This window comes from Lonchura striata, chromosome 4, assembly GCF_050655825.1.
Source record: "Lonchura striata isolate lonStrDom1 chromosome 4, ASM5065582v1, whole genome shotgun sequence".
In the NCBI taxonomy this organism is placed as follows: Eukaryota; Metazoa; Chordata; class Aves; order Passeriformes; family Estrildidae; genus Lonchura; species Lonchura striata.
Window position 1 is genome coordinate 46,841,670 of NC_140706.1, and position 226,106 is coordinate 47,067,775.

A 226,106-nucleotide genomic window follows, 5' to 3' on the forward strand; every position below is an offset into this window, starting at 1 on the left:
TTTTTTTCTGGAAATAAAACTCTATGCTGAATTTTGTTGTTAATAACTGCAGTTTAGATTTTCTGCAGATGTATCCATTCTCAATAGAGGGCAGTAGAGGATGAAAATGTAACTCTTGGCATATTCACTTTGTTGTGTTCGGATCAATTCTCTAATATTCTTTTAACTGGCTTTAAAATGGATCCTTTCATCTTGAAAAAGAAGGAAGCAAGAGTGTTGGCCATCTGGGAGACACTCTGCCAACACTCAGATGTTCACATCCTTCTGTACAATTTACTCAATCAATGCAACATCAAGTTGTGCTGGGTGGATGGGAGAGTGAAAGCATGGGAAGAAAGGAATAGGGCTTTCCTTGTAGGGGAAACTCACTAGTCCTGTGCCTTCACAAGGGAAAAATCCTGTCATTGCTCCATGTCTGCAGTCCATTAGCTCATAGTAACCCTGGGAAACAATGCTGAATTCTCTCAGTGAAAACACATGGAAAGGTAGAAACTTCCCGTGCCCGTGTCGCTATAATTATTCTGCCAGAAACAGTAACAGACTTAACTACCCAGAGGTTTTCCTTACAGCTGGTGAACTGTGCTGGCTTCAGCCCTAGCTGTGCAAGCCAGGTAGCCCAGCTGGGTGCTGGGAGGAGGTGGCACTGCCCCTCACAAGCAGGTGGGAGCCTTTGGCCTTGACAGACTGGCTGTTGTGCTCAGGGCAGAGAGAGGAAGGGGTGAGACAGGGCTGCAAAAGGAAGCCAAAGCCTGATGGAAGAAAGAGCTGGGACATCTAGAAACTGGGATACAGCCAAGATGGGAAAGACCATGATGGAGCAATAGCAGAGCAGAGTTCTGAGCAGCCCTTTGGATGTATTGAAGTCTAGACTAAATACCATAATGGAGACTCTGCCTTTTGCATGCATTCACAAGCACCTCCATGGGGTGTCCTTGGCAGAAGTTAGGCTGTCTTGGATACGTGGCTAGGACTGCACATATGCTTGGTTGATTTATGATGCATATCACAATAGCCTAATCTAGTACCAAGGGTTAAAAATACCACAGTCCTTTCCAGAACATTCACTGTGAAAAGGAATGAGTTTACCTTTTTGTACCTGCCAATCATAGATACGTTTGACATCCCAATGCCCTCTTCTCCATTTTGCATCTTGTTCCCTCATATTCATTTCCTGCCTTGCAGTGCCCTTCCCATCACTGCTGTCTCAGATCTGCTGTTTCTTGTAGTTCTGACACGTGCAGCTTCAGTGCTGACAACACATTATCCTCTCTGTACCATCATCACGTCATGCCTGATCTATCATCCCTGACCATCTACCTCTGCTAGATCCCCATCATTCACACTTAGCCTTCCCAGGTCTTCTTAATCAGCAATGATAATTAAAACTTGCCAGAGACCAGGTAAATTACTGCATATTATAGCTCTCTGACTACTCTTCTTGTTCTAGTGCAGAACAGCAGACAGTGCCTGAGGTAGCCCATGGTGATACACCAGTAAAGTCTGTGTATTCAGGTTTATCCTCCTCAGTATTTACTGAGAAATGCAGCAAGTCTACTCCAGATTACAACAAAAAGCAAGAGAAGGACAGGAAAGAAGAGTCTGTTGAGAATTTGGATGGGGCAGTTTAAAGAATTTGCGGTTTTGAGGGAAAAGTCACAAATGTCAGGTGAGAACTCAGTTTAGAGGCAGATTGTGAAATGCCCTTGGAAGATACATAAGAAAAAGAGGGAAAGAGTTGCCTCAAAAGGATGAGGAAGAGGATGCCCATATGATGACCTTCCAGTGGAATATGACAGCAATATAATGTGGGATAAGAGAGCAAGTCCAAATCTCTCACTCCAGTAACCAGATCTGGTCATTCTTCCATAAAAGGCAAAAAAACACATAAACAGAAAGGCAAAACCACAACTCGCTGAATCATTTTGGACAGGTATTTGCTTGCATCAGCCAGAATTCTACTGGTGCTCCTTTTCCATTATATCATATGTACTAAGCTTAAATGGGCTGCGCTTTGAAAAGAGAAAAATTACAATATTTTCCTAAATAGCTCACTTTTCTGTAAATGCCAATATGAAAATGGCCAGATAGTTCACTAGAGAGAGAAGCAAGATGCTGATGTCTTCTCAGTCCCTGGTGGCTGAGCTCCTCTGCCTTATAGCTACCCTGTTGCAGCAGATCTGTTCAAAGCTGAAGAAGTCCCACTGGTGATGCTGGCACACGATCCCAGCGATGAGAGCTGCCTGCTGCGGATGCATCAGTGCAGCCAGCTCAATAGCACATTTTCCCGCGAGGTGCTAAGACTGGTTGGGACAGTAAATAATTAGCTTTTCTGCCTTTGGCTATAGAAATGATTATGATTTTTTAAGCAATGAGAGTGATTGAAGAAATTTCTGTTTGCTTTCTCTTAGTTGTGTTGCAAAGTTTAGCTTCAAGAAGGAAAATACCCTCAGAGAAGGTTGACAGGTAGGAAAATATAAAGATGCTAAGAAAGCAGAAGAAATTCGGGGAGCATTAAAAGCTGGGGGAGAATGTCCTGATAAAGGGGGATGACTTTCATAATAAAGGAATGATCTCATTCAGTCCCTGGCTTCAGGGAAGTTAGTTTCAAGCTGTACATGAAAGTTCATTTTTTGGCAGAAGTTGCTTTCTCTTTAATTTATTTATTTTTGTAAATTTATCCTAGTCCTCTTTTTTTTTTTTTTTTTTTTTTAATTAACAGAATGTTGAAAGCTACTGTAGAGAGAAATTGTCTTTATTAAGACACATAGGATTTAATCTCAGAAGTATACTACCTCCCCCATGGCCTGCTCAAGGCTGCCTGCTTATGCCTCCTCTGTTGATGGCAGTTCTGCCTCCAGGACACTTGTCCTCTCTGGCAGACTGGCAGTAAGGGGTCCCTTGATGCCACATTTTGCAAGCTTGGCTCTTGATCAACCTACTTGGCATGGCAATGAACCTGGAGGTACTTCATGTTTTTCACACAATGCCTCATGCTTGTTAACTTTATGTCTTGCTTTGTCAAGTGAAATCAATATTAGTAATAAGAAATCCATTAGCGATTAATTATAAATGAATTATCATTCCCTGAAAAATACTTTGAATGTAAAAAACACTGTAAGACATTTTCTAAAGGTTCCCTGTTAACCTCCTCTGTTGCAGAAATGCTTTCTAATGGTCTTCAAACCCTTACTAAAGCATTCGGTTTTTTCAGCTGTTCCTCCACTTTGCCCTTGACCCACCGACTGGCTGGGTCAGAAGACACCTTTCCCCAGATTAATTTAATCCCACTGTTATTCGGGCACAGCAAACACCACATTCCTTCTGTTGTTGCAAACAGGGCTACAAATCTGACCACACAATGGTGGCTGGTGCACACTGACAAGCCCGATACAATAACATCACAGGAATCTGCATTGAAAACTTCCTCGGGGTGACAGTGAGGGCCCAGAACATTTTTCCTGAGGTATGATACCTAAAATGTGTAACTGCATTATCCCACCATGGCACCATGACCATTTTCCCTGCTGGAAAGACTGGATTGGTTGTGATTGCAGACTGGGGATTTCTTTCAAGCCAGTGGGAGAAGCTGAATGAGGCTCCTCCAAATCCTTCTGTCAGGAGACCAAAATGTATTTTACATCTTATGGAGGAATGTTAAGAGGATGAACAAAGAGAAAAAAGTGGGACTTTCTGCTAAACAGACTAGCTGTATGGCTTTAAAAACTCTTTCCAGAAAAGCTGACACAGGGAATACTTAATTTCTTACTGTTGAAATGACAACAGGGTGACTGGAGTTACCAGTTAGAAAAAGCAACTACACCCAGCTCAAATCTTTTCACTTCAAAGTCCTTCTTCATAAATTTATAAAGCTGCAAGTCTTGGAAAGAATCACCTGCAGTCATTTTCTTCTATACCTTCCCATGAGTCAGAATAAGGTTTAGCTACCTCCTCCCTGTAAAGTGTTGGTCTAACCTGTTCTCAAATCTGCCAATGAAAGGGTTCAATACCCAGACAAAATCTAGTTCCGAAAGTATAGCTTAACTTTTTTTTTTTTCTTGCAAATGATGTTGATGTTTTTTATCCTTCTCACAGTGGCCATGGGAGAACAAATGATGGCTGTCCTCTCTAAAGCAATTGTTTACATATTGAAAAACTCATACATTTTCCCCCATAGTCTTTTTCCTCTAGACTAAACAAACTCAGTTTCTTTAACATTTCCTCATCACTCATGTTTTATAATGTTTTTATCATTCCTGTTGCCTTCTTCTGGACGGTCTCCAATTCATCCACATCCTCAACTCTGCTGGGCCCTGCCTGAAAATCTGTTGCTAAGAAAAATGCCACACTTCTAAGTGAGATGCTAGAGATCTGTTTCCAGATTTAGCACTTTTACATGGTAGATGTAAGCATTTTAGTTTCTTTTAGTACTGATATATATATACACATATATAATAAAACAAACAAAACAACACAAAGTCTCACATTCTTGAAGGCAATTTGTCAGTTTTGCACTTCAGTGGCTACTGTCTTTATAAAACCTGTGTTCCATGGCATTTCCTGCACCCAGCAGCATGGCTCCTGAGCCAGTCAGAGGTCTTGCAGTCAGCAACCCTTGTAGAAGAGCCTCTTACAAGGCTATGTAATTAAAGTCAGCATTCAAAGCACTTCAAATAATCAAAAAACCTACACACTCCCAAACAGAGGCAAAATCAAAGAGCCTGTCATAGAATCATGGAATGAAACCCAGCAGCCCTGAAGGCATGGACTACCAACCTAAAGAAATTACATGCCAACAGAGGGAAATAGGGGAGGAACTAATGGCATCAACAGTTGAAAAAGAAACAAATTCAGGAGATTTTAAAAAGGGAGTAACTGGACTACCAAATTACATATTTTGTAAGTATTTAGGATAAGGAGGAACATGTGTGGTTAGTGTGCTCAGTCTTGGTTTAATCCTGACCATGAAAAGCATTCGGTGGTTCCTCCTTGGTACCAGTCATGGCTACCAGCAAACACTTGTGTAGTTTTGAGAGGTCCCACACTCACAATAAAACCAGAAACATGCTATTGTCTTCTTGCTGAGCTTAGAAAAGGGACTGTGCACTCAAAAGCCCATCTGTTTTATAGACTAGTATGAGCTACAAACCTCATCACATCAATAACCTTAAGATGTTGTAGCTGCTATGATAAAGCTTGCAACTTTTGCTGGTAGCTTGTTTACTCAAGAGGAGCACACAATTCAAGAGCAGTCTCATTTGCAGAGATTTCTTTTTCTTCTGTGGGCTGACTGAAGTTGCACAAAATTTTCAACAAAATACAGAGTAGGCAACTCATATCTGATTCAAACTCTTTATCAAAAACACTTCCTTGACCTCCTCTTCCAGGAAAATTCATGGATCCCTGCATATAAATTCAGTGATCTGTTCACTAAGCTAAGCAACAGCTTTATCACCCATACATTAGCTCAAATTCCACGTTGTCTACATTATGAAGTTCTTTTAAATGCTAAAACTGGGACCAACTCATCCTAAGGGTGAAACCAACAAAAAATAATTTGGTGCAATTAATTTAACAGACTTTCAGCCTGATGATGCTTATTTAACCAATGTGGATGAAAGCAAAATTTCCCCACAGCCCCTTCTAAACACCTCAACTAAGAAAATAAGCATAAGTGTGGTAAAGAGCATGCTGATACCCCAAGGGACCAGAGAAAGTGCAACAACAGAGTGCCTTATACAGAAGGGGGAGTGTTAAGCATGTTTAAACCAAACATTTCTTTCCCTTTCCTTTGGGATAAAACTATTTCCCATGGAAACTAAGGCTGTGCCCCTACATGTGTAGCCTGGGGAGAGATGCTTTGATGTGAAAGAGAATCCTGGTAAAGTACCGGATGCAGGAGCCAATGTGGAAATAGGAGGGACTTCCAGAAGCAGGAAAAAGCATTGTCCCAGAGGGGCTTCCATCACCCCCCCACAGGTCATCACTCAGACTGTCTGGCTAGTTTCCTCCTGACAGTCACTTTGCTATAAGGAAAGTCTTGTCTCAGACATGGGGCATAAGTTTATAACTTTTCCTTTACTTTAGATAGCCAAATGAATATGAGATTTTATGGCATAATCTAGATATAAAAAACTAAAGTGAAAATGTCACAACTTATAAACCAAATACTACTATTAAATGTACCACAGAAAGCTTGGAGAGGCTTCAGAAAAGTAGAAGTGCTGCAAATTTGATTTAGTCTAGGGAAAAGGGAGAGTGATTTAATTCTGTAAAACTTTAGCAATAACAAAAAGAAATAAATTTGAGAATCAGCATGAAACTCTCACAAGTGTGTACACTCTTATGCTTTTGGAGCTGTGTGGTCTATATGAAGGGAACCTGCACATAGTGTGCAGATGATTTACTTTAGGTTATTAGTCTCCAAGGCAGATTGTGTGGGGGATCTGCATGTAAACACTTGCCTAGTATTGCAGGACTCACAGTCCAAGAGGAGCCTGTTCTGGAGATAAAAAGTTCTATGCTGATTCTCCCATGTAACTCTTAAAAAGAGCCCAACATTATTCTCTGCTTTCTTCAGCTGCCACTGAGATGAGTGCTGGTCATGGCCTAAACTCCACTAGTGGCTTAAACAGAGAGCTCTGCTAGTGCTACCACCTGACATAGAAGGAGCAGAAATGCTCCTACATGCCCATGAGCAGATTACGGTCACATGTGGAATCTGTTCAGCAGCAGCAAAACAGAGAATGAACCATGATAACTTGTAATTGTACAGTAAGTCCCTCTTCACCCTCCAAGTTTTCACCATTGTCAAGATTCATACGGGTGCTGGTTGTGAAACACTTGCTAGGAAACTGAAGTATCATTTGATCAGAAGACCTTATCTAGGCACATGGGCCACATCTAAGCAAATGGCCCTATGATGGCAGTGGTTGAGGTTTTCATAATTTCTTTGTATGCTGTGGCTCACACTGACACATCCAGTGCCATTTCTGTGACAAAGACTTTGCCAGTGCTCCCTCCCTGAGTGAAGTCTGGTACCTTGTTTTGCATTGAGATCAATGTATTTGTTTTAGCTACTTAAATGAACTTGTTGAATTATTTCTTTGGTGACTTGAGAGGACTTCATATTAGTGACTTTTGAGGCTAACAAATTAGGTGTATTTATTACTAAGTTTGCACTTTGTGCCTACCTCACATAAATTCAGTACATTAGCTATCTTCAACATCATTCACATTTACTGTCTACTAAATAGATTACTGCTTTACCCCATGTTCTTAAGGGTATACAGAATATTGGCATATGGATCTCTAAGCAACATCTCTGCCTGAAGTTATGGGGAGCTGGAAGAGGTCAGAGTTCCTGAAAATTGAGCCACAGGATCAACATCACAGCTTAATCTTTGTGGTCACAGCTAAATCTGATGTCCAGTTGACCACTCAAAGTCCTTTGAAATAAGACCCAGAGACAGAAGAAACTCCAAGCCCTTCTGCACAAGGACTGGTTTCCTCTCTCTCTTTAGTGGGAGTAACAGAATCTTATTCTCACATAGGGAGCCCTGAGGTGTATTTAATTAATGCTCATTATGAACTCTGAGAGGAGGGTGAGACATAAACATTATTATAGCTTCAAAGCCTATGGGGATCACTCAGGTTTTACTCAGGTCTCTTATGCTGGCAGAGTTCTTATTGACCTCCGGACAATGCAAATATGTGGAACAAAGTGTTTAGAATTTGGCCCATAATGTACCTGTCTCTGCCTTGGGCTGGACTTGGCTCTAATCCATTCTACATTCTTTGAGTCTCATATATTCATTGATTAAAGCACCAAGAGCCTTCAGAGGTGTTGCTCCACAAGCAGTGGAGCTCATTCAAACATTGCTCACTATCAAACAGTCTAACCCTATTAATAATAACTTTAAAGAGAACAGAGAAAGAAGAGACAAGAAGTAGATTCAGTTTAATAAGATTTTTCTTTTGCCCAAGTTTTATGTTCCTTTCTTTTATCTTTTTATCAAGGCAACTGTATTCTGAAAAGCCTGAGGGTACAATAAACAACAGAAGGTGATGCAATGGCTGCTCATTATTGCTTGATGGGTGAATCATCCTACTGGCTGTTATCTGCATTATTGGAACAGATCACTCAAGGGCTGCACTGAACACGGGCCACAAAATGTAACTCTGCACTAATATCAGGATGTGACACGTCAGTCTCTTTATTTCTAGATGAGTTTCCTTTCAATTGCACATCGATAAAATCACAAGAAAGGGTGCCCATTGAATATATTAAAAATTATACCTGGGTATAATTTTAACAATGCTCAGTTGGTACTGACTGGTCAAATCCAGCAACCTGTGCTTACACTAGTGAGCAGCTGTTAATGCAAAAATTTATATTGTTTCAACTGCTCCCTTTTCAGAATTAGTACAGAGGTTTTTTCCTACCCCACCCTGTTGTTTTACATAAAATGCCACATCCTACTTAATTTTTATGGTATACTAGGGTACTTTTTTGCCCCCTGGGTTTTATGAACATTGTACTATTGGAACTAAATTGAGAGTGGAATGTTTCCACAAATTATATGTGGGTTTAAAAAATGCCAATGTAAACATATTTTACCAAAACAAAAATTACTTCTTTTATCTTTCTCACACATGATGCCTAATCAACATGAAGACCTCCATAATTAAGATCCTAAGACCTGCCTTGCCTGGCAGAAGAGGTTGTTCTGTGTGTTTATACCTGAGGTCCTCTAACTAAATGACAATTTTGATGTAAAAATACTGATTTTTGGTGTTAACTATACAATTTAGCAACTATGATATGTTTTAGTTTGGGTATTTAATTACACAACCTATTGTCTTACATCTGGAGTCCATGAAACACTTCAGGTCCTTCAGGAAACAGGCACAGAGGCAGCAAAAAAAATTTGCAACTTAGGAAGTGACTCTGACGAGCCGTCTCTAGTCAGCCTCTGCAAACCAGATCTTGTTTACTCCACAGAATTTGGTGGTATTTTTTCCCATTTGTTTCCTGTGAGTCTTTGTGCGCCCTTTCCCAAACCAAAGCTTTCAGGGTTTGAACTAATAGCTGCAGTACCATCAGCTGTTCCCTGGGAGAGGGATGTGGCTGCATGGCTGTAATCAGACCACCGAGTGCCTAGAGCAGAAAGAGAAGCTTACACCTCATGCTGAGCTGTCTGTGAGGAATGAGAAATCAGGACAGCATGGACTTAATGAACTTATGCCATTGCTTAGAGACGAGACCCACTGCACTGTCCAGTACTCACATAAGGACATTTTCTCTCTGCACCAGGGAAGAGATGTCTAACAGCAAAGGTGTCTAAAAGGCTTTGCTAGTCACATCACCAATGAAGGAATTAAGATGACACTCACAGTTGCCTGGCCCAAACCAGCATGCAGTGGTAGATCAGGGCAGGGCCACAGAACTGGGCTGTACCCACCTACAGCAGTCCAGCAGCCCATGGGTAAATGGCATGGCTGTCCCAGCTCTGTCAGGTCTCCCCACTGCAGCTGCAGAAAAGCCCAGGATGGGGTTAGGACTGGTTTCTTGAAGCTGAGTTGGACAGCCTTTCCCTCCCTGTGAATAACATATTCCTAAAGGAGCAGCACAAAGTCATGTGCTACATACAATCATTTCATTTGGAAGAAACCTTTAATATCATCAGGTCCAAACATTAACTCAGCACCACCAAGTACACCATTAAACCATGATCTTTAAAATCCCTCCAGGAATGGTGACTCTACCACTTCTCTCTAATGTTTCCTTAGTCTGACTACAAGAAAGCTGCAAGTTATCATCAAGGCTAGTTATTCCCCTGTTTCTGTTGCTAAACTCAGCACATTTCCACAGCTGCTTGGATTTTGCTGCTTAAGGCATTGTCCACCATTTCCCCAGCCTCCTTACTGCACCCCTTCTCACACCACTGAGAGCTCAGGACCACAGCTAGCAGGACCAATACATATTTCACTTGCTGCCAGAGACACCTTAGCTTCCTTTCATTTTCTTTTTACCAGTTTAAATAAAGTCAAGCTCCAACAATGAACACAGTGGGGCTGAACATACACCTCAAATTATCCAGGAGAAATTCACCACTCCAGAAATCACTGTCTATTAAGCTGACCAAACCACAAGAGATAAAATGTCCCTGAGCATTTACTAACACATTCCTCTTGTCCCTTCTGCCAACCCGAGGTAGAGCTGGGCACGCAGGCAGAGCCCTGCCCATCCCCACAGAGCTCTGGTCCCACCACACCGTGCAGCCAGACAGGCCCCATGGCCACCTCAAGGAAACAAGCAAAGCTCTGCCATGATACAATGGCCATCTTCATCTGGATGGTACAACATAAACTATATTTGGAGACCAGAATGTGGCTCTGGTGCCTGCCTACTGCTGGAGTTCCTTTCAGCTGCATGTTTTAAAGAGCAATTTGGCTTTTACATTTTGTTATGATGTCCAGCAGAGAAAGAAACTTCTCAAAATAAGCTCCTTCTCCCCTTTGCCATTAACATTTTACTTTAAAAGATTTATAATGGTGGCAACAAATGCTTATGCATCAGAAACATTAGAGGAAAGCCACTAAATTTTTACAAAAAAAAAAAAAACCCAGAGACATTGCAATTTTTTTAAGCTACATTTTCTCTATGAAGAAGTGTGTCCAAGAGGAAAGAAGTAACTGTTATTGTAAGGTATTCTCCATTTTGAATCCAGAAAGTACAGGAAGTTGAGCAGTCTCTTTGTTCATCCAGCTACTGCTGCTGATGGAGACAAAGCAAGTCACCCGTCTACATAGTCTTATTTTGCTTTTCTTAGACAAAAGCTTTTCTAATGGGTGGGGTCAGTCAACAAGGATGAAGGAAGAGGGATTTGCAGTTACAGCTGAACTGCCTTCTGTGTGCCCTTGGTCAGCTTTCATCTATTTCATTGCTGTGTAGATTAGGCCATGGCAAAATCAGTCTTGAGAGAGAGGGGGGAGGAAATCTAGAATAATGCCAACGACCTGGGAGAAACCTTGCCCATGAAGATAGGGAGAAGCAAAGAACCCCTAACCTGATCCACCATCAGCCTTTCCAGCTGCAGGGTGTTTGGTGTTAGTTAAATACAAAAGAGATATTGATGGTTATTCCCCTTCCCTCTCAATTTTTATGAGATTTCATATGGAAATTCCAAAACCTTTGACCAGCTCTATGCTTGGGAAAAATATTTTTGTAAGTGGGCCAAAGGTTTTTCCCTTGCTAATTCTCAGGAATTCAAAGGTTAATCAAGGTATCAACCTATGATAATTTGCAATCAATTCTAAGGACTCACTGGTAGAAAATCTTCTGGAAGAAAATTTGAGAAAGAAGATTTGGAGGCAATTTGAGAAAAATTAGTGGATTTCACTTACTCAGAACAGTCATATGCTACAGAGTTGTTTTTTTTTCCCCTACAGTTCAGCATTTTTTTACATCTCCTTGAAAAAATACAATAGAATGAATTGTACAAATTATATTGTATTTACATTAAATAGATGATGTGTGGTAGGCAAAAATAATAATAATTTTAAAAATCTAAAATGGGAATGAAGCAAGTTAATTGCATGACAAGAAAAGACAGGAAAGTCCCATGAAAACAGAAGCAATCCAATGCTGTCCCTGCACTTTCTGACCTGAGTCCGGAGACATGTGTTAACAGCACACAGCAGAGCCCGAGGCAGAAAAATGTGATGTGGTGGACAAAACTGTGGCATGACTAAAGACAGAGCATGTGAATCGTATTTATGTACTGGTCTCTGAAGGGGAGAGCATATTGTCAAGCAGCCTGAGGGAGCTGTATCATATGTAGCTCCATGTGCAGCATGATATAGCTGTATCCCATTAAGATGCTAGTAATGGAATATATTAAAGATCCTCTTGAAGGCTGAGGGTCCAATCCTCCTGCACTGAAATCAATACAATTTTTGCAATTTATTTTTGATGGGAGAAAATCAAACCCTTTCAGCTGCCATTCATCAGAAGGATTCACAGGCATACACAACAACCAGTAAAACTAACAGAGAGCTATGTGTTTTATACTCCCAAAAATGCCCATCCATAGTCACATCACAGTGACTAAGGGTAGGCTTGTCTGCTGAGAGATGCAACTGCTCTGCATGGATCCCACCCAAAAGACAAGAGACCCATTCACACAGCAAAAGCTGTCGAATGCTCTCTTTCAAAGCACATAGACCAGCCTAGAGCACAGAAATTTGTTTTCTGATTGTAATATACACCTAAAAGATAGTAGTATTTTATAGTCTGCTGTTGCAAAAGCCATCACATGCTTTGTCCACTCTCTCCACCAGATTTTTTCTTTTTCTTTTTTTTCATCATCTTCATAGCTCACCTCCAGTTAAATAACTCGTGTATATGATTCTGTTTCAAGATCTCTCAGGAAATACACAGAGACAGAGAAATAATCAGAGTTCAGCTTCCTGTTCTGTTTCTTCAGGAGAACAGGCTGGGTCCTGTTCTGCCTTCCCCTGGGGAAACAGAGTGGACTGCTGATGGTGGTGGTCTAAATGGAGGTAAAACCTCAAAACTCAAGAAAAAGTGATTCAGAGGGGATTCTGGGCTAAAAATATGGATCACATTTTTAAAAAGCCAGCTTACAGAAAAGCTTCCTTTAAGCACAATACACAGTTAAGTTTTCCACTTGAAATGAACTTGAAAATAAAACTCAATGCATCCTGAAGGCTCCGAAGTCTTGTTGGCACATTAAAAAAGTGCCATTAAGATAAAAAAAATCCCACAATATGTGTATGTGTGGTGGCTCAATGCCAGGTGGAGGTGGACAACAGTGGTCCTCTCCACTGATGGTGGTGTCCTACATCATGGCTCTGTTTCAAAAGAGAGGCTTGGGAAGGAGCCAGCTCTGGGTCCTGCAGGATTGAGACATCAGTGTCCCCTTGGGAGAGTGCTGCAGCAGAGCTCACTGCTTCTGGCCACAGCATGGCAGGCAGGGTTTGCTGCTCAGTAAATGGGAGGACTGGTAGAGCTTAGAACCTGGCTCAGGGGGGCTGGGTCAGAGCAGACCCTGGCTGGGCACAGTGTGAGTACTGCAGCTCCTTAGAACCCAGCTCCAGATCTGCTCAGAGCTGTTACTGTTGTTGGCAAGAGGCATTTCCAGAATATCTGTGACCTGGCTCTTCAGTCTTTATAAAGAACAGCAGACTGCTCCATTTTTGCTATGCAGGGATAGTGAATGACCTCATTCTTCCCCAACCAGCTCCACAGACTTGGAGCTCCACTGCAAGATCTCAGACAGGGTCATACTTCTGTAACTTGGATGTCTTGGTCTTACTGACATCCACACTTTTGGGATACTTTCTGAGAGGTAGATATATATTCCCTGTAATTCAAGCAGGTACAAAACCCATAGCATGATACAGAGATCACAGGAAGAAATGCAGCACAGAAGGATTTCAAGGTTTTGAACTTCCCTCTGTGAAGCATCAAAAAGCAAAATCTAGAACCTGAAATCAGAAATAGTGTGGGTTTACCAAGAGAGTAAACCACTGAGGCAAAAAGAATGGCTGACCTGAGAGCCTGCAGTGTCATGGGAAGTCCTCAAATAGTCCAAATGTCAGGAAGGGATCACATAAAAACAAAAGCTGACTAATGGCATTACAAAACATGGAGAGATGCCAAATATTCACCAAAAGAGAATGAATGCAGACTGAAAATGCTGAAATGCTGAAAAAAGCATTCAGGCTTCCTGCTTGCAGTGAAAAGTGTTTCACCCACTACTGATTTCACCCAAATATTGTCTGAACACTCCCACATGAAAGTAAAAGAAGTTCTAAGCATTTTCACGTTTTCTGTATTATTAAAAATAGTTTTAAATATATCCACAATAAGCTGACTCCAAAGAGACAAAATCATTCCTGAGTTATTTCTACTAGAAATGCTTATTCTAGAAACAATCCCTTTTCACCTGTAATTCTTAAATTTCTAACATCTAAGTTATACAGATTGTGAAGTTCCTTAACTTAGTTGTTTTGGGGTTTTTTATCCATGTCTCAATTTTCTTTTCTTTTCTACTTTGTTTGAATAATTTTACTTGCAGGCATTTTCCTTAGAAAACAGGAGAATCTTCTTTTCTAAATGTAAAGTTCTGACTTATGGCCATCTGAGGAAATGTTTTTCTTCAGCTGTCAATTACAATTTTTGCTTCCTTTTAACACTTCTTTCCTCCAACTGATTTGGTCCATAACTTTTTGAGAGAGGCATCATTTGTCCTCTCTCAGCACTACCACCAGGGCTGGAAATACGCATGGGAAGCTTGGATTTGTAATGCTGCACTAAAATAAGCAGTGTTCTCTAGATCACCAGGGCCAGGCAGATCTCCAGTCAGCTGGAGTTTCAACACATCTTTGAATGGTAATAGAGAAGCCACCATCTGAAGAACATTTCATGTGGCTTCCTATACATATTACCTTAATCACTGTAGGAAGAGAACAGGTAAGTCCAGCAGGCCACAAATATTTAATAAACAGCATTTTTGTCCATTACAGTTGTGGAAGTAAAAAAATCAGCATGCATTCCTCATTTTTTGCCTCCAAAACTCTGACTGTGGTCTTGATGTTAGACTTTGTGGAAAGCTGTTTGAGCTAGGACTGAACACAGGGGGCAGGTTTCAATTTATTAGGCTCACATATAAGAAAACTTCTCCTACCACATCAGATCCCTGGCAGCAGAGATGGATCATACATCTAAGTGAGGGAACAGAGGGTGTCAGACTTTGCTGCTACAAATGGAGCTGTGCAGATGGCACAGTGCTTACAAAGAGGCAGGAATATTGTCTTTTGATCTCAGTAGGAGGGTGGGGACAAGAAGGGGAAATCTGATATTACTTACAAGCTGGGGAAAGTTTCAAATCTCTCACTCAAACAGGCCAAGGTATTTGTTGCTGAGTTTCTGCTTTTATCCTCATCACCAATATTAGCTTCTGATACCTCCTTGGTTTTTTCCTCAATGAATTTGCAGTAATCTACAAAACAAGGTTTAAGATACGTTGGAAATGAGCGAATTCCATTCTTAAATTATAAACTCTATTAGGAAAAGAACTTCTAAAAGCATTAGCTACTAAAATATATTTTACTAATATTTATTGTTTCTTTCCATGAATAATGATTTTAAAAATCCTAGAGTGGAGTGACATGTCTGGTAGGATAAGTGGAAGATTTGTTTGGATTTGGCCACAAATTTATGAATCAGCAAAGTTGATTTAATTAGTGAAAACAATAGATTTAAGATATGTATTTGATAAAGCATCTATTGCAAGAAGGATATGCTTTCTCCTTTCAGTTTAACCACAATATCAAATAGCTGTGCTGAAGTCAGTAATATTGCACAGAAAATTACTACAAGAATGACAAGGATCATTCTATGCAGTTTTGTAATCTGTTGAAAGGAACAGCCTGAAACAGAGACTGATTGGTAAGTAAAGAAAATAAACAAGCAAACAAAATATGTCTCAATGCAGACAGATGCTTTTTTTTATGAAAAATGCTGCTTCTATATATTTTTTATGGTTTCTTTGAAAACCTGAAAACAAATTTAAGTGCAAAGTACCATTATTCTTACAGGTTTTAAAAATCTTGAAATTCTCCAAAGGAATCTTAGGAATTCTTGCTTTCATTTCTTGTCAAATACTGCAGAGAAAATATCTTCTAAAATAAATCCTAGTACTTTAAAAGACCAGTTTATTTACATGTGTGTATGTATGTATCTCAGAGAAAGAAGGAAGAGCCTTCTGAGAGCAATGCCAAATACTCAGCAGATGAGCAATTCCCACTAATGAAACAGCAAACTAAGAGGACTTGTGCTTGGCCCCAGAGCAAGGTAGACAGGTGTTAAACTTTTATTTATTAAATACTTCCAGTCCTACCAGCTGTATCTTCATTGTCATGGAAGATAATACAATATTTTTTTTCCTAACTTATACTGCAAAAGATAGATGATAACTTAAAAGCAACCTTGCTTGATTTATAGGATCTCAAACCTTTTAGCCACATCTGTCACTTAAGAAAAAAGTAATTTAACTTCTGTGGAAAGTTACATATTAGAAAGAGAGAGGGAAAGAAGGTTTTCACATGGTACAAAGCTGTCTACATTTAAAGCAGAAGAAAAGCTCATCAGTATTCAAAATTTCTCCTTTGTGTACTGAAAACAGGCTGATATTCATATGCCAAATCAGCAGAAGAGGTGGAAAAAGCAGAAGAACAGTGTGTGAAATGGTTACCAGAAATCCCATTCATACAGATAAAATAGCATGGATGAGCTGACTTTGTGGGGCTTTTGCATTAATTGGGTGTGACATTAGATATAAGGCTCTATTGCAGAGACTGGTGTTGACTCTCCTTAAAGTTTGAATATTTAATCCAAATTCTCAAAAGAGAAAGCTTTATACATGACCTGGACTTAGAACACATGAAGAATTCTGCATGCAAGTTTCTCTGGTTCATGAATATTTCTTAAAGGCTTTTTTCAGTAAGTGAGAAATTAAGTAAGTGAAAGATGCATGAAAGCATTAGAAAATTGCAAAAACTGCAAGTTGTATTTATGGTGAAGGATTTCTAGTTCTTCATGGAGAATAATAAGCCAATTTTCATCTCTTGGGCTGGAACTACTGTCTGGAGATGATCCTCTCTTTCTCTTCACTGACTACAGAGGGAGCCAAGTTTCCTCAGTTAGGTAGTTTAGGTAGGTATCTGTGCTCTTGTAGCTTAAATTCTCTAAAATTTTTAATGTATAGAGCATAAGCAAACTAAAAGTTTAATTCCCTTCAATTTTACAATAATTTTGGTGATACAACCTTTCTGTGTGGAAGTGAAATCAGTCTGTTTCTCCTCTTAACATGTTTCAATGTTTTCAGCTCAGAAATCTGTGTACGGTTCAGATGCCAAATAAAGAGCAGTGACAAAGACAGGATCTTAATGTAGCTAGCACTAGCAGGAACACAAAAAGTCATTGCAAAGAGTGAGTATAGTAAATTAAAAGCAATAGAAGTGTCAGCTAGAGTTGATTTAAATCTAAGAAATCTAAAAATCTATGGAAGTGGTAAATCTGCATGCAGCTAGGGAATCAATTACTGAATTTTCTGTGCTTGCTTTTCTCCACGCTTACAGCTTCCAGAAGAAACTGGATGATATTCTGCATGCAGGAAGCCATTTCTGAAGGACCTCAACATAATGACCATTGTGGTGGCAAACACCTAAGGTTGTGATGTTCCACATCTCCACAGAAAGCTCTGCTAGAGGAGGTCTGCACTGAGAAATAATTGCCAAGACCTGTATGAGCTGCCAGTCAGTCACATCCTGCTGAGGAAAGACAAATGGGTCAGCTCCACTGACAAACACCCAGAGGGTCCCAACTCCCCAGACACATAAGCTGCAAGTGTTACAAGACCAAATGCTCCAGATCCCTTGGGATATGATGAAAGATGAATACCTCATCTGCCTGTTCTTATTAGCACTTTGAACACATGCACTAGGGTGAGATCACGTTTGAGGAAACTGCAAAAGGTGGCACAGTGAGTGCTTTGCTCCAAGGAAGGAAGACATTTGGTGGACTATTAACTATTTACTTCACCTTGCTGCAAATGGAAAGAATCACAGACTGATCCTATTTATGTGACTTCTTCCCAGATTTCTTGAGTGTAACAACTTCGCCACTCAGTTCCTTTAAATTTTATAATATTTTTTTAGTGCTAAAAGATTTTTGATAGAAGAAAGGCTTTTTAAGAGCAAATAATATTCTGAGATGTGAGACACCTTTTCAACAAAAAGCAAAATCAAATCTTAGCACACTTCCACAGATATTTCAGTCCTGGCTCTGTATATGAATGACAAGAGTTTGTCACTAATTTGTGAAGTGCCCTCAGCTAATAAGTCTGACTCTGCATAAATAGTAAAAGTGTCTACTGCTGAGTTCAAACCAATGTGACACAAAAAAAAAGAAGCAATAATATACCAACTTTGACATCATGATTATGTCAGAAAAGTAACGTGTCACTAACAACAAAAGCTAAAGGAGACAGACAAGGTGCACATGCCTGGGACAGCCTCTGAAGACAGATTGCTACACATGTCCCTATGAAACCTTACTCCATCATTTTGTTAAGAATGAAAACTAAAAATTACATTTAACCTTCTGTGGTGTGGGAGTTAACCAGAAGAAATGTTGTGTCAAAATCCATGCTTATGAAATAGAGTTGAGTGTCCATCTGCTCTAGTCAGGTACCACTCCTCTGCTCACACTGGCTTGACTGGAATTTGAAACACTGTGTATTTGGGAAAAGAAGTTAATTTAATTTTACTTAATGAAAAACTCTAGGAACAGTGACATCAGCTGAGTGCCTGCTCTTCTGTGCCTTCAGTACCACAAGTTTCACTTTACTGCAGCTGCAGACTCTTTAATGATCTTTATTTCTTCTAGACTTCCTCATAAAGGCAGAGCAAGGTTTCCCACAGCCAAAAGCAAGCCATTCCAGTCATGCTGCTACATATGGCTGCATCAGACCTCTTTCCATTTGATCAGTGCTTCTGGCATTGCAAAAAGTAATATAGGAAATCCCTGCTTTGAGGTTATGCAGAACTAGTGATAAGTGGCTCTGTAAAAACATGAGGCTGGTGAAGTGAATTTGGGTTAAGACCACAACCAAAATGGTTTTGGTGCAGCTTTCTTCCACACAGATGAAGACATGCACACAGGTGTATCATAATTATGCTTGACATATTTTTACTATTTTGATCTTTGTACCTGTATGTGCATCTCTACAGACATTAGCAATTACACTCCTCACTACAGAGATAAACGGATGTGCATAAAGGAGTGCATAAAGGGGTAACTGATAGGATCTTTTCTGATACTGTAAGGGTGCAGAGGATGTAGGGAAAAAAACCACAACCTCATGCTCAGGGAGTTGTAACATTCCTGTAGACAGAGGACAGCCCACCTAACACAAAAGGCAGCTGTTGCAATTGCAAGCCCACAACAGCATAGGGCTCTGCTGGTGGCAGGTCTGAGCACTTATTCTTTCTGTTGACATGGAACTGAAGCATTCCAGTTCACAGACCTTGAGAAGAAGAAAGGGGAACATTTGATCACTTGTCTATTAATATTTCTTTCTCCACTCAGGTCTGTGATTTATTTTTAAGGTAATCTAAAGGGACAAATTTTTAAGGTAATAATGGACTTGATGCCCAGTGAAGGCAATTTTCCCCTAAATCACTCTTTCAATCTACTATTTACATTTCTTTGCATGAGGACAACACAATTCTGAAGAATGAAGTCATACAGAAATTGGGCAGCCCAAAAGCACAGGGAGAGATGGGACATTCCAGTCATTGCACATTTACTGGGGATTTAAAAGGGACTGCATCTAATTCCCCTGAAGGGTGGAAGATGGGGTGTGGGTAATCAAACAACTAGCAGAGCCAAATAAAGAAAATACTTCCATTGATTTCAAATTTCCACCAGGTCTGTGATGGAAAGGCACATTGCCTTAAATTCCAGTTGAAGAAGCAGAGAAGACACCCTCACAAAATTACTAGAGCAGGAGAGGACCTGAAAAGGGAAAGTGCTTTGGGAACAAAGTGACAGCTAGCTGGCAGAAAGGGAGGTGCTGTTCAAAGAGGAACCCCTTTCATAACTTGGAATAAATAACTTTGCACCCCTTTCATAACTTGGAATAAAATCTTCTGATTCACATGGATGTATTTCAATAATTCTGATTCATCTGGTGGCAAATAAGCCTCCATAGCAACTCTCTAAACCTTGCTAAGCACCCAAAGAATATGTTTGGAAATGCTGTTAATTTAGTAGCATCCAGCTCAGATCTTAATGCACTGGAGCCCACTTAAACAAGGATCTTTCCTCTTGAAATAAGCAATTTCTTGATTTCTTTTTGTTCTAGAATATACATCGGAAATACAGTGGAACTGCATAAAAATGAAATGCCTTCTGAAGAAATAAACTAAGAGAAAGAGAAGACAGAAGTGATTCTGGTAGCATGATCTGATCAAGCAGAAGTTTTTATAAAAATAATGAGGGCCAGTTGCTCACTACTCTATGTGAATCTACTGTAAACAGCCTCTGGAGAAAAATATAATTCTATAACAGCAAGAAAGCATGCTTCTGAGCCTTCACTCAGAGAATTCCAGTGTAACTTCTGTGCCCGGGGAAGTAATGCAAAGAGCAACAGCATCTGCTGACCCCCAGAGCTCAGTTGGCTAGGGTAGTCTTGAAGTGGGAGGGAGGGAGGGAGGCCTCATAAAATCATTCCTACCTCTTTTAAACACTTTTAATATTAAGTAGATCCTATCCAATTCTACTGCTGTGGCCATACAACACACTGCCTCCTTGAACATTCCTGCTGGGGTCTTCCAGTCTCACTCACATTCAGCAGGACGTGGACACAGATCTCATGGAGCAAATTGGCCATGTGCTTCCACCTCACATGCCCTGCTCTTTCTGTTATACCTTTGTCCCATTTGCTTCCTTGCCTATTCAGATTTCACAGGTCTGTACTCTAGTAGACCAGAAAAATATAGTCTTTAAAACCAAAGTAGCTTCACTAAGAGTCATTGGGTTTTGTTTGGGTTTGTAGTGCTATAATTCAAAGCAGTGCAATTCTGTGTATGCATGCAACATTTCTTCTCCAAACTCTTGTTCCCTGTATCTCACAGCATATCACATATAAAAATGATTTCCACAGAAAGACATGAAAAAAAGCAAAGAAGTTCATATCTCATACTTCTTTTCTGCAAAGCTAAATTGATGAGAATGAATTATGAATGCCTTTCAGTTCAGCTTTAAAAATACGAGGACACAATTCCCTTCAATAGTGCCAATTAATATGGAACATGTATTTGTTCATTAGAAAACATAGTTCATCAAGATAGAGAGATAATACTGTGATTTATGCATTTAAGTAATAAAGTACCTTTTCATTTGAAAGCAGAATGGGCCTCTACCAGGACAGCTAACATGGAAGAGAATATGCAATATTATGCAAAACTAGAGAAACACCTGTACTGCACAACCCTACCACTTGTTTGTAGGGCATAGTGATGGGTTGATGCTATTTTTCTTTGTGGATTACACAGCTCACCAAGCTTCTACACTGTCTGAAACACAATAAACATAACAACACTCTTTCCAATACCAACACCTTTGACTACAGAGTTAATCAAACAGGACCAGGAACTTTTTATGGCCTAACCACACCATGTAGCACTTTCCAGAGTCTTTCATAGGCTCCATAGATGCCCTGAAGTCTAATACATAATTACTATTTTTCATCTATTTATTTCAGTTTAAAGTGCGTGCATAGTGTGTTGCAGCTTCTGAGATTTCATAGCGAGATGCTGAGGTTATACCTTGCATGCCCTGGGGCAGGTAGGCACGAGGGGGCCTCCCAAGGGTGCAAAGCCTGGGAGGATGGTGCCATGGATGGAGTTAAGCAAACCACAGAAGCTGGAAGGAGGCAGACAGTGTAGCATTCAATGTACCACACAGCTGGGAATAGTCCTCATGTATGCTTTTCCCTGGCTCATGTCAGGAGTGTGCTAATAATTAGGAAGCAAAGGCAATCTGCAGTCCAGCTTGCTCCCTGGACCTATTTTATTTAGCTGCCTAGATGTACATATGATTTCGTTGATACAGCACTCACAGAGAAAAGAATCAGACCCTGCCTGGGAAGACCCTGCTGATAAAGGCTGGAGATGCATTCCCTCCTGGATCAAGATTAAAGAGATCCTTAGGGAGCTGGTTATAAATTCCTGACTCTCAGGTTGCTGCTATTTCCTGAGCTGAGCCAGAGGAGCACTGTACTAGCTGGCTATGAGTAATGGGATATTTTGCATTACATATGGATTGGTGAAACTGGTGATGAGCCTATCTTCTCAACACTCCCATACATCCCTTGATCCCTTTATTCTGGTGCTGGGTGAAATGGAATGGGCATAACTATACTGGCCACCTTTCTCTAGAATCCAAATATCAGCTGAGCAGGTGCTGCTCCAGTTTCCATCTGTTGTATTACAAAGGGGCACAGAACTGGAGCAAGTAAATATGATGTTTCTCTAGATATGCTGGTTTTGATTGTGGATGCAGTTTTTAGAACAGTCTTAATCATGCAGTGTTCTGTGATTTTAGTGCTTTTGGGTATTAACATTTCTGAGGTCTCAGTGAGAGTCTCAATTATTGAAATGGCCAAGATTCTGGCAAGAAACCACAGGGAAGAAATCAGTTCTGTGAGGAAGATGCCAGGAGGCAAACATTATTTACATAGAGTATGGAACTACAGAAATATAACAGTATGTAAATTTCTTGACAGATGCCCTGTTTGGCAGCTGCTCAGAAGTAAATTTCATTCTCAGTCAGATCTGCAAAAACACAGATCAGTAATCCAGGGTAGAAGTGATTTAGTAGAAATTCTGGATGACAATTTACAACTCCCCAAACTACTACTAAATTAACAAAGAAATAACAGATCAGGGAACTGATAATCTTTGTGGGCCTGAATCAGGCAAGGTCTCAAAAGATGAGAAACCCCAGCGAAGTTGTGTGTAACCTACCAAAAGATTGTTTGCCTGATTCTCTAATCTAACACAACATTATGCTGAAGAAGATACTGCTTGCTGGGTTGCCCTATTAAACCAGGCACAAATCTGAGAACTACTGAAGACCTAATTCTGTTGTAAAATTAAGACCAAACCTTAGTTTATCATATCTGTTTGGTGCCCTCCAAAATGTTAATCTGGATAGGTGTGCATCTCACGTGGCACCTTTGCGGCCAAAAAAGCAGGCACCCAGTGTGAACCATGCCTCAGCTGATAGATGAGAGCTAAGGCATGTCTGGGAGGGGAGTTTGACTTCTTCACAATCATATCTGTTCCACTGGTAAACTTAAGCCTTTGTTTCTAATAGTATGCACTAAAAACAGAATTTTTATGTGATTTGAAAGAAAATTCCAAATTGCTGTCCCTTTCTTCAGGAAATGCAGGAGAGAGAGGTGGTGGAATTGCAGCTTAAGATGGTGGGGGTTTACAAGTTTTTAATCATATCCTGAGGGCCTTTGAGTATATTTAACCCAGGATCCAGATATGACCAGTCTATTAGTAGGCATCTTCATGTTATTAACAGGCTGATGTGGTTCACTGAGAAGGTCTCTCTGAGCTACGACTAAATGTTCAATACACCAGTTGATTGGCAAGGGCTGCTTGCATTTGGGGGAAAGACATTTCTATTTTTGCTTGCCAGAAGGTCTCTGAGCTCTGACTTATGCAAATACAGTGACTGCGATTTTTTCTTTGAAACCAGCAGCTTCCTGCTGTGGAACATCAGCATGATTGTGTGCACTCCTATCCTGGGATGCTGGGAACGCAGCCTGTGTTATGCATCCCCATGGAGGCTACAGGGCAGTCTTGCCCCCTGCCCAGGTCAAGAAAAACTAGAGGAATATCAGTGCAAATCTGTCAGGTTTTACTCTACAACGTATGTCAGGCAGTGTTGCCCTTTGGTTACGGTAAGGGGAAATCCTGCTTCAGTTTTCAGACAGTTTCTGCTTTGAAGCATCTCTACTTCTGCAGTCATAGCCCTGGGCATACACCTGGCACATGTGCCCTGTCACCCCATCCCAGGTGAGCTGCTCCCTCTTCAAGCAATCTATTTAAGCCACTACAGAAGCATCCTGCCCCAGTTTGTTCCCCTCATTATCCCTTCCCACCGGCCAAATGTTACTTTTTAACTCTAAATAAACACTCCGCTCTGGCCGGGGCACATGCAGCACAGCTGCCCTAGGACGCAGGCACAGCATTTGCCTTGGTGTGCGGCGAGCAGGATGCTAAAGCCACACCAAAAGCTGAGAGCAAATCAGGCGATAAGTAACAAAACTATTATCAGCAGATCTGAGTTCAGGATTTCGTGGTCATTTGCCTTTATTTATGCCTCCTATTAACCTTACTCAACCATGCCATGTGTTACGCAGATGGGAAAGCCAAAGCAAAAATAGGCACAGCGGTTTTCCCAGCTCGTGCGGAACAGCAGCGAAAGCCGAGCGGGAGCACCGGCGAGCCCCGTGTCCAGCGGCGTCCGCGGGCAAGCGGGCCAGGAACCAACCCAGCCTGGGAAAACTGCAGCCACAAGGCGGGATGTATCCACGCTCTTGGGTGAGACCACCGAACATTCCCCTCAATCTCCAAGCCCCCAGCACCCACGGGGGTCCCGCTAGATGGTGCTGGAGGGACGGACAGACCGCGCGGGGACGGAGGGAGGGAGAGAGGGCGGGAGAGAGCATCCCCCGCTCCCCTCCCTGGCTGCGGCTCCCAAAGTGTTTCCTCCGGAATGCCTGCCTGATGATAACAGGGTCCCTTTCATATATATTAGGCAAACACGGGCCCAAGGTGGGTAAACATCATGAGCAGACTCATCTTTCTGCTAGGCACCGCGACGGTGAAAGCCCGGTTGCGCGAAATAACAAGCTGCTGAGCATTTTTTTCAGGCCGTGTCTCCAACAACAAAGCAGCTTTTGAATCATGGATTACACAATTAAAAAAATAAATAATTACGAGCAAGTAATCTGAACCACCCTTCTGCACCAAATATGAGATTTGGTATCACCCATAAAATCAATGTCCTGTATATGCTAACCTGAATATTTATAGATGCAAAAAAGCATGTCAATTACGTAAGGCTAAGGAATCGTGCACATGCATGAATAGTCCCTTGTAAAAATAAATAATAAAAAAGGCTCTGTCAAGACATTAAATTAATTTTCCTTTTCGGTTAAGAACCTTGTATTTAGTTCTGTAAAAGTCCTCTTGGCAGCCTGAAATGTATCCTGTTTAAACAGGAGCTTGTACTCAAACACACTTTTTTTTTTTTTTTCTGAATACTATTCCCACTTAAACCCTGCACAAAAAGCACTGAGAAAGCAGAAAATGGGAATAAAGTCATCTTTGTTTCAACTTTTCCTGTCCCTTTTCACTTGAAGGGAAAAGTATGTATCTGACAAATGAGCAATCCTTATGTGTCAGGGGAGAAGAGATGAGTGACCTATAGACTTAAGGACTCAGATGTTTCGTCATTCTTCTAAAGGCTGGGTGATAAAGTGATATAGAGTTACTGAAATAACTTTTTTGGAAAAAGGAAATATTATATGTTTTCCATAAAGATCATTATTTTGTTAAACCACTATTTTACTCAGAGCTTCATGACACTAAGCTCAAGTCCATTGGTAATGATATTCTTTCTGAAAGCCCAAGCCAATTTATCATTCGAGGGATGCTCTTCTTACCACTCCAGCCAGGGGTAAAACCCAGACATGGAGAAGCAAGTGCTGTGCTCTTTTTTCCACAGTAGCAGTCACTATGTTAGGACCTCAGTGGCAGAATGCACCTCAGGGCAGGAGGTGGTAGGGAAAGGAGAGAATACATGGAACAGTTATGATGAAAAAGGAGCAAGCTGCAGATGAAGGTAGCTGTTCATGCAGTGGGGGTTATACAGCATCTCTCTGGAAGTCTTGGAAGAGAATATGTTTAAGGAGGCAAGAAAACGGTACATATCTGCATAGCACATGGGAGAGAGGGGGACTGAGAATAGTGTGGAAGGGAGCATGCTGAGCTGTGTCTGAGCATTTCATTCAAACTGCTATATTGTTAAGACTCTTGAGCAATAAAGCAAATTTTCATTCCAATTAAAGATTCAAGGGTTTTAGAACAATCACCAGAAGAAAGAGAGAAAAAAGGCATATCCTCAGAGGACTTGGTAATGAATAACAAAAACAGTTCTTGTGCATTGTCCAAAATGAATGGTATTCAGTATAACTGCAGAGAGAGGATTTAATGCTACAATCTACTGTGGTGTTCTCTGTGAGTAGATGTGGGATGGCCCATGATTGACAGAAATACTTAGCCCAGGTCAGTATCTTCTGGTCAATGTGTAACACAGGTCATTCTTGGTGTTGCTGCCTTATTGCTGGGATGGCAAACACTGGAAGGGGCAGAGCCTGAGGGAAATTACCAATTGCTTAAAGCTGTTGGGATGAGTTCACTCACACAACATTAATCATATTGCACATGCATATGCTTCTCTGTGGATATATGTAGCAGTCCATCAGCCAAGCCTGCAAAGCCACTGCAATGGAGCAAAGAAACTACAGCCTGGGGAGAAAAAGAGGATCAGGTTGGAAGCTCAAGGATGAAGCACATGTTGTTGGAGGAGGGGGAGAAGATATGCACACTTTGTAACTTGTAGTCATTGATGGGCTAAATCTGCCCTACATTCATACATAAGCCATGTACAGGACAGAAAAAGTGGTTCAGAGCACTGAAGCAAAATATACTGTTTTTACTAACAGCATATTAAACTCTTCTAGGGGTAAAGCTACAAGACTGAAAGATTGTATTTCAACTCATCCCTAGCTCTTTCCAGGCCCACAGTCCTATGTCTCCTTTCTGTGGATATCCCCTTACCTTTTATTGCGCTATGAAGCAAGAACACGGCTGGGACACTAACCATGTCCCAAGCCTCTGGCTGGGAAGATGCCATTCAAAAGGGCAGCAGATAGGAAACCTTGGAAAAACTCTAAAGGCTGAATAGGATAGCTCTGTGCATTCCACTGCTTTAGTAGCAGGAGCAAAGAGGGCCACCTCAGCACTAACTCTGCTGCCTTGCAGCTGAGAGCCTGCTCTGGCCAGCCTGTGCCAGCAGTGGGCAGCTGCCTACCCATGCCAGCCCCGCTGAAAGTGCTCTCACACTCATAGAGTTCAAGAGCTCAGATTAGTTACCTTTCCTGTAATAGAAAAGGCTCTGGATTAGGACTCTAGAGGCTTAAATTTCATTTGTCAGGTTAAGTACAGACTTTGTGCACAACCATAAGCAAGGTCTTTAATCTGCCTGAGTGTTGATATCCTTTGGAAAGGGGCAGTAATTCTTCCCTAATTCCTGAAGGCTCTGGGAATAAAATCGGTAAATAACAGAGCAGTGCTCCACTGCTGAGAGGATGGCTGGCACAGCTCTCCTGGCTGTACTGAATTCCCTTGCTAACTACCCAGCATATGTGCTGCAGATCTGGGGCACTCGCAGTTAGTATTTTCATGAAACAGAATATAAAATCAGAAGGAAGCAGCGGCTACAGGGAAATTGCACATCCTCTGACTAGCACACCTTTAAGCACCCTTCACTGTTTTGAAGCATTCACTGGGGAACCATGCTCCCAGATTTTATCTGATGCCTAAACTCAGTCAGATACCTTAGGTGCTGCCAGCGCTTGGGTACAATTGTTCTCTCCACAGACACATGTGGAAACTGTGATACGGATGTAGAAAATACCAATACCAGAGCAATGCTGCTTTAGTGGCATTTCCCAGAAACAAACTAAAAATTGAAGTGTGTCTCTCTTTCACCAGGTTTAGGTTGCCTATTCCTTCTCTTTAAACTTTACCTGTCCCTTTTTAATATTTCCCTTTCACACATTTTCTGCATGTAGGTCTGCAGTTTTCCTTCCTGCTGAGTTACAAACTCACTCCTGCTTTATTCCTCCACTTGGCACCTCCCTGCCTTGGCTCAGAGCATGTAGGCTTCATCCCCTTAATGATCAGCTGAGGAGCAGATGGAGGATCAGAGGAGCAGGATGGCTGCTTTATGAGGTGTACCCATGGCAGCATTCATGGAAACAACCAACAAGTGACCATGAGCCAGGATTGCAAATGCTGCACTATCTGAAGTTGAAGTGCAGGGGAAGTCATAGTCAAAAATCATAGTACCCAAGGATCCTGCAGTTTTGTATTTTTCTCAGCTTTCATTTAAAGCAAAGTTTCTAGTGTTCATATTCTCAAACAAAAGCTTGGAAATGCAAAGCCTTGAACATCAAAGAAGATAAAATAATCCAGAGCTGATTTATTTTTGTTTTTAAATCTCATGATTTTGCCATCAACCCCACATTATGTTGGAGAGTAACTTGGGATTTTTGAACATGAAAGTCTGGCAGGACTACAGATGCTTCAAAATCATAATGAATTGAGGCCACAATCAGCTTTTGAGAAGGCTTCTCCCTTGCAGCTAAGACAATACCAGGGTTTTGCAGAACAGTTTGGTCCTCCCCACACAGCCTCCCACTGGTGAGCTATCACAACTGTCACAGGCTTGGATATTTTATTCTTTTTTATCCCAGTTAAAGAGGAAAGGTATATTTTAGGTTCAAAGTGGCTGCCACACCACAGCAGTACTCAGGTGTGGAAGACTGCAGGCTCATGCAGATGCCCAGAGGATCTCTCCCAGGCTTGCCTCTAGGGCCAGCACAGCTTCTTTTAGGGACAGGAGTCCTGCATAGTTGCAGCCATATGTTGAATATAGTGAAGGCATATGGAGCCAATTATGTAAATAAACATCTTGGTCCATGATGATTCTAAATAATGCAAAACATAAAGAGGCAAAACACTAATGTTCTAACTAATGAAAATAGATTCTTAGGGTGATTAATTTACAATAAAGAGATGCTGCATATGTCAAAAATGGTGCGTCATCGTATGATTTAATATAATCAGGCACAGCTGCATTGCTCTTGATGTTGGCAAACAATGATTTTGTTCACCTCCTCCTGCATCTGTACCACAGTATTAAAAGAGAAGAAAACTGCACAGTAGAGCCAGCAAACACTTGTGAGAAAAATATTTTTAAAGCATCTTGATAAATATTTACCAACCTTTGGGATGTTTGAATGCTGGAGGTTGTGTCAGGAAAAAAAGCATGGGCTGATATCCTCAAAAAACAACACAAGTGGTCAGCAGCCTCCATACAAAAGGGACTTGCTCAATACAATAGGCCACTGTTGCTGTGACTCTCAGTATTGTTTACCTCTCACAGAGCTTCCAAGTACAAAGCACTTCAAACAAACTACACCAAGACTTTAAACTGAATCCACCCATCAGATTAATAAAACAAATATTGATTGGGTTTGAGAGTCATTACAGAAAACAAACCCTTTTGGATTGAAAGGGTTTCTTTGTTCAAGCAGTATTGTCCAGAGCCTTCAAGCAACATATTAAAATCTCATCTTAAATCCTGAGGCAATATTCTACAGCATTTGCCCTCAAATCTACTTTTATTTGTAATGTATGTATGAATAAAAATACAGGAAAATATAGGGGCAAGCATTTCATGCACACGAAGGAAAGAAACCATACCAACCTCAAAAATATGCTGGAAATTCTAATAATGAAGAGCAAAAGTAATTTTTTCAAGTGCATATATTGATTTATACACCTAAATCTCATTCCAGACACTGAAACTTTTAGAGACTTTTACCTTGCCCTCTCTAGAAACCCAACCTCTGCAATGCAGAAGAAAATCATGTAAGCCTGCAAAAGTCCTTTCACAAGATGACCTGCAAGATCTAATAGACTAGGAAAGCATCTTGACGTGATCCAACACAGGAAGGCAACCCAGATGTTTGACAGCAAGTGCAAAAATAGCAAGAAAGCAGCACAGAGAAAAGATTTGCAGAGAATTATTGCATTGGGTACAGACTGATCTGGATTTTTCAGAATTTGTTGCCTGATTACTAGACAGGGAACAAAGACATCTAAATGATTTTAGGTCCTCACCCCACTTTCAAAACCAGTTTGTGTTCTAAGAAACTTTTGTCAGGACATTATGTAAAATTAAAGGAATGATCAGGAGCTTCAGCCCTGCCACCATGTGCAAGTGTTTCAAGATGTGGATTGAGAACATCAAGCCTCTAGCAGAGATTTAGACAAGTGTGTTCAAAAAGAAATAGTTTTCCACATGGTTTTGAAACTTTCATCCACAATCAAACCAGATTTATTACCACAAGTAACAGCACAAGCTACAAATTCAAAAGTAACCAGCCATGTTGATTTTCTTATTCTCCTGCAAAACTTAATTCATTCTCTAAACACAAAAGACTCATTAAAATATAAGAACACAAAGAGTGACCAGTAGGTCACTAACATGTTTTAGTAATATTTTAGCCTAGTAATATGAAATCAGTAATGGTTCATACTTGTCAGAGTAGTGTGAAAACGCAATTAAAGAATGAAAATAATTAAATAAATACTGAGGAAAAAAATAAAGAATGAAAATATTGTCAGAAGTTAACTAAGTTATTCAATACTCCCATGCAAATGGATTAAGCTCAGTATTGCTGACAGTTCCTGTTAACTCAATTCTGCCAGTGGACCAGGCTCACAGTTCCTTTGGGTCAATAAGGTACTGCAAAGGGAAATGGCAAAAAGACAGGAAAACATCCCAAGAAGAGGATTCTCCAGACATTTGAGCAAACCATGGCATAGGACCTTTAAGTAGCACTCACTGCTACTCATTAACTCCATAATCACATCAGTTAAATAATAATTTATTCTATGTTCCTGGCCATGTAAAGCAAGTTGTGCTAAGTAGATCAGTCCAGAGCAGACACCTGGCCACTGCACACAAACCTTTTTGCATTCTGGATTTCTTCTTTGGCATTCAAACAGGCCCTGTCTGGCTTTTTCTCACCAATTCACAACATTCAGGTAATTCTTGATAGAGAATTCTCAACCGAGTCCAGTTACCAGTGGAGACTGATGCGATACAACAGCTGGGTTTCTCTAACACGAGGCACAGTTTCTAAGTGACAGAGAAGGTATTAAGAAATTACACCATCACTGAATGAAAGTGCAACACATACCCAGTGCTCAGCATCTACCTTAGCTTAAGGGCACAGCATTCTGCACATCTTGTAAAATCAGGTGGTTGATCTGATAAGACACTCTGCATCACTGGGGCTTTCCCTATCTGAGGACAGAATCAAACCCCATGAGCTTTGCTCAGAGTATCTCACTCACAGCTAGACTTCTTTGCTGGAAGAGTTATACAATCTTAGTTTACATCTTATCACCAGCACTGCAACACTCAGACTCCAGGGTTTGTTGTCTTGCAGGCACCCACTTTATTCTCATTGCTGGGGAGCAGCATTAGAAACACAGCCTCAGAGTGAAAGAACAACAGGGAGAGAATGAGTGATAAGGAGCAGAAAGAGCTTAGCACCTGCATGGCAGACGTAGGCTGAAGCTCACTTCATTGATGTGGGGCACTTCTTGCATCTGGAGCATAATGATTAAGAGAATAAAATACATGTTCTGCAACACTGAATGCCAGAAGTAACTGTCATGTTCACTCACACTGCTCTACTTAGGAATAATATAGGCTATTAGGCTTGGTTAGGACAAAACATGCAAGAAATCACTCGAAGGACTAATGAAATGCAGAAAACAAATTTCTAAAAAGAAGAATAATATCCTTAATGTGTGAGAGATTCAGTTAAGTTCTCCACCTTTTTACAACCAGGACAGGACCTTCTTTAACAAGTATCTGTCCAAGCACTAAGACATACACTGAGGCTTTTGCAGACTTTTGCACTCAAACTCCCTGAAACTGTGGATTTTCTTTTAACATTCTCAGATTTTCATCATGGTGCTGAAGAAAATATGTTGAGTTTCTGAACCATTCATTGCCTTCCTTGATGACCAGTAATAGCTAAAATACCCTTAGGTGAGAAGAGGGAACTCTCCCCTTGCCTTGCCCAGTACCATTCTCAAATATGTGACCTGTTGAAGGTGGTAAAGCAGTGACCTCCTCTGCTCTTACTCAAAATACTGGAAGTCCTTGATGCTGTCTCTGCCTGTAGCTGAAACTGTGGGTGCAGTTGTAACACAATTAATGGCCAAAGCTTTAGAAAAGACTACAGTACTTTGAAAACAGAAACATATTTGCATAACCAGAACAGTACTAAGGAATCAGTTCTGTCTGCTGCTGTTCACATGCTTGTCCTTCCAATTTCCAGCCCTGGTTCCAGTGGGGACCACCAAGGGTCAATCTAAAGTAGGGACTTTCTAAGAATTTAAATGGTCCCATTTTCCCCTAAACCACATCAAACCAGCACAAAACAATGAACAAATACAAATACAGACCCATGCATAGCCATGAGAAACTCATAGTCAGAGGAACAGAAAAGATTCAGAATAAAATATGAGGCTGCATGTCAATAACAGAACACAATGTATTGAAGATAAATTTGGGACTTCTTTTCTTTTCTTAGACACAGGAAAAAATGAAATCTTTATTTTGATCAGATATGGAAATAAAGGGATTAAAATAATCAGACAAGTGATTTGTAATTGGTCTCCAGACTGCACCTCATCCTCTAGTAAAGTGCATGCAAGTGGAGAAAACTGCATGGATCGACTTTATTAGCTACAGTTTTCCTTCCTCACTCTGGGATTAGAGGAATATTTTAACCTTGACACATTCATCTTATTCACAAAGCTTCACTTCTAACAGCCACTTCTCCTTTCCTCTTCACTTGTCTGGTTCTGGCACATAGTTTCTAAATTAGAAGAGGCTACTGTTCTGTCTTAAAAAGCAAAAGAATTCTTACCTCTCTTTGTTAGCAAGAGCCTGGAGAAATTCTAGATGGTTACTATATCCTAGAATTCTATTGCAGATGACAGAAATATGGCAAAAGCAGAGGTTTGTATAAATAAGGCTCCTGGGAGGATGCATTAGGCTGTCCTAAAGGAAAAATATCAGGAGCATGATTTTATTTATCAGATAATAATGGAAAACAAAGAATACAAATTCACATTACTTAGTGAGAAACCTTATTTTTTTCTTAACATTTCCTTTATGCCAAAGAAGTTTGCAAAGGGATTTTCAAAACACTCAGAAATGTCCCAGCTCTGCACTGAGTGGGGTGTACAAATAGTGCTCCTGCTGCTTCTGCTACTGCCCACAAAGACAAAACTGGGCCATTACAGGGTATCCTCAAGAAGTCCAGAGCTAGGGGAGAAACTACCAGGCAGCACTACTGGCACACACATATCACTCACAGACAGGAGGAAATGTGTCTCTGGAAATGAATGCTTATTCAGTGGGCTGGGGAATATGAGAATTCAAGGAAGTTTTTTTGTGTGTGTATGCATGGAAGAGGGTGTTATTAAGCAAAACACTTGAAAGTTAATTGCAGAATAAAAGAATATACCTCAAGGGTACACACTTTCTCAGTACACTGATTTATTATAATTACAGAGTTTACCCTCACCTTTTTTCTTTATCCAGCCACATATTTGAGTTGCTTTAGATTAAAGTGTATGTCTTGTTAATTATGGCATTTAGTTCTCAAATTGTAATTGGTGCCTGGTGCTAAGCTCCTATAACTCTTCTTGTCACTGTTTCAAGGGGGCCCATTTAATTTGCCGGAGGTAAACTAAAATGGAAAGTACCGTCTTATTTGAGTAATATGAGATATTTCTTGTGGCTTTAATGACCAAATATTTTACTGTTTATGGGGGGGCACAATTAGGTGAGGGTGTCTGTGTGACAATGGGCAGTCCTGCTTGCCAAGAGTTAATCAAGATGGATGCTGCCATAATACTTTTTAGGGATTTTATTATGTCCTTTAAGCAGATGAAAGTAATACCACTTAGAATAAACAAACACCTTTAGACGTTGGGTAAAAATCAGTGAGCTACTAGGAACTTTCCTGCCATATGCTCCTTTAAAAACATCTTGGAAGAGTGTGGGAGACTGAAACTCTTACCCTGTCTAATTTTCTCCAACCATTTGGGAAGTGCATCAGGAACAAAAGCTGGATAAAGAACTTAGTGGGTATTTGGGAGAAGAGTCCCTGATGAGTTTTGTAAACTCACACTACCTAAAATGAATCCACTCTGCATTCCTCAAGGCTTTCCTTCAGGTATTGTCTGGTAATTCTTCATTCAGATCAAGGTAAATGGGTATCTTCAAGTTAGATTCCAAAGCTGTATTTCAGCATCAGCCAGATTTGCAAGGCACTTAAGAATTTTCTAAATTTGTTCTCCCAGTGGCAATTTACATCAATAAGCATTTTCTCCCACAATTTCCCATTAAATGAAACAATTAGCTTGTTTTGTAGATTTGAGGGCCTACTTCTTCTGCATAAAGCGTGTGCTTTTTTCACTTCTATTTCCTCTGTCAGTGTCATCCCCCACACATTTTCTGTGCACCAACTTATAAGTACAGAGAGATGGTTAGACAATCTAAATAGTAAGTGAAGTCACTCCTGTGTTTTTTCCCTAAGAAACACATACTAGGCAGGAACCAAACCTCCCTACTTCACATTTACATGAACAAGTTTTCCTGCTTTTGCTTCATAACAGTTTGCAGCTGAAAGGAGGTCACAGAAGCCCAAGGTAGGTTCCTCTTTTGTTCATGGAAACACTGATCTTGGCAGTTCCCTCTTCTACTTTCTCTCCTTGCACTTCCCTCTGGAAGGCAAGAGGTTAAAATATCTCTTTTTCTGCTTTGGCTCTTGATGGTGTGTAGCAATGTGACAAATTATCTCTAAATGTTTCTAGTCAGAAATAGGTTTCAAACAGGTATTTTAAGCAGGCTCACACTTGAATTGCTCTAGTTTCAAAGCAGCAATAATCAATTCTTTGGTTCACAGTCTTTCTATATTCCTTCAGGTAATATATGCATCATTGTAAGAGCACCTCAATTTTATGGAGCATTAATGCCTATCTATCTGAGGTGCACTATTTCTTGTTTATACCAAAGGATAAAAAATCATATTGTGTTCTGTTCCTTCTCCTTTTTCTTCATCCAGCAACAGCCAAGGGAATCAGGGCAGCCATTCATTCTCTTCATAGTGCTGTCAGTGAAAAAGCTACGTTTGCTTACTGCTTCAAGTCTCTGCAGTCTTTCCCATAAATAAGCTGTCAAATTTCTGTTTATCAGGAATGGGTACTACAAAGGAATAGGAACAAGCAGCAAGATTTCTGGAGCCACTGAGAGGTGAAAGGAGTCTTTCAACCAGGAAACCCTTGCACTGAAAGCTTTGCCACTGTGGGATACAAACAAATGTGGTCTCCTACACTTTGAGATGACAACTCTGGAATGAACTGAGGAATTCTAGAGGTATCATGAGATTCTTATGCATAACTTTTATATCACTTTGAAGCCAACAAGATAGACAGTCCGAATCAGAAACAGGCTATTCCCTTTGTAGTTCTTTGGAGCTAAGGCATTTGTCATCATATTTCTTGCAGTTCTCGCTTTGCCTCACATGAAGAGAAACAGCAGAACTGTAGTCCTGCTGAAGGCACAATTGTTGCCTACTACATCATTAGTCATTGGCCACAGATTTCAATTTCACAAGCAGAACAAGAAAGCTGTTGTGGCTGTTAGCTGGGTTGCCTATCGTACTGCATCTTATATCTGAACAAAGAAACTTTGGTAGCTTGGTGAGAAATTGTCTCCTCTGGAGATGATGAGGTGGAGGAGGTTTTTTGAATCCCTGTCCTTAATGCTACCTGATCTAGTAAAAGGTGTCCCTGGCCCTGGCATGAAGATTGGAACTAGATGATTTTTAGGGTCCTTTCCAACCCAAAACATTCTGTGATTTTATGATTTACTTCACTGTCACCCAGGAAAAGGTCTTTTGCATTGAATGAATGCAAATAGAAAGAAAATTTATATTTTGGAAAACCCTACAAGCACATTTTGTCATCACAGTTGTCATTGAGAACCCCACTGGAATGTTGGGAACTCAGCCACATCAGTTTTATCTGCCAAGAGCAAACACCCAAGTCCCTGCTGAGGCTGGGGATGACATCTGTGATAGTCTTTATTTAGCAAGATACTCATTCCAAGACACTGAGAATCATTCTGGAAAGGAAAAGAACCATGGAAAATACAGAAGCCTGATGATCCAAAGACAACATTTATTCTTATTTTATTCAGCAAGAAAATGAAGAGACTTTTACTCCATGTCCATAGAAGTCTCTTGTACAGGTTAATGAAAGAGGCTGTATAAAGGAAGTCAGATCCAGATGAGGATTGTCAATTGCCAATGGAGACACCTTTTTTTGCATCAGCCTGTTTAGTAGGGTCAATACCACTCTGTCCTATCTCTGACGTGACAGGAGTCATGCTAGTGATACCTTTGGAAGTTACAAGGTTAAGTTTTTGCTATAGGTCTGTTCAAACAGTAATTCCTACATTAAGAATGTCCTTGTGGTCAAGAGCCCCTAAGAAATAACCTCTTTTCTTGCAAGTACTTTCTGAAAATAGGAATGTATCTTGCCTTTGCTGGTCCATATAGAACATCTCTTCCCCTTCACCCAAAACCTGACAAAGAGCTTGAGCACCTCATTGGCTAAGAAGCCCCAAAGCAGTCCCCACAAAGAAACATGCTGCATCAATTGTACCAAGTTCAGAAGTCAGCTGGTATAATGCAGCATGTGGTAGTCATAAGTGCACTAACACCAATATCAACACACACTTCATATCAGCATCTGCTGTAAATTGACCATACAATGTTATTGCTGAGGGAAAACCTGTCATGAAATTAGACCCACTCAAGCATATAAAAAGCAGATCATTAGCAAGGGCACTGCAGGACATGAAAAGATGCTATTTAGGGAGACCACTTTCTGTGGTCTCTTTCCCTCTTATTTGTTCAGGAACCACAGTGATGTTAGTGCTATAGGTTATATACTCCCTTGCCTGTTCCTTTTAACATCTCTTTATAGATTTCTTATCTGTGAATCTGTCTAATCACCTTTTCAACCTGCTGACACTGTGCCTGTGAAATATCCTGGGTAAGAAAGTCCAAAAGTTCATTGCCTGCCTTATCAAGGATTATTTTATGTCTTTTAAATTATCTCCTACAAGTTTCCCAAAATGCTTTTTAGCTTTAGTATTACAGGATGTGCTAACAGTTTGTCATTTAGTTTATACATCACTTTCATATGCCCATATACATCTCAATCATATACCACTTCAGCCGTTTTGTTTCCAATCTGAAGGGTCTCTGTATTTTTAATCTCTCCTTGTAAGACAATTGCTCTCCTATGTCAATCATTTTAGCTATCCTCTTTGGGATAGTTTAGTGGACATTTTGCAGCTCCACTACTTTATTCTTCAGGTGCAGAAACTGGAACTGTGCCCAGCGCTCAAGACGTAGACACAGTTTTACACAGGAGCAAAATGTCAGTCTTGTTCACAGTATCATTCCTTCTGATGCCCACAACTTCACTGGCTTTTTATCAGCTTCCACACATTAACCCAAGAATGTCAGGGAATCCTTGGTAATGGAAGTGATAACATACAGTTTAAAGTCCAGCACAATGTAGCCTGGTTAAGGTCACTTTCTCATAAATGAATTTGCTCTTATTTACCTAAAGTGAAGTGTATCCACCAGCTTTTTGTTCAGTTTTATGATGTTTGTTGAATGTCCTTCACCATTGGTGTAGCATTTGATTTACTCAAAATGTTTATCCAAAAATTATAGATTTAACTCTTCACTCTCAGTTTTGTCACTGATGATATTTCAGAATCAAAATGGACCCAATAGTGATCTCAAAAGGAAATTACTGCTGACTTTTCTCCAGTGTGAAAAGTGGCCACTAAGTGATTCTCAGCTTCCTCACTTTATTCAGCTTTCAGTTTGAAAATGAACCTTTCCTCTAACCTTAAAGCAATTTTATATTGCTAAAATATTCTGTGGTGGAACATCATCAGTGATCTTCTGAACATCCCAGCATAACATGTTGGCTAGATCCCTTTTATCTGCAGACTTACTGACACTCTACAGAATGACATGAGACTCCCCTTCACAGTGGCCACACTGGTACTTTTTCAGTGGATCATATTTATCCATGTACTCTTATGAATGTGACCATATTTCTTAGGACTGACTCTACTAGCTTGGTGGAGAATCAGTCATCTACAATCTGAAATTTCTGCTATGAATTGTGAATATTCTGCTTTCCAGATATTCTTCAGCAATGTTTCTGCCTAGGGTTGTGCATTCATGCGTTTGCCTGTTGCATGTTTCTGAGCAACTTTAGAAATTATTAAGGAACCAAGTATTCAGGTTATAAAGAGAAAATATAAAATTAGTGGGGTTAGTGCCCTGCTTCTTAGACTAATACATCATTGCAGTTGGCATCATTTTCAGATACTGACAGGAACAATCCAATAAGCCTTTGTGCCAAAACCCAGACAGGCATTCTTTGGATAGGTCAGCTTCTACCACAGTTTTCTACCACAGAAAGGACTGAAGTGCTGAACTTCATGGCTTTTTCTCCATGGGATTTTCATGGCAATAAACTTGCTAGTACATAGAGGCCTTTAAAATTATTTGACAAGTCACATTCAAGTCAGTGGTAATTCACAGAAACAGACACCACTTCTGGTTAATTGTGAGAAGCTGTATTACTGCGTTGATATACCTCTGTCTAGAAATGAAGTCCCTAATGCTTCAATCAAGGTATTTCATAACAATAGATAAAATAGTGCATGACTGACAGAGAAGCATTTCCTATCCTTGCAGGAATCAAATACAGTTGTCCATGCTAGGTTTATGAAAGCCACAGGTCACTCCTGTGATTCTCTTAAAATATTCCTTGTTAAATCTATATGAATGCAGAAGTGAAATATTTTGCTAGACCTTATCATGTTTTCAAGCCAGTTAGAACTCCTAACACAAGTGTTCCAAGCAACCTGCAGCTGCAGATGTGATCCCAGACTGTGCTGCTTCATTGTCACTGCAAGCTGGAATATTTTCTCCCTTTGTCTGTTCATGCTGACTGTTCAGCCAGCAAGACTGACTGTCAAATAATCAACACTTCCCGGTGGTTCCCACTGGCATTAGGGAATAGCCAGCCAAGGAATGGTCCAAGAAATTCACTTCATTTTTAACATGACAGAAAAAGCTAGCTGCTCATAATGCATGGGGACTATCTTCTTATTCCCAAGCAAACTAGTTGACACTTTTTTTATCTTATTATACTGTCTCCAAGAAAAGATGGTCATGAAAGTATTGGCCTGATATTGTACAAGACCAGCTGAAAAAGTCCTAAAGGAGTTAATTACTTACCAAGATCCTTGGCATAAACAAAAGCTCCAATAGTATTTCTTTTGAAAATGCCCAAGAAATACTGATCCAAATCCCATACCGATAACACAATTTAATTTATTGGAAATCAATTTAAAATTTTATCTAGAGAAGGCTTGAGGTGATTTTGCTCTCCTCACAAACAGCCAGTGTAACCCTCTCTGCTCTTTATAAACTATGAAACTTTACAGACTCTTGGATACTGTCACATCTGACCCTAGGATCTCCTTTTAACTCTGGTGATTTTAAGAACTTCACCAAAAGCACACTAATTTGAGCTGTCACTATCATGCTGTGCTGTCTCTAGGCACATGGTCTGGTTGAATGTAAGGTGCAACCAGCCAAAGATTTAATCCTTTCAAGCTGTTATTCAGGGAGACTGGCTGATGAAGCTTGCGGGGTTCCTCATTGTTCTGCATGTCACTCCTCATCTGACTTGCACACAGCCCCTGAAGCTGTCCCATTGGACAAGTTATCAACCCATGCCTCACTCATCGCAACCCCAATCTATCTGAAGGATTGCAATACAAGCAGGAACAGGTTTTGGTTTAATCTCTGACATCATCTACCTGGCATCCCTTTGCAGTGTATATGAGAGTGTATTTGCTCAAAGCTACGGAGCTGTGCCAAAGGCAGTCCCTTCTGTTATCAAGGCCACTATACTTGACTCATTAAAAGTGCAGATTGCCAAATGATAAGTTGGAACTGCTGTGTCAACTGGCTGAGACACCTGTCTTTCACCTTTCCACGGGCCTCTCTCCAGAGTCTGGGACTGCCATTGCATTCACAACCTTATAGTCCAAGCTCAGCAAAGTTCACAGACTCAAGTGTGTAATACTTATTTCTTGTTGAGGGTTCATAATGAGTCACAGAACTCACTACTACTAAGAGAAAAGAGTGCAAGTGACAGAGAAGCTAAATTTGTTTCCTTTGGATGGATAGTTACCACCTATAACACAGGGCTTCAAGATTTCAAGCTGTCTGAAATACCTACCAGAGGCTGTTATATGTGGGGGATACTGTTCCTTGTTTGTGCAAGCACAGCTCCTGCCATGACCTGTTTCTCTACTTCTCCATTCAAGCAGAACCCAGAAAGATGAGGGCAGGGTGGGGGGAAGAAGGGGAAAGTTGTTTGTGGTGATATTTTGCTTGTACTGAGGAGAAGTTATATGCACATACCCAGAATGCCCCTAGTCTCTGTGTTCTGCTCCACAAGCACAACAGTGTACATGCAGGAATCCACTGGCTCAAATATATGCAGAAAGCTGTTTTAAGGACAGCTTCTCTTTGCTTTACCCATGAATGACTTCCTAGTGGGATTATTCCACATGAATAAGGAAGGGTTATCTGGTCTGTAAGACCTGCTTTCTTTTGAGTCTTGCAAGGGAAACAGTGGAAACTCTATTGTTGAGTCACATAAAACTGGAACAGACAAGTTGCGACGGACAAGGCCAAGTCATTTAGACTCAACCCCTCTGGTGGGAGTAATGTAGAAGAACCTCTTGTTACGGGCATTTTCCCTTCCATGGCCTCACAGTTACCAATTCTGGTAAAAGATTGTCACTGTCTCCCCAGGCTGCTGGTCAAACTGGGACAAGACAGCCTGCTAGTGGCTTTTCAATATTCCCCTCAGAGTGCTAAATTCACTGTGAGGAGCAAGCAGGGAATACCCTCGCCCTGTGTCAAAAGGAAAAAGAAGCATTCCAAGGAGAAGACATTTTTGATCATCCCTATCCCTTCCAGATAGCCATGTCTAGGACAGGGAGTTAATCCCAAGAAGAACACGGAAAAAAAAACCAGATGCCTGCAGAAAGGATGAAGGTGAAATGGCACACAAGGCCATTGTTTTCCTAACTGTGACTGAAACAACATCAGCTTTAGTCAGCTCTCTAGCACTCTAACCCTCCCAGATTTAATTCTGCCTCTGTGCCCCTCTCACAGGCCTCTGTGGTTGCAAAGAACAGCTTTTTGGGCACTATCTATTTATTTTTGGATATGTCACTATATTCTTCAGCTAACCACCTCAGTTTCAAGGATCAGTCACACAGCCACCATATATAAGGTAGACTTTGCCTTTTTGATGACTAATCGCAGGCAGCACAGCCCTGAACACTGACACCAGGCTCATCTGGAGAACAGGCACACACAGAATTGTGCACTGGACAAACTTTTCTCTGGGTTTATGATAATTTGTACTCTAATGGTTTAAATGGCAAGGTACAGGCCTGTTGTCCTTAGTAGCTTGGTAGACAATCTGCTGGGAACTGGAAACACTTTAAAGCAGCAGCTACAGCAAGGAGTTAAACATCATTAAGCTCATTCCAAAAACCAAGCTGAAGGGCTGGTGCACTGTTTGGGTTTGAATTAGTCACTTGACCTCTGTTTATTTTATTCATCCCAGCTGGAGAACTGGGCATAAAAACACCCTTGCCACAAATCTATAGCAGATTAAAAGAGGGGAAAATGGAGCACACTAAGAGAAAGAACAAAATCCACTTCACAGTATCTTCATCAGTGCAACAGCTGTGAGCTTCGGGTAGAACGTTAAAAATGTGTCTCTGAGTTAGCATGCAGTTTCTCAAGAAACAGGGGTATGTCTGATACCTGAGCAGCAGGCAGCGACATGCAGAGGTACCAAATATTTCACCCTAGACTCGCCTCATACTGCATTCAAACCCAAATCCCAGCTGTATTAATGAGGGTCCAGATGCATCATGTTCCAAGATGTTAGGACAAAATGTATGGCTCTGCTGGACATACACACCTTTTTTCATTGTGGAAATATTGTTGAGGTAGAATTTCAGAACTCTGGAGATTTATCTGGGGTTTCTAGATTTACAGCCCACTCAGAGCAACTCACCTCCTCCAGCACCTTTTGGATATATATATTGCAGCCACAGAGCCATTGTTGGAGCATACCAGCTCTTTCTAGACCAAAAGGTGCTGCTGTGAATAATCTGCACCTTGTGACTCATTAGTAAATTCAGCTAAATCTGTTTTACTGTGTGCACAACTCCACATACTTCAGCAGCAATACACATGAGCCAGAGACCCTTCTCTTAGGAGATCTGAAGAATCAGCTCAGGTTCAATTCTCATAACTATGGTAAAAATGACCTACAGGGTCAGAATTGGTCACACTGCCTTGTGCACTGTCCTGCTACCTGTTAGCTCATACCAGGTCATCTGGAGCATCTCTGCACCTAAGAAAAATGTACAACACTATGGACAAAAGGGCATTTCCAAGTTTTTTGAAAGTTGTAGAAATTTCTCTTCTCTGCTTGCTCATATTTGGATAACTAAGATCCCAAATCCTTTCTAGACAGTCAGCTTCCTCTGAAGCAAAGTTTTAAGAGATTTATTTTGAATTCTAGAAAGCTTAATGAGTTGATGAACATGAACAACATAAGAACATAAACGATACACAAATGTTTTGAAAGCAGAAAAACTCCATTGAGAAGCAAGAACCAATTATATAAGGGAGGATTAATTTGCACGATATAGTTTATATTCACTTTTCACCTTTTCAAGAATGCGAGTTGACCCTTAGTTGTTTTGGTTTACTACCATCTTTCCATTTGCCAGCACATGCACCCACTTGCCTCTCTGCATACAAAAACTCCAGAAGCTTTCTCAAGTTTTACCAGGACATGCACATTCAAACAACCTCTTCTGGGGGTTTATTTTTGTTCAAATGGGTGGGATTAATAAAAAAAATAAATAAAATTATGAAGTAAATATTTTCTGCAACTGTTATTGGGACATGGCATTACACTTAGTTCTAAATAAACTGAGTGATCTCGGGATCTCTTTGAAGTCAGTAACACATGGCCACTGCTGACAACTGCACACTTGCTAGTCCTCCAGAAGTAAAATCTGTCTTCGTGCAGTGGATGAGTTCATGGCCCAAGTGTCATTCAGGTTCCTACTGAAGCCTACCCAGAAGGCTGAATGGAATTCACCCAAAGTTGACGCCCTGTACTAGGTACAGTGCCATGACCCACACTACACATAACAAAGACAGATAAAACCAAACTGACAGGCAGAGAATGGATTTTTCTACATGTTTCTTTTGCACCAACATACAATGCTCTAGTCCTGGCAAGCATCACAGTGATATTAGCAACAAAATCAAATCCCTTTGTCTAAGAAAAAAGCAAGAATGGAAATCTTACTCACATGCACACAATAAAATTTTAAAGCTATAGCATAATAAAATTATAGCAAGTTCTAACTGTTGAAAACCACCTTTTATATTTAATACAAAATAATTTTCTTATTACGTATGATGAAATTCAGGTAATCTGAGAAACCCAGAAAGGGATTCTTGAACTTCTCTCCCTCAGGCTACTCATAAACAAAATTATGTACAACTTCGGAAAGTTTATTTCAAAATCATTACAGACCCTCATTTTTAAGAGCTGTTCAGAAGCAAATTCCAGCTGAAGATTTAGAAGCCCTTTATGCAAAATTTGTTTCAGGAACTCTTGTCCTTCTAGAACAATTTTAGCCATTCAATATATGACAATCTTCCAGGCATTGTCTGTACCTGGTTTATTCATTCCTTTTGACAATTTAACCTATGAGAGGATGGAAATAGAGCAAGACTATTTTGAGAAGTGTATGAAGGACACATCTTTCAAGGAGTTTGCATTTCCTGAATACAGGTGGCGGTGACCACAGAACCACACACCAGCACATGCAATTTTGGTGACTGCATGTAAATATATGTACTCTGTTATTGGATTTACATATGCAGATGTAAGCCATTTTCAAAGATTTATCCAGTAAGGCCATACCAACAAATTTATCCTCAAAATAGCTAGGGAGGAAAATGAAAATCAATATTTTTTTCCAAATTTTGCTTTAAAAACTTTATATTTAGAATAATGGATGATACTGCAACTCCAGCATAGAAGCAACCTATTCCATGATGCATAATTACACGTAACTTCTGTGAAGTTATAATGGTATCATTAGACAGAGGCTACTCAGAGCTTTGCCTTCCCATATTCAGCACAACAGACTCCAACACGTATTCAAGTCTAGTCTTGAATCTCTCTGCTAAGTCAGACATGAGGGAGCAATAAATGCTCATTGGAAATCTGTTGCTGTTGAGGCAGGACGGGGATAGAGAAACTCCAAGTCAGAAGGCTAGAAGAATAGAATTCAACTGATTTATTTCAAATCCAGCTCTCTTTTTATAGAGAACATTGAGCAGACTAATTTCATTGGTCTTAAAGTAAAAACATCTCCAACCATTGGCGCTCAGTGAATGACACATGGCGGCAGAACATATCTATAAACAAAATGAACAAGAGAGATAGAGAATTATTTACATTCCTTTCCAACTCTTTCCCAGGCCCAGCCTGGTTAGAAACCTCTCTTTTTCTCTGACTGAACTGAGAATATCCATAGAAATCAGACTCCAGAACACTATGACTGAAAAACTCAATAATAACTACTCAAAACAAGAGTTCTTATTCCCCCCCTTATTACATACATGTTTCACTGATGAGCCTGGAATGCCCAACCAGGTTATCACCCTCAGATGCTGTTCCCATTCTGTACAGGGTACGTGTAGCTCAGGAACCAGTTTCCAAAATCCTACAGTTTTCATCACAAGGGGAGAAGTGTGATCTGAACATGGCAGTCACTAGGAATTCCTCATCAGAGCTGTTAATTTCAACAGTTCTTGCACCGATTCAGGAGCAGAACAAGACTAAGAAGGACAGATATCTGGGGTCAGTAGCAATACCTGTTCCATGGTCTGAATTGTCTCCATCAGCACATCATTCCCTTGGGATTCATAAGCTATCCATCTTTCCCTCAAACCTACATACTTCTAATGTAATCCTGTTTTCACATCAGCTGAATTTAGAACAGCATGTACTAAGGCCACAAAAAACCAAGACCTGATGACAAACAAAACAAAGTGTATTTGCAGCTGTTTTGGTGTAAATGGCAGGAATCTCTTCCCTATCTACTTCATGGCAGTTTTACCATAGTGCAACTTCTTAAAGCCATGGCAAAGAGTCTTAACACATCTATTTCCAAAGCTGGAGTTTTTTAAACATAACCATTTCCCAAAACTCTAATCAACCATTAAAAATTACAAGCAAATACAAAAAAAATATATATGGCCCTGGATTTCCTCCAGAGGCCTGTGGTACACTGCAGGCAGAGGATAATGTAATTAAATATGGGCAGTCTGCCGACTACTCACTGTCGGTTTTGGCCGGATGTGAGCTGAACAAGTTTGCCCTATTGCAAACATTTGTTTTACAGTGCTACAACTTAATTGAGCTTGGAAAGCTTCTGCAGGCATTAACAATAGCTTACCTCAGTAATGAGTAGGGATAATACAACAACTTTGACTTGGTGGGCAAAATCCCCCCTCATATTCATTTTGTAGCCTCACAAGTGAAGTAGGCATTTATGGATATGTGTGCTTGGGGAAAAAAATAGAGTGATAAAATAAGCTTAAAATGGTTTTCTGCATTGAAAATATACTGCTGTGAAGATGATCTTGGCTGCATGATAAATTGAATATACAGGAACAATTTGCCAAAAAGTCAACAGGGAACTTCCTCTACACTGCTAATGCTCACCTCCTTTCTGAAGTAGCTTAGTCACCTATGTCAGAAGAGATTTAGCCCAGAGAATCACAAAAGGGCTATTGAAATATGCTTTTGCAACAGACCATGCTGTACTCAGTGACAAGAAGCTGCCTCTCATTTCCTGACATCTCTCTGGGTGCCATATTGACCTAGGCAAACCAAGCACTCCTGCTCCAACATACTCAACCAACTTCCAAAAGCAGAGTGGGAACATTTTCAGCAAAGTTTATTTGCTGGGTGGTGCTCTTTGTTTCCTTGATTGGGTTATGAAGCAGCATTTATTTTGAATGGAAAAACAAATTAGTACATCGCCCCAACCCCTCCTTCTCCCATGGGAAGACAGACATTCTAGCCACAAGCTTTATCCCAGACTAAGTCTGGAAGTCTCTTGAGGGAGTCCCTTGTTAAAAATATTGGCAGTTACCACAAAAATGGAATTATGGTGCTCTGTCTTCCTGAATTTCATATTGTACAATCTAGTTTGAAATATGCTGCCTAGAATGGTTGCAAAATACAGGACAGATATGAGCGATCTGTCTGCTACTCTAAACCAGATGAGACTGAGTAGTTCCTTATCTGTTCTACAAAATGGGATCAAAAGGTTTTCCTTTAAAAGTCCCATGAAAGATAGCAGTTCCAGAAAGTGGCTGAAGCTCCCTGAAGTATGACATTTTGCCAGATTGTGGCTGGGTTTTGAAAAAAGGCCCAACATGTTTGTCTCTCAAAAGGTCTTTTCACAATGTTCAGTCTTATACATGAACACACACAAAGAAGGCAGGCACAGGAAGGAGATTTGGCTTGAGCTCAGGATCCCCAGTGGTTGGGACTTCAGTGTTATTTAAATTCTGTCTGACTTGTATACTTTAGTTTTACTGGGGCTTCAGATGACAAATTAACTTATATTTGCTGCTATTTAGAGGTATTTGTTTGGATTCAGGGTGTTACTTTTTTTGCACATAGGGATGCGTCAAGCATGTATGAACTTTTCATTTCAGAAGATAACATTAAGCAATGCACCTGGGAGACGACATAGCCTGCAGCCCATTGCCTGCAAGAAGAAACTTATAGAAAGCCATGTCTGTATTATGTATAGAATATGGCATAAGGTTCACACAAAACGTGTCCTTAACAATACTGCCAAGACATATTTGGAATGAACAGAGCAGACAGTTCAAAGCCAACTTGGTCTTCAGCATCTCTCAAGGAGAACCTCCTTCTGTTTATAGTTGTGCAGAAGAGATACCAAAACCAGATAGTGTCTGCACCTGGCTTGCTTCTGACTTTCCCAAGTGACTTCCCACATGACTCACTTGGGTGGAGTGGAGGATGGCAAGCAAACCACCAGTGAGATCCCTGTAAGCAGGCACAAAAACAAACAGCAGCCTTTTTACTACTGGGCATAAAAGGGAACCCACATACAACTTTTACCTTGAATAACTGAAACAGGAAGACATTTGACTTTGTTTAGCCTTCTAGAAGCAAAGAAGGTATGCTCCCAGCTCAGGCCAGGCCTGGGGCTCTCTTGAGACCTCTTTGAAGAAGTAGCATCATGGGAGAGTAGAGTATCAAGGTAAACTTAGACACTGAGTCCCAGAGTGAAAGCCATACCTGGCAGAGAGCCTTGGACCAGGCAGCTCCACATTAGAAGCCAAGAATTATTCCTGTTCTGTATTGAGTTCTAGAAGAAGTCCTTAGCAAGTTACTCTACATGCATCTGCTATTTATGCATGTACATACACACATATAAGAACAGCCATAAACATCTGACTAGTGGCCTGACTTTGACAGTAGGCAACATCATCAGATACTTAAAAAATACTACAGCTACCCAGCATGGGCAACCAACAATTTTCTGGAATATGTACCTAAATTCTGATGTCTAGGAACATGACTAGCTAAACACTGATGTCAGGAGACTACCATACATTTCATTTGACACATTTCTCAGTCACTCTTCCAGCCTATGACAAGTGATGCAGAAGACCAAAAAGTTGCAGCAGCAACTATACAGAGCATGAGCAAAAGGCATCATTGTGGTTGGTGTAATTGGGCACAAATTGGCTTTGAGATAAGAAAGAAAAAATATGTGGCACAAAGCAAACTGTTTTCCATTATCTTCCAAACATATACACATTCTATATTAAGTGTAACTTAGTGAAATGAGCATTAGTCTTTTTTAAGTATTACTCTCCCTACACTTTGAATAACAATTTAATTCAGTAGCTTAGGTACTGTTAGTAAATGAATGCTGCTGAGCTCCTGGACACCTGCATCTAAGCAAACAGGATTATAGATAGACATAGACATATCAATAGTATAGATATATAAAAAAAAACTTGTTTTCCACATTATCAAGAAACATTCCATTTAAATTTTGATGGAAGCTCCGTTTGGCTTGGGTGTTTGAACATGCTGGTGATAATGGGCACTTCTAGCATAGTAGCAACAACATTTCTTGTGAACAGACATTTTTTTTTCCTTGTAAAAGTTAATTTTTCCAAGTCTCACAAAACCAGGAACTGCCCTGCTTACTGTCTTAGAAGCTGATGACAGCTTTGTATTACATGCTCATGCTACAGCAGCATATTCTGACCCCAGCAGGACCCCTTGAGCTTAATAACATAGAGAAAAAGAGCAAATGATAGTTCCTGACTGCCAGAAACATCTCAGTAAGATCCAGCTGTGCCTGCTCCTGAGATAAAGGAAGTGTGCATGATATCACAGGATCTCCTGCTTCTCACAAGTTGTATATGCAGTATCCACAGGTAAGTTGCAGTAACTTGTCCTACAGGTAGGAGAAAACACCATGGGCCACATGAACAAGAACAACTCCTGCAGTTTGTTCTTACTGCTCCCTTTCCCAAAAGCCCCAGTGCACACCTGTGGGTGAGTGAATTTTTGTGGTCCATCCATACATTTGCTCAGCCTGGAAACGAGAAGGTTTAGGGGTGACCTAATTGCAGCATTCCTGAAGGGAACTTGTAAGAAAAATGAAGAGGAGCTTTTTGTGCAGTATCAGGGCAAGGGGGAATTGCTTCAGAATGAAAGAGAGTAGGTTTATATTATACAGGTAGAAATTCTTCACTCTGAAATTTATGAGACACTGAAACACTGAAATTGTGGATGTCCCATCTCTGGGAATGTTCAAAGCCAGGTTGAATGGAGCCCTGAGTGACCTGGTATAGTGAAAGACCCATGGCAGCAGAGCTGGAACTAGATTATTGTTAAGGTTCCTTACAACTCAATCCATTCCATGCTTCTATGATTTGTCATGGCACAAACACAAAATCTGTAATTTGGGTTCCTTAGTCTCAGGCATCAAAACTGACAAAAGCAGAGTTCTATGCCATGGAAGAGGGATGGAAGAAAAATAAATCACCCTAGTAGAGTCTGACAGTACACTTAGTCTACATGAATGAGTATAAATCCAGATAACAGCAGGAGGGGAGCTTAACTCATCGCCAAACTATTATGAAAGAGCAATCTCATTTCCCCTCACCATCTTGTCTAATAATTTATTATTTGCTCATATCAGGGCTACTCACATGGCTTTCCAGATTAGAATAGGAAGAAAAAAATCTTCCCACATAGTATTATTGTTGTTGATGAATGAAGAAAGAGAAAAAAAACTAAGCCCAAAGTTATGAGTCACCTGAATGCACTTAAGCCAAATGTAGAATTAAGGAACAGGCACTGACACGCAGTCACAAGAAAATAAAAAGTTGCTTTAGCCTCTCTCAAAATGAATGCTGCAGGGCAGTAGGACTAAGGGGAGTTTAAAAAATAAAAAGAGAATGGGGGAGGGGGGAGGCATCTTAACATATAAATCACAGTGTCAAAATCCTTTTATCTTTTGGCGCCCAAATCTCTCATCTGCCTTAGAAATGCTAAACAAGACACTAGCAATTCTTTGTAAATTTTTAATTGGTGTTTTCACAACCTTATTCTTGATATTTCTAAAAGAAATTAGCAGATGTTCATGAGAGGAGTTTTAGAGAGAGAAATCTCTCAGGGTAGGGGTGAGCCTAAGAAAGAGCTGGATGTCCTCTAACATAACACTGGCTCCAATAAAACCTTCTATCTTTTCTCAGCTTTTGAATATGCTCTCCAGGAGTATAAAAATGTGGGCTGAAATTGCCTACATTTGTGTGAGTGTTAGGTTTTATATATGGAATTTGCAGCACCCAGTCTCTAATTTGTACACAGCAAGATCACAGCAAGACAGAAGTTTGACCTTTCTCCCTGGTGCCAACATGAAGTTGTTTTATATTGCTAGAGGACAAAGAAAGAAGTGAAAACTTCAGGATATATAGGAAATAGCCAGCAAAATAATTCCAAAAACTTCATTTTCTGATCTCATCTACTGACAGAAACCTCCTTGAAGAAGGGAGTGTTAGGTCTGGTCCTGGAAATGGCTTATTAGATGGCTTATGAATAGATACACAACAAACACATCTCGTGGTAAGTTTTTCAAAAATCGTGTTTTGTTCAAAAGCCAGAGAACAAAAATTGACAAGTTTCACACTTGAAAGATGCAGAAAATTCTTGTTTTTCAAAAAATTTTTAAAACAGATTTTTCAATTGTCATTGTGCAATGCCATTTTCATTTAAAGATTGTCCTATGTAAGAGTAAGAAAGAAACCTAAATAGTCTAAAACTGAAATAAATCTTTTTGTTTGAAGATTAATGAAATTGTCATCCTTGACTCTAACACTAATATTCTCACATTGGGGTTACACCAATAGAAAGAAAATAAAACATTTTGTTTGGGCTAACCCAATTTCAAGGCAGCCACTGAAACAAAATATCCATTATTGACCCAACTTGGCTAAATTACTAAAACCTCCTGTTGCTGGAACATGTTGGGGACAAGAGAAAGTTGTAAGGAAAAGGGAGTGTGTGCAGTCAGTACATTTTTGAGGTTGAGGTTTTGAGTACATTTTTTGAGGTTCCAAATACTGTGTGGCTGAGCAGAAGTGTAAAAGGAGCCATTAAGCTGTTCATCATGCCGGAGCCAGGGCTGGATAACAGCAGCCAGAAACTTGGTCATTATCCTACTGCTTCTTCTTCCCTGTTTCCCACTTCTGCATCACAGACTTAAACAGCAAGGATAGCAAGCAATATTTTATTTTGTGCCTAGGCAGTATCTGCCCGCTCCATTGCAAAAGCTCTTCAGCACAAATCTGTACTGCCACAGGAAAAACAATTTTTCTCAAATGCAATATTGGTTTTCTTGTTCTCCTAAAATAAATATGACAAGTTGGTTGAAACAATTTTATCCCCCTTCTCCCAGTGAAAGCATGACTTTGAATGAAAATAAAATTCTCATTTTCTACAAGTTGCAGCATCTAGCTCTTTAAAATGGAAGGGGAAGCCCAGGCCTGCACAACTGAATAAAGACACTATTGACCTGAGTCTGGACTTTTGCTGCACACATCTACCAGTGCTTCATATGAATTCTGATCTTAGGAGAGGTGGAACTTCAGGTCCTCAGAAAAATAAGCTGTGGGGTTGTACAGGTATAAATCAGCTACATAATTGGACCTTTCTCATTTGAATTTGTTAGTTCTAACTGGAATCTCTGAAACTATGAATATTTGCAGAGTTTTGGGCATGGTCAATGAAAATCTAACCAGATATGGTGATTTTCCACAGGTATGTATCACAGCTACACCAACAAACCTAGCTGAGAACGGTCTGATTCTGGGCAGTTCATGTTCCTGAAGTCCATCAGCTTTCCCTTTCCTCACCCCTTATTGTTACCCAAGCTGTACCTTAAAGGGGCTCAAGAAAACAAAAAAAAAAAAAAAAACAACAAAAAAACAACAACAAAAACAAACAAACAAACAACAAAAAAACCACCAAAACAAAACAAAACAATCCATGTGTTTCTAAGGTTTTTCCTCTTTTTCTTCACACCAGATTGAGAGAAGGAGGAAAAAAAGCACCCTGAAATATGAAAGAGTCTTTCTATTTCCTCACACATCTGTAGCTTATTAAGGAGACTTATCATAACTGAAGACACCAAGCAACTCCAGGTTTCCTCTGGTAGGGCATGACCAGACTGAAGTATCAGAGGCTGACAGAATGCCAAGAATCACCATTAAACTTGCAGCAAAGGTAGTAGCCAGTCTGCTGTGAAGAGGGTTCTTTGGTGCAAATAGTCCTGGAGGACTGAGGAACTGCCTAAGAATTCTAAGTCATTTGTAGAGATTGTGGCATGTTAGAACCCACAGAAAATTGTTTCTTCAATGCATTATTTATTGCTTTTCTGTATTTATATAATATCCAGCTTCCTGAGAGTAATTTGTTTTGGATTGTGTAACACTGGGCAGAACATCAAACATATGTTAATCAGTGGTAATAAAACACTGAGTTTTATGGTCACTGAGGTATTAAATATTGCTAATAAATTATAGGGCTAGCATTTTAAATGAGCTATAGTTTGGAGAAGAGCAGTAACGCCATGTCTAAGAGCATTAATTGCCACTGCCCGACTTCTTAATTACCAAGAGTTTAAAATATGTTTTTAAACCAATATATCACTCTCTGTTATACTTGCAATGAAATACAGCTGAAACTTGAAAAGCTACAATAGTGCTAAGTATTTTACCCCTTCAAAGCACTCTATGGACATGAAAACACAGTACCTCCATGAAAGAGTTAATTATTACTCTCCCCATTTTATACATTGGGGAAGCAGAAGTGCAGAGAGGTTAAAAGTCTCCACTGAGACCACCCAGCTTGTCAGGGTTTGCATGAAGGGGACACACATACTCTCCAGTCTTAAGAGCACAACCAACAGGCAGCACTTCCCTTCCCCAGTTGCAGCCTGACTGTGCAGCAACAGCAACCCACTCACAGCAGTGGCATCCTGTCCCCAGACTGTGTTTCATCTTCTTGTGGAAGGACTGGAAGAATGGCAAGGGACTGGAAGAAGAGGCACTAATCTTCCCTTGGAATAACTCACAGAGAGGGTGACCATATTGCATATGACAGGTTCTCCTGCTTTCTGTACATTACATATGAAAAGCAACATTTTTGGTGACCTGCTGTCCTAGCCATTTGCCACGATTACATTGTCCCACAAGTCCTGCCCATCAGTGGAGGTGCTGCCACTGGTGTAGCACAAAAGACACGTGAACACCACAGCAGTGGGGGAATCATAAAGTCCAAAAGGATCTGGTAAGTGCTCTGCTGCAGGCTTTTCTTAGCACAGCAGTGACATTCCATGGGTCGTGCAGGCAGGTGTGCTGCTAGCAAAGCAATCTCAGGTGCCCCAGAAAGGGATTTCTGCCAGGGTCTTAAGGCATTACCCTTACACCATGAAAACTGCATGAGGGTCAGGTTTCAAAACAAGGGGCTTTAGGAAAGCAAGAGCTGGGAGCCTGACACATCTTTTCAGAGGACAGGGCTTATGCTCATCATCTGAAGAGGACTGACCAAGAGAGCCACAAGCAGACCACACACAATAGGTTTGAGAAGCCTGGCAGCATTTAAGGATGAGCACTGCTTGTCCTCTGGCTTCCATTCACCTTGTTGTTAGCACAGTTCTCACTCTGAATGAAAAACAGGAGCCATCTTCCTTCTGTCACTGTCTATTAAATTCTCTCCAAGTATAACCCCAACAACCTAGCCTCATGCAGAAGTGCCTTCATCTGCAACCGTGCCTTAAACCTGCAGGGCACTCACAGAAACACAGAATCATTTAGGTTGGAAACGATCTCCAAAATCATTGACTCCAACCTTTGCCTGATCACCATCATGTCAACTAGACCTGAGCAGTACATGCAGTTGTTTCTTGGACACATCCAGGGATGGTGATTCCATCACGTCTCTGAACAATGCATTCCAAAGTTTAACAACCCTTTCCATGAAGAAATTTCTTCTGCTATCAAACTTGAACCTCCTCTGGTGCAGTTTGATTCTGTTTGCTCTTATCCTGCCACTGTTTGCCTGGGAGAAGAGGCCAACCCCCACCTGGCCCCAGTCTCATCTCAGGTAGCTGTAGAGAGCACTAAGGTCTCCGCTGAGGCTCCTTTTTTCCAGGATGAACACTCCCAGCTCCCTCAGCTTCTCAGCTCATGTAAGTTACTCTCTCGACCCTTCAGCAGCTCCATTGACCTTCACTGGACACATTTCAGCACCTCAGTGTCCTTGTTGTGAGGAGCCTGAGAACTGAACAGAGTACCTCAAGGTGTGGCTTCACCAGAGCAAAGCACAGGGGGACAATCACTGCCCTGTTCCTGCTGGACATACTATTGCTGACACTAAACCAGGATGTCATTGGTCTTGGCCACCTGGGCACAGCTGGCTCATGTTCAGGGCTGTCAGCCAGCACTCCCAAGTCCTTTTGCACCAGGCAGCTTTCCAGACGCTCCTCCCCAGCCTGTAGCACTGCCTGGGGTTGTTGTGACCAAAGAGCAGGACCCAGCACTTGTGTGTTGAACCTCATACTATTGGCCTTGGTCCATCAATCCAGCCTGTCCAGATCCCTCCGCAGAGCCTTCCTACCCTCCAGCAGTCAACACTCCCATACAATTTGGTGTCATTGAGACTTCAGACAGCTCCAGGCACTTTGGTGCTCACCAGACCTTAAGTTTTGAGGCAAGAGAAAACAAGAACAGCTAGCCCTGACTCACCTATAAGTCACAGAGGCTACAACCAAACACATTTCATGACAGCAAGTCTGCAGGCAGGGAGTGACTCATGGAGCCCAGGAGGGGCTGTGGCTCACCCAGCATGGCCACATCTGGGTGAGGGTGGGGAGACAGCTCATCCATGGCAATATGGCACCACAGGAGCCACAGGACATGTCTGTTCTGCTGGCCTGCTGCTGCTCCCCTTCCAGCTGCTCCTGCAGCTCTGTTCCCTCGCTTCCAAGCATGGAGGGCCACAGAGCCTGCCTGTACATCCAGGTGCCTCCCTGCCCACCCCACGGTGGGAGAGCGAGCCCTGGCCCCACCAGGTGCGGCATAGGGCCTGGCAGCAAAGCTCCTGCTGATGTGGCAGGGCAAGGAAGGGGCTGAGTAGTGAACCCTTGCTGCAGGGTGTCCGATGAGGCAGGCAGAGCATAAGGAGATGATATCGGGCAGCAGGAGCCTGCCTTTCTGCTTTGTGGGCTCTCTGCTGGCCGCCTCGCACCTCCCAACGTAGGCGCTCCGCGTGTGGCGCAGCCCAGGCTGCCGGGCACCGAGGGGACGGCTGGGCCTGGCATCCCCCCGGCACTGCTGCTCCCGCTGCTCCCGAGAGGGCCCTGGTGCCATCACGGGGACCCGTCAGGGAGCCTGCCCTGGGGCTTGCAGCAAGAGGACACAGCTGAAAAAAACATCTTTACTCCAACAAGGCAGTCGCCGTGCTGCCAAAAAAAGAAAATTATTTAATTTCTCAGGACAAAAGGGAGCGGAAAATCAGGATGAGAAGAAAGACAGAAAAGAAATAATGCAAATCAAAGCACATTCAGACATTGCACAATTGTATAGTGAGAAAGCATAAAGAGCCTTCACAAACAAGCAGTCACAGACATGTTCCAGCTTCAAAATCAAGGATGACACAAAAATTGCATGTAAGGTAAGGAAAAAACATTTATCAAATGAGAAGCTAACTTCTGCAAGGGAAGGTTCCTAAGCTTCCTTCAGAAGATATATGTAACTCTTAAGATGCTTCCAATTTTTTAAATTAACCCTCTTATCTTCTCATTCCTTGCACAGACTTATTAAAGAAAACACAAACACATTGGTTTGTAAACTCTAGGGTTTGTAACACTCCTGACACTCATGATCAATGCTGTTACGTGTAGAAAAACTACATTTTTTTCTTCTAAGACACATTTAAAGTTATGAATAATTTTCAGTCCATCCTGACTCTTATCTCCCTGATCTTTTAATTGCTGACGACCCCTGTATACTCTGGCAACCACTTGGAAGAGCCATGCAGGTGTTTCTTGCAAAGCCCTGCTTGGATTCTCTGTGCAGGGAACATGATATGGCCTCAGGTCACACTAACTGGGCTTGGATTCATAATAACAACAAATTTGAGTTCCCTCCCAGAAGGCTGCAGCCTCAGTTGCACTGTGCAGTGCTGGAAGCACATCTGCTCACAAACAAGTTAAAATTGCACATGAGCAATGCTTTGTTATTCATATATACTGCCAGCATGGGCAAACCCTAAAACTTTTGGGTAGCTGCTTCTGTCTGGTGGTCTGACACTTGCTCACTTGTGGCTGCTGGATCTGCTGCCACTGAACTCAAAGAGACTTCATAGGAACAGGATCACAGTGTGGTAGGGTAACAAGATAAAGTCCTGGAACACTCTGCCTGCTGCTCTGCTGACAGTGAGCCCAGTCAAGGCAGCAGAAACTGCCCTAGAAGACCAAGTGCATTTGAAGGGCCCTCCGAGGCATGACTCTCCTTGAATATTAAAATCCTGAGACTAATTTTCTCCATAGGCCACCCTAAAACATATATTTATTAAAGCTGCTTTTGGAAACTACAAAACACAAGTCCCACTACAGAACCTACTACAGAACTACCTCCACATCAAAGCAACCTGACTATTCCACCAGATTTGTAAAGTCTCAAATCTTAACCCTCCTGAAAACCAAAGTGCCACAAATATTTACTTCTCTGTCCAACTCACACCTTGGCTCCTGCTTGAGTGTTACAGCTAACACCACTCCAGTTGTGCAACAGACTGACACCGCTTCCTTTTTGCTCCCTGCCCATGCTCTCCCTTTGGTTCCTATGGCCCCAGATTCAAGCACAGCCAGCCATTGCACTTGCGAAAAGCAGACTGCACATAAAATTTCTCTTTGTTCAGTCCAATCTGTTTCTCCTGAATTGAACAGGAAGAGCCAACAGATTGGGACTTCAGCAGCACTACTGTTAGTCACCACTTGCTTCTGATGTTAACTGTCTTGAATAGAAGATAGGTAAGCAGTAAAAGCATTTTGGTTTGCTGCTATGCAAGTCCTCTACCAAAAAATGACAGTACTGGTTTATACTAATTGTCATTATCCTACATCCCTCCTCAGCAGGTGGGGAACTGACACTTGGATCAAAATTTGAACAGTCCCATAATTCAAAATGTGCTTCAAAATGTTCAAGTCCAGCTTCCTACTCTTCTATGAAAAGGAAGGGAGACGGACTTGGGCTTCTCTTCTGATTGCTCTTTCTCTTGGTTTTACATGGATTTTTTCATTTCTTGTATTTTTATCTGGGACCATTCTGGACATACTTAATGCAGATTTTCCCTCCATCCATTTTTTGCTTCCTCACTTAGAAACAGACTGTTCTCTGCTGGTTCAAATCCTCCTGAAGAGCCATACATAGAGCTGCTTCATTCCAATGTATAATCCAAAGAGACATAACACACCTGTATATTGCTGTATGTCCTGCAGTGTAAGGTAAGGCTTGCAAATAGCAAGGCTTTAACCAAATATGCTTAAAAGTGCATACTTCCAAATTGTGGCTATTAGGGATTTAATTTCAACCAATTTGGGAAGGGGAATCTCACTTTGGGATTATTTGTCACAAACTGGGAGCTGTACTCAATGATCCTTATGGGTCCCTTCAACTTGAGATGCTCTGTTATGAAGTTATAAGAAAAAAAAATACTCAAATGGAAGGAGGGAAAGTTCTGGGAGTTCTCCAATTAATTTTGTTGCCAAGAAACATTTTTGGTATCCACATGCTCAGATTCTCTGTCCCATCTTTTCCACAATTCTCCGACAGTGCTTCTCCATGCTATGCCCTAAAGGAGAGAAGTGCCAAACCCCAGAAATATAAAGCATGTAAATGCCTGAATAAAAATACTATAAGGATAAGAAAGCTATACTGGATTAATTTTTGTCTAATTTGCCATGTAGAGAGGTGCAAGGAAGAAAGAAAAACAGCTTTATCTGAAGTACTTATATGATCCCTCTTACCAGAACATCTTAATTCTTTACAATCTCTAATGTATTTATGCTAAAAGCACACTTTTGAGGGAGGGGAATATTATCTTTGCATTTTACAGATGAGGAACAGGGATTCAGGTACTTAGAAAGTATTTATGAGTAAAACTCACTGATTTCAATGGAAGCTGGGTCTGTAAGTTCTCCTGAGAATTCAGCCCAAACATGCACAAGTAACCAAATGACAATTTTAAAAACCTGACATTTTCTGAGCTCAGCTGCCCAGGGGCCACACAAACTGTGGAGTACAAGTCCCTCAGTGCACTGATACCTACCCAGTTCTGCTCTCCCTGTTCCAGCAGCTGTAGCTCCTGGTGCCAAATTTGTCTTCTTCCCTGCCTCTGCTTCCTCCAGACCATGCTGTCAATTCACCGAGATCATTTAGACTCCAGAGCTCCTCTCTGAAGTGCTCACTCTTCCTTTTCTGGCTTGCTGTCTCTGCAGAGAAAGGACTCTCTGTACTGCATCATGTAACTGCCTACCATTGACAATGAAAGGCATCAAGCAGAACAAGACTCATCTCAAATCTCAGCTATGCTTTACTTATTCCTCCATCTGAAAGGGATCTGATTATCATTCAACTGTGCAAAGTACAGTTTTGTCCCCATTTGTTCATCTTAAGGCTATGATATTTATGCCCTCAAGAAAGTAAGATGAAATGGTGGTTCCTCTTATGAGGTATATTTTCTGTACCTAAGAGGAAATTGGATCAATTTGACATGACTTTGAGAATGTGAGTAAACCTACGTCATACAGCCACTTATAGACCAGAAGAAAATAATTTAGGAAGTCTACAGTAATAAGAATGGGAGTCGAGGCCTGCTGAACCTAGATGGTTTCCATCTCCTCCTAGAAATATTTAAAAAGAAGTTTCTGAAGAATATTCATGTTACTGTTTTCTGCCATAATTGGTTGAGAAATGTTCAGATATACATGATTTCTCTTGTAATTTGGCCCCAGAAAAATTATTTATTTTTCTTAACCCAACTAATACCTTTCGGAACTGCTAAGTGAGGTTTTGATATTCTCCATTCACTGTTTACAACGACATTATAAAAGAAGTCCTGTGAAACTACTTTTATTTTAGTAATTGTTATCAAATTAGTTTGTTATTTGTGAGCAAAGTCACTCAAGTATAAATGTACCAGTTACACTCAAGTATAAGTGTAGCACTAAAATTACTCTTAAGAGAAAATGGTAATGTGCCAATTAGTTACTCTGTCTACCTTCAGTATGTGCCATTGTGGTCAGTCTTTGACATGCTCAATTCACATCATGCTTTTGGAAATTAGATGTGCTTTTGGAAATTAAATCTTTTCCTTTTCAGTTCATTAGATTAAGGCAAAGTATTTTCTGCTTTGGTCTTAGACTTTTGCTTCTCTCAAGTGTTTCTGATGGCTCTCACACAGATTGCACTGGCAAAATTGTGAGCAGTTCATAAGGGGGCCAAATCCTTTCAGATGTTGTATACAAGTTTTAGTGCTGTTTTCAGATTTACTTCCTTTTTCGTTTCCTTGCAGATATCCCTTTGATCCACAGAGTAGATTTGGACATCAGATATACAATCAGCATGTGGGACAATTTTCCTACAAACTGGCACATTCAAAGTCATAACTAGTCTGTTGGATCTCCAGAGATCAAAACGAAATGTATCCAAAGTCTGCATTGTTCTCCTACGCCCTAGACTGTAACAGCAAAGAAGTCCTGGAGCCAAACTTCCTTAAAGTTGACAGGACACCAGACTTGAGTCATCTGGGCACCAGACTGGATCCAACTCCAGTAGCTGGAGATGAAGACAAATCTTTTTAATTTATCATAGGAGAGATTAAAAGGTGCTGATCAAAGTCTAAGCACTACTGTCTTTGTCTGGACTACTATGAATATTTCAGTTAAACTGCCACTCACTGGCACATCAATATAACTTCTTTTTTGATCATCTCCAAATATGAAACACAAATAAGCAGAACTTGTATAAGGCTACAGGTGTTTTTTTTGTTTATATTGTGTTTCAATTTTTTTTTTTTTTTTAAGAATAATAATCAAGAGAGTGGACACTTACAGTCTGTGTTTCTTACAGCCAATGCACGGGTTTTTGCTCCAGTACACATTTTTTTGTCCAAGCCCTTGCTTGGCAAGTATGAGGGAGCAGGAGGTGCTCTCCTCATAGGGCAGTGAGAAACCTTGGCTCAGTCAAAGAGAAGCCCCCCTGGTCTGGGCTGGGACACATCCATGTGCAAACCCACCCTGCCCTCCTGGCTGGAGACAGCAGGGAGAAGGTCTATAGGGTGGGAAGGGAGGGGAAACCCTTTAACCATCCAAACAACCAGCAGCAAGGGCTACAGGAATGACACATCACACCTTTGCTGACTATAGCTATTATTCATTTGTGATTTGAACATATGGATGACAAACACCATGAAGTATAGAGCACAAACCAGAACAGCCAGATGCTGTCTGAGGTACACATTCCTGCAGGAGACAAGAGGCCCAAGCCTGCAGTCTCTCTTAGGACTCCCACAGGACCACAAAGCCAGGCCAAAGGAAGGACAGGTTGTTCTAGAAGATTTCTTTATACCAGGTGTAAAATGGAGAAGCAGATGTAGCTGAGCTTTGGGTATGAAAGCTTGGGCTTTCCACAATCTTCTGTACTCTCATAGTTATTTCCAGTGCTCCAAGTTATTGTGCATCAAAAAGAAAAGCAGGTGCAACAGTTTGACATCCAGGGCCACAACTAGAATAAAGCCCCAAAGAGGGAAGAGCTGGACCAACATCTGCATGAAGAGTGCTCTTGAAAGTGAAAATATTTAATCTTCCTCATTTTTAAACTAGCTTAAGTTTTTTAACCATTTTACTAACTAGAGAGATTTCTTCAATTTCTGGGTTGAGATGTTTGCAAGATTTGCTTCAGCTTTTTTTTTTATAATACAGGAGTGTGACATGAGAAACGGAACACAAATCATCTATAATTAAGACAGGGAACCTCCTGAAACTAGTCAAGTTTCAAAAGCAAATATATATTTAAGCACAATCACAGTATTCCAGGAAAATTTTAAAAGCTTTAATCATGAGGAGAGGGTAAAGGCACTTTTATTTCAGGCATAGTTCAAGCATCATCCATCTTTCTTCCCTTCCATAAAGGCAAACGTTCTCAAGTTACAAGTTTTGAGAAATTTTTCCAAGTCTCCATTTTCCTTGGAGCTTAGTGCTGTCTTTAATCAAGGCTTCCTTGGGGAGCTCTACAGCCTATTCTACAGTCCTTGTAATCAGCATTATTTCTAGCTATTCATTTTTCCAGCTTCAGTAGTAGAAAGCAAGAATAATTTTCAAATTTATGATTGCATTAAAAATGTAATTTAATTTAAAATTATTTAATCTTTTACATTAACTCAGCTAAATTTTCCTAGCAAATACTGTAACCAAAGTTCAGCTACTAAGATTCTTTCTAGAAGGAACGGTCTTCCTTTGCTGTAGAGAATTTTGGACAGTATTTTTTTTAGAGGTAAAAAAAAATTACCACTGAACAAGTTGCAGGTTTAAACTTAAAGACAGCTCTCTGGAAAGTAGCAATCAAAAAAATCAGGATTCTGACTATATCTAACAATACATATGAATCCTACACATATTTGTTTAAGAATACATAAAATTTAATTGATACAAACCCCAGAAAAAGGAGAAAGAAATATATACTTTAGGTACCTGGTAGAAGTAGTTGAGATACAGGAAACTCATCCTAAGTTAATAAACAAGAAGAGTTTCTACAGTAAAGAGTCAGAGAACTTGCATCATGACAAAAACAGTAGCATAAAAATAAACTACAAGCAAGGCTGACTACAAAGAATGAATGACAAGAGTGTTTGGAGCTATCTACAGTGAGGATGAGAGGTGGGCCCCCATGCTGCAGCCCTGTGCCTGCCGAGCAGGCTGTCCTGTTGCAGGGTTACATCTCAGAGGAACTGGACTGAAACACCCTCCTGCCTTCCACCTGCTGCCCCATCCTGCCTGGGCTGCAGCAACAGCTCTCAGAGGTAGACAAGCCTCCATTAACCCTTTCTGGACTGCTGCTGGGTTTCTGAACAAACTTATTACCAGTAGAGAAAATTGTATTTGTTTCCTGGACTCGCTGCTCAGCACTGTTAGCAGATTTGGTAATGTGTCAAGGATATTTAAACAATAACCAATTGGGGACATAATAGACAGTGCTTCCCTACCGTGCCTTCCCTCTTCAGGAATCAACTGCTGGCAGTATTGATTCACTTGCTAATGTAAAAAAGACAGTGCAGAGCCTTTTAAAAATATTTTTGAGCAAAACAGTGCAAAGCACATATTGTGGTTTAACCTCAGCCAGCACCTAAGCCCCACAAAGCCACTTGTTCACTCCTTCACCAGCAGGATGGGAAGAGAAAAAAAAAGTTAAAAAGGTGAAAAACTCATGGGCTGAGATAAAGACATTTTAATAGGGAAAGCTAAAGGAGTTCACACAATCAAGGCAAAACATGGAATTAATTCAGTGCTTGCCATAGGCAAGCAGGTGTTCAATCATCCCCAGGAGAGCAGGGCCTCAGCACACATAACAGCACACATAACTGGGAAGACAAATGCCATCATTCCAAATGTCACTCCATCCTCCTTCTTCCCCCAGCTTTATATTCTGAGCATGATGTCATATGGTCTGGAATATCCCTTTGGTCAGTGTGGGTCACCTGTCCTGACTGTGTCTCCTCCCAGCCTCCAGTGCACCCCCAACTTCCTCACAAACATGGCAGTATGAAAACATCTTGGCTCTGTGTAAGCCCTGTTCAGCAGTAACAAAAACATCTCTGTATTGTCAACCCTGTGTTCCACACAAATCCAAAACTTAGCCCCACTTCCCACTGTGAAGAAAGTTAACTCTATCCCAGCCAAAACCAGCACAGCACAGAAGGTATTTACAGAAATTACAGTTTGGGGTAAATTTAGAGGAAAATCAGTGTGAAATCCCCACCCAGCTGTATGTGGTCAAGCTGATAGATATATTACCAAACTGGGGAGACCCTAGAAAGAGTAAAGTACAGCACATGCCTCCTGTTCAGACAGCAAGAAAAGATTTCAGCTCTCTTGTATGGGTGGATCTGTGCACTGCTAATATATTAGCAAGAATATATTACTGAAGTATGAAGGAATATACCAAAATATGGTATGGGAAGTTGAGAGATAACAAAGGGCATGGAAGAGCAAATCACCTTAAGATGCTTAGAAGAACATCTTCAGTATCAAATAATGTTTGCTATTCCAAATGTTTCTTGTATCAAAACACAGGAGATTTCAGAAGAAGATCTGAAGGAGAGATAAGTGACAGGACAGTTTAAGGAAAATGTTTTCTGAATTTAAGTGATGTCCAAGGACACAGAGGGAAGAAGAAGCAAAACAAATAGGGAGCACAATGTGGTGATAGCTGTTGTCGTGAAGCTGGGCTGAGTGGGTTCATGGGGCAGATTTTCTGATGAGGCACTGCAGAAAGAGCTGAGGGTCAAGGAAAGACTGAAGTGGAGAGAAGCAATAGCTGAGATCACTTAAGAGAACAGAGAGAAGGGAAAGGATGCCGAGAGTGACAAAAAAGTGATAGACATTAATGGATTGGAGGTCTCAAGAGGGCAGGGTGAGGCAAGGGGCAGAGGGTAAATATGCTTTGTTGAAAGAAGTGGAGAGGTGAGAGAGAAAGCCGTACTCAAACTGATCAGAGGAGGACCAGTGTTTTGGGAAAACAGAAGCAAGGCTCTTTCAGTGAGTGGGAGTGTTATTCTGGGCTTGTAAGTCAAGGGGGATGAGGGAAAGAAGACAAGGGGCTAGGAGGTCAAGCAGGATGTCAGCCAAGAAGGCAAAGGCAGCTTCAGATGAGATTATAAAGGAAAGCAGGAATCACAAGTTAGAGGTGGGATGGGAGAGCAGCCATGATTCAGAGGATTCCTGCAATGGAAGAGGCTGGCCAGGGCTCTTAGACGCACGCTGCAGGAATAGTGCAGAGCCTTTACAAAATCTGGCAGTCTTTTAAATCCTGGTCTCTTCCCACCCACACCCCACGAAAATGAATAGCTCCATTCATTTGGGCCAGAGTATTGATTTCAGAGTCTTCTCTAACACAGAAATTCATAGAGGCCTCTTTGCCTTTGCTAAACCATTTCCTGAGTGTTTCACCAAGATCAGAGTGTGCCTCCTCCTGACCCCAGGAAGGAGAGCCCAGCCTAGAATGCTGGCAAGGCTGGCAAAAGAGTCAGTAATGAGCACATCAGCCCCTGACCACAAAGGCCAGTTCTGCAGAGTCCTCCCTCCTTTCTCTTGTCAATGCCACTATCATTCCCTCTATCCCAAGGAGTTTGCCACTAGTTTAGACAGACCAAGGATCTTCAAGCACAGCCTGCATTGTTAGGGTACAAACATTCACATTTAAAACTCCTGGAGAAAAGTGCAGCACGCTGACATCCGTTTGTGATCAAACACAGCGTGTCTCTGTGGAAGGAGCTGATACAACTGCTGCGAGATCATTATCAGGGCAGCGCGAGCAGAGCGGTGACGGTTTGACAGCTACTGCACCAAGACCTCTGCCTGCCACCTCTGCTGCTTGCTCTCACAGCTCTTCCTTTTTCTCAGCCTACAGTTTTTTTGCTCTTTGTGCTTTTCTAACACTTTAAGGCTGTGCTTTTGCTCCTATTTAGGGCACATCTTGTATGAAACTGTCTGGCTGGAAGGACGTATGATAACATAACATAGTTGATAGCCATTCTCCTGAGATGCTAACTACTCCTTGTAGCCTGCATGCAAAAGAAATCACACTGAATGGGCAGTGTTTTTAACTTAAGACAGCAGCGAATTAGAAGTGCTGAAATAGATGCTTCGTACTACAGCCAGCTGTTGCCAGCTGTGCCTTTGAATAGAATTTCTAACAAAACTGGCCTCATGAAAATAAGAGGCTTATTAGTATCATGCCAGAGAGCAAATAGAAAATGATTTTGCATTTTGTCATCTTTTCACCTGCTCTTATTTGCTAGAGTAATCTTATACAATTTCCATACATCTTACACAATCCATATCCTCATCCAACAGGCTGATGGTTTACTTAATGTAACTTTCATGGGGTACTTTGAATCTGAGTGTTTGGCAGTTCAATTCAATAACACAAGCTCTACAACTGAAAGCAAAGGGCTAAGTCATCTTGGGCAAAGCAATCACGTCAAAGAATTAGTTAATCAGTTTGTACTAAGAGTCTGAAGAGAATGTGCTACAGAAGCATCAGAAATACTAGATGTAGATTGTCTTCCTCATAGGCCTTTTGCTTGTAGGGAAGTACAGATAATACATGACTCATTTTGAATTTTTGCTTTAAATAGTTGTGGCTTCTTTCTTGAAGGAACAGGTAGCAGTTTTGCCCTCCAAAACCCAACAAAGTTTACACAGAGAAGTATTCCTTGTATTCCGCGTCTCTCTTATCCACACTTACTTTTCACTGTACATAAATTTTTTTTTCATCAATTTTAAGCAAAGAAAAATGCCAAATGACAGACAGTTCAGGTGCCTAAGGATGAATGCAGAAAGATTTAAAAAATTCCTGCTGGTATTTTCAGGGGGGGAGTGTGTTCCTCAGACTTTCAACTAATCTCAAGGAAGTTTTAAGTCTTGTCTTAATGAGGCTCACAAGAGATCTCTTGGTACTTTTCAGTGTATGCATTGCCAGCCTCAAAGCATTACAAACCACGAAAGAGCAAGAAAAAGGGACTGCAGGAAGGTAGATAGTAAGAGCTCATGGATATTCCATTCAAGCAGTCAGTATGAAAGTTCTTGTAGACAGCAGTCATATTTGTGTTGTATGCTAATCCCACCCAGGTTTTAATGTGTCCAAAGAGACTGACAACTAGGAGAATTAGACTTCAAGCCAACTTAAAAGTGAGCTACAGGGAGAACACAAACACGAGTCACAGCATCTGTAGGGGATTGCAAAGAGCTGACCTGATTAGTGCTGTGGATGAAAGAGCAACCCACAATAACATGCTCCACACTACAGAAGCTGCAGAAAACCACTTTTAGGGATTTTATAATTGGAGGCAGGATTAACTTTTACAGCTATTTGAACACAGAATTTAATAGAATATTATATTCCCTATTTCATTCTAGAAATATGGAGTTATATTTTAAAAATCCATTTCAAAGGAATCCTTTCCCAACAGTAGAGGACCTTTCAATAAGGCTTTACAGAAATAACAATAGGATTGGACAACAGGGTACTAGAGGGTACTGTATGATCCAGACTAGCACTATATTTACAGACCAAATTTTCTGAACACCTGACCAGGCAGATCCTTAGTTCAAACTTTTCACCTTTATTTCCAAGTATGTTATGACAATAAAATTACTGAAGCATGTAGAAAGAAGATGAGAGAAGATGTGAGCAAGGCCAAACACAAATTAAAGTGTGAAATAAACATTATTTTTAGAAACTTCCACATGAATAAGATTCTAGAGGCACAGGATTTCCTATCTGCCAGCTGTATCCTCCAAGAGATGAAGAGTCAAACACCATTTTCAGAAGAGACCAGAGAGCTTTGTGGCTGACAAGAATCACTACATCAGGAGTTAAAAATGAATATCATTATTGCAACAAACAGATCAGATTGGAGGGAGTACAAATCTGCCAACTTTTAGGGCATAAGCCAACTTCTAAATGGTAAGATTAGGAAAAAAAGAAAAATCTCTGCTGTCTATTTATCTTACAAATGTATCTGTAAAGGTGTTTTGCCGAGGCTTTCTGGAGACAGTTCAGTACAGCTGAGTGGAACTGGCTGTTAAAATAACAGGTGGTTCTCAAGGTAGTTGTTAAAACCTCTATTAGACAGAGGAGCATCCCCCTTAGTTATGCCCATTCTCCTCCTCTTTGTCCCATTCTTCAGGCTCAGACCCAGAAGGCTGTGACTCTCCTCCTTTTGATTCTGCAACTAGCTGATGATGTGGCAGAAAAACCCTCAGAACCCAAAATATCTTTTGGATTTTACATCCCAAGAGGATACTGGATGGGGGGTGTTGGGGGGTGAGCTGACGACCATGGCACTTGTGCTCCAGGGTGATTAAAATTGGAAAGACACCAGAGTGGAGCAAACAAAGCCATCTCATTTACTCCTATATACCTTCCAATAAAAAGTGTCACACTTCAGCTAAGACCACAACCCAAATAGTTAAAAAACAAACAAAACAAAACAAAGCCCCAAACCAAAACCAAGCAATCCAGTAATGAAAACCCCATAAATCTCTTTACCACATAAAAGTTGGGAACATAGAGAAAGTTAGGCAGGATGCCAGCTTCCTGCCACTTTGCAGACAAAGCAGGTCACACCTTTAGTTTGGACACTCATAAATAGATTCAAACTGTTGATACTTGAGAGACCAGTGAGCAGAAACAAGGAAATTTCTTTTTAAACTCTAACGACTGTATTCAACTGCAAGACTGCCATGTGGGCAGCAGATAAATAGTAGACTTTGTGAGCCCATCTCTGGCCTCCCACCCAACACTAGTATCTGCTGTGAGCAGCAGCATATACTGAGTCATCTCCTTATATCTGCATGGATATTGAGGCAAGATATGAATGTAATAGCTTCTTAAATGAGCTAACAAATTAGTTAACCCTTTATTTTAAAATTGTCATGAAAATGCACCCTACAATCTAGGATGAAGGCTATTAGCACCCAAGTTTGGAGATATTGCATGCTAGTGGAAAACATTTGACAGTGTCTTTTTTGTCTTGAAGAAAAGCAAAAACAGCTTGTACTGAGGACAGAAGATTAGGAAAACAGTTATCAGAAGATGCTTCCCAACTCTTACTGGCCTTATACTCATGTTTCTTCTTCTTCAGTTTGTATTCTCTCTGACCAAGGAGAGTCAGAGATGGGAAGAAAAGTGAGAATTGGCATTTCTCAAGTGATCCTCAAAAGATGTTGTATGAGATGTTTTAATTCAACCATCGTCTCAGTTCCCAGCTAGTCCAAATATTGCTCCTGCCTGCCACCTCCAGTGTTGGCAAGCATGTCCTTGTGCACAGACACATCCAGCTGGCTTGGCACATAAGTGTTTTGCATCACCGTGCCTTGGCAGCCTGGCCTTACACAGCCCAAGCTCTGCATAAGTCAGAACAGCTGCTGCCCAAAGGAGACAGCAGGGCCTTGTACACCAGAGACAGGTTCAATTCCCTTTCCCTGAGAAGTTGCTTCATTATTGCATCCTGCCATTCTCCATCTGAGGAATGATCCTCTTCCTCTGCATAAAGTGTTGCAAGAATAGAGACTGGTAGGCACTCTGGTATTAGAAGAGCAGGAGAAATGTGAAACCTTGAGATGCATTTGCAGGAGCAGAACCAAATCTGTAATGGCTCTGAGAACTGCTCTTGGGTCCCACAGCTTAGGCTTAACTGCAGCAATTGCCCTTTTGTATCTTTCAGAACAAGGTTTTCTGTATTTAGTCAAGACTTCAGGGAAGAATTTGGATTTAATTGAAAGAACATGCCTGCTTAAACCTTGCTTCTGGGTGGAGTAATCAAGGTGGGTTCAGTTATTTTATTTCTCCCATAAATTATGCGAGACTAATGTGTCAGTCTTAGAAGTTCTTCCATCTGGAGATGGGACTTGTGCCAATTATGTCATAATTTTTCTTGCCTCAAGTGCCTATATTTATTGTATAGGAATCAAAATCCTAAGCACTTCAGGTGGTGAGTAGATTTCCTTGTGACAATGAAGCATATTTTATTTTAGAATTTTAGGCCAGCTTCCTGACACTACATAACAAAAATATGATTTATCATACATAAAATCCACATTTTGGAATAGAAATAGAAAAAAAATGTTACAATGGCCCAATTTATCTGGGAAAATTTTATTCTATCATTGCTTGACAACATAATTTTATAGAATAAAGCACTTTGTACTGAGGGAATTCCACTTGTGTTAAAATATATTTTTACTGCAAAATAGTGTAGGAAAGGCTTGAATTTTAGAAAAGATTAATAGGCTAGATAAGCTCATTCTAAAATTATGGGCCAAGACATTTTTTACAGTTGGAATTGTAGTAGGCATCATCTTATTTTAAATGAAAAACAAATAAATGGGTCGATAGATTTTATATTACAGGGTTGGGTTGGGTTGGATTTTTTTTGTGAATAGAAAAATATAGAGTTTTATAAATTACAATGAAATCACAGAAATCTGCAGTGAAGGAAATCAGTAAGACACTGTACCATCCAAATACATGTGGCAAGTGTGTGTATGCATAATTGAAAATACTTTAGTCTTGAGGTAGAGATTTTTACTCAGATATCGCAGAGAGCTTCCTGAAATGGGAAACATCATTTTGCAAGGGAGCAAGGCAGACAGAAACCAGGGAAGTGGCCTTTCAAGTGATCCACAGAGTCAAAAAGTACAGGATATACAAGCGTTGTCCTCACAATTTGGTCTCATGCATCAAAAATATACAGCAAATACATAGTACCAAGTACGTGGAATTTTTCTTGATACATTGCAATATAGCGACTCTTACTCTAGTTTCCAGATGATACTGCCTTTTCTGGGAATTGAAGCTTCTTCATTTTGCTAGAGGAAGACTTGTTATTCACAGGGGGAAAAAATACTTTCATGTTAAGGCCAGTTGATTTTTGCTCTTAATTTTGAAGCTGATTTTGAACATACTGCTTTTCTCGGCACATACTATTAAATAGGTTGTCCTTGTCCACAGACAATTTTTAGGCACCCTCCTGAAATACAACAAAGTTTTTCAGTACAGCAGAGATAAAAAAGTATAGCTAGAAATGCCACTGGAATGTTCAAGAAAGGAACTTGACTGTGGTGTTCAAACCTTGGGTATATCATACATTTAGCTGCCAATATTACAAAGCATTTCTGCCTATATGTGCACTAGAAGAACACAACTCTATAAAGAGCATAGCAAACAAATCCTTGGCTACTTCACATCCAGAACATCCTTAAATCTTTTATTGGATTGAGAATTTAGCCCCCCTACACTCTCCTGTACAGAGTCCTGGCTACTCTGCAACACTTCTACAGCCAGGAGTGAACTTTCTAAACCTTATTCCTGCCTTTTAATTCCAATACAATATGCTAGTAAAACAATTACAAAAAATAAAGAGTTTTTTAATACAGACAATGCAAGTTGATCCCTTATGAAGACAGAATAAGTCTTGTGGTGAATGATCTGGAGAAAATACCTAGAGTGAAACAGCCTCAGGTGTCATTAAACACTTCAGTGTCAGCACTTACAAAGGGTACTACTGATACTATTTCACATCCAAAGTCAACCTTCTGGTGGGAACCAGGATGAATTTCTGTTGCCTGAGTTATGTTTTAATCAGATTTGGGTGAATTTGGAAATGCTCTGTAAACTGAAACCAAGCCGAACACCATGATGCCAACACAGGCTTCTCCCATAGCTCCACATGATCTGATATCACAAGTGCAAATTGGAGTTTAATTGTAAATTAGACCAAAACCAAAATGTAATAGGACAGTCTTTTTGAATGAGAGCACATGCATAGTAGAGTTGCAAAATTGAAAGGCAGCACATGAAGACTTGTATTTAAAAATACACCATTAGTTTTCGCTGTCTTCAGCTGGTCAAGCAGATTGTGGAGTGGAATGTATGTCTGTTGAGTTCCTGGTATTTCTGGGTTGCCAAATAAAACCAAGAAAAAGCAGTTGGAAGAGAGTTACTCAGTAACATTTCTGCAGGGATTTCCATCTGGCAATGGAACAGGTGAACGTGATCATAAATGAAGGGTTTAAGTTCAGAAATAGCTTCAAAACCACAAAGTGACTATTTATTTTGTTTGACTAGGAAAAAAATCCAGATAAAATCTAATAGCTTATAAAATTCTTTTCAAGGTACCAAAACAGTTATGTGAACATTTGGCGTTGGACTTTTACCCTTCACATTAGCAGACTCTCTTCTGTCATTTTCTGACTGTATTGAAAAATCTGTCTCTAGCCAATGGACATAAGAACAAATTTTTTTAATTGTACCTGAAATCAATACCTGATCATGTGCTGTATGACTCTTCTTTTGAGTGGGGGATGAAGACAAGTCAAGAGGAGGCTTGTTTGAAAAGTAACAAGAAAAAAAAAAATCGTATAGCCTAGAATGTATATGAAACCCAGTAACTTCAATATCTTATATTCCTTATAGAGCAGTTTTAATAAGCAGATGAAAAGGCAGATTGGATACTTGTGTTTGTCTATTTCCTCTTACATTTGGATTATGAGATAAAGCTCTGTGTCAGGCCAAAGCTATTGCACCCATCACAACATGTCAGCAACTGTGACTAAGAACACATTACACTCAGGAAGAAAAAGATGCAAAGATAAGATATTAGGACTGAAATCAATACAGGATTCTCTTTTACATATCCCAACAGTCTCATTAACTTCAAAGTAGCTGATATGAATGTAATTAAGGAGCAGAACAAACAGCAAAAGGGAAAAGAAACCACAGAGCCCTGTTTCAAGATCCTCACTAAAATGGCATAGCACAAGGCTGTAGTATAAATCACAGGACACACTCTGTCAAACCTAACAGAATTTCTTTTCAACAAATAATAGTGACATTTTAAACAATGCAAATTGTATAAATGTGGGCATCGGCAGTTTAAACACAAATAAGCATTGCCACCAGGGAATAACTTCATACAGCAACAAACAAGTCCTTGGTGCTCTAATGTGCTAAACCCAAATCACAGCTGGCTGCTAGAATTAAACCTATACGCTACCCACATAAGACAGTCCAATAAAAAGGAGAGCCAGGTGCACCATGACAGAGCTGGATACTGGAGGCTTTCCAAATCAGCTCTGCATGGTCACAACCAGTGCAGCAGCACTGAAATGCACACCATTGTTAATAATTAACATTGCTAACCTGTTGGGCTGCTGTCAGGTCCACAGGCTAATGTGCAAAACTAAATGAGAATGCTTCCCTGTGCCATGGGTTGTCGAAGTCATGCTTAGAGAAAACAGATGTCCATGGGACAGAATCCTAACCTCAAGGGCATTAAATGGCATCAGTTGTGAAGAAAAGGCTGGGTGGGTGCTTTCCACTTGCAGAGGGCAATGGGCTTGGCTGGGCAAGAGAGAGCCTGTGCTGCTACACCCCCACTATCCTAGCCTCTACAGAAACAGGACAGGCATCAGGAAGGTGGCACTGACACATTTTTTACAGGCAAAATGCAGCTACAGGGAAAAGGTGCAGAAGACTTCAGGGGAAAAATTTCTTCTAGCATTTTTCATAAACTCTAAATTCCTAAACCCTCCCCCTCTCCTGTTCACCCCACAAATGTGAATCAAGGGATCAACAGATCAATGGGATAATTGCATGGAATGTCTTCAATGAGCATCAGCCCCTGTTTCTTACATACATTACTGAATGCTCCTACGAAGTGCTAAATTAAAATTTACGGTAGTGCTAATTGAAGTCACATTTCTGTGTGTGCTGCGTGCTGTTAGGCAGGAGGAGATTTCTTTTGCTGGAGATTAAAACTTCAGTAATGTTTTTTTTGTGCTTGTACCAGTTTAATGCAAAAGCAAAACAATTATAGGAGGCTGTTAATGGATTAGATGGCCAGTGTTGCTGTCTCACTGTGCTCCAGTTTTTCCTCTGTTGGCTCTGTACTGTCTGTTGTCATCTCCTAATTATCTGTTCCTTTTTCAGTTGGCAGCTTTAACATGTTGGGGGTATTATTCAAACCCAAATTAATTTGTGTTTTTCAGGAATTGCTTAAAGAGTAGGAGTTTTATTTGGAGCTTGATATGGCAATAAAATTTTTATCAGATGCAAAAGAGAAATGTTTTTTTTTTGGCTGACTTGCACTGCCATGAAACTATTCACATTGATCAGCAAGAGCAGGGAAAACTCTGGTGTTTCAAAATAAAATAAGAACTTCCAAAGTCCTTGGCTGATGATTTGCTTCCACATGGCCTATCATCATCAGCTCCCTCCTCATGGTAGTTTCTGAGGGCAGAAAACAATGGCACTTGCAAAAAACTTGGAGAGTGTGACTGCTCAGATCTTAACTGACACTTGAACTGTTGCTGATGGCAAGCAAGTTCAAGGACATAAGGAAAGAGAGCTAATATTTAAATCCTAGTATTTTCATTCATGCAGCTAATGTATTAATAAGTAAGAATACATTTTTATAGTGCTAAACATATTTTATAAATTTCAAATCCTGCTAGGTACTGCACATACACAAGTTCCTTTAGAGCATGCAGCACTGAATCTTTGCAGCCATTCTTCCTAAATCATACCCTGTTTAGCCACCATCCACAAATATACAAAAAAATATAATTGCTTATAGAATTCTAAGGAGAAAATAAGTAATGAATATATTTCCTTAGAGATACTGAAAAAACACGGGGTTTGCAAAATCCAGTGTTCCAGATGCACTACCTTCTAGTAGGCTCTGTGTTTACAAGAAGGAAGCTGCACTGAAGAGTTTATTCCAACAGTCCAGTACCACCTTTTAAACATGAAAACTCTCCTGTATTCTCTCTTGAAAACCATCTCTTGGGAAAATAAAGAGAGGGAAATGAAGACAAAATAAACAGAAAAAGAGTTAATCTGAAACTAATCAAACTCCATTTTCTTCCCCTGCATCAGAAATCTTTTTTATTTCAGTGCCGAATTCATTTTCAAAGACATGCTGATCCTTTTGAGGGGAATTCCACATCTTACAGCTGTGCAATCTGCCCTGCAGTGCACGCCTTACTCGCCCACCTGCTCAGTGCAAAACACCCTGAACTTCCCAGAGCTGAGGCTGAGCCAAAAGAGTTGTGCTTTAGATGTGTCACTGACCTCCAACAAAGACTATGCTTAAACCATTATATTTTAAAGTAAAAGTGGTAAAATTCCAAACTGCATAAGGCTAGCAGAGCTCTTGTTACCTTGCAGTGTTATGTTGTATTATGCATGGTCATCTGTTAATAATGCATGGTTTTATACAGCAGTTAAAAAGCAATTTCATTAAACGGCTTCATTTTAAGAATATTTTGTTAAGAATGCAACTTCTGAAAAAAGGCTAAGTTCTTTTCCACATTCAAAATCTAACCCACATTCTGAGAATAAAGGAACAGTCATAATTTAAACATATGACAATTTATGCTTTGAAACATCATGTAAGTCTAGCCTTAACTACCTCCCATTTGATATTTTATTTTTGCCCGCTTTATTATTCTTCTTTGTTCATGTTGACTCAAAACTATATACTAAAATTTTAATTTTATCACTTGCTATGCATTTTGGTGCCAACAATGAGTTGAACTCTACCTGTTTTAAAGCTCATTTACCGGGGCAAAATGATGTCACTTTCTTCTCATAAGGGCTAACCTAGTTTTGTTATCATGAAAGAGTCAAAGACATGACCTTTGGCATTGAAAAATATTGTAGCAACTCCTACAGCTTCCAACTTGAATACTATAAAGTATGCTTGCTTTGTAGCAAGCAGAGCACTAAAACATGTACTATATCTGGCAGAGATATTTATTTTCAGCTTTCATCTCACGCATGCATTAAGTGCTGAACTGACTGTATTGTTGGTAGAACAATGGGTCAAGCCCAGACCTGGTGGGAGCTATCTGATGGACAGGTGTATCAATGGGAAAGCACACATTCATTTGAACAAAAACACAGGGCTGAAGTCAGAGGCACACTGTCCTCTCTGCCTCCTTAGTGGAATTCAGCCATTCCCTTTGTGACAAGTACCAGTGCACAACCAGCTCCAGGAGAACATGCATTGTCACTGAGGAGGAGGAAAACAAGCTCAGCAGCCTGCCAAAAAGAGGGGAGCAATAATGCTCGGGTACAATGCAATCACCCACATGTGCAGACAAAAAACATGGTGAGTGGAAAGAACTACAAGGTCTACCTAAGCCTGAACTGCCTTTTTTTCCCCTTTCGTTTTTAACAGAAATCACAATCACCCCAGGTTCCGTCAATCTCTACAGTGAGAGCAAGCAGCGTGGTCACCCCACATAGTTTTGTTATGAATGTTGTGATATTTGATGTCTCCTTTCCACTCCTTCTCCTTAGAGCTCCTCATTTATGAGACATACTCTTCTTCACTCTAGAAGTAGAAAAACTTTCCAACCCTTGTGGCCACAGAAGTGACCTCAAAAACAGCTCCTGCGGTGACAGTGGTCACCTGACAGCAGCGAGGTTCCTGCTGTGGATGCTCACACCACAGCCCTGAGACCAGAGAGTCACCCACTGAATATCCTGTTAAAATTCTGGAGAGGACAGTGCAGTCTGACAAAATGAAAGAGGGAAGCAGACTGCCAATAGAACAGTTCACCAGGCAATACACACTGATAACTGCCAGCTGCACAGCCTGGCATGCCCACACCTACTATCAGCCACTATTACCAGGCAGTTTTGAGTAATCCATGCCAGAGATTACAGAAGTTAAAGCAAGCCCAACCTTTCTAAAGCAAATGTATAAAGCATTTTTCTGCTGATTTTTCTGCAGGACTGTTGGTCTACTTAGAAGATTCTTTAATTACTTTATGAGTATTTTTAAATTTTTTTAAATCAACCTTTTCACCTCTGCTTCCCACATTTGGACAAAAGAGGAAGAAGATAATAAGGCAGGGCTAAAAGAAAAAAGACTCTTTGGATTTCTGATCCAGACTGCATTTTCAAGGCCAACGGACCAGGAAAAGCATTTGTTTGCATATCAACTCTGAAGGTGCAATAGACTAGAGCACAGAAAGCATGGGTCTGTCTTATGTCTCATTATGTTCACAACCCCTTTCCAACACATTTTTAGTTTCCTGAAAGGTAATGTACAGTCTCTGATTCTACATGCAGACTGCTGAAGAAGTCAGCATGACTGAGCATTAGAAAATGTGGCTTAAAATACACATTTCAATTCATTTTACAAATAATTACTTTTAAAGAGAGAGACTATGAAAAGTTTAATCATAAAATGATATTTTAATTTTTACTGAGATGATTCTAAATTCTTTAGTTTTTCATCTCTATCATATAGATGATGTTACCTGCATGCAAAAAAACCCCACATTTTTTGAAAATCTGGTTCCCACACATCTAAAATAATATTTCTTGACTTCCCCCCAGAAAGGTCAATGCACACTTGCTAAACATTTCTCTTAAATACAGGTGCTTTGGAATACAAAGTTATTCCAGAATAATGTAGGGCAGGATTTTTAAGGTCACTATTTTTCCTCTTTTCTAAATGTCAGGATCTCACAATAGCTAGCCAACAATCAGAAATAACCTTTGCTTGTGGCTGAAGATCCAGTGGGAAATGCTGGCCACAAGGAGACACTTACAGGACACACCTGGACCAAACTTCATGGCTCATTAAAACCCTATCATAGTTCAATACTTCAAGGTGGTAAGGCACAAAATGTGCACAAATGTCAAACTACATTAATTCATTAAATTTTACAGGAATTTTTAAGATGGTAGAAAAATTAGAAGAAGTTGTCTTATTTTATATACTACTGGTCAAGATAAATTAGGTCAGCTGAATAAGCATTCTTGTAAAATTGGAATGGGTCCCCTTTCACAGGCAACAATACTCCCCTTAGTTTTGTTTCCAAAGCAATGGTGCCAATTTATTTTTTTAAAGGAATTTCATCCTCTGTAGCTGTTTCTCAATTAAGAATACATGTTCCCATGTTACCCTCTTGATTAGAAACCCATACATTTTCATTAGTTAAAATGTGTTTTGCTTCGATTTCCAGCAGTTAAATCCTTTACCAAACAGAATAGTCTATTTCCAAAGTTCGCACAACACTAGGTCTTGGCAGACTCTGACCAAGATAATTCAAATTATCTGCCTTTTGGTAAATTATAAAGTGAGTTTCAGCATTCCTACACACCCTACAGAAGTTTTTCTCCTTGAACAATCTCATGTTTTCCCTGAATTGTCTCCAATTTGTCATCAGTTTCTTTGAATTTTTGATGGCAGAATATGACACTGCAGAGAATTCCCAATTATATCTGCTGTGACATTCTCATTTATACTTTACCCTTCCTTCCTTATGTCTCCAACTATGGTTAACATCTTTGAGAATGTCATGAAGTCACTGTTACACTGCTCTCTGCTAGAAAATTTCCACCACACTCTAAACTCATCACTTCTCAGGGAGTCTTCCATTCTGCTCTCAGAGCTTTAACACTTTTACCTTCATGTTCCATCCTATCTCAATTGTATAAACATCCAAATAATTACATTTCCTTTACCTTATTAATTCATAGAGAGTAAGGTCTATGTCACAGGCCTCGTCCTAATTCTTTTTTTCTTTTTTCCCCAGTCTTGTGTCACTTAAAATGATAATCAGTGTGGATCTGCTGTGCTCCTTTGGGTCATCACTAAATATCTAATCTAGTTTGGGGCAGAAAGAAAACAGAGTCAGCAACTGAATTTTAACACACACACACACACACAAATTAAAATGTTGCAGAAGACATCATGTAAAGACAAGTACACTCACTGAATGTACATTATTGCATGTTGGTAGAATAGTAGCATTGATATAAGAAATGTGAAAATGAAGGTCTGGGGTTCTAATTTATAGCCTTTTTATTAGTAACTCACACTTTTTTTCCCTGGTTCTATTTGCATGGGAAGATATTTTACATGCACATTAAATTAATTACACATGTAAAAGACATTTCATGCTGGCCAACTCAACTGCTTTGGGCAATATTCCACCAAATTTCCAGACAATTAACAGCTGTAACATCTGGAAATCTCAGACAAATGGCCACCAACCATGCAAAAAGTGACTCCATATCACACAAGGTTCTGCTGCATCCCAGGAGTTCAGAGGCACAGACATCACAGGAAACAGGCATGCCCAGGACACACTGGAGGAGCTCACAAGCATGGATCATCCACATGTGCATGTCCACATGCTCATAGAGAGATGTTGGATCTGCTATTCTGAGGAGGACTGGAAGTTATGATGTCTTGACCATTTCATTGCTGAGCTTTTCAACCTCATTCTGCTCTTTATCTTCCTATCCTATAGGATAGGAAGCAGCACACCGGCAACACTGACCACAGGAGCAGGAGAAGCACTCAACCTTTTGTTTTGGTTCTAATGGACTCAAAATCAATGTCTGAATGTGTTCCTGGCCTTTCTTCCATTAATTTCTTCCATTCTATCCTTCTTAGAGGATACAAGGTTGCTAGAAAAGGCCTTGTATCCTCTAAGACATTAGGAACCAAGAAAGTAAATACAGTTTGTATCCAGCTGCCTTAACCATTGAAAGATTAAATCTGAGTGATGATATAAAAATCCCAGTATTTTCAAAATCCTGGCTGAGGTTTCTGAATCCTGATGGCCCAGAGCTGGGAGGCTAAAATTTCTGTGCATACCACCTCATCTAAGTGCTGAACATCCAAAATGTTGTTGCATGACAGTGCCTTTCTCAGTCAATAATATGTGAATGATAAGAGACTCCACAGCACAGAGCCTAGAGAGCTGGCTGCTGACTTTCATGCTATAGCATTGCCTGACCCCTGTACCTTTCTCCAGATTGTTCCTGATACCATATCACAACACAAAAACAATGTCCAAGTCCTCAGCAGCTTGCTGTCTCAGAGGGAACAGCACTCCTAAAACCGATAAATCTGCCAAAAAAAAAAAAAAAAGCCAAAAGTCACATCTCTGGCTAAAAAGGCTTTCCACTTCAAGGCTTATTCCACAATTCTGTTCAGCTGACAAATGCAGAGATGAGGATTTCTCAACTGTGCAGTTTCCAGTAAGGGATGACCCACCCATATTGTTAGGAGAACTGGGAATAGACAAGCAAACCACCGAAAAAGATACAACTTAGAGGGTAGTGTTAGGATTTAGATCTGGAAAAAAGTTACTACTACAAGAGAGTCACATCACACAGGATCAGCTCCCAACTGATCCATTCCCAGAGTCAGCATGGCTGGGTGTATACAGAAAAGGTACAGCTCCTTTGTCCTTACAGCCCTATGGGAAAAGATGTATCCAAAATGGCACATAATTAATTAGGGTGAAAGAGTCTCTGATGCCAAAGTTGTGGTGCGTTTACACCACAGAGTGTGAGGCAGCTGAGTGGTCTCAGAGAAGACACAAAGGCTGCATGAGATGCTGAAAATGTGAAGAGAAAACCTTACAGGCATGTACAGAGTTCTGTCCACATCCAGACCCAAACATCCACCACTCTGTTTATCCAATTATCATTTCATTTAGCTGAGCAGTGCTTAACTAAAATTCTTCAAGGTTAGGGCCCCAGGAAGAGTTGCTTTTCTCTGTCAATTCTTTGATTGACTTTACTTCTATCTCTCCAAATACCCTGGATGCCCCCAAACCATTTGGGATAAGCAAACTTGTGCTGAATTTTCTGTCTGTCTCATTCATTCACTACTTAAGTAGGGGGGAAAAAAAACCAACCTTTGCTTGTTCAGCTAGCTTAATATTGAGGGTAGGCAGTGATGTCCTTCTCCATGAATATGCTAAAATTAATCCAATTTGCATGGGAACATATAAGCAGCAAATATTTATTCATGATTGGGAGGGAGCTGATCCAAGTATGTATACTAAAGGTAGACATTAAAAAAAAAGCATAAACATTGATCACCATAGCTTTCCTACAATTAGCTACCAGGTATAATTAATTTGTGCTTGCAGTCATATTAAATCACTAACAAGCATAACATGTTTGAAATAAAGAAATAATTCAAGTAAAATGCAATTAGTGAGATCCAGTTATTTCAGTCTGGGCAAAGTGACCCTCACTCTACAGTCTAATAGTTAATGAAGCTGACTTGAAAAGAATTCCTTTTTCTCCCCATGAACATTATCTTTGTCTTTTCCTTAACTTCATACCAAAGCTGCAAAGTTTAATTAAATATGCTACACAGTCTGGAGGAGTAAAAAGTAAGAGATATGTCAGCAACAGAAATGGCAGCCTTCTTGTAAGCAGCTTGCCAACAAAGGGAGTCACATGCAGTGTTATTGTTAAACTTGACGTAGAAGGAGATAAAAACCACACAGGCTTGAAATTTTTTATACTTTGAGTATTGTGAAAGGTTGTGTTCCTTAGCTGAAACCATTCAATTGCAGGAATGTATTGCAGATTGTGTTTTTTTACTGGAAGACTACTTCTAAAATAGATCTCTTATTTGTAATTTTAGTTGGGGTTTTTTTGTTTGGTTGGTTTTTGTTTTGGTTTTTTTTTTAAAGACTCCTGGCCATGGGCTTAAGAGTCTGTTTGATCCAAAACAGCTCAGGAGGATCAGTCAAAGTCAGCATCTCACTGTCTTGATGCTTTTCTGCTCAAGGCTTCTAGAAAGCGAATTGCCATGAACAGGAAGCACAGGAGCATTGCAGTGAAAGCCTGTGCCACTTCCACAGCAACTCTGAGCACTTGTGCACAGACAATTCTAAAGCATTTTAGCCGTGACTGAGGACCTGGACAAACCCATTCATCATTAAGTAGCCCTTCTTTAGTCTGCTGGTGAATCTCTGCTGGAGATTTAGAACCTTTCCATCAGAGCCAAGAGAGTGGACTGCATGATCATCCTCATCTGCAGCTCAAGAAAAGTTCTTTGATGGAGAGGAAAGTTGGACAGGATTATCAGCATTTATCTGATCATACAGGGCCTCATTTCCACTGACCACCTCAGAGTTAGGCAGCCTACAGGCATGCAAATTATGATGCATATGTAGGAAAAAAAGATAAAAAATGAGAGGTTAAGAAAAAAAGAGAAAAATAATCTCACTAGTTTCTATGCTCATCTGGTACCCTGTTACCAAAATATAGCATTATTCATTCTGTCTGTGCAAAAGTAGAAGGAGTAGAGGAGGAATGTATTTCAGCATGGCTGCACTCCTGAATCAGCAAATGACTAAGACATTTGTAATTTGGTTCTGAGAAATGATTTAAAAAAAAAAAAAACAACTCCTGAAACAACAGGTGCAGTTAAAAAAACACACATAAATACTTTTCTTATTATTTTCGCCCTGCTCTAGCAGAGCAGAACCTTACACATAGTTTGTAAATAAGTGAGTCACTTAATGGAGAGGAAATGCCTTTTGCAATCTCAGAAAAAAACAGATTCAGAACCAAGCAAGGCAGAGATGGCTGCATAAACACATGTGGAAGGCAAGCAAAACTTGACTCTACTCAAGCACCTCTGCTCCCTGCTATACCCTAGTCCTGAAATGAGGAGTAGAGCTCCAATTTTGAGACACATACAAGTGACTTTGAACAGAGACTGAGGAAACAAGCACAAAAAAAGAAACTCATTCAGCCTATAGGAGCAATAGCATAAGGAGCAAAGGCAGATGATTTTCTCAGACTATGCCAGGACTTTCTCTCTGGCTATTAGATAGAAAATTACCCTTAATCCTTACATGAGCTCCACTCTTTCCATCAGTCTACATCAGCCCCATTTCATCTGCTTTTGCCCCTCCTTTTAAGGGCTCCTGCCATGCATACAACCTCTTCCGAGCCAAATCCACCAACACAAATACCTTTATTAGATTACATTAATTCAATCAAGATCTAAGCAAAGTTATCTGTCAAAACGCAATTTATTTCTTAAAGAACAGACATTTAATTGCTCCAGTAGGTTCCAGTGGGTTGTGCTCTATCCTACTGCCCACATTGGGTCTAGATTTTTTTCACTTGGGTTGCAAATACTATTTGCAATAGTATACTATACTATACTATACAATACTGCCTTTCCTAAACATCAGTTCAGCATCAGGAATGGTAAAAAAACCCAAACAAAAAACAAACAAAAAACCAAAAAAACCCATAAAATCCAACCAAACAAACAGAATATTGGGATTTTCTATAGTTCCTAGCAAAGAACACCATTATGTCATTATGTACATCATGTATAAATTGAAGGTTATCTCACACTTTACCTGCTATGGGTTATGCTATCCCCTCAGTGCAAAAGCAAGAGGTTTCACACCTCAGACAATGGTAGCAGTGATAAGCCCAAGTGAGGAATCAGGGGGATGTCTACCTTGGGGTCAGTGGGGAGGAAAACAGATCTTCCGAGTCTCTGTAACATTTTTCTGAATTTGCTTGCCTTTGATACAGCATGAACATGGAAGTTACTAGCACCAAGCCAAGCATCACAAGTTTACAGCGTCTTTCAAAGCCTTCAGTGGCCATTTCCCCAGCTGTCCCCAAAGCCACAGAGATGCACAGAGATGCACTCAGCCTGAGCACACAAGCAGGCAGCAGGAGAAAGTCACAAGGTCTTGACACCCCACCTGACCTGAGATTTCACTTGTGAGTCGAATGGTGAGATGTCATTGTGCAGCAGTGAGATTCAGCCTTCATTTTCTTTAACAAGATTGAACAAAATAGACTGTGTTGAGAGACAAGTTCAATAAATGCATTACAGAGGTTTTGGGCATTTGCTTGGTTACACACTTGCCCTCAGTGGGCATTTTGCCAGAGCTCCAGCTTTTGCATAAATGGGCATTTAAGCCTTTCAGGTAAAAGAGGAGGCCCACAGGAAGAAGCTACAAGGTCATTTAAAAGGTAATGGTCAGTTTTTTCCCTGTTTTCAGAAGATTATAATTATTTAGATTTATCTTGTTAATGTTAGCTTTGTAATAAATACCTAATACTAGTCTTGTGCTGCATAGTACCATTCTCAAACCTTCTTTCTATTTTATATATACATATATATATGTATATATACACAGAGAGACAAGATTTTGCTGCCAAATGCTCTCCAGGATTACTACTAGAGGAAAAGTATTACAGCCACCTTGTATGCAATTGAAAGGACAGGAGAGCAGGCTGAGATTGTGAGCCTGGAGAAGAGATAACCTGAACAAGTAACATATGATAGAGGTCAACAAATTAAAGAGTGCCTTTGAAAAACTGGATAAAAATTAACTGTATGCTGAGTCTTTCAGCTCAAAAAACTAAGGGACACAACATGAAATGTTCAAGAACAAGGCTCAGGAAAAATAAAAGACAGCAGTTCTGTCTGTTACAGGACTCCTTGAAAAAGAATATTGTGGATGGAAAATGTTTGCTCAAGCTGACAGGGAACCTGTACCAGAAACATGAAGAAACCAATATTTTAGGGCTATCAAATAGTAAAAACCCACACATCCGGTTGATGAAATGTTGGGAATTGGGAGTGTACTTGGAAGAGTACATTTCTTTCCTTACTTTTATTCTTCCCTGTGCACCTTCTGGTAACCACCTGGATAGAGGGCCCAATCAACCTTAGACAGAGGCATAACATATGTTCTTAAACTCTTGAATTTTCTGTCTTTCACAGATAACCTATACTGGGTTTCCTTCGTGTAGTGCCCTAACATCTAGTTACAAGGCAACCAGTAGACAAGCAGATATTCTAAGTTAGAACTCTAGAGTCTAGAACTAAAATTTTAACCACACCAGAACTTTCCTTTGTGATAGCAAGCATGATGCTGTTCCAAGTCCTCTTCTGGAGGAAAAAAGTATCCTGAGATGTGGCTTACAGATCCAACAGTTCACAGATTTACAGTACATTAACTATGGTCATGGGAAAATGTTGGGTTTTTTCTTCAATAAAGAGGGTCTTGTGTAATATGTAAATGCCACAAGGGATTAGCTCAAGAAATTATTTTTGCAGCGTGTGAAAGTGTTCTGTGCCAATTCTCAGAAGGTCCAGCTCCAGCCAAGCCTCATGACAGACCCAGAGGCAAGTACACAGCCCTCAATACCACTGCCCATTAGAGATGGGCAGAACCAGCTGAGAAATCAGAAACACAGGCAAAAATAGTAATTTACAATAGCCTCATTGCCCAACCGATCTGAACTAGCCCTGACAGAAAACAGTTCAAGCAGAAAATCCCCTTTAGGTTTTTTTTTTTGTAACATAATATTTTACAGATATTCCATCCTTAGAGGAAAGTCCTACAAAATTAAAATTAGAAGAAAGCTCATGAACTTCAAAAAGAACAACTAGACTCAACATTTTCCTGATCATGTTACATAAGCTTCTATATGAAGACAGGCTATGTGAAACTGCAGAGGCTGAGACTGAGTGTATACCATGTTTGTTGAAATAAAAACCAAATTTTTTAAACTATAGGCTTACATGAGGCACCCATTGTGGAAAAAATTCTCTTAATATTTTTGACAAATAAGTTCTGTTTGTTGTGGGAAGAACCATTTAAAACATGGTTGCAATAAGACCATGAGATCTTTGCAAATACATTTTTGAGCTTGGTCAAAGATGGTATGGGTTCTGCACTTTATATACGAAAGGGACTAGAATATGCATAAAGGTTGGGAATGAGATTATTATTATTTATGCACAAATATTCCAGGTTAAACTAAGTATACTTGCAAGGTGTGGATTCTTTCTTGTCAAAATATGGAGGGCAATGGCTTAGACTAGACTGAGAAGTTATTAGGATCACCCTTTTTTTATTTGCTAGAACAAAAAAATTTAAAGACTGGCTTATTAGAGTCCCAGACTGCCTATTAATTATCAAAACAATGATGCAGCACTTTTCCAAATTTAATCACCTGCTATCTGTTCATATTATAAATTGGGTGTTTGGGCTATGAAATGGTGTCCTACACATCAGACATATCTCAAACAGCAGAAGTTCTAACCAGAGCAGTGAGCTCCTTTGCACATCTGAAGTTACCAATTCATGCTTAAGGCTCCAAATAATTATGAAAGAGACTGGAAAGTCCAGCAGATCACAAATGGCTTGAAAGAAGCTTGCAGCATTAGACACGGTTTAAGTAATATTGTTGAAAGCATACAGTAGAGTTTAAATAAAAAGCAAACTCTAATGTGAATAAAAACTTGAACAGGAAGCAGACTGAAAAACAACTACAAGCAAGGAGGGAAATGAACAAGTCTATTTGATCTTTCCAGCTGACTTAAATACGCACACTAAAAAAAAAAAAAATAGTGACAACTAATTTGTGATGTAAAATTATTCCTGGTTTAATTAAATTAAAATTAATGAATATAATTAATTATCTAGGTTGGGAGATATGTCTACCCAGACAGAATTCCTCTCTCAGACCCATTATGGGGAAGCAGGTGGATCAGAATGACCTAAATTTCATCCAGTGTTGAAAATTAAGGGTCAGATTTTCAAAGCTTTTCAAAAGGTTTCAACTACATACTACATTCCTGTCTTCATGACTGCACTCTCTGGAGCATTGCAGTGACTTTTCTTCTATCCTCACTATTTTTTCCTGCTGCAGTAAAGCAGGCAAATCGATACAATGTAATTTTATTTGGATTGTCTCCTTTTCTCGTAAACATAAAATACTTTTTACAGAATAAAAAATGATAGAAATTACTCTTATGTTGCTCCCCACCACATCAATCTGATCCTATCCTCAGCATCCTTTTGAAAGTTCACAAAATGGGAACAAGACAGCTTTCATTCCTCCTGCACATATTCCCTACCACGTATTAAAAATTCTGATACCAAGCTGCTGCCATGGTTATGGAAGAATAACATTTTTGATATATTAAACAATGACAGCAGACTTTCCAAGATTTTTATTTTTTTTTACATAATCTCCTGGCCTGCCAAGTGGCCCAGCACATGGTGTATACAGATGCACCAGAAGACAGACAACTTTCATACCATAAATTCCTTTGCTACTCCTCTGCTGTGAATGACAACAAAACTTTCTGCTCATTTCAGTGGCAATGATTCCAGCCATATCAAAGATTGCCAGGCTAGTTATCCAGGCATAACAGTAGTTTGTATTTTAGAATAAATTTTTCTGACCCTCTTTTTCGTTTTAGTTCTTTACTTCCCCCACTGCATTTTCTTTTAAGAAGCAATTTGCTTTCTACCATTTGCTTTCTCAGCAGGGCTGTTATCAGCACTAGTCACTAAAAGAGGACAGCTGGTAAGGGAGAGGCAAAAGTCAGATCCTTAAGAACATAACCATGGATTTTTAAATATACGAGCCTGCACTGTAAATTGTTTTGTTACGCAATTTGTATCAAACTCACTCCATAAGTCAGGAGCATACCCTGCAGCATGTAAAGTTCATAGAAAAAGTAAAGTTAGACCAAAACACACATGTTTGAACAGATAAAGCAAACTAGGAGACCATTTGTTGCAGAGCAGCCTTTGTAATTCTGAGAACTGGTCCCACATTCTGAAGCAGATAAAGTTGTTTGTAGAAAAAAAAATGAGACTCACAGCTGGAGGAAACACAGGTGTCAAAGTCTGTTGTTACTGCTTTTGTTGTGGCTCCAAACAGGCAGCCATACTTGATACGCAAGAAAGAGATAATTGAGCAAGTTCAGCCCAGGACTAAATGGGTGCAGCAGCCAGGTGGGTCATGTTTTCCTCTAGCTTATCTTTTCCATAATTAAGTCTTCACCGGTGAAGACAACCAGGTCACCCAATTCAAGGTGAAGACCTGGACTGTTGGTCTGAACCCATTTTCAGCATCAGCTTCAGAACTGACTTTAGAAGGAATTGCACTTACACCAGGGCTGAATTTGGCTCATTGCAAGGAGACATTTTTAAACCCTTCTGCTGGTTAAGCTTCCTGGATATCACCCTGTTAGTTTCCTCTGACATATTCAGCAGCAAGGTTTCAAACTGAAGACAGTAGTCTAAAGGGGAGCTGGAGAGTGCTGAAATCACTGTCTAAAACTCAGCTTATCCCCTTTACAAATTATTTGATACCATTACTGATTTTTCCCTTTGGTTCAAACCTGAACTGACTAGCAGACTTTGACAGCTGCCTCTGCTCTTCCCTATTAAAAAGCTCAAACATGGCATTGGTTTTAGAGGAGAAAGTGGCAGGGAATCAGACTCTGCACTGGCATTCCAACGGTTTAATTGAAGATGAACACTTTGTTCAACTCTTGCCCCTTTCCCTGGGGTGGCCAGCATTGCTTCAAACGCCTGCTGACTTAAACGGAGACAGCTGCAGGACACAGACTCATGTATCACAAGCTGCGTGCAACAGGAGATAGCTGAAGGGCAGAACTTCAAAGCTGTTTGCTGCAACCACCCGGACTGCACGGGGCTGCTGCCACTGCCAGCTGGTAGCTCCAAGCTCAAACGTGGGGACGTGGCCTCGCAAGCAACTTGACATTTGCCATGTCTTGGAGGTGCTGTATATCCACCCCAGAGACGCCGGAAGGCAGCGGTGAGGAGAGTGCTGATTGCATCAACATTTTTTTCCAGCTAGTCAGACTTCTCCAAGAACTGATAGCAGTACATCAATGTGTGGGGTTTCCTCTCCTTTCAAGGAAAGAGCTGCATTTAAAGTGAGGAAGAAGTGAGAGGATTTTATCTTTCTTTCTCCAGCACACCAGCTTCAAACATTGTTTTAAAACTGGTATGGGATTAAAAAAAAAAAACAATTCAAAAATTATTTCTCAGTACTTGAAGAGCATCTCACAATTCTTCCACAAGAAATTACCCACACCCTGACCAGCACTAAAAGACTCAGGCAGTATTGGGTGGGGAAAACAGTGGCCCCCAACACTAATTTGAATGCATGGTTTTTTTCAGCCTCATGCAGGGGAAACCAGCATAGAAGACAATTCCATGAATTCAGGTGAGATGGTCTTTGAATACAGGGATGGGTGAGCATAACTTGTGCCTTATTCCTGCTGCCCATGTCTGACACAGCATTGGCTGAGCCACTCAGTGTGGCTACACCTCGGAATCAATGGGTTGGCTTTAAATATGCCAAAACTTGGACTCATGTGCTAATAACTTCAGAAAGCACTAGAGCCAGTGAAATCCACCATTTCAACCAAGCTCTACCAAATGCATGAATGAACAAAAAGAGGAAAACACTAAGCAAACCTGGGGCCTTTTTCTCACCCTTTTTCACATTAGAAGAGACTTGCTAACTTAAAGTAGATCTAAGAGGGTCTCCAGCAACCAGGAAGAGTGCAAGGCACTGTAGATTACTGGTTGTGTGGTGGCAGCACCAAAAAAGGAGAGTAGACTGGCAGATCGTGCTCAGAAGATGCCTTAATGGGGCTTGCCCAGATCACTTTACATGTTTCAGTTGTTGTGTACAAGATTCAGGTCTCCTAATCCACTTGCATTTTATATTTCTAGAAGCTGACACCAAGCCTCTCTCTTACTCCATGACCTCTTGTGCTAGCTTCACCTAAAACAGCCTTGAGAAAGGAGACAACAACGGTGCTCTGTGAGTAGAGATACTTAGGTACTACCTCAAAGGAGATGGGTTGGAAGGGGCACATTCCCCGACTACAGCCTCATGTTCAAATCACCACACCCCAAAACCAAGCCCAGGGAGAATAATGCTAAGCATCCTTCATCCTCACTGCTTCACCCTCACAAAAAGAGAATGGCCATCACAAATGTGTTTTAACTGGGGAGACACAAACTTAGGTTCTTATTTCTTTTCCAGCTTCTCTTTCTAGGTTCACACCATTAACAATCACCCATTGTTCGCAATTAAGAGCAAATGAAAGGTATAACCACTAGAGCTGATGGCTTCATGTTGTTGGATGTTCTGATTAATTTGTTAACTAACCCTCTTTCACTTCCCCTCCTGAAAGAAAAAGGGAAATTCACTCAACTACATTTGGCCTGTAGTGTTGTGGTTCAGATGAAAGAAGGACTCTCCTACAGACCCTTCGCCTTGCAAACTATTTAGGTGCAATTTCTTCAGGAAATCTTCACGCATTTATTTCAGAGGTACTACATAACAACAGGCATACACCAACGAATTTATTTTCCTGACAGAAAGAGGGATGCACCCATATGTTGTAATTTCTGTCACACCACACTTCAACCACTTCTTATCCATGCAACACACTGAGAAACTTTCTTTACTTATGATATTTACACTCAGTGAAATACTTCTCAGCTAGTGTAGCTGTCATAACAAATTAATGGACGGTTTTCAACAGATAGAAAACTTGTTTTTTGATAGAAAACAGAATCCTTCCACTGTTTCTGTTTGGATAGGAAGATTTCTTTATTCAGGTAGGAAAGAACTATGATTGAAGCACAGATATGAGGAGTCCCCATTACAAAACCAGCATAAGTGATTTTGTTGACTGACACACTACTAGTAGAGCCTGAAGAACATGAATCTGCTGCTCGTACAAGGCCAACCAGACTTAATTTATCTGTTGCAGGGTAAAAATTTGCCTCCAATTACACCCAAAATATGCTATTGATTTAGGCAACAGCTGTCCCACTAGCCTTACGTTCACTGTTAAGGAACTGTAGAGTGAAAAATCCCAAAGTGTTGAAAGCACCACTCGCCTTGAGCCATCAAAGAGCACTACTCTACAGTAAGAGAAAGCCCTGCAAAGATTTCTCAGGACAGGGCAAGTTATCAGGGAGGAAAACATCCCTGTGCCACTTCTTTTGTCTTTTCTAAGAAGTTTCCTACTGTCAGCTCTCTGCCAAATTCCACAAGGCTGGAAACAAGCTTGAAACTCCAATGAAGTTGGAAACTGCACCACTACCACAACACTTGAGAGAAGGCCCTATTCAAAACCTTACTATGATAAAGGAAATCCATCTACCATTATTGATCACCAGTACACTACTATTCTCAGTGTGAACAGCATAAATTTGAAGGCATACCAGAAATTCTAATAAATGCTTACTTCCAGTTCACTAACTATGCAATGGTGAATAGTAAAATAATGACTTCTGTAACTATAAATATTTCTCTGTCTCTTAAATATGACACTGGAAATTTTTCTTTTTTTAAAAAGTGAATATTAGAGACCCAAATTTCAGGGAGCAAACTATTAAAAAAAAACAAAAACAAAAAAACAAAAACAAACAACAACAACAAAACCCCCAAAACAAAACAAAACAACCAAAAAACTTTTGACCATGATTCTTAGGCAACTTATAATTTGGAATGATTGGAGCTGGTCATACTGCAACCTGCTGTAAATATGTACCATTCTGTATTCAGTCCTCAGGCAGCTGTATCAGTAGGGAGGCATGGTACAGTCTTTATTTATTCTAATCTGCTTTGTTGTTTTCTGTTGCACAGAGATCATTAAGAAGTTTTTCAGATACAGAAAAACATAACCCAAATTTTTAATGACCTCTATCTCAGTTCCCCCCTGCATATGCAGCTAATTATTTTTCTGTTGCACATTTGCTGTGCCTTCCTTTATTCTGGTCAGTCAAGAACACCTAAGAACTACTAATAAAAGGTGACCACTTCTCTAAATATTCTGGCATTTGGGGAGAAGAAATACTGTGAATCCAACCTTCTTCTGCTCTTAACCTTTAGAATTTTTGTAAACAGTGGAACAGAGGTGGCACATCCTCTAAAATCAGACTTTCCTGTTTGAATTTGGATTCCAAATCAAGGCAGGAAGACCAGAAGCAACTGCTCCTGGGATTTCCAACTGCACCTGGATATTTATCTCCCTCGGCATTCATTCCATACACACAAATGAAGAGGACAGAACATGAGAAAGAGTAGGCTCTTTCAGAGCAGAGGGGAATTTTGCAAGTGTTTGGGGGAATAAAAGTCACAAGCATTATAACTCTGTCAATAATGCATTATACTTGAAAGGGTCTGGGCATATCTATCACTTAGCAAGTTACAGTCTCCCTTCTAGGGGAGTTTCTGAATATAAAACCATTACCTGATTTGATGGACCAGTGCTTTCAAGCCAGTCAGCACCTGCTCTCCAACTTGATATACTCTCAAACTGTTTTAAGTGAAGCCAAAGGATCAAAACTTAATTAGCAGCGAAATACTTCTTATACCGATCGGTTTGCACCAGATCTCCTGAGGGACAGAGATTTGTCTCTATCTGGAATCCCCACCCTACCCTCAGCTGCTCGTTAGGAGGTTTGTGTTTTGTCATTTGGCAGACCTGCCGCACCGCTGGGACGGAAGAACGCTTTTGGCAGCAGAGGCTGCGTGGCTCTGGGAGCAGGGGAGGCAAGTCCTAGCAGCTTCACCTCTTACGAGCACTCTGGCTCTGCCAAGCTAAACAAGACAAGGTGACATACTTTTCTTGCTGTTCCTCTGTAGAAAGACTCATGAGTTATTTGCTGGTCCCATGAGAGGGGTTCTATTTCTTTTTCCTGTGGGGATAACAGTCATTCAGGTGTAACACTTTGATTAAAAGCCTTTCCTTCTCTAAAGGCACAGCAGTGAGAATCACACCTCTGCTTAGGAAAAGGGCTTTGCTTCCAGCAGAAGTGCAGAGGTGAAGCCATTACAAGTGGGATTTTCACAGGTGGTACCAGATACCCAGTTCAGTCTCTCATGAGGCCTAAGCAAAGCTTTAGCAACTCAGGCAATACAAAGGTATAATGAGTTGTAAAGAAACAACACTGGCAAGAATTCAGGTCACAAGGATCTTAACACCTCTGTTGAACAGAGCTGTCACTATCAGAAAGAAGAAAAACTCCATCACAGCCTAGAATAGATAGGCCTTGATGACTTCCTCACTTGCTGTGGAAATGACTGGGTTTTTTGGTCACTTACACAACACAAAGCTAACCTTGTCATTCCCTTAATTTTTGCAAATCTCTGAACACATCTGTCTAAATATCCATGGCCTAGAGGGGAAAAATAATATATTTAAAATACAAAATCGGTGCCAAATCTAATTCATCAGTCTCTGCTAGGATTCCTGAAAGTCTTGGGAGGTGGGACCTCAAGCAGTTTATTTTGGCATCCTTCTCAGCTAGGGAATCTTTTGATTGCAGTCACTCTGGAAAGGACCTGTGCTGTGGAAGAAAGCAGGGTAAGCTCTAACATGAGAGCAGAAGAAAGTCCTACAGTGCAACAGCAGGGACAAAACGATAAAATTGAACTCGGTGTTTTTCATTTGGGGAGAATAAGAAGGCAAGAAAAGGAATAAAACAGTTTAAAGTTGCAAGAAAGTCCTTTTCATCTAGATAATCCCTTTGACCACACAGGATTGCTCTTCCCACAATTCAGGTGTTTTGTCCCTCCTTCCCTTCAGACTTCAAGGGGAAGGAAACAGTAACAATTTATTGGCACTGTCTCTGAGATACATCTCTGATATTAGCAATGGAAGCATTTTCAACCATGCTGCTTGCACTGACTCCTCTAGCTGTCCCCCAAGATTCAGCCCCAAACACAAGAAACAAGGAAAATAAATACAAGTGTCTTCCTGTAAGTGGAAAGCTCAGTTACCTTTTGTCTTCTGTATTAATTTTATAGTCCCAATGTTTTCTTCATGCATTGTCTGATCTGACATGAAGTCCAGAATCTTACTGAAGTTCAGTTTTCCTTTCTTAAGCACACAACCAAGAAATCAAGGTAACTATTAATTATCTTTTCCAAGTTACAGCTGTGACTAGGATGTCAAAAAAAGAACTGGGCAAAGGGGTTTTTTTTGGCTAACTGTGGTTTCTTGTTTTCCCACAGCTATTTTGAACAACAGACCAGTATTTTTAGCTTTGTCTAGTGAAAACAAAAAAAGAGAAAGAAAAAGTTGTTGCTACATTTTTAAGTCTTCCAAGGTAGCTGCAGAGCTGTCACTCAGGCACTACTCTGCCCTGGGTACCATCTCTCCTTTGGCTGGACAGAGTGTGAGCCACGTTCTGCAGGTGCTAACCCAGCTGCCAGGCTGCCTGTCTGTGCTAACACAGCCACAGTCTCTCCTGCTCAACCTGTGTGTTTTACATATAATAAAACCCTCTTCAGGGCCCAGTGAGCAAAACAACTCCATCACAAAAAAGTTAGATTCAGGGTGAAAAAGAAGAAAAGGCTTGCAGTCCCTGCTCCAGGAGACATTTACACTCTTAAATTAAGTAGGTGGTGTAACGCAGCCAGGAGCACAGATCTTATTGCTCCCAGGTGGGTGTGCTAAGCCCCAAAATTATTCTCTCCATGGCCTCCAAAATATTTCAAGTATTTTCCCAATAAAATTACAGCAATAAGAGGAGTTAAGAACTCTCTCCTCCACTTAAATAATGCCCTTATAGGTGAGTGATATCAATTCAAATGTCCTCAAGGTAAGAAAAAAAATGTAATCCTAGCCTCCCACACACAAAATCACTAATCACCAAATTCTTGGATGAAAGGGATTGCATTTATTTTGTCATTTCCTCTTCTTAAAAGGGCCATTAAACAAAGTGTTACATTTGACACTATTTTGTCCTAAGAAAAATCTATTTACATCCTAGTTGAAAAAAAAAATTATTTTGCAGAAGTTAAACTTTTGTTTACATTTTCAGTTAACCTGAGCTGAATTTTTTTCCTAATTCTTCCTCATTTAATTGCCAGCCCAAATAGAAAATTCACATAGATAGAGACCAAATTTTTGTTAATCAATGAGATGATTTAACTAAAACCTTCTGTAAACAACCTGTTTGAAAAACTAACACTTTTCTGTGTGGAATATCCAGCCCTCCTAGTCCTCCTTTCTTGGGACTTCTGTTTGAACATGGGAATTAAAAAAAAAAAAAAAAAAAAAGCAATTATTGAGTAAATCTTGTCTTGTACAAGTCTCAGCTTGTAAGGAATCTTGTTTAATTAATTGGATATAAATATATATAAATAATAAATAATATATATAAATACATATCTACTACATGTTACTTTAAAAGAGAGATCTGCTAGGAGCCTATCTGCTTTCCCTGCTTCCCATTGCTGGAAGGGGAGTTTCATTATCATCCAGTCCCTGTATGGACTTGTTTCACCAGGGAAGTGGGTTAAAAACCTCTCCCATCAGCCAACTGGACATGTACCATCAACTATACTATGTCCAGCAGGAAAGTTCCTTTTCTCAAGAGATGTGGGTTACACCCCTTCACTTTTTTTTCTCTCATCATTAGCACTTTCATCATGGCCTCTCACCTCTTCAGAGACCCTACCTAGGATCTATGTGAACTATGCTCTGCTACTGACCCATCCAGCAAGACACAGAAATTGTAAACTTTTCCAGGATGGAAAAGGCCTTTAAGATCGAGGGCCTCAGCTCCCACTTGTAGAGTTAGCCACTGGAATGGCATCTTCAGAACAATCATTACTAATTCACAATAAAACCACAGGCTCTGACTGTAGATATTGACATTGTCCACATCCTTGAAAATTTTGTACTTGAATATTGGAAGTTGCTAAAAACATTTCCAGTTATTAAGTCAAGAGGGAATAAGAGCTGGGACAGTCAGTACCGGAAGAAATATCTGGGGAAATTTGCCTTTTAATGTCTCATTTTATATTCCTTCTCCTCTACTAAGGGTAAAGAGAATCTGGAAAGTCTTGAAAAAAATGTGTTCTTTCCCAAAAACAAAGGAGGGTTTCGGAAAGAGGACTGGTATTTTTCTTGCTGTCCTTGGGAAGCCAAAACTAAACTGAGTTATTCAGCATTTAAACAAAACAATTGGCATAGTTCACAACCACTAAAAAGAAAGAACTCAAGCTTGCTGAAAATGCAACTTCCATTCAAAAATTCTTATGTATTTTAAATGATGAAAAGAGAAAGAAGGAATTAAAAAGTTTCCAACTCTTTCAGGTTGGTCAGAGTTCCAGGCAAGGACCTGACACCAGTAGGGGCAGGATGTTGGGAATCTGTGATGCCAGACTGGCAGGAGCAAGCCTTCTTCCCCCATCTATCAGTGAATAAAATGGGTTCTTGAAAAACTCAGCCAGCCTGTCCTCACAGCAAAATGCTAAGTTTGAACATTTGGGATGAATTGTTTTACCATCCTTGCTTCACAAATGCAGAGTTTTGTGTTCCTTCTGTAGCCAGCTTCTCATGGCCAAACAAGGCATTACATGGGGCTGGTAGATGCAATTCTCCATGCTACCTGTACCTTACAGTACAAATGTGGCTCAAGAGGATGCAAGGTAATTAATGCAGAGTATTTTAGTGGCAGAAAAAGAAAAAGAAATGTTATTGCTTACCTAGTCAATGAATTATATCTTTCCTGGAAGGAATTATCTTGTATTTGTATAGAGACCTCAGTCGATATCTGATTCAGGTTGTGCTTAACACAAGAAGTGTATGTGCAAGCAGATATAGATTTGTTTGTGTGTAAACAGAGTTGCAGCCTCTGCCCTGAAGAGCCTACATTCTTTCAGTGCTTTTAACATCCTTCATCACACCTATCACATAACTCTCCCTTTTAGCATCCTTCTGACCTCTGCAAACTCACAAGAACTGGCCTGCTTCCTCCTACCTGCTTGTGGTGACAATTTGTCCCTCTAGGACTGTGGCACCAGGCACAGATGAAGATGGTATGCCATGGAGCTCAGAAGTGCAAAAACACTGGTGAGCTTGTGGGTTTATCAGAGAGACCTTTGAAACCCAAAGACAAATGTGCCAAGCCACATTTTTCTGGCCGTGTGTTCCTGTGGCCTATGGTTATTCCCCATTTAGGCCCATTCATCAGCAGAACTAAAATACAGACACAGTAAATCCCACTGCCATCATCTCCACATACAACACACTTCATTATAACAGAATAAGAGGTTCTGCTCTGCTGGACCAAATCAAGTTGGTCAGTGTTAAGTATCACATTTTAGATTCAAATCCCTGCTAAACCCTCTGCTTGTGCTCGTGGTTAACATTATTTTTATATCTGTCTTCAGAAATGAAAGACAGCAGCAGCTCACACATAGCAGTGACAGCATCAGCAGCTTTTAAAGGCCAACTCCATAGATTAAAGGGTGATATACTGAGCACCAAAATCCCACCATCCCAGTGTCTACTGATTAGGTTGTGAGAAAAGCTGAGTGACAAACATGTTTCCAATCTGCCTAGCCCATGCAGCGAAATGGAGCAATCTGGCCTGAAAAGGGATTTAGACTTTTGTTGTGCACAAGGGGAGAAAAAGCTGATTTAAATCCATCAACAATGCCCTCCCTCTTGGTGATCTCAGAGATAAGGAACAGAGTCTGGACACAGTTCATATCCTACCTCTCACCAGGCCCCACACTTCCACTCAAAGACAAAAGCTGGCAGATGAGGGCAAACGATGCTGCCTTGCTATTGAGCTGCCTGCTCAGATAAAAACATGTTGTACAATGCATGGAGCCTGCCCAGAGCATTTGATCTAGCAAATTTTAAAGAGATAATAAATCCCCAAGCCTGTAGGAAGAGAAATATACAACCTTTTAGTTCATCAAGACCATTGCTATTAATATGTGTTTAGCACTGCCATGTAAAAAGGATATTTAAAGACACAAAGGTCTTGCTCTAACCTGTTTACAGCCTAAACCAAGGAGGCATTTACATAAGAGAATAACAACATCCGATAGCTGATTAGCCGATACACGTGGGGTAAGCAAAGAAAAGACAAGGCAAAAAAAAAAAAAAATGGAAAAGGAAATAAGGATTCTAAAAGAGAGCTATTAGATCCCCTTACAAGGAGAGCAGATCACATGGTTGCCTTTATCCTGGTTATTTAATATATGCCATCCCTGTGCATTTCACTGTGACTGCCATAAGGAGTGAGTCATTACATTCTCTCTTTATCCCTTGTCATAAGGACTGAGAATGAGGTGATAACCCATTTTTCTGAAACCTTTCCAGACCCTTGGAAAAAAAAAAAAATTTCCTTGTTTTATCTGAAATAGAAGAAAATGTAAAAGAACCCCAACAGTTCTGGTTGCCTATAAGTAAATCTGCTCTTTGCACATCTTTTTTTAAGTAAAAGTGAAATGAAACAGCCATTCAGGGATGCAGGTGGGGAAAGTCAATCTGTGCAAAAAGCAGAGTCTTGTTTTCACGTGACGAAAATGTGCCTGACAACAGTTGTGAAGAACCCCAACAAAATGGTTCCTGGAAAACAGCAGCAGCAACAGCGGCAGCCATCACCTCCATCACTCCACAGATGCCCCTCATGATAGGCATTAGTGCAGAGCTTCCTCCTTTACAATGATTAAAACAGACTTCAGCAAGCCCTTATTGCCACTATCTTTGGAGAGCAGTATTCAGATGCAGATTGCCTTAAATCCCATCAACCCATTCAGGCGTTCGTATGCAAGTGTGTCTGCCCCGAGTGTGCATGTGTGCGAGTGTTTAGATGCATTTATAGACACACACACACACACACAATTCTCCTGCTGCACACACCTTTTCTCCACCCTCTCATTCACAGGGAAAGAGCTAAAATTGTCAAAGATGAGAATGTGTATTTTCCAGGCTACTTTGTCAGATGTTCATGTGTGCATCTTATAAATATTTCATACCAAATATTTAACATTATTCCTTCCCCAATCGGATCAGCTTTGAAATGCTCCTCAAAGTGAATTCTCCCCTAACAATGGCTTGACGCAAAAGCCTTTTTTCTCTCTTAAGAAGAGAAGGCTGCACATGGTCTGCTACCATAGCAGCATGAATAGTTCTTATTTAATGGAAAATAAAAGATACTTTACATTAATTCAGTGGGGGATGGAAAGCTGAGCACATGCGTACCTTGTGCTTCAAACATGGAGGAGAATCATACCTTGACCTCCCCTCTCCTGGTCCCATGATTATTACCCAGCTTGCATTAGAACCATAATGGGAAGTGACAAGTTTATGTAAATGATCCACACAAGGATTTTGCTCTTGTAAAACAGAGCAGTTACTCTGGGCTTTCTAATTATTTCATGCCTTGTGGTTCTGTGATGGGGCAGAGATGACTATTACTTGAAAAGTATATTGTGATTGACAAGCCACTGTCCCCCTGGAACTCATTAAGGCTTGTGCTTTGCGAGAGTGGGTAAAAAAACCCTACCAGGCACACCACACACACATCCTCACCCCAGTGCTGCCTGTTCCTTTAGATCATTTGTTGGGAATTTTGCACTGATACAGAAATGCACAATCTGCATGTATCTCAAACAAGTACCACCTCCTGGCTACAAATTGACCAATTATCCTCTGCTTTCACTTTTTCACTTTCAAATCTGTAAGATTAGCAGAAACATACCTGTCAAACATGCAGCGGTGTTTGGATTTCAGCACACTGGATGAAAAAGTCAGTTGTTTCACAAGACACTGTCCGACAGAACAGGGGGGAGAGGGGCGGGGACAGGGAATGAGTGCTACCCTAAAAGCTGCCACCAGTGCATTTCTGCTGCTCTCATTTGTGCCAGGTGCTTTCCAGTATGTATGAAAGGCCATTCTGCTGCCACTGCATGACCTGTTTGCTTTTCTTTTTAAATTGATTTTTCTAGCCTTTAAACTTGCAAAGAAAAAATGACAGTTTATTCGGCAAAATAGAGCCCCTGTCTTTCGAAACATACACTATGCTGCAAGCATGGAGGGAGGAAGAATCCTATTCAGGCAGCATCATTGTTTCCCACTGTAGCAGTGGGTCTGAACTCTGCTGCTGGTTTGGGATGTAACACAGTTTGGCATAAAATCAATTCATTGTTAACTCCATTGTGGTTGGATCTTATGGGCATGCAACATTTCTTACTTTTAGTTATGTTTGATTTGTGATTGAAATAAATGCTCTGGAGATACTTATGAAAGACACTTGGCCCTCTTCAATTCTTCCAATAGAAAACATTGGCACTTTGGTTACTTCAATCAACCTCAATCTTTGCAAACAATTAACAAAACCAATGACCAATCAACTTTTGAGGGTTTCAGTTTCAATTTCACCACTTCAGTACTTAATTCACAATTCTCCAGTAACCCACCTGACTATGTCTGCAAGTATTCAACAGGGGAAAATTATACTTTTAGTGCCATGCTCCATAATAGGATTGCACTGAAATAACAGTACCCATAATCTGTAATACTTTATCATGCCTAATTTCTCAGTAGATTTCCCCCAAAAACATATGAGTCATAGATATCCAATAAACAAGACAAATCCTCAGGACCCAACTTATCAAGCTCAGGCCAAAAACTGTATGTCATTGATGATGAATCAGCATAATGATAGAACCACACAGAGAGAAGAATAATAAAACAGAAAAAAAAAAAAAAAAAAAGCAGGGGAGGAAGACATAGAAGTGTTGAAGTGTTTCTGTTTTAGCTACATTTTGGAGCAGTGGAAAGTAAATACGCTGGGGACTAAGGAGGATGTTGAAACACACTCAACATTGACTTGATTTGCTTCATTGAGGGGGATTCCATGTCATGAGTCTCATAAGCACAGACATAGGTTAATGTAAGGATTGTTGGGATCTGCCTTCTGAGTATGTGCAGTTTGAAGGCAGCTCAAACATCCCCTCAGGCTGAGGATGAATCCTATGCCCAGGGTCACCACTGAGCAATCATAAATCCTGTGCCAGTCCAAAATGGCAGTTGTAGTGGAACATCAGAGAGGGCACAGGCCAGTATTGCCAAGTTTCCCTGACATGCGGTTTTATGCCCTCTATTCCTGGTTTTGCCGTGTGAGGTCACAGTCATGATCATCTAGTGAAATGTACCCACTGCTTCCCCTTCCTTGGGTCTCCACGATACAGGTTGGATGGCTCTCAGCCACTTGACAAATTTGGTATGCAGTTCATTGGGAGAGGAAAGTTACTTCACTTTTTTTAAGTGTACTCACCTGGTGCATATCTCCATTCAGTCAGAGTTCTTGAGAATGACAGCAGGAGTGTCATTTGGCATCTGATAGCAGGAAAATACAATTTTATGGGTAAGCTGAGCAAGTACAAACTGAGGAACTCATTTTATGTAAAGTAAAACTGTCCACTAATCATTTAGCACTAGCATAGTACTTTTCCTACCTAGCAAATATCATCTTATTCCTCAACCCATTCAAGTAAACACCCCAGCAAAATCTCAGCTCTCTCCTTGAGTGTCCTTCAGAGGCAGCACTGGAGAACTACTGTTTTTTTTATGGAAGCATTTGTATAACAGCTGAGAATCAACTGCTTATGCATCTCCAATAGCAGAAAATACATAGGATGTAGATATGCCTTGCCTTGCACTACAATTCCCATCCCCAGCTGGACTGCAGCACCATTCTCGTAAACACTTATTCTGAGTCCCAAACTCCTAGAAGGAAAACTCCTTGAAACTGCATCTTTGTTTCAGGAACTTGGACCCTTCTGGCTCCAGGGCATAAGCAGACACTCATTCAGTTTTATTGAGAATCCTTTGTCACTTCTGTGACCCTTAGCCTCTGACCACAGAGATGTAGAAAGAGTGATAAGTACCTTCAACAGAAGATGTTTCTGTAGACAAGAGCACTGTGGTCACTTCTAGACACCACCAGAAATGTAACAGGCAGAAAAAGAGCTGAAAAGCAATATGAAGAATAACAGAAGCAACAAAACATGTGGAGTGTGAAGGGTCCCACGAGGACCATTGACTCCAGCTCCTGGCCCTGCACAGGGTCATCCCCAAGAATGATGCCATGTGCCTGAGAGCATTATCCAAATTCATCTTGAGCTCTCTAGACTTGGTGCTGTGACCACTTCCCTGAGGTGCCTATTCCAGAGCCCAAGCACCCTCTGGGTACAGAATCTTTTTCTAATATCCAACCTAAACCTTCCAATGCCACAACTTCAGGCCATTCCCTCAGAAGAGAAAGGGGGAAAAACCACCTCAACTTAATTCACCAAATTACACTAGAAGGCCAAAATCTACCAATTATGTGCATATTCATCCATCCTTTATTTAACACACTCTTGCCCTATGAGATTTTATTATCATTTGCAAGAAATGTTGTGATCACAGAACCTGAGCTCTGGGAGCTCTCGATCATGAACACATAGCATCAGGCACAGCCACTAAGTGTGTGGAACAGGGAATGAAGAAACTAGCAGTTTACTCAGAAAACAAAAAGAGGCTGAAGCATTTCCTTCAGTGCTGGTGGCAATCAGGCCTATTATGCAACAGAGGCACTGTTGTCGGTGAAAGGCATGGCATAAGTGCCTACAGCCCAGAGTTTACTGAGTTTATATGATTATCTGTGGAAGAAGTTAAGATGGTTCCATTCATAAAAGCTCACTAGTACAAATATTTATGTAAACTGTGCTTGTAATATCTCAGTTGAAATGTAAGCAATTATACTTCTGGCATGTTTATCTAGTCTCAGTGGAAGTGCCTGACCTTTGCATCGCTTAATGTGGATAATGCAAGCTGCTATTAGTGAAGTGTTTTAAGTTAAACTCTGCTTACTTTGGAATGGAGCAAACCATATGCTGGAAGTTACATATTACATCTTTTCACACCAGTCAAGCCTAAACCCCTGCCTTTTACAGAAAACAGCATATTGCTTATTAAGTGTGTCTTCAGTGAATGTTGTCTGTTTGGATTTCAGCAAGGCCTTTGACACTGTCTCCCACAGCACACTCCTGGAAAAGCTGCAGCCCATGGCTGGGACAGGAGCACTCTTTGCTGGGTTGGGAACTGGCTGGATGGCCGGCCCAGAGAGTGCTGGTGAATGGTGCTGCATCCAGCTGGGGCCAGGCACCAGTGGTGTCCCTCAGGGGTCTGTGCTGGGCCCTGTTCTCTTCAACATCTTCATTGATGTCATGGATGAGGGGATCGAGTCCTTCATTAGTAAATTTGCAGATGACACCAAGTTAGGGGCATGTGTTGATCTGTTGGAGGGGAGAAAGGCCCTGCAGAGAGACCTGGAACTCCATCCATCTGGATGAATGGGCAAGTCCAAGGGCTTACTCCTGCATTTTGGCCACAATAACCCCCTGCAGCGTTACAGGCTGGGGACGGTGTGGCTGGACAGTGCCCAGGCAGAAAGGGACCTGGGGGTACTGGTGACAGCAGCTGAACATCAGCCAGCAGTGTGGCCTGGTGGCCAAGAAGACCAAGGGCATCCTGGCCTGTGTCAGGAATGGTGTGGCCAGCAGGAGCAGGGAGGTCATTCTTCCCCTGTACTCAGCACTGGTGAGGCTGCACCTTGAGTGCTGTGTCCAGTGCTGGGCCCTCAGTTTGGAAAGGATGTTGAGATGCTGGAGTGTGTCTAGAGGAGGCAACGAGGCTGGTGAGGAGCTTGGAACACAAACCCTGTGAGGAATGGCTGAGGGAGCTGGGGGTGTTTAGCCTGGAGAAAAGGAGACTCAGAGGTGACCTAATCACTCTCTAAAACTTCCTGAAGGGTGGTTGTAGTCAGGTGGGGGTTGGTCTCTTCTCCCAGGCAACAACTGACAGAATGAGAGGACACAGTCTTAAGCTGCGTCAGGGGGAATATAGGTTGGATATTAGGAAGAAGTTTTTTTACAGAAAGAGTGATAAAATATTGGAATGGTCTGCCTGGGGAGGTGGTGGAGTCACCATCCCTGGCTGTGTTCAGAAAAAGACTGGATATGGCACTTGGTGCCATGGTTTAGTTAAGGTGTTTAGGGCATGGGTTAGACTTGATGATCTTGAAGGTCTCTTGTAGATTTTAGAAGATTCTGTGATTCACATGCACCTATTATTATAAAATATAACCATTTTTATATATTAAACTTTGCGTGCATAGCTATATATTTTAGAGGCGTTCACGGTTTTGAGACATTGCTACTTTGAGTTATGCAAGCTGGATGATCTTCCACAGGTTGTGGAGCTTGGGGAGCTGACTTACGTTTCTCAATATTTAAGCAAATCCAAGGACTCATTACACAGGGAAAATCTCATTCTTTCAATTCCATAAAACTGGGTTGAAAGCCTCCCCATGCCATCTCAACCTGCATTTTTCTCATGTACTTTTTCTGCTTTCTGAATTCCGAAAGGAAGAATCAGAGTGTATGCAAAGAAAAGCTGAAGGGAGCAGAGCAAAATTTGGTTTCAGCTTGGAAGGGCTGCTCCCTCTATAAACCACAGAGAACACAGCAGTGCTGTGAAGCTCATGTGGTCAAAGCCGGTGCATCTTATGGAAAAAGCTAAACTCATTCAGAGAGCTCAATCCACACAGCACCAGGGAACACAGCCAGAGGAAAAGTTTAAGCTTGAACCATCAAATTAGTTTACATACATTATTAACAGCAGAGGCCAAGCTAAATTCATCAATAACCTAAACCTTACCTAGACATAACAAGAGAAATGCTGTCAACTTCAACTGCTGAAGGTTAGATGAATCCACTTCAGCACCCTGAAGGTCTCAGTAAAGAACATCCACCAGTCTCAAGCACTTGGGAGCATAACAGAGACTGTCCCATTTCATCACAGAACAAGAACCATGCAAAGTTTCAAACCTAGCTGCAACTAAAATCCATAACTGTCCTTTCCTTATACATCTCTGGTCTTTACCTTGCCTCCATCCTGCTGTGAAATGTGCAATAATTGCACAGCAGATGACTTTTGTTTTCTAAGAACATGACATGGCCATTATTAATGTGGCCTGGTATTAGTCTGTTTTTCTTTTCATCTTTATCAGACATCTATATCTCTCTGAGAGGTCTTGTTTACATAAAACAGGGCACTTGGATGCATGGTGCTTAATGAGTTTCTGTATAATCAGAAAAGAGTGAGTAAAGTACAGTACTCTTTCTAATTATGAATCATTTGACTGTGTTAAGAGAAAACATACTTCAGCAAATAGTGCCAGAAAGCTTCTTTCCTATTTTTTGTTGTTGTTGTTGCTGTAAAGAACAGCCATAAATTAAGATTTAGGACAATGTTGCTTTGGCTTCAAGCAGAAGCAGTAGGAAGAGAAAAACCCCCGGCTGTGCTCATATTTCATGCTCCCTAATCAGTGAGTGGTTCCTTCCTATATTTACAAGTCTCTGCTGAGGATGGTATAATGAAGCCGACCAAACACTGGTCTCAGTGGGTTTGGCTACTCTCAGGGAACCCTTGGGTGTGATGAGCCCCAAGTGCACTGCCCACCTGACACCTCCTGCTTTCTATCAACAGAAAACCCAGGCGAAGGACAGCGATGGAGCTGCGGTGGGTCAGTGTTCTGACCTGCAGCCCAGCACAGAGCTTGCTGGTCTCACACACCGAGGCACACAGGGAATCTGTGACATCTGAATGGCCCTCGGCAATTTACTGCACACTCCAAAAACTAAAGGTTTGGTATGAGAGCTTGAATTCTCACTATCATCCACACACCGAGTAGACATGCAATAAAGCTGACTGGCTCTGTGTCCTTCAGGAAAAGCAATTTCCACAAAAACCTACATCAGAGGATGTGATTTTGAGTTGCTTTGTCTAAATTTTGCCAATCTAGCTATAAATGACTAAGCTCTTCCCAAAGGTCAGGCAAGCAGTGCAATGTTTGATAGTGCTGACTCCCTCGAATGAGCCCAGCACAGCACAACCACGAGCTGCCCACGGGCAAGCTCTCGTGAAGCCCCAGCACAAACACAATCACAGGCTGGAGGGGCAGGAGCAAGGTCCACAGTACATGCTCCTAAAGACTGCTCTGGGCCACCTCACTGGGGCACAAAGCATCATGAGATGCCATGAGACTGGCAGGAGCAGCTGGAAAACAGAAGGCATGAAGTTGCTTTTGAGACTATATTTATCTCCCTCTACCCACATTTTCCTTTCCCTAACCAGGGCTGCATCCCACAGGACAGCCAGCCTGGTTCTGCAGGATCTCTGATGGAGTCCAGCACTACTAGGGTGGCCAGAGGCATACTTTTTTAGTGTATTTTGCAATACAGTAAAATGAATGTGTCAGATTAGTTAAAATTGGCACCCTCAGCCCAGAAGCCCAAATTGGATTTAACAGTGAATAAGAATAGTGATATCATCCAGCAAATAATGGAAAGCCAACTTGCCTGAACCAGAAAATAATTTCAGAGTATTATGCTGATACTTACTTTGGGGTAACAGAAAGCTGCCATTGCAAATCAGCAATAAACTTTGCTTTTGTCATCAAAATAAAGAAGGAAGTTTCTCACATTTTGAATTTTTACATGACTGGTAGGTAAGATATTCCTTCCAGCAGAATTTCCTGTTAAAAATCAAAGCCTTGGCTAGATGTGAGAACAAGGTAAACTGTCCTGAATTCCTACTTAACTTGCAGAGTATTATGCCCTTGTTAGGAGGTCAGACTGTTGGGAATATCAAAGGTTATGCTACATCTAAGCACTCTGGAGAAAGGGACATATTAAAAGATGTCAGAACAAATAAGGGTCAATAGCAGAGAAGGAGTTAACTCAGTCATCTGTGAGAGAATTAAAATGCTCAGTGCTTTAAGAAATCTATTGGGATCTGTTTATAATTGTAATTTGGCCAGGACATTGTCACTCCCAGGTTAGAACTGTATCTTTAATATTAATTATTTTGGTTTATTTCTACATGTACTATCTTTTCCAGATTAAAATGGTAATTACTTTAATTTAACAATACCCAAGTTTTTTTCCTGTCTGAAAACTGATACTTTGTAAGCATTCAGGATTACAAGGCACGATAAATCCTTGATAAAATAAGAACATGTATGCTTTTTATGTATGTTTTTATATTATCAAGATATTTTATCAATTCCAGATAGTCACAAAACATTAAAATTGAACACTATGAGCACATTTAAAAGACTCATCTTTCCTTGCAACCTAGAGTGTCAGCACAGCGCAGATAATTCTTGATATTCTAACTGAGCAAGGAACACAAAATTGGCAGTTTACTCTAGGAAAAATATTTAGAGGATTTGGAGCTCTCAAGGACATCAGTCCAAAAGCATGGGAGAAAAAGTGCCTGTAATTGCTACCAAAAGTTAGAGCTGATGCAGTAAAAAAAAAGCTGATGTAGGAAAAAAAGAAACAAGGAAATAAAGGGTGCAGAGGAAAAAGTCTTTCAAAAATCAGAAGATTTTTCAGAAATCAAAATTAGTAAAGAAAACATAATAAATAATAAAAATACACAATAAAATGGTCCATTTTTTTAACCCAAAAAATACATTTTGAGTATGAGCTGATGCTTGTGGGACAGAAGGCAGAGTTTTTATTTAGCTAGTGGCTAATTCAAAAGCAACTAGGCAAGAAAATCCAAAAGCAACTAGAAGAGAAAATCCAAGTGTATTAGATGCTTCACATGTTCATTTTAGATTCAAATGCTCCTGAGCAGTGCACTGCCCATTTCAGTACAGAAAAAAAAAAAAAAAAGTCTAAGGCTTTCTAGTCAAATAGGATATTTATTTCTGCAGCACACAGTCTGATTATTATGGATCTGCTCCCATAGGCTTCATGCAACCCCTTCCTTAAGACTATTTCCTATAGTTCCATAATCCACAACACTGTTCCACGTAACAGCAGGCTAATCACTGCCCTACTTTTAAAAATGCAAAGTTTTTGACATGCTGTGTAATGATGTATCCCACACAGTCGATAAACCTGTCCAGTAGACTCCTCCTCCATTTCCTTGCTTGCTGTTATCTCTCTGAGCACCTTGTATTGTAGAGTTTCATTTAGATTGCAATGTCTTTGGGCCAGAGGCCATGCAAATCACCTATGGCTCCACACAAATATTAAGTAACGTCAAAATCCGACTTTGCAGTCATACAATGCTTTGCAAATTTTAAATCTAAGAAAAAGTCTCAAAGTTTTAGGTATTCCTGGATGAACAACTTAGATACAGTATTCCACAGGTTATCAAGTAAATAAGAATAAAAGGTGAGGGAAAAGTTTTTCAAGCCTTCTTGCGCATTTTTTCCACATTTCCAATTAAGTCTTTGAGCTATAAATGTAAGTTTCTGATCATATGAATCTATCAGTAACTCAGCTTTCAACTCCTCTATGAAACTAAAACTGTAAGTCCTGGTTCTGCAGAAGTCAAAGTTAATTACTGCCAGATTCGGGTGGTTTTGGGTCTAAGTGACATAGGACTTTCACAATGGGTTGCCACCATGAATTCTGTCATTAAAGCTACTAATATTCACACACTGGACTTGGAACCTCTTGGCACCTTCCTTTACATCATTAGACTATAGGATATCCACATTTATCTGATAAAATTATATATTACATTACAGAAACTACTAAAAATCCGAATTTTACCATAGTCTTCAAAGAGTTGTGGCAGGGAAAAATAAACTGAAGCAAGGAATTGTAATTCAAGTACAAAATAAAAGCATTGAGATCTTAAGGAGGGGGAAGTTACACTCCTGCATCACCATGTGCTACCTCAGTGCCCAACTACATGAAATAATGTTCAAGTGAACAGGAAGAACAAAATGAAGTCATTCCATCTTGAACAAAATGTTTGACTGGGGAAAAAAAAATACATTCTGCAGTGTCCAGACACCTGTCTTACCCATAATGCAATAAAAACTTACTCTTGTAACTCAAGAGGGCATAATAGCAAAACAAAAAATACAGAAGTTAGTCCTGAGAAATTTGTGGAATGTGCAAATTAAGTTTTCCCTTTGATCAGCTTTATCCAAATTTTTTCTCTGGTGTTAAACAAAGGTGACATTCAGGGATGAGCATCACTGATCCAAAGCAATATGCAGTGGGTACTGCAGCTCTGGCAGGAGTTGAAGCCCACTGGTCCCTTTGCATCAGTTTAACTGAGCTTCTGAACAGGATTTTGCTCTCTGGGAACGAAATGCAAGGATGAGGTCAGAAGTCCTGCCCCTGGCTTTTCTTTGCTCTTCAGTCACAGGGCGTCATCCACCCACACCCTAAACATGAGTCACAGTGCAAATACAGCCATTGTTTTAAGCTGTCCTAAGGTCTTGAATTGCAAAGTCCAGATTTGGCTCTGAATATTTTTCCTCAAAAATCAGAGCTGTTCAGACACGGACTCTAATTTTGATTGAAGCTCATGTAGAAGAGCTCAGTCCTGGTACACCACAAAGGCCTCATATCTCCCTAGGGAGAATCCCATACTTCAGACTGTAATACTCAGGAAATCAGGAGAACAGAATTGAGACAAGCAATATCTTGTGAGGCTGGACATATGCAAACTGCTCAGTCCTTGCTGTGTGTTGAACTGCCTCAGTATGGGAGCCCAGTTTCCCCCAAATTTTTTACTGCCATGCCAAAAACAAGCAGTAGAAGCTGATGTAATGGAAAGAGAACATGGATTGAGTAATTTACATCCTTCTGCTGCAGCACAAGTGACTTGATCAATAAAGTGTCTTCTAGGTTCAGCCCTTTGTCTTGGGCAGTTCTGCTTTAAACGTCTGATCACATTTTACACCAAAATGCAGTTTGGCTTATCAGCATATGCTGTATACATACAGATCAAATAATCCTTGTATAATAGGGCGTCCAACTCTTAAATTCCTTGCTGTGAGATGGAAGTTACCTATTCACCCCAAACACATTCAAGTATTCCAGTACAAAGAATTCTCTTATTACTAGTGAAATACGTACTAGTACCTTGGTAAATTGCTATATGCTTGGGGTGTGCAGTTTGAGATAACTGACAAATACATGCTATTTTTCTTCTTAGATTTCTGAAAGTGTCATGGATACATGGCTCATTTAATGATGCCCCTTAAAGACAAACAGTGGCTACATCTTGGATGCCAGGCCCCTAGAAAGGGGTGCACGTAAATGGTGCTCAAAGAGGCGAGTTCTGACATTCAGCCCCATAACTCTGCAAGTAACTGCAATTTTGATCTGCTCTGAAGAGCCAATACGGTGCCTGGCTGTCTCTTTAAGAGGCTGGGAATTTCCTGCAAAGCATGTAATATGCTTGAGGCATCAAGTTTTTTACATTTATTTGCCAAAAAAAGGGTGTATTATTTGGCATTTTTCCATGGTGACTTAATTCAAGGGCTATGAACAAAATGGAAATGCAAATGGAAAACACCTTTCAGTTACAAAATGCCACTCGTGTGCATTCTGAATCGTGATAGTGTAAACCACAGTAAGCACCAAAAGCACCAAGATAAAACACCACAGATATTCCTGCCTGCATCAGAAAAGCATCATTTGGCTAAGCATAGCAGATCCTTGAGTTCAGTAGCCAATGCAACGGGGTCAGCGTGAGGAATAGTGGGGTTTGTCCCCATACTGTGATCCTGAGAGGAACGACACGACTGTGCCTTGTCTCAGCTTCTCTGTCACAGGTGGATGAAATACACCGGCCTCATTTTGACCACAGGGTAGACTATAACACAATAGTACTGCAAAATTGTTTTATCTCGAGTCCTGCATCTAAAGTTTCTTATGGCCTTTTCTGAAGGTATAAGATTCTATAAAGGACCTCCCAACTAAGAAAGGTTTCAGTCCTCCTCTGTCATAAAGTGTGATGCATGAGCCTTGAATTTCAGGAGGGCTAGAGAGGTGGCCACCTCTATGTATCATAGTATCTATGAACTAATCTTACTTAAGAGCTTGACTTGCTTTGAACACAGAGATTACATACAGGAGAAGTAGTTTTGAGACCACTAAAGGAAACCAGGTCTTCTAACTATTTTTTTACCTTACCTGTGATGTTTTTGTGATAAACTTGAGATATGTGCAAGTATTAAGAAGCACAGCATCTGTGTGTATAAATTTTTTCCCATTTTCATCATCCTCCTATAAAAGAGAGGCATTGTTATTGCTAGCAATTTCAAGAAAACTCTTGGTCAAACCTCAATTCATGCCTCAACAGGCCTAAACATTGCAAATCCAAATCTTATCTACTAGGATAACATGAAGAATGCCTCCAGTTTGTCAAAGAGTCACCTGTCCCCAGTCAGACCAAATACAAAAGACCCTGTTCTTAAAGCCCTTCAAAGCCCCATTTCCTTTACCTTTTTAATTTTATAAGCAGGAGAAGTTCATTTCTCTCCTTATAAGGGACAGTTTTCCTAGACCACCAAAACAAATTGCTTTTGATTTTTGTAGCATATTTGAGGCTGAGATTGGGCTGTTTCACAGAAGGGTCTCTGAATATGAGCAAGGTAAAGCCAAATAGATAATGTCCATCTGCAGGGACAAAAATGCATCACTGGTTGTGAAGTACACCCAAAAAGCAATATCATGAAAACATGATGCATCTTCAGGCTCCTGTTTGATCTTTACACTTCAGCACTGACAATCACTGCACAGTTAGAACCACCTACTGGATTTTTGTGAAGTAACATTAATGTAACTAGCTGCATCTATCCAGAAAAAGTTTCTGCTTAGTTTTTTTTTTAAATCCATTGCAGTGTAAGGAGTCGGGTGGTCCCACAATATTCCTTCCCCCTGGAGAACCTGAACTCTCTTGTCTCTTCCAATCTTGTATCTCAGATTGGGATTTCCTGCAAGGGATGGTGAAACCTGTTCAAATCAGTTACATGGCCTGGTGACATTTTTGTAGCCAAATTTTTGTTTCTGAAACCACAAGCTATGCTCAATAATTTTGAGTGTCCTAAGAGAGATACAATGCCAGTGGGGCAGTCAGAAGCAGACAACAGTCAAGCTTTTGGAAAGCCAAGATTTATCACATTGTTAATGCCAGATTAATCACATTGTTGATCCTTTAATGCAAATACTGAGTGCAGATTTCCTTGAGGTGATGTAATATTAAGAGTTCACATGTGGCAATAGCTACACTGATCATCAGACAGCAAAGGAGGGAAGAGCATCCTCAGATTTCCTACAAACTAGTGTTCTTCCAGTTGCTATTTTTGTTGTATTACCTTTCTACAGGACATGTTATAGTACCTCATCATACATACAAGTGTTTCAAAACCTCAATCAATATGCAGTTTTGTAGCAAAATGCTACAGATTTTTAAGAAAACTATTAAATTGCTATTGTCATTGTCTTGATTTTTGTTGTCTTTTATTTCATACAGACAGCTGATGTTCAAATGTGTTTTGTGATTTTAATCTTCTCCCTTAGGCTTTCCCACAAAACTCTACCACATATTTATTCAGCAAATTAACTAAATTATTTCCTTCCCAAAGAAAAGCTTAGATCTGCATGGGGAAGGCTGATGGGTTTTAGCAGAAAAGTCTGGAATTATAAAGCCACTGACTGACTAACTGCAAATCAGCTACAACTATGGATCAAGGAAGTGTGGATTCAAAGAAGGCCATAGAGAGATGAATTCTGATTTTGTTTATATTCTGTAGCTTCACTGACATAAACTGATCTACAGTCAGACTCTTCTGGTGGCTCATGTCCACAGTAGACACATGCAACACTGGTTATTTTCACCACAACCAACCTATTAGGCAAAGTTCTTCTCTTTTCTATCTATAAAAGGTAGCAATTATAAGCAATATATATTTTAAAGAAAACACATAACTTCACTATGCTTCTTTGGAAGCCACTTACAAAACCTCAGCACGAGCACCTATTCAGTCCTCCAGAACTAACATCAACCCACACTGCCCTCAGGCCAAAGGTGCAGAACCTCTCAAGCTAAGATGACCCTTCTCCTTTTCCTCAGGGAGCCAACAGCTCTGGGTAGAGCCTGTGGGACATGATGGGGCCCAGCTGACTGAGTGGGGATCACCTTTATTTTAGCTGTGGCAGGAGCACTTCCTCACTGCACCTCATACATCACAGGCAAACAAGGGAAGAGAGAAAGTGGGAGAGTGTCACAGAGCTCACATGACCCCACACAGTGCTCATCCCAGTGCTGTTCCAGGGGCTCTTGGATGCAGGCTTGTGCCTTAACCAAAATTTTCAGTGCCTAATGCTCTTCAAACCTACACAACTACTGGGTGGCCTTTTAAGCAGATGGTGGCGAACATCCCCCATCACTTATCCCAGTGGAGAGATTGTCTTCTAGGGCAGGCTGTCTGCACCAGTGCCAGGGATGATGATGGAAAGGGTCTCTGTTTTCTTCATTTTTAATGTAGGGATTTGAGTGGGAGCAGAATCCTGTCAAGTGTTTCCTGTCCTGCACACACCCTTGTCAAAGAGCTCTTTGGAGAATACAGAAAGAGGATTAATGGTAATAGCTATCTGCCTGTCATTTGAAAATCTCAAGCAGCACTTGCTGGATTTTCCTCATGAATCTCTAATACATGATACTGCAAGGACACCCGAAAGGAAACTTTTCAGGGAGTACTCTCATACCAAGCAACAAGGTGGACAAATGGCCCTGCAGGGTATGGGTGTGGATCACAGCCAGTGCACCAGATGTGTGCAAACCTTTTGGAGCAGGAAGAAATAATTTTGTCATTTGCATTTGAAGTCATTTTGCCATCAAAGTAGGTTTACCCAACTCATTCCATTCAGTCATGTGCTATAATTCATTCCACTGTGTGTTTCAGACACAGTCCCCCCGGACTGCACTCATGTGGCATTGTTAGTAACATTGCTACCCAGACAGTCCTCCTTACCCAGCACCAGCATTTAGACCTGCAACCATCTACCAGATAGTAAATTTGGATCAGACTAACAGCTTCATTGGTCAGACCCTAATACATGAGTCAATCTTTATCCCATAGGAACACCCAATAGGAGAGACTTTTGTGTTTTGCTTAATAAATAAAATACCACATCATAGCCTTTGTTGCATTTAATTCTTGTAACACGAAAGCAGAGGCAGAAAGAATTGATATGATGACCACAAGCTCACAGATCCAAAACATAGCCCCACAAAATATTCTACAAAATCAGCTAACTCTAGACCATCCAGGGCCAATAAACATCCTTTTTAAACCACAAAAATAACATTTGTATTATACTAACAGCAAAGAGATCCTCTTAATTTCATTTGGAATTTATTTATTGGATTTTGAGAGGGGTTTTTGTAATGTTGTTTGGAGATTTTTGTTGTTTGTGGCTTGGGTGTTTTTCAACCTGGAAAACATATGACTTTTTTTTTCTTTTCCCTTTATTCATGCTCCTTGAAATCAAGAAAAAAGTATGCAAGATATTCTGCTTAACATTCTTTAGGATATATGTTTTAAAAAAAGAGAAGTCATCAGCCACTGAGGTTCAGTGCAATTCTAATGCCGTTAAAAATTTCTATGGCTTTTGCTTTATTTACCTGCAAGAACTTTAACAAAGAAATGCAAAAAAAGTTTTACAAAACTTTCATCTCCACAAATCTCAGTGCCAGCCAGACTAGGTGCCAGAAAGAAGCATGTGGAGGTATTTCTAGGACACAGCTGAAAGCAAACATTGCATAAAGTAATCAATTGGGTATGAAGTGAAAAAAAAGTGCCTGAGTGTTAACAGTGAAAAAACAGAATATTCCAGCTATGTCTCTGTAAAAACAAATAAAATGGCAGAGAGGGGAGAAACTGGCTGGGTGTAATGCTGTGAAGGCCAGCGCTCCCCACCAGCCTCAGGCCAGCCGGCTTTTACTCTTTAATGGCTCCATGCCCTCTAATTAAGGTCTCCAAATACAATCCCTTTGAACAAATGTTTACATTTGTCTTGCTAATTCCCATTACTTAATAATCAGAGGCCCCTGCAGTTACAGAAGATGAACCAAAGACATCACTGTACTGGGTGGGTTGACATCTAAATGTCTGATTTACACAAATGTGAACACTTGCAGGTGCGAGAAAAGAGTGAGCAGAACTGTCAATGCACTTTTAAACTGCATGTAAAAATCTGAAAACACCACTGGTAGGATTATAAACTCAGGTATGACATGGTATTCTCACAACACTGAGTGCTTTTTAAAACATATCTTGTTCGAATTTTTGTTTAAAAACAATGAATAATACAGAAGAGAAGTAAAGCTGCCTTTTCCTTATGACAGTCATTTGCTGCCTGTGGTGCTCTCCCTTGAGAAAGTCATTGCACCTCATTTGGGCTATCTTTAGTCAAATAAATGGGTCCATGTCACCAGAGTGCTGTAAACAAGCAGGCCCTTCAACAGATGTAAACCAGTCAAACCTGGGTTTAGGGGACTACAGAGACACCTGGACAGCTGAGATAGAGGCAAGAGAGCCAAGCAGATGACAACCAGGGAAAGAGTTTCTTGTTCTGAATTATTTCTTTCTCTGGAGTGAGCACATAAAGCCACGCCTCTAAGAAAAAGATCTGAGAACTACAGAGAAACACAGAGGTGTGTGGGAATTGGTAACTCTGGTTTGTTGAGTATTTAATTTGTGAGTTCTTGTGATGCAGAGAAACATCATAAAACTCTTCTTGTTTTGCCTGCTTTGGAAAAATAAAACCAAAGTCAAAAACAAACTATAAAAGCAAAGGGAAAAGACAAAAGAAGCTAAAGGGGATGGAAAATGTGTCATGTCATCTCAGGCGAGAGTGGAGGGTATGGCAATGCAGTGGAGACATGAAATGTCTTGGTCAGAGGGCTGTATCACAGCAGATGTGGCAAGCACTGCTCAGCTGAAGGCTAACACATCAAAGCATGAAGGGTACTACTGCCAGCTGCCCTTCTGTCCAAGACAGCCAGTGTGAGCACCACAACCCACACCCCCAGTCATCAGCAAGGTCAAAACCCTCACCATCCCACTCAGTCAGGAGAACAAAGGTCCCAGCTCTTCTCAAGAGCAGGCACACATTTTTTTCCAGTCCACTAGGTAGGGCCAAGCTACAATCTTTTCTTCAAAATCATGATGCCCTCTTATAATTTAACTTGTAATGGGTATTTGCATTTTTCCTTCCTCCTATCTTATACATCACATACCTGCCTAGAGCAAGATTTTATGGACAAATATAAATTCAGAAAATGAAGGTTTATTGTAAAAATGCTGGCACACTGTCATGAACACGGGACAAGCTGGCGCCACCATAATTGAGCAGACTTTTAAATGGGCAGTAGCTGATTCAGAAGGGTGGACATTTGGGTGCAAAACATCTAAGCCATTTCTCAAAATCTCCTTATCCAGCCACTTCCACAAATTAAGAGCAATAACTGCTTTTTGTAGTAGCAAAAATGAAATACTAGAACTCTCACACTCTGCTCACATGCTCCGTGCCAGGAGCCACATGCTCACCTTTACTAGGAACAGCCCAAGAAAATGGCTATCAGTCCTCGAATCACAAAATTTAAGGAGTCCTTCCTCTCACTGAAACTTACATTGTGACTGCAAGAAGCTAGGCTACCCTCCTCTCTGCTCTTTTTCCAAGGGCCTTGATTATATCTGTTCAGGGAAATAGTTCTCAATGCTGCTGCTTTCAGCAGTGCCTCCACCAGCACAGCTGTGCCAGCTGTGACACACTAGCAGTAACACCAAACTACTCCAGATCCAAACACATGGAGATCAAGGTGGGCTGCTACAGGTCTGCCAAGAAATGCAACTTTTATGTGCACAGCAGGAGCCACAGCTCCTGGGATATCAGGTAGCCAAGCAGCTTGCAGGCCAGTGCTGGCAGCATGGGAAACGTGGTGCACTTGCTGTACTGGCTGAAAACACCCATTAAAGCCTCTGCTCTCATTTACCAAGTCCAGGTCCCAGCTCTTCCACCAAAATCAGACCACACCTAGCCAGTGATCAGTCTGACAGTCTTTTTAAAACAAAATCTGTGGTAGCTTTTTGAGGAGGCAGCTTCTAAAGTACTAAACCAACTATTAACAGCCATACAAATTGATTGTTTGCTAGAAGATCCAAGAGACCTTGCTCTGCATAAATCCCCCTATTTTTATTACTGAAGTGAAAAGCAAAGGCAAGGAAAAATAAATTTACTTGCTGGAAACAATGTCCTGCTTGACTTACAAGTTCTTCAGCCTTTTGATACAAAATGGCAGTGTTTTAAAATGGCCTTAGAAGAAAACATTCTTTTACAAATATTTTTTAAACAGCCAAACAGGGCAAAAATAAACTCCTATAATATTAATTGGCATCACTGAATACCCATTTTAATGCACACTGTGAAATACAACTAGCCCTCCAAAGCTCATTTGCTCACTATCTGCCTACATGCTCATTTCCTGCAGATAATAACATAGGCAAGCTTGGTTTGCTCAGACACTGATATTCAGTCTTTTTCCAGATAGGGGCTCCAGGGTTCAAAGAGCCAGCAATCCCTCTGTCTTGAGATGCTGGGCTTTTTTTCTCAAATTCCACTACTGCATTTGCTTGTTCTTGAGGAGCTCTGTCCCTTTCTTCCTTTGGCATTGCCCCTTACTGCATCTTTTTCTATCACCTATTTCTCTCCATCCCTCTGCATTGAATTAAACAATATCATTATGCAGTAAAGAGCCCAATAACCCAAGTCAGCATATGGCCTTCATAAGTTTTTATTGTGCAGCTCTAAATCTGTGACTGCCTTTGTTGAAATGTCCTGGATTTTGCAAAGGTCTAAACTGTGTGATGAAGACAGGACCTCAACAGCAGAAGAAAATTCATCCTGCTGGAGTGTAGTCAGCCAACAGTCAGAGACAAACTGTGAGGGGCAGGCAGGAAAGGGGATGTCCAGCTTCACTGGGTCTACTCTGTGTCTGTAAATCAAGTCATACTTTGCACATGCTCCAAGTTTGTTCACACCACACAGAAAGCAACCAAAAAGCAAAACCAGCTTCTGGCTGGTAAGTTAGAGCTCATCAGTCCCCCTAGGCAGAACATCTGGACACAGCTGCTGCAGGGTGCTAGGCAAGTGGGACAGCAGCATATCACAGCCTGCACATCAGGATCACTGTGATCATGGGAGAAATCCTTACTTGTCTCTCTTCACTCACCATTAATGAAGGAGGAATATTCCCAACCCACGCATAAGAATTATGCAAAATATTTTGTTATTGATCATTAGATGCAAAAAAATCCTTTCTTTAATTGGCCATCGAATCTGACAGCTGATTTAGTTGTAAACATGCAGAAAGTGGCAAAAAGAACAAGCAAGAGAAGCAAGGCACAATCAGTTCCTGTGTTATGCTTGGTGGTGCTACACAGGTTACACTGGGAGCTGTATTAGCATATGACCTACATTTTAAAATTTATTTTGTTCTCAAGTTAGGTGTTCAGGGTTTTTTACTCCTGCAGGCAATTGGTGTTATTGTATGTGTATTAATATATCAGCTCCACCATGTGTTTCCCCTCCCCTCCAGTGTTTGCAAGGGAGGTTTTAAGTAGCAGGGGGAGGGTCTTCTCATAATCAAGGTCCAAGCATTGCTGACTCTCCTGTTTTGCACACTGCAACACTCATGTCAGCAAAGCACCAGTAACAACGGATGAGTGTTCACATGGGACCACTCAAAGCTCCAAGGACAAAGAATAATCTGTATTAGAAATAGAGGAGGAGGAAGAAACTAAATGAGAAGGCAGAACCAGTTATGGTTTCCAAGGTAAAAAAAAAAAAACCTAACTATAAAGAAATCAAAAGGAGTAAAGATGAGAGTTGGAGGAGGGTTAGAAGAAAGGTTTCAGCAAGTACAAAGAGGTGAAGCACAAATTTTGAGAGTAAGTTGATATGAATAGCTACAATTATTACCATAACAGATGTCTTTTTGAAATGCTCTAATAAGAAACAAACTTTGCATAAGTGAGAGGCAGTATTTGATTTCTCTTCAGTTATTTTACAGGCAAGGCTACACATGGAAGTGTTAAAATCTATGATGACATTCCTTTTCATAAATAAATGGTGTGGGGTATTATGACACAGAGAAAATTAGACAACCTCTGAGAAACACTTTAAAAGACCCATTGGAAGTATGAAAATATCAGGAAGAAAACATAGATATACTAATTTTGAAACATACAAGAACAAGTAATTATAGGAATTGTCACCCAGCAGAGCACTAAAAAGTTACTTTAATTTCAGACACTGAGAAAAAAATGACAGGAATTAATACTGGTAACCAAACCTCAGAGATAACACCATACTCATTGAATCAGTACTTCACAGGACATTAGAGGAGCTAATACAAACTGAAATAGGACCCTTCCACAACAAGTCTCTTCTCCAGAGAAATTCTTTCCTTCTCTCTTCTTTCTTTCTTTCTCTTTCTGAGAAACTTTGCTCCATCCACTATGTTTCATGGTGCCTTGTGGTATTTGCATTACCTGTAACCAGCTCTAGGAATTTCCAGTTCCTCCTATTAGGAAATTACCTCATGTGTAAAACAGATGTTAAAATTCTGTCATTTGTCCACATGACATCTTTGTCACCAAACTGGAGACACGTGGATTTAACAGATGGACCACCCAATGGATAAGAAATTGGCTGTATGGCAATTGTGATCAATGGTTCAAGGTCCAGGTGGAAAGCAGTGATGAGTGGCATTCCACAGGGTTGGTTTCTTGCAATGATTTTTATTTTGCATGTGTAAATTTACACTACAATTTTTTTCTCTGTGGAGGAAATAGACAATAATGTCAATGCAGCGCTAGTGCAAATACGGAGTTTAGTGGCAAAGCCATATTCAAAATGGTTAATTTGGTGATACACATGTGCTCCATCCTGTTCAAAGAGCAGGAGCAGATTCCCTTCATCATGTGACAGGAAGGGATTTGCACAGTTCTAAAGTTGGGGCAACAGGGAATAGGTAAGCATGACCAGGGGACTGCCCAACAGGGAGCTCCAGCAAGTCACGCCCACCACCCCACAGGCACCAGGATTATTTTTCCACTCTACACAATATTCTCCAAGATGGGATGCCCTCTTGACCTACATGGTAGAATTATTTATCTGCTTCATTCTTCTCTTGCCTTTCTTTCCCCTCCCAATAAAGCTTGAATAATCTCTATACCTTTTGTGGGAACTATGAGCCCCCTTAAATTTTCTTTTCTCAGTTTTATAACCCAAGATAAATTTAGCAAGAAACTCCTTCTGTAATACCCTCAGGATAAAAAGAAGAAAAGTGAGATTTAAAAGTAAATGGAAGATGACAGCTAAATCTTTAAAATCATAGAAACACTAATTCCTGTTAACTACAGCATCTCCAAATCACATGAGTTCACAGATCAGAGCATATGATTTGTCCTTTAGGTACAGAGATGTATTTTGAAAAGCTCCAGTGTAAGCCAGTAGTATTGTACTTGGAGGAAATAATTAAAATAACTGTAATCACTACCCAGAAATACTTACAATTTAATTAAAGGCAAGGATTCTTTGTCAGTGTCTAACTACAGCTCTCTGTGGATGTGATTTTCAGAAGCACTGAAATTTCAGAGGGAATAAAGTAATTTCGGTCATCGTCTTTGCCAAGCTTCCAATTCCTGAGAAACGCTGACAATATACAAGAGTATCTTGTTCTCAGATGGTTTTTCAGGTCATTAAATCCAGTCCCTTGTTCCAGAAGTCAAACAAATAGTTCAACATTTTTTACAGATATGTACTGAAACCAGTGCCAGCTACAGAGGTGTCCTTCAGCAGCAACAGAGAAGGTTCCTGCAGCCAGGTGGTGATGCTGGGTCACACTTGCTCTGTAAGCACCTAGTGCTGCAGAAGAGAGAAGGTGAAGCTTGACTCTAAAAATGCCCCTTGAAAGGTTTAAAACATATGCCTTTCCCTGCTTTTAAATGTCATGCTCGGCAGCACAAACCAGAGCAAGCAATGCTCCTGCACTCACCCATTATCACAGCTGTTCTTGTCAAAAGATGATCATTATCTTTGTATATGGGAAGCCAAATGAGCATTAAACAAATTCAAGCTTGGGGCTCTCTTTTTTGCAAGATAGCATCAGATATTAGCCACCATTTCGTGCCTCATCACATGCTGATCTACTCAGTAATCAGGATTCTAATTACAGAAATCTGTCTCTGGGTATTTTCTCACATAACTACTATATGGCATGAGTACACTGAAGCTGACTAGAGATGTGTTAAGAGACAAAATCCAAATCCATGTAAGGTTTTCAAACCTTCCAAAGTTCACATGTGCTGAGATCCATGCGTTTACATCAAGGTGTTTAAAAATACAGATTTGTGGCTTTCTTTTTACTCTGACCCTGGAAGGATTTTTTAGTAATTGGAGGCATATGCATATATCTGCATACATGGACATCTGCCAGCATTATATGAAAGATGTTTATGTTGGCAGTTCACAAAGTGCTGGTTCTCACCTTTGAAAGCTTGTGGCAGGGAAAGCTGATGAAGGATCTGACCTGTGACCTTCAACTCCTCACAGAACAACTTCACGCAGTTCAGAAGTCTGCTTACTTCTGATAAATACTCTCCAATTTGATGCCTGAATAACCTCTGTCTGGTGAGCCTTCAGCCTGAACCAGGCAACCTCTTGGGTAGAGGCCTTCTTATAGGTTTCAGCACTTTCCCATTCACACATCCAGTCCCAAACAGAACCAAAAAGAGCCTGACACTATAAAGATCAGAAACACAGATAAACTCAGTTCTGTTGCAGCTGGGAGCAGAGGCAGTGGTTTAATCCTTGTTCAAGCATAAGGATCGTGCAAATCCCTCTACAGTGTCCATGTTCCTATCTCGCCAAGGTATTGGTTTTTACAGTGAAACATGGGCGGCAACTACTTAGCTTTCAGCAGGGTATCCAAAATCAGAAACTGACTTTGGGTTTTGTGAGATGAAGTTCTTTATATGATATTTTAACATCCTGTGTGAGGATGACTGCCTATATGGAAACTACTGTATCCATGCTTCAGCACCATAAAGTTATGCTGCCAAATTACTTTTTTTTCTGTTCCATGAGTAGATGCCATATCAAGTAATTTCCTTTCACATTAAGTAACCTGTTAATTTACATTAATTTTTGCACAGGTTTAAGTTACAATGGAAAAAAAAAAAATTACTAAGACTGAAGCTAAAATAGTTTCAGTCCTTGAGATGAGGATCACTAGCATACTAGACGAGCAGCTGACAGCACTCTAATCTAGAAAAAGTTTGGAACAGACCTACTCTGAATGACCCAAGAAAACATGAGACACAAACATCAAGCCCTTTCCACTGCAGAAAAATTAGTTCAGTTTAACTTCATTAACCAGCTTTTACTACTAAATACAATATACAGATTAAATTAAGATCTTTAACAAGATAAAAAAGGTAGACTCAATTAAAAAGGTAGACTCAAAAGAAAAAGTATACAGTGACAATTAATAGATATAAATACCCATGGAGGGAGCAGAGGAGCAGTTTTTGTGATACAGCATAGTGAGTTTGGAAGGCAGAATGCTGTGACACAGGGAAAAGAGAAGTTCCCAAGCTAACTATTCTTTGCAATTTACAGTCTTTTACACTTTACTAGCTTCCATTATTTCTCTTCTCAGTGCCAGCTCCCATTTCTTTTAGCAGTTTCACAAAAAGGAGTTTTTCAGGTCTTAGTATATTTAGAAAGGTTGTTCCAGATGCTGTAATTCCAAAACTCAAAAAAAAAAAAATTGCGAGAGATAGGCTTCTGGTGTAGACTCTGAGAAATATATCTCTGCATTCACTACAAGGGAGATTAAGCTTCTAGTCAACACAATTCCAGAGCCTGAAGCCAGATGATGCAAAGTCCCCCTGCTCCAGAACAACTCCTGTTCTTAGCGCATCCTGCGTGCAGTACTCCACACACCAACTTGGAAGGTCACAAGGAAGACCCTCAGTTCACATCCAAAGACATGACTTAGAGCAATGCTGAGCACTTGCCAGCTTAAATCTCTGAGGGCAAGGCAGAGGGATTGTTGGAGATAATTCAAAGACAAAATTATAACAGCAATACTGTGCTGCATCTTTCAAAACTGACTGAATGACATCCTCACTTCCATACTGAGAGACAAGCAGCAAGCAAGGCTGAAAACACAACTCCTGTCAAAGCCAACTCCTCTGCAGAACTCAGAGAAAAAGTTGTCAGCCTTGGCTTGCTTTTAATTTTTATAATATACAGCTTGCCCTAGTTTATACATGCTGCAGCATTAGACAATTAGACATGCTTAAGTATCATTATTCTTCTGACTCACAACTGAACATCCTCTGTCTTTGCTCCTCTTCCCTCCCCTGAGTGTGGACTCTTATCCTCATTTTTGCAACTCTCACAGAATAGCTGCCCCACAATGATAATTATTTCACTGTTTGTTCAATAGCTGTATTTTCTAAATCAATAATGGCACTATTTCTCAACAATCTTAATTGCAAATTTTTGCCTAGCACATTTCCTTCAATCAGTTTTACCTTTTTGTAGGGAAAGGAGTTACTTGAAGTTAAGCTTGCCAAATTTAACCTCACAAGTTAAATATCTTGGAGAATTATGATGTTTCTTGAAAATTACTAACCTTTTGAAGAAAGTGTCAAAAAACAGGAGAAAAGGGGGTTGGAGAAAAATCAACAGCTGCAAATACTTTATAAAGCAATCCTGTTCTAAGGTTTACAGCTTTTTCCCAAGGCATAGAAACAATGCTTCCCCTGTGACCTTGAGTAAAATTAATATATCGGAAGGATCACAAACCACCCGATACTTGTAAAATGTCTAACTCTTGATGAACTTTGCCAGAAAGACTGGACTTGTAAAACTGCACAATATCTAGTGAAACACTGAAAGGCAGTACACACAAAATACTTGAGAATGAACACTGGAAACCTTTTTCTTTAAATTATATGCTACTTGAAGGCAACATGAGTATCCCACACTCATGCCAATGAATCCAGTCATGTGATTGTGTGTTCCTATTTATTTACAGTATCGGATAATGCTGGAGAGACTTTTAAAATTGCTTTGCTGTAACTACTTTTTGTCTAAACCTGCACTACATTAGTTACCATTAATACTGCTCTGTAGCACCAAATGGCAAGAAAAATAACCACTTATTTTGAAAAATGTCTAAAAATGATGGTACTTTAACATCCATCATCTTGCTCCTTGAAGCCCTAAGGAGTTCTTAGCCTGCTTTGGGAGGCTTAGAAAAGCTACAACTAATAGCAGATATACTCTATTTTTAGATCTACCTGCTTGTGACATATAGCTTCCTAAAACTAGTTTCAGTTTATCCTTATTTTTTTTCTTTTTCAATATCAGCCATTTGTAGTAGAGGGGCAGGTAAGAGAAAGAAGAAATCACTCCAGGCTACAATGTCTCAGCTAGATACTTGGGATTTTTTCTTAAGATTTGGAAGTAAGTTTTGGAGACTTTGTTAATGCAATTGCAAAAGCAAAATATGCAAAAAAGAAACCTAAGTGTAATTTACCACATGAAGTTTATTATGCCAAACACTGGAATCCATGGAGTATTAAAGCAGCGAAATTACTTAGCCTGCAAATTTAGTAGATTTTCCTATACATTAAATAATGCTAACTGGCAACTAGTTAATGAGCAACCCTAAGATTGACATAATCATTGTACACCTTTTCTGACATTACCTATGCGTTAAGGCTCTATCACTTCTGAGGATCAGTATTCCTGAAACTGGACACACGTGTCTCCAAGGTGCCCAGACAGAAACAGTGAAGAGTATCTCAGCATATCCAGCCCAGAGAACTTCAAGTTCTGCTCTGGGCCCTTGCAATTACTCCAGAACTGGATTAAACTATGGATTTATCTGGAAAGTTCAGAACTTTCCTGTATTGAGGGAGACTAAATAGCTCATGCTCACTGTATAGCTCAAGAAGCAGTCTCTTAGGCAAAAGCTGGTGAGTTTGCTGCAGCTGAGCTTAGCATTTCAGAACCTCCTAATTTCTTTATTCCATCCACCCAGACAAGGCACAGTAGTACTCGGAGTTGAAATCTGTGGGAATTTCTTCACCAGGTTGAAGAATTGTGTTGTTTTGAAGATCCACTTATTTTTACTTGCATTTGTTCAGTAGAATAATCATATTTGAGCAGAGATATAGTCACAAGGGACCTATTTTTCTCCAAAAAAAATAGTTTTCAGATCATGGGTTAAAATAGCCAACCTCAGAAAACTGCAGCGATTAGTTGAAAACAGTCAGTCAAGTACATCACCATTCCAATTACCCACAAAGCATCAAGAATTACATGGCAATCTCTTGTGTCATTCCCAGTTTCTGGAAGTTCAGAACAGTGCTGCCACTTGCAGATTCTGAAGGGTGGGGAGCCCAGCAGGCTGCTTTTGCATCTGTGCTCTTACCTCTGCTGTGTGGACTTCCTGCAGCATAAGGGAACAGGATGTTCATCATTAGTCAGCCACCATCTGTAGCCAAAACATCAGATGGCAGTGAAAAAGCAGAGGGGAGTTACTCTTCTCTTCCACTCCTATTTTTTCAACAAGATGGAGGCAATGTTCAAGGCATGAGATGAAAGAAAAGATGGCCATGGCAGAATTAAATTTCTAGCTACAGATTCAGATGGCCAAATGTTGCTGAAGGTCATAGATGGACAGACTCAGGGAATCTCTATATCCTATCCTTGAAAGTCAAATATCATTGACTTTCTGTATCAAATACATTTGACTGAAACAGAGGTCATTGTTTGAGGCAACTTATATTGTAATACAAGACATCCCAGAATAAAAATATGCAGACAAGAAAGGCATATTATGCAGGAGAGAAATAGCCCACTAAACTGCAACACTGTTTCAGTATCATTGAGGAGCATGATTTTAAAAAATAAGCCTGCTCTGTGTCAACTAGTGCAGACTCTTTTCTATAAGGATCTCAGTAGCCAGTTCATGAAACTACCATAGAGGGTTAGTAAGATTTTTAACTTAGGGACTATTTAACAAGAAAGCTTGCTTCAAAAGACCAAGACAGAAGAACCTAGAGAACAGAACATTTGATTTTGCATATGTCACTCACAGCCTTTTTAGAGGATGCAATATGATGTGTGATTGCAATATGACTCAAAATCTCATGTGAACATGCCACCAGTATTAATAGAATTCTTCAGCCCCAAAATTAGCCTGCAGGCAGATAACCAAGTATTCAGTAGCTTTAGCCCCAAGTTCTTCCAACACCACACAAGTGCTCAAGGAATTTAACATGATTTTTTATGAGTACTTTTCCAATCTCTAGCTGTTGGATGATAGATCAGCCTTTTTTCCAGGTTCACAGACCTCTGGAGGAGAGCAGCCTTGATGGCCTATTTACCTGGCACCATAACCTACTTCACAGAAATGGACTGGCCCTAATCATTAAAAGATAATAAAAAAATAAATTTGGAAGAATTGTGTCAGCTCCAGGTTTACACTGGACTGGGCCACAGAGAGGAGTACACTAACAGAGATGAGAACTTTGAGTACCTAATTAATTCTTTTACACCTTTCCTCTCTCTAAGTGTTATTCTTAGACCAATTTTAGGTCTTCCAGACTGTCTCCTGCACTTCTGAAATTTAATCCATCTTATTTAGAGCTAATCTCTAGTCTGTGTGTCCCACACAGCAGTGTAAGCAAACCTGGAGTCAATGGGATTTCTCCATGTTCTTGGGCAGGTAGAAGCAACTTTGGATGCTTTTAGGAATCCTTTTATTAAAGTCATCCCACAGAGCAAGAGTTCAGGAAGTCAGTGCAGTGCTCTTAGTTGTGCCATTTGGCTCATACCCCATTTTTAGCTCATATTGTTCAACTGATATTACAGGTTTATCAAGCATTAAAGGAATAGTTATTAGACTTCCAGTATATTAGAATTCCATGTATATGTAAAAGTGCATATTAATGAAACAGAAAAATCAACACTTAGAGACTATACATAGCATCTAAAAATACATCACTTCTGAATTGCAATGGAGATTGATAAAGATAGAGCTTTATACAGTATTTAGTCATGGATAAATAATGCAATTAATCATGTGCATGTGAATTTGCAGAAGAGAGAAAGAATATTATCCCCTCATGTTCTGTAACACTGGCAGCCTTAGGTTAAATATAATTTCACGGTGTTTCCTAGCTAAAACCAGTATTCCACTCTTTTGAGGAAAGTGGTTGGATCCCACTTAAAAGACCAATAATCCTGCAAAGTGGAAGACCACATTGCCACAAGCAACTAAGAAACACTCCAACAATCAATTATTAGAAAATATTTACCAACAGGCCTGGCATGCTCTAAGATAATTTAACATTTTATAGTAGTTGCAGGATATGGTGCTGTTTAAATCACACACTAAGCATGAGAGAACAGCACCCAGACAGAGAAGTCTCCTGAGAGATGCTCCAAAGCCCTCACCACAATATGACATTTCAGAACATGCCCCTTACACTTGACATTATCCTGGCACCCAGATTACAGGAGTAGCTGATTTTTTGGTTTGGCAACAAAACGGGGGACAGGGGAGGGTCCTGACTGCAACCCCTCTGAAACCTTCATTTTCCTTACAACAGTGGAAGCAAGCCATCGGGCACAAAAGGTTTTCAGTGCGAAACATTTCATTTGCAGGTGCTTGGAGGAGAATCAAGTGAAGAAAAGGGCCAGATGCACAGAAGGCCACTCATGTCCCACTTAATTAAAAGTGGATAGAGCACTCAGCCTGTCCCAGATCCTTCTCTGCCTAAGAATGAATGCATGAATAAATGTACATGAATGCATGAATACGTGTATACAGGACTAGGATGGCTTAGAAACCCTCAGTGCTACCTTGGCACTACAGGAGATGGACACCCAGGAAGGTGGTGCTGGAGGTTACTCACACTCCAATACAGGGAACAAGTTCACAGTGGCAGAGACCAGCTCTGTCTTAACAGTCTCCCAGTGGTGGGGGTGGCTTCCTCTGAAATTCTTAGCTTGTAGCTTTCCCCAGATTACAAGTCTCACATATAAAATACTTAGAGAGCAAAATGTAATCAGAGGAATCTGATATTCCCCCCACGGTCAGGAGTTAGGACAGTTCCCCCAGAAATAGAAACTCTCAATTCTAGACATCACTACATCCTATTAGCATCAGGAGGGAGGACTTAGGGGTGGCCTTGCTTATCTTCTGGACTCCTCCTGCAGGGTGCTGTAAGACAGCAGCTGTAGGTTGGCACTTCCGTAGCCCCATCTCCTACACCAAAAAAAAGATGAACAAAATCAGCCCTTTGAGAGCAGCCCTCTCCTTAGCACTCACTCCCACTGCCACCCAAACCATCACATCCTTCTGCCATACAAACTGTCTACCCAAAATGTCCATTAATAAGCTGGATAAGAAACTTTACCTAGGATATCAAAAACTTCTAACCTGGGGGAAATAGAACCTTTCCTCTACATTTCCTCCAGTCTGCTTTTGTTGCTTCCTTCTCTGACGGGGCAACTAATTTGGAGGCAAACTGAGAGCAGGGGGCCTGCAGGCCTTCCCTGAAGAAGGTGATGCCCACACCTTAACAAGTGAGCTGGCTGGGGACTCACCTGCTTGTGTAGTCACCCCAGCCTCCTGAAGCCTTTTGCTTCTATTCTCATGGTGGAGGAGAAGGATCAGACTCCCCTTTTTATACTTGGGAGATTCAACCTTAAGGATAGACTGTTGTGCTGTGATATTGAAAATATCAGCCTTCCAACTGTACCACTGACAACAGCAACTTGTTCCTGCTTTGACATTCCAAGAAGGCTTCAGCAACCCTCCCTCAGCATGTTCTGCACCCCAGTACTCTGTAACCTCCAGACAGCATTGGTGTCCCCTAATGAAAACAAACCCTTTTCCTGGCTGTGGGTCAGGCACTGTGACTCAGCACAAGCTACTGTGTCAATAAACACGGTGGGCCAGGTCCACCTTGACACAGACAGCCCTTTGGCACCCTTCTGGTGATGCCAGAGAGCACTGATGGGATCTCAAGGGCTCCATATGCCTGATTAATTTTGTGGTGCCAGGGACACGTAAAGTAGCCTCAGAATAAATGAAATCAGGCTGAGCAAGGACAGAAATGCTACCATGGTATTTCTGTGGGAACTTTCCCAAAAGTCATCTCCCACTGAAACTCTACTCTAGGCTGATGCTCATTCTGCTGGTCACATGTGGCTCCCAGATCTTTCCAGCTCATCAGCTTCTGAACATATGTGATGGCGTCTCTGTGTGATGGAAAAAAATAAAGGAAAAAAGAAAAAAGGTGACTCCACTTCCAACTCCACAGAGGATAAGAGCAAGCTGTGTATGCTTCTACAGCCCATGTCAGTCAGGAAAATTAGATCCTTACATCCCTCTCCCTTGAAGACAAGTAACTAGCTACACATCAGGCTGTACAGGTCTCTGTGAGAGGCATGAGTGCAGCAGGGAAGAAGAATGCTGGCTTGGTTCTGCCATTGCCAAGGTCTTTCTGACAGCTGGTCATCTTGGAGAGGAGCAGTGAACAGTCTGCTAGGGCTGTTTGGAGATATAATGGGCACTTCTCAAATTGTTATATCACAAATACATATAGAGAGAGTGCATTCTTATAATTATGACTCTAATGAGCTTTTTTTTCCAGTAAACCACAGGAATAAAATACCTGCACATTTGTGATTGTTTTAAATTATAGATTTTTTTGTTGTTGTTCACTTCTATTTGTTTTAAGATGAAAGCAAACAGTCCAAGGTTATCCTGAACAGGATCTAGGCATGTGAATCTTTTGTTAATTCCACCTACAGGGAAAATGTAAACTACTTCAAACTTTTTAAAGGATGTTTCATACCATAATAAATGCAATACAGTCAACTGATTTATTGCTTGAGAAGGGTCAGATGAGCTAATTTTCCATAGATATGGCCAGTGCTATCTCTGGTGTCTATGCTGAAGGTTATATTCACAAGCCTTTTACAGAACTGCTACCATTCTTTCTTGTGTTAGAAATATTCGCTGTGATCATTTTACCCCTCTGTCCCTGTGTCCCCAGTAAGAGAGAAGTTGACTGAAAATGTAGAGACCAATGAGCACTTCTACAGAATATCATCTGAGCAGGTCCCAAATATTATCCCAATCATTTGCTGACCCTTTTTTTCCCCAAGAGCATTCAAGAAAAAACACAATAAAAATCCTCCTGAAAGGGTTAATTTTTTCTCTAACAGCTTCTCTAAGCGGAATTTATATTCTTAGTCTGACTTAAGGATATGGAATAGAAAGGCTGCCAACATCTGTTGTGGTCAGAGACAGATAAAAGAGACTAATTCAGAGCTGGAAGAACCCATGTACAGTACTCTGTGTTGCATTACCCTCTCCATAAAAGCACGCAAAACAGCGTCCCATAGAATGGGAGATGGATGCTCACCTGAACTTCCTCCCTGCAGAGACCCAGGAGTTTCACACATTTAGAGGTACCCCCATTATCTCACAGAGAGCACAACATGAAACCTTTAACTTCTAACTGGGGAACACCGAGCTGAGAATGCTTCAGAAACACTGAGTATGTAACCACACTGTTATACAAAATAAAGAGAGACAGGTGATTTATGAGCTTGCCAAGCACTGGAAAAGTAAGCATAGAACAGATTAATGTGCTAAGTAACTTTAGATGTGGATTATCCCAATCTTTATTAAGGTGGCCTGATAAAGAGTATCCTCATAGACACATGAAGTAAAGCTAATGCAGTTTCATTCACACCTTGACTCAGTTATTAAATATACTTTATGTAGACAAGCCTACAACTTACTGAGACCCACAACTCTTTACAAAGAAGCCAACTGCATTAGGGCAACATATGATGGGCACACAGTCAAAGCCAGCTCAAAAGCTACAGGATGCAGAACTACTGTGTCTGTCTTTACTTTTGCCAGAACCAATTTTACTACAGTAGGAGAATAGCAGAACCTGAAGTAGATTTCAAACAGCAGCTATTTTACAAAAGGAAGGGAACTTACGGGCAGGTAACTTGATTACATTACAAGTGAGACTGAAGCCCACTGTTTAGTACCCAAATGTTGTTTTGGTGCATGCTCTGCTGTCTTTACTCTAAGGAAGCAGCTAGTAAAGCCAGTAGAAACTCTGCCCAAGGAAGGGCAGGCAACCTGCTTCTTGTATCATAAAACAAGATCTATACCTCACCTTTCGTTTGCATCAGTAGGGAAGATTCAGGCATAGAACTGAAATTCCCTGGGACAAAGGGATGCAACCAGTCAAAACCTCAGCAGCTGAGACAAAGTCTCTTATAGATACCACCAGCCATTTCAAACTTCATTTTGCACTTCTTGATCTTAACAGCCTGCAGAACTTCATTGAAAATTTATCCTTTGATAAAGAAAACTCAAATGGAATGGACATGCCATGATCCTCCAGCCAACTGCCTGACCAAAAGTTAACACACATTAAGAGCATTGTGCAAATACCCTTTATCACTGACAGGCTTGGGACACAAATCACCTCTCTAGAAAGCCAGTTATAGTGTCTGGCCACCCTCTCAGCTCCCTAATGTTAAGCCTGAACCCTCCCAATACAGCTTTATAAAGCACTGTTTGCATCCAGCACTGGATTGATAATTAGGAATACTTAATAAACACCAGTTTCTTCTCATTTACTTTTAATTGTGCACGCCTATCACTAAACAGGTGTCAGTTTAAAGGCTGGCTTTTCTAGATCATCCACCACATTGTCAAACTTTTTTATGAAACCTACTTTTTTTCCTATTCAATAGCACAATTATGTATTAAATAGAAAGAATTGTTAAATCATATTTATTGAGATTTTACCACTGTTGGAGAACATTTTGCAACATTAAAAGCTTCAAAATATGTTTTAAATTATTTATAAGTATTTGTTATGTCATATTGTTTGGTTTTGTGGTTGTTTTTTGGTTTTTTTTTGCAAATATAAATGTTTTGAATAACTGATCTTTACTTTAGATGCATGGAAATCAACTATTTAAAACATATTTTGAGGTTTAAACAATTATAATATGTCTACCTCTTCCATAATCTCAGCCTGCATGTATTAAAATCAAGATGAATCTGGCACTTAAAGACAATTTGCTACAGCTAAATGAAGTCTCTGATACAGCTCTTAGATCCCACTGCCTGTATCCCAGTAGGTGATAGCAGCCTTTGTGCAAAATGTGAGCCAGTAGGATTTTGCCATCCCAAACCTGCCAGACTCAAGAGCTGTATTTCTGTGGCTGCCATGGCAGCTCCTTGCAAAAAGGCAGGGTCTGAGCAAGAAATAGAAGACTTTTTAGCACATCACATGAGTTCTTCATGTTCCAGAGTCCAAACCAGCTTTATCTGGAGCCAATTTACCACGTGTAATTTATAGCAGGCCCTCGCTAGAATGACTTGCACTCTTGCAGTGCTTCAGATGTACATCCAACAGCGAGCTGCCACTCCGGGCAGGTGTTAATGCACAGGTCCAAGTACAAAATCCAGCACCCAGAGACACCATGGGGGTCCTCAGCTCTCCTTGAGAGAAGCTGAGCCAACAGCTCAGCAGCTGGGCTACACATATCCATGGATGTGCCAGGATGTATCCCCCCCTACTTCTGACAGGTATAATACAGGTTATTTTATTCTTTTTAAGATTTGAGAGTGTTCTTCAATAAATAATGAGGTCAAATAGTTATAATGAGGTTTTCAGCCTAAGAAATTTGGAGTTTTAACTTTTAACCTGGTCCTTAGAGATGCTGAGTGCTGGATCCATGTAATGGAAGAAATGCATGAGGAATATGCAACTTATGAATCTGTGAGACCCCAGTAGCCTTTCACAGAGTTGATGAGCATGAAGTTCAGAAGGCACTGTCTAATAGTCTTTTATATGTCTCATGCCCAATCTATAAGTTGCATACCTGAACCTGAGCCACAGTCTGTGAAGCAATAGCATCTACCCAGGAATATCTGCCATATGTGAAGGAGAAGTACTTTGGAAATCACACACTGAAGGCATGTCCCCAGTGCACCCTGCATTGCAGGGCAGATACCCAGCCTTCAGCAAAATCATCTCCCAGAGAAGCAGCCCAGACTAGGCAGCATCAAGTTCAGAAGATGACCTCTCTAGCAACATTGGAAGGGACCAAAAATAAGCAGAACTTAGATAATCTTATTGAAATTACAGCATCAGAAGTCCTTGACTAAAAAAAAAAAAAATAATACAACCTAAAGCAACACTTGTTCTTCAGAATGGTAGGTGCAGCTTTTATTCAACCCAGTGCCAAGCTTTCTAGATATTATTATACACAAGGTAGATTATAATCCTCTGCAACTACATTTTAGACCTGTAACACCACTGTACTATCAAAAAGCAACCTTCAGCAGTCTCACACCACCCCTGTATCTTCACTATTTTCAACAGGGAAGCAAAGCCCAACACTACATAGGCAGGGAGCAGAGTGGTGAACATAAATCTGCCATGGCCTCGATCACCACCCTAAATTCTAGAACATCCTTTTGGCTTGACCAGAAGGAAAGAGTTCCCTCATGCTTCATGGACAGTAGCTCCTGGATTGCCAAGCAAGACAACCCAAGCCTCACCAAAACTGAAACAAGTAGATTTTCATTAGCCAAATATGCAAACGCATTATGCCAATGACATGTTGCGTTCTCAGCTATTCATTTTAATCTGCCCACTTCCCTCTGGGAAAGGACTGGAGACCTTTCCTGGATCTTTTTTGCTGAAGTAGCAGAAATTGTTACAGCATCAGTATTTAATGTTCTCATCTTGCAAACCCTCTGCCACACACAGCTGTCTCACCAGCTTTGATATTTATCAGTGATAAGAAAGTCCTTTTAAATCCTCACAGCAGCCAAAACACCCCACCAGAGAAAGCCTGGAGGATACCAAGGAGAAAGGACAAGGCTGGATTCATTATGATTTTAACAGCAGCCCACTCTTGCAAACCAGTTGATACTTCTGAAGGCTGTTTGAGTGGTGAAACTGTTCCTAGGCTATTAATTTGGTGTAAGTATTTACTCTGAATAATATTTTTGTGATTCAGCTGCCAGATCGCTTTTATCTGTAGCAATTTCCAGTTAGTAGGTGTCATTTGCACATTGCTTTACATATATTTAAGGTTTTATGGATCAGCCGTGTGTTTCCCAGCTTTGTAACAGATTTCCAAGCCTCTTGTAAGAGCTGATTCAGCAATAGGACATCACAGGCTACAATATCATCAAATATATCTTAGGCAACAGATACATATTTTGACTTTATCCCCCACACTGCATCAGAAGTATAAAGAACTAGGAATACCAGCTTTAGGAAAACAGCAGATGTTTTTGCTCCCATAAGACCACATAGTAAAATATGAGTTAGTAATGGAGAACATGCCTACAGCTTTCCATGGCCTGTCACCATTTTAAGTAGCTAAAATAAAGGAATGTCTTTTCACTCTTTAGCCCCTGCATCCATGGATTTTATGGCATTTTTTACAGTCTGCCTCTAACACCACCTCTGCCTGGCACTGAGCAGTCACACAACATAAGAACCAAGCCTCAGAAGGTTTACAGTTAAAAACAAAAGAAAAAAATACCTCAGGAAAAAAAAAACAAACTTGTAAAATCAATAAATATTATGCTCCCACTTCATAGATGGATAGAGAAACCTCTCTGTGCAATATTTAATAGGCATACCCTGCAAAGCAATACAGCACAGGATTTATCCAGGCTGGGTATCAACACAAGTAAGAAAACACAGAACTGACTCAGTTCTTTGAGCAAGCATTTTTAAAAAGCCCAAAACTTCCAGTTATAACAGACTTATACCAGTTTAGATATCACTTACCCCCTCCTCCTTTTTCAATGCCTCAGCTTTCTCCATTGTGCGTCGAGGAGGGCAGCAATCACCCGCAGCAATCCCTGCCCACACACAGCAGGAAAGAAGGGAACCCACTTCCTCAGCCCCTCAGCCCTTTAGAGTTTGTTTTGCCACCTGGTGTGAGACCCAGCTGGGATGAATCCTCCGGAGCTGCTCCACCCAGAGCACCAGGCTGTGTAATTCATGCAGCCTCATGGCTGTCAGAGCAGAAAAGGAGCCAATCCATCTCCTACTGCAGTAGCAATTCTGTCTGCTAATCAGGGCAGCAGCAGGCCCAGAACAAAAGTGTTGTGAGCTCCTTGCAAAGTTCCTGCACGAATCTTTCCAACCTTCTTCAGTTTAAAAAAAACCAAACAAACAACAACAAGCTACTCCCTCTCCTCAATGAGTAACACCTTCCCAAAGAAGTCCTGCTTGTAGTCAGAAGGACACTGGCACTTTATTGGCACAGAGACAAAGTGCCAACAAAGACCGCAGAAAGAGTTGAAAGTTGTCAAATTATAGGGAAGCACCAACATTTCCCCATGGAAAAGAAAAGGCTATCAGCAGCAGCCTAAAAACAAAAGGGTTGACTTTTGTTTACGATACTTGACTGTGAGAGCAAACTGGGCCACCCATTTAGAGCTGGATCCTGCTCCCTGACTGTGCAGCTATTTTTAACTTCTGTCTTTTTATAACAAGTCAGGCTATGAACTTTGCTACAGCTCCTCATACAAAGAGAATTCACAGACTTTCAGCAAGACTACCATGTTTTACATTAGATGGCAATTTTAGCTGAAAAAAAACGGTAAGGAGAAAAGTGGCTTCTCTTACTTGGCAGATCTGTGCCTGTGTGTATTAGGTTATAATGTTTTCATGCTGGTGACGAAACACAGTCCCCCTGTTCTCAGTCATTCAGCCTGCAGAGCTCAGAGAGAGACCATCCATATCTTATGGCTTTCCAGAACACATCTGTAGGAAATTTGAAGGGTTAGTTGTCTGGTTTGGGTTGCTTTTTCCTAGGGGAGTTGTTTTTTGGGCTTTTTTGGGGTGGGTGGTGGTGTTGCTGTTTGTTTTGGTTATTTTTTATATTTCTGTATATAACAAGCACAGGTGGATCTGCCCTATAGCTGCCTAACCACACTCTGTGTGTCCAGAATCTTGTCCCATCCAGGACCCTCAAGATCTGTTCCACTACCAGTAGGCAAAACATCATGGGACTCACATTTAAGTTGAATTTATGACATTCTCACATAAATCCTCTGCCTCCAACAGCTAGTGCTTTGAACAAAATTTGTGAGATTTATGATAAAAATCACCAGGCATATGAAAATGCCACTGAGGTTAAGCAAAAACTTCTCAAGAGGCAGGCCTGCAAAGCAAGTGTGTCTTTTGGCCATAGCACAACCTCTGTCCTCTGTTGCCACAAAGTTTGCCTGCCCCTGACACTGAAGCCCAGTGCAAGCAAAGATGTCACAAAAGCCGTGGTGTTGCCTGCCACACACTGCAAAACACTCTGCCTCAAAGAAAACCTGTAAGGGGTGGTGAAATGTCCAGGTCCCTGCAAAAAAAGCGGGAGAGGACAGAGGAGAGGCAGCCCTCCCTGTCTAAGGATGTGTGGGATAACCCCGTCTTGGAGACAAGCAACACTCCTACAACCTTTGTTCCATGTGTTTGTTTGGTGGCAAGTGCAAGTGGAACTCCTCAAAGCTGGCCAAAACACAGATGACATAGGTGCAGCTGAAAACTCTGTTCCTCCCCAGTGGCTCCCTCCAGAGTCTAGCTTTTAGCTTCCTGAACTTTAGGGGAAAGCTTTGTATGGGGGATGGGCAAAGGTGTTGATGGCTTGGGGTTTTTTAAATATCTACGTGATTTCATTAGATTACCTAAGATGATAGAAAACTTTAGAAGTAAAGCAGCCAAATAGATAAATAAAAGTAGAGAAAGAAAAGAAAAAAATGATGTCACCCTCAAGCAGTTCCATCAAGGAATGACATTTTAAATCACATCATGTCTCACACCCATTTCTTAGTGCAAAATAAATCACTTGAACAGAGTGCAAGCCAATTTTTACTTTAAAAAATGTTGTGTCCTAAGGCTCTCTTCTTGAACTTCAAAAGCATACTTCATAATTACTCTACCTATCAAAGGAAACTCAATATTTCACCTCCAACCTTGCTCTGCTTGTGTTATAATTTTTAATTGTTAATAAATTATATTAATTTTAAACTGGTTATTCTCTCCTGAAATTACATCTTTCAAATGGGTATGCAAACTTATTTTAAATTAACATATTTACCTTAAAATGATAGATCAGTAATTTGTTTATGACTTTTCTTGCCTCTTAATTCTCATATTAGGAATTCAGTCTTTGGTTGCCTCATTTATTTGAAAACTGTTGTCTCAATTTAAGAGTCCAAACCTATTTCATAGAGCTTGAGATCTCTTGCAAGCAAAAACTTTTATTTATCTGGCATATTTATATGTTTTCGTTTAGACTCATCATTATGCACTGCAAGGTCTTTTGTCACTGCAAGCTTAAGACAGCTGGAAAATGGGGAGGTGTTGTTTGCAATCTAAAATCTGCTCTTGCAGATGCATGCAGTCACTCTTAAAGAATACTACAACACATTGGTGTTTTTAGCAGGGCTACATTATTTTCTTTAGATCACAGATGTTTTACTTAATGCACAGTCCTTGCAAATACAAATTCAAATTCAAGAAAGTCAGGCATGGCAGGTAGGGTGTTTTCTGTGGAGTAGAGGGTGCCTCTGGACAGGGAAGCAAGGTTCAGTGCATATTCAGGTGTGATAATGAAGGCATCATTCTTCATAGATTCCCACAGTCAGCATTTAAGAGTCTTCACTGATTTATCAAGGCTGGTCACATGCTTAAATGGTTAAACAGTTGCAAAATGGTAGAAAAATTTCAGCACGTTGTTGCCAAAATGACATAAATCAACACTCTTAAAAACTCCAGCATGCAGAAAATACCTTCATGGCAGGACAACCAAAACAACTTGCAGAATCTTGTGCCTGAGAGGAACCTGTGCAGGGAAACAAGCTGGGAGGTTCACACCCAAGCAATGCTCAGCTGCGTTCTGAGGCTCTCATCGGGAACCAAGGCATCCTGGAGCACACTGCAAGGGGAAAAACATATGCCCTTGGTGAGCTCAACTACATGGCTGAACAAAACATTTCCCCATTGAAACAAAAATCTTCCCAGAGATGCCTTTGGGATTTGTGGGCAGAACACAGGAAAGAAAAGCAAAGCTGAGATTGTCCCTGGAGAATACGTTGTCAGTGTTACGTTAAGTGCCTGCAGGACACTACTCAGTGCCAGGTGGGTACTCTTTAGTCTTCAGGGTGATTTTTTAATAAAAAGGATGAGGACTGTCTCACCATTCCAGTAAATTACATATCTATGTTCAATTTTTTTTCACAAGTATCAATAGATGACTGCTTTTTTTTTTTTCACCAATTCTAGATGAACTCTGGGTACCTAATTTATGAGACAAATAGCCTGTGTCTCAGACTACTACTCCCCAAACCTTCCACATTTTATCATCTTGCCTGCATTATTCTTTATGCATCACAGTCTTCCTGTAGGAAAGAAACCTGGTCTTGCTCTCCCTTCAGCCAAGCTCTCTGTTCACAATCTAACCCACAGAGTCAATCACCTTTTGTGAGTCCTGGTGACACCCATCACAGGAAGATGGAATAGATCACAGGAAGATGCGAGAAGTACAAGCACACCAAAGAAGAACAGTTTCAAACCAGGTTCATGGTCTTGAAGAAATCTCAAGGTAGTCTCCTAAGTCGCAGCTCATTAAGATGAAAATGTAACTCCTAATTCTCCCCATGTGTTTCAAACAAAAATTTATGAATGAAAGATGAATCTTCTTCTCAGTTGCTCCCTTCTAGCGCAACCCACCCAATTCCAGATTAACCCACCTCCTTCTAGTTCCATCTCCTCTGTGTGGTCGAAAATAAAGCAGGGAACTGCACCAACAGAGAAACTGGATTTCTCCTTGCCAAAGGAGCAGGCACATGAGGTAGGAGGCAACATTTGCTGGAAACCCAGATGTTGAAACATGTGTTTTTCTCCAGAAAAATGAAAGAGGAAAGAATCATGTGGAATGAGGCAGTGCAGTTCCTCTCTTTTATGCTGCGAGAACTTCCAAAAGAGAAGTTTCTTTCAAACAAAAGTGAGGCATGGGTAGTTTTCCAAATGTTCTCGTTTATTTATGATAGTTGTCTTCATTTAATGAGCAACGTGTTTTCTCTCAAGTCTGGCATAGCCACTGGCTGAAGCAACAGATGTACCACACTGATGATCCTGAAGAACAAAAACACATCTGTCTGCAGTAGTTCTTTTGGACTCTGAGGACCAAGTGTACAAGCCTGTGGGAACTTCACAGAGACTTGAAGTCCTAATTTATTCGTTGTTCGTTTATTTATATATCTTTATGAAAGAGCTTTAGTACTACACAATACTGTATATAGAAAATTTTAGGATGCAAATTACATTTTTTCCATATTTTAATATATCAATCCAAAAAAAAATAGAAGAAGCACTAGTCATCTGTGAAATGGCATGTTGTTAGATCTTTGTGTATTGAGGCAGGCATTGGACATTTTATAATGTACACAATTGGCACACCTGGGAAAAAATACATACACTGCTAGCTGAAATGCCTAATCTCTTCTTTAGCACATTTACGGTTTAATTACAAAACCTACTGAACAATTAAAATTCAGGTCAGCACACTGCAGCAATATCAGGCTTTGATGTGGGGTCAGCATTGGTCACAGTCCTGTACTCATTACATAGGTTAATCAATTTGGTGGAGTAAATATGACAGGACTGACCAAAAATCGATGTAATTACCATTGCTCTGAGAGCACAGGCAAGCACGGCAGGTTTATGTGTTTGTAAGTAATATTTTTGTCAAACAAGCAGAGATACAGAGCTGTTGGTGTAAAGCAGATTTGTTTCTTCTGCAAGCAGAAGAAACTGCATGTGTGACATGCATCAGGGTGTGCACCCCCATGCCAGCACCCTCACACACAGAGACAGTCAAATTGTACAGATGGATTGGTGCAGCTCAATGGGATGGGAATGTTTGTTTATGACTGCCCCAGCCACCTTCAAGCCCTAGCCCAGCTCATGAGATCTCCTGGTTTTGGACACCTTTAAAACAGCAGCTAATTAACAGAAACAGATCGCTACAACCAGACCAAGGATTGCTTTCTCTCGCCCAGACATGGATTCTTCTCAACGCCCAAGTAACAGAAACCCATCACAATCTGATCACCACCAGGCTCAACAATCAGGTCATGATTTGTCCAGCATGAGGGATGTAACAGGCAAAAGTGCCAAACTGGAGAAGAGAGATTGCTGCTGGTTTTGGGTAGGATGCACAGTTTGCTTCCTGCCCTGGAAGCCAGGAGTTATCGGGCTGTTCAGCCTGGGATTTTTGCAGTAGTCACTGAATTTCTGCTGAAAAGAGAGTGACAGCTAGGAGGTTTGAGCTGGGATTTTTGCAACAGTCACCAGCCTCCCAGGGAAATTCAGTGAGAGCTGAAGAGTTTTGATCCCTCACATGGAAGTTGATAGCAAATTAATATGCATTTCCATGGGGACAAGAGTAGGTCTGGGTGCCACAATCCCATAAGCTCTTCTGAAAATCACAGCCTTAAATGGTAATATTCTGATATTCCAAATATGTGGGGTTAGGTAATTTTTTCTAATTCTTAAAAATATATTAGTCATAATTTTCTTCTGCCTTTCAGTTCCTATGAGATAAAAGGAGCCTGGCTTTACAAGCAGCAAGATTTACCAAAGTAGTTCCAGAGAAGTTTTAAACCATTTTCTACAGTATTTCTGAATTTTTCCCCAATTTTTCTTCCTGTAAAATGTATGCCATACAGGATGTAGGACCAAGGGCACTGTCCCAGCTGAGCATTTGCCTGGGCTGACTCTTGGGCGTTGGCAATGGGTGTCACCTGAGCCCTGCTGCTCACCATGGTGGCACTGTCCCCAGGAAGATCTTGCCAGCCCCAAGTGCCAAGAGCAAGGGAGGGGCTGCAGGGACAGCCGGGGGCACACAGCCAGACAGTGTGTGACATCAGGGCACAGCACGGCCCTGCAGTGGCCTGCTGGGCTCCCACTAGGGTGTGTCAAAATATTAGAATAGGGTAGTAAAGAAGAAAATGCTTTTTTAATAAACCGTGGGTTGTCTCTTTGTAAACCAGAAGTTTAACTGCTGTAGAGACCAGGTCTGTGTCTCCTTGTGCTTGTTCACTGGTGCTATTTCAGCAGCCCTTTTACAGACTATAGGAATAAAAATAACAGGAGCCTTTAAGTGTTGCCACAGTGCTAATGCTTAGTACTAGGAAAAGGCATTGATGAACAGATCTTTACTGCTCATTTTATGTTTGAGTCCTGCTCCCTACAACACTCCGCTCTCTCATACTCCCCACCCACTGCATTTAAATGAACAAACCACGTTTTCTTTATGTCGTCTCCAGCCATCCCAAGAGCTTTGATCACCAAAGGAAACATGTCAGAGCTGGCAGTGTTCTCATTCCGGGGAAAAATGTTGATATTTTGGACTTATTTTTCTTGTGCATCAGAATGACAGCAAGTATTTTCAACTGGTTTAGTTTCCCAAGGAAGAAAAGTTCTCTGGTCAGGTTAGCTTATTTCACTTAGCTCTAACATATCATTTGTAGGCTGACTTTATTTATTTTTTAAAGCTACTTTATTTACTGCCTCCTAAAAAAAAAAAGAAAAAAAAAAAAGTAAAACAAACCTTCAAGGAAGAAAAGGAAGAAATTGCTTGGAAAAAAACCACTGAAGCTGCTTATTGTGGCAGTAATCAAAGAGGACATATTAATACCTTGCTTTTATATTTTCAAACAAAATTCACTAAAATGACCATAAAGCCACTATACATTCCTCTTTAAAGAAAAACAACAAAAAAAGGCATTTAGCGTGGAAAAGCATTCTGAGCTATTTTTCATTGACAAATTGAAGCTACCAGGGACAAACATAATGTCTTTTTGCTCTCTCTCACCTCCTTATTACCAAGTTTTACTCCCAGCTGTTCTGTGGGCTTCAGCTGGGTCACTGCAGACATGTGGGGGCAGACAGTGAACCAAGTTAGTGGAGTACCAACACCCCAGTAGGGACTATAGAAATATTCATCTGTAGCAGACTGGGATGTGTCAGCCACTGGAGCCTTCCCTATCACCCTTCACAGCAGCAGAACTGCTCCCACGATTACCATTTTCCCTATCTCCTCTCGTGGCTTCCTTTTTTATTCCCAAGTCTGGGAAACAAGGGCAGCGCAGTGCAGAGCCAGCAGGAGGTGCTCCTATAGCAAGGAAATCTGTCCAACAGAATAAATCCTACATCTGTGGCACCAAATTTCCCTTCTGCTATAATACAAAACATGTTTGGCATACACAAAAAAGGGCTTTTGGCATAGCAGGGGAGCCAGTTTGGGCTCTCCTACTGCAGAAATCTAGATGGATGCAATATTTCTCTTGTTTTTAAGTTACTGTAATCAAGCATATTGGAAAGGAGAAAAAAATAAATGAAAATATGTTATTAGGTTCTAGTAGACTTGCAATTTCTGAATTTCTTTTACAAATGCCCATAGAGTATTCTGTCTTTATCCTCCCAAGTCACTGAGAATAACACATCAAAGAGCATCTTTGCATTTCTATAATAGATAACAGCATTGACATAAGCTTCAGGGTTCATACAAACTATAAACTGAATTACCAATCGCCTGTCTCACATATTTATAAACTGTAAGTCAAGCCTGGAGAAAAAAATCCCAACTACAGGTGAAATAATTATTCCAAAGCTTTTAAAGAGTCACTTCTGAGGTGCAATCGGACTTCTGGTGGATGTGAATTATCAGTTTGGTTTGTACTAGCCTCTTCTTGCACAGCGGGAGTCAAATGGCAACCTGGGCTCTGCTGACCACTGCCATGGCAAGGTTGACATCACTGTTTGAACACGGGATTTTGTAAAAGCTGCAGGTCTCTGCCTCCCCTGGCTGAGGAAGGAAGGAAGGGATTTCCTCCTGCCATGCTCTTGCACTGCCTCCAAAGCTCAGGAGAGCTGGTGCTCCCGCAATCCTCCGAGACACCAGAGCCAGAACAGAGCAAGCCCTGATGGCCCAGAGCTTCTGCGTACAAACCTAAAAGTATTACAGACTGTGATACCTCTCCTCATGCCTTAAGGTGGAAGAAGAAAATTCTCCTTATTTTTGTAAAGCTCCCACAGGGAGTGCCCATTTTGGGAGAAACCCCAGTTCTCGGGTGAGGATGCGTGTCAGTGGAACGCGGTGTCTGCAGGCAGCTTGAGTCATTCGTGCAGCACCTCTCTGTACAACCATAGAGTTGAGAGAGTTTTGAGAGTTTTGTGCTATATTGTAAGAAAGGAAGACAAAATGAAGAGGAAAACATTGCTAAAAACGGTTATCGTGCTGCCTCATGCAAATGTGTTGGAAAAGAAATTGCAACCCACAGGTCAATGCCACTTTTGGAACTCCAGTACTGGTCTGAACTATCAGCTCCTCACCAGAACCACCCAAAGCAACTCCTCTGCTGCAGCTGCTGCTCAGCATGTCCACAAGGAGAAGTAACAACAGGAGTCAGAGGAAATAATGGCATAGGATTTGAGGTGGGATGTTCTTTTCCTGGGTAGTTTGACAAAGACCAACTGGATTCTAAGTTAGACATTTGTCTCTAGACCTCACACAAAAAAGAGAAGACCCAATATTTTATATCAACTTCTCAGTAATATGTGGTTCTGGAATATACAACAGCACATGGGCATTTAAGACAAGCAAAATTAGGAGACTAATTATTACAGTTCTGTTTTGAAAATTCAGACCTCTCCTGTCCAGGACTTAAGAAACTATCTTGAAACTATCTTTTCTGAAATCACACTAATTTTTCATCCTAGAGACTTTATATTGTATCAGCCCTAAGTTCTTCTCCACAATACAGATAGGAACAATCCATTTCCTTGTGGATCCCCTATTGCATTATGCAAACATTGGAAACCCATTAAATCCAATATTATTAATGACCCTATAACTGAAATGACTACCTGAGGGCTTTTAGCCATATGACAAGAGCTTTTCTTGAATGTGTTGAGGATTTACTTTTTTAAAAAAAACTTTTCTGACAGACAGGAGTGATTCCAAACCAGACCAGATGTAACATATCCAAAGTTTTGCCACGTGGTGACAAATCCAGCCTATAAAATTACCTTTTGGAGAGTCTCTTAGTCTCGTCAGCATGATCGATTCTTATTCACTTATGACTGCACCACAGTTGGCATTAGAATTTGGGGTCAAACCAGCAAAAGGGATTCTGGTGACAATAGCAGCATTCATGAGCTCTGTCAATGCAGCATGGTTTATTTAATTCAGCAAACACTTAGCTTTGGCGGCAGAGAGAGGCACAGACAGAAATATTAAAGTAAAAGTGCAGGGAAAAAAAAATTCTCCTGGTTAGACCACATCTAGATTCAAATGAAAATTGAGGGGGGAGCAAGGGAGTGTTGTTTTTTTTAAATTTTATTTTGTTCCTGGGTTGCTATTTTTCTGAAATAGAGTCCTGCTCTTGTGCTGAAAGAAACATGCAGTGAGAATCCTTCAGTGATGAAGGCTCTGCAGATGACAGATTACAGGACACAGCTCCATCTCTTCAGCCGTGCTTCTCTGCAAACTGAAACACTCTCTCCTTTCTCTCTTTGGATACTTTATCTAAGAGGATCGATATGCAGGAGTGAAAACAACTCAGCTTTCTCAGAAATAGACACAGCACTGAAAAGACACTCCAAAGGGCCCTAAAAAGCACTTGGCTCTTTAATAGGTTAGTATTTAAACATTGGGCTGTATAAGTGAAAAATGAAAAACTGTTCCAGTAGAATATGCACCAACACTTTAAAATGGAAGTTTACAAACAAGAGACCCTTTGTTCAGTGGCACCATTTCCTTTGGTGTTTGGAGGCTTTTTTGTTCCTTTCTGGCTCCAAACTGCCTCAAAGAAACTGAAAATAAATCTTACTCCAAAATCTTGCTGAAAAAAAAATACTTCTAGGTTGAAACACAGAAAAACCCACACAAACTTGATGGGATGGTGTACTTGACCAAATCCTGTCAAACAACTTAAGAATTTGGTAGCAATGTAGAAGTGGGGCAGATCCTCATGCACATAAAGAAAAAGGCCAGCAAAACCCCAAAACATGGCTGATAAATAACATGCAGGTGCAATTACTATTGAATGCCCCTGATATTTTCATGTGACATCATACTTTCAGGTGTCTTATGGGTTTTTTTGCTCCAAATGGCTCACAGCTTTTCTGCATGCACTACTCCATAGCCATCACATCTCACATCTCTCAGAGCTGCTTGTGCCAGGTGCTATGAAATTTGTGCTTGTGCTAAGAAATTTGAAGGAGCAAAGGCTCCTGTGTACTGTAGTTGTTGTGAGGCTCTTTCAGCTTTATGGAGAGCTCTTCTCACCTTTCCCAGGACAGCATCAGCAAAGGTTCATCATGGACTGTAAATCATATTTTTCTAGGCTGCATTCAGCAGAGGTGAGTTTCTGAGAGAGGAGCTGGGTTGACAGAGTTGAGTGAGCAGGTTTGTGTTCGTTGAACCATTTCACTTGGTTTGAGCTTTTAAAGCCTTACAAACTTAGAGAGCTATCCTTGTAGTTCTATGTCAATTAAATAAATCAGTATTCCTGAAAAATGACTACTGATAACACCTTCTGGTTATACTGGTGTGTCTGAATGGTCAGACCTACTCACCTTTACAAAAGAGATGGTGGACTCTTTATCCCTCCTGGGATAAGCACTTTGGTTACAGGGACAGCCTAGCACAACAACCTGCACAGCACAAAGCCTTTCACTGCTGAGGGAAAGCGAAGCCCAGCTAGGTGTGCTCACATTGTCCCACAGCTGAGTGGTCTCAACTCAGGCAGGGCAAGCAGCAACAACAAATAAAATATCCTGGTTTGGCTGCCTCTTGCCTTTCCAGGGAGAGATTGTGGAACCACTTCCAACAATCCTGTTGAGGCATGGACTCTTTCTTCCTTGGCCTGATGGTAGCTAATGTCTCTGGGATTCTCCTGCCCCACAGCAATTTTGAAGGAAGCTCAGCCCCCGGGTCAATCCCAAGCCATGCATTTTTCACATCACACAGGTGATGGCTGGCATTTAGACTCCTGACAGAAGAAAAGGGGCAGAGAAGTAAAATGTTAACTATTACACACTTATTAAGCTACATTACACTGATGTCTGTTATCAGGGAATGTGGATACTGCAATAGGCTACACGTAGAGGTGGTGCAGTCCCTGTCCCTGGAGGTGTTTAAGAAAAGACTGGATGTGGCACTTGGTGGCATTCCTTGGTTGATGTGGTGGTGCTCAGTCACAGGCCAGACTCGGTCATTTCAGAGGTCTTTTCCAATGTCATTGATTCTGTGGCTCTGTGGTAGGGATGGATCTCAGAATCGGTGTGAAGCGTTGCTGCTGCTGCCATTTCCTCCGCTACCATATAGCAAGAGGGTATTTGTGGTTTTGATGGGAGTAAGGCACAAAGGATCCTTTCCTTGCTTGACAGATGAAAGCCACCACAGGCAGAGACCCTCAGCCTGGTGGGAGGATGCCCAGTGGGAGCTCTTGCACTTGTGCAGAGCCCCACTGAACTGACATGCAGGCACTGGCCCAAGCACGATGGTTGCAGCATGGCTCCACTCTGAGTTATATTTAACACAGGAGCCTAAATTACAAAGCAGAGCAGGAGAACTCCCTTTGAAAAGGCTAATAAGGTGCCACCTGTTTCCCAGGTCAGAGCCAGGACTTCTGAAGGCCCACAGGTTTGTTTGACAAGACCCAGATCCACTGAACAAAGTAACATTAATAGGGCTCCTCCCCTGCTTGGGCACTGGGCAAGAGGCAGCTGCCCTGGCGCTGGAGGAAATCAGGAGCAGCCCCAGGGGATCTTGCAGGCTTCCCCAGCTGTGGGAAGAGTCCACAGGGAGGATGTGCAGCAGTAACAAGGGAGACAAAATTGTGGCTGAGGGGACAAGGAACTTCTGAGAGATGAGAATGAGCTGAAGGAATTTATTTCCCTAGATGAGGATAATTCAAATAAGTTGAAGGGTATGAACTCCCTCCAGAGCATAAAATTCTCTGGAGCAGAAACCTGTTAAATTGGAGAGCATACCATGTGTAAGAGGGACTGTGTGGGCAGCTCCATAAACCATGGAATGGAGCAAGAGGGGAGACCTTCCTGCCCAAACCAGACATTCATTCACACAACATCAAATCTCCAGCCCAGGTCAGGGTGTGGATGAAGTAAATCCATCTTATTACAGCCCTGTGCAAGAGTTTACATAAAGCAATGCACCTGGACATCTTCAAGTGCTGCCCTGCACCCTCCCTCTGGATCTACCTCTGGAGTCTGCTTCAGCTGTTGTTTTCAAAACATAGTAGTTTCACCATTTTAATATCTACCTGCAAAACCTCCTGATGCTTTGGGTTTTAATGAACCACCAACTACCTTAAAAAAAGCAACGTTAAATTAAAGAATTCACTGTTCATAGCTCCAAGTAGGGAACGAAGTAATTAATATACAGCTTAATCTACAGCTTCCACTATCCTTATACAGCTCCAGTGCTTTGGCCTGCAGCCCCTTTGCCTTAATTGCTCTCACTAAAGATAGCACTCTTCTAATGCAGAATAATCTGGTGAATCCTATGCCCATATCAGGGCTAAATGCACAGTATTTAAGAGGTAGAGAACTCAAAATAACAAGGTGTTTGTTTGCATTCAAGGAAAAATAGAAAACCTTACTGAAATCCAAGATAATATATCTTACATGAAATGAAATCCCATTAAAAACTAGTTATCTAATATTATTCTGGTTATGGCTAATAGCTAATAAATGGATGATCCTTTGCTAACTTATAATGGTGAGCCACAGCCTGTCTGCATGCCAAAGATACCCTCTTTAAAGAAAAATAAATACCACGGAACGCTTCTGATCTTTCTCGTATAAAGATTTTTTTTAATGAAACACTATTTAGATGCTTCACAGCCAGCAAACATAAATAAATGTAATAAAAAATAGTCTTGGCTGTGAGAGAGGTCTGAAAAACGGAATTCCTCAAGGGACAGACACATAAAGCAGGGAAAGTTTTATTTCATTATCAACATAAGTAGCAGCATGCATACATCAGCTGGTATCAATCTTGGTTATAGCTTGAGGCCAGTGACTGACGGCATGCTGCAAATTCAGATTCTGATTTTTCCATCACAGCATGCATTTGAGTAATTTTCTGCAGTTTTTGATTTTCCAATCTGCACTCCTCTGTTGCATCACCTTCCGTGTGCCCCAAATGACTGCCTGCAATTGGAGGTTCAGGGACTTTTGAAGCTGGAAGTTATATCCAAGCAGTTGTTTCATAAACAAAATTAATTTGCTTAATCCTTTTCTGAATCCATTCATCCTGTCAGGCTCAATATCATCTTGCAGGAAGAAAGTTCATAATTTAATTACACATTGTTTAAAAAGGTGCTGAAGTTAGTAAAAGTTATTAAAGTCTTTTAGCCAGGAAGAGTATTATCATCCAGAGTCTCTTGTTTTGTTGTGTGGGGAAGGACTGTCAGCTCAGCTGCTGACTGGAGGCTCCCCCAGATGTGCAACTTTTGCAGCTGCTCCTTCCTTCTGACCAGCACAAAGCAGCAGAGGAGGCAAGGTAGAAACAGGGGAGAAAGCACAGCTTTCTGTGGAGATGTATATGCCAGAAGCTCGCTGATCAGTCATGGTGTAACCTGGCAGGTGAGCAACAAGGGCCACAATCTGAACCCTTGCTTCCACGCTCTGCAATAGCCCAGCCAGCCTAAAGGGTCCCCCTCTCTCATTACCCTTCTCCAGCAGAGAAGAAACCATTCTCTTCCTTAGCAAGAACTTATTGGAAGACAGCCTGAGCACCCACACTCTGGCTGAGCTCAGCAGGAACCACAAGTGGTCTGGGGAGACTCCAAGCAGCACCACACAGGGAATTTTGGAATTTAAGTGACACAATTCACTTACAGTTTTCTCCAGTACCCCACACTGTCCCTAGTGTCATCCCTCATCAGCTCTTTTTCAGCATGGGGTCTCATCTGTAGGACCCTGCTCCAGCACAATTATGAATCAGGTTCTGCAGGATTTGACTGAAATCTCCTTGCATGTCATGTTCTCCTTTGAGAACTTGCAGAACTTTTGCTCACATTTCTTTACTTCCCTTGGTCTTAGAGAGTCTTTCTGAAACTCTTAATTGCAAGCCAAAACTGCCTGCTTCCCCTGCACATGGACACATGTAGTCCATGAGACACACTCAAAGGAAAATGGAGCTAAAGGTGAAATGTCCAGCTGCAACTCAGACTGATCTTGCACTTCATCAGAAGGTGAGCCATAACTGCTGTGCCTATAGGTTGTGCCTCTCCGCCTTCCAGTCACCAGGAAGAGTTGTATTTTCAGATCATTACCAGACCTGAAACTGTGAAGCTGTGATGATGAGATCACAAGGCTCTGAACAATACCCCAGACTCCTGCAAACTCCTCTTTCTCTGGCACTTCTCAGTCAAACAGTGCTGCCTTTGACTGGTATTCAGCTGTTTCAGTTTAATACCTCTGTCAGGCAAATTAATGCACTAACTACCATGGGAAGTGAGAGATGGTACAGTAAAGTAAGACCCAACTCCAAATAACTTTCTCAGCAAGAAAGAAAATTTGCCACGCCGTTACTTGCCTTAAACATTTTCCCTGGGGGAGCACCACATGTTTCACGGAGCACAGCGAGATCCTTGGTACAGCCTGGCTGCTGTTCCCCCTGCCCATCCAGCTGCATTTTGGCGATGGATTTGGTCAGACAAAGGTCAGGGAATTAAAAAAAAAGTAAATAGGAGTCATGTACTGCGAGCACACATTCACTGCATTGCTGAACTGTCTTACTAACCCGGGAGTAGCCTCCCACACCCCCATGCCGTTAGTGCACAGCTGCTGCTGGAAAGTTGCCTGCAGAGCCTCTCTCCCCTCCCACCTCTTTCAAAGGACCTTGTCTGGAGCTACCAGGCTTCTGCTGGCAATATTTGTCAGGGAACAGAGGACTACTGTCACTTAAAAACAAGCAAAGGATTACAAGATGCTTTGATTTCGTTGGGAGCACAGAAGGGGAACTATCGCCATTTCAAAAGCCAGAAGAAAACACTGGTGCACAGTCAGCTCTGCACGTTCATTATATATTTGGCAGAATATATCAATTGGTGTATGCTGGATTCCAAAACAGGTCAAGCTAGAGCCAAACCAAGGGCTTTGTAAGAGGGTGACTGCTTTACAAAACACCTCATATATTTATGGGGTTCCAGATACTAATTTTGCACTGTACAATCAAGTAGAAATAGAAATAAACATTTTCAGCATAAGGCTTCCAACGACACATGCACAAAACCCCAGCAAAAGGCCCTCAGGGGCTTTCCCTGGTGCATCCAAGAAGCTGCAGCATGAGACACTCACCAGCACTTCTGAGTCCAAGCTAGAGGTGCAGAAGCAGGACTTGGTTGGAGGGGCCTTTGAAAGCCTACCCACAGACACTGCCCTGGGTGTGGCATCGTGGCTCCTGGAGATACAGAAAATCTCATCCGTTCTGGGACACGTATAACATTTATTTTTTCAGGAGCAGAACTTCCCCTCAAAGAAAGTAGGAAATGTTGACGTAAATGGGCAAAACTGCTACTCTGAAATTAAAACACATTTCTTCAGCTTGAATCTCACATTTATGTGGCATCCCACAAAAACTACTAAAGCTTGGATTTTCAAAGGGCCCTTCAGGGATATTTTACTCCACTCCCTTTGAACATCTCTTTGGTCCTTTCAAAAATGCCAGGCTAAAAATCCCTCCTGGGGGGCAGCATATTGCTGTGCTCTTTTCAGGTCTTACCTTTAATGCAACATTAACCTCACATTTTGCATTTTTCCAAGCGTGGCTCTCTGGGTTTAGTTTGGAGTCCTGCGTCCCTTTTTATCCACATGCTCTGGATTATCTGATCTGATGAGTCATCAGAAATAATCCTGCAATGGCACTGCTCAATGTAAGGGTTAGTTTGCAAGCTACTTTGTGTCATCATTTATTTGAATAAACCATGCCACTTGCCCTGTATTTTATCTAGAACTTAAAAAAAAAAAAAAAAAAAAAAAAAGAAAAAAGAAAGAAAAAAAGCAGCCACTAAATACCAACTACCTAAGTCTCAAAATAAGATAACAACACATTCATCATGAGATCTAAGCCACCAATGCCTTCCTCTAAACAAAAGCTCTAACAGTAAAAATGCACTGGCAAGATTTCCTACTCAAATCTCATAAAGCCCATGTTGTTGCAAGAGCTAAGAAAACCTAGCTCTTTAAATAGAGTAATTCTGGGCTAAGAACATTAATGGCATCCCAGAACTGGAAAGCTGGATGTGTAAATTAAAAAGCAAAAAGCACATATACACTCTTAACATCCTAATACCTATTACATGTGATCTCTTTCAAAGTAGCTTTAAATGAGAAGTGCAGTTACTCTTTGATATAGCTGCTAGAAACATAGCCAGGATGCCCTTTGTTATAAATTTTAAAAATGAATCCGTATTTCATAAAGGCTCATAATAACTGAGTCTTCAAAACCAGAATATAGTATTCCCTTTTTGGTTTTTTTCTCCATTTAAAATATAATCTGCACCAAATACAGAGTAGCTCCCTTCACTTGGCAGAATTCTCTTGACTTGGTTGCTGGAAAGAATCCCTTTCAGCCACCATGACAGGAATGATCGTAAGTGCAATGAGAAATCCCCTCCACACCTCCACACCTAAGTTCTCTCAAGGTAACCAGGAACTGGCATCAACATCATCTGGAGTTCACAGCAGGTGACCCACCCCAATAAGCAGCTGGACATAGGCCATGGAGTGTGAGCCACAGTGTCTGCAATCCCAACCTGGACCCAAATCCAAAGGTATGCCAGATATCTGGACACTGTGCTTGTCAAAGGGACTGCACCACCAAAGGACTGTCTGCCTGGTCAACACGAGTGAGGGAGGATGCTGGGTTTTCCCCCCCAAAAATCCTGATCGGTTATTTACAGCTTTCCTTATAGCGTTCGTCAGGAGAGTCTCTTTAAACACAACAATGCATTTATTCTCACAGAGTCAAAAAATGCCTTAGAAGTATTATCCTTGTTTTAGAGGCACAGAACAGGTCCATATTTGCAAACACATCCATACAGCCTGAGGCAGCCCAGGGCTGGCTCCCCAGTGATGCTGTGCAGCAGTGGGATGTGCAGGGCACCAGCGGTAACTCTGCAGAGCCCGGGCTAATCACCACATCCCTGCTCTGGCCCTGCTCACCCCATGTCCTGAAGGAGGAGGATTTATTTGCTTCAGAAGGAATTTCGGAATTCAGCCTATATATTCAACTTGCACATAAATCACAGATGTTATCTAAATGGGGTGGCAAACGCAGACCCGGGGAACACGCATAATTCAGTCACATTGCCTTGAAAAGGCACCGAGAAGACTCGATTTGAGAAATTCTAAAAGCTAACATTCTTTGATGTGCTTTGCAGTCCTGAGGGAGCAGCGAGAGCCGGGTGCCCATCCCCGCAGGCCCGGGGGGGCAGGGTGCGCAGGGCGGCAGCGGGGCCCCGGGGATTCCCGTGGCGCAGCCGGCTGTGCCAGCCCAGCTCGGCAAGAAGCGCGGCTGTCCCCGAGCAGCGCGGTGCCCGCCGGGGAGCCGCGGGACACAGCCCGGGCTGCCGCAAAGGGCGCCTGGCCCCCAGCGCACCCACCCCTCGGGGGCCACATCGCTTCCTAGGGGGAGAAAAAACCACGGGGGGTTTGCCTAGGAAGACTCCTTCGAACCTCCGAACCGGCCTGGCGGGCGGGAGAAGGGGGTGTTAGCCGCTGCTTGCCCGTTTCTCCCGGCCGCGCTCCTGGACGCGCTTTCGGGCGGCTCATCCCGGCGGAGCCCGCTTGGCTCCGCAGCCCGGCGGCTTTAAACAAAAGGCTTGGTCTGTTTGGTTCGTTGGTTGGTTTTTATTCTTTTTTTTTTTTTTTTTTAATTTTCAGAAAACTGCAAGCCCCTTTTGCGAGAATATTTTCTTTCCCCCTCCCTCCCGCCGCTCCCCACAACCACTATGTGCTCCCCCTTGCATCTGACTGGCACGCGTCCAGGACGGAGGAATTTTTTTTTCCCCTCTTCTATTATTTATTTATCTATTTAATTTTACTTTATTTCCACGGCACATTTCGGCTCCAGCTCCCCAAACTCTTTGATCTCCCCCGCTGTCTCCTTACCCGGAAGAAAACCCCGGCTCTCTCAGCTGGGAGCTCGGCGCACACGTGGGCGCCCTGGCGCGCCTCCATGCTCCTGCCAAATTTAGTCACACAAAGAGCTCGGGGGGGACCGGCGGGGGATGAAAGGGGCCGCCGGCGGGACATCAAAGGCGCCGCCGCCCCGCCCCACTCCCGCCCTTCCCTATATAGGGGGCGCCGGCGGCGGACCCGCTTCGCACGCGAGTGTCCTGTGTCCCCCCGCCCCGCGTATTGCGCCCGCAAGGGTCGTCACTGGCACCCCGCTTCCCCTCTCTCCCCGCTCAGCCCCCCGGAAGCTCCACGGGGCTCGTCCCGCTGCCCCGAGCGCTGGAGCTCAGCCCACCCCGGGGCCCGTTTGCCCTCTCCGTTCACCCCCCCGCCCTGAGCCCGGGCTGGCCGTCGGGGAGTGCTGAGTGCGGGTCCCTTCAACGCTGAAAATGCAAAAATACCCAACAAACAAAAACTCCTCAACTCCCTCTGAAACGCTAAAACCCGTTCGAACGACCAAAAAAAACCCCAACAAAACCTGTCCAAAATTAAACAACAAAGCAAACAAACAAAAAACAAAAAACCATGGGAAGATACAAACTCGCGCTAAAAGCAAAAGAGGAAGAAAGAAGAAACATCTAAAGCGCAAAAATCACCCCTAGGAAAGTACCAAACGGCGCGGTAGCCGCCGCGGAGCCGGGTGCCGGGCACGGCGGCGGGCGCGCTCCCGGTGGCCCGGGGAGGGCGGCGGGTCCCGCCGGGGGCGAGAGCGGAGCCACCATGGGGCGTCCCCATACCCCGAGCCTTGCCCTCCGCCTCCGGCCGTGCCCCAAGGACTGCGAGCAAAGCGACAGCTTTGTGTCGTCTCCAGTCAAATCTGACGTTGGAGTTGACGTTTCCTGAGTTTATCTTTTTGTCGTAAATCATTATGGTTTCCAAACACACATTCCCCCGCCCCGGTCCCGCCGCCCCCACCCGGGCCCTTTTTTGCCTTCAAAATCCTTCCACCAAAAAACCGATCCGGGAAAGACTCCAGCCCACGGAAAGGCACGGCGGAGGGGCGGGGGGAGGCTGCTTTTCCCGAGGGACACGGTAATGAAAGAGAGGAGTGGCCGCGCTACCGGCTCCTCCAGCGGGGTCCCTGCCTGCCCCCGGGCCGCGCCGCCCCGTCCCGTCGGGCGAGCGGTTTGCAATGCTCAGCCTCTCAGCGAAGGTCTTTTTTTCAGAACGCGACCATCCCGGGGCAGCTTTGCCCGGCCCGAGTGTCCGGTGCCCGCCGAGCACCAGGAAAGGGAAGAGGGGCGGGAGGGATGCGGAGATGTACATCTCCGCTCAGGAACCATCCCCGAGTTTTCAGTCGTTTTCCAAACAACCGCTTCCCCATCGCCTCTCTGCAGCCGTCTCCGGGAGAGAGGGGGGTGTCCCTGCAGCTGGGGAGCATTGCACAATTAAACCCTCTCCCAGAAGTAACATTTCTAATTTCTTTCTTTCTCGATCATTTATTTCACGCACTTGTTCGACTTGTCAAGTCCATCCCCCGTTTCCCGCTACCTTGCTCCCTTTCTCGGGGTTTGGAGGGTCTAATTTCTCAGCTGGATTTTAATTACCCGTTCGAGGACGATTACGCAGAGCCGCGTGCGGCGGCGTGGGCAGCCGGACTCAGCCCGTCCGCATCCCGGCTGGCAGTGCCGCCGTGCCGAACCCGGCATCTTGCCGAAAACGGATTGAGCATCCACATGTTCCCGTTCCTCCGGCTCCCGGCGCTTGAAGGTTTAGCAACCTGACGGGGCATGTGCAAAGCACAAAGCGCACTTTTTCGATGCCAAAATACTGGGAAGTTGTTTCCTGCAAAATGTGCGCCCATCGTGTTCGCAAAATAAAAGTTGCGGATCCTGACGCTCCCCAAGAGCAGCGCCTGCTTTTGTCCGGATATTTTTTTTTTTTTTTTTTTTTACTGCATCCGTGCCCTGTTGCAGGGCAATGCCGGATCAGCCGGGAGCTAACGGGGCAGCGCGGTGCAGGAGGAACGGGACAGGGTGGAGGGGTGAATCTCCGTTACTGCTCTGGCTCCATTTACCGGTCCGAAACTGGGACGCGCTCACCCCGGCAGGTTTCTCCCCGTCTCTCGGGGAGTTACTAGTCGTTTCTGCCGGGCACTTGCTGGATTCAATGGGGATGTCTTAATTCTGCCCTTCTTCCGATGCGGGCGCGGGCAGAGCCTGGTCAACCCATCGCACACTTCCCACACCGGAGCAGCGCCATGTGGCGATGGGGAACGCTCAACAACGCGGCCCTAAAAAAGCAGGTCTGTCCGCCCTTCCCGGGGATGCAGCTAGTGCCCGTGCCCTCCTCGGCGGGCTCTTGGCTGGGAAGGGAGAGGAGCGGCAAGTGCCCCGGAGCACCCCTCGCGACACGGACACGCACACACAAACATACACGTGTGCGTGTAGGTACACACACGGACACACAGAGAGGCTACTCTGCGCAGCCAGAGCAAAGTTTGCCCGGGGGCAGCCCCGCACCCGCTCCCTCCCGCCCCCTCCTCCCTCCCCGCTGGCGCTGGCGCTGGCCCTGGCCCCCTCCTCTCCCCGCCCCCGCCGCTCGGCCCTCCCGGCCCGGACACGGTGTCAGTCACGGCGGCGGTCCCTTTCATCTCCGCCGCCCCCGCCCCGCCCCGCCCCGACGGCGGAGGGAGGGAGGGCGGGAGCGATGCTGAAGTTGCGCTGCCGCCGCCGCCCCGCGCCCCACCGCCGCCCCCCGCGGGGCGCCGCGCCCGCCGGCTGCGGCAGGAGGCCCGCGCCGGGCGCTGAGCGCGGGGGCGGCCGGGGGCGCCGCGCCGGCAACTTTTTCCCCTGCCCGCGGGCGCGGAGGGAAGCGGGGCGGGGGGGTCACCTCCCCGCCCGCTCCATCCCTCCCCTCCTGCTCTCCCTCCCTCGGCCCCCCGCCCCCCGCCCGTCGCGGTGCCGCCGAGCCGAGCCCAGCCGTGCCCGGGGCCGCGAACGAAGCGGCGGACAAAGGCCCGGTGGGTGCGCGGCACGGGCAGCGCCGGCCCCTTCCCCCGGGACGCCCCCTCCTCCCGCCCGCCTCCCCCCAGCCATTTTAACTCGGTCCCGCCGGGGTGGTGGCAACTTCACTCGGAGGCGAAACGCGGGCGGGCTCCGCTCCCCTCCCCTCCGCGTCTCTTCGCCCCCGGGGTGAGCCCGGGTCCCGGGGGGATGGAGGGGGGTCTGGTCTCCGGGGGGGCGGTCCCTGGCGCGGTCGGGACACGGGCGGGCGTATTCGACCTATTCCGGCCGTGCGGTGCGTCGGGGCGAGGGTCCCCGGGACGTCGGTGTCGTGCGGAAGACGGGGTACCTCGGCCCCGAGGGGGCGGGCGGACAGCCGGGGGTCTCCGGCTGCCGAGAACAACCCCGAGGAGTTCACGGGATTTTTCCTTCTTCTCTCCTCCTTCTCCTCCTCTCTCCTCCTCCTCCGCCCTCCTCCTCCTCCTCCCCCCGCTGCTCCGCCCGCTCCCCTTCCCGCGGCGGGCCGGCGGCCGCAGCAGACGCCGCGCTGCCGTGAGGATGCCGCAGCTGCCGGGGGCCGGGGGCGGCGGGGGGGACCCGGAGCTCTGCGCCACCGACGAGATGATCCCCTTCAAGGACGAGGGGGACCCCCAGAAAGAGAAGATCTTCGCCGAGATCAGCCACCCCGAGGAGGAGGGCGACCTGGCCGACATCAAGTCCTCCCTCGTCAACGAGTCGGAGATCGCCCCCGGCGCCAACGGGCACGAGGTGCGCGGCCGCGGGGGCTCCGCGGGCAGCGCGGGCGGAGGAGCGCGGATGCCGGCGGGCTCCGGCCGCCGCCGCGGGGAGGGAGCTTCGGCGGGGCACCGGGGAAAAATTTCCCATAGGAAAAGAAGTCATTCCACCCCAAATCCTGTCTCCAGAGGTGCGCCGGGCAGAGCCCTTTCCGCGCCTCGGCCCGGGACGAGAAAGTTGCCGCGAGTTCCCCGACGGTGCGGTGGTATTAGACCTCCAGCAGCCATGAAATTTCCTCAGTAAAAGCAGCGGGGTCGGAGCGTTAGCTGTAAACTCTTTAAGGGATTTGCATAAAACTGTTTGGGAAGAAATTCCCGACTCTAAAATAACTTCAGGGCGAGTGGGGAACCTGCCTTTTAAAAAATTTTGTTTAATTTTCTTTTTTTCTTTTTTTTTTTTTTATATTTTCTTTCTTTTTTTCCCCTAAAGATCTGCTAAGGAGGGCAACCTGATTTTCATTATTATTTTTGGTATCTTTTTACCAAGAGCATTTTGACCGCCAGAGCGCCAAATGTTTACCAGAAATTATGCAGGGTGCTTTTGCTAGAAATGCTTTGCAAAGCCCTGTAGTTATTCACGTTGTCATAAAACAATAGTTAACGCAAACATTTCAGGTACAATTGCCTTCCAAGCAACTTAAGAGGAAAAAGAAAGATGTTAATCTTGTGCTTTAAAATCCTCTCTTCCTTCAAGAAATTGTAGTAATGTGTTTGATAACCGAGCATCCCTACAATGACTTTTCTTCTTTTTCTTCTTCTCTGGTGGTGGATTCCTTGTGGTCAGGTTTCCAGGCAGACTCAAGCACAGGATTCCTACCATGATAAAGGCAGAGAACACCCCGAGGAAGGTGAGACTCGCACAGTCCCATCTTGCGATATTGTCCCTCTGTGACCCACCACACAGTCCTCAAACTGGAACTTGGTTTCTTTTGGAAAACATAAATTTAATATCTTTTGCGGGAGAGGAGTGCCAGAGCGCTTTCAGAGCGCATTTAAAAAGGAGATGAACGCGCAGCATGTTTATCTTGAGTGACCAAATGGTATTACAGTTGTTTAGAAACTGATCAGTAGGCCAAATGGATCTTCACTGAAGAAGTAACTATTTTTAGGATATTACCTTAAATACATCTATCTCTTCACTCATACAGTCTACAGTTGTATTCAGAAACCCTTTGCTTTTCCCCCATAGTTAAAGTCGGTCACTTAAATCTGTTTTTCAAATCTAAGTATGAGCAGATCTCCTGCATTTTTTAATGTATCAAATGGTTAATTTTGATTGAGGATGACAGAGGAACTAGCAGAGTTCATCAAATATCATTTAGGAAGCTGGACATGCATGCAAAGAATGTGTGCTGTGAAGGATGAGATTATGATTAAAATCAAATGCTTATCATCACAAGCTAAACCAAATTATAAATTCCATATAAAGACAGAGAGAGTTCAGTCCTGGTGCTTTCCAGGACTCTGGCCATCTTATTCCAAATTTGTAATTAAGCAACCTAAAAGCAATGAAGTCCATGCTTGTAGCATTTGGGCAGTGAGGGGGAGGTGTTCAACTCTGGATAGTTTTCAGCTCTGCATCTTCTTAAAACATTACTTTCAAGTAGTAGCTGTGTCAGTGGGCATATAGGTGGGAGACCTGATCATCCTCTTTGCAGGACCTGGGCCCAAACACTTTTTTTTCCTACCAAATAGCCTCCCTCATTGGGCTTCCCTCTTGACTGTAGTACCATGTGTGCTTAACAGCCTCCCTCCCAAATTGTTAGGATCTCTTTCCAAGCCACCCCCTGCCCTTTAATTTTTCCCAATGAGCATAGTCAGAAATTAATTATTTGCTGCACACACAGTCTCAGCAAGAGAAGGAAATGATTATATCTAGTTACCACAGTCTTTTCCTCCCTTTCCTAACAATGATGTTGGAAACCCATACTGGCTATACTTCTGAATTGACAGATCCTAGAAGCATATATAAAATTGGGGAAAACTACTACTTGAGAAATGTGATGTCGCTAATGTATCTACTTTGATTTCAATGAGTATTAGCAAAATTATTTATTTTGAGGCTATTCTGTATTTTAAATGTAAACTCACCAAGAATACTCACTCCTTTAAGAATTTGCTCTTCCTAAAAAAAATGTTTTTACAAATTGCTTTGTATAATTTTCTGTCAGCAGTAATTTCCATGAGTAAGGAAACATTTGCATGCAGAATGTTTTTATATATGCGCAGTACCTGTCTGAGTGCTCTAACTCATGGGAAATGCATATGTGGGGAATAATGTAATCATTGTTTCATCTTCCATAGGAAAGCATCCAGACAATGGCTTATACAGCAAGGGACCATCATACTCTGGTTATTCTGGGTATATCATGATGCCAAATATGAATAACGACCCATACATGCCTAATGGATCTCTGTCGCCACCCATCCCCAGAACAGTGAGTTATCTCTTCAAAGGCTGGTTTTGGCAAGCTGGGTTTCCTCCTGTTTGCTTTGCAGAGCCTGTTTACAACTGGGTCTTTTGGGTAGCTTCAGTGACAATGAAGGTTGAGCTTCTGCTGTTCAGAGCCTCTGTCCTGTGGAGTTTGAGAGCTCTTAGAGGTGCTGGTTGTGATCACAGTGGAAAAGCTGAAATAAATGTCTGAGAACAGGGCTGGGGGCTTTGTGGGGGGAGCTCTGGTTTACTGCTGTAGGATAATGTATGGCAGAATGATGTAGATGCTGTCTTTGTAGTGACTGGGACAGATGTGAATTTTCTGGTTTTAACTCTTTGTTTGTTGAGGAAAATCAAGGGCTAGAAGCAGAACTGCTAAAGTTACATGACAGTAAGATAAGAAGATTGGATTTTTTTTTTTTTGCTTCAGATGTGGCATTGCTCTTTGCTGACTGATATTTATTTCCACTATCAGTTGGTCTGCGTGAAGGCTTTATCTATCTGGCAGCCTTGCTTTGAAACATACTTTGTATCTTCAGCCAGAAATTGTGAAATGTCTGTTTAGGAATTAATATCAACCATGATGCAGTAGTTAAGGCCTTCCCTTACATTGTGGCGAGCACTGATTCTTCCAGGTTGATCCCTCTGTTTCCACTGGTGTAGATTCATGCTTAATGGATTTTAATGTACTTTTAATTCTGGATATTCAATTCCCGTTTATTTTTGTAAGCCTCTTGGTGTACATATAGAGCAATGGAGAGGCATTGTTAAAAGGAGCTGTGGAAATTATATTAGTAGAACCTGAGTGGAGCGGGAAACAATTTGCTTGTAGGCATCGTGCTGGAAAAATGCCTCTGCCGTTGTGCGTGCTGTGAGAGGAGGAGTTGGATGCTGTTACTTCCCTGTCATAAAGCAGTTTTCCCTCTTACTGGCTCTTAGATTTCTTTTCTTGGAGGTCTCTGTCGCAGCATTGTTTTGCTCTGTGATGTTCTTGGTTTTTATTCAGGACTGTGGCATTTGACTTCCAAAACAAAAAGAAGGGGGCCTGATCTGTACTGGTAATTTGACAGCAGCGAAACATGTTAAATTAGTGTATATTTGGAGTCGGAATGACAGGGTGCTTTGGCACTGTGAAACACATGGATCTGCATTTGAAAGATGCAAAAACTCATGCAATAATATTGTTTTCTATAGCTGTGTATTGTGTGTAAATTCCAGTACAGAGGCCCACAGCCATTTTGGGTGAAGCATGATGATCACAGTCTGTTGATATTTGTTGTTGCAAACGTTGTTCTACATAAAACTTGCTTTTGGATGTATCATAGGGAAAAGCATGCAGCTTTTCAAGAGAGCATGGAGACTCAAACCTGCCCTTTGGAGGACTAGGAAACTTCAGACTTTTTTTTACCCCTCTTTGCATTGTTACCTTCCTAAGAAAGTCCTGAGTGCTGGTGCATGGCTTAGAACAACAAAATCCAATTTAATTATTCACTAAGGATTTTCTCCATATATGTTTGCCGTGGGGCTGGCACTTATTACAGATCTGGCATCAATGCCCATAGAATATCATCTTGCAGAGGCTCTTGAGGAACTGCCCTTTGCGGGTGTGGTGGCGGGGAGGAACGGGGGAAAACGCGTTTTGTTTTTAATTGTAAAGCTGCCTGCCGAACATCTGAGGGGCTAATTTAGTTCAGTGCTGCTCTTGCATGTTACAGCAGCACCACTATTTCAATAAAACAGTGCTGTTGCAGGGCTGCAGTGTTGACATAAGCCCGGAGTTCTTTCAGTTTAACCACAAGCCTACACGCTTGAGTTATTAAATAATTTTTTTGTTTAATTGAACTGTAATCTTCGCTAGGCTCGTTGCTGACAGTTGGGTTTTAATGCGCGAGATCAGAGCGCGGCATCCAGGAGGGAACACGCTCGCCCTGCGCTCCCCGCGGCTTTCCGCGGCTCCGGCCGCGCCGCGCTCACCTCCGGGGGTCCCGGCGCTGCCCTCCGGCTCTGCTCTGCCTCCCCTTTCCGGGGCTGGGGGCGAGGAGCGGCTGAGATCAGCAAGCACTGGAGGCAGAGGCCTCTTGGGGTGTCGGTAGTCCCCAGCCATTTGTGCCTGGTGTGTACCTGAGCCCTGCTATTTGCATGACAAAGACGCTTCTTGTTGATGCATCTGTTGCCTGGAGGTGTTAGCCAGGATTAAAAAAGCGCCCTGGGGCGCTGAATCTTTTTTTCCACCTTGGAAGGACCTGCTGACTGCAAATTGCCCCGGGGATGCGCCCCTGGGGAGCGGCTTCCAGACACAGGACAAGGACCATGTATGAGAAGGGAGAGCAAGGCTTTCCTGGAAAGAGAAAAAAGTTACTTTCATCACCATATGTAGAGGGGGAAAAACCAAACCTTTCCTTTTTTGAAAAAAAACGAATGCTTTAAAACCTTGCTTTGTAAAATTAAAAGTACAAATCTGTAGTCAGACACAACTTGCCTAATAAACCATAATAAAAAAAATAAGTCTAATTTCAGTGCGGCTTTTAGACAGGAGGTGTTTGAGAAGGATTCAAGATCTGTTGTTAGAGAGGTCTTGTCTTCCCCATTCTCCTCACCCTTTTTTTTTTTAATTTTCTTATTTCACTAGCAACTGCTATATCCAAATTGTATTAGTAGGAGCAGGAGAGTGTTAATTGCAAGTTCAGGTGGGAGCCTCGTGCTGCAGTATGTGTTCTTATCAGATAGGTGGGTGAGTGGAGAGGCGCAGCAGTGGGTTGGGGTGGCTGCAGGAGAAGTGGCGGGTGATGGTGCCAAACCGCAGTAACACCTGGTGAATGTGCATCCGCTGCGCTCGAGATATCTCTTGGTGGTTTCTGAGCCTCGTGCAGGTACTGAAGATGGGAGATGGAGACAGCTGTTTGTTTTCTAACGTGTGGGGCTTTTTCCTTTGGCTAAGAAGACTAGCTTTGGGGTGGCAAAGCTTTCTTGACTGTTTGATGGGAATGTGGTAACAGAGGAGGTGACTGAAGATCATTTTTCCATGTTGTAAATTCATCCAGAAGATAGTTTTGGATTTAATTCTCATTCCCCAACACCCATGAATTAAACTTGGTATGGAAAGATACAGGATTTCTGCAACCTACCTTTTGTCTGTTCTTATGTGTTCTTGGGGTCTGGGTTTCTTTCTTCCTGGCTCAACTGCCCCTCTGTAGCAGCTGGATGTGTTAAATAGGTCGGAGGATGCAATGTATAAACATTTTGTGGCAACTTGTGCAATGGAACATATCTGAAAATGACGAGGAATTCTTCCAAGAGAGTTGGATTGCTAGGAACAATGCAGGACTAGCCCAAATTTTGGATATTCCTTGTGTGTTTCTGCATGGCAGGGGATACTACAGCAGGGGGTATGGAGTTAGTTCTCATCTTGAGGAGCTGATTCCCAGGAAGATTCAGAGGATAATATGGGCAAAAGGAAGGATGAGAGTAGAAATAGCAAAAATGTGTGGCTATGGAGCCTCAGTGAGAGGGTTTGTCCCCCTAGCTACATCATCTGCTCTTCTGAAAGCGGGCCGATTCATTTGCTTGTGGGGAAATTTTGGAGCCCCAAGGGGAATGTATGGGAGCTGCAGAAGGACGCAAACATGATTTTTCATTGTACTGTCTTTTCCTGAGAATTTGCTGTAGGGAGTTGCTGGGAGCTGTGGCGAGCTGAAACCTCCCTGGCCCAATATGAAATAAGCTTTCACAGTGCAGAAGTTGTGGTTCAGCTCCTGCTCCTGTATCACCCACCAGAAGTCTTTGCTCTGATAACCAAGTTGACATTGGAGCAGGATGCGCTGGGGCTTTAGGCAGCTGTGGTCCTGCCACAGATGTCTCTCTTCCCTCCACAATGCCAGGCCCGTGTCTGAGGAAATGGGCAGCTGAGGGTCTCCACAAACCAGAGCTGCTTCTCCAGCACTGAAGCTATGCAGCTTCACCCTGCACAGCGCACGGCTTTGCAGTGCAGCTGAATAATGCCGATTAACTCCTTAAATAACTTTGAAATCAAGCACAGAGGAGCACAAAGCTTCCTGGCTGTATGGAAGCAGAACTTGATGGAATGTATTAACATTTGCCCAGGGAGGAATTTTAGCACTATTTTCTGAGTATCTCAGTGAGTATTGCCAAATGGCAGCACCAGGAAAGAACAGGAATCTGCTCAGCCCTAATAGTGGCACCTCATTGCTACAAATGTGTCTCTCAGCTGCTCTGACTCAAGCCATGGTGGCTGATCAGTCTGAGTCAGGCCACTGTGAAACATAAACCCAAGCCGTGAATGGTCATGGGATGAGTTTTGGTGGTGTTTTCTTTCTCCCACTTAATAAGATGAATCCTTAATTTGGAAGAGGTGGTGGAAGAAGCTACCGCACTGGCTCTAGGATGTCCTTGTTTGAATTTTGGTCTGGTTGCTCCTGATCAGAGCTCCAGGCAGAGTCTTAGGTATATAGTTCATTGTTACTTTGATCTTTGGCACGTACTGGTGAAGAGAACACTTTTTCAGCTTTTGCTACCTCCTCCTTGTCACATTAATGCAATTGTCAAATCTATGTAATTGTGAATGGGCAAGGGAAAGCAAAATGTTCTCCTGATGTGTCAGTGCAGAGGCAGCAATTGTGTGTGTGTGGCTTGAGCAGAGGCATTATCAAAAACCCCACCCAATGCAAATCATCAAAGTTGGAGCTTTTGTATAGCAATACGTGTGTGTGTGTGTTTATGTTCTAAATATCCCTCTTTTTCTATACACCTAGGAGATGATTCAATATCAACTTGAAATGGTAGAGCTGCTGCTTACTTTTTAAAGTGGTTTAAGCAAAATGTCATTCCTGTCTCTTTTCCAACTTAATCCCAGCCCAGGAAAAATGTTAATAAGAATAGCTTGTTATGGGCTGCAAGTGCCAAGGAGGATATGGCTCAAGAAGAAAGCCTGAAGCTCCACAGGTTCAGGCATCAAAAGAGGAAAAGGCTTTTTCCAGATAGTTGCAGTGCTGCATGCCTGCAGGCATTGAAAAGCCTGGGTACCTACTTAACTTCTGTTTATAGTTAGTGAAAACGCCTCCTGATATGGGAAGGAAATAACCCACACAAAAGCATTTTACTGCTGCTTAATATTTCTGAAGTCCTATCAGAGCTATCAGAGGCATGTGCTTTTTTTTCTTTTTGCTAGTAGTAAAACACCATGTCTCTCTCAGCAAAGAGACAAACTTGGAAGGGTCTGTTTTAATATGGACACGGAACATTTTGCGGCGTGAGGTCTGCGTGTGTCCTGCTGTGATCCCCTGTGCTGCTCGCACGTGGATGGACAATGATCCAGTGTCTGTCTGTTCAAGGGAAACACTGCTGGGAGCCAGGCAGTCTGTCTGTCCTTGACCTCCTCGATTCAGGTTGTCCTCAGCTTGTGTTCTCCCAGCTGCTGCAGGGAAGCCATGTGCTGTGACGGTCCAGCTGTGCAGATATGGCTCCCATTTACCCCAAAGTGCCTTGTCCAGGATAGCAGACATTTCACTCCGAGCTGGTTTTGGTTGTAAGATTTGTTTGGGTTGAGGACAGTTCTCATCTGGCTGTTGGGTTTGGTCCCTTTCTGCAGGACACTGGAATGCTGCTCCTGCCGGGCACTCGGGGATTAGTGTCTCTGTTGCTCCAGCCCTTCGTAAGCATTAGATTCACTTAAGAAAATTGCACTCAATCTAACTCAAACTTAATCTAGCAACCCAGTGGCTTCTATTTGAGACTTGGATCTTGTGGATATGTTTATTTAGTTTGGGATTCCCACTTCAAAGGAATCTGTCCTCTCAGCAAGAAAGTGATTGAGCACTTAAATAAAAATATATTCATTGAATCTTTGGGATTGAGCTGAAAGTGCAATAGGGAGTTAACATGTGCACCAACTGTGCTAATCAGTTAGGGATTGCCTTTTCTCCTAAAGGGGAAGAAAACGGGCCTGCACTGCCCAAGGAAAAATGACTGGCCTTCTGTGGCTTCTGGTTGTGTTGTTGTTTGCTGGGGCTTCAGATGGAGGATGAAGGAACTAGAATATCTTTGCCTATGATCTTCAAAGTTACCAAATCCCTTGTGTAGAAGAGCATTTCCATGGAGCTGAAAGGTCGACTCAATGATTGTTTATTTTCTTTAAATGGCTGTGGATATAGGTAAGGTTGAGGCATATAATCAATGGGGTGAGCTTAGTCAGCAAAAATTTCAAGTGTAAAGTTACGGGGCTTCGATTGAATATTTAGAAAATGGGCAGCTCTACTTAAACAGTAAGTGTAGTGCTGTCACCAGCTGTAACACATAAAGCAGAGAATTGCTTTGGCTAGGAGTTATTAAGCAAGCCAGTGAGCAGTTAATTCCCAAAAGCATCTGTCTCTCCAAGCACTTTCAGTGCTCCAGCCCTGTACTTCAAACAGTGCCGCACGAGTCAGCAGGCAGGTCTGCTTCACCCAGACCAGGGCAGGGGAAGGAGTCCCTTGGGAGCATGGACTTCCTGTGAGTGTTTGCCAAGGGGAGGGTACATGGGCATGTGCTCGTGGCGAGAGGCAGCCCTAGTAATGCTGCTTTGCCAAAGAGCAGCAGAAAGCTGCTTGTGTGACTTTTTTTTTTTTTTCTCCCCTCCTTGCTTTCTGAGCAGGGAAGCTTTAAAATAGTTTGAAACAGGCTGGTGCTGCACACCCAGCACAGTGCGAGGCTCTACACATATCCAGAAGCCCTGCTCTGAGAAACCTGGAGATTGTGTGAGCTGCAATGAGCCTCACAATGTCAGCACAAGGAGTGAGATTGCACAGAATTGGAAGGCATGATGCTGAAATCCTGTGGATACTGATGACAGCTCAGCTTCATCTTAGCTGACTTGAATGGAGGTGTGGATGGGGTTGCAGTCATTATCCAAAAAAAACCAGTCTGGAAATTGAGTCATCATGTATGTTCAAAAAAACAGGGAAAAGGATCATTGGACTTTTGTTGGGCAGTTTTCTTGGCTCAGAGGTAGAGAGTGGTGAACTCTAAAATGCTATCCCTGTAGGCTCCGTATTTCTGAGTGGCCATCCCAGCGACACTGGCTGCTCAGAGCTCTCTCTCTGTAACTGGTCACTTAGCTATGCTGCAGGGTTCTATTTCTTCAATTTTCTGCCTTTTTCTGTGTTTCAAAACTGCCTCAGAGGTTATCTTTGTGACTGACTGTTGTCTCTCCACAGTTCTGGCGTATCTTTTTTGCCTTGATCTTTCTTCATCCCTATCAAGTCTTGCATTGGCAAGCTTTGTCTAGCATAAAAAAAGTACAATGTGGAGGTGACGATTAAAGGTGTCAACACTTGTCAAACACAGACTATGGTCTGGGAGAAGGCCTTCTGCTTGCCGATGTGCTAAAATGCAGATAAACTGTGTCCAGCAATGCAAATATGTTTATTTTGTTTAAATGCCACAATTCAGTGATTTGTTGATGGTCTCTCCTTTCTGAAGTTTGGGTGGTGCTGTATTGAGTTCAGGAAGCTGCAGTTATGAGTGGTCATTGTGTTTTTCCTCACTCTTTATTTTGCTCCCTGCCAGTCCTGTGTATCCTTCATTGCAGTTTTGTAGCATTCCCTTGTGCCATTACAGTGAGCAAGGTTCTTGCCACCAGCACATGCTCTGTCCCATGCTGCAAAATTCCATTGTACATCTTCAATTAGTTTTTACAGGCTGGCTTCATTCTCACATCTGTGCCCTCTCCTCAGTTTGGGCTTTGTGGCTGCTTTGTTCCATCGTTGTGGTCTGATCAGCAGCACTTCTGTATCTTAAACTGAAGAAACACTTGTGTACAGGAAAAGTTGAGGTGAAGCCAGAGAATAGCTGGGCTTGACCCAGTGTAGGGATCCCTCCAAACTGAGGGAGGCTGATGTCTCCCCTGAACCTCTGCATGTGAATTAGGCCCTGCCAAGTGTAAAAACTGTCCTTGTGCTCACATCCAGGTCCTCCTTTTCCAAATACAAATGTACGTGCAGGTTCAGCCTCTCAGGGAGCTCACAGGTGAGGAAGGGTCAGCTGTGGGAGCCCAGGGTGATGGGGCAGGTCCAGGTCCCCTCCAGCCTGCTGGAGATCAACACACGAAGGAGCAGTGAGCTCACCCAGCTGTCACCGGGAGAGACAGTGAGGATCTTGAGGAAATAAGCCATACATCAAACATACTGGAATACATTTTTGAAAACTCAAGTGATTAAAATAGTTTATCCCCTTAGAATGCCCCTTGTTTGGTTGCCCTCTGACAGTAGCATGCTGGGCCTGTATTTTGGTCTGAGTTTTACTGCTCAATTGCCTCCTGCACACAATTGAAATTCAACTTGAAAAAATAAGTTTCAAATGAACATGTTGGATTTGAAAAAATTGTTACTCAAAGGCTTCTCTCTTGCACATTATTTCGTGTCTTAAATACTCTTCCTATAGGAGGAAAAGCTGTGATGGATTTAAAGGAAAAAGAAAAGAAATAAAACTTAAAAAGCTTAGCTCTTAAGTGTGTGGATTTTTCAGGTTTTGTTGAGACTTTTTTTTCCTATCAGTTATTTTGAGGATATTTCTAAGATAATAGTACAGCAATCCTGTTTTAGATGTAGATCTTCAGAAGGAAGGATTGGAATAAGAGAACCACAAGAAAATGCTAGTTTATTAGGTGACTCCTGAGACAGTTTGACAGCAATGTTGCAAACACTTTTTTTTTTTATTACTGGCAAATATAATCTTCTTATCAGAGTGACCTGTAAGAGGATGACTTCATACTTTTTAATAAGGAAATAATAAGAGACTGTAGAAGAGCTGGTCAAAACACTGTCTTGAAACATTTTTTAGTTCAAGGGTGCTTCTGAAACAACTTGCGTAGGGAGCTTTCCCTCTTTCTTTGACACTTTAAATCCTTCCTTTTATTGCTTTTTCTTTCCAAGGATATGTGTGTAAGTGAGAATAATGCAGGGTAATGGTGCAGAACAATAAATGTTCAGTTGGGAAACGTGGTTGAATCAAAGCAAGTTCAGAAACCTCTGTGTTTGGGGCACAGACAGACTTCCTAGGAGAAGGAGATCTCAGCAGTGGGTTTGTGGAGCTTGTCTTCCAGGACTCCAAGTAAATACAGTCAGATAGTTACACAGTAGTGCTTACTGCACAAAAATGGTCCTTCTCCATTAAGTGAATCTCTCTGGCCAACATCTAGTGGACAAATTATTTTTTCATGTTCAGTCAGCAGAAGAGCCTACAGATGGGTGTTTCATTTTTCTTCTGGAGGTGGCATGTCACAGCCCAGGAGCCCATAGCTGATGTTCGCCTTTCTTGTGCTACCTGCACTTCCTCTTCTTCTGCTGGGCCCTCCCAGGAGGGCTTGGCTGGTTAATCCAGTGGCTGAGATTTGATCCTAGGGGGTTAAGCCAGAACTGGCAGAGGTGCCTGTGGTAACATAAGTGCTGCTGATAAGTTATAGCTGTTTCGGGGCTGGAGGAAAAGTTTGTGTCTGTGCAATTAAGCATGAAATAGGTAAATTCTGTGTATAATTGCCCAACCTAGAGTGTGGCATGAGGACATGACCCGTGGAAATTGTGGTGTGTCAGTAACTGCTGGCAGATTCCTGGGAAGTATCCCTGGTGCCCACACTGGCACTGGGGTTATGTGTGTGTTTGTGTGTGTGGCTGTCCTCTGGTTCCCCCCACTCGACTCCCAAAAGCAAAGGCACAGTCTGGGAGGAGACTTCTGCAAATAAGAGCCCGAAAAAGCAACATTTGTTCGGAGCCTTAGAGAAAGGAGATGGCAGAGGTGGGAATAAATTCCATATTTCCTGAGTTCACTTTCGGAATTCACCTGAAAGACAGCTCACTTCTAAACATATGTTTCTTAGGTTGGTTTTGGTTTTAGGTTTTTTAGTGAAAGCAAATGAGAAGTCTGAGAAAGTAAAAACTGAGATGTGCGTGGTGGAGAGAGGGAAAATAAGAGGACTGAAGCCAGTGCAGATAGGAAGAAAGTTTGTGTCAGTGCTGGCTGTGGCTGTGTTTCATACCTAGCCTTTGAATAAAGGAGAAAATGATCTACTGAAATTTCTAAATAAAATCAAGAAGGGGTCTAAGAAAATTAGCCCAAAAAAGGTTTTGTCAAAAAACAGACTGTTTTCTCATTTTCCCTCCCTGCCACACAATAACACCCATATCTTCCCACTTGATTTTCTGTTCACTCTCTTCCCTGCAGGGGAGCAGGCTCTTTGCCCTCAGCATCATTATTTTCATCTCCCACTTTTGTCTCCTTCCCTCTCAGAAGTTCATTGCAAACACAATTAGATAAGGAGCGCGGTGTGCTCCCTCTCCTGGGAACCTGCCATTGATTCACAGCTCTTACACACAATGTGCTGGGAATGACCAGCCAGGGTTTCTCTGTCAGCTGCCCTGGCACTGGCCTGGTGGGACTTTTGTTGTTTACTGTGGGGATGGGAACACCTCAGAGAAGTTTTTGGGATGGCATCTCGGCAGTAGTGGTATCTGTCTTCCTCACCCAGCCGTGGTGGGCACCTGCTGAGGCCTCAGTGCTGTCCGTGCCCTGTGCCTTGGCAGCCTCTGGTGGGAAGAATGGTTTGCAAGGAGGTGCTGGCTCATTTGCAGCGGGAAGCTTTAAACTTTTTCCTGGGCATCCTGAAATATCTTCTATTTTAATACACCACAGTGCTGCCAGGCTGTGCTCACTGGAGCACAGCTCTCAGCTTCCTATCTGTGCTGCTTAAGCAGTGTGCCCTTCTGCCATTGCCCTGCCAGGGTCAGCCAGGTCATCTGTGGCATTTTCTTTTGTTCCTTCACACCTCTGTAGCTACAGCTGATACGCTGTGGCTGCAGCTGGTGGCTGCATGGTCCCAGCACCACAGCCGCACTTAAAACTCAGTTTGTTGTGGTCCTGCAGGTCTTCACCTTGAAGGGATTTCAGTTCCTGATTTCAGGAGCTGGTGAGGTTGGTTGTCAGGGTCGCTGGCCCTCTCACCCAAAGGATCCTGCATGAGGAGAAGCTGTGCCTCTGCTTGGGCACGGAATGCTGCCTGTGCAGGTTATGGAGTGGGCTGCACAGGGTGAAAACCTGGCAGAGAGCCTTCAGGTGCCTCTTGTGGGCTAAATAGTGTCTCTTGAATTTCACTGAATAGCTACACAATAGGAGCAAACTTTTGAGAAAAAGTATCAAGTAGCAAATGAATCCTCTGTAAATGAACACGAAAGTCCCCGGAAGAGAAAAATTAGCAGTAATTACAGTAAAACATACTTTTTTCATCAGAGTAATGGTTTGATGTTGAAAGGTAGGGTTGCAGTATCATGTAAAAATTATTTTTCTGCTGTGTTTTCATAGTGGTGAGTGTTTTGGAGACCTTTGCAATGCTATGCATGTTACTTGCTTAGTTTTTGGAGGCTGGCATTCATTTCCAGATACTTAAGACTCCTTGGTGAATAGGCAGAAGTTGGTTTAACTGTCCTGCAAATAATGGCAGCAGATCCCTCTGTTTACAGTGACGGCTTCAGCTCTCTGTGTCTTGCCACTCTTTCCTCTGTGCTGCTTTACAAGCATCCCTCTTATCAGAATGAACACCAGAGCCACAAAGAATTAGTCCTGATTTGAAAAAGCAGGCTGTGCAGAGGAAGCAGTAAATTTTTTGGGGATGGCAGGAGAGTAGAGGGAGGAAAAACTCCAAAACCTTGGATTACAACAGAAAAGACTTCTGTCTTAATACTAAAAAAATTATAAGCTTTTACACCTTGGAAAAGAGCTTGCTACGTTTGGCTGTAATTTCAGCCTCAGTATGGTTAGTGTGTTAAGGAACAGTCAAAAGTGAAAATGAGACAGTGTCCCAGCCTTGAAATGACAGGGACATAAGCTCTGTGTCCATAGGGAGGGAGGCCAGATCCCTTTGCTGTTGTCTTTGAGTCGGGGTTTTAATGACTACAGGGAGGAAAGGAGTGTTAGTACAGCAGAACAAAAACGATACAGCTAAGAGGAAATTATTTTTATTGCTAATACATGAGTGCTCGTAATGTTTAATTCTTTACAGCTCATGCTTTATTTGCACATTCTTCCTTCCTCAGCACTCCGCACACTGTAGCAGCAGGACCGTATTTCAAAATTACTGCTCTTAAAGGCTTCTATTCAATGGTTTTACCATGAATAAAAATACTTGTCAGAGTTGCCCAGGTGCTCAGACTGGGCAGCACATGCACACAGAGTGGTTCAGCTGCTGTGCCCTCCTGGGCTCTTGCTTTTTACATCCTCCTTATCCTCCCTTCTTTCTGCTGATAGTTTTTTAAAGTTTCCTGGAAATATTTTTTCAGGATAATGTAGATGTACGTTTAATTAAAATTCAGGACAGTCTTGATAGAAATTTACTTTTGTTTTCACCAGCGAAGCCAGATGAGGAGAGAGAAGGAGCGTGGGAGCGTTTAATGCCCCTGAAAACCATACTGTGGCAAGAGTAGTTTTAATGCTTCCTAAGAATTGTCTGTATGACTGGAGGAGAGGGAGGCTTAAATAAAGCTTTGCAGTATTTTATACTTTTAGGTCATTATTTATCTTCTTAGATAATTAAAGGAGATTTAGTGTTTGCCATGTGCTGTGTGTCTGGTTTAAGGTAAGTGAACTACTGTCAGTTTGCTACAAGAAGCTACAGAGGGGAGGCAACAACCTGGGCATCTGCATTATTTTCCCTTGCATCAGGTGCTAAAAGTCACTAAACGTACTATGAGTCACAATATTTTTTCTCAATTTGACTCACTTGCCCAATCGTATTTTTACTTCAGCCTTTAGGCTTGAAAAAGCATGTGCATAATCAGTTCATTTTGTGTGGTCTAGGCTATAAAAATGCCCCCTCTGTTCTTTCCATATGAAAAACGTGTTTTTAATTTTGGGGAACTTATATAATTTTCTGTGCTTTCTTTTGTATCTCAGATTAAAAACAAATGCTCCCTTCCCCTAACTTTGCATGTTCCAATTATGGAGTTGTGAAAATAAGTCATCCTTCAGCTTTTGTTACTTTAAAACAGCTATCGGTGATGTCAGAGTCAATACTAAAAGCATTAAGAATGCTGGCAGAATGTAATGCAGCTGCAATCCAACATGATGTTGGAAATGGGGTTGAGAGCATAAAGGCTTTCCATATTCCCAGGGCGCACAACTGCTCGCGGCCTTGGCTTTGATCTCTTCAAAGGCTGCTGCCTCCTCCTAGATGGAGAGACTTGGCTGCCACTCGCTCGCATTGAAAAAAGGCAGAGGTCTCTATTCAGGCAGAAATCAATCACTGTGCAGAAACAATTATGTGTAATTCAACCATCATGAAAACAGGGTGAGATTATGGGTTTGTTACCTGAGTGACTGCGTGGAGATGGGGAGCAGCGGACGCGGGAGTCCTGCTGACATGCCACATCTTGATGACAATTATAGACACATGAATGATGTGGCGGGCGGGGGCGGCAAGATGACAAATGCTGGTCACGCTGTCCAGCAGAGCAGAAAATGAGGTTACAATTGGCAGATAATGTTTGCATATGTAACCATATTTCAGCAAGCTGGGCAACTTTAGGGAATAGCAGAGACTGGCGATCGTAAACAAAGTCCGTGTGTGCCATGACTGTCGGCTTTCCACGATACAGAAATGTGCATGTGCAGTGAGAAACCCGTGTGCCACGTCCTGAGGAGCTGCTTGTTTAAAACAGCCCAGTGGCATTTTCATCCAGGAGACTGGGGGAAGGGAAGAATTGCCTGGGAAAAGGAGAAATCTCCAGAGTTTGGCCCGCAGAAGGCAGAGGAAGCAAGCAAAAATCCGTTTCCATCCGTCCATGTCTCGGGACAGGGTGGTATTAACATGGCAGTGAGCGATGGCTGTTTATCAGCAGCACTGAGGAGCGCATCTCTGTCTCCTGCCTCCCCCTCCCAGCGGGGATTTTCGTTGGCCTCATGGCAGCGCATCTCTGAGTGAGAGCATTTTTACATTTGCATGGTAACATTTTGGCTGCAATAGGCTGTTGGTAGTGTGACGTGATGCTCAAAATATCTTCTGATGTATAATGGCCTCCTTTAATTGGGAACTTTTTTTTTCTTCCCCTGAGTGGTAAGCAATAGCTGTCTGTCTTTAAAAAGGGAACTGGCATGTACAGTATCTGCCATGAGAATATTTATTTAAAGTATTATTGCTTATAAAGTCTCAAAATAGTTTTCCTCCCCAAAAGGCAAAATAAAACACAGATGACTGATTATAAAATGGTATCCCTGCTCACTTTGGTACACAGGATGAGCTTTACCTTTTATACTGCTCGGGCTTAGACATCAGAGGCGCAAGAAGCTGCTTTGAGTTACAGATCTTCAAACAATAAGTCAAAACAAAAAATCAATCCCTCCAGTCCCTGGGTGCAGTTAGCTAAAGATAAAAGAGAAAAATAAAGTTATGCTAAAGCAGATAGAGGAAAGGAACAGATATGCCAAGGAAACACAGAGGACAAGTGCAGAGTTGAAGTGGGCCTAGTGTGAGCCAACATCAATGAATTTTTATCTTATCAAAAAGTTTTAGGGTTGCCAATTCTTTTCAAACTGGATCCACTCTGCTCCAGGGCTGCCTGAAGCGTTGTCTTCAATAAAAATTGCTTCTCCCTACCCCCCGCATACCTCCCTCTCACTCCTTAAATGTAATCACATGCAGGGATTAGGCTGCACCTCACTCAAGGTATGAAACTTTACTGCAGACTTCAACAGTAAATCAAGGACTCTGATAATCTCTTGTTATTACAAATATGAGCTGAGATTTCTTTTTAAGTATTTGGTGAAAGATGTATAATTTAAAAAAAAGTAAAACTGTTTTCTTCTGGGGTTATTTCCCCCCCTACCCTGCCTCCCAGTAAATTTAAATTACAAAGGAATTTCTAAAATAGGGTTTTTTTAATTGATTTGGTTTCTTTAACATTTTTTCTTAGCTCTTTCATGAAAATTTCAGTGTCAGTTAACTGCCTTTATTGGCAGTATGTGGCTTAAGCCTTAACCTATAAAGAGGAAAGCATTGCACCTCAGTATTGTGATATGCAACCTAAATCCCTCTGTGTGTCTCTTCAGGACAGACATCTCAGGGGTCTAATCAAGTCTTTTTTGAAAAGAGGTCTGTTGGCTTTGACCTTTTTCTGTCTGTGTTAGATCTTTTGGGGTGTTTATAATAGGGGTGAGCACGTGTTCGTGTACTGTTGGGAGGAGCTTGAAGTGTCTCTTGGCATCCCTGGATCAGGACAGCTGGTGCTGGTACCTGGCCATGGGCACATAAGAGGCAGACAGGAGATGGTAATGCTTCAAGTAATAGCTACAGAAAACATATCTATCCAGCCAAAAGTGAATAATAGACCTGGGTTGTACATTGCCTTTAAAAATACCTGGAATGACCTGGATAGTCAAAGGATTTTGGGAAGTCTTGTTGATGCACAACTTCAATTCAGTAGCTGGTGTCTCAGAGCCCGTTTCCCTATCTACAGTGTGGCATAATATCCATTTCAGAGGTGGGCAACAGAGCAGAAGAGGAAGAATAAAGGGTTCAAGGTATGCAGATTAAAGAATGCTAAGGCAAGGCTATTGATATTAGGTCTTGCTCTTCGGTGAAAATCTGAGGGGGCGATTTCAGACAGCTGCCTGGTAAACTGGAGCTGGGTCTTCTCACTTCAGGCAGTGGAACTGCTGCCTTCACTGCTTTGAGAAAAACAGAAAGCACTCTTCTGTGTGAACAGTTGCATGAGCTGCTACAGAGGTGTTTATGGGATTGTGAACTGAATGGGAAAAGGGTTACTGAGTATAGATGTTACTGTGATACATGGTATGGAATACATGGCCCAGGCTGTAAAAAAAATGGTATCTCTAGTCTCTTGTTTCTACAAGGTGAAAGTTACTGTATTTAACTATTTAGAATGAATGTTCAGCCAGTTATTGCCTTAAAAAAACACATAAAAATCTGCAGCTAGATAATTATTCCCATTCATCTCTGGGTAGATTACATCCTAAAGATAATATTTTTTAAATTGCTTTAATAGTTCTCCTTATGGTTGTCTTCTTTGAAGTGAGGAGCAGTGTGTCATGATACAACAGCAGCAGCTGCACAAGGAGCTGAACTGAATTTGAAGGCTGCCCAGCTACAGCTCAATGTTGTGGATCTGCTTTTGTCCTTTACCAGTTTTGGTTTCCTCCAGTTCAGCTGTAGGTGAAGCCTTGTCATCAGTAACTGTCAGCCTCTCAAAAGAAAAATTTTATGTTTTTGGAGGCAAAAATGGGTTTGGTACTCACAATGCTTAGTATCGGATAGAATGCCCGCTGACTGGTGTAGTTTTGCAAAAGCCAATGTGAAGATCAGTGGTCCTTGGAATGACTGATACAGAGCAGAGATTGCAAAATAATAATCCTGCCCAAAGGAGGAAGATATGCAAGGCCTGTGGAGAATTGTGATCTTTTGTGTCCTTCCTGAAGAATGCTATGCTAAAGCTGCAAAGAGTGTTGGTTTGAGTCAGGATGAACTAGGAAACTTACGAGGCTTAAGCAGCCTACTCTGAAATGGAAAGTGCCTTAGTTTGAATTTATAGAATATATTTTGCTTTTTATGTGTTTATTTGAAGGATTTGTTAAATGGAAGCAAAGGTTGGAGCAGAGGTGAATGGGAACTCCAATGCTCTGCCCGGCTCCTCTGCCCCTCCTGCCCTAGGAAAGCAAGTTTGTACCTAGTTGCTTTGGGAATCACCAGCTATCGCCCTTTTCCATGTAAAATATTTTGATTGAAGTATCGAAGACAAATGTGTTGATTGGACCAGGTTCCTCTCAGTGTGAGGCTTTTCTTTCTTTGTCTTTTGATCTGGCCTAGCTGAGCATCGCAGCAATAGCAGCTAATTGACTTAGCCTTTGTCAACCGAGTGCAGCACAGAGGCTCGGCTGTTTCAGCTCCCAGTACAGCACGCAGGGAATAAACCCAGCAGCTAAATGCTGCGTCCGGCTAGGATGGAGCCCGGGCTAAACGCAGAGCAATGGCATGGCGTGGACATGTGTGCTGAGCAACCCGGAGCCCCTGGGAAACCTGTGGGATGGCAGGGCAGGCATGCTTTCTTTTGGTCTCTGAAGTAAACACTAATTTGCGGTCTCTTCGTAGGGAGGGAACAGTCTAATAACGCTGGGATAACTTTCTTGCCAGCAAGGCTTGCTGTTCAGGGCAGCATTTGGCTTCATCTGACTGGGACACTCAGGTTTCAGCAGTCGGCCTGCAAAAATGGCAGACAGCCTGAAGGTGCAAGGAGATTTGCTCGATGCCCACGATGAGAGACACATCGCTGGGTCCTCTGAAGGGTGACACCGGCTCATTGGCACCAGCAAATACTTCTGGTAGAGAGGGGGACAGAGCTCCCCTTCGATGGGAGCATCAATGGGTGCATGGGGAAAGGCTCAGAGACGTGGAGCTGGACGTGGCTGCGGGAGCGAGGAGTGGCCAGCCTGACCGGCTGGGCACACTTCTGCCCGGGATATCTCCGGCAGCAAGGAGTCCTCCACGGACACCGGCGCAAAGATCTGCCCTGTTAAGTTCTGTCCCAATGGAGCCGAGCCTTGAATAACAGGCAGATGTTTGCAGAGCGTGTATTATGGAAATCAGACCAGTCATAACTTGACTGCTCTAAAATAATGCGCGTCTCTTCTAAAGAGTGTCGGCTTAGTTTTTTTTGGCTCGAGGCAGAGACAAATTTGTGTGCGCAAGGCAGCGGCCTGTGTGGGGCGGCCGGGGGCCAAGCCGGGCCATTCCCGTCCCTCGGGGCGCTCGGGCTGTCCCAGGGCGGCACCGACCTGGCAGCACAGCCCTGCTCCCGTGGGAGGTTTCGCTCCTTCCTGCTGCTCCTGGCTATCCCCATCCCTGCCCCGAGAGAGCTGGGGGCGCCGGGGCAATTAGGAGGTTGCCGAGGCAATTAGGAGGTTGTCGGTGCGGCCCCGCAGCTGCTGATTTGCATGTCTGCCTACATGGGCAGCTTCCATGTTCATCCACATTCCTCCCCAGGGCTGCCAGCACGTGGCTGTCTCTCAGGAGCTGCTTCCCACGCCCTAGCAGGTGCTATCCAGCATGTGACACGAGTCCTGTCCCGGAGATGGTGGGTTCAGCGTGGTGGGGTGGCTCGACCTGTGGCTGCCTTTCAGAGTTCCTCGTCCTGGAAAGTAGTTGTAGGCAGTGCTGCTTTGTCATCAGCACTTGAACAGGGTCACCTGCAGGAGTAATTCCGTGTTAAAACTAAGCCTTAGTCTTGTTGGAAACTTAGTTTATTTTTTACATTTCCTGTCTTTCCAAGACGTGAGCTGTTCACATTGCCCTCGAGCAGGTGTTGGTGCTGAGGGAGGAAAGCTGTCTCCTGCTCTCCCTTGGCAGCCTCATCAGCTGGACCTGGAAAAGTATTGAATTAGCTTCATTATGCCACTGATTTGAAGTCATTACTGGTGTAAGCCGATGCAGTTCCATTATTGTTGATGGGATTGGGACTCTTCATGTCACAGGTGAATTGGACTCAATTAACCAAAGCTGTGGTCTTAATTAGAAGCTTGGCTTTCAGTGGCTTCTGGGCCCTGGAGGTGGGACACCTCCTGCCACATCTTGCCACCCCACAGGACTCAGAGAGTTGAGGGGAGAAGGTGCCACTTTTTCCCACACAGCATCTGCATGGACCATGTAGCATCCGCTCTTGTGCTGCACATCCCTGCAGCTTTGCTCTGTGGGAGAGGAAACCCAGCACAAAATCTGAAAAGTGTAAACCCGCCCCTTTGGGCTTGCCAGTGCAGACACCAGTGCCTGTGTCATGTCAGCTGTGGATCTCCCCATAGCCTAAGTAGTCCAACCAGGGACTGAGAGTTTTGCCCTTTACCTGAGAGACAGTCAGGGGTTTTGTCAGCTACTTGCCTTGACAGGCAAAGTGGGAGATTTTGTGTTTTCACTAGCGGACAAGTTTTCAGTGGCCATACCTGGCTCTCCTGGCACCTGGATGAAGCAACATATCTGTAAGTGCTCTATGAAAAACCTGATGCTCATTATTGCACTTGGAAAAACCCCAGCACAGGGAAGGAGTCATCCGTTTGTGGGACTGGCCAGCAGCACAGCTCCCAGGGAGGTCCAGGATCCTGCGTCCTACTTGGCCTCTGTAGAGCAGGAACCTCTACCCAGTGATCTTGCAAATGGATTTGTGCACCCCATCCTCACCTTTCCAAAGGAAAAGGCAGCTCTCCTGAGGCACACGCTCTCCTGAGGCACACTCGTGCTGGGGTGCCAGCACGTGCTGGTGCAGCAGGGCCGGAATGCAAGACTATCCCAGGGGCATGCCTGGCTGCCTTCCCTCTGCTGCTGGAGGGGGCGACAGCCTTTTTTTTGAAAGCATCCACCCTCCTGCTAAATATAGCATCAGTGCAGGCTCTATTTTTAGTGTGAGTTTTAAGTGCCTTTTTCAGCAGAAGCCCTGCAGGATTTCAGCAACAGACTCCACATCTGTGTGTCCCAGGGGTTTCTGTCCTTTCCCAGTGAGGAAGGATGTGCTGGGGATGGAGAGCTCATATGGTGCACATCAGTGGCCTCATGTGCCACATGCTCACCCGGCTGACTGCTGCAGCACAGGCAGTGTAGCGGCTGATCGCTACCTCCTGCTCAGGACGAGCTTCTTCCTCTACCTGGCTTCTGGGTTGTTTTGTCCTTTTTCTTCCCTCCCAAAGCTGGTAGGAGCATAGTAGCCACTTGGAAACCTCTCCTCCAAGCTCAGGTGTGGCTGTGGTTGGCCAGCCTGCTCTAGAGTTAAAAGGGACTGAGCTGTAAGTGTGGGTGAATATTGGTTTAACCTGCAGCTTCATGTAAATCCCTTTCAGACCAGTCTCCCCATTCAAAGTTAGGGTTTGGTACTGGTTGCTGCTGCACCCTGTCCGATGTCTAGCTGTGGACTGGCACTCCCTCTAGATAGCGAGGAGGGGGTGAGAAGAGGAAAGCCTGGGCAGTGGGAGAAGGCTCAGCTCACTGTGGTTTAGGCTTATTGTGAACTGTGTTGCTGTAAGTACTCTCTCATCTGGTTGTATTGCAGGTGGCAGCTTTCCTTGGGCCAAGCAGGAGTTTGAACCCACAAGCAGCCTTGGGGGACTACCCCTCTCTGCTCCACAGCTGTTATGAACGGCTGCCTTTTCTGGTAGCCATCCAGAAGGACTCAGTGGTTCCCTAACAAGTGGCTGGAAGATACATGAGGGGAGACCCATGCTTAGCACCTCTGAGTTTGTGACTGCAAAGTGTGCTTGTGGCTGCACATACTGTCAGTGCTGTCCTGCATGTGGCCTGTGCCGGGGGGAGGCAGGGGAGAGAAAGGTGCTGCTATTTTTGTTCCAGTGGTGGTTTATGATAGTTGTTTCATTGCCGAGATAGCTTACAGTGGGTGGCATTCACATCAGACACTACCCCACACCTGAAAAACAGAAAACAAACAAAAGCTGAGATAAGCAGTGCTTTAAGGAAGATCAAAAAGTTGCCTGTATGTTTCTTCTTCTTGGGGAAACCTGAAGTACTACTGACAGATCAAATGCAGGTTTAGGTGTGTATTCATGGGGCCTTGGTGGGCCCCATTCTTCCCCTCTAAAATAGCAAATGAGTGATATTACTGAGAGGATATGACAAGTTTGCTATGAATCATCCCATCAATGCAAGAAAGAAGTATTCTCTGAAAAGATTACTTTTGACTTGAAGTTGATGGTCAAACATGGCCTCAGAAGTTGCAGGGACAGTGCAGTGTATGGTGGGGGACAGTGAATTGGCTATGTTTGAGACTGTAACCACATGAAACACACTTCTTGTTACTTTATCTCCCTAAGAAACATGCAGTGGTGTGCAGGGTACTTTGTGAGCCTGTTTTATTCTCATTTTAGCTAGGCTGTGCTGGAGTAGCCCTTGCTGGTGCTCAGCATACACCTCTGTGTATTTCCAGCCATGTTACCTCAGACACAGGTTGAACCCCGCTGGCTAAATGAAAAGCGTAGCATTGCTGAGCTGTGCTCTCCTGCTAAAGGTTTATGTGCATCTTCATTTCACTTGCATAACTTGCATATGTAGGGGCTACTCTCTGCTGCTATTGCTATGCAAGAAGTCAGCCTCTAAACTTAGCTCTGAGACAAGACATCTTCCCCCAAAGATGCACAGCGTTTCTTTTCACTATCACTGCCGACAGGAGGGGGTTATATAATTCCAAGTTCCTCTTTCACTGCTCTGCAGTGCCCGTGCTTGAGTTTTACCCTCTCATTCTGTGCGTGGTGACCCTCCTGCTGCAGCAGAGGGAGCGGTGCCAGGCTGTGCCGGTGTAGGCAGCGGGGCTGCGGGTGCCTGGCATGCACGGCTGCTGGTGCCTGGCATGCACAGCTGCGGGAGCTGCCACTGGTGTTTCAGAGGGCACGGAGCTGACTCTTCTCCGGTCTAAGCTAAATCCTGTGCCAGCTGGGCAATGGGGAGAGATTAATGACTGCCTTAGAAGCCAGTTTTCCAGCCTACTGGCCGGAGGGCAAGCATCATGATAGTTGTAGCAGCTGGTTTGGAGAGGAGGGAAATGAGGGGAAGATAAAATTGCACATCCAGAATGCCAGGGTAGCCTGTGTCCATGCTTTGATGTCTTCTCCCTCCACACCCTCCTGTGGGTTAAAAATGAAACTAGACTGCATTTATAATGGGTGTGTGAATGTCTGTATTTAGCTGCTGCAAGCAGGCTCCTGGACCGAATCCTTGTATGTGGAGAAATACAGTTTGGCCAAATGCAGGAATGGATGTTTTCTGTGGTCGCATTGTGGGGACACACAGACACATGCCATCTGATCAGTTCAGACATCACAGCCTAAGAAATTCTGACATACATGTAAGTGTTGGGTTATGAAAAGGGATAAAGGGAGATTAAATACCCTTTAATTCCTCCTTAATGGTCCTGAAGTGTCTAAGTCAGGGTTAGGGCTGTGGGAATAAGGCCCATTGAGGTCTGCAGTTAGGACACAGGCACACAGGTTTATTTCCAGTGAAATAGACAAATGTAGCTGCCTCTAAACCTCTGAAGTTGATACGCACATCTGCCGAAGCAAGGCTGAACATTCTCTCTTGCAGTGCCCAATGCAGAGGGCAGGAGCCATCCTTGCACCTTCAGGAAGACCAGGGCAAAAGATAGGGTTCCTCTCAAGTGGCAGATGGGGTTTGCACGTGGAGGCAGGTAGCTCAGAGGAATTGTTTTCCTCCTGTTACTGTGCAACACTTCTGCATCCACTTTTGCATGGCGTGCTTTAATCAGCAGCCCTCCCCTCTTGGCCCCCGGGCCTTGAAATTCCACAAAACCCAATTAAGAGAGATGAGAGAGCTCTAGCATGTATACATATGAAATTTCAGAAGGCTGAAAAAGAGACTCTTAATACCATAAAGCCTGCCCTAAAGTAAAATTTGCATCAGAAATCTACATAGTTAACCCCGTGAGGAAGACAGCGTAGCTGAGTACAACTTTTTTCCCCCCCAGAGGGGTAGCTTATCCAGGTCTGCTGGGTTTGGCATCAGCCTGCTTGCAGCTGAGGAGTGCTGCAGAGCAAGCCCTGTGCCTCATATACAGCCTGCAGAGAGCATCAAGGAATTATAGCTCCCACTTCAGAGACTGTGCTGCAGTGTCCCAAACAAAACAAAACAAAAAACTACCCCAGCCTGAGAAGATCATGCAAACTTCTCTAGGTTGGTAACCAAAAGCAGACTGGGTGGATGAGGTGCTTGTGGAGACTCATTAAAGGAAATATTCAAGACTGATCTAATTATCACTTACAGATTGAGCACATTCTGTGCAGTGTTCCAAGTATTTCATGCTTTACTAACCTGGTGCTACACTGGCTTGTTTAAATTGCCCATCATTAACTATCCTGAGAAAGACAGCCACCTTTAAAAGAATCACAAGCAAACAAAAAACCCTCAGCAAATGCAATCCGTTCTGTATGGCTTGAGTGTTGAGAGGGGAACTGGGGATAAAGCTTTATTCCCCTTCCGTGCTTTTATCTATCTCTTTTGCTATCTTGTTTGTATAAGATACAAAATTTCTCCTCCTATTATCCTACTTACAGCTTAATCGCATACTAATTGGGGACCTTACTTCTGTTGCTCTGCTCTTTTTTGAATCTCTGTTTCCTCCCTGAGAATAGTGCACAAGTACCCTCTTCAATTAAGAGAAATTAAACAAGAGCTAAAAACTCTCATGCGAGGGCTTTAAATGATTCCCTTAGTTGACAGCAACGGGTTTGGCTGTAAAGTGGCTGAAATCTGGGGAGGACGGTGGTGGCAACCAGGCAGTGTGCTGGGAACTCAGGTAAGTATTTCCCTGCAAAAACACGAGGCCTCAAAGCTGCTTTTTTTATTACCTCCGGATTCTGCAAAGGGCTGGTTATCTCACGCTGCGAGCCAGCATGATCAAAGCCCCGGGAAAGGTCAGGCATTCCTCCAGGAGTGACACTCAGCTGCCAGCAGCGCTGCTCCACTCCTCCAGCCCACAGCTCCCACAGCCCGGCACCAAACTGAAATCCTTTATCTTGTTAGCAAGTGAACCTACAGATTAGCCAGCCTGGCCTTAGCTTGATGTCGAGAGCATGTAACACCTGGCCTGGGCCTTCTGAAGAGGAAAGGTGGTTGTTTTTTAAAAAAATAATGTTGTGGGGGAGGCAGTATTTCCTTCCTCTGACTTAGTGTGAGAAAGTTAATGCTGATAAAAACTGTGCTCTGTCTCTGTGCTGGACCAAGGGGCTGCTTTCCTCATGTTCTCAGCTCCTAGTTCTATGCAATTGATAAAAACGGTGAGTGCCAAAATCCTGGGCAGATTAGAAATCGTCTGCAGTGTCTTCCAGTGAGAGGATATTGTTTTCTCACTGATTTGATAGACTTTTGACAGGCTTTGTTTAATAGACTGGCATTCCGTTTCTCACTTGGAGCTGGTTGTCCTCCATAAGCTGCTTGTGCAAGGACAGGGAGGTTTGGGAGGGCGAGTGGAAGGAAGAGGTGCTTGAGATGAACAAATTCTTTCTGTCTCTGCTTCTGCACATGAGGTGCCATAGTTTTGCATCTTTCCTAGTTCAGTGGCGTGGGGGGATTTTATCCTTCAAGTAGGGGTGACAAGGATTCACCCCGTGGCTCATGGTCTGTCTCTGGCTGTCTGGAGGCTGACTCTCCTTAGCCTGGTTGGTTGGCAGAGGTTATTTGGCATCTTTGTCTTCAGGCATGGATGCTGAAACGCTGAGAAAGGCAAGGGGGACTCTGCCTGTTTCATGGTGTGAATAGTATTTTGGCTGTGAGATGGTGGAATTATGTTAACTGCCTGAAATTTGGCATAATTTTCAGTTTCAGATGAGGCTATGGTATCCTTATTCTAGGTGTAGGATAGAAGTAAGAGGGACCATGATTTCTCTCCATCAGAAAGGGTACTTTCTGCCATAAGTAGGAAAATAAATTTATTCTTTTAGAGCAGAGCACTTGATTCCTTGATTAAAAGGCTGAATGTGCCTTAATCTATCTCCCAGCCTGCTTCTTGAAAAAAGGGGCAGTAAAAATTTGTCTCATCTGCAGATAAACGTGGCAAACTGTGTGACTGGTGGACATGCGGCCTCTCAGGCAAACTCAAAATGTCTGTGTGCAGCATCTATGGGGCATGCAGCAGGAGTGCCTGTGTCTCCTGCCTGACTGCCAGATGATCCTCAGATCATCCAGCTAAAAAGTCTGCTCTCTCCACAGGGGAGAGGTGGGGGTCTGGTCTTTGCCTCTGGAATGATGGCAGTGGGGAAGGAGTATGCCTGTTCTGTTAGGAGCAGGGGGGAAAAAAAAACCCAAATAAAAAATAGTCTCCAGCATGTGGTTGCCAGCCTTGCCTACGTTGGTGGCTGGAGGTGGCAGCTGGAGGAGTTGCTGGGTGGGGGCGTTGCTGGCAGAGCTTGCCCAGCCCAGTGCCAGGCCAGACTGGACACTGCAGCAGCTCCAGGGTTTGCTGTCCCACAACAGTCACTGTAGGATGGGCAGGTCTTCTGCAGATCCCTTGTGTGTCCACACCAAAAAGGAAAAGGATTAAAGCTGCATCTTTGACACTCTTGACCATTTGCCCTGTCAGCAGTGGAGAGGGATGAGGGGCTGAGTGCTTCCCCAAGCTATCCTGGCATGAGCTATTTTTTTGCCTGATAAATTGTTTAGTGGTGTTTTTCAGACTCTAACGTGCTGTGTTTCTTCCAAGCACAGCCTTCATTGCAGTGAAAAGTAGCAAGGAGGGATGTAGTTATGATAAGAAATTGTCCATCCCGGCCTCTGCCATGCTTTAATTGCACAGGGGAAGACTAATTGAATGAAAAATCAAATTGTTGGTAATGACAGGGTGATGGTAAACTTTGGAGGTGCCTCTTTAATGCAGCCAAGCATAACTCTCATATAATGTTTGAGTTTAGTAGGATTGAAATATAATTGCAGGGTAACCCATTACTACTAGTGGGGTCTATGTGCAGCTCTAAGCCCATCTGGAAGGGTGATTTACTGGAGGCTTGAGCAGTCTGGCAGTTTAGGCTCTTTTTTATGATGTTTAGACTTCTACCCATGTTATAAAGCACAGCTCAGGGCTTTTATGAGGATATAGGTGCCTGCTACACAAAACTCAGGTTGTGGGCTGGGGTGTACTTTTTGTTTTTAAGACTGATTTTTAAATTTTAAAGGCAGCTCTTGAATTTATTTTTTAAAAAAGTCTAGCAGCAGGCAGAAATCTAGAAGCAGGCAATCAGCAGTCAAGTCTAGCAGCAGGCAGAAATATCCTGTGCAGGATTTAAAAGGCATCACATGTCTTGTGCATACCAGCAACTCTTTTTAAGCTCTGTGGCCAAGTGGGTGAAGAAGCTTAGTGGTAGCAGACCAGATTGAGTGAGTGGGAAGAGGGAGTAGGTGAGCCCCATGTTTCTTCCTGTCTCCCCCATCTCATGGGCTGTAACCCCAGCCACCGGAGTGTCTTCAGGTCAGTGCCCAGGACAGCCATGCACCTGCATGGGTAAGGCCTGAAAGCTAAAGGAAATGCCTGGTTTTGGGGAGCCTAAGGGTGTTGTTCAGTTAAATGAGCCAAGCAGGGCCAGGAGACCCAGGAAGGTTCCCAGGAGTGAGTACAGGGTAATGGAGCAGGCAAGGATGGGTGGTGAACCGGGCTAGTGAAGAGTTGGAGAGTCAATGCCATCAACACAGGGAAAGATGCATTTTCTTAGAATCACAGAATATCCTCATTTGGAAGGGACACACAAGGATCATGGAAACCCAAGTCCTGGCCCTGCACAGGACACCCCAAGAGTCACACCACATGACCAAGTTTGTGTCCAAATGCTTCTTGAACTCTTGTCAGACTGGTGCTGTGACCACTTCTTTGGGGAGCCTATTCCAGTGCCCAGCCACCCTCTGGGTGAAAAACCTTTTCCTGATATCCAACCTAAACCTTCCCCTGAAACAACTTCACTTAGGGTCCTGAGGACTCCCTGGGTCACAAGTGTATGTTTCAGTGGGGATAGGCAGCTCTTAGGGGATGATCTAACTCCAAAGCTGATGTAGGGGCATCTCTCCAGGGCTTCTTTGTTGGTTTCCCTCTGTGTCTGGAGGCAGGGCTTGTCGTGAAGTTGCCATATCTGCTTTTTGGGAAGCAGAAGAATACGTTTGCTAAGCTGCCCTAGGAGAGGTGCACACAGGCACAAAAGTGGGGTGCTCTACTTTATCTTTTTCCTTTATCCTTTTTCCACTCCACCTGCAAACAGGCAGCTGGCACAGGTCCATTATAATTACAGTCCTCCCCTTACCTGAGTCATCTCCCACCATCAGCCCATGGCTGAGAGGTGTCAGTCTGGATGTTTTTATGTCTTCTAAGATGCCATTTGGCAAACGAGACTAAAAATAATGAGCATTTAGATTTTGTGTCAGTAGCTCAGCATCCAGCTGTGTTATGTGGTAGTTTTATTTCTCCTCCTTATTTCAAGAGTCCAAATGAAACATTCAGCATCAATGGTTTTGGCCAAAAAAAGTGTTTCCAGTCCTGCTTCTTTAAGCCCATGCCTTGTTTGGATCATTTGTTGCCCGTCCTTAGCTGTGTGATTTTTGTATTTTTAGCTACATAAAAATGTAATTTTAGGGCATGTTTTTGTGTCTCATTGATGTGACAAACCCTCGTGGGAATGATCTATAAAACTAAGTTAGTAGCTTTTCAACACTTTTGTTTGTACTGAAATCATCTTGCGTGATGTGGTAGAGAAATAATTCCTGTTGTGACCTTCTACTGATGGTTCAAATAACCTGTCTAAGAGACATCCTGTTTCTGGAGGGCCCTATTGCTTTAATTCCTGTTAAAATTGGTTTTGTCTTCTGTGGAACAGTGCTGCCGAAATTAAGTACTTGCAAATGCGTTTTACCTCCAGATAAACGTTGCAGTTTGCATTTTCAATCCCAGTGAAGCTTTAGCAGACTGCTGCTTTTAACCTAATCATTTGTACATTTTTAGGGATTTTTTTTTTTTTTTAGTTTAAAAATGAATATTTTATTTTAAGCCTTTAGACCATCTTGCCCACATCCAGTGATGGATGTCTAATGAGATGACTTTTTGCCTCCACTAAATGGTTATATTGTTTGCACTGATGTATGCTAAGACTTGATGCATTAAATCTTTGGTCATTAGCCGATGCCATTAGCAGAAAAGTCCAAATCACTTAGAGCTGGGACTTAAGAGTTTTCATTAAAACCTGAATTTGCATGTTATTGGATAAATCTGTTAATACGGTTTAGCCGGACTCAAGGAAGTTACTTGAAAACTTTTTACAGTGCATACACAGGGTCAGTGATGCCTGAGAGCCTCGAATTTGGAGAAAATGCCCCTTCTGAGGATGATCAACCCCTGCATCCATCCCACCCGGCCCTGCCTGCCCCTGCCACCCTTAATGCTGTGCATGCAGCCTCAGCTGTCAGCACTGCACTTCATGTTGGGCTCACATCTGCTCCACTGCTGCCGGGAAACCCCTCTGAAGGAGCTAAAGTCTGAGCATCAGGCTCTCCTCACCTCATGGCAAATTAGGGCGGCCACTTTGGAGCCAGAGGGGGTTGGCCTTGGCACTGGAGTTTTCAAACAGCATCAATGTGGTGGGGAACAGGCTTGCCAGGAGCAAAGGCCAGCTGAGAGGAGTCACTGATGTAATCAAAATTCGTCACTCCTCTATCATCACATCTGTTCCTATACTTTTTCTTTTTGCCCCCTGTTTTTTTAGAAGGTGAATGAGGCAAGAGCACTTCCAAAAGCATCAGTCATGTTGGGTAGCTTGACCAGCCCAGTGTGATCTCTGCTAGAAGTAAGAAAATGCTGCCTGGTCAACCTCTAAGTTTCCGACTTAGCCATGGTAGATACAGGTTTTGAAAGCGTAAAGGTGTGCCTGGTGCTTGGACAGGTGTCAAGCCCCTGTCCTTACTTTCTCTGTGACAGAGCTAAGATGTTTTCCCAATACATGTCACACTCTGCATTTTCTTAATTGAGAACATCTCTATTTAGTGCACCTTGAAAACTGCAGCTCAGAGAGAAGTTGACCCATTTCTCAGTTTTCTGGGCCTCTGATAGTCTTTGTTAAGACATATGGTGTTGGACAGGCTGAAACATAGGCTTAATATAAATACATTTAAGAGAGGTCCTATTTCAAGCACTTTTGATCCACTGTGTGTACAGTGCCGAAAGGCATCTTCCTGTCACCAGGGTGCAGGATGGATTTTTTTCTTGGTTCCCCCCAGGAGCCTGGGTCTGTATCCTGTGGGACTTGAGGAGGCTGGTGAGGAAAAGTTATCCCATCCTGTGACGCACGTCGTCTGCCAGAACAGAAATGCTGGGCTTCAGAGGTTGCTGTCGGACAACCTGCCTTCACACAATACTTGTGTGCTTATGTGGTAGATGGAGTTTTACTTGCCTGAGCCATTTCCAAGGTTTGAACATTGGACTGAAGCACATGATCTTGTGGCTCTGAGTATGCCGGAGAAAATGCCAAAGTTGTTGTGAGCAGAGATCCTGATAACCTCGAGGCAAGCAAAACAACCTCATGTGTTTGTCTTAACTCGGCAGACAACTCTGCTGACAGATACCAGAGCAGCTTTGTCCCCAGGAAAGAGCTGAAGATGGCACAAGAGGTGACACCAGGATAGACTCCAGCCCCCTTCGTCCCACTCAGAACCCCTGGGTGTCCCTGGCAACATTCCACTGTTCCCCCCTGGCAAGCTGCTGGGCTCTGGGCACTGGCTCCTCTGATGTCCAGTGGGGCTTCCTCTGGTGGATTAGGACAATTGTCCTTATTGTCCAAGCAAGCAATAAGCCAGAACTCTGCAACCCAGGGGCTCAAGCTTGGGTTTGTTAAAGCATTGCTAGGCTTCTGTTCTCTTTAGCCAATAACAAACTGAAAGTGTTCTGGAAAGGTCTGGATACCATGGGGAAACATCTTTCCAGCTGATGGAATTGCTTGTATGTGACAAGGATGCACTAGGCTAAAGAAAAATACTGTGCAGGGTAAAGGGGTGTGTCACCATCAAGAGCATTTGTAGTGGCAGCAGTCCCATTTACCAGGTGTTTGGGGGTGCTAAGAGATTCCTGGGCTTGTGTGTGATTTGATATTGCAGGTTCCTGCTTATTGGATGTGGGGCTCGTCTTTACATCAGGAAAAAGATGTGTTGTTCAGGATGGCCAAAGTTAAAGGACCTTCTTGCAGAAATCAGAGCTTAAAACAAGCATTGTCTGTCAAATTGTGGAGTGTTTGCTGGCAGCTGATCTCCATCTAAGAGAACTCATTGCTGAGTTTAGAGAGTGAAATAAGACATTGTAAAATATTCTAACAGGGAAAGTCTTTTCTGTGAGCATGTGGCTTTTCTGCTAATTAAATACCCTGTAAGTGATATTTCCAAAACCAATGGGCTGTGTAAAACTGGGTGTTATCTCTGTATATGTGAACTCACAGTGCAGAAATTGACGTGAGCTTGTGCTCCCCTGATCAGAGCCTTACAAGACCTGCCTGGCTTCCCACATGGTTCACCAGCATCCAGGTCTCCTGACAGCCTCCCTGAGCAGGCAAGAACAAACAAATTAAGAAGTCATGGGAGAGAAGAAATGGAGATAGCAGGGGATTTCTAATCAAGCAATTTTAATACTGGGTGTGCTTTAATCACTTACTTAATGGCAGTGCTTAATGAACACTTGAAATAAAGCATGTTTCTGTTGGATATTCAACATCCGTGTTTTTAAATCTGTCTTGAGGGAACTCAAATGCTTATTACAACTTTCCAGCAGAAAAAGTCATAGTTATGCTATATTAATTTCCAAGATTGAAGGGGAGGGAAGGGTGAAAAAGTTGGAAAAAGACAAAAATGTAGACAAGCCAATAGTGGTGTTTTCTCACTAATGTTGTAATTAGCCTGAATTTAGTGACTGATGGTAATCCATCTAGTAGATAGGTATTTATTCTAGGCTTTGTCAAATCACATTTATGCTTTCCTTTGCAATGCTCCCCTGACTGTTGCACTGAATTTTTTATTGCACACCAACCTTTGGGTTTCAGGCAGAGCAGTTTTCTCCAATTCCTTTTGCCTGTCCTTGTATGCTTCCTGCACTTTCAGCCGTGACAGCCCTTTGCTTCAGGTGCTGATCTCTGTGTCTGTGGACTGTGGCATGGTCCTGCTGGCTGTGAAGCTGCCTTTCCCGTGCATTGCAGACACAGCCACTTGCTCCTGGGCTTCCCAAAAAGGAAAGTGGTGTGAACAATTGGAAAAAGGTCACAAACTTTTCCTGCTCCCAAGTAACCACGGGAAGCTCTGGCATGCATCCTGGGTGCCTCCTTTACCTGCTGATGATGTACTGGCAGCTTCTTCTCTCAAACTTCTGAGGGCTCCTGGCATGCTCTGGCTCTGGTTTCATGAATGCAGCATGTCCTTGGGAGATGAGGAAACTTTCAATGACTGACTTAGAGTAACTTTCTTGTTCTGCTCTTTCCTGACTCCCAGCACTAAGTGCAACGTAGTTTCGTGGTGAAGAGTTGAGTACGGCACATGAGGAAAAGGGAAACCAGGAGGATTTTTTTCTAACGTCGTCAAGCCATCAGTTTGCCCCTTGAAATGTGCGGTTTTGATTTTAGTTTTTGTTCTGAGTAAGTGTTAGCAGTTGTGAAGCTGAAAGTTTCACATTAGCATCGATGCAGCATTTCACTTCACCTCCTTAAAATGGCAAGTCCCTGGGGTGTCCCCCCTGCTGCTGGTAAGCATGAAAGGTCAGTGAGATAAATGGCCTCCTGCTGCCCAGTTCCCAAGCAGGGTTAAAAGACTGTGCCTTCTTTATTTGTCTTCTCATAAATCACAGTATTCCTAAGCCCCTGTTCCCTGTGAGCAGCGTGTTCCTGTGCTTTCCTATCCCTGTTCCTTTTCGCTTCAGGTGAGGCTAAAAGTAATGCTGCAAGCCACCCCCCACCATAGCCATTTTGGCATTTTCCCAAGTGCACTGTCCAAGGACTGGAGAAGGTTTTGAAAATTAAGCATAAAATTATCTTTGCTGTCAAGAGCCTAGAAAGAAGCTGGCTTTGGACACAAAACTCCTTTCTCTAAACAATGGCTGGGGAATGAGGGAGTAACCTATATATATATTGAGGAGTAACCTCTCTATATATTGACCTTGCCGCATATTTGTGAAGTTGTCTATGAAAAAGGATTGTACAATTGCTCCCAGGAAGTGGCAAATTGTGATTGCTATTACTGCTGGTGCAGATGCGCTTGTTTCCTCTACTAGTAACTAGTTTTGGCCAAAACATGTTACTGTTACCTCCTCCTTTTCCACAACTGATACTCCTTTGCTGAAGCCCATCTGTGATGAACCCAGGCGAGGGCCTGGTTTTGACATTGCTCCAAAATAACATTCTTCCTGATCTTGCATTTTTATTGCAACAGCTGGTCAGCAAAGGCATAAGTACAGGGTTAGTTTAGCCATTAAAATGTTGTCGGTATTTTGAGAGGACAGCTGAAACTGCTGTCTTCTGGGTTTGCTGAAACCTTCAGCCTAAGGATGATTTTGGGGGTCCAGAAATGATAATAGGTTTAAAAAAAGAGATGAATTTTTCTTGTCTCTTTATATCCTAGTTTCAAATTCTCCCACAATAACAGGACCATTTAGTTCTTTTATTTTGAAGTACTACTATAACAGTAGTGGAAAGGTTTGGAGATGTTTTGGTGGTGGGGCTTTTTGGAGGAGCTGTCTGTTGTTTTCTCCCTAAACTTAATACTTGTTGTCAAAAAGTTGAAGCTGTTTCTTCGAATGGCCCCTTCTTTCAGGAATGAAAAGAAATGCATGCATTTATTCATCCTTAAGTTGGTTTGGTTTTTTTTTTTTTTAGTTGACTTATTTTAGTCTTAACTGAGAAGACCATCTGCTAGTATCTGTAACCAATGCATTACTTGCTGACAGGAGAGGAAGAGTGGACAGGCTGGGACCTTTTTTTTTTTGGCTTTTTAGAAGTGACTTAGTGTTTAAAGAAAAGAGGAAAAATAAAAACCAACACAGCACCTCCCTTTGACGAGGGAGGCTTGGGTCTTGTGTGCAGAGGCTTGCTTGCCTCATGGTTCTCTGCAAAGCTCCCTGCATGCCTGTGACCTCCTTTGTAGATGCGTGTCCTTTGAAGGGTCATTAATTTAATATCTTTCTCTGTGCAGCAGCTGGAACAAATGGTGGTCCCAGCTCCAGCAGGATCTCCCAGCTGCCTGCCTCGCCCAGCGCTGACCTATAGGCATTTTTGCTGTGGCTGTCTCAGGCTTTTTATAGTTTTTGCACACTTGTTGCATATAAGATACCTTACAGGTGTGGACCTTCACTGAAGCATTAGCTGGCTGTTTGGAGAGGGCTTGAGGGTATTTTTTTCCTGGACTCTTGCTTTTCTTCAGAAGCATTTCAAAAATGAGGGAAACTTACTGGATTCAGACTGAATTTGTGCCGCAGCATTTCACAGCGAGCTCAGCAGAGATTAGTCTGAACTGTCTCACAGTGTGCTCCTCGGATGAGAGGGCAGGCACATGTCAGAAATGGTGAGTGGCTCTGAGTGCAGGTGCAGCACTGCCAGTGCAGGGCACTTGCAGGGGTCATCCAACCATGTGGCAGGAACTGTGCCAGTGTTGCAGCCAGGGGATTTCTTACTCTGCTCCTTGCCCTGGCCAAAATGCCTGAGTAAGTTCAAGTTTTACCACTTGCAGACTGTGATTGCTGTTTGCAAGGGAAGTGTTTGCTGTTGTACTGACCTGTTCCTGAGTTACTTTAACACAGCAATAGCTTTGAACAGGTATCCAGTGCATAGCAAAGCTCCTGCTGGGATAATGCCAGCTTCTGGGTCAGGGCCCTCTTCCCTGCAGCTCTTACTCTTTGCCCACCAATATTGTAGTGGGGATTTTGGGGTTTTATTTCAGGTCACTCATAAAACTGAATAGCAGTTTCATCTTAGCCCTAACTGGCCAAATATTTTGGCTCCTGCTGTTTCCAGTACAGTTGGTGTCCTTCAGGGGACTGTCCCTGCCTTCACTGCTTCAGTTCAACCTGAGAGCACATGCTTAGGAGAAATAAAAGATACCAACTGGGAAGGCCAAGCTGATGAGAAAAAGTGCCCTAGGGAGGGCCACACAGAGGCCAGTTCCCAAAGGATACTGGCGTGGTCTGTGCTGCAAGACTGCTCTGGGACTGGAACCGTGGTGGCCATGTGGTCTCTGAGAAGGAGACCACCAAGACTGAGTCACTCAGAAGTGTCCCTGTGAGCTCAGTGCTGTGGGGCACAGCTGTGTGTCCCTAGGCCAATAGAAATAGGCTTATCCCTTTGCCATTAACCTTTAGTGTTTGTAACAGGTAATAGATGCATGATACGGTGTCCTCAAATGTAACAGGAGGTCTTCAAGTTGTGAACAACAGGTCCTCATTTTTAGTTATTTACTTTCTCCAAATTGCATATCTTGTGCTGTACTGTATGTCCCGTTTCCTTTACTTTCCAGGTTGTGTGAAGAGCCTTAGGCAAAGAAAATGGAACTTCACTGGTGTGGTGTGGTAATACACCATTTATGTGGCATTGGAGCTGTGCTAGGGACAGCTTCAACAAATGTTCAGCTTCTTCAGATTGTCTTGGAAATGAGAATAGAAATGGAAATTTAATCCTCATTCACTTTATTGTGGTTTTAGAAGCTACTTGAGTACCTACTTGCACCAAAATGCTATGTTTTGGTGGGTGGATGAAGTATAATTTCTGTACTGAAATACCAAAGAACTTCACATAGGATAGTGCATAATTATGTAATTGTCTCATCGAAGGCATGTGGACTGATTGGGTTTTGCAGATTTTCGGGCTGTGCTGAGGAGAAAAGACACTCTATGGACCCTGCCTGTATTAGGTATAAATGGCACCAGTGTGCCAGGAAGAGCTGGTTGTGGGCTTGGTCAGCAAGTGCTCAGCAAGCCATGGGGAATGGCATTCCCCCTGCATGGAGGTCATGTTGACCAAGATCGGATCTCTGTCAGTCTCTCAAGTGTTTCTGCAGCTGTATGCATTGTCTTTGGAGGATTTGGGGAGACAAGTGTAGTAGGGATGCCATGTTTGTGGGAGGAGGAAGCCAGTGGGTAAAGACTGGGAAGCAGTAGAAGCAGTCTGGTCAGCAGAGTTTTGTACCTCAGAGTGAGGTAGGATTTGGCCATAGTTCACAGCCCTGGAAGGCAGCAGTAGATGGTGGAAGGGGCTTTGGCAATATCCTGAGCACAGATGTCCCCAGGGCAAAGGGTGCAGGACAGTGTCCATGGGACTGGGTGTGGTGCCTAGGGCCAATCCCTTACTGCAGCAGGGGATGGGAGAGTTGAGAGGGTGGCAAGAGGGGCAAACAGGTGTCTGCATATGAGGTCTTGGTCTCCTGCCCTGAACCCTCTCTGTGAGGAAGGCCCAGATAACCCGTCTAGGTTGCCTTGTAGGGCAGGTGCTGTGGCAGAACCACTTCAAGTCCATAGGCCTTTTGGAAAATATGTTATCAGGCCTTTCTCCTCCTGGTTTCATCGTGCATGTGTCACCCTGTGTGTCCTCCTGCTGTCAATCTCTGTGGCCACCTCAGTGGGACCAGAGGGAATGGGGAGGCTCAGTCTGTGCCCAGCGAGCCCCCGCCTGTTGTCTCGCCAGGACAACCAGCAGGATTTAGCTGCCAGAGATCCCCAGGTCTTCCCAAAGCAGTGTGGGGCAGGCAGTCTGTGAAGCTTTGCATTATTGCTATTTTTTATTGTTACTTTTTTCCTCCCACTTTCTGGCTCTGCAGACCCCCAAATGCTCTTAATGGAGATATGGCCCGTTTATATGTTAATTTTAAGCCCACTGACAAGCGGTTTGCTTTTCTCCTGACTTCTCACGGTTCCTTTGCCCGTTGAAAGCCGCTGCCATGGGCTTAGGGGATAAGATGCTGAGAATTAGAAAATAAAATAAAATCTGCAGGATGCTGGAGAATGAGGGGGTACAGGGATTGGCATGCTCCAAGTATAAATGGTGATTTCTAAAAGCAAGGAACCCTGATACCAGGGGCATGCATGACAATTACATCCAGTACAATACAAAATGTTAATTACTAAATTTTGAGAAATTAATGCTGATTAGCAGCTGTGTGCGTGTGTGACCTAAATACATCTATTGCTTATCTTTATTCATAATATAGTTTACTGTTGATAAAGTAATGGCTGAATGGTGGGCTGGCCCATGAGTCTCATAGCTAAAGACTGAGGCCCGATTTGTAAATTGTCTGAAATTTGTTGGCATCTGTTTTTTGTGGAATTTATACGGATGGGGAAGATGAATAGCAGTCTGAGCTATCCCCTTTACAACTCAACTCAAAGATATTATTGAGAATTCATATGGCTTTTATTATTTGGTCACAAAAATGGACCTAATGCTTGTTGGCTTTAAAACACCTACTAGCGCTGCTTTCTCTCTCCATCTTGCAAAATATAAGACAAGGCCGAAGCTTAAATTAAAATCCTCAGGTTCTTATCTCTTTCCCACAGGAAAGCAAATCTGTGTTGAAAACCGTAAAATTAAGAGGAGAGCAAGGATAGCATAATTTAGCAAAAATTCATGGCACCAGATTCTGAGCTATATGACTGGAGGGATAGGTCAGACATTAAGAAGATACTGCCTGCTAATGCAAGTTCCTTAAGGTGGTGCTCTGGAAACAAGGAAAGCAGAAAATGCTGCATTGGCTCCCGATTGCTCCCTTTCCTCTACTCCTACCAGCCTTAACAATAAATTGAGTTGTCCATTTAATAACTCGTCTGTTTCCAGAAGTTCAGAAAAATCATGGACTCGTGCATGAAGCTATGTCCTAATATCTGCTTTGTGCCAGAATTTTAATAGTGACCTCAATGAAAATTAATTTCATTGGCCTTTTAAATTACTATTTTTTTTCCTATAAGGACAGGCTATCTTTGCTGTCAGTGTGTCTGTCTGGAGGATAGCTTTATATTTTTGGGGAATTTTATTAAAAACCTGTTTGTTCATAATTATTTGTGCTAAGGGGCAAGGTAGAGCGGCAGGGCACAAATGAGGAGTGCCTGTCACATGCTGGCATCATCACTGCAGCTCGTCCCACCGTGAAAAGAGCAACTTGAGTTTCAAGCAGCATTAATAATGCAGGATTTCATTGGGATTGAGGAGTTCCATTGTCTTGCAACGTTGATCTTAGGGGGTAATTTTGGACAGCATCCTTCTGTTGTGTTGCCTGCCTCCTCCTGTGTGCCTCTGCACTCTGGGAGGTGCTGATGGGAAGTGTGCATCTTGCCCTGCAGGGACATCACCTTATGGCACTCATTTCAGGACCCTTGTGGGTGTTTGTAGCGCTTTGAGTTCTCCTTGATAGAGTCGGAGGCCTTCCAGCTGTGCCGTGCGCTCAGCACGTCTCCCCTCTCACTGACCATCTTGAGAGGCCACTGCCAACTGTTCACATATGAAATCAGTTTTCTAAGGGTGACCCTTCAGTTACCCAGTAGACAGACCAGAGTTTTCAACCAGAGTTTGTAAAAGGGACAAACTTGCTGTTCCTCTGGTGATGGTGGGGGTTTGTCCCAGCTGTGCCATGTCAATGGCCATGCAGGAAGAGCAGTGGGGAGGAAGAAGGAAGCTGATGAAGCTTGTGTTGCTTTTAAGGCTGGAGATATGGCAAACCTGTACTTTAAGCCTTCTTTTTTTAAATGCTATTCCCCTAACCAAAGGGTTTCTCCAGCACTACTGCTGACTCTGCTGTCCTTAGGTCACAGCCCTTCATGCACAGTGCCTGCCTGCGCAGCACGTTGCTCTTCCTGCCCTGCACCTCTCCATGTGCCATTTCCGCAGCCCTGTCTCAATGTCTCCCAAATGACTTTCTTCGTGCTCCTGGCCCCCACCCATTTCCCTGCATTTCCTCAATATCTGCATCCCTTTTCGGGTGCCAGTGGTTTGAGGATGCCGATTCTGGCAGCAAACCTGCTTTCCATCCACTAGCCCCAATGTCATGTCTGTCCATCTGTTTCCCTTGCTTCAGTACTGCAAATATTTTAAAATAGCATCTTGGGAATATTGGGGTTTTTTTTCGTTTGGGTTTGTTTTGGTTTTTTTTTTTTTGTTGTTGGTTTTTTTTTTTTTTTGCAAAGCAGAAGCCTCACCTCACTAGCACAATTTAATTTTTGTTCTTCTTTTGCAGTCCAACAAGGTGCCCGTGGTACAGCCTTCTCATGCGGTTCACCCCCTCACCCCTCTTATCACCTACAGCGATGAGCACTTTTCCCCGGGGTCACACCCGTCTCACGTCCCCTCTGACGTCAGCTCCAAACAAGGTGAGCCCATCCTTTCCCAGCACAGTGGGGATGCAGGGTGGCCCTGGTGCCCTTTGTGCTGCTGACAGAGCCAATATTACCAATTTGTAATATTTTAGAGGGAGGCTTCCAGGTGCGTATGTCCACTTTCAGAGATGATAATTCTGCCATGATGCTGATACTTAACTTGGCTGCTTAAATTTTTATGCTCCTTCTAATGTGAAACTTTGGTCTTGCTTTTCTCATCAAAGTCTTTCAAAATCTCAGTAAACAGAAGCCAGTCTTCACCATCTCCTGTGGTGCCCCAGGCTTCCAACGTGCAAATACAGAAAGGGCAACCATCCCTTACCTTCTCAAAAACAGGGAGCATGTGCTTCAGTAGTGGTGTTATTGAAAGCTTTTTTTTCACTTTTTTTATGTCCTTGTATTCTGGCTGTCCATATTCTTCTATATATCAGTTGGCATAATCAAGGAGTAGCCCATAAAAATAGTTTTGAGCCTGTGGAAGTAAAAGCTTTACAAATCTGATGTTTTTTAACCTTCTTGTGCTGGCTGCCTTCTGCATAAAGCGTCTTTTTAGATGTCTGAGCCATGGATGTCAGTTTTCTCTTCACCTTCAGGACCCCTTAAGGCTAACACAAAACCCTCCTAGGTCCACGTCTGGGAATGTCAGAGCAGCGCAGGGTCAGTCTGCAGGCCCCCAGGGAAGTCTCCAAGTCTCCAAGGTGTCAATCCCAGCCTGTATCAAGAGCTGCTGCACAGTGCCCAGGAGAACATAAGAGATTCCTGGGAAGGGTGTGCTTGCTTGCAATGGGTTGCAAGAGGGATATGATGGAAGTTGGGGAGGTGCCAGGGGAGGACTGGCTATGGCCATCATGGGTCTGAGACAGGGTTTGAGTAAGAACCTGAGCAGAAAAAGCCTGCATGGGAGAGCTGGTGGTGAGGAGGGAAAGAGGGAGCAGAGGCTTTACAAAGGCATTCACTGTAGTCTGGATATCTCTGCATGAGCAGGAGATATGTAAATGCCATGACTAGTCCTGGAGGATGCCTCTCCCTGCCTCTCTCTGCGCTCATGTGTCCCACTGTGCTGTGGCACCCATTTGAGAAAATCCTGAAGCTCTGCTTTACCTGGGCACACATCCATGTGCAGAGTTGTCCCATTTATCTGAAGAGGCTTTTAGTCATCATTGTTTAGGGAGAGAGACTTCTTTTGTTCTGTCCTTCCCTGAATGCCTAGGTTTTATTTTGGCTGTGCTATGGAGATAATAACATGAGCTACATCCAGAAAATGCTATGGCTTGGTGGCTCTCTGTGGTTTTTGCTGTTTGTTGGTTAGGTTTTGTTTTTTTCTAGGGAGGGGGAATACTAAAAGCATTCTGCCTGGTCTGTAAATATGTATACAATATCTTTTTCAGACTTGGAAGAAGCAAATGGAGACCTCCTGTCCTCATTTGTCTTCCCTCCTTTGCATCAGTGCCCAGGAGAAGGATATTCACACTCATTCCTTGAAATCCCAGGGGTGCCATGCGATAAGAGAATGGGATTTCCACCTCTTGCAGAAGCTGGCTGTGACAGCTGGGGCACAACCCGCTGCTGCAGTTTGTGAGCTTAAGAGGTTTCTGCTTACTGAATATTGAGTTTGCCCTTCTGTACCCCATCTTTTTGCCTTTGCCCCAGTTTATTTTTGTATTCCTGTACAGCAGACTCCAACTGAACAACATCTGGTTTGTTGGCTTTTTGTTTCTGCTGTACATCCTCTCTTCTGCTTCTTCTCTACCCTCTCCCTTGTCCAGCATCCACCAGTCACGAGTTCAAGCCTGCTGAGGGCCTCTGCCAGGAGGCACAAATCTCATTGCCCTCTGGAGTTCCTGAACAGGCTCTTGATCCCTTTGCTCAGTGTCTGGCAATGATGGGGATGGATGATGTGGATAATACAGGCTGGAGACTACTGGTTTTGTCTGGGATGGTCTCCTTGATGTGTGTGGTCTTTCTGTCCATACTCCATGTTTCGGCGCCACCGGCATGTGGGAGCAGCCGCAGTGAAGTAGCCCATGCAATTGCTGCAAAGAGAGGATTTTTTTTTTCCTCAGGTCCTCTGCCAAACGCCTCCAACCATTGTTTCTGTCCTCGCCTCCCACTGTGGGTCTGGAATAAGGCACTGCCCTGGCGCCCTAGCCCTGGTGCCCTCCTCCCACCAAAATCCTCCAACAAGGCGGTCCACAGCTTGCCCTCAGCACTGCCTCTTGTACACAAGGCACTTTGGGATGGACACACAGCACTAACTTCCTAAAGGCAGTCACTTCTTTATTTTATTTCTTTAATTTTTTTTTTTCTTTCTTAACCCTCTCAAGAGAATCAAGAGAACTTGCTTTGGAGGGTGCTGGCCATATGGTAGCTCTGTGTGCTCCTGTGGGTGCTAGGTGCTGGTAGCCCTCTATAAGGGGCCAGAAGTTTTGGATTAGCAATAACAACTGTGCATTAGTTAAGAGAGAGTAGTGTTGTCTCCATGAGTCAGAACTGCAGATTCTGGGGAAGGAATGACCCAGTTCCTTTTGCAGAACTTGGTCTGGCTGGGGCAAGGTCATGTCATCACTTCCAGGAGCATCAGTCATCATCAGAGACGTGAGAGATGAGACGCTGGGCTGCTTTTACACCTTGTTTGGTTTTCTTTTTTTTTAACCACTCAGAAAGAGTGCTCCCTCTCATGTAAAAGCCCTGGGATATGTAAAGTGTTTTATTTCCTGTCAGCTACCAGCTGTTTTACACCTTTGTAAAGACAGCTGGCCAGAAATTTGATCACTTAGGTTGTGGTTCCAAGTCTGAAAATTCAGTTTTTTTGAGACAATGACACCACTGGTATTATTTTCCATGCTTTCTTGTACATGGTTCTGAAAGATATTCTTCAAATCTTGTAATTAAATTCAGAAGATTTAAGTACAAACTGGGCAGGGGAATCAGTCTATAAACTAAGTCTCAAGGTATCACACGTTCAGTCTTTGGAGTGTCACCACATAAATATTTAATACCCTTTTAAAGCAGCTGATTTAACATGTGAAGTAGACTTAACAATTTCTTCTGCTTCACCCCCTCTTCCCCAAACACATTTAAATAAACCAATGTCTTTGTGGCCTCTGTAACTGTAATTCCATGTCTCCTGGGGGCACAAGGTTTAGGTGAAGAATGGAGACCACATACCCTTTTGGGAGGAGGATTAGCTTTAATCTTGAGGTGATTCTTGCAGTTGTAGGACTCTGTATTCTGGGGAATGTGAGCTGATGGATCATTCCTGATGGGACTCTTATTTTTCCATGAAATACTACCATTGCAAAACAGATTGACCTTGGAGCCCACAAGAGTCAACTTGATGAAGAGCTTAGTTGGAACTGGAGTGACAATTGGAAGCCAAATGAATCATATCAAGTGTGACCATTACAGGCCTGAAAATGATTCTTAATTAACCACTGATCCTCTGTGGTAGCAAGTTTGCAAAATCTGTGAATCCATAAGGGAACCTGTGAAAATACGAAAGTGGCAATTTACCTAATCTAATAGCTCTGCTGTGCTGCCTCTTTGACAACACTGTATTTTCCCCTTGCTTCATGATGTGTTAGAAGAGGTCCTCATGATCCTGTTGGGTTTGGTGAGACCATTGAGAGGACAGTAGCATCTAATGCACTTCACAGGAGATCTAAACTTGCACAGGTCCTTACCCATGCATTTATTTCCTTCTTCCATTTTTCCATTTTTTTTCCTTTTGTTTCTTCCATTTGTTTTTTTCTGGTATCTCCCTTTGAATTGCAGTATTGTGTGCAAATTATTTTAAAGGTGGCCCATGGAGCCTTTTGCTTTTAACACTAACCAAGAAGGTTGTTATTCCTTATCCACAGTACTAGTTCCACTATAGTATCAGCTGGGAACTGTAGGTCATATATTTTGAGGGGAAATCACTCATTCTTCTGTGCTTTTTAACAGGCATGTCCAGACATCCTCCAGCTCCTGATCTCCCTACCTTCTATCCCTTGTCTCCAGGGGGGGTTGGACAGATAACACCACCTCTTGGCTGGTAAGATTTTTTTAGCTTCTTTTCAGACAGGCGCGTGTTCACACCATTCGCTATTGTTCCATCTTTTGCAGCAATTACAAAATAATAATAATGTCATCCCAGTAAGAAATTGCTACTTTATTTTAGTTGAAAAGATGAAAAAAATGTTTATCTTTGAAATTAAACGAATCTGTTCTTTGAACACAGTAGAGGAACTGAAGTGTGTAGATTACATTTTGAAGTCTGTATGTTTCTTATGGCTCAGATTTGTGGCTCTTAGCTTTTGGAAAGATAGCAGAAAATACTTCTCAAGTAATTAAATGTAAATTTTAATAAAATGGCAATTACTGAGGAGAGGGGAGGTAAGAAAGAACTTTGAAGTGGGGAGGGTGGGGGGAAATCTTAAAACTGCCCCAAATGGAGAACAAACTTTTGTAGCTTGCTGCTTTTTACAGTTTCTGTATGGAGAGAAGCCTCTGTCACTGGAAGATCTTGCTGCTCTTGCTAATACTAGCACTCTCATGATCTCTTGCTGCCACTCAGGGTGTCATTTTCCTTTTGGAGGGAATGTGGCATTTTTGGAGGAATAGATTTGCCAGGGTGCTTCATGTGTCCTTGGGGTAGATATGTACTTGCCTTCAGTTCTCTGGAGCAGGGAATAAGGCAATTTGGCCACAATTTCAGTGCTTTAGAATCTGTATTGTGACTAGTCTATGCCCACACAATGAGGGATGCAGACTTTTTAATTTTTTAATATCTCCATGGGAGGGAAACATGATCCAGATGACAACAGGCAGAGAAAGTACAGAGCAGAAGCTGGTGAAATGTTGTATTACTGGCATATCTTTCAGGAAAGGCCTCATGCCTTTTTGGAACAAATAATTAGTAGATATCAAACTAGAATATGGAAGTATCTGACCATCTATTTTTTAAGTCTTTCCCTCCTTCCCCTTCCTCATTTTGCTGCTTAGCTGACTCCTCACCTCCTTTGCCACCAGGCAGTTGCTAGCATGCATTTTCCAGATGCGGTCACTCCTTTCTTCTGAATGGTTTCTTGGTGCAGAAACTGGGGGGAGGGAAGAAGGCAAAAAGAAAGAAGAGGGAGACAAGATCCAACCTTACAAGGCTCGGGGATGTGTTCAGCAGCACTCACCAGCAGCGGGACATACTCAACTGGCCCTTATGCTATGGCTCCCTGCTGTGAGGTAGCACTGTCGAGACTTCCTTCAACTTTTTTTTTTTTTTAATTTCCTCTTCCCTTTCATTTCCAGTAATATGCAGCACTGTTCATTTCCAGTTATATGCTGCAAGAGTGAAAACCTGTGTCCTGAACCTTACAAAGGCCAGGTTCCATTTTTTCTCATCTGAGAGTTGATTGATTTACCAGTTGATAAGCAGCTGTTTGAACAGGATTGATGTGTATGGTGTCTCTCTGGTTGGTAGAGGTTTTTGGGCTGATACTTGCTCACATTACCATCACATGCTACGTCAGGGTGCTCATTGTAGTCATGACTGAACAATCACGGTCTGAAATTAATCAAAATGTGATAATGTTAAAAATTAAAGACCTCAAATGATGGACTGGTAGCAAAATGTTCTGTATATATGAGAGTGTAAAAGAGGCAAAAACTTCACACAAGCTTCTCTTATTGGACTGCAAAGTTTGATCATTAACTAGTAAGATAGGCTAATGCCACTGTAGGCTTTTACGTGGTTAAGTTGGGGTTTTTTTATGGAATCAGTTTCTACTTAGAAAAGCTGTCCACTTGTGCTTCACTATAGCATATGCTAATGGAGGGAGTCCTAAGTTTTCAAAGACTTAATAAAACTGTTCAAAAAGCTTTCTAGCTTAATAATTCACCATCTGATGTTCTCACTCTGATCTACAGTAGAATTGTTCGGAATAAGATGCTTTTTTCCTAGGAGCTTGTTTAATAAATCTGATTCCAGTGCTTTTAAAACTAGGTGAGAGAGGGATGGAGATAGAGGAGTGTGCATGTGTATGTGTGCCCTGGGGGAGGAAGGCTGGTTGTTTTGGTTTCCCTCCCAGTGGAAACTTTGAATAGCAAGGAAGAAAGTTCAGAGCATTTAAGTATTCATTAGTTTCATTAGCAGAACTCTTGAAAGTGTTAGCTCTAACTATTTACTTGTGACTAGTACTGAGTTCCCATCAAGAGCTTGTAACTCTAGAATAACCACTGAATACCATATCATATGATTGATGGGTTCCTTTCTTCTGTGACCTCAGGCAAGGTCAGCCTGTATATCCCATCTCGAGTGGATTCAGGCAGCCCTATCCATCCTCACTCTCAGTCGACCCTTCCATGTCCAGGTAGGTGTAGGAGGTGAATGACTGACTGGGGAGTAACTGCTGGCATTAGAGGGCAAGTTGCTCTTCTGCTTGCATCTTGGTCTGCCTTTGCTTGCTTTTCAGTCAGCTAAACCCTTATGCATACATTTTTATTTAACTTCTGTGTATATATGCAGTTTGCCTGGATCCCACACTGGTCTCATTCAGCATTTTCTTGTCAGTCTCTGAAGTGTTGCAATGAGGAGCACCCAGTGAATTGTCAACAATTAATTGAGCTGTTTCATCTGAAATGAGTTATTAGTTCATTTCTAGATGCAACGCATAGTGTCTTGCTCATGTCAGTATGCAACCAGGTGGATTGTCACTGTAGTCTGTGTTCTCCAGTTCCAATTTCAAAGTTGTTGGTAATTAGTCTTGAATCACATAGGTAATGCTCTCAGTGGAATCTTGCTCACAAGTAGGTATTTCATAGCCCAAAGCCACTAATGGCAGGGGATGCCAGCACAGTATTTGTACTGGTGTGTGACTCAGGCACTGTGTCTTTATGTGTAAGTGCAAGCAAGCAATGCTAATTGAGACTTGGCCATGACACACTCCAGACCTCCTATGCTCTGCTTTCGCATTTTAAAGACAGTTTCTGCATCCTGTGCTTGGTGTACAAGAGGTTGCAGTATACAATTCTTGGGGTTTTTTTTCTGTCATCTGTAGAAGAGACATCCTCCTGCACAGGGATTTAAGGCAGGCCACTTGATAAGTGGTAGGTCCTCTTACCTCTTTGTGTGTGGGCTCCTTTGGATTATCACTGTCCCTTCACTTCTTTACAGGGGAATGATAAGCATATGCCTGTCAGGGTGATTGGGAAGAAAACACATTCTTTCTCCATGATAAAATCACTTAATTTGGTTACAGGGCTTTGTGTTTCCTTTATTTTGATTACATGAAGGAAAAGGGCAACAAGGAGACTAGGGAATGGTGAAAGGAGAGGCTGGATGGCATTCCTTAGCCATCACTCATTCAGCAAAACTTTGGAGCATGAGCTTTTCATGTTAACGGTACTTCCCACCAGTTTAAAATACAGCGAGCAGGTTTTCTGCTGCGCCTGAGCTTGCAACGCTCAGCACCTTCAAGATCTGTCTCAGTTGTCCTTGAGAACGACCTGGGTTAGTAGGGTGGGATTATTCAGTCAGTGGTATTTTGGTTTTATTTTCCATTTTCCTTCTTGTACAAATGAAAGGAAGCTTTAATTAGGACAAAAAATCTCTCCCTGCTCCCATCCTTCATCCAGGATGTTGGATTTTCAAAGTTTATTTTAAGCATTTGAGGTAAGCATAGTGGGTTCAGATGAAATTATGTTAAAATGTTTTACCTTAAGTATTTTGAAAAGTAAAGAGAGCCATCAGGGACTTCTTGAAAAGACTCTTCTTTCATTTTATTTTTTTCTGCATGGCAGTTTCCTCCTTTGCATTGGCTGGTGGTGGGTATTTCAAGGATGTTTATATATTGGTGTGGAAATACATTTTTTTGGTTAAGGAATGTGTATTTTTATTGCTAGATAGTGCAACAGTACAAATATTAAATATTTCTTGTGTGCATTGCTAAAAGTGTTTGCCCAAAAGGTAATAAGACAACTTCTCTACAACCAGAATATTGACTGATTTGTTTGTTTGTTTTTCTTGAATAATTGGGCTACAATGCACAAATCATAGCCAAATATTTTTCGTGTGCTCTTTAAGAGTTGTCTTCATTGCAAACACCATAGCATTTGCATTCTTGGAGCATTCTGCTGCTGTAATATGTGTTTGATGCCTGTCTTCAGTGGGGTTACAGACTTTGCTTTGTTTTCTCTTTTAGGTTTTCACATCACATGATTCCTGGTCCTCCAGGCCCTCACACAACTGGAATCCCTCACCCAGCTATTGTAACACCTCAAGTAAAACAGGAACATCTGCACAACGACAGTGAGCTAATGCATGTGTGAGTCTGCCTTTCTGCTCTATAGCCCCTAATGAATAAATGTTTGAGAACTAACTCTATCTGAAGAAGAGTCAAGGATGCTTTAAAAAAGTGCATTTCATGACCTCTTTAAATTCTAACTCTTCTCCTATAACTAAAACAGGGACTGTGGGCTACTGTTTACTAAAGGTAATGAGAAGCCATTTTTCATTCCAGTCCAGCAATTTTAAGCTGTTGATAACAGCCATCTTGATTCAGTAATAATCATGGACCTGTCCAGTTGTGACTGGTGCTTGAGTGTGAACTCATGAACTTCTGCTGGAAAAGTTCTTACCTGCAGAATTCGCTAGTAAAAAGCAGTCTCATTGCTTAGTACTCAAAGGCAAAAGACCTAGGAAAGAAGAAGGTAAAGAAAATAGCTTCTTCATTAGAGGAAACTATTTTCCTGCCTGAAGCAGTGATTTTTTAGGGTACCATGGATAGCCTTTCAAAAAGAGAACTGACACACTTTTGGAGCAGATTCACAGATGAAATGTTACTTGATAGCAAATGTCAACCTGATGTCCTCCCTGAGTATTAAATTAAAAGATATGAAAGTGGATGGGACATGACCACTGAAATTCTCCTTCCTACTACTTGAGTGCTACTGTAACCAAAAGTTAGTAATTTTCCACTGTATCTTTTTAGGTTGAAGGCAAATTAATGCTTTTTATCCTTTCCTTTCCCTTTCCCAACCACGTTTTAGGAAGCCTCAGCATGAACAGAGAAAAGAACAAGAGCCAAAAAGACCTCATATTAAGAAACCTCTGAATGCTTTCATGTTGTACATGAAAGAAATGAGAGCAAATGTTGTAGCAGAGTGTACTCTGAAAGAAAGCGCAGCTATCAACCAGATCCTTGGCAGAAGGGTATGTACAGGAGTGTTTTGAGTGCTCACGTGTGCTGCTAATTTGTGTTTCCCTTTAGCTGGGTTACAGGTGATAACTGATGTGCAACTATCAAATTACCTGTAGAAGATAAAACATGCAACAAAAATAAAAGCAGTATCTTGATTTTCTTTTTTCAGCATTAGGAACGTCATCAAATTTGTGTTTGTTCCACCCACATTACGGTGTCAACATCTCAGACATGAAATACCCTGAGTCACACATAGAAGGAGCATTTAAGTCACATTCTGGGTCCTCCCTTAGGATGCTGTCCATCAGGGCAGGAAGGGATCATTCAAAAGATTAACACTGGATGCCTCTGGAGATGAAACTCAAAAGTGAAAATAACATGATCCAGTTGTAGTTGTGCAGGTTGGAAGGGACCCATAGAGGTTGTGTAGTCCAACATCTGCACAAAGCAGGTCCAGTTACATCAGGTTGCTCAGGAACCTTCCCAGCCACCTTCCACCAAGTTTTGAATGCCACTGAAGTCATCAGCCAAATTCTGATGATCTCAGTTCATGTACCAGAGCCTTACTGAGTGCTGTATGCTTCTGTGGCATTGTTAGTTGTGTTTTGTACTGTCCACATTCACAAAAAACCCTATGCAGGCCAACTCAGTACAGCCTTTCTGTTCTCTTGCCAGTGTTGTTCTTCCAAGGGAAGGCAGCAGATGTAAATGTTCATTCTGCAATTGACTCCCAGAAATGAGGAAAGGTGTGACTTTTGTATCAATCTGAGTTCGAGTAGGGATTATTCAAATTCCCGGTGAACACCTCCTTTTGATCACTGACCAAGGCAGTATTGAGGCACTGTGACTCTGAAAACCCTGTATTTTAAATGGGAAATTTATACATGACCTTAGAGTGCTCCTTTTATATTAGTTGGAAGACTTCCCCCTCCAAACAGAGCAGAAATCTACTGGTACTTGTCCTAGTTCATGTAGTCTTATGGTTTCTGTTGTTTTTGTTACCTCTCCTTAAAGGACATCTTGGTACTTGCCTTTTCCATGCTTTCATGCAAGCCTCTAGGATCTTGGAGTTGGACTTGATGATCCTTTAGAGTCCCTTTCAACTCACAGTATTCTGTGATCTGTGAACTACCCTTACAGGTGATGGCAATCCCCAGATGATTGATCTTAGTTGTGTCAGCCTTGTTTTCGTGGCCTGAACCAGGGCAGTGGCTTATTTAACTCTGTTTTGGTAAGGAATCAGACCGAGGGCTTTTTTGCCTGCATTTTTTTGCAGCTTGGACTCCTCTATTCAAGTTACTGTTCTCCATGAAAGTACCTCAAATTCCACTTTTCCTGTGATGCAAATGAGGCATGAGTTATCCAATTGCTTGGTCCTGGTCATTATTTACCCTGTGCTGTCCCAGGGGAGGAAACACCTCTGTTCTTATGAACTGACACTTTGCATGCTGCCAGGCTCCCTGATACCACAGCATTGGGCTCACCACCTTCCAGTTTTAGAATGTGCATGTGTAGTTTGAGAGCTGCAGACAGGCTGCACTGCTGTGCTCTCAATAACACATCCAACTTGCCAAGTCAAGGCAGACAAGAGCTTTAGTTCACATCCTCCAATGTGAACCAAACAACACATTAAATCATACAAATGTGATCTGATCTGAAATCTCAGTTCTGTATGTTAGTCTTGTATGAGTGTCTTAATGATTTCTTAATGATTGTTTGTCTTTTTGGATTGGGTTTTTGGATTTTTTTTAATCACTTCTTCTCCCCTTACTTCCCCATGGATGTTGTCAAACAAAAAGATGCATCTAATGCTGCAGCAGTGGAACTTAATTTGAAATAAGAGGCCTTTACTCTTCTTGGTTCGGGCCTATGATAGATGTTTCAACAAGAACAAAAGTACTAGATACTAATGTAGCTGGTACTTTCCAAATGTGCAGGTTGTGAGGGTTTTTTTTTGCCTTTTATTTTGCAGGCTGTTTTTATTTTTAAGTACATGAAACCAGGAAATTTATTCCCGCTTGGCTACAAAGGTCAACTCATGTAACTTGTAAGAATGTAGTTCTGTGATTTTTTTATCTGTGAAAATTTGGAGTTGCCATTTCCTTTTTCAGTCAGAAAGCAGTTACCTTAAAGTTCAATACTTAGAAGTTGATTTTTAGAAAAAGGGTGCTGGTGCACAAAAAGCCTTCTGTGTTGGCATTGAAAATTTGTATCTAGTTGCTGCTTGAAACCAAGACAGCAGACCCTTCTGTCACAGGGAGATTGCTGCCCTTTAAAAGCAGCACAAACTCCTTCTCAGTTCTATCAGGACCTAAAGGCTGTTTTTGTTGCTGTTTTTTTGTTGGGGTTTGCTTTTGTTTGTTTGTTGTTGGTTTTTTTAAGTAGTGTTGGGAGAGCACGGTTCAGTTAGCAGATTATTTGGTAAGCCATGTTTCCATAAATAATTTTGTCTTGCTCAAGGCACTTGGCAGTTGCAGAGCTGACAAATGTTTGAAAGTCATTAATAAACACAGGTGCTTGTAATTGCTAATGGATTTCATTTTTGCAGTGGGGAAGGACTGAATCAAAGTCACTAAAACACTTGCTCAAGTCATCTGTTGCCTAGGTATAAGTTAGTTCCTAGTCTAAAGGTGTGTTTATTTTGTTTGCAGTGGCATGCTCTCTCCCGTGAAGAACAAGCAAAATATTATGAACTAGCTCGTAAAGAAAGGCAGCTACACATGCAGCTTTATCCAGGCTGGTCTGCAAGAGACAACTATGTAAGTCACTCACTTGAAGGTTCTTTTAAAAAAAATCACTTTCTTTTTGTAACTTCTAAAATTATTATTGTTTCTTCTTTTTCTCAGTAACTTGGGGAAAGTTCTGGATGAAGGGATGGTAAACATACGTATAACATAAACCTTATATTTGTTTTCACTTCAAGCACCCAGAAAACTTAGGATTTTGTTGTTGTTGAGATGCTTGTTATGAAATTCACAGTTTTTGAGGGGAAAAAATAGCATGGAAAGTTTTTTTCCTAAGACAGTGGCCAATATTGTCTGGAAGCTCATGTTGTACTGTACAACTGTGAATTTTCCATCATTTTCTATCTGATCACTTATGCAGAAATGTTTCTCAGAGCTGAGAAAAAAGGGATGTCTTGCCTTCAGGAGAACTGGGTCTCAATGCAGATTGAACTGCAGCTGAAATTAAGTCAGAACAGTCCATTTGTGCAAATCTTGTATAAGTAACCTTCATGGTAGAGCCTGCTGTTATACATAGATATATGTATATGTTAAGAAGTTTTCTTACAGTTACTCCTGTTTGATAATTAAATATCAAATAGTCTGCACTGCATGGTTACACTCTGGTGCCTACAATGAGCTGTCAGTGTAGCCAGATATGATGATATCAAACTCAGAAGCTGCAGTCCTGAGAGACTGATGCTAACCTGAGATCTGAGCCTCCTCCTGTCCCTCTATTAGATGCGACACCATCCACTGGGATAGGAAATGTACGTGCTATATCTGGCTCAATTTTCTTTCTGCATTAGGGGGACAGTAGTTTTTCTCTACTTCAGTGATGTCTTTGGACATTAAGGATTGAGGTACTTAAACACAGTGTTAACAGAAACTGTAGAAACTGGCACAGTATGCATTGACACAGAAACTATGTGATTATCTCTGAAGGAAATGTCCTGGTCTTGCTGACATGCATGCCCAGTTTTGTAAGCACAGACACAACTGAAAGCCCTAGCAGCTTCTTTCTGTCTGTTTTATATGGCAAAAAACTGTCGTGACAGTACACAGGTAGAGTTTATTTCTAGTAGCCAGACCGTGTCAACAGCTGCCTTGAAATATAGTTGGGAACAAACAGGGTTTTAGGGAAAGACTCCCTGGAAACAAGGGGGTGTAGCTTGTCCCAAATTTACTTGCTAGAAAATCACACCACTTTGGAGTCTTGTCAGCTTGTGCTTACTGGACATCAAGCTTCAAGATGGTCCTGTGATGTTTGGTCATGTTGGCTTTGAGAGCCCTGTGTTCTGCCCCAGCCTATGCCACACAGCACAAGCAGTGGACCTGCGGTTTCTTAAATGCCTTGACAGACATTTGGAGTGTGTGAGGTGGCACGTATGAGTTACCTCTTTGATGTGCTTCCAGCCTACATCCTGTGTGGAAGTATAGCTCTGACATACTCCAGTCCTGTATGCTACAATGAAGAACTCTGCTAGCTTCCTCTTGCAGCCCTCCCCTCTGCCTCTCCAGGAATGCACATGTTCTGCAGTGGTGGTCAATCAGTGGTCATAGGAGAGCACCGTTTATCACTGAAAACTTTTCAGATATATGGCTTTTTTTTTTTTTTTTCCTGTTCGGTTTTCCTAACTTAAGCAGCCAAAAAGTGAAATAATTTTCACTTTTTGACTGCTTAAGTCAAAAAGTAATTATTTAGCACAGGTATTACTCCACTATTTTGAGGGTTGGAAGTGACTTAGGGGTGGTTCTTCTGTTTCACAAAATGGTGCAAGTAAAAAATGCATACTGTTTGGTTTTAGTTCTTCTATATTGGTTTGCCTGGTTATTCCAGATTTTAGGAATTTGCAGAAAATGTTAAACATTGTTATTCAACTGTTGAAACTATCTTTTTCATATGTTATTATTCCTGATACCCAAAGCAGTCATGCAAAATTGTGTGAGACATAAGAAGCACAATGTTTTCACAATGTGAGGGTCTATGTGTGCTGCAGTTGTCAGAAAATATTTTACTTGGGAATGCTGACAATTCGTTTTCAGCCCAGTCTTCTGTTTGTTCACGTGTCTTATCTCATAGGTAGATCTCAGATCAGCTTTCAGTTTATGTTTTAGCACTTGAAGTCAAACTGACATAGAGAATAAAACAAATTTTCCTCCCATTACTTTTCCATGTTAACATCTGCATGAATGCACTTTCCTCTCTAAAAAAGTACTGCCTTGGTGCCTAAGTGATAAAACATATTGCTAGGGGTTCCCCAGAGCCCTTGGAATGTGTTTTCCAATTTCTAGTCTCACAGGCAACTTCTAGTGCTCACAAGGCATTGCCCAGCCCTGTTGCCAGCCTTGGGATAAATAAGGACAGGAGCTTGAGAGTCAGGCAGGCCCAGACTGTCAGAGCAGAGTGGAGGCTACTTAAGTCCATGTGCTGGAGCTTCACTGCAGCCTGTATTTGGAGTCCTCCCTTGCTGTCTGTCACTCAGTGAGCACTGCAGGGGTTTGAGGTGGTTTCTCATATCACCCACTGTCCATCCCTGCACCTTGCAGGTCCAGCTCATAGAAAGATGTGTCCCATCACCTCAGCCTTTCCCCTCTGAGGCCACTGTGTATGTGGCATGCTCTGTGCTGAGACATGCAGCTGCCAGCCATGAGAATGGGGGGCCAGAGGATGGGCAGCAGGCTGCAGCCCTGCTCACAGAAACTGCACAGCCTTTGCCAGAACTCATCTCTTGCAGCCTGTCTGGAAGCTTCTTTAAAATATAAACGGATATGATTTTTCCTTAAAACACACACAAAAAACTTTCACTGATTATAGAGGGCAATAAAGACAAGACATATGGAGGAATATCAGTGGTAGTTAGGGTGATGCAAGATGATTGAGGTTTAAAATTGTGGGTCTAAGCTGACCTTTCGTTTCAGTTGACAGACTGTGTGAAGCAGGAGCTGTGGCCACTTCCATAGATGGGGTGCAGAAGAAGGCTGAGTGTGTAGGTTGGCAGGCTGTGGCCAGTGTGGTCTCTCAAAAAGACAGCTGCCAGGCATTCGAGTTCTGCACTTCAGCCATGTTAAGGGTGCTCTGCTGTACAGTCCCTGCTGTTTGGTTATTGCAGAGTGTGCTCTCCAGGCACAGCCACACCAGACTTGGCTTTTGTTCAGGTACCAGCATTATCAGAATGGTTTTAGTTGGCTGGTTTGCACCCTGGGGACAAGTCATGGTTGTCCTAGGTACTTTCAACACCCTGTCTGCTCCTACCATGTATGACAGTGTAAGTATTTGAATGTGTGAAGAGTTCTTATAAGAGCCATAAATTATGATATCAACATACGTGTCATCAGATTATTGAGCGTAAGAAGTCTTTTCAGTGCTTGCGGCTGCCAGTGTTACTTGAAAAACTGCCAGAAATCGTAATTCCATGTGGATATAAATACATGTATTGCTGATGTGCATATTTCTCCATAGATGCTCAGAGCAAACTTTGTTACCATTGAACTAGTTAAAAGTGGGATAGAAAAGCTACCCTGAAAATAATTGGGTGTTTCCCTCTAACATTTTCAGTGTCCAGATGACTTTTGCTGTGAGGTAAGTGACAAAAAAGAAGTTCTGTGAATGTAATGGCATGATAAAATTTCCTATTTTCCAGGGGAAGAAAAAGAAGAGGAAGAGAGAAAAGTTGCAGGAATCGGCATCAGGTAGGCCATGAACACCTCTTACTTGCCATTCACCTCAGGTCTATTTTAGAAACCAGGGCTTGCGCTATTTAATTTTTACGAGCTTTTGTCTAACCCTTGCTTCTGATGGATGTTTTAAGATATTTCACTTGGAATGTAAGCTTGTGAACATGCACACAACTCCTGCCTCCTTTCCCTTACACCTTTCTGAGCAGCAGTCCTGATGGCATCAACATCTTTGGCTGAACTTACGCATTGCTGCAATCACTGTCCTGTTTTGCCTTTGCTTTTTTCCTCAATCCATGTTGTATCATCTTTAGACTTAACTATGTCTCAGATACTTGTGTGGTATTTTTGGGCACTGGAAACTTTACACAGACCTTTTGTAGTAACTGTATTTTATCTCACTGTATTTTACATTTCTTTGTACACTAACAGCTGCTAGTAGGTTGGCTAAAAGCATCAGTGAGGTCTCCTCGTTGCCTTTAAAATATATATAAAGAAACACCCTGTTTTCCCCAATACAAAATGGCTGGTATAAGAACCATAAAAAAACCCAAACAACGAAACCAAAAAACACAAAAAAATTCCATGTAACACTGTAGCAAACAAACTTACTTGGAATGTGCAAAAACTCTGTAACAGAAATTTGTTAAAGGAAAACAATCTTCTACAGGTACAGGCCCCAGAATGACAGCTGCCTACATCTGAAGCATGGTAAGAACATCTCTAAAGCTTTCCTGCTGATAAAACTGAATTGTAAAATAAGCCTTCTTATAAATTTTATGCAAGAATATGAATTTAGCAAAAATTGCAGAACTATCATATCCCAAAGCTAATGTTACTTTGATTACTGATGGTTTTTATACCGGCTATCTATTAGGAGTTCACCATTTCACTGCTTAACCATAATATTTTCAAATTGATCACACCTCACTGACTCACTGCAAGTCTGCCTGTGAACCAGGGATGGGTTTATTAAGTGATGCAAGCCCTCCCAAACTGTCACAGCTCATAAGAGCAGGGTAGATGCTGGCTTTGAAACACATTTTATGTCCTGACATCAATAAGATTCTGCCTGGCTGGGTACACCTTTAAAAAAAATTCATTCACCTGTATACTAACAAAACACCTGCTAAGAAAATGGGACTGTATTTCAGTTGTTTCAAGAATTTCTCCCACAGCTGTACCGTGGTATTTCATGTGTGGTGCAGGTTGGGGTTTTTTGTGGTTGTATTTCCAGCATGTGTTTTCTTTCTTTATATCATATTACCTGCACTGAGGGTGGAATGATTAGTGGTTACACATGTGCAATAATACCATCTAGTCAGCTTGTGAGTGCACACAGTACCACAGTGAGATGCTAATTTCTCAGTGTCTGTGTTGGAAGGCTGGTTCTTGTCTTTCTCTCAGTGTGATGTATTTTCTAGTAAGAAAGGCATTAATTTGAAATAATAGTTGCTTCTAAACTGTCTAATTGTACTTGGGAGAGCCCCAAGAATTCCAAGAATCATGCAAAAAAAAAAACCAAAAACACAAAAAACACCTTGAAAATCACCTATGCACTGTATCAGAAATGGGCTCTGTCCTCTCTTCCTCTGCCTTGTTTGGCCACTGTGGCACTCAAGAGTAGTCAGCAAACAGTCCTGTTGGCCCTCTGCTCTGCTTGGACTTTAAGCCTGAGAAAGCCAACTTCACTTTCCTCTGTGCCGTGTCAGTCAGCAGTCAGCATGATTCAGGCCTCTTCTGAAGTTATGCCATTATGCTGGTTAGTCTAAACTTGGTTAAGACAGGACTTTGGTGGTTTGTTTGTTGGGTTTTCTTAAAGCTGAAGTAGAGTGAAAAGGCAAAATGTGTGCTCTTTTTTCTTAGTAATAAGCAGAAGCTTTTCAGGCAAGCAGGCAGCCTTGCTCTTTGCAATGTGCCTGAGTCATGCTGATTTGAGATGTGGATTGCAGTGTTGGGGTTCTGTAGCCTGTACAACAAATGTAGCTGTAAAATATCATGACTTAGAGCATTATACCTACTGAAAAAGAAAGTGCTTTAACGTTGAGTTTTATAATTGATATTTTAGTTTAGTTGTCCAGGTCCATGACTGGTGTGAATATTTTTCACTTTGATCCTAACACAGTACCAGTAGGCAAAATACGCATAATTTTATCTGAACTCATGCAGAGCACTTGATTAGGATTGGAATACAACTAAGGTTCAAGTGACAGCATAAAAACAGGGAATATTTTGTTTCTTGGATGCCTTACAGTCTTGCCTATGCTGACCTACTTTTGTTGGAGTTTCTCTGCATTTTCTGTATTACAGGTTGAATGTTCTGAGTGTGGGTTTTTTTTCTCTCCCTTTGACCTTTACACTCCTGCCTTCTTGTGTGCTCTTAGGCTTTGAACAGTGTGGAAACAGTTGGCAATATCTGTCTCTCTATCTTCAGGCAATTTGTAACAGAGAGTCTGAGAACAGTAGTGTATGTTCTTCAGGGAAGTGTGCTGTTGAGTCCATATATGAATGTGAAGGCAGCCTCACTAAGTGTTTCATGCTGAGTGAATGATCTGCACTGGAGATGTACAGATGTGCTCTTCCTGAAAGTAGATGCACAGAACGATTTAGGGAACCTTAATCAACCAGACTTCAAAGCAAACTTCTGAAGGTTAAGACTCTTGCCCTCTGCAAGCCTAATCCAAAGAATGTTTTGCCCACAAGCATAATATCTTACCAGGCCCACAGCAGAGCTGTTGTAGTCTTTACTGGATGGAGATAATAAGTTTGGGAATAGTTTTCTTACTTGCATGGATGTTGTAAGGAAGAGGAAGAAGGAGGGTGGGAGGTCTGGGAAGGAGACAAGCGTTCTGTTATCTGAGAAGAATCAGAAATGAGTAGGTGGCAAGACCAAAGAAAGAATCTCAAGATCAGCACAAAGGAGATCAGCCAGGGCTGTAATTACAGTGATGTAAGTGAGAAGGATGAAATGGTGGGAGGGTTGTGTGGTGGGATGTTCAGAGGAAAGTAACGGAAGAGACATACAAACAGACATGATTTAAGATACTGTGAAAGTTTTGGGTGTGGGGTTTTTGTTGTTTTGGGTTTTTTTTTGTCCTTGAACAATCACCCAGTAATTGATTTTTAAGGTGGACCTGTAGTCCTGCTTTTTGACTTGAACATAATTAGAGCGGTAAACTCAAGGTTGATAGCATTAAGTTGCCCCTTTTCCAAGAGTTGTACACAGCAGGAGGCATCTTATGGCTTCACTTCTTAGGATTTAACTGAGTTCTGTAATCTCCAATCTACTGAATGGCCAATTTGTAAAACACTTCAGAGTGCTCTAGGAATACTGTGACCCTCTGTATGTCTTTGCTATATTTTCCTGGGTTACTCCAAAGAGTGTCCTCAAGAGTTGTGGAACTGTCCCAGGAAGGATTTTGTTTGCAGTTGGCATGGCCCAACACACTGTTTGAAATAACTGTGATTTATTGAAAAAATAACTCTTATTTATTCTCTTCTTTTGAAATTAACCAAGAGTGGAATTAAACCTAATAGTGCTAATAATAAATTGAGGCAAGGCCAGGGAGGGAAGGGGAAATGAGGAAAGCTAAGATAAAGGACAATGTAGAGATCACCCATTGAGCACCTTTCTGAAAGATGTTTTTTTTACTTTAAGCACAGCCTTCTAGGTGATTTGTAAATAGGACCAATTCTGTCTTGGAAGTGGAGATTTCTAATTTCCTATCAAATCTGACTTTTGGAAGAAAAAAGAAAGGTGATTTTTAACATCTCTTGAGTATTTGAAATCAGTAAGGGAATAGAAGGGTACTAACAAAAATTCCTCTTCGTTCTGCAGCATGGAAATACTTAATTTCTTATGGCTTGTTCTGTACAGAACTCTAAAAGGCATATCATTCAACATATGGCAGGATGGAATTGGGAAACTACATAATGTAATATTGTGTTTTGGCATATCTTCAAGGGCTAAAAAGAGTGATAGAGGAGCTTAATAGACATCTGAAAACCTGTGAGAAGTTTATTTGTGACTTGCAAAATTCCATGACAATTATCATCTACATTAGCAAAGCTTTCAAAACCAAAAAAACTTAACTAATACTGATTTGAAATCAGAAGTACTTAAAAGGATCAGATTAAGACCATTTAACTTTGAACAATGAATTATCTTAGCATTTTAAACTTCCTATGTGGAAATTGGAGCCAAATTTCAGCACAGAAGTGATTTTTAGGCAGTAATTTATGACTGGATTATGTTTTTCCTATTACATAAAATTAAAAAGGAGTGAGGCTGTGAAAGCAGACTATAAAGTGGACCAGTCCACAGCCAGAATAGTGTGGAAAATAAGTGTCTGATGACTGTGGTCATGGGTTTCTGGCCAGCATCTGAGAAAACAAGATGCAAAGAGGATGTGGTACCTTCCTTTCTGAGGCTTGTTTTCAAACCTGGGTTTTCCAGTGCTCTTGAAATTGCTCCTGGAGTAGTTCAAATTGAAACAAATGCTCCACCCTTTCCCATAGTTCTTGACTGCTCAGAAGCTTTAAACAGTGGAAGAGAACTTGCACAGAAGTTAGTCTCTGTGAGAATGTGTGTGGTGATAGTGGTGCAGAAATTTGTCCTAGTTTGCTTTAAAAACTGTTTCCTGTGTGACCCATACTTCCCTATTCCCCATTTTGCCCATGAATAGTGGCCTTCAGCACAGGCGAGAAGGACAGAATAAGCAGAAGAAAATTTTCTGGATTAAAATATTTGTATTATTTCACATAGGCATAAAATTTCCATAGAAAAATTTTGTAGCCCTCAGACAGATCATGGTTAGGACTGAAAGGGACCTTAAAAATCATCTTGTTCCAATGCCCCCCTGCCATAGCCAGGGACACCTTCCACTACACCAGGTTATTCAAAGCCTCATCAAACTTGGCCTTGAACACTTCCAGAGATGGGGCAGCTTCCCTGGGCCTCACCACCCTCACATTAAAGAATTTTCTTTGTAATATCCAATCTAAACCTATCCTCTGTCAGTTTAAAGCCATTCCTGTAAGAAGTCCCTCTCCAGCTTTCCTTTAGGGACTGGGAAACTGTTCTAAGGTTTCACTGGAACTTTCTCCAGGCTGAACAGCCTATCTGCAGAGGAGAGCCGCTCCAGACCTCTGAGCATCTTTGTGGCCTCCTTTGGGACCAGTCCAACACATCCATGTGCTGTTACTGCTGGGGACCCCAGAGCTGGATGTAGCACTTGCAGGTGGGGTCTCACCACAGCAGAGCAGAGGGGCAGAATCCCCTCCCTTTCTCTGATGGCCATGGTGCTTTGGATACAGCCCAGGATACCACTCACTTTCTGGGCTGTGAGTGCACATGGCTGAGTCCCTTCCACCAACACCCCCAAGTCTTTCTCCACAGGGCTGCTCTCAGTCCATTCTCCACCCAGCCTGTATTTGTGCTTGGGATTGACCTGCCTGCATCCCTCTGCATGTCACTCTGTCCCTCCTGTGTGTCCCTCCAGAAACTTAATTCTGACCTGACATTGATCTTGCTGGGGTGAAAGACAGAAGCCCTCCTCTCTTCCAGGCTCTCTGACATCAAGGAAAAGGTCAGAAGAGCAAACCTGAAGAGAAGCTGTGGCCCCATGCAGGTGGCAGGTACAGAGGGGCACTGACACCTGCTGGGAGTGGTGCAGCAGAGCAGACCCAGGTCCCCGCTTCCCATTATTATCCCTTGTGAAGGATAGGGAAGGGAAGGAAGGAAGGAAGCAAGGAAGGGCTATTTTCAGTGCAGTCATGCTGTGGGAGTGGTAAGTGAGGGTAGTAGCAAAGCATAGGTTTTACAAATTAAAGAACATCAGAACACTTTCAACTAGATAGTCAGCAATGGAATTAGAGAAATAAGAAAACATGGTAAGGATTATTGCAAAGTAAGTGCAGCATGGTCAGTTATGAAGCTGATCTTCATATTTTTATATTTTAAATTTACACTGACAAATGATAAAAATAGGTAATTCAGGAGGTTAATATATGTGTTTGTTTTTGGAGATACTCAAGTTGCAGAACCTACTGTGAAATTAATGATGCTTAATGAAGTTTGAAATTAACCACATTCACAAGTGATCAAAAACCCCTTCTTATTTCACTTCTGAGGTGTTAGCAGTAGGCGGCTTGGGCAAGAATGAAGGAGAGCAGTGGGACAACTATTGTTCTAACTCTTCCTGTGGGATAGGGTGGGAACAGGGAGTTGACTGCTGGTGCACCATTCTTCTCTGGATAAAAACGGTGTATTTTGGTGGATTTAGTAAACTCGCCACCAGACTGAGAAGTCTAAGATCATGAGAAAAACTCTGTAGAAACAAACTGTTTTGTAAATAAGATGTAAGGTTTTGAAGTGTTGTTTCAATTCCAATGAGAAGCAAACTTCAGAATTTTAGTGTTTTTCTCAGGCCTGCACTGCAGTTTCACTTTTTTTAGTGTATTTACATGAAAAATTTCAAAATTAGTTTTTGATACTGTGTTCCTGATGAGCTAGAAAGCAAGCTTTTATGACACTGTCAAAGTCATTCCCATTTGTTTGTGGAGACTTAAGTGTGGGTGAAATCTATCTTGTAATTTCAACAGACTTGTATTCAACTGCAATTCTGTCAAAACTTAGCAAACCCTAGTATACCCTAGCAGTGAGTTTTGCTTCCATTTGCCTCTGATCTTAGAGATTATGTTTAAAGATTATGTTCTGTATATCAGAAGAAATACATGAATGCAAACCTAGCTGTCCTGAAGACAAAACTAACCAAAAGAACAGATCAAAACCAAAGAGCCTTAACCACAATATTGCAAAAGCCACTGCTAATAGATCAAACTTTCTCATACCAGTCAGTTCCTTAATCCTCCACTTTAAGAATTTTTTATGCAAGTCATCTTCTAAATATCTGATCCTTTACCCACTTGTTAAGACTGTACCATACAGACAGTTTTGAAAAGCTGTTTTGTAGCTTGAAAAGCTGTACAAGGAAGGAAGCTCATAGCATGGCCAGCTGAAGCACCAGTGTCTGGCCAGTTAAAACGTGAGCCTGGCAAGTCAGTGAGATGTTATGGGCTTTAGTGAGAGCTTTCAGGAGAAGAGCTTTCAGCTCCTCCTTCCAGAGGTCGGAGCAAATGTTCACACCAGTGAAGTGTCACTGGCACCGGGGAATAGTTTGTGAGCAGGGTTAGAGGCAACTGGGGAAAATGGTACCAGCGACTATCTCTGAACTGGTGTTCTTGCTACAGGCATCAGTGCAGTGGGATCAGGGCTTGAAGAGAGTTAAGTAGGCTTAAGTGAGCCTTAAGTGATTCCTCTCAGGGATACCTGAAATTGCATATGGTAAAATATTATTGCCAAAATAACTACACAGAATAGATTTCTATGAGGAGTTGGTTTTGTTCACATATGTGTGTCTTTTGAGGTATACAGACTTCCTGTTGTGTATTTTGGACCAGTAGAGATTTTATGATGAGATGAGTTAATTGCATCAAAGTGAAGTTGGTATGTTTGAATTCTGCAGTGGTTTCTGTGTACTGTTTTTCTTATGCTTGTAGTGTTGCTCTGTGGATGCTTGTGTGTAGAAGAGTTGATGGAAGTTTAAGAAAATATTCAGGTTACATGTACTGACTTGCCTTTGGTTTAATGAAAGCAAGTATTTAAATTATTCCGTGTATCTGAAGATTTAACAGTTGAGATTGTCTTTCAAAGTACTGTAAATTCTAACCTATGTTTAATTGTGGCAGGAAAAAAAAGATCTACAAAGGAAACTGTACCCATATTATTTCTTTCTTCTGAAAGAATTTTCACTTATTGCTTTAGCAATACCTTATGTTCTTCTCTGTTACAGCAGGTGAAAACTGAAGTAGCAATTTCAGTGCTCCTAGCTCTCAGTCTAGAAATAAAGTAATTTAAAAAATAGTCTTCTGAATATTTATTATATGACATAAAGATACAGAAAGGAGACAAGCTGGTTTCTTCCTCCCTCTTCCTCGCCTTTAGGATAGTGTTCCACTTTAAGAAGCTGCTAGAGACAGCTGTCTAGAGGCAATCTGGTTTTTATTATAAACATGGAGCCTCTCTCCCCTCCCACACCCAACAGGAAAAACATGTCTTGGGTCTTCCAGTAAGATAATTTCAAAGATTCTAGCTAAGTGATAGAGCTTGTAGTTTTGTGCTGCCTACACTGGGGGCCTTTGATAAGAGCCACACCTGCTTGGCATCATTGCCATCAGCTGCACAAAATGGAAACCCTAAAATACCTGGGCATTTTCTGTGCTGAAACTAATCTGCTCTGGAAGAGGTCTCTGGCTTGGGAAGGCTGTGGGAGGAATATTCCTGCTGCTCACTTAATGCATCTAGCTGAGGTCAAACTATGAGGACAGAAGTTAGGACTCCAAGCTGCACCTGTAGTTAATGGAAAGGTATTTTCAGGGACAGTTAATTCCGGGCATTTAAAACAGCAGTGAATAATTTGCTGTTGGAGTCTCCATTCACAGTTAGCAGCAATGGACCAAGGTTAAAAGTAGCAAGGGGGATGGAGGGGTTAGCAAGAAAAACGTCATAGTAGCATAGTTTCAACATGGCAGCATCTGTTACAGTTTTTTGGTACAATTTTATGTCATTTCTTTGAATACAAAGGCAGCTTAAAATGTTTCCTCTGCTGCCTGCTGGTATCCAGCTCGTACAGAGAGGGCTTTTTCCTGTCTCCCGTAGGTCTCTCCATCCATGTTGTGTAACAGCTTGTAGGACCCTGCAGCAAATTGGATTACTTAAATGACTGGGGTTTTGTTGGGAGGTGCTTTTTTGTTTAGAAACAACAAGGGTTGTGGAGTGTTTGTTTGTGTTTGCCCTGAACATCTCAAGGATCTGGTTTGGGCTAAACCCACAAACCATGGCACAGCTGGGCAGGAAGAGGAGCAGACTGCAGCGCCGGCATCTATCTGCTTGCGCCTGAAACCCTTTCCAGCTCTGCTGTTAAAGAAAACACAGAGGGACTTCACAAACACCATGAACTGCCCTGATAAATAATGCCCCGGTTTTGCATAGCCGGGTTTCTGGAGTTTTGAATAAACCATGGCAGGCAGTAAGTCCAACATGTTCGTTTTGACTTACTTACAAAGAAAATTATTGTTTCAGCTTTTGGGTCCCTAAATTTGCCATGTTACTAGAAGTACCAGGTTTGGAGATGAACTTTTTTCTTTAAAAAAAAAAACAAACATGTAACTGCCAGTTATATGTAGTCTTTTGTCTCCTTAGAACTGTATCCAAACAATGTGATAGGGAAAGGTGTAGGAAAAAAATAGCTCATTTAAAACGTTTAATATCCCTTGCCCTCTGTGAAGGGTTAGGTATCTCTTTTACTCCATGCTTATTCCTGTACTGACCCGGATATTTCTGTCTTTTTCTGTAGCCTTTTCTGATTAGCATGACCTGGATGAAGCTGCATAATTCTCTCCCTTGTTCTAGAAAAATTAAAAGACCAGAGGAGGAGAACAAGACCTTTGCAGACCCACCCTTCATGCATCTCATTCTGAAGCATGGGGAGGACTTCGGATCCCCTTGTGATCCCCTCAGCCACTGAGCCCAGGCTTGCTAGAAAAATTTAGTTTTACTGTAGCAATTCCTGAATTAGTTTTATCACTTCGATAGTAAGGCTTTTCTTTTTGCACTTCATTATTCTTAAATCGTATGTCTGTTTTCTTTTTCCCCTTTCCTCCTGCAGTCTGATGTACACTGTAAATGGCACAGACAGTGCCTCCTATTGTGGCTCAGGCTCAAGACTTCACATATGTAAAATGTGACTTGCAGCACTTTCTTTGAAGCCTAACCACAGCCAGGGAGCTGTAATTGCAGTCTTTGATTTGTGCCGACTTCACTTGTGGATTGGGCTTTGCTAGGGCATGCCTCGCCTGGCGAGACTTCAGCTGCAGCCCCCCAGTGAAGCCTTAGATGTGGGAAGTCTTCAGTCTCCTTAGCACATGCCTGTGGTTTCTTGAAAAGAATCCTGATTTGACCTGTTTTATATCTGTAAGGCAACACCATCATCACTCGTATTTTTTAGGTATTATTTGGTTTATCAGCAGTAGAAGAAATTTCCAGCATGTAGCCTTAATGTGCAGCAGGGGAAAGGCTGGGTTCTAGATGCTGTTTTCAGGATAGCTACTCTATAATTTGCTGTACTGCTTGGAAATAAAAATACATGGGGCTTCCCTGTGCCTGTCCCCTTTCAGAACCACCATGGTGTCTGCAGCCTCTCTAGAGGAGCTGGGCATAGTTAGGAGCTATGGAAAGGAGGCAGGCGCTGCAAAAGCTGCCTCTGGGTTGAGAAAGAAGCAATGGCTGCTGTTGGAAAAAGCTGAGGGCCAGAGCAAGGCCATGGTCGTTATTTTAACCTCCTAACTTCAAAGACAGCTTGCTGGTAAGGGAAGGGGGGAGGAGGCAGGGAACCATCTCAACAGAAGAGCATTTCATTTCCTTCAGTGAAGTAGACATTCCTGGCTGCTAATGGGGAGTAGCTCTGAATCACAGCGCTTGTATCAGACTGCTGTGAACTACTGGCCTGGCGCCTCAAGGCCATTCCTCAACAGGAAGCTGAATGTTTTCATGTAAGACTGAGAGGAAAACCTTCCCAGGAAGAGCAACCTGGACCAAACCTTTGAAAAGCCGGGATGAAAAGGCACAAAATAAATATAAAGCTGCAGGGTGCTCTCCCCAGTATGTCTATGCTGTTTGCTTGGCCTCTCTTTCGTGCTCCTTGGAAAGGTAGAGCCCTTCGTAGCTCTTTGATCCACACGTGTTACGGAGCACTGCGCTACTTTATAAAAAATTAAAAAAAGGCAGGAAGCTCAGGAGGCTTTTTTTAGTTGGGACATGGGCTGGTTTTATGAGGAAATAGGAACTGAATTAGTCAATACAGACCACCTCTGTCGAAACTGCTGGCTTACCAGTGGACTTTTAGCTGTGCTGTTTAAGAGGCCTCAGTGGCTTTAAATGTCCTTTTGTGGCTACCAGCAACAGATGTAAGTTATTCCTTACGTATCAGGGATGGCACTACATAGGCAACAAGGGAGTCTGCATCAAACCTAAGCTATACAGAGCAGTTTGCTATAAATTCATGCTGGTCTTTTCTACCTTAGTCTGCAGCTAAACTTAAGTGTCCTCAACTTTCCTTTCCACTATAACAATAGCTACATGGGTGACCTCTGATAAGGAGTCAACTTGTTTAGTAAGATTCTGGGGCCTCAGCTTCCGCTGATTAAAATCAAAGGGTACAAAATCAGTTTCAGAGGCTTTCTACCCTGGACTGCATGAGGCAGTGTAACTCCTTACTCAGGAGCTGCCACACTACTCAGCCACTTTGTGTGGTAATGGATTACATCGAAGATGCGGCAGATGGGAGGTAGGTGCTTAGTTATAAATGGCCGTGGTTTAAATACTGCTGAAATGTAACACAATGTAATTTGCTGATTAATTCAGCTTGTGGCTCTTGCAGGCTTAAGCAGTCTATCTATCATGATTAGTCTAAAAGAAGTTTGACTTGTGGTTCAAACCATTTCTTCATAAACTTGTTCTGTCTTGCCTTGCGTGACTCAAGGTGCTGGCAGTGTATCTTTATGTGACTAAGCATTTTGTGTCTCTTCTGGTGAAAAATCATTTACCTTCTCCACTGAACTGCATTCTTGTGTGAATTTTGATCACTCTAAAGCTTTGCTCATTGAACCTTCTACTTATTTGGCAGTTGAGTAGTACACAGAAACCTAGAGGTTAATGCTGATTTTTCTGAAATACCAATAATCCCTAAACAGTTACTGGGGAGCATGTGTCCATGTGTGGAAAAACATCTGACTCGTTAGATTTTGGGTGGAGACCCTGTTATAACCCACTTGTCTGGATCAGAATGGCAAGGGCGATGGTTGAGTTGGCAATTTCATAAATCAGCTAATGTAACCCTGAGACCTAGACTGTTCTCCTCTGGATGACCAATTCCTATTAGGCCTGTATGTGGGCCATTTCACATGCTCTAAGAATCCTTCCAAGATCTAGTGAACTTTACTGCTATGGAGGAAGCCCATGGTTCTTACACAGCTTGCAGATGTGCCCTACCCCACTGAAGAGCAGAACAAATCCTCCCCAGTCATGAGGATGGATGGTAGAATCAGTGTTCACACAAGCCTCATCCACCACATTCCTCTACCAAACTGCTTGCAGAAGACAGCTTTTTTTCATTTCTGCAGGGAGTAGCACTTGAGGCTCTGAAATAGAGGTTTAATTGACCTCAACCACTGCACTGCAGTACTAAAGCCCAAGGATGTCTAATTTTGTAATGGTATCTGGGTCAAATGTTGTAGATAAATGAAATCCACTACTTAAAGGGAAGAAAATCTGTAATATGCTGGATGTTTAAAACCCCACCTTTCTAGTTGGTATCTCTTTACAATGCAAAGTACTTTCCATAAATATAGTTGCAACTTCAACCAAAAGCAAGTAGTAATAAATTCTACATTTAACTTTGACTTTGTAATGCACATTCCACTAATAGAACTGTAAGAGTTACAGTGACTCGTCACCAGCTTGTTTGAAGAATTATTTTTTTTAAAGGCTTCAGATAGTCTTTATCACACTCTCTCTCTTTCTCTCTCTTCCCCCCCTTCCCTGTAGGTGGGAAAAGAAATGCTTTCTCAACTTGCAAAGCAAAGGCGGCGACACCAGGACCTCTTCTGGAGATGGAAGCTTGTTAAACCCTAGGTGTGTCCTTCATCTGCACAGACTACCCCAAGGAGTCTGTCTAGGATGTCATTCACCCTGATGTCACTGCTAGAGACACTGAATCATAAAGACAATCACTGCCAAAATCCTTCACTATCACAAGGTCCAGCCCCGATATAAATAGAGCAAATGAGCTCCTGGGTCAGCAGAGCAGCTTGTTCTTCACCTCTGCCTTGCACTGTTAAGCCCCGTCTCATCTGTGTCCATATTGAGTCAGCAAACACAGTAGCATGGCTGTCTGTGCCTGCTTCAGCCAGCAGAATTACATAGACCACAGCTGCCCCATACAGCACATCGAGGGATGGAATTTACCTGGATCAGGATGACGCGCTCAAACTTCTTTTTATTTAATGGTGCGACAGGATCAATTTTGGTTTTAGCTTTTTTTAAGAAACTTGAATGCTTTTATATTTTAACTTTTAGTTTGTAATTTCTTTGGTGTATATTTTACTAGGTATGAGCTTAAACAAGTGTCAGAAATCTGAAATACTTTTTAAATAAAAGGAGTTTTTCTTTTTTTTTTCTGCCAGAGGAAAAACCTGTATGGAAAAAAGGTGGCTGTTTTGTTAAACTATTTGTAACAAATAGTGGCCTCAGTCTATATAATACAGTGTCCTATAGAACTAAATAAATGTAACAACAGTCAGCTGGTCAGTAGACATGTTAGTCTTGCATCATCTACTCTGTAAACATAAGCAATGCATCCAGCAAATCTGACTGCAGTGAGTTCTCTTTCTCACCCATTCCCCTTCTCCTTGTAAAAAGCCCAGCACTTGAATTATTACTTCAATTGTTCTGTATTTGTATCTGTTTTTGTTAGCCTGTTAGTGGGATTTTATGCCAGTTGTTGAAATGAGCATTGATGTACCCATTTTTTAAAATAGTAAGGCACAGCCTTTGCCAAAAATACTGTCAACCAATTTTTTTTTGTCATTCCAGTTTGAGTTAATGTGCTGAGCATTTGTTTTATAATAAAAGCTTTGTAATAAAATGAAAGTTAACTGTATTTAAAATTGGCTTAAAAATGAAACAAAAAACAGTTTTTGCTAGAATCCCTCAAAGGTAGAAGCAAGCTCAGGAAGGCAGTCACTTGTAAGGCTGAAGACTTGGCTCAGTCTCTTGTTGTAGGAAATACAATGTATCTGTTCGGCTGTTTGCTTACCTGAAATGATTTTGGAAAATTACTGTTCCTTTGAAAAGTGAGCAGAAGTCTCAGTTCCATACCAGGAATGACGAATGGCGAGGCTCAGTGGTCCCTTGTGCTGCTCAGTTAGCTTTGGCCTAAGTGGAAGTATTAAGGATCCCTCCATCATCATTTTCCTAGCAGAATATTAGGGAAGAGCACAGTGGTTTTAGGCTGATGATTATGAATATAATTTTGCTTCTTTCTGGATGTGCTCCATGCCTATACAAAAAGTAGAGGCCTACAGTTAAATTTCTTGTAGCTGTATAAATTATTCCTCAATCAGGAACTGCAGCTGGCTGCAGAATCAGCTGTGCAAGGCCTGGTTTCATGGTCTGAGATCCAGAGTCAGCATGGCCTGCCTACTGCCAGTGGTGCCTGGGAGATGTTCCTGCCATAGCAAGCAGCACAGCTGCCTCACTTCTACTAAGGGATGTAAAAAAACCCAGACACTGGAGCCATAGATGGAACTACTCCATCAATTTGTGAATGAGGTGTGAGACTGGACTGAGTCAAGCTTAAGCTACAAAAATTGACATAGGTCAGTTACTGCCTAAGGAAGCTTTGGAACTGGATTGTTTATAAATGACCCTTTAACTTGGTTGCATAAGAAATTTCATAATTAGAAATGTTATAAAACAACTTCCTCTTAAACCAGTGTGCACTGCACACAAGCCCAGATTTAAGGCTGTAACCAGCATATTAGTTCTTGCAATATTTATTTCTAGCAACTGGTGATTATGTTAAAAAAAAAAAAAAAAAAAAGAAGTGACCAGGCTTTCATATGGCAGGAGAAAATATCTCTTGAGAGAATAGCGACTGTATACTGGAGTTTTGCAAGACTTGGCTATGTTTCCATTCAATTATCCCAGCCTTTGCTGGAAACCTGTCTGGCTTTTGGTTTGGTTTTGTTTTTTAAATGGGAAAAACGGCAAGTACTTAGTGCTGTAATTGTTCTAAATCAAGGATTACTGCAGTGAGATCTGCAAATTACATGTTCCAAAGACAACAGTTCTCTTTAGAACTTTATAAAACATGACTACTTCGTTTAGATTTTGTAATAGCTATTTAAAGAGCCATTTATCCATTCTGAAAAAAAATTGTTCCTAAAGGAAGTGTCAGCTTCATGTAGCACATTGTCCCCAATACACTGTTGTGAACAGTTGCCTCCCTTAAGGATGAAAGGTCTTTCAGCTCTAATAGTGAAGAAAAAGAATTTGGGAGCTAAAAATAATATCTCTGCTGTTAACACACAGTGAACAAGCATCAAGTGTTGGGCTCATTCATAGATCAAAGACCTTTCACATACAGCAGCTATGGGAAAGGTTAATTAATATGCGAGGCTTGGGATGCCACTATGAGAACACCTGT

The 226,106-nt window shown here is 42.2% G+C and overlaps 1 protein-coding gene and 1 long non-coding RNA gene across 17 annotated transcripts; one reads left to right on the forward strand and one right to left on the reverse strand.

The window, feature by feature from the left end:
* Nucleotides 1–2,688: 2,688 nt before the first annotated feature.
* LOC146767620 (uncharacterized) lies at nucleotides 2,689–153,841 on the reverse strand. Of its 8 annotated transcripts, XR_014954851.1 has the most exons (5): nucleotides 148,262–153,841; nucleotides 147,494–147,590; nucleotides 136,612–146,103; nucleotides 108,810–135,797; nucleotides 2,689–15,029 (listed from the first exon to the last, which is right to left on the reverse strand). It is a non-coding gene; the product is annotated as an uncharacterized LOC146767620 (long non-coding RNA). The 8 variants fall into 8 exon arrangements; XR_014954848.1 differs by lacking the exon at nucleotides 136,612–146,103 and having other exon boundaries at nucleotides 147,498–147,590; XR_014954844.1 differs by having other exon boundaries at nucleotides 136,612–147,590.
* A 59-nt stretch (nucleotides 153,842–153,900) lies between these two features.
* On the forward strand, nucleotides 153,901–224,548 carry LEF1 (lymphoid enhancer binding factor 1). Of its 9 annotated transcripts, none has more exons than XM_085578102.1 (12): nucleotides 153,901–154,103; nucleotides 154,626–154,854; nucleotides 155,665–155,728; nucleotides 157,185–157,318; nucleotides 195,065–195,197; nucleotides 199,149–199,239; nucleotides 203,381–203,503; nucleotides 204,228–204,390; nucleotides 207,031–207,138; nucleotides 210,747–210,795; nucleotides 211,451–211,491; nucleotides 223,445–224,548. In XM_085578102.1, exons 2-11 carry the CDS (start codon nucleotides 154,645–154,647, stop codon nucleotides 211,483–211,485), a joined length of 1,110 nt encoding a protein of 369 aa, XP_085434228.1. In that variant the 5' UTR covers nucleotides 153,901–154,103; nucleotides 154,626–154,644; the 3' UTR covers nucleotides 211,486–211,491; nucleotides 223,445–224,548. The 9 variants fall into 9 exon arrangements, with proteins under 9 accessions (XP_085434228.1, XP_085434225.1, XP_085434226.1 ...); XM_085578099.1 differs by lacking the exon at nucleotides 211,451–211,491 and adding an exon at nucleotides 201,467–201,550 and having other exon boundaries at nucleotides 153,969–154,103; XM_085578103.1 differs by lacking the exon at nucleotides 153,901–154,103 and adding an exon at nucleotides 154,179–154,275.
* The last annotated feature ends 1,558 nt before the right edge of the window (nucleotides 224,549–226,106 follow it).

Coding starts and splice junctions, on each gene's coding strand:
- LEF1 (XM_085578099.1), top strand. CDS start 154,645: ATGCCGCAGCTGCCGGGGGCCGGGGGCGGCGGGGGGGACCCGGAGCTC. Junction 204,391..207,030: donor ACCAGATCCTTGGCAGAAGG/GTATGTACAGGA, acceptor TTTTGTTTGCAG/TGGCATGCTCTCTCCCGTGA. Junction 207,139..210,746: donor GGTCTGCAAGAGACAACTAT/GTAAGTCACTCA, acceptor CCTATTTTCCAG/GGGAAGAAAAAGAAGAGGAA.